The sequence below is a fragment of the Panthera uncia genome, chromosome D1 (genome assembly GCF_023721935.1).
Source record: "Panthera uncia isolate 11264 chromosome D1, Puncia_PCG_1.0, whole genome shotgun sequence".
NCBI lineage: Eukaryota > Metazoa > Chordata > Mammalia > Carnivora > Felidae > Panthera > Panthera uncia.
The window spans coordinates 54,555,340-54,777,868 of NC_064808.1; the positions used below are offsets into that span (position 1 = coordinate 54,555,340).

Consider the following 222,529-nt stretch of genomic DNA (forward strand, 5'->3'; position numbering starts at 1 on the left):
TTCTCTTTCTCTTTCTCTTTCTCTTTCTCTTTCTCTTTCTCTTTCTCTCTGTCTCTCTCTCTATCTCCGCTCTGGCCCACCCTGCCCCCCCCCACACTCGCACATATGCTCTTTCTCAAAATAAATAAGTAAACATTTAAAAAATATATAAAGCAGTACAAGTATAACTAAAGACTAAGGCCAACCCTTAGGAGTTCGGAGCCAAAGGCAAATAGCAGTGTCTCCTCAATCCCTCCCTTCAACTGTCATTTCCATCCATATCCAACTTAGTAATTTTACATGCATTGAGTACCAATTAAAGCAAATACTAAGTGTGGAATCCCCAAGGAGTCACAAACAAGCAAATCCATGGGCAACCTGAGTGACGCAGTATGAAAAACCAGTCTCATTGAATTTACCTTTTGTTTACCTTTGTTGGTAACAGAAAACAAAGGTCATTTACTTGAACACCTAATATATGTGGGGCACTGTGGCTGGAGTTTTATGAACATTATCTCTAATTGTAACGGTAACCTTGAAAGCTAAATGTTAAAATTCTATTTTTATACTGAATTATCTAGGATGAGTTACCTACCTCTCTGTGCTACTACAGGGGCTTAGGCCCCCAACTTGTCCTGCCCTCCAGCTCTGCAGAAGCTTTAAACTGGGAGTACCTAGATTAAGTACCAAATACTTTTCTGGGCAATCCCCAATGGCCAGAGAGGCGGATGCTCTGCATACTGAGCCACTGGAGGAAGAAAAGAGGAGGGGATCAGCTCACCAAAGGTCTTTCAAACCCCAAACAGACCAAGCAGGACAAAAATACAACTTTGTAACAATGTTTCCTCCAGGACGCAAATGTGCCACTGGCAATACCTAATATATTAGTGCGGCTTAACAAAAGCTTCAATGACTAACAGCCCTCACTCCTTTTCTTCCCCTAGATCAGCCCCAGAAACCATTACCAGGCTCTCATCTCCTTCTAGCCCATTTGCCTCAGGCTCTCACACTCCCATCTGTGCCACCCCCAACACCACCAAGTTCAAGACTAATCTAAGGAAGCTCTTTTCTACTTCCATACACCTTTCAATCCTGCTCATTCCTTTACCTACCTCTGCTAGGTGACATCTACTATCAAGTAAACTAACTGTACAATTTTCACTTTTTTTTAATGTTTATTTATTTTTGATAGAGGGGAGGGAGCATGAGTAGGGGAGGGGCAGAGAGATAGGGAGAGAGAGGATCCGAAGCTGGCTCTGTGCTGAGCCTGATGTGGAGCTCAAACTCATAAACCATGAAATCATGACCTGAGCCAAAGCCAGATGCTCAATCGACTGAGCCACCCAGGCACCCCAGTTCTCAGACACTTCTAAACACATTAAATCACTTACTCCTTGCAACAACTCACAGAGATCAGTATTAGTATTTCCACTCGGCCAAACTGACTCAGTTTAATCTAAATAAATAAGTGCAAAATATCCACCGGAAAGGCCACCTTTCTTTTATCTTTTTTTTTTTTTTTTAAGCCTTTCTTCAAAGCTTCCAATAGCATGGTGTCATGTCTCACTGGCCAGATTTGTGGCATATACCCACTCCTAAATCATTCACTGGCAAGGGGCATGGGATTACCATGACAACTGACTTAAACTAATTCCCTGGGGTGGAATGGAACCTGGCAAACACACAACAACCACAGTGCCCATCACCTCTAGAACACAAACAGGAAATAATGAGAGAAGCAGATTGCCTTCATACTCCTTAGTATATTTCCTTCATGTCACAGTGACCCCAAAGACTCTGAGTAAGAACTATTGGTCTGGGGAAGAGGGAAAGAAGCACTCTATAGAGTTCAGAGTCTGTGGAGAGCATTCTTGAAGAGAATCTAGAGACCTTAGTTTTAGTAATAGTAGTACGCTAATTCTAAACCTAAGCCTGCCATGCAGGCCTTGCTAAGAGACTGCCTCTCCCTAGCCTTCAGTTTCCCTCTCAGGATTAAGAGACCACTTAGATCAGTGTTTTCAAACTGGTCTTCAGAGAGCTAAGGGTTATGAAAAGGTGTCCAGGACCAGAAGTAAAAAGAAGGGGGATACAAAGGAGTAGTGTCATAAGCCCCACTCCAACCAGAGCAGCTTTCCTTTGATCTCCTCATGTAACATTTGGTAGAAAGAGTTCTAGCACTTTAAAAATTTTTTTATCCACTACACTAGATGATCAATAATATCCTTTACAGATTAGCATTCTATTTCTCAATGAAACACATACAGCTGAACAATCCCCCAATAATCACTTTATAGTTCACTAAAGTTATGAATGACCTTCACATTGATGAATCCAACAGAAATCGTCTTTATTTTTATCTGATCTCTCAGCATCATTTAGCATTGTTGTTCATCTCCTCCTTATTGAATCCCTTGGCTTTTGAACATTACATTCTCCTAGATTTCTCCCTGTCTCTATGTCTGCCCCTTCTCTGCTCTCCAAGGTTATCCTCTTCTGCTCAGTGATGAAATGTTTAAGACTGTACCATTCCCTTTTCTTTTCTCCCTCTGTTCTCCCTCCCTAGACAATCTAATCCATGTCCATGACTTTATTTACTATCTAAATGCCAAAAACATAATCAATGTTTCTCTAGACTGTTACCTTTCTCTAAGTTCCAGTTATGCTTATTTGACTATTCAATATCATCCTTTGGATGTCTTAAGTCACCTTAAATTCAACATGTCCAAAACTGAATTCATAATATTCTATCCCAAACTGGTCCTTTCCAGTGTCCCCATTTTAGCTAAAGACACCACCATCTACCTCGGAGTTATTAAGCCAACAACTTGGAAACATTCTCATCACTTCCTTCTCCTTTATCCCCAATATAATTTATCACACAGATCTATAAATTTCACCTACTACATCTCTCTTACATTCCCCATTTCTACCTATCATCCTCTTCATCCAACCTACCATCTTGTGTCTCACATGGACCACATCTGTGCAAGAGCAGCCTTCCATTGACTGGTACTACTCTATAATCATTTTGGCAGTGGATTCTTGGATATTACACCAAAAGCATGAGCAACAAAAGAAAAAAATAAATTGGAATAAACTGGACTTCATCAAAATTTAAAATTTTGCATATCAAAGACATTATCCAGAAAGTGAAAAGACAACCTACAGAATAAGAGAAAATAGTTGGAAATCATATATGTAACAAAGCTCTGATATCCATACAATGGAAAGAATTCTCATCATTCAACAACCAAAAGGCAAAAGCCTAACTGAAAACTAGGCAAAGGGGGCGCCTGTGTGGCTCAGTTGGTTGAGTGTCTGACTCTTCATTTCAGCTCAGGTCATGACCCCAGGGTTGTGGTATCGAGCCCCACGCTCAGCATTGGGACTGCTTTAGATTCTTTCTCTCCATCTGCCCCTCACCCCAACTCACACATGTATACACACTTTCCCTCTCTTTCGAAAGAAAGAAAGAAAGAAAGAAAGAAAGAAAGAAAGAAAGAAAGAAAAATTTTTTTAATTAAAATGGGCAAAGGATTGAATATTTTTCCAAAGATATACAAATGACCAATAAGCACATGAAAAGATGCTTAACATTTGTCCTTAGAGAAATGCAAATCAGAGCTATAATAAAATACCATATTATACCCACTAAAATGGCCATTTTGGAGGGGGGAAAAAAAGGAAGACATAACAAGGAATGTTGGGAATGATGTGAAAAAATTTGAACCCTCATACATTGCTGGTGGGAATGTAAAGTGGCACAGCTGTTATGGAAAACAGCTTGGCAGTTCTTCAACAACTTACACAATTATTGTATGACCCAGCGAGTCCACTCTTAGGTATAGATCCAAAAGAAATGAAAGGAGGTACTCAGATAATACATGTGCCCACATGTTCATATAAGTATTATTCACAATGAACAAAAGGCAGAAACAATCCAAATGTCCACCATCACATGAATAAACAAATTGTGATATACAAATACAGTGTAATATTCAGCTATAAGAAGGAATGAAGTACTGATACATATGACAATATGGATGAACCTCAAAAACATTATTCTAGGGGCGCCTGGGTGGCTCAATTGGTTGAGCATCCAACTCTTGATTTTGGCTCAGGTGATCCCAGGGTCGTTGGATCAAGTGCCACATCAGGCTCTGCACTGAGCATGGAGCCTGCTTAAGATTCTTTCTCTCTCCCCCTCTGCACCTCTGCACACACACATGCTCTAAAATTAAAAAAAAAAAAAAAAAATCATTCTAAGTGAAAGAAACCAGACACAAAAGTCCACATACTGTATGATTTTATTTATATGAAAATATCCAGAACAGGTAAATCCAATAAGACAGAAGTAGACTGAGGCTGACACTGGATGAGGGTAGGGAGGAACAGAGAATGACCACTTTACATATAGGGTTTCCTTTTGGGGTAATGGAAATGTTTTGGAACTAGATAGAGGTGGTTGCACAACAATGTAAATGTACTAAATATCACTGAATTTTCACTCTAAAATGGTTAATTTCATGTTATGTGAATTTCACCTGAATCAGTCAATCAATTGGATAAGAGAACTCTCTCATAAGTCCACCCCCAAAATTCAGTTATTGTCTTTTCTTCTCATGACCCAAGTTGTAACACCAGATAGTGTATTTCTTGATTCTCATCAGGAAAGAAAACAAGAGCTCCAGGGAGTTGTTTTCACAAATGAAAAGAACATAAACAAAATCCTCAATAGCCCTACTACAACATTAAATAAGTCCAAGTGGCTAGGTCTCACTTCAGGAAAGCCCAATGAAAGCACTTTTCCTAAGACACCTGTTGCTGGGATTCAGGATACATGTATAGAGACAAAGAGAACACTTAACCGAAAGAAGTTTTAAGTAGCTTTGAAAACCAAAAAAATGATAATAATAATAATGCAATGGATACAAACAGCAAGTGTGGAAGGCTATCAACCTGCCATGTGCTAAAAACAAATGTAGCTTAGGGGCGCCTGGGCAGTTCAGTCAGTTAAGCATTTGGCTCTTCATTTCGGCTCAGGTCATGATCTCCCGGTTTGTGGGTTCAAGCCCTGCGTCAGGCTCTGTGCTGACAGAGCAGGGCCTGCTTGGGATTCTCTCTCTCCCTCTCTCTCTGCCCCTCCCCTGCTTGCACTCTATCAAAATAAATATATAAACATTAAAAAAATGTAGCTTAATCAAAGAAAAACTGAAAGAAGTATGTATTTATTAAAATGGCCAAAATAAAATAGAGTGATAATACTAAAAACACTGGCAAGGATGCAGAGGAACTGGATTTCTTATACATTGATGGTAAGAATGTAAAATGGTACAGCCACCCTAGAAAAATAGTTTGGCAATTTCTTACACAACTAAAATGGACTTCCTATATAACCTAGCAATTGCACTGTTGGGCATTTATCCCAAAGAAATAAAAACACAAAAACCTGTACACAAATGCTCATAAGGACTTTCTTTGTAATAGCAAAAACCTGGAAGCAACCCAAATGTCTTCAAGAGAAGAATGGTTAAATAAACTCTGGTACATCCACATGATGGACTTCTATTCAGCAACAAAAGAGAAAATAAAGATAGATACAATAATCCAGATAAATCTCAAGGGCATTATGTATGGTGAAGTCAATCTCAAAAGGTTATATCCTATATGACTCCACTTATTTATCACTCAAAATGACAAAAGTATACAGATGGAGAACAGATTAGTAGTACCTGCCAGGGGACAATGATAAGAATAGGCTGAGGGAGAAAGGGAAGTAAATGCGCAAATATAAAGGGGACAATACGAGTGAGTTTCTCTGTAGTGAAGGAACCACCTCTGTATCTTCATTGTTGTGGTAGCTGTACAAATCTAAACATGGTATAAAATTGCACAGAGCTCTATACAAACACATACACACACACACACAAATACATGTAAAAAATAGTGAAAAATGAATGAAAAAGGTTTGTAATCTAGTTAACATATTGTACCAAGATCAATTACCTGGTTTTGATATTGTTACACTATATAAGATGTGACCATTGAGGAAAGTTGGAAGAAGGACACACAGGACTTTGTGTCTATTTGTGCAATTTCCTGTGAGTCTATAATTATTTCATAATAAAAAAATGGTTTTTTTTAAAGCAATACAATTGAACAAACATTAATTGAATATCTGTAACATGTCAGGTTCTGTGTACGGTGTTACATTCTGTAACAAAATGTTATTCATCAAAAAATTATATAGTACAGGGGCACCCGGGTGACTCAGTCAGTTAAACCTTCAACTCTTGATTTAGACTCAGGTCATGATCTCTTGGTTTGTGGGATCAAGCCCTGTGTTGTGAGTGCAGAGCCTGCTTGGGATTCTCTCTCTCCCTCTTTCTCTGCCCCTCCCCACACCCTCTCTCTCTCAAAAAATAAAATAAAATAAGTAAACACTTTTAAAAAATTACACAGTACAATGTTGTCTAAAACAAATTTTTTTTAAATTTTGATAGCCGTAACTTTACACTAAATTTTTTTAAATTTTTTTAAATGTTTATTTATTTTGAGAGAAAGAGAAAGTCAGAAGAGCATGAGCGGAGGAGGGGCAGACAGAGAGAGACACAGAATTGGAAGCGGCCTCCAGGCTCTGGGCTGTCAGCACAGAGCCAGATGTGGGGCTCGAACTCACGAACCATGAGATCATGACCTGAGGCGAAGTCGGACGCTCAACCAACTGAGGCACCCAGGTGCCCCCTGACTTATCCACTTTAAAAATTAAAACACTTTTTGCTGAAACTAATATATTTACTATTTTCTCTAATACAGCAACTATTACAACATTAATTTACTATTAACATACTTAAGAAATACATTATTACTACTGTATGCCAAAGCACATTTTTTATACCATTAACAAATATATCAGGAGCTCAGAAACACATCACTAGCTCTCCTTTTTCAAACAAAAAAGCCTGGAAGGTGCAGAAACATGTGAGCTGGAGAGAAAAAAAAAAAAAAAAAAAAGTTGTTTAAACTGAAAGAGTAACTACATTTGAACATATACTGGGATAGGAGGAAAAAGTAGCTTCTTGGGAGTATATCTATCCTAAGAAATGGGACTGAACCAGAGCACAAAGGTGGCCCATGGCAGAAGATATAACTGGTATAAAAAAATGAGAAGCGTCTTGAGTCCCGAGGAGAGGCAAGAGGATAAAATCTAACAATGCCAACAGTGTTTGGATGGTCTGGGATCCTACCTTAAGCCCCCATACCAGCCAAACAGATCTACCTGTTGGACTTCCAATGTATCTGTTGCTCTGCCGGGAAGTCTTTCCTGGTTACGCAAGCTAAAAGTGGTCTCTGAACTCCGACTATCACAAAAGTATAAATTAAGTACCACCTCTAGGAACTTACTCTATACTACTATAAACTGTAGTTTATAGTACATTTTAATCCATCTCCCACATGAGTAGGACCTTACAAAAATGCAATGCATTAACATGGAATAAAATATGTAAATCAAGAGCATTTGGTTCAGGTTTCATGCCAATATGGCTACGTCCATGCTATTCCCTATGCCTGAATGATAAACCCGTAAATGTTAAACTGCTTTCCCAGAGGAAATGTCTTATTTTCTCCTTGTAAGTCACCTTTCTTTCCTAGTCTTCCAGCAAATTCGGAGGTAAACTTGTAACTCACCTACAGCAAGTGGCAAGACCCATATATTATTCTACTTTCATTAGTACTGAATAATTTTCCTTTTTATAGTATTTTACTAAGTTACTATTATAAACTACCCTAAATTCTTTGTGGAATAAATACACTAAAGACCACACAAATTGGTAAACCCTACTATATCCTTATAAATGTATTAAAATTATGACATACAGGACTCAAAATGGCATAGCCATTCACTTAAAAAAAATCCATAAACCAAGATCCTTATCAGGCCTCCTCCCATTAACTGAAATGGCTTTATTTTTATATCTGCATCATTTAACTAAGGGGCAAAAAGTGACACTTCACTCACTTTGGACAATAAAAAAAACTTTTGGATAATTTAAGTATCCCCTTACCCTATATGATTCTTGTTCTTGAGGTATAATGCTGCAATCTTAGGAAGGATTGTGATTCAAAGCATTATAGGGGAATATTTACAGCTATATACCCTCTTTTTTTTTTTTTTTAAGATTTTATTTTTAAATAATCTTGACACCCAACATGGCGCCCAAACTTAAAACCTTCAGATGAAGAGTTGCATGACCAGGGCACCTGAGTGGCTCAGTCAGTTGGGCATCCGACTCTTAATCTCAGCTCAGGTCTTGACCTCAGGGTCATGGGTTCAGGCCCCACATTAGGCTCCAGACTGGGAATGAAGCCTACTTTCTCAAATAAAAAAAGGTGCCAGTCAGGCGCCTCAATTAATCTCTCTGACCCTTATCATAGACGGGAATAATACTTAACCCTGATGGGCTCCTTTGGAGATTATAAAAGACAATAAATGCAAATCATCAAGCAGGTCCTCAGTAACTTGTATCATTTGATTCAGACTTCAGTCCACAATCCAGATTTCCTGCTTCAAGGTGAAAGTGTTTTCCATTATAGAATGAAGTCTACAATGTTAGTTAGACTTTTTCCATTTGATTTCTTGCTTAATCTGGTTTCGAACTTTAAATCTCAATAAAGAACTAAAGATCACCTATTAATAGGGTAGTTCTGCTGAACATGGACAAAACATTCCCTGGGCACCAATGAAGCTTATTTAGCAAGGAAATAACTCACTAGGGACCCAGGGAGGGAGCATTTACTAAACTATTCAATGGGATATCACTATATTATACACTACCCTTGTGACCAGAATTTCTAATACCACTACTCTCTGTATCCTTTATTATTTAATACTGACATGATTGATTGGTGAAATCAACGAAACTGTGCAAAGACAAAATGCGCAGGTGGCCTTTCAAGCAATTCCAGACTGACGCTTCATCCCTATCAGGTATTTCATTTCTCTCATTTCATCTCTCTTATTCACCTATGCCAAGCCAGTCAAACATTCCTAGTATATGCTCTGGAAGGCTCAATCACTCTATTTTCCATCATAAAACAACTGACAAGATCAGCTCTCTTACCTGTTAACTGAAAACCTAACCGCTGAAGACAACACTACTTACATAATAGCTATCTAACAGGTAGTACTATTAGCTAAGTGTGGTTTAGAGATAATTTATGTAGAATGCCTACACAATGTGCAGCCTAAAGAAAGTATACAGTAAATGGTAGCTGCTATTGTCATCATTAATAACTATTCATGAATGCCCACTATTCTACCAATGTTGCGCTGAGCACTAGGGGGAAACAATAGGTCTGAATGCAGTCTCACTCTTAGAGAGTATACAATCTAGTTGAGAGAAAACAAGGTAACTGTTATATAAAATTTTATAATTAAATGGTGAATTGTGTGCCATAAATAAAGTGCTGGAGGAGACTAGAAAGCTTTTCCTTCCATTAACTCACAAAAACTCTAAGGCAGAACAGAAATTATTATTCTCATTTTATAGAAAAAGAAACTGAGACCAAGAAAGAAAAACAATCGTGTAAATGTTCATAGAGACCAATCATTTATGCATTTAACAAATTCTAGGCCATGCACTATGCTAGGGGCAGAAGAGAAACAGATCAGTTAGGACTCTTTCCATTGCAGATGACAGAAAACTTACTCCAAACTAGTTTAAATGAAAAGTTTATTGGTTCAATTAACTGAAGCCCAGCATTATGGAAGACTAGGGAGGATCCTCGATTCAGAACTCAAAGTCACCATCTCCATCTCTTTAGCCTCCCTTCCTTGGTGTCGGTTTTATCACAAGCCAGACTCTCCTTATAGTGGCAAAATAGCTTAACAGCTACTAGTGCTTCTAGAAACTAATATCCTTCTATTCCAACAAGACTGGGAGACGGTCTTTTGTAGTGGCTCCCACAAGTGTCCTAAAAAACCCAGTTCAGACCAGCTTAGAACATATATTCATCCTAAACCAATCGCTGTGGCCAGAGGAATGTCATGTAGTAGTTAGCTTGGGCCTGGCTCAGATACACCAAAGCTAAGAAGTTCCTACCCAAACCACACAGGGCAAAACAGGGAGGAAGTGTGGTTCCTAAAGTCAACGTCTGAGGTCATTACCAAGATAAGGGGGAAGGTAAGGAAGCAAACTACAAATGCCCACTACAAGGAACCCTGTGACTGTGCTCATGGAATATAGAGTTTAGGGCAATGATTTGCAAGCACAGATGTCTGGTTTTAAAGAGTTAAAGTTATGGTTCTAGTGAGAAATAAATATAATTGCAGTACAACGTGATAAGTACCACAGTGGATATGTGAACAAAATGTCACAGCATTCAGAAACAAAAAGGCGCTAAGGCCACTTGGGGTACTCAGGGAAGCCTTCATAGAGGTGATATATTGACCGACCTCAGCCCTAAAGAGAACATGGCAGGAAACAAATCACCCAGCTACAACAGTAGAACCAAGATTTCCTGATCCCCCTCGGGAATCTTCCCACCACTAGGTCCTAATGGTATGAGAGGAAGATGGTAGTGGGGTACCAATGGGGGTGACTGCCACAGAAGCTCATTTAAACCAGCTACTGTAACTGCTCAGTATTTAAACACACTGAAAAGGCCCTGTCTGCACAAGCAGCAAAACCACAAAGACCCTGCCAACCCTACTGAAAGACGTTCAGTTAGATGCAGTCATGACCCAAACCCAGAGCTAGACAGTCTGTCATTTCCCAGCACTTTAGCTTTGCCACCTCCTACCATGCCGCCTCTTTTCCACTGCATGTGTAAGGATCGAAAGTTCAAAGACAGAAGTACCAAACACACTAAGCTGAGGCCACATTATCATATGACAAAACAAGATAAAAGCCCCATAAAACTGACATCTCCACACATACAGTTTATGTTTATTGAGACAGCATGATGGACCAGAAAGGAGGCAGGGTTTGGGATCTGCTTCGATCTCCATCACTTACTAATTGTGTAATCTTGGGGCAAGCCACTTTTCTGACCCTCGGTTTCCTCACCTGTCAAACGGGAAATATGAGTGTACCATCTCCCTTCATGGAGCTATCATAGGAAAAAATATATATAAAGCAAGGGAAAGCACTTGGTCAATTGAAAAGCACTGTGTAAATGTCGGTTATTATGTTCTTTAATTCTTTGTGGAAAATGTTTCAAAGTCTTATATAACTCTTACTTTTATAAAGAGCAAAAGCCTCAATGCTTCAAAACATAGGGCCTCAGGGGCACCCAATTGGTTCAGTGGGTGGTGCATGTGACTCGATCTCCAGGCTATAAGTTTGAGCCCCATGATGGGTGTAGAGATTAAAAATAAAATCGTACCAAAAAAAATTTTTTAATTAAAACAAAAAAGTTTAAACAAAACATATGAACTTGAAAAAGACAAAACTGTTTCCAGGGAAGGCTTATAAAAACAATGCCACACTAAACATTGGTGATTTGTTTTAAGAGCTGGTATGCAATTAAGAGGATTCCACTGTTTCACCAGGCTCTTGTGGCATCCAATTAAGTAATAATATGAGGGAGAAGCTCTTAATTACGGAGGAAAACTTCCACAAGCCAGTGACAGGTGTGCAGGGCTCAAGCTGAGATCAAAATAGTTGACTACAGCATTAATCCCCACTTTCCTTTTTCCAAAGATACTTAGTTTGCATGCAATTAGTTGAAAAGTAAACCAGACCAAATGACTGCCATACTTCAAGCTTTATTGCCCTTTATCACATTAACATCCACCGAGTTTTAAAGGATTAACACCAAAACAGATGGTTTAAATCCACAATAAGGGAGTTTCAGTGATCAGAAATGATAATGACCAAGCTAAATTTACACTCATCACTGAGATGTCACCAAGTTTCCCTAAATTGTACCTATTGTAAATTGAAGCTATTCCTTTTTCATTTTCATGTACTTTGTAAATAACCTACAGAACAAAACCATCTTTAAGGGGGTACATTTTTTTTTCTAGTTTGCCTACCTTTTCTCCAAAATGAATAGTAAACCTCTTTTGTCCCTTGATTTGATCAATAAAAGCTAAAGTCAAACATCCAACATTTATTTTGCACATTACACAGAAAGCTTTTAACAGCACCTGCATAAAAGCCAAATTAAGCACATGCCCAAAATCCAAACAGAAAAATAATTTTCTCACAACTTTGATTATTCCAAGGTCCAAGTGTGACCTTTCAAAGAGATCGACTCTTACAAATTAAACCATTTATGTAAATTCTCAACACATGACAGGGTGATGAGGCTACCACAAAAGCACCCATTTGTTGAAACAGCCCTTTTCTAGCAGGGTTACTCTTGACTGCCAAAGAAAAGAGTTCCCTGAAGGTCAGATCTCCAAATGTGGTGTTGGGAAACAACTCCCGAGAAATACGTACACACATTGAATGAGTCATTATGATCAGAAAAACACAGGATTTGGATTCAAGTACCAGTCTGTCACATACCCCATTCATTCAAACAATTATTGAGTAGCTGCTCTCAACCAGTCAGAATATTGAGTGCTGATGGTATAAGAAGACAAATTATAAATTAGTACAATAAAGCATTACAGTAAGTTTTATGACAGGCATCAACGAGGGAGAAGCATGAAGAGAAAACAGTCAATTCCACCTAGAAAAGAGAGGAACAGCTTTATAGAGGAAGTGATGTTGGTACTAGAATTTTAAAAATAAAACTAGGCTGTGTTTGCCAAGTTGAGAAAAGAAGAAGGACCATTTGAGCAGAACAAACAGAATGAGTAAAGCTTTGGCAATATAACAGTATATGGTAAACCCTGGGAAGGCCAAGTGGTTTGGCAGAGTGAGGCTGAGAGGAGGGAGGTCACTGAAGGTGACCCTGACAGTAGAGTAAAAAATAGACACTACTATCTGGGCAAGAGATGCTAAAAGTCTGAACTGAGGAAACAGCTTTGGAAATGGAGAGAAAGGTATAAATTTGAGAAATGTAAAGGTGATACTACCCACAAAGCTTAGTGTAGATATGGGAAGTACAGGAAGATAAGGAAATCCGAAATTTCTAGTTTGGGTGACTGAATGGCGATGTCATTCACTAAGATAAACACAAGGGAAGAGCGTTTGGGCGCGAAGGCAGTTAAGTCCAGTTTTAAGCCAATCATGTGATTTTAAGCCCATCACTTTAATACTTCAAAATCAGTTTCCCAATTAACAAAATGGTTATAATACGAAATACCTGAAAGGCTGTGGTGAGTATTAAATAGAATAATGGATGGGGAAAGGGCACAATTATTATTACCTTCTACTTTGACTCTGTGGAAGAGACTGCTAATAGTATCCATCTTTTCTTTCTTGCTAAAAGCAAGACACTCCCTTACCTCCACTTTATGCCAAGATTTAGTTGAGGCATGCAACTAAATGGAAACTAAATGGAAACATTTCTCAATGTTACTTACAACTGGGTATACCATGCTTCTAAGTACAATGAATGAGATGCCAGTAGAAGTGATGTATGCAACTTCCAGCTCTTTTTGAAAGGCAACTATGTGCCCTCTTTTCTCTCTTCTCATGAGCTAGAAGGTAGAAGTGCTAACAAGCTGTCTTAAGCTTGCCCTCTGATGAAGACATCATCTTGGAAGTACAACAAGATAAAAGTATTCTGGGGTGCCCGGCTGGCTCAGTCAGTAGAACACACAACTCTTGGTCTCAGGGTTGCAAGTTCAAGCCCCACACTGAGTGTAGAGATTACTTAAAAATAAATCTTTAAAAAAATAACTTAAAAAAAATAGATAAAAGCATTCTGGATCCCTGGATGATTTCATGGAGGAGAACTTCTGCCCTTCCTGGTCATAACAGACCTATTTCTTAACTATTATATAAGAGGTAAACGTCTATCTTGTTTGACCCACTCAATATTTGAGTCTGTTTCAGCAACTACCCTGTACTCTATATACCCTCCTGAGCTTGTAAAACTTATAAGAAAACTATGCAAGACAAATTTCAAGGCCCTAAAAATCTACTTAGGTATCGGTAGTACCTTCAACACTGGAAAGAGGAACATACCTGAGTACATATGCATATGTGTACTCATGACATAAAGTGAGAAAAGAGTTGATGTATGCCAAGTGACAGAGCAATACCAGGCCTGTAGCCAACTAATCAAGACTGACAATTCTAGTTTTTGATCTCATACAGTTTCTACATTAAAACAACTCTTAAAAAAATCCAGTAATATGTAGATTACTATCTGACACTCAGATCTACAATCTGGAACGATGGAGTCAATTATGACATTCCTAGGTGAGGGTTAACTTAAATGAACATAACAACCACGTCAGACAAAAATAAGAAGAGAGACTTAGGAATTCTCAAACATTCTGAACTACAATCATACCTAAAAATAATTCAGGGCAATGTACCTGGGAAACCAAGTAGCTAGGCTATGACATGACTATTTGAATGTGATATTGCCTAGAAGCTAAATGAAACAAAACCGGTTTCTTCCCAAGGACCTGGAAGGAGGCTATTCATGGAACTAGTTCCTTGATCTGTTTGTTACTATTAGGATGTTCATATCAAAAGCCACACTATTTATTTGCAGGACACATGAGCCCAAACACTTTATTTAGCTTGTAACTGTGGCCATGTGACATCACCTTTAGGGCAATATCTGACTTCAAAACTGCCAAAGTAAGAAAATAGCTTTCAAAGGAAAAAGAGCGTGCTGTGCAAAAGTACAGAAACCTAGGTTCTAGCTAGCCTCATGCTGTCCGCTGTCAAACTATATGACCTTAAACCAATCAACTGACTTCCCTGGGCTTCCAGTTCCTTATCTATAATATAGGAGAGAGGGAGAGTGAGCAGATGATGATCTCTTCCAGCCCTAGGAAGTTCCGGAGTTTTTAAATCTTCTAATGATATACTACTGAGTTAGCCTACTATTATTTGAATGTCTATATTTCAAGGTAAAAAAAGAGAAGTCACAATATAGCATCACTTCAATTTATTTAAGATGCAAACTTAAAAAAAATATACTGGAAAACTAATTTGCCACTGTCACATCCTCTTCATAGAAATACAAGAGAAAAGAAAAAAAAAAAAAAAAACCTGAGAGGCAATCAAGGGTCCAGCACAATTAAGTTCACACAACACCAGAAAAATTGCTTCTTTAAGGATTTACAAATGCGTAACTGGAATCTCTCTCTCATGTGAAAACTTTATTATAGACAGGTAACTTATACTGGTTCAACTATATTAAATGCCACTATAATTAGTGTTACTGTAATTCTCAAACAGAATCAAATAGTGACCAAGAATGAACCAATCAGGAGAAAGCATAAGATACATAAGTAGCAATTTTAGCATCATCACTCTTTAATAATACTGTGAATTAGCATAAACTGTTGCAATCATGCATTCAGCAACCTTTACAGAAAATATGTTCTGTGCCAGCTACTAGGAAAACAAAGGCCTTCTCTCTCTGTCTCTCTCTCCCCTCCCTCCGTGTCTCTCTCTCTCCCTCTCTCTCTCTCTCTCTCTCTCTCTCTCTCTTTCACACACACACACACACACACACACACAGAATTGTCTAGGTCAGAATTGTCTATGTCTATGTCTATCCAGAATTGTCAAGGAACTCTTACAGTCTATCTACCAGGGAATTTTGCTCCTTGGATTTAAAAAGGAAAAGCACACAGATTTTTTTTTTTTTTTAAGGCTGCCTCTTATCTTCAGTGAGTCTAGGTAAAGGAATCTATTTTCCCTATCTAAAAGACTACTGTGCATTCCTAAGAAAACAGATGTGTAGCTATAACCAACAGCAACAGAATGTTTGAGGGGAAAAAAATATAGGAGTTGGGAGTCAGGAGACATGGGATCTGGAGTCCAGATTCTGACACTCAACAAATGCATGACCTATATTAACTGATTCACTTCACTTTTTCCTACCTATAAAATGGATGCAGCATCATACCCACTTCACAGAGTTTTGAGGCTCAAATAAGATAGAGAATATATTTTACATATACCCATATATCCTTACAAGCTGTTTCTGAGAAAATATAGTACAGGGGTTAAGTATGTAGCCTCTGAAGTCAGACTGCTTGACTTCTAATCACAGATGCATCCCTTTGTTAGTTGTGAGACTGAGTAAATTACTTGAGTCTTAGTTTTCCCTTCAATAAAATGGGGATAATGAGGATTTAAAAAATATTGCACTTGGCACAATGCCCGACATACATACAGCACAGTGTTAGCTACCATCATCATCATTATTAGATCTGTGGACACAGTGAACACAAGATGAAGAAATACATGGTCCTGCCCGAAAAGAGCTACCAGTTTAGTGCAAGAAACAGGTAAGTAAAAAGAAAAATATTAAATAACAGAAACTACAAACATAACTATGCAAATATCAGTTCACATTATTATATATGAAGTTAATATGATAAAGCAAATCACACTGATTCTGAGTGGGGGGGGGGGGCTATGGAGATCCATCTCCTGCCTAATCACTGCAACATCTTCATACTAGCAGACAAACAGGACAGAAGAAAGAAGTCTAAATGTGTTATAATCAAATAAAATGGAGACTTTGAAACGATCCTACACAACAAATAGTCTATCCCAATACCCAACAAAAAAGGCAATGCTCCAGACAACATAATGCAATCATTTGTAGCAAAGAAAAACTGACATGCCCCTGAAAGAAAAATGAATAAAACTGGTGCAGCACCAAAATCCAGGGCCAAAAGGCTTTCATCGTATGAAAAAATCTTTAACCAACACACTGCAGCATTCAGATACATCAATAATTAAACACATTAAAAATTTTGGTTGATGTTCCACTTAGGAAAAATATCATCTGCATTACTGAAATGCTGTAAACAGAACCAATTTTCAGGGAAGAGATAACCTGAATATGACTGCATAAAATTAAGCTTTCTAGTCTGTGAAAGCAGATCCCCCACTTGCCAGCCACCTGCACCTCTTTAAATGAAAATATGCCAATGTGCTCACCTGAGAGTCACCAACTGATTTATGTAATAAGCACAAGATTCACTTGGAACTTGCCCCCCAAACATGGACACACTTAGCTGTTGGGAGGTAGGGAGAGCTGGAAATGAAACAAAATCTTCTGTACATATTCCTAGAAGACATAAAACTGGGATTTCAACTTTAGTGCCCTCAGGAGAGAGGCTACAGCTGTTACCACCATCCTTACTCTTTCAATCAATTCTCCACACAATGTCTAGCATTCTAAGATTTTCTAATGAGGAGCCTCCCTCTTCCTTGCTCTAAGGATCAAGATTAGACCAAGATCTGAACCTCATAAGTTCTTCCCTAAATACTCTTGGCTGGCCATAAGCTGTACTCCTACTCCCAACCCATTCTTACATTCATTCACCCAATACTTCCTGCCCAAGGACCTCATTCTGGCCTCTTCTCTTCAATCGTCCCAAGAGCTAACACAAAACTCATCAAAACATTTCCTTTATACAGTTCAAGTGAAATTTAAAATTTCTCTTAAACTCTTAACAATAAAGAGCAAACCGCAATAAAGAGCAAACTGAGGGATGAAGGAGGGAGGTGGATGGGAGATGGGCTAGATGGGTGATGGGTATTAAGGAGGGCATTTGTGATGAGCAATGGGTGTTGTATGTAAGTGATGAATCACTGAATTCTACTCTTAAAACCAATATTGCACTATATGTTAACTAAAATTTAAATTTAAGGGGCGCCTGGGTGGCTCAGTCGGTTAAGGGGCCGACTTCAGCTCAGGTCATGATCTCGCAGTCCATGAGTTCAAGCCCCGCGTCAGGCTCTGTGCTGACAGCTCAGAGCCTGGAGCCTGTTTCAGATTCTGTGTCTCCCTCTCTGACCCTCCCCCGTTCATGCTCTGTCTCTCTCTGTCTCAAAAATAAATAAACGTTAAAAAAAAATTTTTTTAATAAAATTTAAATTTAAAAAATAATTAAATTAATTAAATTTATCTCTTAAAATGGTGGTGAATTCTCACTAAGCCCCACCTAATCTACCTATGAAAGTCACATAATTACTATCTCACCTAGCATTTTTTAATTTAAAAGACTTTTTCACATCTATTATCTCATTTGATCCTCACAACATATGAGAAGGTCAGCTATTATTACCCCTATCCCAAGTCATAGCCAGAGAAAGTCAGCTGTCCTAAGAAACTCAGCTAGTAAGCAGCAAAGCTGGAACTTCAACAAGTTTGTATGATCACAAATCCAATGCTCTTACCATATATGCACTCACCCTCTGGACCAAGAGCGTATAAACAGTGAGCCAGCTGTATGTCCCTTAAACAAATTACCTAGTTTGGGCAGCAAGTTCCTTGAGAAAAATGAACTCTGTCAATTTAACAGTTTCAACAAGAAATGTAACACAGTGGCACTAGAAGTTGGCCATCCTTTAATAACTCTTATGGCCAATGATAAAAGAAACATCAAATTATTCTAGTAGTTCGATACTACTAGAGTTAAGTCTAAAGAAAGAAAACCAATGTTTATTTAGCCTCTACTATGTCATAGGCATATACTGGGCACTATCACATACATTAACACCAGTATTCCTAGTAAATGGGTATCATATCCCTATTTTGCAAATGAGCAAAATGAGCCCTTACCCAAGGGCTAAGGGTTAGCCAACGAGGGTTAAGAGCTTTATCCAAGATCACCCAATAAGTGGTAGTGCCAAGACTTAAAAGCCCAGTCCCCAAACTCCAAGTGTGAGGTTATTTGAAACCAGAGATTATTATATACTTTGGTACCTTTTAAAGCATTCTTAAAACAGTGTATGTTTGGAGGGCCTTTAATTTTGGTAAGATAATCAAAATACTTCATGTACCTTACTTATATAATACAAGATTAGATGACAGGGATGTGCCTGGGTGGCTCAGTCTGTTGAGTGTCTGACTCTTGGTTTCAGCTCAAGTCACGATCTCAGTTCGTGAGATTGAGCCCCACGTTGGACTCTATGCTGACAACATGGAGCCTGCTTGGGATTCTCTCCCTCCCTTTCTCTCTCTCTACCCCTCCCCCGCTTGTGTGCACATACACACTCTCTCAAAATAAATAAATTAATTAAAAAAAAAAAAGATTGGAAGGGCGCATGGGCGTCCAGTCGATTAAGCATCTGACTTCGGCTCAGGTCATGATCTTGCAGTTCATGGTTTCAACCCCTAAAACAGGTTCTGTGCTGACAATTCAGAGCCTGGAGCCTGCTTCGGATTCTGTCTCTATCGATAGCTCTTTCAAAATTAAATAAACATTAAAAATTAAAAAAAAAAAAGATTAGATGACAGGAAGAACAATCATATGTGTATCTGATGGTACGTACTAATTCATGTAATACTGAGCCAATCGCTGTAATATCTAAGAGTTTAATACAAACTTTAATGTCTCTTCAGAATGTCTTCTACTACAATTAAAAACCTTGCAGGAGTTTTGAATCTGATAAACTGCCTGCCACATATTAGCTGAGATACCTTAATTTGATTACTTCTCTGAATTTAACTTTCTGCATATGTGAAACAGAAACAATACCTACCTCTCAGTATTCTAATTAAGATTTAGAGATAATGTATTTAAAACACCTAGGGGCAATGTCTAGCATGCAGTAGCTATTATCATCCTTTACCCTCTGTGGATGTATTTCCAGCAAAAACATGTAGATGAAAATTAAAAACTCAAACGTACGATTTTTCCAAAAAAAAAAAAAATGGAATGTTTGGTAGCATTGAAAATAAACATTCAGATGATTTAAATTCTTTATTTTCATCTAGATATTTTGTTATTAAATACACAAAACCTTCAAAAACAAATCCCAGATGACAATCAAAATCAAATTCAGCTATTTTTCCCTTGAATCCCTAAGCAGAATTTCTTCCCTGCTCAGAAGATCCTCTAGTTACCTAGTAACCACCTGCCAGCCCCAAACTAAAGAAAATTGGCTCTGCACTGGGCTAATTACCCAACCAGCCTGAACAATCTAAAACGAAGTCTGGAATAAAGGGAATTGTCAGCCAGAATGTTAGTGAAATTATCCACAACAGGAGACCTGAAAATCCAAATACCACCGGGCAGTTATTTCCATGAGAATAAAATCACAATTTATGAGCCCTGCAAATTATACCATTATTAAAACAAACATCCCATTGAGGCTACAGCTATCAGATAAATGGCTTTATTGTCCCCATTGTTTCATCCACTGCAGCAAAGAGGTGCAAACTGAATGAGCGGTTACCAGAAGCAGCAATTTCTAGGAAATTACAATGCAGACCTCCATCTTAAAGCTCCCTTTGTGTTGGGCTATAAACGCTCGGAAGGGGAAGAGGGGAACAGAGAATCAACTCTTTTTCTCCACTGCCCCAAACTCAAAGACCATGACAACTTTACAAGCAGAACTCACCAGTTATCCACATATTTTCCTATTTGTTTTTACCCCAGTAGGTCATTCCTGGGCTCGCCCAGAAGGAAGAATCTGAACTAAGCAAATGCACTTTTTTCACTAAGAAATGTTTAGACAATTCTCCAACCCAAATAAACACAAACAGAAGAAACAAGAAAATAGCCCCTGGTTTCCCTGGCTCCCACAACACAAAGTATCTCCAGCAACAGCAATGAGAATTAATGAGAAAGTACAAAAGTATAGAATTGGCTCCTCCCATTATTAGAAAAAAAAATCCCTTTATAATAACCGCTAGCATCATAAACTTCAAACTTCATTTTAATACTTAAATGAAAAATCTGAGATGCTAACTAACACCTATCCTGAGCCAAACTGAAGCAGAGAATGAGGAAGGCAAAGTAATCCTTTCAGTAATAGCTCACTTAAACTCCACAAATCTACCAATTTTGGAAACGGAAGGAACTAGCATCACAAGGTATCTGCTATATGCCAACCACTGCACACATTACTTATAATCCTCACAACAACCCTCTGAGGCAGACTAGATATCCCTTATTGACAGGTGAGAATTTTAAGCTTAGAGAAATTAAATAACTTGCCCAAGGTCACAAAGCTACTAATGGAAAATTTGAACTTAAGGTTCTCTGACTTTAAATTGACTTTAAATTCTAAGCACTTTCAACCTTTGGTTTTTGCTTTTTTGTGCTACCTGTAGAACCTTATAAAATACACTTTTTGGAAAAAAGGAGTGTTAAGACATCACATTTAAGTGCTACCTGAGGCTTTTACAAAGTTCTGACGATACAAGGTAGTCATGGGACAATGCATATGAACCAAGACTTCATCATACAATTCACTTTCAAAATTCTCCTCTAATCCTCTCAACAAATTTGTGTGATATGATCCTTCCCAACTTTACATGTGACAAAATTTTATATGTGAGGCTCAGAAAGATTTTATGATTTGCCCAAAGCAGCATGGAAACTAGAACTCAGAACTCTTGACTACAAGCTCATTGCTCATACAACTTACCACAATGCCAGACTTAAACACAGGCATCAAGAACTCAAAAATCTGCTGTGGCATTCTTTGCTTATTTATGAAGAACATCTGTTCATAATAACATGTGGAACACTGGGCATGGAGGAGGGAAGGACAGAGTATCAAAAGCCCTTTAGGGCCTCAAGTTACCTAAATCTAAACGTTCCTGTTAAAAGCTCATTCGGTGGGAAAGGACAACAAGATTTAAGGTGATATTAAAGCATTTTGGAACTCTGAACTCCTAAATGTACTCTGGACCACTAACTGAAAGCTGGGCTGATAATACTGACTTCCAGTGACTGAAGGCTGCTATGTGTCAGGCACCATGCTAGGCTCTTTCTACACACTATTCCTAACTTCTTCATGGTCCTTTGGACAGGTGATAGAACTCCTATTTTACAGATGAGTAAACTAGACTGAGAGATGATATGACATCTCCAAAGATGACCAAATAGTACAGTGGCAGATGAGGGATCTGAACCCTGACTGGGTCTGACTTCAAGACCATGTTTAAACTGTAGTAACAGAAAGCAGATCAACGGGTGCTTGGATGGGGGATCAGGGAAAGCAAGAGGAAGGGATTACACAAGGGTGCCAGGAAACTTTTGGGAGGTGATGGATATATTCACTATCTGAATTATGATGATGGTTTCACAGGTATATATATGTCAAAACTTAGCAGAATGTATTAAATTTCTGTCATTCACTGTCAATTTTACCTCAATAAAGGTGTTTAGGAAGGAAAAAATACACTGTTCTTTTTACTAACCACTGATCAAGTTTTACTAACCAGAGTATCTACCCTTAAATTGTGTCTGATCTCAGGGAAGTCAGGCCAAGGAATTCTTTCCCTAACCAATTTAATTTGGAGTTTATATAAACTATTAGTAAAACATCACTGAAAAACAGTTTTAAGAGTAACAGGTTTTTTCCAAACACTCTACAACACTCCATAATACATTTCTATATAAATAAAATATTAATTACAAAACATAGCCTGATAAAAGGATAAAGAGTGAAGGCTTTGGCATTACCCAACCTGGACTAACTCCCATCTCTGGTTCTTACAAGTGAATCTAGTCAGGTTGCTAAATCTCCACCCAGTTCCTCACTTACAAAATGAAAGTAATAATAACAATACTATAATTTATTGAAATTGTTAATTATATGCCAAACACCAAACTTAGCACTTTATCTAATTATCTCATTTAATCCTAAAACCTATATACTGTAAATACCACTATATTTCCATCTCAAAGATTGATGAAACAAGTTATAGAAAGATTAAGTAACTCTGAAGGTCACAAAGCCAGTAAGTGCCAGAGCTGGGATTTAAACCTTAAAAATTACTTGCGGCAATAAACTTGAAGAAGGAATAAAATACTATTAGTGTTAGCATACTTTAAATGATAGGAAGCCCCCTCTATTCTTTAAAGGTTTTCTAAAAAAGTATTATATTAAAAGGAAAACTTTTTTAATGTTTATTTATTTTTGAAAGAGAGAGAGAGCACACAGAGGAGGGGCAGAAAGAAAGGGAGAGAGAGAATCTCAAGCAGGACCCATGCTGATAGTGCAGACAGAGCTCGATGTAGGGCTCAATCCCGGGAACCATAAGATCATGACCTGAGGAGAAACCAAGAATCAGGCACTCAACTGACTGAGCCACCCAGGAGCCCCAAAAAGAAATTTAAAAACATATTCTACAAATTAAACTTTTAACTGATTAAGGCTAGTGTTTACTTTATTCAATTTATCCCTAATTCTCAGTCTGCAAGTAACTACTATTTTTCTCTGCTTTACTGATGAGGAAAATGCAATTCTTAAATTTAAATAAACTCCAAAGGTAACACAGACATAAGTCTTCTGACAAGAAATAGAACTCTTTTCACTTTGGCTTGTTGCCATCCATGCCACTCAGAACCACATTCAATATTTTTTCAGACACCACACCGTAAACATCTTAAGAGCATCTTCCATAATATCACAGAACCCCAGTTTCATGGACTAGACTTAAAACTCTTTGCCCTAATTCATGATGCCAACAGTGTTAGTACTTCAAAAATGACACACTAATATATGCAGTCTTTTTCTTACTTATTTCTGGACTAGGTAAGAAAACTGATGCTCCAATCTGCCAAAATACTATTATCATTGAATGAAAAACAAAAACCAGGATATAATATTTGTATAGAACATTTATGAAGTTCTTTCACATGTATTAAATCCTTGCAACTTTCAAAAGTAGATATGGATGTGATTATTCTCATTTTACAGGGGAAAAAACTGAAATTCAGAGTACTTAAACAACTTTCTCCAAATCAGAGAGCTAGTAAGTGGCTAAGCTGGAGTTCAAACCTAGGTCTTCTGACTCTACATCCAGAATCTTCCACACACCAGACCCAGTCTTCTTTCAGAAATAAGCTCATGTGTTTACTCCTCCAAGAACTCTTCCCTGAAAAAGGTATTAACACCCCCCCCTCTCTGCTTGTTATTTTACAGCATCTATGAGACACTGAATGTAATGTATTTGTTTATACCTGCTTCCTTGCACCCGGGAGCTCCTTGGAGACAGAGACCACATCCTACTCATCTCTGTGTATCATCAGAACCAACCTAGCACAGAGCATGACATCCATGTTAACTAAATGAACACATGCATAAATGATTATTTTTATGTGCTACTAAGACTCTAGCAAAACCTTTTTTGGAAGCCGTAATTTAAATCACCTGTCAGGGACCACTAAGTGCTTAACAGGGTAGACAAAAAACCCCACATTTCCTAAAGTCTCTACCACCAAAACTAATAAGTCAAATCCAATATTTAGGGTCAAAAAAATCAAATGCACAAGTTGAGTACTGATCAAATTTAGTTTTATAGCATTCATTCTATGTTATCTGAAAGTTAAAATTGACCAAAAACTTAATAAAAGAAGGGGGCACCTGGGTGGCTTAGTCGGTTAAGTGTCAACTCTTGATCATGATCAAGCATCACGATCTCATGACTTCCCCCTTCCCAACTCATGAGTGCTCACTCACACACTCTCTCTCTCTCTCTCTCTCAAAATAAACTTTTTTAAAAAGTTAAAAAAAGAAACTTGGAAGTAGAGAATAGAACCAACAGTTAGAAAAGCAAACAAAAGGTCCAAACTTCTTCATTTACCAATATAACCTTCATTCATTCCAAGTGAGATTCTAAGATCTGTCACAAATCAAGTTCTGAGTATTTACAGGTCTACTGCATATACAGCTCCACTACCCCAACTATGAGCAAAAATAGATGAAAGCTGCATCAGAGTGGACTGAAGTGTAGCAGAGGTAACATGGGGGAGGGGGGCGGAGGACAACAGAAAACAACAGAAAAGCCATTCCACAAAAACTCAGTCTAGAACAATATGGAGTAACAATACGGCTGGTTGGGAAAGTACAGCTGCTAACAGATTAGCCTGACACTAGGGATTCGATCAACAAGACCTTACTGATGCCCTTTTCCTCAAGGGCCAAAAATAGGCCCTTGGGAAAAAGGGTGATCAGATACAATCCCTGCTCCCTGCAAGTGGAGGAAATCAATAAACAATAAACAGATCATTACAATCAGGGCACCCCAGAGATGGGGCACCCAATCCCAATCTGAGAAAAGCCAAGGAAAGTTTTCCAGAAAAGGTTAACTCCTAAGCTGAGTCTCAAAGGCCAAGTAGGAGTTACACCAATTAAGATGTCCAGGCCCAGAGAGAAGGATGTGCAAAGACATTGAAACAAGAGGCATGGAGCATCTGGAGAAATGCAAACACAGTACAATGTATACTTTATTAGTACTAGAGATGAAATATATAAGGTGGGAGGAGAGGCAAACAATGAGTGGTTCAGTTGGTTAAGCATCCGACTTCGGCTCAGGTCACGATCTCAGTTTGTGGGTTTGAGCCCTGCGTTGGCTTTTGTGGTGACGGCTCAGGGCCTGGAGCCTGCTTCGGATTCTATGTGTCCCTCTCTCTGCCCCTCCCCTACTCGCGCTCTCTCTCTCAAAAATAAACATTAAAAAAAAGTTTTTAATCCCATACTTCATTCTAGAAAGATATGAATAATGGCTAGCATTTCTTAATATATGCTAAACACTGTGTTAAGTTCTTCATATGAATTATTTCATTCAATCCTCACAACTATCCAGGAATTATGTACTATTATTACTGCCCTTCCCCTTTTAAAGATTAAAAAAAATGAGGCACAGAAAAGTGAAGTAACTTGTCCAAGGTCTCATAGCTAATAAGGGGGAAAACAAGGGCAAAAAAGATGTATTACCTTATTTCTGAAGAGATCATTAACAATGTAACAAAAATTCATCCCATTAGATCTCTTTAATTCCTAAATATCCAAATTACTTAAATAGTTTCATAGTTTATCACTAAGAAGGTTGACCGTTTCCCCCACAGCAAATGGTGATGAGAATCTAGTGTGCAAACTTTGTAGCACTAATCTACACAGTAGCCCAGAGGAGCTAGGTTATGTCCTACTCTGTAAAAACTGGTTCACTCATTTATCACAGATTCATTTATTAAACAAAAATGTACTAAGCTCCACTAGGTTCCAGGTATCAAGGATACACAAATAATCACTGAGACATTGCCCATGGAAGACAGAACAGCATGTAGGAAAGAGCTCTCATAGGCCATGGAGACAGAAAAGTCTGGGGCTAAATTCCACCCTAGTCATCTACCGGCTGGTGGGTCTGAGCAGACTCTACATCTCTCAGCCTAAGTTTTCTCTTGTATAAAATAACCGTGACCATCCTACAGGATAACTGTGAGTATAAATAAGATTAAAAAACATAAAGGACTAGCACAACGTAGACACACAATGAATGTTCATTCTCCTCCCTTCGGAACTGAGGCTCCAGGCAGTTTAAGTGTGCTGGCAGAAAGGTTAAATGATGCTCAGTACTACAACTTGTCTAACCCACCTCCTCCGTTCTCCACTGCCCAATCACAGTGAAAAACCAGTCATTATGCAACAAAACTACTTGGCAGTGGCTTCAACTACATCTTTTTTCTTTTTCTACTGTAAATGCTCTAGAGGTTAAGGGCACGAGGACTAAATACCTAGAGAACCACTTTTATACACAGTTATGCACAGTTCTCTAAAGGCTATTTCATACCTTTCCTTCACCACAAGGTGGTGAATAATAAGCACCAACCCCAGGGATTTTCTTTTTTTTTTTTTTAACGTTTATTTATTTTTGAGACAGAGAGAGACAGAGCATGAACGGGGGAAGGTCAGAGAGAGAGAGGGAGACACAGAATCTGAAACAGGCTCCAGGCTCTGAGCTGTCAGCACAGAGCCCAACGCGGGGCTTGAACTCACGAACCGCGAGATCATGACCTGAGCCAAAGTCGGCCGCTCAACCAACTGAGCCACCCAGGCCCCCCCCCCCCCCAGGGATTTTCTAACATCCTGACAAACCTGTGAAACTGTTCAACTCTAAAGTATTTTGGTTCTACTAAACCAAGTAAAAACCAACTGCATTCATGCTGGCTTTTTTTTTTTTTTAAGTTTTACATTATTTAAGTAATCTCTACACACCTCACGTGGGGCTTGAACTCAGGACCCCAAGATCAAGAATCATACATTCTTCCAACTAAGCCAGCGAGTTGCCCTAGTGCTGGCTTTCAAAACAGTATTGTTAGTAAAGGTTTAATAAAACCACCTATTCTTCTGATGAGAAATAAGTAAAGCCTGGAAACACAATCATCATCCAAATAAATAAAAATATACCATCCTGTATTGAGTGAAGGCAGTGACACCAGACTGTAATAGTATCTTTCCATTCTTCATAACTATGCCAAAAAAGAGAACTAATTTCAGTTTCACTAAAGAATGCTCTTGATAAAGCCACAAAAATGATTAACTTTATTAATCTCAATCATTAACTGCACATCTTTTTAATATTCTGTGATGAAATTGGAAGTATACATAAAGTACTTCTCCTGCATACCAAAGTACAAGAATTGTCTCAAAGAAAAACATTCAAGCATTCGTGCAATTAAGTTTCAAGCTGAACTAGCAGCTTTTTTCATGAAACACCGTTTTTACTTGAAAGAACAACTGGCAGATGAACTATGATTATTCAGACTTGGATGTTCAGCATTTTTTCAAAAATGAATGATGTGAGACTCACTTCATGGAAAACAACTGTCACTATTTGTTGCCATTGCTAAAATTTGAGCTTACAAGCAAAAATTAGAAAAGAATTGACTGATAAGATTGGTGGTAACATTAACTAATGTGATTTTTTGACATTACATAATAGAATACAACATTTAGAAGATCTATGTAACTCAGTAAACCAATATTTTGCAAATGACCAATATATGATGCTACAAAATCATGCCTGGGTAGAAGATCCATTCAAAGTACAAAACAGACCAACAGATTTTAAGGTAACACAATACAAAAAGCTCACTGATATAGTTTCATTTTCTATAATGTAATGGACCTTTAAGAAACTAAGAGTCGTCGGGGCACCTGGGTGGCTCAGTTGGTTAAGTGCCCAACTCCTGATTTCATCTCAGGTCATGATTTTACAGTTCGTGAGATCCAGCCCCGCGTCAGGCTCCATACTGACAGCACAGCACAGAACCTGTTTGATATTCTCTCTCTCACCTCTCTCTCTGCCCTTCCCCTGCTGGCACATGACTCCCTCTCTCTCAAAATAAACAAATAAACTTTAAAAAATGAAACTAAGAGTTGTCAGGCACTTGGTTGGCTCAGTCAATAGAGCATGAGACTCTTGGTCTTGGGGTCATGAATTCAAGCCCCACATTAGGCGTAGAGGTTACTTTAAAAAAAATTTTTTTTTTAATTTTTTTTTTTTTAACGTTTATTTATTTTTGAGACAGAGAGAGACAGAGCATGAATGGGGGAGGGTCAGAGAGAGGGAGACACAGAATTGAAACAGGCTCCGGGCTCTGAGCTGTCAGCACAGGGGCCCAATGCGGGGCTCGAACTCACGGACAGCGAGATCGTGACCTGAGCTGAAGTCAGCGCTCAACCGACTGAGCCACCCAGGCGCCCCTAAAAAAAATTTTTTTAAAGAAAAAGAAACTAACAGTTGTCAAGTTTTGGTGTTGATATTCAAAAAAGAATATCCACAATTATCTAAAAAGGCAATTAAAACATTCCTTCCTTTCCTAGCCACATATCTATGTGGGACTGGATTTTTTTTTTAAGGTTATTTATTTTGAGAGAGAGAACACACATGCACACACGCATGCAGAAACAGGAGAAGGTCAGAGAGGAGAAAAAGAATCCCAAGCAGGCTCCATGCCATCAGCCCAGAGCCAGATATGGGGCTCAAACTCACTAACTGTGAGATCATAACCCGAGCCAAGATGAAGAGTCCAACGCTTAACCAACTGAGCCACCCAGGCACCCCAGATCAGGTTTTTAATACAAGCTGCTTTTATTAGCTAGGTAACCAAATGCAAGCTACTTAATCCCTACAAACCTCAGTTGCTTTAGTTTCCTCTTCTGTAAAATAGGCACAATACCCTACACAAGGTAAATGTGATCATTAAATTATATAAGGGAGAAAAAATACCCAGCATATTACCTGATATGCAACTTATTAGGTCCCTTTTGTCTTTCCATCCTCATCCCCTACTAGTTCTCAGACCTGAGACAAATTACCTCTTGAGTCTTGATTTCTTCATCCTTAAAATAATGCAATATGACACACCTATGCACTATAGGTCAAATAAAATAGTATAATTCTGTTTACAGAAGTATAGTGTAACAATACTTATAGAGATTTTTGCTATAAATTCAAAATAAAACAAGGATGACACATTAGAAAACTGGGATATGTTAAAAAATTCTAAAACAAAGGCTAGAAAATATGAGCATCAGCAGAAACTGTCAACCTTGAAGGACATGATCACAAGGCAAATCAAGATCATAATCTTCAGTCAGCCAAGAATTGAAGTTTACTGTAAAAAATATATCAGCCACAGTTCTTTCAAAATGTGCATATCTAAGAAAAAGCACAATCTATACCATTATAAAAACAGGCATATTCTAAAAGGACGCAGATAACTGCTTAAATGGAGGGAGGAGAGGGAGTTGTATTGGAGCTTTACAAACCAAAGCATTCTTACAGCATCTTCATATAGAGATCAATGGTCCATTTATTAAAACATTAAACTCTTAGATAAACAGAGTAACAGTTTGACAAAAAATTCTGTATAATTGTTCTCTACACTAAAGATATGCATAATTGCCCACGACACCAAATTTTATAATAAATAAAATAAGAAATATGAACTTGCTTTAGTCTCTTTTATCTTCAATATTCTACAACCTAAAGTTTTATTTGTGATAGTCTATGGGTTAAGAATGAAACGAAGATGGGGCACTTGGGTGTCTCCGCTGGTTGAGCATCTGACTTCGGCTCAGGTCCTGAACTCATGGTTTGTGAGTTCGAGCCCCACACTGGGCTTGATGCTGTCAGCACAGAGCCTGCTTCGGATCCTCTGTCCCCCTCTCTCTGCCCCTACCCCACTTGTACTCTCTCAAAAGTAAACATTTTTTTTAAATTGAATGAAACATAAGAGGAGAAAAGAGGAGGGGCTTCAGGAAGATGAGGAGGGAAAGGAAGAACAGGAGGAAAAGGAAAAGAAGAAATTATAGAGACTGCATGTGACCCGCAAACCTAAAATACTTTTTACTGAAATCATTTGCCAACTCCTGAATATAACCTCTTGCTGCTTCTACTTCTGAATCTTAAGCTATACACCAACATCATCACCAAAGCCTTTATCAATCCAATAAAATTCTAAATTCCATTCTAAAAAAATTTTAAAAACAACATAGTATCTTACTCCTTATTAGAATCTCATACTCCTGGCTTGTCCTCTATCCTTACTAGATTCAGTTCAAAAACTAATCACTCACTACTTGTACCCTCCAAAAACTAAAACTATAAAGATGACTAGGATACAGTCCCTGCCACCAAAAAACTTACAGGAGCAGACAAAAACAGTCAATTTACCTAAAACAGAGTATTATGACATAAGCATGTATTGGATGACCCTGGGAACAAATTGGGGGCACTTACAGCAACCTTTAAGGTTTTGAAAGGTTTCTTAGGGGAGATGGACCCAACCCAGAGGGATGAATAAAAGGAAAAACGGCATCAACAAAGGTGTGAAATTGCAAGATATCTGTAAGAACTACATGCTACTCAGTATTCCCAGTCATAGGAAGAGTTACAAGCAGAAGTACATAGGCACAGGTCACAGAAGGCCTAACAGTTATGGTAAGGAGCTTAGACTTTAGAGCCAATAAAGGGATTTAAGCAAGAGAACAATGTGGACACATACACCTACTGGATAGATGTCGTAGCTGCTGAGTAAGACAGGTTTACTAGATGGGTGATACAGAAACCAGTTGTCCAGGTGAGATCAGGGTCTGAACTAAGGCGGTAATAGTAGGAATGGGGAGATGAATTCCAGAAATATTTAGAAACATTTAATTGGGGCTATGAAGGATAAGGGAGAAGAAATGACTAAGGGCACAAGAATATGCAATGGGAAAAAGACGGTCTCTTCAACAAATGGTATTAGGAAAACCAGACAGCTACATGCTAAAGAATGAAACTGAGGGGCGCCTGGGTGGCGCAGTCGGTTGAGCGTCCGACTTCAGCCAGGTCACGATCTCACGGTCCGTGAGTTCGAGCCCCGCGTCAGGCTCTGGGCTGATGGCTCGGAGCCTGGAGCCTGTTTCCGATTCTGTGTCTCCCTCTCTCTCTGCCCCTCCCCCGTTCATGCTCTGTCTCTCTCTGTCCCAAAAATAAATGAAAAACGTTGAAAAAAAAAAAAAAAAAAAGAATGAAACTGAACCACTTTCTTACACCATACACAAAAATAAACTTAAAATGGATTAAAGATTTAAATGTAAGACCTGAAACCATAAAAGTCCTAGAAGACAGGATAGGTAGAACTTTCTCTGACATCAGCCATAGCAACATTTTTCTAGATATGTCTCCTGAGGCAAGGGAAATAAAAGCAAAAATAAACTATTAGCACTACATCAAAACAAAAAGCTTCTGCACAGCAGAGGAAACAAAACTAAAAGACAACCTACTGAATGGGGTATTTCCAAAGACCTAATCAATAAAGGGTCAGTATACAAAATGTATAAAGAACTTACACAATGCAAGACCAAAAAAACCCCAAGTAATCCAATTAAAAAAACAGAACATTCTGCAAAGAAGACACAGAGATGGCCAACAGACACCTGAAAAGATGCTCGACATCACTGATCATCAGGGAAATGCAGATCATAACCACAATTAGATATCACCTCACATCTATCAGAATGGCTAAATCAAAAACACAAGAAACAAGTGTTGGTAAGGATGTGGAGTAAAAGGTGGGAATGCAAACTGGTGCACCTCTGTGAAAAACAGTATGGAGGGTCTTCAAAAAATTAAAAACCGAATTACCATATGATCCAGTAATTCCACTACTGAGTATTTACCCAACGAATACAGAAACACTAACCCAAAAGGATACACACACCACTATGTTTATTGCAGCATTATGTAAAATAGCCAAATTATCAAGTGTCCACTGATAGATGAATGGATAAAGAAGATGTGGTATATATACACGATAGAATATTAGCCATAAAAAAAGAATAAAATCTTGCCATATGCAACACGGACAGATCTAGAGGGTATAAATGCTAAGTGAAATAAGTCAGAGAAAGACAAATACCATATGATTTCACTCATATGTGGAATTCAAGAAACGAAACAAAGAAAAACAAAAGAGACAAACCAAAAACAGACTATTAGCTATAGAGAACAAACCGATAATTACCAGAGGGGAGGTCAGAGGCAGGATGGGTAAAACTGGTGAAGAGGATTAAGAGTACATTTATCATGGGGCACCTGGCTGGCTCAGTCGGTTGAGCATCCAACTTCAGCTCAGGTCATGATCTCACAGTTTCATAAGTTCAAGCCCCGCGTCGGGCTCTGTGCTGACAGCTCAGAGCCCAGAGCCTGCTTCAGATTCTGTCTCCCTCTCTCTCTTCCCTTCCCCTGCTCACGCTCTCTCTCTCTCAAAAATAAACATTAAAAATTAAAAAAAAAAAAACAGTGCTCAGTCATGAGCACGGAATAACATACAGAATAGTTTGAATCACTAAACTGTACACCTGAAACTAAGGTAACGCTGTATATTAACTATACTGGAATTAAAATTTAAAAAAAAACAAAAAAAGAAAGAAAAAAAGAAGGGCACCTGGGTGGCTCAGTCAATTAAGTGTTCAACTCTTGGTTTCGGCTCAAGCCATGATCTCACGGCTTCATGGGTTCGAGCCCCACATGGGGTTCTGTGCTGGCAGCAGGGAGCCTGCCTGGGATTCTCTCTCTCTCTCTCATTCTCTCTCTCTCTCTCTCTCTCTCTCTCTCTCTGCCCCTCCCCCACTCGCACTGTCTCTGTCTCTCTCAAAATAAATAAATAAACTTTTATAAACAAATAAATAAAATTTTTAAAAAGAGAAAAGACTAACGGCACATATTCATTAGCCAGTATGACTGGATATATGGTAGTACATTTGTTACAAGACTACAAGAAGAGATGATTTTAACTTTTTGTGTGGAAGGGGACACAGAATGGAAGAGGTTAGAAGTATATGGGGAAAATGGGTTCTGTTTTGGACCTTATGAATGTGAGGAAAATCTAAATGTAGAAAATCTGTATGTAGATGGCCAGTAGCTAGTCAGATTTACAAGTCTGGAACTCACAAGAGAGCTTCATGCTGGAGATATTTCAGAGTCATCAGCATATAGGTAACAGTTTAAGCCAATAGAGTGGGCAAGACTACTTCAGGAAAGAATCTTAGTTCAGTAACTCAAGGAGCCAACCCTAAGGAATACCAACAGTTACTGAGAAAGCAGAAACAATAAAGATTTCATCTTAAATATCAGCTGATTTCCATAGCTTCAAAAATCTCTTCCAGCTGAACAACTGGGAAGAACAAAAAAACCGCAAAACGTGTTCATTAATACACCTTATCTAACGGACAAAGTAAAAATTAAGAAATTCAGTAGAAGAGGACTTTCCAGGTAAGAGGCATAGCATATCAAAAAAACAGGAGCAAGACAGTACAGTATGTTTGGGGATTTGTTCATTTGGTCTTACAGTAGGTATACATGCTAGAAAGGCCTTAAAAAGAGGTATGAAACTAAGGCCTACAAGAACACTGGGAGGGAACAATCAAGGAAGACTGTGCTTTTGACATCATGAACCAATTTTAAGCTTTCCTTCCACAACACATCCACATCTCCTTTAGGTCTCAGCTCAAGCATTAATTCCTCCAAACATCTGTCTCTTGCCAGTTCCCCTAGGCAGATCAGGCCACACCAACCTCCATCCTCCCCATGCCCCTTGTTCATGCCCCACTGTGGCATTTATCCTACCATGCTATGGCAATGTGTGGCATGTCTGTCTCCCAAATGTATCGACTCTAAACTCCTTAAGAGCAGGGAATTTTAATTTTTGTAGCCCATACTTACAGCACCCCCCTCACTGCCATCTAATAATCACTCAATATGTATTTTGGTGGTTTTTTTAAGTTTATTTATTTTATTTTGGGAGAGAGAGAGAGAGAGAGAAAGAGAAAGGGGGGGGGGGACCCCAAGCAGGCTCCATGTTTATCAGCCCAGGGCCAAATGCCAGGCTCCATCCCATGAACCATGAGATCATGACCTAAGCCGAAACCAAGAGTCAGACACTGAGCCACCCAAGTGGCCCTGTATTTGTTGAACAAATGTCTTAAACCTATCTGAAGCAGACAGGACTACTAGCTCTTTGGCCTTGGAATGTGTTGCAGTTGTGGATTTATGTTTTTTGTTTTGCTTTACTTATGATAATATTACATAAATTTCTATTCCAAATGTAAAATGAGTGTGAGGAGATACAGCTCAGAAAAATACTGAACAAAAGAACAGCATACAGGAAAAATTTGCTCTAAACAATTCATAAGTAAAAGAAAAATAATAGTCATGGCTGTCATATTAAGCACCAATTATATATGTGCCAGTGAGTGTTCCAGGTTCTTTGTCCTTTTTATCTCATTTAACCCATACAACAAATCAACAATGGAGTATTATCACCCTTTACATATGTGCACATCATTTATCTCACTTCTCTGTCTTGGTTATAAGTTACAGGTGGAAAACTGAGTTTTGTCAGAATAATGAAAAGCAAACACTGTATACTGCATTCTCCACTTCAATATAGCCTCGTTTCATTTTGAGCTAGCCAGCACAGTTACTGTGGGACCAAGTCTCATAAATTCACTAGGAGAAAGTCCTCTAGCACATTCTCTGTCCCACTATATCCAACAATCTTCAAGTTTCAAGGGAGAAATTGTGAACTGTCCATATAACCCTCCTCCAAGAGCAACTCTTCAGAAAAGCAATAAATCAAATATGACAAGCTTTTTACCTCTGTGTGGGGATTTCAATTTTGTAAACTAGGATGGTAAAAACCCTAACATTTATATAATACTTTCCAGTTTAAAAAGTATTTCCACATTTATTATCTCATTTGAGACCCATTTTACAGACAAGCAAACTGAAGCTCCAACAGATTTTAATGAATCTGGATTTCACATCTCTTAGACAAAAAAATTCTTGATGTCTAGGTTGTTAAATTCTGATATGTATAACTGAGGACTTCCTATCCATGGTACTCTCTGTACATCAGAGGACAGACCCTCCTGTACAACCAGGAAAGGATCAATGTACTAGGCAGACTACCTGCAAAAAGACACACACAAATTCTGATGAAAAGAATGAAGTGACCTATCAAAACAGGAAATGAAGTTCTACGTTGGTATAACAAAGAATTAGTATCTAATAAATACAGAGCTAGCAATGAGGAAAAAGCTCTAAGAAAGTGCTGTTCCAAAGCTCACAAAGGCTGCTATTACCCCCTCCCATTCCTATTTCCAAGTACGATTGATCCACATCTGGATAATCTCATCAGCCATAAACGCAAGCTGGCTTCTTGCTATCTAGACTACCCTGTGTGTGTGTACACATGCTCATCTACTGAGGTATACATATAATTTTACTTACATATACATATAAGTAAAAAATATAGCCATATAATGGGATTATAGACAATAATTTTGCTTCCTTTTCCTTTTTGTAATTTCCAATTTCTACCACATGCATGTTATTTTAATGGTAGAAAAAAAATAAGAATGATAAGAATATGGCCAGAGAATACTTACACTATGATTCTATTTACATAAAATTGCAACAGTAAAAAAATAAATTGTTTAAAGATATGCACTTGTTTGGTAAAACTATAAAGACAAGAAAGCGATCCACACAAAATTCAGGAAAGCAGTTACTTATGAGGAATAGAGAAGGAGAGAGATTCAATCAGGCAGGGAATAACAAAAGGCTTTAAAGGTACTAAAAATTTCCTTTTTAAGCTAAGTAGGAAAAAGATAGGTCTTCAATTTGTTACCATACTTTAAAATAAAGATGTATATTATATGCACCTTTATACATACGATTTATTCTGCAATGTAAAAAGAAGATACAAACAGGGTTGGAAAATCAGAATTTGGGGGCTGTAACCCAGGCTCTTCCATTTACTGTGACCTTAAACAATTCATTTAAACCCTCAGAGCAGTTTTTCTTCTTATTTTATAGACGAGGAAGCTACAGCTAACATATGTTTAGCACTTTACTGATTAAAGTTCCTAGACTACAGTACAAACATGTAAATAGATAAACTGTGAGATGATAATACAAAGTAATGCCTCTTTATTAAATTATAGAACATCGTTATACCAAGAACTCAATGGTAGGACACACAAGGCTATTTACATTCTAATATCTTCTTGTCTCATAATAATGGCAACAATTAATGTTTTTTAATATGTACTATGTAATCAACCCACTATGTTAAATACTTTCCAGGGATTATTTTGTTTAATCCTCAAAACAACCCTATGAAATTAAAATTAGTTCTCTCATGCCCACTTTACAGATAAGACTATTGTGCCTAAGGTCACAGAGCTAGCAGTATATGGTGGACTCAATTCAGAAGCCACACCTTTCACCACACCAAGTTATGCCTCACTTTTCTCAATTTAAGATTATTTATTTATTTATTTAGAGAGAGCACAAACGGGAGGGGCAGAAGGGGAGACAGAGAATCCCAAGCAAACTCCGTGCTGTCAACGCAGTGCCCAACATGGGGCTCAATCCCACAAACCAGGAGATTATGACCTGAGTAGAAACCAGGAGTTGGGCATTAACTGACTGAGACACCTAGGCTCCCCTCTCACTATATTTAATTCATCTATCTCTCCCAACAATGAAAGACTCCTTCACAACTGTTTTTTGTTCATTTTTATTTCCCTGACACTTAGCAGGCAATAAGTAAATAAACATTGAACAAATAGTTCATATACATACAGTGTTTTCAATGCATAACGTTATTTCAGGACATGAACTGATTTGTTTCCCTTGATGGCCTTGCCAAACATAAAAGTGTTTGTTTGTTTTTACTATTTTAACCATTTTTAAGTGTGCAATTCAGGAGAAGTACATTCACAATGTTGTGCAACCATTACCACTAAGTATGAAAGGTTTTTAATGACTTTGCTGAAATCAATCACTCAGCTATCAATAGGTAGAATGGGATTTGAACCCAGGACTCTCCACCCCTAAATTCACAGGCTATTCATTCTACCGAGGGGCCTATCAATACTTCCATCTGCTCCCTCCTTCTTACCAGAATATCAGAAGAATTAAACACACACTTTATATACATTTCTACTGCACAGGTGCCCACAGCTGTGACGGGGGAAAAATCCACCAAGACGCTTCTCCCAGGTGATTACTCTTCATTTTGAGCTTTCAAAAGCTAGAGCTTTAACATAAATATCTCACCTCTAGCTCAAGCTTGCAGATCCGCAAAAGCAATGTCTGCACCCCAAAGTTATGAGAAGAAATGCTTGCATTAGATTACACTCTCACTGAATTACAGGTAACTGCTCAAACCTGGTTTTTATTGTAATACAGCTTCCTTATAACAAAACACTTTCAATCCCAAGGATAAGTCAAATCTTCCATCATTCTACCTATTTTGGAACAACAAAAAAAAAGGATTCTAAGTATTGGGCATTTTTACATGCTCAACTGTGAAAGCCAAGGAAAATGGATTGTTTACGAGCTGAAGTCTGAAGCTTGAACAAGCAAACAAAAAATCATTTTGATCCTGTTGATGCCAATTTTATCCTCTTTACATCCCTCCTCATGTTTTCTCAGTCTGAGCTCTAATCAACAGCTACTTCATGTTTAACATATCATAGTTAATGCAATTAAGTGCAAAAAATTGTTTCCCTAAAACTGTTTCCCCCCAATCACACCCCTCTCTACCTTCCAGGATCACTATTCTGCCATAAGAATGAACATATCATGAAGCTTTAAATAAAATTGCTGATGAATAGATGGAGACACTGTTTCTGCAGTTAATGCAATGTTCCTATATCAACACCAACTCCTAAAAAAAACACAAAAATGATTCTATATGCTTTACTTAGCCACATCAGACAGAATTCTGACCATCTGAATTCCTTTAGGAGAAAATTCAATCTATAGAAATATAGTCCAATTATTTCAAATCTTATCAAGTAATGTCAAAAGAGAATCAAATGAAAAACTCCATCAATACCAAACCATTTCACCAATGAATATTTATGACATTTCTGTATTTCCTGTCTTCTCTCTGTTTACATAAAGCAGTGGTGCCAAGATTCATCTCAGGATTATTAGCCTGCAATACAATGATGGGCCTAATTGCCTTGCAAACCAGGACACCAATAAATGGAGTCTTCAGACAATCAATTTTAAGAGGAGAGAGAAAAAAAAAAAAAGGCCTAAGCTCTTTCTACATACATGCACTTTGCCTAAGAAATAAATTCAGCCTCATATTTTTCAGTCTCATTTATGGGTTCTCAAGCAAGAAATGCTCCCTTAAATATCTCAACTCATCAAATCTATTTAATTCCAAATTCCAGGACTAATTTTCAAATGCACCAAGGGGAGGGTGGGAAGAAGCAGGCAGAGACATCATATAGAAAGATATCTATCACATTTCAGATTTATCTTCTCCATCTTTAGTTTGCGAGGTTTTTTCCTCAAAGTTTCTTTTTATGATAAATGAATAGAAAACACCCTCCCATCGCCCCCCCCCCCCTTAATTCTACTTTAACTGAAGCCCCTCTTAACTTCACCTTTCGGGTTGATTTACTTCCAAATATGATACTAATACAAATGAAACAAAAAGATCGAACTAACAGCTTAAGACATCCTCTAGGAAAGAAAGTCTTTAATGTACCTTCTCTGTCCCCTGCAAAGTCCCCTCTGATTACTGTCCCTCCCCTAACCACAGCCTCCAAAGCTGTCCATTTAAGTACAACCCCTTACCCTCTTGTGTCTCTTGGAGGACGTAAGAATCTTTCCTCTCTAGAATCATCCAACCCACTTCTTCCCAGCCCTGCTCACCGCCCCACTCCATCCTCCCTGCCCCATCCGCACCTGCAACTCCAGGTTTCCCACTCCTTAAATAGCTTCTTTGCCACCTCACCATCAGCAACCACCCCTCCAGTCCTACCAGTTCATCTCAGACACTCCTTTTCCAAAACTCCCTCCACCACCTTGGAAAGGGGCATTTTCTTCAAGATACCATCCCCCAACCTTGTGCACCACCTGCCACTATTCTTTCACTGTGTCTAGCCCAGCAGCATCTTCTGAGCCCTCTGACTCAACCCCGCACCCAGGGAGCCACCATGCCTTTTCCAGTGGCTCTAAAATCACCCTAAATCCCATCCCCTGTGTCCCCCTCCAATTTCAATCTCTGCCTGCCCATTTTGGGCCTAACTTCTAATTTACCCCCCTCCTGCCAGCTCACCATCATACTCCTCTCATTGAAAGTCCCACCCCCACCAAGCTCCTATTCCAACCTCCATAAGCACTCCCCAGAAAAACCCCCAATTCTACCTCCTCTGCTCTCCTAACCCACACTATTCCATAAGTCTCCACAAATTACACCACCCCCAGAGGGCAAACGCCCACTTCAAGCTCAGGTCTCAACCCATGCCAAGCCCCTTACTCCCAGCCCCTACCACCTACTTTAGTCTGCCTTAGGTCCATCCCAAATTCCACCCTCCTGAATTAACACCCCTCCCCCAGGGTCCTATCCAACCCTGCAATCCCACTGTCTATTGAAATCATCTCCCCACCTTGCACCCCGGCTGGATCCCAAGCTGTCAACTGCTCCAAGCCAACCCCAAATCCATCACCCTCATTCAGTCCCCTCCCCCATTAAAAGCCATCCCACTCCAGTCTCATCATCCATGTCGCCCAAAAACATCCCAAATTCCACCCCGACCTCCCAAGCTCACGCTCCTGTCCCATATCGGGTCAATCGCTATTAAAAGTCCCCTTCCCTTGTCGCCGCCCCCCCCCCAACCTGCTTGGGTCCCACCCTCACCCCACCCCCAGCCCGCGCCTGGACAAGTCTCCCCTGCCAACCCGCCGTTCCATCGCGATCTCAACCCCCTTCCCCCAACCCGCGCGGGGGCTCCGCAGCCCCCACTCTCGTTCTCCGTAAGTACCACCGGCCCAGGCTCCGAGAGAGCGGACCAGGAGAGGGGGGGAGGTCTCCTCACCGGCGAGCCGCTGCAGGCGAAAACGGCGGCGGAGGCGGCGATGCCCTTGTCTTCTCAGGAGGCTACAGCGACGACGCTCTCACTCCCTCCCCTGTGTCCAGTAAGGTGGCGGATGGCGCGCAGGGACCGAGAGCCTCCTCCTCAGATTCGGCTCTGAATCCTCTGCAGTAGCCGACGAAGAGCCCGACGGGTGGGGGGAGGGGACGCTCGGCTGCGGGCGAAGGAGGAGGAGGCGGAGGGAGGGGGCGGGGGACCGCTAAGAAGGGCGGGGAAGGAGGAGCCTGCGCGGCGCCGCGACACGTCCCACAGCCTCAGCGCGCCGGGACCACAATTCCCGGCATGCCCTGCTCCGGCCCGCGCCTGGCCTCCGCGGCCTATGCCTGCAGCCGCGCGCCCTATGCAGAGTGGCCGCGCCCGCCCTGGTTACGGACAATGGAGTAAAGTCAACCATCCCTTAGCGGCTTTTGTAAACTCAGAAACCATTTGTGAGGAAAGTTAGGTCTCCCCGAGCCCTCTTCTCAAAGTAGCGATGTTTGCAACGTCTCCAACCTCTTTACACACACATACACCCGCCGCCGCCCCCTGCTGGACTACACTTCCCAGCATGCTCCCACAGTCTCCCGCCCTCCTTCCGGACCCTTCTCAGAGGCGGTACTAGAGTTCCCAGGGGGTGGTGCCTGCGAAATGCTGGGAGATGCAGTTCTCGTTTCTTCCTCCATGTTAAGAAAAAGAAGTGAAAGAGAGGAAAAAAGGAAGGAATAACCCACTGAGGATAGGCCTAGATGGGCTAGATCACCTGTGAGTCTGTACTCTCATCGCCAGCCCCGTTGCCACTGTCACACCAGAGCTAATTCAGCAGCTCCCTCCTGGTCTCCCTGCAAATCAGAGGACGATTTGGCAACTTAAATGCAAATGTGAAAAGAGGTTGCTTTTCGACCGGGCTCCATTACTTTAATTTTTTTTTACCTTAAAAAGAGAATGAAACATTTTGAAAAAGATGAATGCACAAGGTGCATTGAGGTTTTTGATTATCGGGGTATTGTAAATCTCCATTTGTATATACAAACAATACAGTAGTAAGCAGCTATTTGAAATGATGATGTAGATCTATTTATTGACACGAAAAGCTATTCACCATTTATTCTGGAGGGAAACACATTGATTACAGAACAGCATCTTTAAATGGTCCAATTTACGTGAAGTTTGAGACGATAGTCTATAAAAGCATAGTGAGACTTAAGCAAAGAGGTTCCCCCAAATACTATCAGTGTTTATCTTGGAGGAAAGGGTGTCAGATTTCAAGTAATTCTTATTTTCTTATTGCCTGAACTGTTTAAAAAAGAGCATCTAATTTTTTAAGTTATAAGACTATTTTCAAAAAATTTCCAAAATCCAACAACAGTTCTTTGCTGCCTAAAAGCTTACCACGGCTTCCTGTTGCCCTCGGTGGTGCTCTGGGATGAGGCCTGTCTGGTTTTTCTGTGAGCTCAACAGTTCCACTATTAAAACAAATAATGGTGGTTATTTACAATTAATAAAAGACCATTAAATTAGTAGAATGTTTTCTATTCTCATTACCTATTCTCAAATTCGGTCTTTCCAAAGCCATTTCCTCCTTTTCTCCTCATTCTTGAAATTCAAACCAAAATCCCACCTTCCCTAGAATGAATTTTAGGCACATTAATTTTCTTTCTATCTGAATTCTTATAGCACTGGTTTTTAATCTCTGGGCCAGAGATCTCTGTGGAGATGGGGAGTGAGGAGGGAGGAACAGAGTTACTGTAAAGGGTCTGCAAAGCTCTCCTTAAACAAAACATTGTCTATTGACTGAATAAGTCTTATACTTAAAAAAATAATTTTTCTTCTGTGTCCAACTCTCCTAGCATATGGAACATGGCATCAGATGATCCCCTATTTAGCATAAGTCCTGTTATGGTATTTTAGATTTAGGATATTGTTATTCCTTGATGTTCTGAACACTAGAACATTCAAGCTCCACTAGCCAGCCCACTGGAGAACCTCAAGCCTACGTGAGAAAGGCCAGGTTCCTTGTATCAGAGGTTAATGTGGTCTACAGCCCTGCTGCAATCAATCTCTTCAGCTTCACCCCACCTAACTCTAGTTACACTTCTGTTCCTTATGACTCACTCTGCCCAAATATATCGGGCACTGTCATTTTCTTTTTTTTTTTTTTTTAAGATTTTTTTTTTTTTTTTTCAGTAATCTCTACACCTAATGTAAGGCTCAAACTCACAACCCTGAGATCAAAAGTTGCACATTCCACCAACTGAACCAGCCAGGTGCCGCGGGCACTATCATTTTCAAACTGCCTATCTCATTTTCATCCTTTTTGCCCAGCCTTAAAAGCCCAGTCCCATACATACATTTCCCCAAATATCATAGCCCCTCTGCTCCCTTTTTTTAAGTTTTTAAAAAAATTTTTAGTGTTTATTTTTGAGAGAGAGAGAGAGACAGAGCACGAGTGGGGGAGGGGCAGAGAGAGGGGGAGACACAGAATCCAAAGCAGGCTCTAGGCTCTGAGCTGTCAGCACAGAGCCCAACATGGGTCTCTAACCTATGAATCGCAAGATCATGACCAGAGCCAAAGTCAGACACTTAAACAACTGAGCCACCCAAGTGCCCCTCTCTTTTCTGAGCTGAGTAAGAAAAGTGCCTGTGACATGTTTGCTATGTGACAGGGAAGTCCCTTCCCCTCCCTAATTGTTGCATTGCCCAGGCCCTCTTCTAAACCCTCTTTACTCCCCTCCTCCTTCTTTTTCCCATTTGTCCTACTGGAAGAAAGAGGGGGGCTAGGTGAAGATCAGAATTAGAAGGGATCTGGTCTGGCCAGGAAGTAAAGCATTATCAGGTTTAGGGTCACAGGGATGAGAAAGTTTACCAGACTATCCTAAATTAGACCTTGCCTTAAACATGCTGGGTGACCTTTAGTAAGTCTCTTAACTGTCCTGAATCTCAGTGTTTACATCTGTAAAATGGAAGGAATGATTCCTGCCCTGTCCCCTCAAAACGTTATTAGGAGAATCCAATAAAGCGATGAGTATGAGAGTATTTGGAGACTGTTAAGTGACACTTACAGTGCAAACCCTTCATCTAATTTGAGAATTCTCTCTCCGAATCCCCACCAACTGTTGGTATGTAAACTTTTTACTCAGAATTAGACCATTATTAATGGATTTATTAAAGTATTTAAGGAATCAACTCCATGAAGCCAATTTAATTCCTTGATAAATTTTCTGTATAGCACAGTTAAACAATTTCTAACTTTTCTAGATCTTTTTCTATATTGAATTTGCATCAAGATATATTCTTTTCTCTGTCAATTTTACAAGAAAGATCAGATTCTTCGGTTATCTTTTACTTTACCAATTTTTACTGATTTTTGCTTCAGCTATTATGAAGTTTCTAGTCATTATTTCCACCAATTCCACCTTTTCCTGGAAGCAGTTTGAGCCATTGTCAGTTTTATTTTGTGTTGATTATGTCTACCAAGTGGAATCTTCCCAGGGGTCAACTTTGCAATGTTTAATGTTACCAACAAAGATGGGATCATTCAGTTTGCTTTTCCATCCATAATAAATGTTTACCACATGTAGTTTTAGCCATTGTCAGTTTTATTTTGTGTTGATTATTTCTACCACATCTAATTTTTTTTTTTTGTTTTCTGCAACCCAACCAAAACACACTCAAGGACAAAATGACAGTGTCAAAACACTATCCTTTGCCTGTTATTATCTGATTAACTGGGACTGTGAGATGGTTTTGTCTCTACTGTGTTAATGAGTTTGTTTGAGCTCCTCTTTCTCTCAAAGCATCTCTTTAAGAGCATTGGCACACATGTGTGGGCTGGACTCTTAAGAATTGCTTGCAAAAAAAAAAAAAAAGTATTGCATTAGAATGGCAGGAAAATGGACATTACAGACCATGTTAGGAGAACCAATTTTCATTGAGCCAGCTGCTGGGCTGGCATTTAAGATCCATTATGTCATTTAATCCTTCAGCCTAAACTTCCTTTACATGCCCATTTTATAGCAGAGAAAATTGAGGCCCAGAGAGAGGAAGAGATGGCCGAATTAGGATCAGAAACCAAGCCCTGGTTTAACACTTGGTGCAATTTGAATGTTTACAAGTTCCAAAAATTATGTAACTTAATTTTTAAACTTTTGCAATCATCTTAATGGAAAATTAAATTATAATTTTAGAGTTTAGCTAAGATAAACAAGAAAAATGCATGAATATAAACAAAGCATACTCAAAGAGCTTTTTGTAAATTAAAAATAGAATTACCATATGATCCAGTAATTCCACTGTTGGGTATTTACCCAAAGAAAACAAAAACACTAATTCAAAAAGATATATGCACCCCTATGTTTATTTCAGCATTTATAATAACCAAAATGGAAGCAGCCCAAGTTTCCATCAATAGATAAATAAAGAAGATATGGGGTGTGTGTGTATGTGTGTGTGTGTGTGTGTGTGTATAAAATGGAATATTACTCAGTCATAAAAGAAGAATAAAATCTTGCCATTTACAACCACATGGCTCTGGAGAGTATTATGCTAAGTGAAATAAGTCAGTCAGAGAAAGACAAATACCATATGATTTTACTCATATGTGGAATTTAAGAAACAAAATAAAAAAAGAGGCAAGCAAAAAAGAAAACCAGACTCTTAACTATAGAGAACAAATTAATAGTTATGGCGGGGGGGGTTGTGTGGAGACATGAGTGAAATAGGTAAGGGGATTAAGAGTACTAAGTGATGAGCACTGAGTAATGTATAGAATTGTTGAATCACTATATCATATACCTGAAACACTGTATGCTAATTATCCTGGAATTAAATTTTTAAATGTTTATTTAGTTTTGAGAGAGAGACAGACAGAACATGAGCTGGGGAGGGACAGAGAGAGAGGGAGACACAGAATCCAACGCAGGCTCCAGGCTCTGAGCTGTCAGCACAGCAGGGCTCGAACCCACGAACTACAAGATCATGACCTGAGCTGAAGTCGGCCGCTTCACCGACTAAGCCACCTAGACACCCCTTGAATTAAAATGTTTTAAATATATTTAATTTTTTTAATGTTTATTTTTATTTTTGAGACAGAGAGAGCATGAGTGGGAGAGGGGCAGAGAGAGAGGGAGACACAGAATCTGCAGCAGGCTCCAGGCTCCGAGCTGTCAGCACAGAGCCTGACATGGGGCTCGAACATACAGACCGTGAGATCATGACTTGAGCCGAAGCCGGATGCCCAACCGACTGAGCCACCCAGGCACCCCTAAATATATTTTAAAAAGAGATTTTTTTTTGTGATAGCAAATGAGATAAGGAGTATGAAAATGTTTTGTAAATGACCAAACACTGGACAAATGGAAGTTACTACCATTTGTGATGAAGGCTGTTATATCAACCTGTTAGGCCATTTTCCCAGAGTGCTAGAAAACTAATAACATAATAACATTCAGTAGATGGGTATCAAATGCCCATCCTAATATTTAATTCTAACAACCAATACTAAAGAATAGGATTGCATCCTATATATCTATCCTTTAAGACCCAATTCCGACATCAGGAAGCCTCTCCTCACCTTTGGTTAGGTTAGAAGCCCACTGTGCTCCCATGGACTGCTCACACTATATGTTCACTGTCTATTTACTGTCCTCAAGGACAAGGAGCAAGGTGGTCTGGTTCATCTCTGTGACCCACCTAAATCAGTTCAGCCGGGGGCTTCTCCCAGCGTAAGCCTTCAGTAAATAGTGGTTGAATTAATGAACAAATCAGGGGCGCCTGGGTGGCTCAGTTGGTTGAGCGTCAGACTTCGGCTCAGGTTGTGATCTCAGGGTTTGTGAGTTTGAGCCCCGCATCGGGCTCTGTGCTGCCAGCTCAGAGCCTAGAGCCTGCTTCAGATTCTGTGTCTCTCTCTTTCTCTGCCCCTCCCCTACTCACACTCTCTCCTTCAAAAATAAATAAACGTTAAAAAAGAATAAATCAATCCATTAGGGGCTGCTAGCTGGCTCAGTCAGTGGAGCATGGGACTCTAGATCTTTGGCTTGAGAGTTCAAGGCCAACAATGGGCATAGAGATCACTTAAAAATAAAATATTTTTTTAAAAAATCTAAGGAAGTTTATTTTTTAATTAACATGACAAGTATATAGACCATATAATCAACAAGGGAAATAACAATAAAGCTTGGGGGAAGAGTTTTTTTAAATGACAATGGAAAGATAAATTAAGGGCAAAGGTAAATCATAAATGAATCTGCACAAACATTAACAGCTATGGAAGCTTCCATGCAGCAGCAGGCAATTGGAGGAAAGAGGCTTGACATCCCAGGTTCAAATCCTAACTCAACTAGGAATGCGTGTTTAGTCACTTCCCCTCCTACACCTGATCCTTATCCATAAAATTGCTGACCATATAGAACCCCAGGGCAGATAAAAGAATTAATCAAAGTACCAGATGTTTTGCATGCTCTGAAAAGCTGACAGAAGTGAGGGCTGTTACTGATGAAGGTCAGGAGAGAATTTGCTGGGAAGTTTACGTTTAGGAAGATCCTTTACATAAAGCTGCTCAGTTCATAAACTTGAAAACAAAAAAAAAAAGCAGTCTGATTATAGTGGGTTAAATTGTGTCTCCCAGAAAGTCCCAGTTTTAACCCTCGTGCACGTGAATGCGATCTTATTAGAAAGTAGAATCTTGGCTATTAAAAATCTTAGGATGAGATCCATCCTGGATTTAGGTGGGCCCTAAATCCAGTGAGTGGAGGTGTCTTTATTAGAAAAAAGAGAAGAGATTTGAGACACAGAGACAATAAATGGGAAGGCCATGTGAAGATAGAGGCAGAGATGAGTAGTCACGCAGCCCCAAGCTAAGGAACACCAAGGACTATTGGAAGCCACTAGAAGCTGGGAGGGAGGCATAGATGGATTCTCCCGAAGCCTCCAGGAAGAACCAAGGCCTGCTAACATCTTGATTTCAGACACCTGGCCTCTCAACTGTGCAAGGATACATTTCTGTTTTGTTTTTTTTTTTAATTTTTTTTTTTTAACATTTATTTATTTTTGAGACAGAGAGAGACAGAGCATGAACGGGGAGGGTCAGAGAGAGGGAGACACAGAATCTGAAACAGGCTCCAGGCTATGAGCTGTCCGCACAGAGCTGGACGCGGGGCTCGAACTCACGGACCGCGAGATCATGACCTGAGTCGAAGTCGGCCACTTAACCGACTGAGCCACCCAGGCGCCCCGCATTTCTGTTGTTTTAAGCCACGAGTTTGTAGTAATTTGTTAAGGCAGTCCTAGGAGACCAATATACCAATTAAGCTGGAAGCCCAAGTAATCAACTAATTAGCAAATATTTTAAGACCCCCCAAAAAGATTCAGAAGAGTATATTTTGGGAAATGTTTATCCGTTCCACTTAATCTCTAAAAGCAGCTATGGAAAATTTGTGTTAACATCCATTGTCTTCAAATCCATGCCTTTTCTCTTTTTAACTAGTAGTTCTTGACCTGTCTCCTGGGGTGGCCCATACTTTGAATGAGTAGAAAGAACTCTGGTATCATACAAATTGCACAGACTTAGGAGACCAGATCTGGGTTCATATCGCAGCTCAGCCACCTAGAGGCTACCACATTGAGAAAATCATTTGTCCTTATTGAACCTCCGTGTCCTCCATTGTAAGATGTGACTAATATTATCCGCTTCATAGGGTGAAATGAATTAATTCATGTCAAGTACAGTGCCTGACCCAGGAGATTCATAACTTTGCCTTGTCCAGAGAGCAATAGAGATCTTCTCTTTTTATTTGGGTGATGTTTGGCTGGTGGAGGAAGGGAAAGGAAGGAGCCACCAATTTTCATTTCAACTAGAAGGTGGGAAAGCATTCCAGAAAAAGAGAAAGAACAAGAACAAGTGCTTTTATTTCCAGAAGAGCTGAGGTTCCTCTGGGTGGGATCTATGAACCCCCCTAGAAGAAGATGGACAGCGTTGGATACTTATGTATTATTCATTCAGCATAAGGTACTGACCCCAGGCACAGTAACTCCTGCATTGGCTGCCTGGGATTTGGGTGGAATTGGGGCCAAGAGAGAGAGGTCATTGGTACTCTAGTTATCAAATTCCATTCTGGACTGAGCTCCTTTGGGAAAGTTTACTGAAGTGGAAACCCTTGAAGTGTACTCTGAAGGATGAGGAGGAACTCATCAGACAGTGAAGGAACCTGTAGAGGGCAGAGGAAGCGTCCCTGAGTTCAGGAAAACTCAGATCAGGGGTTCTCAACCCTTTTCGTGCCATGGACCCTTTAGGTAGGCTGCTAAGGCCTACGAAGCTCCTCTCAAAATAATGATTGTAAGTGCATAACATAAAATACCAGAATTACCAAAGAAACCATTTATACTGAAATACAGTGATCAAATATGAATATATATTCATTCACAAATTAAAGATCTCACTACCTAATAACTACACAGTTTCAAAGTAGTGATGAACACAAAATATGTCAGCATATTTTCAAGATATTTCAAAATATTTCAAGATATTTTGCAACAACTGTAATGTGATAGGGAAATATCTGTGATTTCTGTTGGTGACAAAATTGGAAGGTACTGCTAAGTCTACTTGTGGCTTGTCACCTATATTCAAAATGGAAAGAAAAACCAGATTTCTGTAAAGATTAATGAATATAAAAATGTAGCTCTCCCATCCAAGAGCACAGCCCTCTGGACTCTCAGGCCCCAGGTTAAGAATCTCTCTTCCAAGTAGTTGGACTAGAGCATAAAAATTATGTAGGAAGGGACGACAGAGCCTGGGGGCTTGTGTCTGTGACAGGAATTTTAATTTTTAAAATTTTTTTTAATGTTTATTCATTTTTGAGAGACACAGAGTGTGAGCGGGGGAGGGGCAGAGAGAGAGGGAGACACAGAATCCAAAGCAGACTCCAGGCTCTGAGCTGTCAGCACAGAGCCCAATGTGGGGCTCAAACCCACGAATCATGAGACCATGACCTGAGCCAAAGTCAGATGCTTAAGTGACTGAGCCACCCAGGTGCCCCGGGAAAGGAATTTTTTTTAAATATAATTAATTGTCAAGTTAGTTAACATACAGTGTATACAGTGCACTCTTGGTTTCGGGGGTAGATTCCCATGATTCATCGTTTACATACAACACCCAGTGCTCATCCCAACAAGTGCCCTCCTCAATGCCCATCACCCATTTTCCCCTCTCCCCCACCCCCTTATTAACGCTCAGTTTGTTCCCTGTATTTAAGAGTCTCTTATGGGTTTGCTTCTCTCTCTGTTTGAAACTATTTTTTACCCCTCCCTACCCCCATCGTCTTCTGTTAAGTTTCTCAAGTTCCACATATGAGTGAAAACATATGATATCTGTCTTTCTCTGACTGAATTATTTCACTTAGCATAATACCCTCCAGTTCCATCCACGTTATTGCAAATGGCAGGATTTCGTTCTTTCTCATTGCCAAGTAGTATTCCATTGTATATATAAACCACATCTTCTTTATCCATTCATCAGTTGTTGGACATTTGGGTTCTTTCCATGATTTGGGTATTGTTGAAAGTGCTGCTATAAACACTGGGGTACATGTGCCCCTATGAATCAGCACTCCTGTATCCTTTGCAGAAATTCCTAGTAGTGCTATTGCTAGGTCATAGGGTAGTTCTATTTTTAATTTTTTGAGGAAACTTCACACTGTTTTCCAGAGCAGCTGCACCAGTTTGCAAGAGGGTTCCTGTTTCTCCACATCCTCGCCAACATCTGTTGTTTCCTGAGTTGTTCATTCTAGCCACTCTGACCAGTGTGAGGTGGTATCTCAATGTGGTTTTGATTTGTATTTCCCTGATGATGAGTGATATTGAGCATCTTTCTATGTGTCTGTTGGCCATGTGATAGGAATTTTTAATGGAGTGTGGGGTTGAGAAGGTAGTGCCATGCAGTTGGCAGAGACTAAGGATCCAGCCAGAATTGAACTCCAATCCTCCTTCCTATCTCCATCCTCACAAGCTTGTGACCTTTGGGCAAGTCACTTCATCTTTCTGCAAAATGTGGATATTCACACATACCTCCCAGGGCTGTTATGAGTGTCTAATGTAAATTTCTCTTCAACCCTACAACTCTGTAAAGAGACAAGGATTTTGCATTTTGTTTTGTTGTATTTGTTTACAACTGTATTGTTTTGGTTCTTTATGAAAGAGGAAAGCTTTAGAAAGGTTGGCAGGAGACACTTGGGGATGGCAGGAATGAATAGAGCAAAGCGGACAAGATCAGGCAGACGGGAAGTTGTCTCTGGATGGACTGATCTTACGTCTCAGAGAATACACTTGAGGTAAGCAAAACAGTGCAGACAGAACAAGACTGAGGCAGGAAATCCCCCAGAGGGAAAAGCCTAGAAGTCAGAGCCTCTGTCCAAATACCTATGGCCTGCCATGTTGCTGTTCTGCTAGAGATGGAAAAGTTCTGAGAATGGAATAACCACCTGTGTACCCACTAGTTTGCTCTCATTGTAGTCTTAAGGGGGCGGGGGCTGTTCCTTTTTTCCCCAGTTTTAGGAAGTCTTTATCTATTGTGAACAATCACCTTTTGACAGTCAAAACTGATTTCAAAGAGGATAAATTTGCACAAATTTGTCAAAGAATGCACCAAACCCATCCTTTCCAGCTCTCACATTTTCTTGTAGGCTTTTTGTTTTCTCCTAAACTTCTCTTGAAACATTCTAATCCTAACCTGGATGAATTAAGGGGAAAAGAAATGTGTCTGCATCTCACCCAAGAGAGCCTGGGCGGCTGTTTTCTGCAAAGGCCATTCAGGAGCCAATGCCTTTGAGGGTAGTGAGAGATTACCAGAAGTAGGAAGGTCTGGGGCTTGGACATATGTGTGGCCTGCTGTCTGGAGGGACAGCGCATGGTAGATAGAAGGACATTGGTATCCATTAATCAAAATATTTTTCTCTACAAAAGACCAGATCCTTTGCAGGGGAAGGAGCCCATATAATGTAAGCTCTGAATTGGATTTAATTTGATTTAAATTGAATAAAGTAATATGTCATTTCTTACTTCCCTAACTTTGTGGAGTAAGATTCATACCCGCTATATAATCAACAGAAAAAAATAAAACTGACAACATCTAAATTGCACACAGTGAAATTACTCATTGACTAAAATGGATGGAAAAATCAAGGAAGGCTTCTTGACAAAATGTAGATCTGGAAAATTCATCCCAGGAAAAGTGAACTCCATAGAAAATAGAAATAATGACCACAAAAGATAACTTACAATGGCAGAAGCTATAATTATTAAACTGTGATATGGATTTTTTAAATTGACTGGTAACACAAATCATCATTATGAAATTTATACCGAAAATTATTTTTCAGATGAAGATAATTATAGTTCAATTTAAGCCAAAATGAGTAAGTTGGAAATAGATTTAATGACTGTATAGAAAAATCAAAGGTATTGAACTGACTTAATGTGATTTGTTCTGGGAAATATTTTCTCAGTGAAAAGTAATCAATATGATATAATTCCATCAAAAATTTGTATTCATAACTACAAGACAAAAACGTCCTCAGGGTCAGGTAGACTCAGCCGGTAGAGCATGCAACCTATGATCTCAAGGTTGTGAGTTTGAGCCCCACGTTGGGTGTAGAGATTACTTAAAAATAAAAATCTTTAAGGGTGCATGGGTTGCTCAGTCGGTTAAGCGTCCGACTCTTGAATTTGGCTCAGGTCATGGTCTCACAGTTTTGTGGGCTCTGCGCTGACGGTGCAGAGCCTGCTTGGGATTCTCTCTCTCTCCCCTTCTCTCTGCCCCTCCCCTGCTCATGTGCTATCTCTGTCTCTCTCAATATAAACAAATAAACTTTAAAAAATAAAAATAAAAATCTTAAAAAAAAATTTTAATCTTTAGGGTCAAAGTGGGGGCCAAATATCTTGACTCTCTACTAAAGCTCCTAGAGAGAGAAAAGAAATGAAGACGGTGGCCAAACCTTTGCTGATCTACACTTTATCAAGAAGATTTCCCTGATCCTTTTATCAATTTTTCATCAATAAAAAGTTTCAGGGATGCCTGGGTGGCTCAATGGGTTAGGCGACCCACTCTTGATTTCGGCTCAGGTCATGATCTCATGCTACATGAGATCAAGCCCCGCATTGGGCTCTGTGCTGACAGTGCAGAGCCTGCTTGGGATTCTCTCTCTTCTTCTCTCTCTGTCCCTCCCCTGCTTGCACTCTCTCTTTGTCTCTCTCTCTCTCAAAATAAATCAGTAAATATTAAAAAAAATTTTCACTGTGTGTAATTTCACTGCTGTTTTATTTTTTCTGTTGATTATGTAGTCATCAGTGCCCTACAAGATAGGCCCCTGCCTTGGGGCCCTACTACTTAACATTCTCTTTGTCCATCCATTTCTCCATCTGTCCACTTAATAGTTACCAACCAAACAAACACCTACTCTGTGCCAGGCCCCGGCAAAGGAATCAGGCCAGGCCCCTGCCCTCAAATGATTATAATTTTAATTATTTTTTTCTAATTCTACACTCTTTCTTGTTACTTCATAGGAGAGGACCTCCAGTACAATGTTGACTAGAAGGGATGATACTGGGCACCCTTTCCTTATTCCCATTTCAGGAGGAAAGCTTTTTCTATTTTATCAGCAAGTATGATGTTAGATGTAGGTTTTTTGTGCATGCCCCTTATCAGATGAAGGAAGTTCCCTTCTATTCTTAGTTTGAAAGGATTTTATTATAAATGATTGGTGGCTTTTATCAAATTAATTTTCCACATCTCTTGAGATGATCCTATGACTTTCTTAACTTTATTCTGTTAAATTGGTGCATTATATTAATTTTCAAATGTCAGATCAACTTTGTATCCCTGGAGTTAACACAATTTGGTTGTGTAGTATTATCCTACTTATTGATCTTTGGGTTTGGCTTGCTGATAATTTGCTTAGAATTTTCACATCTTTGTTTAGCCTATAATTTTCCTTCCTGATAATGTCCTCGCTAGGTTTTTGTACCTAGGTAATGCTCATCCCATAAAATAAGTTGAGAAGTACTTCTATTTTTTCTGTCCTCTGGAAGAATCTGGACTTGGAGTTTTCTTTGTGGGAAGATTTTTTTTTTTAATAAAAAATTCAATTTCTTTAATAGCAAAAATTTAACAGAAACTACTCAGTTTTCCTGTCTCCTCTTGTGTCAGTTTTAGTAGGCTGTGTTTTTCTAGTTATCTGTTCATGTCATCTGAATTTCAAGTGTGTTGGGATATAGTTACTCACCATTTCCTCCCACAATCTTTTTGATTCATGTAGGATCTGTAGGGATGGCACTCTTTTCATTTCTAAATTGAGAATTTTGTCTTCTCTTTTTATCTTTCACCTATGTGGCCAAAACTTCATCAACTTTACTAGTCTTATCAGAGAATTAACTTTTGGTTCTTTGAATCCTCCCTTCATATCTTTGTTTTCTATTTTATTAACTTCTTCTGTCAACTTTATTATTTTCTTCTTTCTACTTCATTTGGATTTAATTTCTGGGTGTTTTTCCTGACTAGTTGAAATAGATATTTAGATAATTTATTTTCAGCCATTGTTTTCTTTTCAATATACTCACTTGAAGCCACAGATTTCCCTCTAAACATGGCTTTAGCTACATTCCATAGGTTTTGACATATTATATTTTCATTATCATTTGAATCAAATACTTTGTAATTTCTATTGTGATTTCTTTTTTGACCTTTGCATTATTTGGGGATTTTCTAGTTTTCTTTGTGTTTTTGATTACTAGCATAATCCAACTGTGGTCATTGAACATACTCTGTATGATCTTAACTCTTAGAAATTCAGTTAGACTTACATTATGGCTCAGCATATCAATAAATATTTGTGTGCACTTGAAAAGAATATGTATTCTATTGTTATTGGATCCAATGTTCTATTATGTCAATTATGTCAAAATTCTGAAACATGTCATTCAAATTTCATTTGTCTTTATTGATATTTTTATTTGCATATTCTATCAGTTACTGAGAGAGTTGTATTAAAATATCCCAGCATGATAATGGATTTGTCTATTTGTCCTCGAGAAATAGGCCCTGCCCTAGAGGTTATCACAGTCAGATATGAGGGCTGACACAAGTAAGTAATAATTGTGAGTATATGTTTAAACATTCTAGCAAAGAGAAACCCAGGGAACACCCAATGTTTTGGTCATATAGAACTCATGGAAGCTCCCTAAATATGGATTTTGTTTTTCCCTACAAGACCTTTGTCTAAACCACGTGTCACAAACTCAAATGCCTATATTTGAAAGGAACAGGGACAATATAAAATGAAAAGAAAACTTTAGATTTCTAAACTTGTATAATAGTTGAGGAAATGGGCTGAAAAAATTACTTAGCTGCAAACATGGTCAATCTTTCATGAGAAAAGAAGGATGACTCTGAGGGCAGAACCAAGACCCACAAGGAAGTATTCCCAAGTTTGGTCTGAATCATGTAAGTGCTTGATTTCAGAAGCAATGTGTGCCCTGCTTGATTTCAGAATTGCTATGGACCAGTGACTCCTGTGTACCTGTTTCCTCTCTATTTGAGCAGGAAGGTCGATAGCAGTTACCTTGGTCCTGCTTGGGATGTTGGGCAGGTAGAGAGAAGACAACTTGTCTCTCATTTGCAGGTGTTTGGATAAAGCAGAACTGTACTTGATGAGACTACTTGAGGAACTACTCCCAAGGAGACTTGTTTTCATCTGAATTTGACTAAAATGACAAAATTCAGGATTTCAAGTTGATACTGTGATGGGATGAGACTTTCAGGGCCTTACAGGAAGGTGAGAGTATTTTGCATGTAGGAGAGACACAAGTCATTGGGGTTAAGAAGGCAGATTATGTTATCCAGCCTCGAAGATGGCCTCCATAATTCTTACCTGTGATAGAGGGTAACTTCTAAGATGAGGTCATAAAAAGCATTGTGGCTTCTGCCTCACTCTGTCTTGGATCTTAGAAGGTGGCTGCCATGTCATGAGAACAGATCCACATTCTGAGGAACTGAGACCTCCTGCCAATAACCAAGCTTCCCATAGAACCTTCAGATGACTGCAGCCCTGGCTGATGTCTTGACAGCAACTTCATGAGAACCTAGAGCCAGAACTAGTTAGTTAAGCCATTTCCAATCCTTGACACAGAAAATATGTGAGACAATACACATCTATAGTTTCAGGCCACTACATTTGGGTGTAATTTCTTACACAGAAATAGATAATTTATACTCCCACTTGGACGGCTCACACTTGAACTTTAAAGAACTACATCTATTTACAGCATAGAGGATGATTGTTATGGCAATTGAACTTACATCATCACTAATACACTAATACATCATCACTGATATAAAGCTGTCCCTCTGAACGAACCATTTCTTGAGCCTCATCGCACACCCATCCTTCACCTGCTATCTCCCACTCATTCTCCAGGATTTATCTCAACTATTTCCATCTCTAAGAAGCCTCCTATTCCCAGGGACAGAGAGACCCTATATTTTCCTCTGCAGCAGCACTGGTCACTCTAAGCAGAAACTGGCTAGGTTCAGGTCTGCCTTGTGTAGCAGATGTCAAGCAACTTGAAGGCAGGACCCTAGGCACGGGGCCAGGCATGGGACAAGTAGGGAGAGTCAGTGAGTGCTTACTAAATGATTTAATGAGTTTGGAAGCAGTTTCTCACCCCTGGGGGCCTTGGTGAATTTTTAGGGCCTCTGTGAAGTGGAATTCCTGTACTCTTGAGGTCTTCAGGTACCTTAAGGGAAGACTCAGTGGACCCCTGGGGAACTCCTTTGTACTCCTTTGTTAGGCCCACAACCAACTCAAAAGACAGACACCTCTTAAGGAGATTTTCAGGAAAGGCTCAGGGATTCATGGTTGTAAGGAACAAAACCATGACAAAAATTTCTGGCTGATTTAAGAGAAGGAATTTATTAAAGGAATATGGGACTAGGGGTGGCAGAGTAGCTCAATTGGTTGAGCACCCGACTCTTGATTTAGGCTGAGGTCATGATCTCATGTTCATATGGGTTCAAGCCCCACATGAGGCTCTGTGCTGACAGTGTGGAGCCTTCTTAGGATTCTCTCTCTCCCTCTCTCTCTCTGCCCCTTGCCTGATCTGTCTCTCTCTCTCAAAATAAATAAACTTAAAGAAAAGAATATGGGAATAGCACATAAAAAGATGCTCAACATCTTTAGTTGTTAGGGAAATGCAAATCAAAACCACAATGAAATCCTTCAAATTCACTGGAATGACTAACAATTTAAAAGACGGATAATAACAAGTGTTGGCAAAGATGTGGAGAAATTGGAAACTCCATACATTGTTGGTAGGAATGTAAAATGGTGTAGCTTCTGTGGAAAACAGACTGGCAGGTCCTCATAGTTAAACATGGAGTTATCATATGACCCAGCAATTCCACTCCTAGGTATATATCCAAGAGAAATTAAAACATATGTCCATACAAGAATGTGTACAAGAATGTTCACAGCAGCACTATTCATAATAGTCAAAGAACAGAAGCAACCCAAATGTCCATCAATTAATGAGTGAGTAGACAAAATACAGTATATCTATATAATGGAATGTTATTTCACATAAAAAGTAATGGAGTACTAATACAACATGCCACAACATGGATGAACCTTGAAAACACTATGCTACATGAAAGACACTAGTCACAAAAGACTACATATCGTATAATTATATTTATATGAAATGCCCAGAGTAGGTAAATCCATAAGTACACATAGTAGCTTAGTGGTTGCCTAGGGATTAGAGGGTGCTGTGGGTTGAATTGTGTCCCCCCAAAAGATATGTTAAGGTCCTAGCCCCTGGTACCTATGAATGTGACCTTATTTGGAAATAGGGTCTTTGAAAACATAATTAAGATGTAAACTAAGAGGGGCACCTGGGTGGCTCAGTTGGTTGAGCCTCCGACTTCGGCTCATGTCATGATCTCATAGCTCGTGAGTTCGAGCCCCGCGTCGGACTCTGTGCTGACAGCTCGGAGCCTGGAGCCTGCCTCAGATTCTGTGTCTCCCTCTCTCTCTGCCCCAACCCACTCACATTCTGTCTCTGTCTCTCTCAAAAATAAATAAACATTAAAAAAAAGATGTAAACTAAGATAAGGACTATAGAGTAGGTTATGTTCTTTTTTTTATGTTTATTTATGTTTGAGAGAGAGTGGGTGTGCACACGTGAGTGTGGTAGGGGCAGAGAGGTGGGGACAGAAGATTTGAAGCAGGCTCTGCACTGACAGCAGAGAGCCCAGTGTGGGGCTCGAACTCACAAACCATGAGATTATGACCTGAGCTGAAGTCAGATGCTTACCAAATGAGCCATCCAGGCCCCCAGGGTATGTTCTTAATCTAATATAAGTGATGTCTTTATAAGAAGAGAACAGACACACAGTGAGACGCACAGAGAGATGAATGCCACATGAAAACATAAGACACAGAGGAGAATGTCACTTGGTAACAGAGGCAGCAATTGCAGTGATGTACCTGCAAGCCAAGGAGCACCGGGGATTGCTGGCAACAGCAGAAGCTAACTGAAAGGCTGGAACAGATTCTCCCCTAGAGCCTGCAGAGAGAGCCTGGTCCTACCAGCACCTTGATTTTGGACTAGACTCCAGAACTATGAGAGAATACATTTCTGTTGCTTTAGGCCACCCAGATATTTTGTGTTATGGCAGCCTTAGCAAAGTAGTACAGGTGACTAGGGAGAAATGGGGAGTGATTCCAAGGTGTATGGCCTTTTTTGGGGGGGCGATGAAATGAAATGTTCTAAAATTCATTGTGGTGGGACACCTGGGTGGCTCAGTCGGTTAAGCATCCAATTTTAGCTCAGGTCATTATCTCATGGCTCATGAGTTCGAGCCCTGTGTCAGTCTCTACTCTGACAGTGTAGAGCCTGCTTGAGATTCTCTCTCTCCCTCCCCCTCTCTCTGTCCCTCCCCTACTCACTCCATCTTTCTCCAAATAAATAAATAAACTTTAAAAAATCAAAATAAAATTGATTGTGGTGATGGTTGCACAATTCGGTGAATATACTCAAATCACTGAACTGTTTATTGAGATATATCTGTTACACATATATAGGTTACATATATATGTTACATATATGTATATATATATATATATATATATATTTTTTTTTTTTTTCCTTCAGTGCTAGGGTGCCTGGGTGGCTCGGTCAGTTGGGCATCTGACTTCGGCTCAGGTCATGATCTCGTGGCTTGTGAGTTTGGGCCCTGCGAGGGGCTCTGTGCTGACAGCTCAGAGCCTGGAGCCTGCTTTGGATTCTGTCTTCATCTCCCTTGCCCCTCCCCAACTTGCACATTCTCTCTCTCTCTCTCTCTCTCTCTCTAATATAAATAAGCGTTAAAAAAAATTTTAAGTGGTATTGGGGAGCTCACAGAATCAACAAGAGTCAAACGGAACCAGGTATAGAGCCAAAAATATCACCTCAAATCATATGAAACTGGTCTGGGGAGAACCCACAGTTGCTTTCTGAAGGATCAGCCACTACAGACTTAAAAATTATTATTAAATGAAGCAGGTCCTCTTTTTTATGTCGAGGAGATGTATAATTTACATATAACAAATTGCATTCATTTGAAGTGTATAGTTTGATGAGTTCTGACTAATGTATATATCCCATGTGACCACTATCACAGTCAAGATACAAGATATTTTCATCACCCCCAAAAGTTTCTCTGTGCTCCTTTACAGAGAGTTAGTTCCCTGTAGAGGGAATCTCCACCTCCAGCCCAAGGCAAGTACTGATCTGTATCCTGTCCACTTCCTGAGCCTGCTTCTCCAACCTTCACCCAACACCCTTCCGATAAATTCCTTTTCTTTAAGTGAGCCAGAACTGGTGTCTGTGTTCACAACCAAACATCCTGGCTGATAAAACAGGGAGAAAACAAAGTAAGGAGAAGGGAGGAAAAAAGTAACTCAGACAAAATCTATCCACTCAGATATATAAAGTGCAAAACCAGAGGAAAACAACTCATACATTCCTCAGGGATACATCCCCTTTTGGGTAAACCCATAAAGAAAACCAAAGGCATGACTGTGCAGTCTGGGTTATGGGTTAGCAAGTGTTCTCGATACCTCCCGCTGCTGTGAAGAGAGTGGACTCCCCCACCCCACTGAGGTTGAGCTTGGCCATATGACTTACTTGGGCCAGCCGAATATTAGTAAGCACGAGATGAGCAGTGCCTTAAACGTGCTTGTGCTGCTGTTTGCCGTGGCTCTCCCACTTCAGTGAGCTGCCAGGAGGAGAATAGGCACCAGGTAGACTCTGATCCTAGTAGGGTGGGAGACACATGGGGCAGACCTGGCTCCAGTTCTGCAGTCTGGAGCCCCACCCAGACAACCCATGGCCTGAAGTAGAGCCACCCCACCAAGCCCAACCTAGATTAGTGCAACGTGCAGACCATGAGAGTGAGGCAAAGGCTTGTCAAGCTGTGAGGCAATACGTGGCATTTTTGTGGCAACAACTGATGAACACAGTGAGCAACAGCCATTTCGGGAAGGGAGAGGAAGGGATGTGATCAGGGCTTCAAAGTATTCAGGCTGAGTGGTGGGCTTACAAGTGTCCATCACGTCGTTATTTAAAATATACACATCTATTATACATACTCTGTTATTCACAATTTTTTTTTTCAAAGCTTAAAAAAAAAGTGAGGGAGGAGTGTGGGGCCAAGGCCTATAGCAAGCATTTCTGGGCTGAATGGAAGGTGGCTTGGGAGCGGGTGGGCAGATATGAAGGGCTGGTGCAAGAGGAGGATGGTGGGGACTGCACGGAGCCGAGTGCAGAGATAGGCAAGAGTGGTGAAAAGACAGTGCTTGGATCCAGATGGTAGAATATTAGATTTTACTTCCTACTTCATCCTTCTCTGGATTTCCCAAATTTTCTACCGTGGACATATATGACTTTTGTAATCAGAGAAAAGAACAAAAATGTAATGGGAGACGCAGGGGGTCACTTCCCAGCAGGCATTCTCTCCTTCCCTGTTGATAGCATGAATCATGGTCCAAGTCAGCCATGGTCACATTTCCCTGTTCCCTGTGGCTGGGTCAGTGGAGCCTGGATGCCCCAGTTCTGACCAGTGAAATGAAAGGGGATTTCCCCTGGTGGGAGGTGGGGGCAGAGTTTTGAGAAAGCTTTCTCTCTGTGATAAAAAAGAGGATAGACAAGGAGGGAAGATTTTGGATGTTGTTGCATAATGGCGTGATATTTGGATCTGTAGCAGCCATCTTGCAACCTTGAGGGGAGATGTTGCCAAGGTGGGTGGCTGAGGGGAGAGATGGCAAGGTCCTGTGGGACAGGTTACGCACTGAGTCAATTCAGGGACTTTTCTGCTGACTTCTTGTTAAATGAGATTATGAAAATTCTACAGCTTAAGTTGCTTTTGGCTTAAAGTTTTGTTTTGTTTTGTTTTGTTTTGTTTTGTTTTTAGTAATCTCTACACACAACATGGGGCTCAAGCCCATGACCTGGAGATCAAGAGTCACATGCTCTTCCAACTGAGCCAGCCAGGTACCCCTTAAGTCACTTTTGGTTAGGAAGCCTCAATTACAATGACAACATCCTAATTGACACAGAATGTTTTTTCAAGTGTAAGGTGAGATACATCTGATGGCCTTAGAGATTCATTCATCTCCCTAGATAGCTAGCCTCATGATCTCAGCTACAGGATTTTAGGGGTTCCCCCTTTCTTTCTTTCTTTCTTTTTTTAAAGGATTTTATTTAAGTAATCTCTACACCCAACATGGGGCTGGAACTCACAACCCTGAGATCAAGAGTCACATGCTCTACCAACCGAGCCAGCCAGGTGCCCCATAGGAGTTCCCCTTTTCTAACTAGGCTATTTCCTTGACAGAGGTACTTCCAACGTGACATAGTCACATAGCTGTTCTCTCCCCATACCCATTCTTTTTAAAAGTTCCTGGGCACCTGGGTGGCTCAGTCGGTTAAGCAGAGGACTTTGGCTCAAGTCATGACCTCATGATGAGTGTGAGCCCTGCATCGGGCTCACTGGTGTCAGTATAGAGCCTGATTAGGATCCTCTGTCCCCTCTCTCTCAATCCCTTTCCTGCTCGTGCTCTCTCTCTTTTTCTGTCTCTTCAAAAATAAATAAACATTAGCCTGCCTGATCGTGCGTGTTCTGGCCACTCTGTGCCCTTCTGCATTTGGCATCGCCACAGCTGCCCTCATTCACTCCCCACCCTGCCACCCGCAGCCATGGCACCAGGCCAGCTCTCCTAGTTTAGTGTCTCTGACAAAACGGGCCTCGTGGAATTTGCCAGAAACCTAGCTTCTGTTGGTGTGAATCTGATCGCTTCTGGAGGGACTGCAAAAGCTCTCAGGGATGCTGGTCTGGCAGTCAGAGATGTCTCTGAGCTGACGGGATTTCCTGAAATGTTAGGGGGCCGTGTGAAAACCTTGCATCCTGCAGTCCGTGCCAGTATCTTGGCTCATAATATCCCAGAAGATAATGCTGACATGGCCAGACTTGACTTCAATCTTATCAGGGTTGCCGTCTGTAATCTGTATCCCTTTGTGAAGACAGTGGCTTCTCCAGATGTAACTGTTGAGCAGATTGATATTGGTGGAGTAACCCTCCTGAGAGCAGCAGCCGAAAACCATGCTCGAGTGACAGTAGTATGTGAACCCGAGGACTATGTGGCCACGTCCACAGAGATGCAGAACTCCGACAGTTGACACCTGCTTGGAGACTAGACGCCATTGAGCCTTGAAGGCTTTCACTCGTACGGCACAATATGAGGAAGCAATTTCAGATTACTTCAGGACACAGTATAGTAAAGGAATATCTCAGATACCCTTGAGGTATGGAATGAATGCTCACCAAACTCCTTCTCATCAAAAGCGCTGAAGCCCAATATTCCCATCACAGTTCTAAATGGAGCCCCTGGATTTATAAACTTGTATGATGCTTTGAATGCCTGGCAGCTAGTGAAGGAACTCAAAGAAGCTTTAGACATTCCTGCTGCTGCCTCTTTCAAACATGTCAGCCCATCAGGTACTGCTGTTGGAAATTCCACCAAGTGAAGATGAGGCCAAAGTCTGCATGGTCTACGATCTGTATAAAACCCTTACACTCTGGGGCGCCTGGGTGGCTCAGTTGGTTAAGCATCCGACTTCAGCTCAGGTCATGATCTCACAGTTTGTGGGTTCAAGCCCCGTGTTGGGCTCTGTGCTGACAGTGCAGAGCCTGCATGGGATTCTCTCTCTCTCTCGGTCTCTCTCTCTCTCAAAAATATTTTAAAAAACAACAACAACCCTTACGCTCATATCAACTGCATATGCAAGAGCAAGAGGGGCTGACGGGATGTCTTCATTTGGTGACTTTGTTGCATTATCTGATATTTGCAATGTCCCTACTGCCAAAATTATCTCCGGAGAGGTATCGGATGGTATTGTTGCCCTAGGATATGAAGATGAAGCTCTGAAAAATACTTTCCGAAAAGAAAAGTGGGAACTACTGTGTTCTTCAGCTGGACCCGTCTCACAGTCCAGATGAAAACGAAGTTCCAACTCTCTTGGGTTTTCGTTTAAGTCAGAAGAGAAATAATGGCGTCATCGACAGGTCATTGTTTAGCAATGTTGTGATCAAGAATAAAGATTTGCCAGCGTCTGCGCTCAGAGACTTCATTGTAGCCACCAATGCTGTGAAGTACACACAGTCTAACTCCGTGTGCTATGCCAGGAATGGTCAGGTTATCGGTATTGGAGCAGGACAGCAGTCCTGAATACACTGCACGACCTTGCAGTGGATAAGGCAAACTATTGGTGGCTTAGACATTATCCACAAGTGTTTTCAATGAAGTTTAAAACTGGAGTGAAGAGAGCAGAAATCTCCAATGTCATTGATCAGTGTGTTACCAGAACCATAGGCGAGGATGAAGATTTGGTAAAGTGGAAGGTACTGTTTGAGGAAGTCCCTGAACTACTACTAACTGAAGCAGAGAAGAAGGAATGGGTTGAGAAACCTAATGAAGTTTCTATCAGCTCCGATGCCTTCTTTCCTTTCAGGGGTAACGTAGACAGAGCTAACAGGAGTGCTGTGGCATAGCTGCTCCTTCCGGCTCCGCTGCTGACAAAGTTGTGATTGAGGCTTGTGATGAACTGGGAATCATTCTTGCACATACGAATCTTCGGCTCTTTCATCATTGATTTCATTGCACAGCATTTTATGGTTTGTTCCATAAATCGCATGTGACATTTTGACAAATACATTTTTAAAAAATTAAAATATTAAGTCTTAGTCAAAACAAATAAATAAACATTTAAAAAAATCCCTTCTTTTTTAATCACTCATGCCAGCCAAGTGTGTTCCTCCTCCATCTCAACATTACTGGAACAGGGCCCTTTCTACTGCGACTCTGGCGACAGGGCAGTGAGAAGTGCGTTCCAGGGGCTGCTTGTCCCCTACTCTCTGCCTGTATGGTTCCCCTTTTCATGTCCTATTTAATATCTGCCCTGCTGAGTAGGGCTAGTGGTAAGTGTCCCATAACCTTTTTGCATGACAAAATATCACACAAGGAGGAAACGGAAAGATAGACATAACCTAAAATTGACCGATGTCACTATTTACAGATTGCAACCGGTTCTGTCCTCTGGACCAGCCTGCTCCTCAACTTGCATGTTGATTAAGTGCCAGGTGTGAGAGGTGAGAGTCAAGGTCTTTAGAGCAGTGGCCAGGTCTACTTATGGAGACCTCCCCAGTGGGCCCACTCCTCATGGCCCTTCCTTTACCAGGTCTTCTTTCAAGAAATCACCAGTTCCTTCCATCTCCCCAAAGAGTGAACCTTTTTTTTTTTAAATTTTATTTATTTTGAGAGAGAGAGGGTACATACAAGTGGGGGAGGGGCAGAGAGAGGAAGAGAGGATCCCAAGCAGGCTTGGAGCCAGGAGCCAGAGCCAGATGTGGGGCTCCATCCCATCAACCATGAGACCATGACCTGAGCCAGAACCAAGAGTCGGAAGTTTAACCGACTGAATCACCCAGGTGCCCCAAGAGTGAACTTTTAAAAACAGAAATCACATCACACCATTTCCTTGTCAGAAGCTCTCCACAGCTTTCCATGGGACTTGGTATGTGTTCGTTCCTGTCTGTTCACCTGGGTGGGAGGTACCCCAGAAATCTGAGGATCCGGGACGAGCCCCAAGTTTTTATTGAAGCCTCCTACACACCTCGCCTTCTCCCACAGGACCTGAGAGGAGGGAGAAGCTCCAAAGAAATGGGGCTTCATGGCTTCAGCCACGTAGACACGTCTAGTGTCCTCCCAAATACTGTGTTCTGAGAATTCCAAGGCCACAATCTTTAACACCGGTTGTTCTTTAGGAGGAACCTTCAGTTGCCCCTCCCCACTCCCCATCCTAACTATCTCCTCCCCATGAAGGACAGACTGCTAGTGGAAATCATCTACCAACCACAGGGCTAACTTTACAGGTACTACCCATGCTGGGGACGGTCAGGTCACGTTGGCTATAAGGAGTGCTCTAAAAATGCCAGCCCAGAACAGAGGCCAGTTTATCAGGTTCTGCACCTTGGCTTAAGCTTTGGAAAAGTCCTGCACTGACTTCCCCCCACACCCCCAACCCATGCCCCACTTCGGTGCAGTAACCAAATATGGCCACAAGAGGGAAGTAATGCATCTTCCCAACTGCAGGGGTTTGGCTTCCACCAGGAACAGCTCAGATGTGTTCACCCTGCTAAAGCAGAAGGGCCAGATGGAGATCTGCGGGTGTTCCTGTGAAGGCAGATAACCTGATGTGCCTTTAAAATGACATTCTTTAAATACTTGCTCAAATGTATTTCATGGGGAAGAAAAGAAACTGCTTTTCTAAATAAATTAAAAACTAAAAAATTATATATGTAAATACATATGTAAGTATGTAAATACAATATAGTTTTTTTAATGTTTATTTATTTACTTTTGAGAGAGACAGAGTGTGAGCCGGGGAGGGGCAGAGAGAGAGGGAGACACAGAATCTGAAGCAGGCTCCAGGCTCTGAATGTCAGCACAGAGCCCAGTGCAGGGCTCGAGCTCACAAACTGTGAGATCATGACCTGAGCCAAAGTCAGACGCTCAACTTACTGAGCCACCAGGTACCCCCAGTATGTAAATACAATATAAATAAACATATATACACATACTCCTTGTGGGTAGCAACTAGGAGGGTCATAAAGGAGACTGGTGGTGTTTCTTGATCTGCGTGCCAGTTACACAGGTAGGGTTCATTTTGTGAAAGTCCATCAAACTGTACTATGATTTGCGTACTTATCTGTAAGTATGCTGTGCCTCAAGAAAAGTTTATTAAAAAATCAATGGTCAGGGGCATCTGGGTGACTCCATCGGTTAAGCATCCAACTTCAGCTCAGGTCATGATCTCATAGTCCGGTTTAAGCCTTGAGTCAGGCTCTCTGGTGACAGCTCAAAGCCTGGAGCCTGCTTTGGATTCTGTGTCTCCCTCTCTCTCTCTCTGCCCTCCTCAGCTCGCTCTGTTTCCATCTCTCTCTCTCTCAAAAATAAATAAACATTTTTAAAAAATCAATGATCAATTAAAAACTATACTCTTTATGTTCAAAATAAGAGGCTTATGCAAAAATGACAAAAAGTTTTTGAGAATTAATAGGTAATCTATTCACAAGTTTCAAAATTCAAATGATACCAAAGGGTGAATGAAAATCTCCCCTACTCCTGTTCTTTAGGCACTCAGTTCCCGGCTATAACACTTATCTATTATTGTGCAATAAATTGGTCCAAACTCAGTGGCTTAAAGCAACAACCACTGTATTTGCTCACGACTCTGTGGGTCAGTGATTTGGGTTGGACCCAGCTGGGCAGGGCTTCTGCTGGCCTTGCCTGGGGTGAATCACGTTGCTTCAGTTTTTTGGCTGATGGATTGAGGCTACAGGCCTAAGATGGCCTCACTCACAGGTGTGACTGTTCAGGCTGGCTGTCTGGGGGCCTCTCTTTCCCTGTGATCGCTCTCATCTTCAAGGAAGCTTCTTTGCGTGGTGGTAAGAATGGAAACTGCAAGGCTTCCTAGGCCCAGAGCTCTGACATCACTTCAGTGGCATTCTATTGGTTAAAGCAGGTAACCGGCCAGACAGCTTTGAGAGTGGGCAAAAACAGACTCCACCTCTTGATGGGAGAACAGCACAGTCACATTGCAAAAGGCCACACACACAAGGACTGGGAGGAATTTGTGACCATTTTTTTTGCAATCTACCACATCTCCCATGGAAATTCTTACATAGCCCTCTAGAAATATTTTGTCTGTGTTTAAACAAATGCATATGTACATAAGTATATGTGTTTAATATTTATGTAAAATTCATATATATGCAAATGCCTCCACTTCAAGTTAGACACCTAAGAGCCTTTCCTAAATTCTCCCTTTCCCTCAGGATCTACACCCAGTCCATCAACCAGCTAATTAAAAACTCCAAAGTGCATGTAAAATTTATCCACCTCTCGCCATCTTGTTCTAGTGCTTGTGAAAGCACCCTTGATTGTTGCTCGCATGACACTCATGCTGATTCAGATCCTTGCACAGGCCACAGGGACCTTCCAAGGGGTCAGGCCCTCCTCCTGTGGGCGTCATTCTGAACTTGATGGGCACTGAGTTCTTTGCATTCCCTCCTTGTGTTCAGTTACTGTTCTCGAAACATAAATATTTTCTATATGGAGAGGTGGAGTACAGAGCTCTAACTCCAGCCACGAGCCGTGGCTGAACCGCGCCCTGTGTTCTGGTATTGCTCGTGTGAGGGAACTGGGGCCTTGGTGTCTTTTCCTGCAGGCAGAGTTCACTCAGTAAGATTCCACCAACCAAGAATGTTGTAACAGTGTGACCTCACTGCTTCTGGGAGGGTCTAGCAAATTTTCCCACTTCCTCCCCAGAAACCAGATCAAGGGGTGTGAAGATGGGATGTCTTTTTCAAGACACCAGAGTCCAGTGTCATCCTTTACTTAGAATATTGGTATCTATTTACCCTACATTTACCTCATCAAAGGAGCCATTCAAGCGACTTCTTCCTAAATAAAGTTCTGTTCCCAGGAGTCTTGTTGTCTAAACCCAAATGTATTGGCTATTGTTCCCAGCAGCCCTTCCTCCCCTCCTACCCCTTCATTTTGGAAACAGAACTTGCCCTATATGGGCACATGACAGAAGCTGGGCCAGTCAGAATCCTTCCCTGGGATTTTTTCCTCCTGGAGCTGGCGGGTAGGAAAGAATGCAATAGACACAGAGCCTGGAGCAAAGAGTGAGAACATACTTTTTGCTTAAGCTAGAGTCAGCTTTCTGCGTGTACAACCAGAAACTGCCTAATACAGGCCATTTCTGAAAGTTCCTCCTGACCAGGCACACTTATCTGTAAAGGACTGGGATGTATGCCATTTTTTATGACCAGAAGACAAATGTGTTAGAGTTCATATTGAAAGTACCCGTACCCCTACTGCTAAAGCATAACACTAAAATGTAATCCCCAAAATACTTTCTGTTATCATCAGGCTTTCTTCCCCTTTGGAAGTGGAATGGGTTGCCTAGACAGGATATGTGTGTAAAAGGGCCATGGTACAATGCATTGTAAGCCACTGCCTTGCACAGTCAGGTCTTAGGGATATTCAGTCTGACGGCACCAGGTCCATGAGTCCTAACCTCTGCACACTGTCTAACCAGTGTATTGGAAATGTCGATGGCAGGGAAAAATCCAACCAGACTGACCAAGGAAGTTGGTGCAGCCAAGATACACATCACTGGAATCAGCAACAGGGACAGATGTGGAAATTTCTGGAGTCCTTCAAAAGGCCCTCACTGAGGAGACATAGCTGTGGATGATGAGTCTGAGTGAGTACAGGTCCTACCAGGCCTTCTAGATTCTCAGCTGCCTCTCCTTTCCCTCACAACTGCATCCCAGCACTAACCCAATATCTGACACAAAGAAGCATTTGGTAAAACTTGGTTAAACCAATAGGTAAATCAGTAGCCCTCCTTTAATTCCTAGATAGGCCACATTTCTGAGAAGTAGCATACAAGCGCAAGGCTGGAGAGCCATATCCATGAAGAACATAAGACAACACACCTTTTTTGAAAAATTCAGTCATCCAAGTCCACTTCCTGCTGGTGCAGGTTCAAGGGTCCAAGGAGTATTGTGAGGGGTGAGCAACCAGAGGCTTCTGCAGGCTGGGTTTGGAGTTTCCTTGATAGCACAATTCCTTAAAAAATTTAGTAGACCTTTGGTCTACTAAACAGACCAAATAGGTCTATTTGGTTCTGGTCAGTTTCAGTGTGAGTAACCACAGCCAAAGACCTCATCTAGGCACGGTTTTCGAGCCTGAAGACTCTGATCTTTTCCTTATCACTCATTCCTCCAGCTGGATGATGGCTCTCTTCAGACCGTTTGAAACAATACGCATGGGTGGGAAAGCACCATCCTTCCTTGCCAACAGGCTCACTGCTTTTCTGAAGAGGGTACTTGTCTTATCTCCTCCTAAAGCTGCCACTGTGCAGTTAACAAACTGAAGTGCTTCAGTGCAGAAGCAATTGGCTTTTTAAACTCTACAATACTCAAAATTAAAGGATTCTTGGTCCACCCAGATTATAGGTAATAGCAAAGTGTTCCTCCCTTAGTAAAGCTGTACAGAGTGGCTAGCTCTAGTTTGAGTTTCGTTATTTCTTTCTCTCCAGCAGGATTTTGCTAGAAGTAGCAAGAAAGAGCTGGAAAACATCAACATTCTAAATTTCCCTACCTTTCAACATTATTACACTGCATTGCCACAACCTCAGGTAGCCTATGATCTGCCTTTCAAGATGGGGAGCTAGAATTTGAAGCTTACCACTCAATGAATCATCCCTTCCAGTATTCACAACCTGTGTAGTACCCTCCCTTGAAATCTGGGCTGGTCCTGTGACTAACTTTAAGGCCTTAAGAAGGTCTGGCAGCTTTCACTTTTGTCTACTTGGGATCCAGCTGCCATGTAAAGAAGCCCAAGCTAAGTCACATGGGTGGAGAAAGAGGTCACAGCCCTTCCAGCCATCCCACCCACACACATAAGTGAAGGCATCTTGGATATTCCCTCCCCAGCCACCATCTGACTCATCAAAGACCCTTGTGAGACCGGCAGAAGAGCCACCCAGTTGGAACCATCACCCTTCAATGCACAGAATTGTGAGAGGTAGTAAAATGTTCATTGTCTTAACCCTTTAAGTTCGGGGATGGTTTGCCACACAGTAATAGGCAACTAACGCAATTTTTGGATCAAATGTTTTACTACTGTATAACAAGAGTCACAAGCTTTCCAGTCTGCAGTGCCTGAGTCCTTGCCATCTGCAACCCAATGCACTCATCAATTAAGCACCTCAGTTTTGTTACTTGCAGTGATCTATTTCTAGATACAAATTCAACATTAATTAGAAATAGGTTTACCTATGACGGAAAAATTAACGTGATGGTGGCTTAAACTAAATAAAAATCTATTTCTCTCTCACATAGATTTAGTCCAGAGATAAGTAATCTAGAGCTGGCTTGACCCTCCACAATTTCAGGGACCCAGGCTCTTTTTCTCCTGTTCCACCATCCTCAACACATGACTTTTCTCTCATGGTCCAAGATGGCCACTCAAGCTTTAGCCATATGGCTGCCTTTCAATCAACAGAAGGTGAAAGGGACGAAGAAAGATATGTCTCTCCCTCAAAGGCCATTTCCTGAAGTTGCACAGGACACCTCTTATATCTCATTTGCCAGAACTTACTCACATGGCCAAATAAGTTGGAAGATATGCTGAGAGAGGTGGTCCTAATTCCAAGTGGCTATGTGTCCCATTGTAAATCTAGGATTCTACTAAGGAAGGAGAAGAGTGAATTTGGGGGATAAACTAGTAATCAGTGCTCTGATTACACTGGCTTTCTAGTCAATTCTGTTTTCTAGAGAGCAAGGCTCCTCCTCTGTTCTCATTTTTCATACTTCCTTTTGTCAACTCTGAAAGAAGAATAAAATGGAGAAAGAAAAGGGGGAGGTGAAGGGGAAGGGAGGGGAAAGGGACAGGGGAGGGGAGCGGCAGGAGCAGGGGGAAGGAGGAGAAGGAGAACAAAGAAAGAGAAAGAGGATGAGAAGGGGGAAAGAAAGAAATTTGTTAGTGTTACAGTTGGAATTAAATTAAATTTACATAGTAATTTTGGAGAATTGACAATTTTATGAATTTCTATCTTCCTGTCCAAGAACATGGCATGTCTTTTCATTCATTCAAATCTCATTTTATATTTTTAATACAATTTTATGGTTTTCTCTTTATAGATTCTATACTTTTCTTAAGTGTATTCTGAAGTATTTCATAGTTTTGGTTGCTCTAGAGGTAGTTTTCCTCCCAATTTTGTTTCTGAGTCCTCACTCGAAGAGTAGAAGAAAAGACTAACACCTTTGCGTCCAAGTACGAGACAGCAGCTTTTAGCAGTGGGTGCTCCCGCAGAGAACAACTGGAAAATCTAGATGAAATAGCCTCCCTGTCCACTCAAGAACGAATGTGTAAAGGGGGTGAAGAACTTCTCAACCAACCAGGCCTGGGCACTAAGCTTCCGGAGGAGGAGGGACCAGCGGAAAGGGGAGCCAAAAATCTGCTGCTGTTTTTTACACCTCAACATAAAGGTTTTTTTGTTCTTTTTTGTTTTAAGGTTTTATTTTTTATTTTTATTTTTTAATATTTATTTATTTTTGAGAGAGAGAGAAAGAGAGCATGAGCGGGGGAAGAACAGAGAGAGAGGGAGACACAGAATCCAAAGCAGGCTCCAGGCTCTGAGCTGTCAGCACACAGCCTGATGCGGGACTTGAACTCAAGAGCCATGAGATCATGACCTGAGCTAAAGTCAGACACTTAACTGACTGAGCCATCCAGGCACCCCAGGGTTTTATTTTTTAAAGTAATCTCTACACCTAACGCGGGGCTCGAATTCACAACTCCAAGATCAGGAGTCATGCTCTTCTGAGTCAGCCAGGTGCCCCTCAACATAAAATGTTCTTAAAAAATTTTTTTCTTTTTGCTTTCTATGTTTATCTTATATGCTGTCACTTTTTCCAATTCTCTCATTACTTCTAGTAGTTTTTACTAGAGTCTCTTATGTTTACTCGGTATATAATCTTAACAGTAAAGAGAATTTTATCTCTTTTTTTCTTAAGTTTATAAGCTATTTTACCATGAGGCTCTTGCTAAACCTGCATGGAATAACTGAATACTTGAAGAATGGAAAGAGTTGCTAAATACCTTGATAATGGAATCAAAAAGTTCACTAAAATGTTTTGAACTCCTTACTTGCAGGGCTTTCTATCGGCCCTTGTGTTAATCCTCATAACATGGCAGGAGGCAGGCTTTGCTCTCCCCGCTTACAGATGAGGAAAGGACACTCAGAGAGGTTAGCTAACCTGTTCAAAGTCTCTTACTGGGGGTGGCAGGGGGAATGGGGAGCCAGGGCAGGGCTGCCACCTCCTCCCCTTCTCTCCACCATCTGGCACTCGGTTCTGAAAGGAGTTTTAAGCTCTCCTAAGGGAACCATCTGCTGAGGCAACACAGTGAGTGTTATGTGTAAATCTGCAGGGAGAGCAAATGATGGCTTTGTCCCTCTTTCAACCGTTTACCCATTCATTCTCTTCATGAACATGTGTGGAGCACTGAGCACTTATTCTGTGCCAGGCCCTGCACTGGGCACTGGGGACACAGGGATGATTAGGCCCAGTGACTACAGGATAGGCAGCAAGAGAAAGTGCTTTCAGGCGGAGGGAGCAGTGTGCACAGAGAATAGAATGAGTCCTCCTGGGGGCCACAGTGGAAAAGGAAGCAGGAGAAAAGAAGGAGCCCTGCATAAGGTTGAGGGTATCAGGGTATTTGACACAGGGCTGTGCCCCCTTGACCCTCTCACTCTGGTCTGCCCAGTTGCCAGACAGGTTTGGTTCTGGAAGGAACCTTGCTCAGTGTTCTCCACAATGTGGCACAGCAGGACTCGGTGACAGCAGGGGGCTCTGTGCAGCCTGGGTGCCATGGAGGGGTTTCATCCTGCCTTGAATCTGCGCTGTTGGCAAACTGGGAGATGCCGTAGAGTTCTATGCAGAACGAGACCAGTGTCACTCTCCCAGAGTCAAGGGAGAGAGTCGTGTGTCCAGTGATGGTAGGTATGTTAACAGTTCTCTTGGTTTTAGGCAGAATTTTTCAGTCAATGAAAAAAATTTTTTTCTATACCAAGAGTCAAGGGGCATACCATTAACAATTCAGCATAGTTCTCATAAAATGAAAGTTCCCATCAGTTTCACCCTGAGGTAAAAGAAGATAAAAGCCCAGAAGTGACTGATGACCTGATACATCAAACCCCATGATTTGGATCATCTTCTGCTTAACAGCAAACCAGCCAGGAAAAGAAAATCCTCAATATTTAGATCAAGATAAGCCCATCTCTTTTTTCATGAGAAAGATCCAAAATCCATAAAAAAACCAAATCTGTGGGGTGCCTGGGTGGCTCGGTTGGTTGAGTGTCTGACTCTTGATTTCGGCTCAGGTCACGGTCCCAGGGTCATGGGATCGAGCCCCACGTGGGGCTCCACACTGAGTGTGGAGCCTGCTTGGCATTCTCGCTCTCTCTGCCCTTCTCCCCTGCTCATGCTCTCTGTCTCTCTCTCAAATAAATAAAAAAACCCACAAATCCGTAAAAAGAAACCAAATCTATAAAAGTACAAGTGGAAAAAGCAAAAGCAAATTTAAAACCATACGGGTAACAAAAGCACCTTTTGTTTAGGGGCTTCATACAGAACTCCATGGCCTGTGTGAAGAGTCAGATCAAGTCTCTGGAGGAATGTTGGCTAAAGATGAAAGACCTAACAGCTTCCCCTGGGGAAGGCAACATACATAATAAGTTGGAATCAGGAGGTGGAGACAGTATTTATGACCAGACAAGAAGAGCCAGGAGGACACTGGCTGATATTGAAAAGTCGAGTGCGCATTTAAAAATCCAAGATGGAGAGAGACATCAATTCTACATCAACACTGCTAAAAAAGGGAACAGAAAAGCCAACAGGACAGATCATCTTAAAAGCCTTCAGGTTGAGGGGCATCTGGGTGGTTCAGTGGGTTGAGCGTCCAGCTTTGGCTCAGGTCATGATCTCCCAGTTTGTGGGTTGGAGTCCCATGTCGGGCTCTGTGCTGACAGCTCAGAGCCTGGAGCCTGCTTTGGATTCTGTGTCTCCCTCTCTCTTTGCCCCTCCCCTGTTCGCACTCTGCCTCTCTCTCTCTCTCAAAAATAAATAAACATTAAAAATAATATTTTTAAGTAAAAATTAAAACGTCTTCAGGTTGAACAAACCTCCACTGAAAAAGTACAGACCAAAATCTCCAGGGGAGAGGATGTGAAGTGATAAACTTTATCAAGAGAAAGAAATGGAGTCTCTTGCGAAATTATCTGTCCAGAAAGATTATCACTTGGATCAAGAAAAGGAAAGTTCTGGGGCGCCTGGGTGGCGCAGTCGGTTAAGCGTCCGACTTCAGCCAGGTCACGATCTCGCGGTCTGTGAGTTCGAGCCCCGCGTCAGGCTCTGGGCTGATGGCTCGGAGCCTGGAGCCTGTTTCCGATTCTGTGTCTCCCTCTCTCTCTGACCCTCCCCCGTTCATGCTCTGTCTCTCTCTGTCCCAAAAATAAATAAAAAACGTTGAAAAAAAAATTAAAAAAAAAAAAAGAAAAGGAAAGTTCTGAAGCAAATGACAAGATGAGCATGCAAATGAAGAGCTGAAGACCTTCAGAGTGCAAGTCAAAGACCTTGAAGGGGCGCCTGGGTGGCTCAGTCGGTTGAGCGTCCGACTTTGGCTCAGGTCATGACCTCACGGCCTGTGAGTTCAAGCCCCGCGTCGGGCTCTGTGCTGACAGCTTGGAGCCTGCTTCAAATTCTGTGTCTCCCTCTCTCTCTGCCCCTCCCCTGCTCATGCTCTGTCTCTCTCTCAGAAAGAAATAAACATTAAAAAAAGACCTTGAAGAAAATCTGGAAAGCATCATTTATCCTTTTATTGCCTTGAACTAAAAGATCATGACCATTGGACAAGAGCACAGGAGGCTGAAAGGAACCTTTTTATCTCAAGAAAAGAGATTGTAAACATGAAACAAAGAACAACGGGAGCCATAATTAAACTTGAGCTTCTAGATGATGATCCAGATGGAGCAGTTTTCAGGGAGCAGTTGCACTGCCCCCCATCTCTGGTATGGGGTGCTGTTTCTTCTGAGATAGGAGGGTCTCAGTTCCCCTTCTGTCAGACACATCTGGTGTTTTCAATAGATTCAAATGGGAAGTTCATGACAAGACATCTACCTCCCCCCTGTATCGGTAAGGGTTCTCCGGAGAAACAGAACCAGTAGGCTACATATTCATATATAAAGAGTTATCTCAAGGAATTGGCTTATGTGACAGTGCAGACTGGCCAGTCTGACATCAGTAAGGCAGGCCAGCAGGCTGAAAACTCTCAGGCAGGGGCTGAGACTATAGTCTATAGACTGACTAGTCTTCTTCCTCAGGGAAATCTCGGTTTTGTTCTTAAGGCCCTTCAATTAATTGGATGATTATTGAGAATAACCTCCTTTACTTAAATTCAGCTGGTTGTAGAGGTTAACCACATCTACAAAATACCTTCACAGCAACACCTAGATTAGCTTTCGATGGAAAAGCTGGGTACTATAACCTAGCCAGGTTGACACAGAAAATTGATTCCCTATGCCCCAGGAAGCCTGGATACTGGTCATCCCTCACCCCATCCCAAACCCACGGCTTTCCACCAAGAAGTTGTGCTCTTTATACTCCCTCATGGGCTGGGTTTTTCTCTGGACACGCCCAACCAGGAAATGGAAGTATATCACCTTCCGGGTCCATTGAGCCTCCACATAACCCTTCTACTCAAACTCCTGAAACACAAGAAGGGCCCTATACCATTTCACTTAATTTTCTTCAAAATTATTTTTGAATTATCTATAACTTTTTAGCTTAAAAGCTTTTCACAACCCAACAATAAAAACAAATAACCCAATTAAAAATGGACAAAAGATTAGAATAGGCATTTCTCCAAAGAAGATGTACAAATGGCTAATAAGCACATGAAAAGATGCTCAACATCATTGGCTATTTAAGGAAATGCAAATCAAAACCATAACAAGATAATACTTTTCACCTACTTAGGACAGCTATAATAAAAAAGATGGACAATGACAAAGTTGATGAGGATATGGAAAAATTGGAACTCTCATACACTGTTGGTGGGAATGTAAAGCGGTGTAGCCCCTTTGAAAAACAGGTTGATAGCATGAAATGTTAAACATAGAGTTACCATATGATCCAGCAATATCACACCCAAAAGAAATAAAAACATATATCCACACAAAAGTTCTCACACACATGTTCATAGCAGCACTGTTTACAATAGCTAAAGAGTGGAAACCACCCAAATGTCTATCAACTGATGGATAAATAAAATATGGTATATCCATACAGTGGAATAGTATTTGTCAGTAAAAAGGAATGAAGTACCCTGGGATGCCTGGGTGGCTCAGTCAGTTAAGTGTCTGACTCTTGATTTCAGCTCAGGTCATAATCTCTCAGTTCATGAGGCTGAGCCCCACATAGGGCTCTGTGCTGACAGCACGGATTCTGCTTGGGATTCTCTCTCTCCCTCTCTCTCTCTCTGCCCCTTCCCTGTGTGCATGCTCTCTCTCTCTTAAAATAAGTAAATAAACTTAAAAAAAAAAAAAAGGGATGAAATACACATACAGATACATGCCACAACGTGGACAAACCTTGAAAACATCATGTTAAGTGAAAGAATTCCATCACAAAAGGCCACATGTTGCATGATTCCACTCAAACAAAATGTCCAGAAGAGGCAAATCCATAGAGACCAAGTAGGTAGTGGTTGTTGCCAGGGGTTGGGGGAAAGGAATGACCACTAGAGGGTATAGAGTTTCTCTTTGGGGTGATGAAAATGTCCTGAAATTATTTAGCGATGGTGGTTGCACAAGTCTGCATATATTAGAACACTGAATTGTACACTTTTTTTTTTTAATGTTTATTTACTTTTGAGAGACAGAGAGTGACAGAGAATGAACAGGGGAGGGGCAGAGAGAGAGGGAAACACAGAATCCGAAGCAGAATCCAGGCTCTCAGCTGTCCGCACAGAGCCCGACATGGGGCTCGAAACTACAAGCCGTGAGATCATGGCCTGAGCTGAAGTCTGACACTTAACTGACTGAGCTACCCAGATGCCTCTGAATTGTACACTTTAAAAGACTGAATTTTATGGTATATATGTCACTAGATTATTATGAAAAACCTTTCACATAACTTTTTACTTTCGATCAAATTGCACCTTAAAATAAATTTCAGAATTTTAAAACAGAGCTAGTGTGTTATTCGCATTATATCATACTGTCTTGAAAATATGAGTGGTAAATTTTAACTTGATGAGCTAGTTCACTATTCTCTAAACAATATATTATATGAACTGTTCACCCACTAGAGACATTTTAAATAGCCAAATACTTGTTCTCTGCCAATGGTTCTATGCACCACAGTTACAAGAGAAACCTGAAAGTTACTTGTTAGCTTGTTGGTCTCAATACATTTCAGTTGATTAAACAGTCTCTCAAAGCCAAGACTTTTGAGCTGGGACTCCTGCTATGCTTTCAGCATCTCTCACCTGTTGACCCACACTCTTTCCAACAGTCTACACAGCTCTGGAAATTAAAGACAATCTCAGCGGTAATCGTCATGGCTTCAGGGTTATGAACTCCCAGGAATTACATGCAAAATGTGATATGTGTGTGCATTTTTTCCCGCGAGCAGAATCTACACCCTTTATCAGCTTCTCAAAGAGGGTCATTGACCAACATTTTAGACACATATGCCAGATGAGGCTGCATTTAGATTCTGTACAGGTACCCGTGGTTTTAGTTTGCCACTCACCATTCTCCTTTTTCTTGTCATAGCATCCCCTCTTTGGGAGGGTGGTGGAGGACTCATCCCCCTGAATTACACACTGTTGCAGGAGAATCTTCCCTTTTCATATAGTTGCTAAATCCAGAGTATGTAATCTAGGAGCTGTCTGCCCTGTTCCCCCACTCCTCTATGAAGGACACCAAACAGCCCCTCACAGAGGGGAGCAAGGAGAGTTGGGGAGAGGGGCAGAATCCAGGTCTAGATTTCCTGAGGCCAGCTCCACCCTTTCCTTCCTTCCTTCCGTTCATCCTTCCTTTCTGCTTCTCCTTCCCTTCTCTACCACCTTTCTACCTTCCTTCCCTCTCTTCCTACGTTCTTCCTGCCTTCCTTTCTTCCTCCACTTCCTTCTCTTCCTTCCCCTCCTTACCGTCTGTATTCCCTCCCTTACTCTCTCCCTTCCTTCCTTGCACTGTGAGGCGGATATTTAATTAGGAGAAGGCAGGGGTGGGACGTTTCAGGGTCAGAAAGGCACTGTGGTTTGGTAAAGCTGGTTCCTGGGGATGCACGGAGACGTAGGAGCTCAGCGGCTAATAGGATTGGTCATGGCGAATCCTTCAGCAAGGCGCGCACAGCACGAAGGGGCGAAGCGCCGGGGTGGCTCAAGGTCAGGATTACAGAAATTCAGAAGCGAGAGAAAGCTTAAAGAGCCAGGCTGTGCAGCCAGGGCTGGGGTGATGGCACTGTCCGGCCAGGCTGGAGAAAGCAGATTTAGCCACGCCCCGACCGTGGGAGGAGGCCCGGCCCGCCCCTGCTTCGGGAATCTTAGAGATACTAGGCCAAGACCACAACCAAATTACCGATGATTTGTTACCCAATGAACTGAATGAAGGTCAGCAGCTGAGATCAGTCCGGGAGGTTGGGGAGTGACTGGAGAGGGAGGACGATTTTTCTCTAGGATCTGTATGCCTCCTCTTACCTCCCCCTTCCGGCTCCCACTTGGTAGCATCTTCCTGATCCCTTTATCTCTTAAGGCGCTCAGGAAAATGACCCCCTGCAGGAACCTTCTGGGAAATGCTGCCCTGGCCGCCCAGGAACCATGAGTCCTGCAGCCCCGGTAAGGAACAGGTCTCTGGGACAGGAAGAAGGGTCCAGGGCAGGGTGGGTGCCCCTCTCAGACAGGGTTTAGGACCAAGAGCCCTTCAGGCCCTGACATCCCTGTTCTCTGAATGACATCCTGGATCTGCTCTTAGTTGGGGTTTGGTGGGGTTAAGCTATTTAGGAAATGATCCTGGAAGAGGAGCCCAGGTTGTAGATACAGAAACAATATTCTTTCTCCAGTTGGGCCTCCTTCATTTTTGACTATGCCCTAGAGAGATCTTTTCTACCCACAAATCAAACCACCTAACTCTCCATCTTGAAACCCCCACCCCCAAAGCTCCAGTCACTATGTCATAATACCCAAGTAAGTCTTGAGCCTGTCATCCCAGGCTTCATGTTATGTCCTTGCAAAACCTGTAGCTTCATCCCTTTCCACTCCCCATGTCCTCCCCACCCCTGCACTGTACTTTCCAAACACACTGAAATACTGCATATTCTTTTGACCTTTCCTTTTTAAAAAAATTTTTTTAATGTTTATTCATTTTTGAGAGACAGAGAGAGAGACAGATAACGAGCTGAGGAGGGGCAAAGAGAGAGGGAGACACAGAATCCAAAGCAGGCTCCAGGCTCTGAGCTGTCAGGAGAACCCGACACAAGGCTTGAACCCATGAACCGTGAGATCGTGACCTGAGCTGAAGTTAGACATTTAACTGCCTGAGGCACCCAGCTGCCCCATCTTTTGAACTTTCTGATCAGTGCTCATATGATTCTCTTAGGTCTACCCCCTGGGAAACTACTCATCCCTCAAGAACCCTTTTTAGCCTCCTTGGGAGGCCTTCCTGAACCTCCTGGGCAAAGTCAGACTCTTTTCTCCCATTGTTAAATCATACCCTGTGCTCTACTTGTGTTTTGATTTAGTCTATCCCACCAGACTGGAAGCTGGGGAAGGAAGGAGGGAAGGCCTTGTCAGGTGCTCCTTTGTGCCCTCCACTAGCATCCAGAATAGTGCCAGGCACAAACCGAGTATTGAAAAAACGTGACAAGACTAGGAGCCTGGCTTACTTACTTACTACCTTACTTTTTTCTACAGAATGAGTTAATGATTCTTAGGAAATATATTTCATGATAAATGAGCGCACAGATGTCTTGGCAAAATAAAATTGCAGGTGCATCTGCTCACCTGTGCTCCAGGTCAACACAGGGTTTCCACCCAGGACAGGCCTTGTGCAATCCAGCTCTAGGGCTTCAGACTACAAGTCCCAGAATGCCTCGTGATCGCGCATCTCTCCCCGCCCCGTCCCCTCCCAGGAGATGGGGCGGGACCTGGGGGCGGGGCCCAGGGGCAGCCAGGCCCGGGGCGCAGCCCGGGTATTGAAATGCCCCAGGCTCTCTGGGGCACACAAAGCGCAGGCGCAGCAGGTTGGGTAACAGCAAGCATCAAGTAGCGGCCGTTTTGGCAGCAGCATCCGCCACAGGTGTAGACAGGTGGGTGCATCAAGGGGAGGCTGGAGAGGGAGTTTGCACCTGACCCTCTTTGTCTGACCAGTGTAGGGCTTGGAGAGGGGAGGGAGTGGCAGGAGAAGTAGGGACAAAGCCAGGCGTTCCAGCTCAGGTGTTCCAGCTCTTGCTACGCAGCAACAGGTGTAAGCAGGTGGGGGAGGGGCAGAGCCACCTATTCGCAAGTAAGTCGCCCTCAGGAACAGAGGGAACCTGGATTCCAGTCCAAGCTCCATCACATACACGGACAAGTCGTTTGCTGTCCCTCAGTTTGTCCATCTGTAAAATAGGAGTCAAGATTCTACCCATCCAACAGAGTTACAGTGGGGACAAGGTGACGTGGTATAGTACATGCAGTGGTTTCAGAACTTGGCTGCACATTAGAATCACCTGGGATCTTTAAAAACTATCAGTGCTTGCCTCCCAGCCCCAGACCTTCTGATTTAATTGTTATGGGATATGACCTGGGTATTGAGAGTTTTAAAAGCTCCTACTGTTGTAATGGTTAGAAGTTGGGACTGCTGGGTGTGAATGCTGGCTCCTCTGTTTACTAATCGAGGGGATCTGCGTAAGTGGTTGAACTTCTCCAGGCCTGTTTTCTGGGAGTAACAAGGATTTTCATGAGGTTTCAATGAGATAATAGACAAAAGCACTGAGAAGCATATCCAGCATATAATGCTCAGTCAATAATAGAAGCTATTGAACTATTATTTTACACACTTTGTAAACGGCTCAGGTGAGATTCAAATGGGAGGGAAGCTTTTTTTTTTTATCATGAAAGTCCCTCATTCATTGTCATGATTCTAATATTCTGTGCCGACAGCATTTCAAATTCCCAGGGTTTCCAACATTGTTAACTGTTCCCCACTCCAGCCTCTACTTGCCTCATAGACACAAATCTAGAAACAGAAGTCAGAGAGAAGGGACATGGCAAAGGTTTTGGAGCTGAGATTGGAATCCAGGCTCCTGACCCCCACCCCCGCACAATGGGTGGCTGCCCTGCTGACCCCACGAGGACAGTGCTCCCATTATCTTTCTAGAGCAGAGAAGGAGAAGGAGACCGGCAGGCTTGCCCTTGTTTGTTTACTAACACTCTCTTAAACGTTTCCACGTTTCCTCGTTTCCTTGGTGGCTTCCCCAGGGAGGGCAGGGCTGGGGGCTTCTCTTTGGGGAGCTGCCCCGGAGCTGCTGATGAGGCTTGTGTGTCCTGTGAATCCTCCGTCCGACAGGTTCCACCTGACTCCACCCTGGAAAGTCCTTTTGAAGAAATGGCCCTGGTGAGGGGCGGCTGGCTGTGGAGACAGAGTAAGTAACCTTGGGCCAAATCCTCGTCCATTGTGTACCTCGTCCAGGGACAGGGGTCAAGGAAGTGGCTTGTTAGGTGTGCCACAGTGAACCCTTCTCCCAAGAAACAAGACCCTTTTTACCCTTTCTCCTTTGTTTATACTCTTTCCTCTGCTTGGAGTGTCCTTCCTATTCCTGACTGCTTGGAAAATGTCCCCTTCTGGGAGAAGCCTTCTCTGACTTTTCCTCTAACCTCCACTCCGCCTCTGCTGTAGCACTAAGCTGGGTTAGAGGCTCCCTACACTGTTCCCAGTGCGTTATGCATACCTCTGTTATAGCACGGATCCCCCTATAATGTAACTGCCTTCATCTATGGGTCTTACCACTCCCCCACTCCATACTGACCCCAGACTGTGAGCTCCTCGAGGGCATGGACTGGGTTTGATGCTCTGCATATCCACAGCACTAGCCCAGGGCTGGCCATGGAACGAGGCTCAGAATAATATGAAAATGCCTCTATGCTTTGGGATCTGTAAAGCCTTAAGAAGCTTCTTTATGACTTTGCCTTTTCTGTTAAGATTTTCAGTCGTAAAATGTCCAAAGGTAGGGCTCAGGCTTCCAGACCCACCTCTGACCAGAATCATGATCTGAAGAAGAGCTCTCCTGGGTTAGGGGTTCTCCAACACCCCATGACCCATTCTCAGTTCATTCAATTCAGCAAACACTGAACCCAGGTCCTGCTGGGTGCCAAGTCCAGGGTGGGGAGCTGTGGACACCCCAGTCCGGTAGAAGAGGCTGACACTACAGAAACAACTGTCATACAAGTGCAAGATAAGGGATTAGATGGAGGCTCAGGGTAGGAAGAGGCCTTTGCCCTTGAAACTTGGGGCTTGGCCTTGGAAGCCCCCAAGGAAGGAATCTGGTCATTCATTTACCATTCAACACATTTATGGAGCTTCTGCTATGTGTTAGGCCCATAGGCACATAGGGAGGCACTGGGTAAGCAAGGCAGAAAGAGGTTCTGCCATCATTTCAGGGGGTAGATAGACAAGAAAGGCATGGTTATAACACTGGGGGCTGCGGGTGAGGGGATTCTGGGAGCCTGTCCAGGGCTCCTGCCCCTAGCAGGCTCTGAAATCAGCCTGCCTAGCAAATGTGAACTTTTGCACAGGCTCCATCCTCCGCCGCTGGAAGCGAAACTGGTTTGCCTTGTGGCTGGATGGGACCCTGGGCTACTACCGTGATGAGACTGCACAGGACGAGGAGGATCGTGTGCTCATCCAGTTCAATGTCCGCAGCATAAAGATCGGCCAAGAGTGCCACGGTGAGAAGCCCTTTTCCCTCTGGCACTGTGACTATGTCCATGGCCCTCCCATTGTGTCTGTCTGATAACATCTGCATGAGGCTCTTGCCAGCTTCAGAGGGCTTCCATAGACATTGCTTCTGGGTCTCTCAACTCCAACTCATGTGGGTTTGAATTAAGATAGCGGTTCCTTATTGAGTTCCTACCCTGTGCTGGGCCTGGGTCCTGTGCTGGGGTCACAGAGGTAAGTCAGACAAGGTTCCTGCCCTCTGGGTGCTAGAAACTGGATAAAGATGAAAAGAGATAAGGAGGATCAGAGAGGTTAAGTGACTGGCCTAGAGTCACAGAGCAAATCTCCTCAACCAGGGCTCAGGCCACAGTCATAACAGGGTAACTGATAGATGTCTAACTATGGCAATAGGCAACGTGGAAAGGTTGAAAGGCTCTGAAGAGTAAAGCAGAATCCCAGAGAAAGTGTGTGAGATCAGAGGAGGTTGGCAATGGCCAATAAACAGGACCTGGAGGTCCGTCCCTATTCTTGTTTCTGGTTTACTGGGGCCTGTGCCCCGTGGAAACCCCATATGTGTGTGTCTGTCTCTAGATGTGCAGCCCCCAGAGGGCCGGAGCCGAGATGGCCTGCTGATTGTGAACCTCCGGGAGGGCTCCCGCCTGTATCTGTGCGCAGAGACCAAGGACGATGCCGTGTAAGTCCTCTCAGGAGAGGATAGGGAGAGATCTTGGGGAACGTAACCGGATGCCTCCTCCTCACTGGGCCTTCTGATTCCCAAAGTGTAGGAAGAGGGGACAAAGATCAGTCAACAGGGAAGAGGTTGGGCAGAGTGGATTTGAATGGCTCGTGGTGATTGGTGTGGTACCCAGAAAAGTCCTCACATCACCCTGTGATGGAACCTGGGACTATGGAGGGAGGAGTGGGCACACTGGCCTCTCCTCAGGTGTGTGGTCCTTGATCATACAGGGTTGTGTATTTAGCAGGCTCTGAGATGAGCCCTCACTTGGGGGTGATACAAAGGAACAGACAACTCTGTGGCATCCGTAAAGGACCTCCCTTCCCACTGCCTCCTGAGGAGATGCCTTAGTGGGTGGCCTTTGATCTGAGGTGGAGACCCTGCCCCGCCTCACAGAGGCAGCCCACTGTGTTGCAGAGACATGCCAGTGTCCGATGCAGATCCACACTGTGAGGCCGGGTGTGTCTGCTTACATTCTTTCCCTTCCTACCCTTGGGCTGAGGGGTCAGTAGGCCTTTGCATTGTAGGAGAGTGAAAGAGATGGGGTGTGTGGGAGTGGGGGAAGCTGAGCTCTGGCCCGACAAAGCACAGAGCCGCCTTGTCCACACTAGCCAGGTGCCATGGCAACCAACAAAGGCCTGATTGTCCTGTGTCCACTCGGCCCTCACGGGGCTCTGGGGTCAGAGCGTTGGGGAACTGTGTGTGTGTAGGTTTGGGGTGTGGAGGTGAGCTGCAGCTAGAGAACCAGCCCAAGCATGCCAGAATCCGAAGGCCCCGAAGAGACCACCCAAACCCAGCTGTCTAGTGTCTAGACGGGGAAACTGGAAGAGGGGAAGACTGTGGACTAAGAATGAATTAGGAGGCTCCAGCTCAAACGAGGGCTCTGTCTGTGTGACTGGGGTGGGAGAGGGGTTTTGTCTACCCAAGGGGGTCAAGGGGACCTCCCCCCTTTACAGGAGACTGGGGCTGAGGCTGTGTTGAGGACGAAAGTCTTAACAGCTAGGGGCCCAATCTCCCAAACTCCCTCCTCAAGGTCTGATGGGTTTGCTTTGCAGAGCGTGGAAGACGGCGTTACTGGAGGCGAATTCTACCCCGGTGAGCCCCCCATTCCCTCCTTTTCCCCTCCCCACCCCTTCCTGCCATGGAATCATGGGTGACTCAGACTCGGTCTCCACCTGCCAGGAATTCTCAATTCCCATAAATGTGAGTGAATAGGCTTGTGTGGACTCAGAGACTGTGAGTCCAAGTGTAAAAGGACAGAAGACAGACAACTGGTGCTTGGAGAAGAGAGAGAGACTGTAGGGGGTGGCATGTAAGCTGGGGCAAAGGAACTATCTTTTATTGAGCAACTATTATGTGCTAGGTGTGACACAGGTGCAGTTCCACCTACTCCTGACAACAGTCCTGTGAGGCTGGGATTATTATTACCTCTCTGAGAAGGATAAGATTGAGCTTCATTCATCCACACAACAATTATTTACTGAGTTCCTACTATATTCAGGCACTCTGAAAAAGGGCAGGGATCAGAGGTGAACTAAGTAAAGAGATGTTGGCCCTGTTCTCCTGGGTTCAATCTAGTGGGCAGCCGGGTGTGAGGAAGCAACTACTCACACAGTTAATGATTCTATTGCAACGGTGGTAACTGCTTTGACAGAGATATGCACTGTGCATTCAATGTGTGACCACCTTGGTGGCCTGGTCCAGATGGGAGTTCAGACAAGGCTAAAGATGAGACCCTGAAGGATAAACAGAAATTGACTGTGTAGAAGGGGTGGGGTGGGGTAAAGGGAACAGCTTTCCAGGCAGAGGAACTGCATGTGCAAAGGCCCTGAGAAAGGGTAAGACTTCAGTAAGTTTAAGAACAGAATGAAGGCTGGGGCAGCTGGAGCTTAGGAAGGGAGAGCAAAGGGAGTAGGAGGGTTGGCAGGGCCAGGCATTATGGGATGTGTTAAGATGTTGGTTTCTGCTAAGAACACCAGGAAGTCATTGAAAGCTTTTAAGCAGTGGGATGATATGAACAGATCAGACCAGATTTGTGTTTTAAAAATATAGTCTGGCTGGTCAGTAGGGAATGGCCTGTAGAGGGTAAGAGTGGATGCTAGGAGACCAGTTAGAAGGCTGGGACAGAGTCCTGGTGACTGGCTGGAGGTCTGGTCTAAGGCCTTGCTAATGAGGATAAGACATATTTAGGAGGTAGAGTCAATAGAGCCTAGTGATTGATGGAGGTGTGGGTTTGAGGAGCTGCCCTAGGCCCCCAGCTCAATGATAGCCCAGCTTGGCCTTGACCCCATCTGCCTGACTCCACATTGTGTGCTTGCTCCTTCTATGTGTGGTGCAGTGGAGCCCAATCTCACTCAGAGAGACTCTGCTGGAAAGTAGCAGAGAAGACTGGATTGTATTTAGAACCCTTCTTAGACATGCACCTGCTGAGGGCTGAGCATTGTGCTCAGTACCTGCCATCAGTTATATCATTTAATCTTCCAACAGCTCCGGTAGGGCTGTACTTTTAGTTCCATTTTACAGATAGGGAAGTTGAGGTTCAGAGAGGAAGTGACTTGTCCAAAGCCTCATAGTCTTAAGTCAGCGGAAGAGCCTGTATTGGAGCCTAGGTCAGTGAGATTTGGAGGGAAGGGCATTACTGGTAGAAAGAACTGCATGAGCAGAGGTGACGGGTGAGATGTGCACGTGTGTGTGTGTGTATGTGTGTGTAAGTGCCAGGAGTCTGTCCTGGCTGGACAATAATACATGGAGGGAAAGAAATGGGGGAAATGACCTCTGAGGAGCGTTGTGGGAAATGACAAAGGGCATTAAGAAGGGGGGACTTGGCCAGACTTTGGGGAGCAGATTCAGGCTTCTGGGTGGAGACTGGATTAGAAAAAGCTGGAAGTGAGGAGGCTGGAACAGTAGTCTACAAGGCAGAGACACCCCTGTTGGCTAACCTGGCTCTGAGCTCCAAATTCCCCATATGCAGAGCAAACGAGTCCCACCCAAAAGAGGCAGAAGGAGGTGAGGGCTGACCGTTCTGTTCTGCACTCTGTGACTCTATGAAGCTGCCTTGTCCCTCCTCTGCCTGTGCACCTTCCTGCTGCTCTGTTTACCATAGTCTCTGCTCTGACCCTCTACTCCCCCTCCCACTGTCCGCCGTCACACACACCTGTCTGATCCCAGGGCTTGCTTGAGTGGAATGTGTTTGTGCCTCAGTCTTTGTACCAGTGTCTGCCTGTCTCTGAGTGTTCATGCCTGTGTCCGTGACTTCTCTCTGTTCTGTGCCTATGTAGGAGTGACCTGCGCTTTGTCCCTCCATGTCCTGCAGATTTATACCCCACTCTGGACAGAGGCTCTTCCAGGGAATATAGGGCCAGGGTCACAGCCAAGGACAAGGCTGGGAGGCCAGTGAAGGGGAGGACAGGTGGGTGGGAGGGCAGATCAGAGTTGTTCTGTCCTTTCTGGAGACTGAGAGCCTCAGCAGCCTAAAACCGGTGAAGGTGGGCTAATTATGGAGGGACACTACTGATCCTTCTCTGGGTAACTTTGGCAAAGTGTCCCCTTCTGAGCCTCCCTCCATTACCATGGGCTGAGGAGGAAGAGGACCACTCTTTCCCCTGCCCAGCTGGCAGAGGGCTCAGGTTGGGCCTGTTAAAAACTGAGTTTCTCCAGATATAGAGGGCCACTGACACCTCCCTCCCTCCCCCTTCTTGGGTTTCTGTGGCTTGAGCAGGCCCCAACCGGAGCCACCGTCCCTCCCAGGAGCCGCCGGGTTTGCCCCAAGGTCAGGTGTGTGACCCGCTCGTGGAGCCCCTGTAAGGTTGAGAGGCGGATCTGGGTAAGTGCTGGCTCAGCCCTCCCTGCCTCCATTCTGGCCACAAAGATGTGCCTCCAAAACTGGGCCTAGTCACATCCCTTCTCTGCTCACAAACATTCCATGGCTACCTATCACTCACAGAACACCAACCACAGTCCCATTCTCAAGGATCCAGCCTGAGATCTCAAGGATCTCAAGTCCCATTCTCTCAGGATCCAGCCTGAGCCAATCTCACCTACCACATCCCCTCATCCCCTGTGCTGTAGCTGCTCCTCCAGCTTCCCAGCTGCACCAGACCTCTTGCCTCTTCCCAGGCTTTGCACATGCCGTTCTCTCTGCCGTGAAGACTCTTAGTTTCCTTATTCCTCTGACAAACTGATGCTTAGCCTCTAAGAGCCACTTCAAAGGCTACCACCTCCTCAGGGAGGACTTCCCAGACCTCCAGGTATTGTCACTCCCTTCACAGCCTGCTGGATTAATGCTTAGTATCATCTTATTAGGCCTCGTTTCAAGTCCCTTTATTTCGGTCTCTATTCTCCCATGAGACCTGGGACTTCCTCCAAGGCAAAGACTGGGTCTGATCAGCTCTGCCCCTATGGAGTCTGGCTCAGTGCTGGGTATACAGCAGGTGCTCAATGAGTACTCGGTGATAGGGACAGTCTGTTTTGTTTTTTTAATTTTTTTTTAACATTTATTTTATTTTTGAGACAGAGAGAGACAGAGCATGAATGGGGGAGGGGCAGAGAGAGAGGGAGACACAGAATCGGAAACAGGCTCCGGGCTCTGAGCCATCAGCCCAGAGCCCGACGCGGGGCTCGAACTCACGGACCGTGAGATCGTGACCTGAGCTGAAGTCGGACGCTCAACCGACTGAGCCACCCAGGCGCCCCAAGGGACAGTCTGTTTTGACCCTCCTTCTTCCCGGTGCATGGAGCTGGGGCACAAGTGAGCCTCAGGCAGTGTTCACCGAATGAGCAAATGAGTGAATGACTAAAGGGAGGAAGGAGGAGTGAAAAACCTCTGTTAATGGCATCACTATCACATATCATAATTTAGTCCACATCTGTCTCCCTTCCTCCTACCCCAGAATTTCTGGAAAGCAGGATTGGGGGATGAATCCTATCTCTGTCCCCAGTGCTCAGCAGGGCATGGGGTGTGTACAGTGGGGGCCTATCTTCGAGTGCTGGTGGTCTTATAGTCAACTGTGAACTCCTTTTCTAGTACAGTGGTGTTTGATGTGGCTGTGAGTTAGAATCACTTCAGGACTTAAAAAAAAAAAATCTAAACGTTCATATCCTACCTCTGGATGCTCTAATTTTGTAGGTCTGGAGTGGGGCCTTGGAAATCTGTGGTTTAAAAAAGTTATTCAGGTAATTCTGATGTCCAGAACCACTGAACCCAGAAGGCTAGGTCTACCTAGGTTCAGGTGCATAGACGTGGCTCAGTTGGATTCTCACTGTGCCTTGGGAGTGGGCATTGTAGGAAAGACATTGTAGGAAAGACTATCCCTATTAACAGATGTAAAAACTGAAGCTCTGAGAGGCTACATAACTTGACCGGGACACTTGATTCTTCAGTGGCAGGACTAGGATTCCCATCCCAGCATTCTGAGACATCCCCCCTACCCAAATGAGGATGTAAGTTTGTTTAAAGATTTTTTTTTTAATGTTTATTTGAGAGAGAGAGAAAGAGAGAGAGAGAGAGAGAGAGAGAGAGAGAGAGAGAGAGAGAAAACACAAGTGGGGGAGGGGCAGAAAGAGAGGGAGACACAGAATCCAAAGCAGACTCCAGGCTCTGAGCTGTCGGCACAGACCCAGATGCGGGGTTCAAACACACAAACAGTGGGATCATGACCTGAGCTGAAGCCAGACGCTTAACCGACTGAGCCGCCCAGGCACCCCAAAGATGTAAGTTTGTTTAAAGTGGGGATGCCTAAAAATGGGGTTTAAAAAGCTGTAAACCTTATAACAACAGCTTTTCTGAGGGAAGGGAACTTATTTGTATGTGGCCTCCTGATTGGCTGACCCTGCACTTGCAAAAGGGGCTGGGCTTGCAGAAAGGGAGAGGATCAGGGATCAAGCCCTTACGTTCTGCCCCTAAGGTCCCTGGAGGATCCCCTGCCTCGTTGCCAGGTGACCCATATGAGTTTACCTCTGGGCCTCCCAGACCTAGAGGGTAGAAACAGGTGCCGCCAAGGGGCATGAGTTGGTGTTTTCCATTCTCTCTGAGGCCAGATGAGGCCACAGGCTCACTGTGCAGCTGCCGTGCAGATACAGGCTCTAGATCCTAAAGTCTCTACAAATAAAAATGGGGATCTGAGTGCTTGGATCTCTCTAGACCCTTCCAGGCATGGAGCTTAGATCCTGGCTACCCACCACCAGAAAGCTCTATTGGATCACTTTTAGGGAAGAGCACAGTGAGGGAAGTCACTTGAGACTGAGCATTGTTTGAGCCTACTGTGTTACCCTGGAACTGGTCATTGTCCCTAAATTGAGGCTGGACTTAGAGCTGGGTGACCTTAGTTCAGTCTGGCTCTGTATTTGACTCACTTGAGATAAATTCAGTACATTAGGCAGCTATCATGTTCCAATGAGGCCTAATTAGACCCCCTTGTGGGTCTCAAGTCTGATGGGAGAGACACACTCACAGGGATACAAACAATGACACTGCAGAGTGACTGGTGCTGTGATAAGGAGAGTCTAAGGGCTAAGTCTGTTCTCCCAACAGAACCTGAGGTTCAGGGAGAGTAATACTTGGGTTCAGTCTGAAAGATAAGTTAGGTAATTGAATGAAAAATGAAGAAAGGCATCCTCATCAAAGAGAAATGGCATGGAGGGGTGCCTGGGTGGCTCAGGAGGTTCAGGGTCAGGCTTTGACTCAGGTCGTGATCTCATGGTTTGTGAGTTCAAGCCCCGTGTCAGGTTCTGTGCTGACAGCTCAGAGCCTGGAGCCTGCTCTGGATTCTGTCTCCCTCTTTCTCTGCCCCTCCCCTGCTTATGCTCTGCCTCCCTCTCTCAAAAATAAATAAACATTAAAAAAAAAAATGGCATGGGGATTTGAAATCACAGGTATGTATTTAGAGAAACCCCCTTTACAACCAAATTTCTTGAAAGGGATGTCATGACATGTTGATTCCATGCCTTATTTCTCAACCATTCTTCAACTCTCCATAGTCTGGATTCTCCCCCCAACCACTCCTCTGAAAAATGTTTTTTCAAGGTCATCCACAACTTCCAAGTTGCCAAATCAATGGCTTATTATTCTCTTGGCACTGGCCAAAAGGATGGACAGAAGAGCATAGTTAGAGGATAAAATCATGAGACTTGGTGGCTGGTGTGATATGGAAGACAAGCATGTGAAGATGAGAGTGCCAACCTGATGCCTTGGTTTGAGTATGTGGTAGTGGCATTTAGAGAAAAGCGTTTGTGGAAGAGCAGGTTCAGGAGATAGAAAGGTGATGAAATCCCTTCGAGATAGGTGGAGTTTAAGACACCTGACTTCTAAGAGGAGTTGGACCATTCAGGGGTGACACCTAGTTTGAGAGAGATATAGAGTAGAAGGGGGCTAAGAAGAAGGAGCCAGGAGACTAGGGGATCTTGCTCCCTCTCTAGGTCTACTCCCTCATGGGTAAAATGAGGGGCATGGATTAGGAGTTTCTATTTAATTCAGCGTATATTTATTGGTTCTTGCTATTCACTAGATCCCGTATGTAACAGAAATTAATCAGAGTCCATGTCTATAAATAGCTCACATTTGGGGTATAGGCAGGAAAGTCCAGGAGGAAAGATAGCCCATAGAGAACTTAGGAAGAAAGAATTCTTTCTGAAACCAAAAGGGCTTCCTGGAGTGGATGATTTCTGAGTTAGGCTTTGAGGGGTTGATTCTAATGGAGAGACTGCTTTCCTCCCTCAGAGAGAGAAAAATGACCATTCTTCTCTGAGCCTCCCACCCCCAGTTCTGTGGTAATGTGGAGATAATAATGCCTGCAGTAAGGATTAGAGGAAGTAATACATATGAATACCTCCCTCAGAACCTGGTACATGGTGGATGCTTGATAATACTTTAGTTACTTTCCATCCATCCCCTCCTTTCTTTTCCTTCCTCCCCAACCTGCTTTTACTTCCGGGCCTGGGGGCTGGCCAGGTGCCCTACCCAGTGACTAGGAGAGTAGAAAAATCCATTGGCTTTCTCCAAATGGGACCATTGGAGAGCAGCTAGCAAATATTAGATTACATAGGGAAGTTGGGAGCCATGGGGAATTTAAAAATCTATGTATTTTTAATGTTTATGTGGAGAGAGCGCATGAGCAGGGGAGGGGCAGAGAGAGAGAGAGAGAGAGAGACAGAGACAGAGACAGAGAGAGAGAGAATCCCAGGCTGACAGCACAGATCCTGACTCAGGCTCGGGGCTCAAGCTCACAAATTATGAGATCATGACCTGTATGGAAATCAAGGGTCCCACACTTAAACAACTGTGCCACCAAGGTGCCCCGCTGTGGAGGATTTTTGACCAGGGGAGTGATAGGTAGGAGGGTAGGGTGAGAAAATGGGATCTGGATGTAAGGGCTACAGTTTTAGAGGACAAGGACCATGGACCATGTGGGGAGGCAGGGCCTTTCTCCAGGAGCTTGCTGGTTCCTGGGGATCCATTTCTAACCTTGAAGAAGTGGTTTTGTAGGCCCAGAAGAACCTAAGCAGGGTGTGGTGGGTAGGGGCCCAAACCTGGGCCAGGGAGTTTCTGGGCAGTAACCCAGTGGGGCTCCCCAGGTGCGTGTCTACAGCCCGTACCAGGACTACTATGAGGTGGTAACTCCCAATGCTCATGAAGCCACATACGTACGCAGCTACTACGGACCGCCCTATGCAGGTAAGTCTCCAGCCTGGCCTGCCCCCTGCCCAGATCCAGCCCCAGGCCCCTGCAGCTGGGACAGAAACCACTCTTGTGGGGACCACGGATTTTTCCGGGCGGTACCCACCACTGGGCCCTCCCCATCCCGAGACTCGTAATATCTCTTGAACCAGTGTACCTCCACACTCCAGAACTGACCTCACTTCTCTAGGCTGTCTGACCAGCAATACCCGTTTCTGAGCTGCTGGCGACCCCTGGTGGCTAACGCGGGAGCGGCCGCCTCCTTCCGCCCCAGGGGCTGGCGGTTGGGAACGCCCATCCTCTGATGTGGCCTGGAGGTTCTTAGAGATACTGAGTTTCCTCGCTGTTCCACTCTAGCCCCATGGTCTCAGCAGATCCAAGGCCTGTAAGCCCTGGAGAAGGAGTGCAAGTCCTTTCCGCATCAAGGCCTCAGTTTCTCCGATTGAGGTGCAGAAGAGTGGGCTCAGCTCTTTACCCTGGGTTGGGCATGAGTCTAGTGGGAGGAGAGGAGTGAAGATCTCTCTGCTCCCTACTCTGAAGTCCCCGTCCCTCACCGTTCTCTCCACAGGCCCCGGCGTGACGCACGTAGTAGTGCGGGAGGATCCCTGCTACAGTGCGGGCGCTCCGCTGGCCATGGGCATGCTCGCGGGGGCCGCCACAGGTGCCGCGCTCGGCTCGCTCATGTGGTCTCCCTGTTGGTTCTGAGCCCTGGGACTGGGAGTGTGGACCCTGCGCCTAGACCAACAGACCCCTTTTCCTCCTTGACCCCACCCTCCACGATTTAAGTCCTGCTGTACTTCGGCTCCTTCTTCTCCACTAGTCCCCCTGGACTTGGATCATCCATATCCCACTCCCCCACTCTCACCCCTTGCGTTGCAAGAAGCTATCATCCCAGGCACAAACATAGCTCAAAATCCTTGTATCTATTGCCAGACACCCCAGACTTTTGTTATAGACACATATAGACATGGTTCCCTCCAATACACCAGGACACAGAAAACGACTCATGTGACTTAAAGTTCCCAGGTACTGGAGACCGAGGAGTCAGGTTTTTTCCTCCAGCACCTCCATGGTTGCTGGGAAAAACAGAAGTAAACAAACACTTGACAGGACAGTTATCAATCCTTTGACACATGAGGGTAAAGAACAGAAGGTAGGCTAGGAGTAGGGTTGTTGCAAGAGTGCAGAGCAATGATTATCATGGACATGTCCAAGGAATTAAAAGTTCATTTAGGCTGGGGTGGGGACTGGGATAAGATCATGATGGCCCTCCAGGCTAAAGAGCTTGCTGGGTAAAGGGGAGATGTGAGCTTTTTGGAGGGAAGTTTCATGATTGCGCCTATAATGAATATATTGCCTGTTAATACTGACACATACTGAAATCCAAAACACTCTCTGAGGTTAGCCCCATCCTTCCCACTATCAGCTTCCAGGGTCCCCTGTTCCTTCAGTGCTCAGAAAACACTTGTTCCCATGTTAGGGGTGCCTGGGGCAGCAATTGAGTTGAACCTGGGGTCCCCTTGCTGGGGGGCAGATAAGCTGTGTTCAGGACCTCCAGCCCTAGGATGGTGCTTCCATCAGGAAATGCATTCCTGGTCCCCAGGAACTTGGCCCTCTGTCCATAACTGTGGCTGTCACCATCTTAGGCTTTGTCTCTTCCTTCACTCTGGGGGAGATGGCAGTGTTCACCTCTAGGGCCTGATCCAGTGGGAAGCCCCATGTGTGCCTCCCTGTATGTGGCCCAGCAATCTCTCCATTTGGCTCGTTTACAATTTCCTCTCCCACCCTGTCCTAACAGAAGAGCTAACATTCCTACCCAGTAGCCAGAGTAGCCTGCTAAAGTTCCCTTGTAGGTATGGGCTCTAGTGGCCCTGCTGCAGAGACTAATAAAGATATGGTTGGCTCTAGCCCTGGCTCTGGCTCTGGCTCTTTTGTCCACCTCCCCCTCCCCGCCACGGTACTTGTCTCCCTGGGACTCAGCACCGACTTGTGCCTTCTTTGGTATAGTAAGAAGAGTGTGTGGATTCTGAGGGCAAGTAGAACTGGAGACAGCATCTTAGCTGAGCAATTTGGGGCAATTCACTTAACCTGTCTGGATCTTGCTTTTCCCATCCATAAGGTGGTAGGTTGAAGTTGGCCATGCCTGAGGGCTCATAAGGAGAGGCTGCCTCAGCATAAAAAGATGGTCAACATTGCTCCTCATCAGGGAAATACAAATCAAAACTACACTCAGATATCACCTCAGGCCAGAGTGGCCAAAATGAACAAATCAGGAGACTATAGATGCTGGCGAGGATGTGGAGAAACAGGACCCTCTTGCACTGTTGGTGGGAATGCAAATTGGTGCAGCCACTCTGGAAAACAGTGTGGAGGTTCCTCAAAAAATTAGAAATAGACCTACCCTGTGACCTAGCAATAGCACTGCTAGGAATTTACCCAAGGGATACAGGAGCACTGATGCATAGGGACACATGTACCCCAATGTTTATAGCAGCACTCTCAACAATAGCCAAATTATGGAAAGAGCCTAAATGTCCATCAACTGATGAATGGATAAAGAAATTGTGGTTTATATACACAATGGAATACTACATGGCAATGAGAAAGAATGAAGTATGGCCTTTTGTAGCAACGTGAATGGGACTGGAGAGTGTTATGCTAAGTGAAATAAGTCATACAGAGAAAGACAGATACCATATGTTTTCACTGTTATGTGGATCCTAGGAAACTTAACAGAAGACCATGGGGGAGGGGAAGGAGAAGAAGAAAAAAAAAAAGGTTAGAGAGGGAGGGAGCCAAAACGTAAGAGACTCTTAAAAACTGGGAATAAACTGAGGGTTGATAGGGGGTGGGAGGGAGGATGGGGGGGGGGTTGGAGGGAGGGTGGGTGATGGGTATTGAGGAGGGCACCTGTTGGGATGAGCACTGGGTGTTGTATAGAAACCAATTTGACAATAAATTTCATATTTAAAAAAAATTAAAAAAATAACTATAAAAAAATAAAAAAAAGAGAGATGCTGCCTCAGGGTGTCTGTCATCTGAACTAATGAGTGATCCAGGCTGTGCCCTGTCTGCTGAGAGTCCAGTGGTGTTGAGGTCTTTTCCAGTAGGTTCTTATCCTTCTAGAGTTGAATCAATGAGTTGGTCTCAGAAAGCAGGTGGTCAGGGAAGGAAACAACCATTTTGCATCAGACCTTTTGAGGCTGCAAGTGACAGAGACCCCTGCTCAAACTGATTCAAGCTAAAGAAGGGAAAGCACTGGGTCATATAACTGAGAAGTCCAGAAACTGCTTGGTGCAGAAATTCAGTGTCCCTTAGACTTTGTTTTCATCTTTATAGCCACTGGGCTTGCCCTTTCAGAGGCTTCAGTGATACTCAGCAGCTCCAGACCAAATGCCCTTCTGGGTTCAAGTCTAGCCAAGAGAGCTTTTCTTCTCCTCATAGTATGAATAAAAGTCCTGGGACTGAAGAGCATTATCCCAAATTGGGTCCTGTGGTCATCCATGAGTCCATGGTGATCTGGAAAAGATGATCTAAAACAACAGGGCTTACAACAGGGGTGGAGTGGTGTCCCAAAGAACGTTTTGGGCACTGTTGCCCAGAAGTAGGATGGATAAGTGGCAAAAACATCAGGTGTCTGCCCCAGCCACATTCCCAGAGACACCAACTTAGAGGGAGACATAAACAAACACCAGTGATTCAATGAGATGAGGTAAGTGAGGAACATGGTACAGTGCGAGCTCTGAGAAGAGGTATTCAACTCTGCCAAAGGAAGTGGGGAAAGATCTGGGGCAGGGATGAACCTTGAAGGCCAAGCAGGGAAGGGAGGGAGAGCTTTCCACACAAAGAACACATGGAAGAAATGGCATGAGCAATGGCCTCAGAGGACTTTGGTCTCGAGAGCACAATGAAGTTCAGCCTGATGTCACAGTCTATTTCATGGTGAGGAGGGATGGTAGATGAGGCAATATTATAGAGAACCTCCCACAGCTGGGTTAAGTGCTCTTCTCTGTGCCCCTACAGCCTCAGGACTACCATTTATCACCCTGATGAGACCTGGTTCTTTCCACTCACCCCATTGAACAGGGCAAGACAAATGGATGTTTCAGATGTAGTTTGCTTCAAAATCTCTCCACTAATAGGATTGTGGCATGAATTTTTTATCTTCCAGCTGTCCAGTAGACAATTGTTCACATATACATTAAAACAAACATTCTCAGAAAACAGTCTGACCTGGAGTTGACTTATGGACCATATCTGGCTCACACATTCTTTTGTTTGGTCAGTACAGTGGTTTTAAAAAGTTTTCAATTAAGGGGTACCTGGATGGCTCAGTTGGTTGAGTCTCGGCTCAGGTTGTGATCTCGCGGTTCATGAGTTCAAGCCCTGCATCCGGCTCCCTGATGTCAGCGCAGAGCCCGCTTCAGATCCTCCGTCCCCCTCTCTCTCTCTGCCCCCTTCCCCGCTTGTGCTCTCTCGCTCTCAAAAATAAATAAACATTTAAAATAAAATTAAAAAGTTTTGAATTAAAATGTGATACCACTACACACCACCTAAAAGGCTAAAGGTGAAAAAGACTGACAACATTAAGCAAATGGAAATCTCACATGACTGTAAATTGGGACAACTGCTTTGGAAACTAATTCGTAAAGACAAATATATGCATACCTTAGAACCCATCAATTATACTCCTAGGGTACACCAAGGAGAAATGCGTACATATGTTTACCAAAAAATAATAGGTATAAAAGTATCACAGTAGTGGAAAAAACTTAAATTCTAGAATAGGTGGATCTATGGTATATTCCACTCACAAAATGGAATACTGTTCATTGAAAATTACCCATAAGTATATGTAAAATTGAGAGTGAATAAAAAAAATAAGGAGTGAAGGGAAAGTGGGAAAATAGAGTTATACTATGCAAAGTTTTCTGTACTTTATGGGAAGTAGTACAATATTGACTTAAGTGTATGCTGATAAGTCAAAGATGCACAAGGGAAGAAATAAGTGTTGGCGAGGTTGTGGAGAAAAAGGAACCCCTGTGCACTGCTGGTGGGAATGCAAACTGGTGCAGCCACTGTGGAAAATAGTTATGAGGTTCTTCAAAAAGTTAAAAATAGAAATACCCTATGACCCAGTAGGCCCACTATTGGCTATTTACCCAAAGAATACAAAAACACTAATTCAAAGGAATAGATGCACCCACCCCTATGTTTGTTGCAGCACTATTTACAATAGCCAAACTATGGACGCAGCTCAAGTGTCCATCGACAGATGAATGGATAAAGATGTGGTACATACACACGATGGAATATTACTCAGCTATAAAAAAAGAATGAAATCTTGCCATTTGCAACAACATGAATGGAGCTAGAGAGTATACTGCTAAGTGAAATAAGTTGGCCAGAGAAAGACAAATAACATGATTTCACTCATATGTGGAATTCAAGAAACAAAACAAATGAACAAAGAAAAAAGACAAACCAAGAAGCAGACTCTTTAATTACAGAGAACAAACTGATGCTTACCAGAGGGGAGGTGGGTAGGAAGATGGGTGAAATAGGTAAGGGATTCAAGAGGACACTTATCAAGATGAGCACCGGGTGAGGTATGGAATTGCTGAATCACTATATTGTACACCTGACACTGATATAACACTGTATTAACTATACCAGATTAAAAAAAAAAAAAACAAAACACTTGAAGAATTAACAATCAGTCCTTCTCAAACTTTTCTCAAAAAAAAAAAAAAAAATTAAGAGGAAGCACTTCCTAACTCATTCCATGACAGCAGCATTACACTGATACCAAAGCCAAAGATAATACAAGAAAACTACAGACCAATATTGATTTTAAAATCCTCAAAAAACCACTAGCAAACTGAATTCAGCAGCATATTGAGAAGAATATACACAATGACCAGAAAATACACACAATGATTTATTCTCAGAATGCAAGAATGGTTCTACACATGAAAACTGATCAATATACTATACTAATTAGTAGAATAAAAGGGGAAAAAACCCATGATCTTCCTAATCGATGCAGAAAAAGCATTTGACAAAATTTAACATGTTTTTATGATAAAAACACTCAATAAACTAGGAACAGAATTTCCTTAACATGATAAATACTACATTTAAAAATCTATGGTAAATATACTCAATGGTAAAAGACTCAAAGGTTTCCCTTAAGATCTGAAAGAAGACAGAATGCCCACTTTTGTCACTTATATTCAACATATACTGGAAGTTGTAGCCAGAGGAATTAGTTTAGAAAAAAATAAAAGGCATCCATATTGGAATGGAAGTAAAATCAGCTGTTTACAGATCATATCTTATTACAGTTGACCCTGAACAACACAGGTTTGAACTGGGTCCACTTATATGCAGATTTTTTTTTTTTTTTTCAAGAAATACAGTATGGTACTGTAAAGATACGTTCTCTTCTTTATGATTTTAAATCTTTTCTCTTGCTTACTTTATTGTAAGAATACAGTATATAATACAAATAACATACAAAATATGTGTTAATTGACTGTTTATGTTATTGGTATGGCTTCTGGTCAATAGTATTTGTAAAGGTTTGGGGGACTAAACAGTTATATGCAGGGGCACCAGGATGGTGTTCAGTCACTTGAATGGCAGGCTCTATTATTTTGGCTTAGGTCATGATCTCATGGTTCATGGGATCAAGCCCTGTGTTAGGCTGCACGCTGGCAGTGCCAGAGCCTGCTTGGGATTCTCTCTCTCTCTTTATGCCCCTCCCTCTCATGCACTCTCTCTAAAAAATTAAACATTAAAAAAACCAAAAACCAGTTATACATTTGTTTTCATTTTAATTCTGGTATAGTTAACATACAGTGTAATATTAGTTTCAGATGTACGATATAGTGATTCAACAATTCCATACATCACCCAGTGCTCATCACAAATGCACTCCTTAATCCCCATCATCTATTTCACCCATTCCCTCACCCACCTCCCCTCTGGTAACCATCAGTTTGTTCTCTATAGTCTATTTTTGTTTTGTCTCATTTTTTTCCTCTTTGTTAGTTTTGTTTCTTAAATTCCACATATGAATGAAATCATATGTTATTTGTCTTTCTCTGACCGACTTATTTCACTTAGCAGTATACTCTCTCTAGCTCCATCCATGTTGTTGCAAATGGCAAGGTTTCATTCTTTTTTTATAGCGGACTAATATTCCATTGTGTATATGTACCACATCTTTATCCATTCATCTGTTGATGGACACTTGAACTGCTTCCATAGTTTGGCTATTGTAAATAATACTGCAATAAACATAGGGGTGCATATATCCCTTTGAATTAGTGTTTTTGTATTCTTTGGCTAAATAGCTAGTATTGTGATTACTGGATTGTAGGGTAGTTTTATTTTTAACTTTTTGAAGAAACCTTTTACTGTTTTCCACAGTGGCTGCATCAATTTGCATCCTCCACAAAAGGGCTCCTTTTCCTCCACATCCTTGCCAACCCTTATTGTATCTTATATGCAGATTTTTGACTGCACAGGGTCAGTGCTCCTAACCCCAGCATTATTCAAGGGTCAATTATATGTTAAAAACCCTAAACATTTCATACAAAAATCGTTAGATCTAATAAATTTAGCAAAGTTGCAGGATACAAAATCAATGTAAAAATCAGTTGCATTTTATAAACTAGCACTGAACAATCCAAAAAAGAAATTAAGAAAAAAGATTCCACTTTCCATAGCATCAAAAAGAATAAAATACTAAGGAATAAACCTAACAACCAAGGAGGTGAAAGACTTGTATGCTGAAAACTAAGACATTGCTGACAGAAATTAAAGGCGTAAATAAATGCAATGTGCTTCAAAACTTACTACAAAGCTACAGTAATAAACACAGTAGAGTACTAGCATTAAGGAGAGACATACAGACCAATGGAATAGAATAAACAACCCAGAAATAAACTCTTACATATGGAGAACTGATTTTCAACAAGGGTGCGAAGACCATTCATTCAATGGGGGAAGGACAGTCTTTTTGACAAATGCTGCTGGGGAAAATATGTCCACATGCAAAAGAATGAAGCTTGGCCCTTATCATACACAGTATACAAAATTAACTCAAAATGGATCAAAGACTTAAACATCAGAGCTAAAACTATAAAACTCATTGAATAAAAACATAGGAGAAAATCTTTGTGATATTGGATTTGGCAATGATTTCTTACATACGACGCCAAAAGCACAGGCCAAAAAAAAAAGGTAATTGAACTTCATCAAAATTTAAAACTTTTGGGCATCAAAGGACACAATAAGTGAACACGCAACCCACAGAATGAGAGGAAATAGTTGTAAATCCATGTATCTATTACAGGATTAATATCTAGAATATATAAAGAACTCCTGTAATTCAACAACACAATAAACAACTACATTTAAAAATGGGCAAAGGACTTAAATAGACATTTCTCTAAATAAATTATATAAACAGCCAGTAAGCAAGATGTTTAACATTACTAGTCATTAGGGAAATGCAGATCAAAATCACCATGAGATAGGTACCACTATACACCCACAAGGATGGCTATTATCAGAAACATCAGAACATAAAAAGTGTTGATGAAGATGTGTAAAAATTGGAACCCTCATATAGTCATTGCTGCTGGGAATGTAAAATGGTGCGGCTGCTGTGGAAAGCAGTTTGGTATTTCCCCAAAACGTTAATATAGTTAAACAGAATTGTAAGACCCACCAATTCTACTCCCAGGTATACACTAAAAAGAACTGAAAACAGGGATTCAAACAGGTACTTATACACCAATTTTCTTGGCAGCATTATTTTAAATAGCCATGGGGCACCTTGGTGGCTCAGTTGGGTTAAACATCCAACTCTTGATTTTGGCTCAGGTCATAATCCCAGGGTCTGGGATCGAGTCCTCTGTCAGGCTCCATGCTATGCATAGAGCCTGCTTAAGATTTTCTCTCCCTCTCTCTCCCCCCTTCTCCCCTGCTCACACACTCTTTCTCTCAAAAAATAAAATAAAAATTGAAAATGCTAGGCTTATAAAAAAATAAAACGTAAAATAGCCAGGGGCGCCTGGGTGGCTCAGTCCGTTAAGCATCCAACTTCAGTCAGGATCTCACGGTTCATGAGTTCAAGCCCCATGTAGGGCTCTGTGCTGACACTTCAAAGCCTGGAGCCTGCTTTGGATTCTGTGTCTCCCTCTTCCTCTGCCCCTCCCCCATTTACCCTGTCTCTCTCAAAAATAAACAAACATTAAAAAAATAAAATAGCCAAAAGGTGGGAACAATCCAAGTGTCCACCAACAGATGAATGAGTAAACAAAATGTGGTATATACATAACTTGGGCTTTTATTCAGCCATGAAAAGGAATAAAAGTCTGATACAAGCTACAACATGGGTGGACACTAGGACAAATATTGTATAATTCCACTTACACAGTTATCTAGAATAGGCAAATTTAGAGACAGAAAGCAGAATGGAAAAACTGAGAGTTGTTAAAATAGTTTGCATTCTAGGGGCCCCTGGGTGGCTCAGTCGGTTAAGTGTCTGACTTCAGCTCAGGTAATGATCTCACGGTTCCTGGGTTCAAGTTCTGTGTCAGGCTCTGTGCTGACAGCTCAGAGCCTAGAGCCTGCTTCAGGTTCTGTGTCTCCCTCTCTCTTTGCCCCTCCCTTGCTGACATTCTCTCTCTCTCTCTCTCAAAAATAAACATTAAAAATTTTTTTACTAACATTTTGCATAAAAGAAAACATAAAATATGTACTTTTTTTTTCAACTTTTTTCACTTAGGCTATATTGAGATTTATCTATATTGTGGGTATCAAGTTTATTCTGCTTCACTGCATACTATATTACATAGTATGCATGTTTCATAATTTATTTATACAGTATATTCACCTCTTGATGGACATTTGGGTTGTTTCCAGTTCTTGGACATGTAAAGCTATGAATATTTGTGTGCAAGCCTTCATATAGACACATGGCTTTCATTTCTTGTGAGTAAATACTTGAGCATGAAATGGCTAAGTTAAATAAATGTTTAACTTCTTTAGAAACTGCCAGTTTTTCCAAAATCTCAGACTACAGTGTATGAGAGTTCCAATTGCTCATCTCCACCTACACTTGATATGGTGTCTTTTAAAGTTTTAGCCTTTCTAATATGTGTGTAGTGGTGTCTCGCTGTGGTTTTAATTTGCATTTCCCCAGTGACTAATGATGTCAAGCATTTTTCATGTCTTTTTTTTTTTTTTTTTGCCCTTTATAGATCTTCTTTGGTGAAGCGTCTGGTCAAATCTTTCACCTTTTTATTGGCTTGCTTTCCTATTAAGAGAGTTCTTCATATATTCTGAATACTGGTCCTTTATGAAGCATGAATGAAATTCACAAGTATATTCTGTCTGTGGCTTGTTTTTTATTCAATTCCTTGCAGTCTGTTTTACTGAGGACCTCGGTTCCTCACTGGCTGCTGGTTGGAGGCTGCTGTCAGCTCCTTACAAAGTGGGCCTCTCCATAGGAGCTCATAACAAACAGACTGCTGCACAGAGGCAAATGAGAGGAGTCAGAGAGATTGGCAAAAGTATTTTTCATAATCTAATCTTCAAAGTGGTATCTTATCACTTTTGCTGTATTCTGTTCCTTAGAAGCAACTTACCAGGTCCAGTCTATACTTAGAGGAAAAGGATCCTACAAAGGCATGAATACCAGGAGGCAGGGATCAGGAACTATTTTAGAAGCTGCATTCTATGCAGATGCTTATCATAAATACTGTCTTCATTTTCAGTACTTTAGTTCTTGCTTTTTTAGCTTTCTGGAATTGCTACTAGAAGTTGCTATGTGTACTATTATCCTCTTAATCTTTTCTATTTCTTTGCTTTCTAGTGAAGGAGTTCCTCAATTCAATGTTCTCACTAATCAGTGGAATGCAGTGTATGTACCATTTATCTAATGTGTTCCTTACTTCAACTATTTTTCACACTTAATAGTTGTATTTGGTTATTTTATGATTCTTGTTCCATATTGCTAGTATCTCCACTCTTCAATATTTATCACACCATTTTAGTCTTTTTGAGTATTTCTACTCCAGATGGTATTCACTTTTTCTAAACTTATTTATTTATTTATTTATCTATCTATCTATCTATTTATTTATTTATTTTTAAGACAGAGAGTGAGAGTGTGAATGGGGTAGGGGCAGAGAGAGGGGACAGAGGATCTGAAGCAGGCTCTGCACTGACAGCAGAGAGCCTGACATGGGGCTCAAACTCACAAACCGTGAGATCATGACCTGAGCTGAAGGCAGATGCTTCACCGTCTTGATTCACCCAGGCGCCCCAGTATTCACTTTTTCTTTTGAGGCAGTTTCAGGTATCCAACTACTCTGGCTTGTGGCTCCAAATTCTCCTGGGGGTATGTGTTACAAGTCTGGGAAGGTATACTGGGCAAGGGACAAAGACCAGAATGTCGTGTTTAAGAAGGGGAGGAGACAAACTGTGGGACAGAGTTCCAGGAACCACAAGACCATACATGTAGCTGCTCCCATTCAGTAACATCCCACTAAACCACACATTATTTCAGAGTCTTACCTTTAAACTAGTTTAGGAAGAAGCAGCTTTGCAGGAGGCAGTCACCTAGATTACAGCTCATTAATGCAAGTTTTGAAAGGGAAAGGCTAGAGAGTGAGTGAAAGGCCTAAGGCAGGCAGGTCATTCTCCACCTATTTTCATCAACTCCTCACTTAGTTTACACTGCCCTGATATTACCCCTGTGGACACCTGTACCCGTAGTCTGGCCTGTAGCCTCCCTTTCTGTAGTAAGGGAAATAGCTATCATTTGTGCCAAGGCAAGGGCCAGCTCTTTTTTCTGTAAAGGGCCAGACAGTAAATATTTTTGGCTTTTGGGGCCATTCTGCCACAACTACTCAACCACACCTTTGCAGTGAATTCCAAAAAAAATTTAATTTAAAAACAGGTAGCAGGCTGCATGTGGTGGGAGGGCAGGAGTTTGCTGTCCCTGTCCCTAGGCAAAGATGGGGTAAGGAGGAGGCAAAAGCAGAATGTAAATTACTTTTCTTAATATATTATTGCCTCTACCAGTGGCCCTGTCTTTCAAGTTGTAGCCACTCACCCCCACTTGTAACAGCTGAAAAGTCTTCTGACTCCCTAGGGGTTTCTTAGTGCTGTTTTTTTATTTTTCTGGATTTCAAGTTCCCTTTATAATTCTAAGGAGGAAGTAAGAAATTCATACTAACTTACTACCTTGGCAGGAATAGAAACCAAGTCAATAGTTGTTTTTGTTTGTGTTTTATTTATATATTTTTGGCAGCAAAATTGTTTATTAAAAAAAAAATCTAGACTATGAACACACTTCACTGCTTCAGTTGAAGAACCCCAGGCCAAATAAAAAGACCGATATTAAAAAGCAGCATAACTGATTACTGTTTTAAAGATACATAAAAAGAATCATACACTACAGTGTAGGAAGACAATCACCCCCATGTCAGAAATCACAACTTCTTCTAAATAAAGAATATGACCCATCTGCCATATTGAATTGATATTTATTTCAGGACATGCCATGTCAAAATAAAAACAAAAGAGTCAACCCTTGCCTTTAACAATAATATTGTATTATAAAAGCACTTTACAACTCCATCCCATCTTTGAGTATAAGTTACTGGTATGTGGGCTAATGATTATCTGAAAGCATTTCTCTATTCAGACCCATAATCCAAGTGCTCTCGGAATATTACAAGGTGACAATAAGTGGGAACTGGAGAAGGAAGAGGAAAGAGAGGGGAATAAGGTTCCCAGTTAAGGGTTTTGTTGCAATGAGGGGATGAGGAAGTATGAAGATATTTTTTGTTGTCTTTTCATCTTTATACTGTGTTAAGTAATGCTTACAACGTAAATTCAGCAGGCTTTTCCTGAGCTGTAACTCAGAAATTTTCGTCCTGCAAATAATGTATTTACAAATGTGTTTATTAACTTACACAGCAATCTCACAATAACTAGTAAAGATTAAAATGGTGCACTCCTAGTATATTTGTTTACAGTGTTTTAAGGGAAATATATATTGCCATGGTGATGAAGCTCTAAATAGATCAGACAAAACATCTAAAAACTGAAAGTAGTTTAAAAAAAAAGGCAAAGAAATAAATATCAACAAAGAAAAAAGATTAATTGTAGCTTAAATATAAAACTAAATCACTAGTTAATTAACCAAACTATACAGATCTAATAAAAAGCAAAACCAGCCTGAAAGACCCAACATTAAAAAAAAAATGCTAAAAAATAAGGCATAAATCTGCATAATATTAAGTTTTACTTCCATTCTCTCCTTTCCCTCTTCTATGTATGCTTTTCCAGATCTGCCGCTAGGGGCTTATAAGAAACCTGTTTCCATTTTCAATTTGACCTCAAATGTCCTGAGCAAAGTATTTGCTATTCTGTTGAGGATTCTTTTGTTGTTAAGCTTTAGATATCATTGTTTCTACAATGATAGCTTTAGATATCTTGTTTATTGTAGTTTTGATCACGGTACCAAGTTTAAATTCTTCCGCTGGTTCTTCTTAAAAGAATTTGATTTCTGTAGTGCCTTGCCTGCATAGCATTTTTTGAAACAAGAAAGAAAAACCCAAGAGAAATCTATTGCTTACAAAAGTTTTCTTCTTTTTTTAAACAAACAGAATAACTCTATGTTGAGAATTTTAAAATCCTGGGAGAAATAGTTCACTGGGAGAATTCAGTATTAAAAACATGTTCTGAAGCACTGTTAACTCTTCTCTCCCAGGGACTAACATGTGAAAGGGTCATTTGTTTTGGTCTGAAATACATTTTATGCTCATTTAATTTGTAAGTACTCACTGTGTTCATTAGGACTCATTTTGAAGATGCATCAGAACCCTTTTCTTATTCAAGCACTGCCTACCATGATAGTTGAGTTTTGACCTCAAATAAAGTCTAAATAATTTATATCAGCGCTCAAGAATAATTTTGGACATCTTGGCCCAAGGCCTAGATCAAGTGGTATCACTAAATTTGAAGGATAACTCCATTGGGCTTGGTCTGACTCCTGCTTTGTCATACCTCATTTGTTTTGAGGGAGAGATGGTAAGAATAGGGAATGCAATAAGGGAGAGGTGAGAAAAGCAGAGAGAGATCAAGTAGGTAGGCAAGTGCTGCTGTGAACAATTGCTCCTTAACCTAGCCACAGACTGTTGGAATTTCCATCATTTTGAAGTACGTTATCCTAACATTGAAAAGGAAAAAAAAATTGAGAAAACGTATCTAATTTTTAAAGTTATCACTGGAATATATTGGAATCATTTGGCTTTTTGTAAAATATAAATAATGAAGACACTGACTTTTTTGTGCTTGTGAAGCTAATAGATCATCTCCACGAGACAGGCAGCAATGATGAATTGCAATACGTTATTACTGAAGGGAAAAGGTTCAAGCCAATATTCACACTGCAGTCAATGAAAGAGTAAGGGGGCCAAAGCAGTGAGCTTCTGAAGAAAAGTTGAAGATGCCATGGAAGATTAGCAGGAACAGCCTCCTTCACTGACTGGTTGCTCCTGAGGCTTTTCCAGTTTTATGTCAATCACTGAAACAAAAGTTAAGGAGCTATAAATGGGAAAGTACAATTCCAATTCTGCTGAACATTGACATCTCTTGCAAGCTCCTTCTATTCCTACTGGCTTCAGAACTGATACAGCCATTATTTTCTAGTATAGCTAGCTCACTATAACGAGATGCTCAAAGGGAATAAACTTGTTTATATCTACTATATGCAACAAGGGTCAGAATAAAGTTAAGCCCTATTCATAAGAATTTGTTTTAAGGATATTATAGGAGCAAGAAACCATGTAAAGATTATGTTCCTTATGAGATTATCTGAAACTCTGAAAATAGCTTACAAAAGAGTTCAGGGAGAGAATTTAATAAATAATGGGACTTCAACTCCATAGAACACATTATGCTATTAGAAGTAATAAAGGCTTAGGGGCACCTGGATGGCTCAGTCAGTTAAGCATCCGACTCTTGATTTTAGCTCAGGTCATGATCTCACGGTTCATGAGATCAATTCCCATGCCAGGCTCCATTGCTGATAGTAGAGCCTGCTTGGGATTCTCTCTCTCTCCCTCTCTCTCTCTGTCCCTTCCCCACTTGTGCATACTCTTTCTCAAAATAAATAAACTTAAAAAAAAAAACAACCTTAAAAAAATAAAGGCTTAGAAAACATAAAACATCTAGCAGTGGGAAAAGCTGAACACAAAGTGCTATGAATTCTATGGCTTAATAAAAATGCATATGGAAAAACGCTAAATATAAAACAATTAAAATATTAAGATTCAAAATCCTTTGAAATAACTATTATTACATGTACTTCATTATGTCCTGTTTCTGAAAGCAGAGGCCACAATAACACTCAAGACTGAATTATTTCTTGCCTGTGCCAAGCAGAAAGCTCAAGAAAAAGCAAGGGAGGAAAATATGATATATACTGTAGGGAAAAGGCCCAGAGCCAATGGGACTCAAAATTAAGAGGCAGAGGGCGGTGATTCTAAGTTTCCTGCTCATTAAAAAGCAAGTAAACACAAACCCTCTCACTGATTAATTGCAGTGAGAAGCAGGCTACAAAGGATGCCCTTGAACCACCAGATCTCATGTGCTACAGAAAACCTTGGAGCTTCAGGGTCCCTAGGTGGCTCAGTCACTTAGGCATCTTGACTTCGACTCAGGTCATGATCTCACAGTTCGTGGGTTTGAGCCCTGCATCAGGCTCTAGGCTGACAGTTCACAGCCTGAAGCCTCCTTCAGATTCTGTGTCTCCCTCTCTGCCCCTCCTTTGCTCGCTTGCTCTCTCTCTCAAAAAATAATAAAATGTTAAAAAAATGTTAAAAAGAAAAAAAAAAAGAAAATCTTGGAGCTTCTACATTCCTAAGTCATCAATTCCTGGTTGTAAACGGTGATGGCATATTCCTTAGCCAACCAAGTGGAGCTCTAAAGACTGATGTTAACAATACAATTTTCTGATGAAACAAAAAGGATACTGTCTTCTCTGCTTCTGTCCTGTGTGCTTTCCATTCCAGGCAAAGCTGCTGCAACACGTCGGAAGAGCTGTGGAAGAAAGAAATGTGATAATTGGAAGGGAAAATTTAGCAAATGGTATCAAGTGAAAGTGGATGACCACTGGATGGTGAATTAAAAGATATGGCTTCTGGGTTATTTCTCATTTAGACCTTAGCATAATGAAAACATATAAAAATGTCTATTTATTCTATAAATGAGTACTATGTGCGGTATGCCACATACAAAGAGATACAAAGATATGATCCTTACTTTCCAACTGGTGATATCAGACATGAACAAAGAGCTAAGAAGCAAGCAGCAAAAATGCCATTTGAGTCATAAAAACAAACTTCTATAACAACTCCGAGAAAGGATAGATTGCTCATTTAGGAAAACTGGATAGTGGTATTCCTGTCTTTTATAAAGGGTTAGCTTCTAAAGCCAGTGAATATATAGTAAAAGTCTAGTCAAAATTACCCTGGATAATTCCTTAGGAAAGCACTATGTTAGAGACTAACATACCACTTCTCATATCCAACACAGATGGCTTTTCTTCCATCACTAGAAAAAGCACCAGTGGAAGTGGTTGGCTTGTGTCTGAGGTATGATGTTATGAAAAATCTCTTCAAAACAATCACACTCAAGCCAATGAGGTGGTCACTTTGAGAGACATGTGGGAACAACAGATTCATACCTCCTATCATATGCCCAATACTAGGCATCAACTCATTGGGTAGAATGGCAGGTGAAACTGCCTGATTATTTCATTCTTTTTGGGGTTTTTTTTGGTACGCAGTGTAAAATTCCTAGAAGTTAAATACGCATGTGATATAACTCCCTTGTACAAAATACCTGCTTGTTTGAGTCATTGTCTCAGGTTCTTTGAGGACATAGAAATGAACAAAATGTAGTTTTTTAATTCAAGGAGCTCACAGTCTAGTGAAAGAGATAGATGCAAACAATTCTTTATGTCACAATGTGGTAAGTGCTACAAACCAATAAAGTACAGGGAAACCTGGGTGGCTCAGTCAGTGCGTCTGACTTTTTTTTTTTTTTTAATGTTTATTTATTTTGGGGAGAGAGCATGTGCGTACAGAGAGGGGAACAAAGGATCCAAGGGAGCTCTGTGCTGACAGCAGATAGCAGAGAGAGCCCGATGTGGGGCTCGAACTCAAGAACCCCGAGATCATGACCTGAAGTCTGATGCTTAAAACTGACTAAACTACCTAGGCGCTCCAAGCGTCTGACTCTTGATTTCAGCTCGGGTCATGATCTCATGGTTCACAAGCCCACATTGGGATCCACACTGAGAGTATGAAGCCCGCTTGAGATTCTTGCTCTCTTCCTCATTTTCTGCCCCTCCCCCATTTGTGGGTGCGCATGCGCATGCTCTCTCTCTCAAAAAGAAAAACAAAAAACAAAAAACAAAAAACAAAACCAAGGAAGTACAAAATGATATGAGAACACAGATATAAGAAAAGAAGGCTCTGGGGCGCCTGGGTTGCTCAGTCGGTTGAGCATTCGACTTCCGCCTGGGTCATGATCTCACGGTTTGTGGGTTTGGGCCCTGCATCGGGCTCTGTGCTGATAGCTCAGAGCCTGGAGCCTGCTTCAGGTTCTGTGTCTACCTCTCTCTCTGCTCCTCCTCTGTTAGTGCTCTGTATCTCTCTGTCTCTCAAAAATGAATAAAAATATTAAAAAACATTAAAAAAAAAAAAAAAAAAAAAAGAAGGCCCGTCTCAGGATACTGGGAAAAATCTTTAGGTGGTAACATTTCGGTTGGGATTTAAAGGCAGTTAAAAGTTTTTATTGGCCAGAGTGCCTAGGTGGCTCAGTTGGTTGAGTGTCTGACTCTTGATTTTGATTCAGGTCATGATCCCAGGGCTGTGGCACTTGCCCCTGCATGGGGCTCCATGCTAAGCATGCAGCCTGCTTAAGATTCTCTCTCCCTCTGCCCCTCTCCCTTGCTCTCTCTTAAAAAAAAAAAAAAAAAAAAAACAAACAAACAAAAAAAACACTTGGTTGTATTTCACTATGCCAAGTACTCAGAGTTTAAGTGTTCCACAAATGTTGCTGAATTAAAGTGAGAAGGAACAGAAACAATAGAAGGCCAGCAAAGGGATGAAAGACTGGAACTCTAATCTGTTTAGGGAAAGGAATACAGAAAAGGACAAAATTTTCATCTGTAGGCAACAGTCTGGTGGGATAGGATTAGGGAAGACTTGAGAAAAAGTATAATTGTTTTGGTTCTGTAAGGTTTAGTGGCATTTTAGAGATGTACTAAAGTAAGGGCTAGCCTCAATATTCCCCCTTGTGCCTGAATCTACTGAAATCAGAAATGTGGGGACTATACATTATGGCTACACAGCTAAGTGTGAAAATCACTGAGGCCAAGACTGAATATCACCATTATAGAATGAATTTCCAGGATGCACAGTTTGATCTAGCACCACAATTGTCTGCTGCTAGACAATCAAATCCCTGAACCATGTTCAGAGAAAAGCACAAGGTATATTCAAGAGTATTTAGGTAGTCCAGACTGGCTACAGCACAGAATATATAAAAGAATTAGAAAGAAGCTGTATATATTAAAGACCAGACTAAGAATGTTCTGGCAAGCATATTAACTTTGTCCTGCAGGTAAAAGTAGGCACTAAAAACTGCAGTTTGCATAAGGAATTTTATCAGGGGTTCTATTTATTTTACTATGGCTACAAAGATCTACAAAGCACATGTTGAAAGTGAAAGGGAGGAATGGCAAAACCCTAAAAGCTAAAAGGTGAAGTGCAAAGTTTCTATTGTGGGCAGGCCACTTAGGGGACAGGTCTTTTTTCTGTTCCTCAGTTTTCTCATCCGTAAAACGGGCTTAAAATAATAGTATACTTAACTGAATAGATTATTGTGGAAATTAAGGGAAATCATTAGGTAAATTGCTGAGAACCAATATGTTATACAGAAAATCTATAATAAACAGTAGCTCTATTTCTACTAGAGACTAGCCTAGCCCTGTGGGCTAGGGAAAAAAAATGTTTCCACATTATGAAATCTGGCAGTGAATTCTAGGACTACAGCAAAACACTAACAGGTGTAAAATTCTGCTTTAAGAAGCTATTTAAAACTGGTGGGAAAGGTGTGGGAGTTGGGAAAGACCTTCTGAAAATATCAGGGCAGAAATGAAATGTTCTTACTTAGGAATATCTAGAAATCTTTCCTAAGATCTCATAGTTCGCTTCTGACATGAAATATTTATTAAACTGTTTATGTGTTCAAAATGTACAACCTTTTCAGCTCTTAAAGATGTCAGTTTATTACCGGCTAGCTTAAAAATGGATTTTTTGTGGGGGATGCCTGGGTGGCTCAGTCAGTTAAGGGTCCGACTTCAGCTCAGGTCATGATCTTGGAGTTTGCAAATTCGAGTCCTGCATCAAGCTCTCGACTGTCAGTGTGGAGCCTGCTTTGGATCCTCTGTACTCCTTCTCTCTGCCCCTCCCCAACTTGTGTACATGTTCTCTCTCAAAAATAAACAAACATTAAAAAAAAATCATTTAAAAAATGGATTTTTTTTGTGTGTGGAGGAGACATTGGGAAGGTTTATTTACTTTCTGTGAAAATGGAATAAAATGGTTTTTAAGTTTTGATGCTTAAAAGTACTTATCTAATGAGGTCTTTCAGAGAGGGTATTATTATATTCTTACCTGTCTACCTATTCTCATAATATAACACAGTTTTTAATGTGTTTCTAGAAAGAGTATAAAATTTGAGCCAAGAAACTATACTAACTTCCCCGTTATTATAGCTTTGTGACCTCAAGGATATTAATTTCTCTAATCCTTAGATTCTTTCTAATAAAAACGGGGCTACAGTTGTGAAGTTCAACTTATTATTATACTACCTTTGAAAATAATTAGAAAAAAGTTATGTTAGGAATTTCCTTGAAAGGTTATGTGTGAAATCATTCCCTCTAGACCAGTGGTTCTTGATACCTACCATGCATCAGAATTACCTGGGAAACTAAAAACAAAACCAGATGTTTGGGTCCTACCGCCAAAAATAGATTTAACTAATTTGGGGTTGGACTGGGCCCTTACCATTCATTAAAAGATCTCTGGATGATTCTAATGTGCAGCCATGGTTAAAGACCAATGCTGTAATACTAATTTGTAAGGAGTGTGAAGTAATCATCAAATAAAGCAAGAAAGAAGCTAATACTGAGTGGCTACTTTGTAGAATCTTCATGTTTTCTCATTTTAATATCTTCCTATGAGGAACATATTAGTGTCCTCATTTTATAGAAATCTAAGGCTGAAGAGAGAATTTACAATACACCAAATAAAATAGCAGAGCCAAGACTCCGAAATTCATATTTTTTTCTACTACCTTATGTTGCCTAGTATAAATAGAAGTCTCTTCTATATGGAAAAGCATTGTGGAAAGGCCTGTGTGAAGAAACAGCTAACAATCCTGAGTAAGAGGAGTTTGCTTTGTGAAATACTATTATTACACACAAATCACAGACATAAAAACTTAATCCATTTTCAAGGACTTAAAATTTTTAGGGGTGCCCAGATGGCTCAGTCAGTTAAGCATCTGACTTAGGCTCAGGTCATGATCTCGCAGTCTGTGAGTTTGAGCCCCATATCAGGCTCTGTGCTGACAGCTCAGAGCCTGGAGCCTGCTTCAGATTCTGTGTCTCCCTCTCTCTCTGCCCCTCCCCTGCTCACTCTTGCTCAAAAATAAATAAACAGTAAAAAAAATTTCTTTTAATTTATCTATAGTTTTAACCAGTGTATTTGAAAATTTTAGTGTTCCCTCAAAATATTTCAATTAGATTAAAAGAATTGATGCCATTAACCTAAACTCAACTCAGGACATCCTTAAAATGAGCCAAGAAAAAGCTTTTTACAAAAGCAAAGTTCTATCCTTACAGAAACATATGTAAGACAGGAAGGAAAAAAACCTTAGAGGATTAAGTTGTCTTAAATAATCATTAAAGGAAAATCCATTTTTTAAATGTCAATGATATGCTAACAGAGCTCTTGCTTTATTAGGAATCACAGATGACTAAGCGTGGGGCCTTCCTTGATCATCCTATCTGTATGTGATCTTATTCATTTCTTCAACAAATACACCTCCTTGTGCCAGAACTGATTTTACATCTCAATAATTACTGTGGATCTTACTGTCTCTGTAGCATTGGCTAGGCATTTATCATGTACTACTTACCCTTCACTATATAGTTTTCATGAGAATGTGACTCTTCTCAACTGTATCATAAGTTTTTTAGAAATCAAGAATCATATTTTACATAACTTTAAGTTCTCCAAGGAACCTACGATGGTCTTACATACTGTAGGTAATTGATACTTGTGGCTTAAGGTACATGATAAAAGTAGAAGATAAAAGTTCTGATCAAGAACTAAGGCAGACATGGAATAGACTGGTATAGAAAATACACTATCCCTACCAATGCTTAAAGTAAGGTAAATATAATTTACACACACACGTGCATGTGCGCAACCCCCCTGTACACATGCAAGCTTTCATTGATCTGTTAGCACTGATGCACATCAGCTACCACTAATTTTTCATGAAGTCCTTACTTTCTTTCATATAAGATGTTTTTCTTCTGACAAGCACTGATGAGTTTAGAAGTTAAAGATCAAGAAGTATTTCTGTTCTTTTCCCATTTCCCAGTACTGCAAAATTATAGAATATAATAAGAAAGGTGACACCCACACACTTAATACTCCACTAAAAGAATTGTACTAATTCTCAGATGAAAAGTCAGGTGAAGCCTTAAATAATTACTTTCTCATTACCATTTCCTTCAGCAATTTAAACACCATACCACTTTCATAAAAGAAAGCAATATTACTGCATTTTAAAAAACAGAAAAAAGAGGGATAAAATTTTTTTCATAGACTATCTTTTTATGAAATATTGAATGCAATGAAAAATATTACTTAAATATCTTATATAATACAAATGATTGTATGAGGTATTATTAGTTATTATAGTTCTAGCCCTGATAGTATTTTTATTAAAAAAAAAAAAAAAAACAACTATGACAATATTCTTTAAGACATAAACAGGATCTTAGAGTTGAATGCTTAAACCAGATTAAAGAGCAAAGGGCTGGGGCACCTGGGTGACTCAAGTCGGTTAAGTGGCCGACTCTGGCCCAGAGCATGATCTCACAGTTCCTAAGTTTGAACCCCACATCGGGCTCTGTGCTGGCAGCTCAGAGCCTCAAGCCTGCTCCGGATTCTGTGTATCCCTCTCTCTGCCCTTCTGCCACTCACGTGCTCTCTCTGTCAAAAATAAACATAAAAAAAAAAAAAAAGAGTAAAGGCTTATGCACAGAAGAGCAGTACTGTGCAGGAATAAATTTGCTTTATTTTAAGCCAGAATTCACAGGCATTAAGGCCCAATCACTTGAACCATGGTCAGACACTAATGATGCATTAATAAAATCTCTCCCAGAATTATTTATAAATTTTTTACATTTATGAGAGAGAGAGACAGAGCACAAGTGGGGGAGGGGTAGGGAGGGAGGGAGAAAGGCAGAGAAAGAGAGAGAGAGAGAAACAGAATCTAAAGCAGGCTCCAGGCTCTGAGCTGTCAGCACAGAGCCTGACACAGGGCTCGAACTCACAAACCATGAGATTGTGAGCTGAGCTGAAGTTGGACACTTAACCAAATGAACTACCCAGGTGCCCAAATTATTTAAAAAGTAAATGGAGCAACAGAGAAAGCCCATTTTCAGCTTTTATTATGTATATTATAACCCAGTATATAAGGGAGTAGGGAGAAGGAATCCAATTAGCAGATGAGCAGAAAGCTAGAAAACATCTCTGTGCATGGAAAATACAACCAGATGGTACCTTTAATACTGATAAACATATCCTCTATATGGTAAGACTACTACGTACCTTCCAGTGAAAACACATGATGATTTTGTCAAAATCAGTACAATGCACAATCATCAAAAGTAACTGTGCTTTTGAAAACATATACAGCTGAACAAACACACACAATGCTTACTCAACAGGCATGTAAGACTGTGATCCCCAGTGTTTTCCAAGATAGTGACTGAACTGTGAAATTTACCTGGTGAATTTCTGACCACCAGGACCAATTCTGAGTTGTGACTGACCTACAACAAAAACTCAGGAGTCTGAGATTAATTCTTCTAGTAATTTCTGCCAATATGTGTTACTTATTGAATATATAATTTAAGTAATAAATCTATTTATTTTGTTATTAGATAACATACAGAATTCAGGAATAAACTAGCTTTCCATGTTAAAAAAACAAAACAAAACTAAGCATGTACATGCTAAATAGTTGTTACAGTGATCAGATATATTAAGTTTTACCCCCATAAATTTAATATTAACTCCAGTTTTGGCAATAGCAGTCTAGCTTGTATAGGACTAACACTCTTGCAGATAGCAATTATTAACTCTGGAGAAACTATAAAAAAAAACCCAACTATTTAAAGGTTCTTAAGAGCAACAAAAAGCAGATACAAATTAGGGGGAATTCAACCCTGGGAAGAAGGGAACTCACATTCACTGGGTAGGATCCATGTTTATACAGGTTTTCCCAAGAGCTATTCCTACTGGGCATGTACAAAATGGGGTGGTGAGAGCTCATGCAGAAAACTAGAATTTTAAAGGTTTGAGGTGCCAGTGGACTGCTAGTGTGGCTGGACTGAGAAAAGAAATAACAAAAAGGAACAAGCCAAGAGGAGGAACCCTAAAGTCTACATATAAATTTCCTGCAGATCTCAGTTGACTCTTTAATGGTACATATGTAGGAGAGACTACAAGGAGTCCATCTGAAAACAACAGCTAGAAGGCAGGAAGAAATGAGCAGACTTTAGTTACTGCCTGCTTCAGGGATAAAGTTTAGAGTCTGAATCCCACAAAAACAGAAAAAGCTTGATAAATACTACAGGCTTTCTACAGATCCATCAAAGCAAAACATAACATTAAGATCCCACAAGTTCAAGGTGATCAGTCAGCAATTAAAACACTGCCATAATAAAACTCAGCATTTTGCAGAGAAAAGTAACAGAAAGCAGAGTCTCTATGTATTATACACAATGCTGAGCATACGACCAAAACTTACTAGACACATAAAGAAACAGGACAATTTAACCTAAAGGCAAGAGGAAAACTGCCAGTAGAAACAGACTCAGAGATAACTCATATGTTGGATTAGACAATAATTTCAAAGCAACTACTATAGGTATGTTCAAGGACTTGAAGGTAACAATGCCACAATTATCAAACATTGGGGTATTCCAAAAGAGATATAGAAACGTAAAGAAATAAAGGACAAATCTATGACTGAGTACGGAATCTGAAACGATAAATTCACTGGGTGGACTCAATAGCAGTTTGGATACGGAAGAAAAGGATTGGTGAACTTGAAGACACATCAAGAATATTATCCAAGCTGAAAGAGTAAAAACAGGATAAAAACAATGAGCAAAAGCCTCAGTGACCAGTGGGATAATATCAAGCCATTTAACAGATGTGCCATTGGAATTCCAGAAGAAGAGGAAAGAAGAAAATGGAGGAAAAATACTTAAAAGTGACACATTACCTATAGAATTATTCTTAAAATGGCCTTTTAGACTAAGTGAAAGCTGAGCAAATTCATCACCAGGAGACCTTAACAAAAAACAGTAAGGTTGGGGTGCCTGAGTTGGTTAACCATCTGACTTCGGCTCAGGTCATGATCTCATGGTTCATGGGTTTGAGTCCCATGTTGGGCTCTGTGCTGACAGCTCAGAGCTTAGAGCCTCCTTTGAATTCTGTATCTCCTTCTCTCTCTTTGCCCCTCCCCTGCTTGTGCTCTGTCTCTCAAAAATAAATAAGTGTTAAAAAAAAGAAAACCCACAAAAACCATAAGGTTAAGTTTCCTTGATTTTGGCTCAGGTATGAACTCATGGATTATGACATCAATCCCCATGTTGGGCTCTGAAATGGCAGTGTAGAGCCTGCATGGGATTCTCTCTCCCTCTCTCTCTGCCCCTCCACTCACACTCTCTCAAAATAAATAAATAAACATTAAAAGAAAAAACAGTAAAGACAGTTATATATGCTAAAGGGAAGTGATACCAGGTGAAATTTCTATCTGTAAGAAGGAATGAGGAGCACTAGAAATGGTAAATATATGGGTAAACAGAAAAAGCTGTCCTTTTCTTCTCTTAATTACTGTTTATTTACTTAAAAATTTTTTAGGGGCGCCTGGGTGGCTCAGTCAGTTGAGCGTCCGACTTCAGCTCAGGTCATGATCTCACAGCCTGTGAGTTCGAGCCCCTCGTCAGGCTCTGTGCTGACAGCTCAGAGCCTGGAGCTTGCTTCAGATTCTGTCTCCCTCACTCTCTGCCCCTCCCCTACTCATGCTCTGTCTCTATCTCAAAAATAAATAAACATTAAAAAAATTAAAAAATTTTTAGCGTTTTTATTTATTTTTGAGAGACAGAGAGACACAGAGTTCAAGAGGGGGAGGGGCAGAGAGAGAGAGGGAGACACAGAATCCCAAGCAGGCTCCATGCTCTGAGTGGTTACCACAGAGCCTGATGCGTGGCTGGAACCTACAAACTGTGAGATCATGACCTGAGCTGAAGTCAGACACTTAACCAACAGAGCCACCTAGATGCCCCTCTTAATTATCGTTTAAAACAAAAATTAAGACATTTATTATGGGGGCCATGATGTATGTAAATATAAAATGTGTGGTGGGGTGCCTGGGTGGCTCAGTTGGTTAAGCGTCCGACTTCAGCTCAGGTCACGATCTCGCGGTCCGTGAGTTCGAGCCCCGCGACGGGCTCTGGGTTGATGGCTCAGAGCCTGGAGCCTGCTTCTGATTCTGTGTCTCCCTCTCTCTCTGCCCCTCCCCCGTTCATGCTCTGTCTCTGTCTCAAAAATAAATAAACGTTAAAAAAAAAAATTAAAATGTGTGGCAAGAATAACACAAAGGATAGGTGCATAGGTGCAAAGGATGTAATGGTATATACACTCTAGTATAATCCCTAATGCAACCACTAAAAAAAAGTTATGAAAGGTTTAGCTAAAAATAAAGAGGAATTAAATTACAATATAAAAATATTTGATTAAACTAAAAATGACAGAGGGGCAAGCAGATAACAAAGAGCAAATGACAGACATAAACCCAACTATTTATTAAATCTAAATAAACCAAATACTCCAATTAAAAAGTAGAGATTTTTCAGACTGGATTTTTTAAAAAAGTGAGATGCAACTATATGCCATTTAAAAGAAATCCACTTTACAAGGAAAAAGATATACCAAGCAAACAATAGGAATAAGAGAGCTACTGTGGCTATATTAAGATCAGATAAAAAATTGGAGACAAGGGAGTATTATCAGAGATAAAGAGGAACATTTGTGAAGACTTAAAAAGTCAAAGCATTAGGAAGACAATAATAATCCTAAATATGTATGCACCAAATAACAGAACTTCAAAATACATGAAATAAAAGCTGACAGAACTAAGTGGCAAAACAGGCAAATACAAATGTTGTACATTTAATACCTCCCCCTTCAGTAACTGATAGAACTACAGACAAAAATTAGTAAACTCTTCAAGATTTGAACAATGCTATCAACCATCTTGATATAACTGAGATCTAAAAACATTATACCTGACAACTGTACAGAAACATTATTTTCCAGTATACATGGAACCTTCACCAAGACAGGCCATATGGTAGGCCATAATACAAATATCAATAAATTATGAATGACTGAAATGTTACATAGTATATTCTCTGACCACAACAGAATTAAATCAGAAGCTGGAATAGTATAGGTATCTAGAAATGCTTCAAATTTTTGCAAATTAAATAACATATTTCTGTATCTTCATTGATGTAGTCATTACATCCACATATACACTTATCAAAATTCATCTAATTGTAAACTTAAGATATGTGTATTTCACTGTATACAAGTGTTTAGCTCAATAAAAAAATTAATGGGAAAAAAGTTCAATATATGTTTACCTGAATTCAAAGAAACTCAAGATGTAAGAGTATCTACATCTAAGTTGCAGTCAAAATAATGAATGAAGGACAATTTCTCATGTAACCTAGATTCTCTACACTTGTTCAGTCTATGAAAATTCTTAAGACAGAGTCAAGCTCATTAAGTAGATCTTTTTCTTATGGCATAACATGGCAGCTCTAAGCATCTGTTAAAAAAATACAGCATATTATTCTCTTACTCAATGAACATTTATTGAGTTCATTATGGTGGGAGACAGAATTGACAAAAAAACTTCTATATTAAAAGGAGTGCTACTTCAATTATTAGGAAAGGCATTTAATCTAAATTTGATTATGTCTGAACTGACTTTTTAAATTACAAATAGCAGATAGAGAAGAAATAGTATTTTACAGAGGGACAGTAACATACAATGGCAATATGGGAACACAGTAAACCCAGGAGACTTTGAGCAGTGTAGTATGGCTATATAGTGGCCAAAGATCAAGATAGCAATGTATACGGGGGCCAAGATTTTGAATAGCAGGGCATAGCATACTAAGGACTTTGCTTAAAATTCAGGATAAAATTCATAAGTAACCTGTTCAAATGTGTATTTTTTTTTTAATTTTTAGGTTTATTTATTTCTGAGACAGAGAGAGACAGAGCATGAGTGGGGGAGGGGCAGAGAGAGAGGGAGACACAGAATCAGAAGCAGGCTCCAAGCTCTGAGCTGTCAGCACAGAGCCTGACACGGGGCTCAAACTCACAAACCGTGAGATCATGACCGGAGCCAAAGTCGGTTGCTCAACCGACTGAGCCACCCAGGCACCCCTCAAATGTGTATTTAAAAACGAAGACCGTGATAGCAGGATGGAGAGTAATCTCAAGTAGGGCAAGACTGAAGGCAGATGTCAGTTAATAAGCTATGGCAGCGGGCAAGGCAATAGACAACAGGGCCTTAATACAGGAGAATCAATAAGAGTAGGTATCTAAATGACTGCTTGTAAGACTTGAATACAAATGAGTCAAAAGAAATGAGTTTCACAGGTTTGTTCTCCTACTGCATGGAGACACATTTTGGCACTGGGATATGTATTTAATTCCTTATTTTGGCTGTACACAAGACAGGGCCTTTTAAGTGTAGGAAATCTGTCTTTTGTATCTAGCAAGGGTTAGAGAATCAATATTTGTCCTATCAAAATGAATACATTTGACATACTTGTTGAACCATCTCCATGGCTTAATAGATCTTCTTACAAAGTATAGTTTGCATGAGAAACTTCTTGAAATTCGTGTTAAAAATGTAGATTTTTAGGGCACTATCCTAGACTTACTGAATCAATACCCAGAAGTTGTGCCCCAGGAACCTGTTATTTTATATAGGTTTCCAGGAAACTACTATCCACATTAAAGTTTAAAACCATTAAGCAATTCTTTAATGGTAGGAGATCTTCCTGGGGACAATGTGCCATTCTAAAAACCTCTGTACTTTCTTACCTTTGTTTGGATATCAGGTATTCTACTCTCTACCAAAGATAATAGGATGGAGGAAAAACACATTCCTAATCTCAATAGTATGCTATATATCTGTCTTAGGGAAAACGTCACTAAGGTTTTTTCCCCTACTGCCAACATTTCCAAAGGCATGATAAACATTAGATTTGCAAAATAGGCACTGAACTCCAGCCACACAAAGTTTACTGCCCAAAGTCAGGAGTAAGTAGATTTGACTTAGGCTTTATTTTTAAAAAATCTGAATATTTCAGGGCTGCCTGGGTGGCTCAGTTGGTTAAGCATCTCACTCACTCTTGAATTTGGCTCAGGTCATGATCTCATGGTTTGTGAGTTTGAACCCCACATAGTGCTCTGTGCTGACAGTGTGGAGCCTCCTTGGGATTCTCTCTTTACTTCTCCCTCTGGCCCTCCCCTGCCTTCACTCTCTCTCTCTCTCAAAATAAATAAAATTAAAAAAAAATTTTTTTCAAATATTTCCATATGGCCAATATATTAAGTGATATCAAAGGATATGTTTTTTGACTTTTAAACTTCGGGGTAGTTTGTGAGGGCAACCACAAGAAAAAAAACACATTTCTTCCATTTCTAGTCATTTAAATAATTAACACTTTAAATGATACCCTAATTTGTTTAGTTTTAAGGTCCTTTATAAAAACGAATTCAAGGAAAAGACAACCCATTATAATGAGATGTATTTTTTAGCTAAAATTTAAAATCAACCAGTAATTTTCCCACATGACAGAAATATACTCCATATGATTAATCACTGACAAAGGGGAAGATCTGAACCTATTATTTAAATGTGCTTATTAACGTAAGATTCAAATTCATTTTTTGTTTTCATTGTCTTAATTGGTGGGGGAGAGGGAGAGTGGTTCCAGGATTTTTGTCTTAAATTATGCAAGATTACAAAGCAAAGGTCTATAAATATTGAAATAAAATTCTATTACTATGGTAGTCCCTATAAAATGCAAAGTAATGGTTTTCATGAGTTAAGAAAGAAGCTACAAAAAAAAAAAAAAAAAAAACCAAAAACCAAAACCGAAGGCAGCTAGCTCTCTTCCAAATTTGAAAACATTAATTTAATCATATTTGTATTTAAAGACAATAAAATCAAGTCCCAGTAGAATTAGGCACTTCAGCAAGATCACATATTCAGGTATATCTAAATAAGGAGAAATAGGGGCACCTGCGTGGCTCCGTCAGTTGAGCATCTGACTCCTGATTTTGGCTCAGGTCATGACCTTGCGGTTTGTGGAATCGATCCCCAGGTCAGGCTCCTTACTGACAGTATGGAGCCTTCTTGGAATTCTCTCTCTCCCTCTCTTTCTCTCTGCCCCTTCCCTGTTCATGCTTGCGCATTCTTTCTCTCTTTCTCAAAATAAGTAAATAAACATTAAAATAAAACAAATAAATAAGGAGAAATAATAAAGTAGCAAATAGGTTTTGAATTCAGAGTAAGATTGTTTTGTAAAAGAATTCTCCCTTCGTTATCACTGGCTAGCTATATCTAGTGTTTGTATGGGTCAGGCTTTTAGAAAAAATTATGTGCCAAATGCTGAAAAAGTTCTAAAATCAAATTGAGGTAACGGTTGCACAATTCTATAAATTCCCTAAAAAAACCCCTAGATGTTCAACATCGTTCATCATCAAGGAAATACAAATCAAAACCACAATGAGATACCACCTCACACCTATTAAAATTAACTATTCTACAACCCAGCAACTGCACTACTAGGTATTTATTCAAAGGATACAACAATGCTAATTTGAAGGGGCACATGCACCTCAATGTTTATAGCAGCACTATCAACAATAGCCAAATTATACAAAGAGCCCAAATGTCCATCAATTGATAAATGGATAAAGAAGATGTGGTGTATGCGCACGCGTGCGCACATGCGCACACATACACAGGAATATTACTCGGCAATCAAAAAGAATGAAATCTTGCCATTTGCAACAACACGGATGGAACCAGAATGTATTATGCTAAGTAAAATAAGTCAGTCAGAGAAAGATAAATATATGGTTTCACTCATATGTGGAATTTAAGAAATAAAACAGATGAACACAGGGGAAGGGAAAGGAAAATAAGATAAAGAGAGGGAGGCAAACCATAAGAGACTCTTAAATACAGAGAACAAACAGGGTTGCTGGAGGGTTGCTGGGTGGAGGGATGGGCTAAATGAGTGGTGGGCATTAAGAAGGGCACTTGTTGAGATGAGCACTGGGTAAGTAAATGATGAATCACTAAATACTACTCCTGAAATCATTATTACACTATATGTTAACTAACTTGGATTTAAATAAAATTTTAAAAATTAGAAGAAAAAAAAAGCAAGAAAACCCTGAGTTATTCATTTAAAACAAGTAATTTTGTGGTATGGAAATTATGCTTCAATACAACTATTAAGAAATAATGTGCTTATAAAATAGCAAATGAATGACATACCTCATTTTCTCAACATCCTGAAAGTTATCTAAACTTAGAAGCAATTAAATATCATCAAGATGCTAGCTGTCACTAGTGACCACTGTATGCTGAGGACTTTAGACCTCCATACCTATGAGACTTCTCAGGGTCAGGACTAGAGGGCCACAGCAATCCCTTTAGACATTAACCCAGCCTGAAAGATGTCCCAAAGGCCATACTTTGACATATAAGCAACTAGCTCATATCCTTATCAAAATGTCTGTAATAGAAAAAGCTAGATGAGGCTACCTACTGCTTTGTCCTAGAACAGTGACAGATGATAATAATTGTGCTAATTACTTCTATTACTCAAAAAATTTTTTGAAGTTTTATTTATTTTTGAGAAAGAAAGAGCATGAGTGGGGGAGGGGCAGAGACAGAGAGGGAGACAGAATCTCAAGCAGGCTCCAGGTTCTGCGCTGTCAGCACAGAGCCTGATGCAGGGCTCAAACCCACAGACTGCGAGATCATGACCTGAGTCGAAGTTGGATGCGTAACTGACTGAGCCAACCAGGCACCCAAATATTACTCAAAATGTTAAATTATCTGTGGTTCCAATGGGTTCATTTACTTATCATTTTCTTTCTTTTTTTTTTTTTAAACATTTTTTAATGTTTATTTGTGTGAGAGAGAGAGAAACAGAGACAAAGCATGAGTGGGGGAGGGGGACAGAGAGAAAGGGAGACACAATCTGAAGCAGGCTCCAGGCTCTGAGCTGTCAGCACAGAGCCCAACATGGTAATGGAATCCATGAACCACGAGATCATGACCTGAGCTGAAGTCAGACACTTAACCAACTGAACCACCCAGGTGCCCCTACATATCATTTTCTAAATTCCATAGACATTGGTAGGCTCTGGGAGTACATAATTTTGATGGGAGAAATATTTCCAGTATAACATGGTAACTTCTATGACAGTGGTTTCACAAAGGTCAGGGGCCTGAGAAAACACAGAAAACTCATTTACTGCTAAACAGAATAGCATGTAGATACAGTATGGTAAAGAATGTCAGGAAAAAAAATGTCTTTGAAGAGCTGACATCTAAAATGAAACTTAAAAGGATGAATACGTTATCAGTCAAGAAAGAAACTGAACATTCTAATCAAAGAGAACACCATGAACAAAGATTTAGAGCCATGGAAGAGTATGCTACAAGGAGGGAATTAGTAACAGTTCAAAATTACTTAAATACATCTCAAGACAAGGAGAGATGGGAAAGAAAGTGTCAAAACTGAAAATAATATATAAAATTTTTCTTAAAGCTCAACTTATTCAGTTTATAGGATTTTATTTTAACCTACTGATCACCTAGAAATAAAAAAAATAATTTATTGGTTTGAAAATCCTATAAATCTGGGACCACTACTCTATATGATATGCAGCCCTAGAAAATTAAGCAGTTCAGTTTTTGGCTACTTCATCTTTTAGAGAAGTTTGATAATGTGAGGTCTCTTCATATTTTCCAGCTCCCCCAAAACACTGCTGTTATAAACACTGTTAAAACAGCAGCAGTTATTAAGGATAAAGTAACCAGAATATACTTTCACAACCACAAGCAAAATACCATTCTCATGGCATTTTCTCATGGTACTTTCTTTTGTCATTAAACTCTAAAATTTAAAAAAAAAAAAGTTTTACCTTGAAACAATGCAATAGGAGGCAGGGTATGGTTAAGTTTACAACCTTGCGATCATAATGAAATAGTTGTCCTGTGCACAATCTGAGAAGTTTGGCAAGCCTTTTCTCTTTTTCCAAAAACTGTGTCACATTTAACTTTTTTTCACTGTTTATCATGTTACTAGTTCATGAGGTCTGCTGTTACCAACCAAAAGAAAATCTTACACTAGAGAATACTCCCACAATTATTTTATAACATCTCTTTTCAATTTGATAACCTCTATCCATACTCTAAGGACACTCACCTGTTTTACATTGTATCCTGCTTTTGCACTTGTTTCAATAAACATAACATTCAGCTCTTTGGCTTTCCTCTCTCCTTCCTCAATTGATACTTGCCTGTAAAACAAATTCAAAAAATAAATTCCTCTTTTTGCAAGATGGTATTGTAAAGAGTATAAACAAGATTCTGAAAATAACTTTTCTTTTTGTTAAGTTTATTTATTTGAGAGAGACAGCACGAGTGGGGGACGGACAGAGAGAGAGCGAGACAGAGAATCACGAGCAGACTCCATGCCATCAGCATGGAGCCTGATGTAGGGCTCGAACCCATGAAACTGCAAGGTCATGACTTGAGCTGAAATCAACAGCTGGATGCTTAACCAACTGAACCACCAAGATGCCTATGAAAATAACTTTCCTCGTATGTGTGCTGGTTATACAGGTAAGAATAGTTTGAAAATTCATCAAGCTGCAGTACACTTAAAATTTGGGTACTTCTGTGTGTATGTTATACCTAACCAAAATTTTTTAAAAAGGCATTTTTTAATGATTTGCTTTTATTTGGCTGACCTCATCCTGTAATTTTTTTATTTTTAAAATCTTAATAGCCTGCTATTTTCTCTTAATATTAGATCATAAGCATTTAGTCTTATGATTAAAAACTTCATATAATTTTTTATTACTGGACAATTTGTCAATTTGCTACTATAATTTATGTAACCACCCCCAAACTGTTAAAGATGCTAAAAAATTTTTTTTCAAATTTCATACTACTGTGAAAAATGTTGCTATAAATATCTTTGTGCATAATATTTTATGCACTGTGGATCTTTTCTTTAGGATAGATTTTGTGGATTTCTCTAAGTGGAGTCAAAAGGCATGTATATTAAATTCTCTTGATACATTTTATAGGGCATTTGGTGACACATTATAATTAGCAGCAATGTGTCTCAAATTGTAATATGTTCTTTAAGTACAAGATTATGTCACTTATCTTGGTGTTCCTAGTGCCTAGCTGGCATATAGATATTTAATAAATATGCAAATATTCTAATTAAATGGATCTAAAATATCAGCTGACAAACTCAGCTTCCTACAACACAGAAAACCAAAGCAATGCAAGAGAATTTCCACAAGCTCTCACCACATCTATCCACCAATCTATGTTGTGTACACTTATATTCTACTTCTAGTCCTGCTACTATGGAGGAAACTGTCCTTACACCCCAAACTTCACCTTTGTACTAGATTCCACTCTCTTCTTGCCTACAAGATATTATTCTATAAATTCTCCACTCTCTAGAAAAGTTAGGAAAGAAGAAAATGAGTATTCTAAGCAAAGAGAACAACAGCACAGAAATTCTTATATAGCAATCCACCTGTTAATAATGTTTTACTACATCTGCTTGTTTTATCCTCTTATTTCTATGTATTTATGTATGTGTGTGTGTATGTGTGTGTGTGTATAAATTAAAAAAAAACACACACTGGAGAGTAAGTTGACAATTTGCAGACCTTTAGCCCTAAATATATCAACAATGTGTTTTTTTTTTTTAATGTTTACTTATTTTGAGAGAGTGGGGGAGGGAGAGAATCCCAAGCAGGCTCCGTGCTGTCAGGGCAGAGCCCAACATGGGGCTCAATCTCACATACCATGAGATCATGACCTGAACCAAAATCAAGTCAGATGCTTAACTGATTGAGCTATGTAGGTGTCCCAACAGTGTGCATTTCTTTAAAACACTTCTATCAGACGCCCTAAAATTTACTCTTTGGACCTCTTCTCTATTTATAATTACTCCCTTGGTGATCCCAGGCAGTATTATGGTTTTAAATACCCATCTACATGTTGATTAATCCCAAACTTATTTATCTAGCCTGGACTGCTGCTCTGAACTCCAGGCTCATATATCCAATTGCCTACCTGACATCTAATTACATATGAGAATATCTAATAGCAATTCTAAATTTAAAATGACCAAAAACTGAAGTCATAATATTCCATCCTAAACCACCTCTTTATGAAGTGTCTCCCTATCTCAGTTAATGACAGTTAATCAGGCCAAGAATCTAGGCATCATTCTTGACTCCTCCTTCTCCCACACCCCATATTCTGTCCATCATTATGTATTCTATCCATTGCATGAGTATATCTTCAACAGTTCTATCTTCAAAATGTATCTGAATTTGACCACTGATCACTACACATGCTACCACTATCCTGGTCCAAGTCATCATCATTTCTTGCTTCGATTTCAGCCTGGATTATTCTCTTCACTTCTACTCTTACATATTTTCCACAGAGCAAACAGTGATTTATGAAAAGTTACTCTTCTGCTTGAATCCTCCAATTTCTTTTTATGTTTATTTATTTCTGAGACAGAGAGAGACAGAGCATGAGTGGGGAGGGGCAGAGAGAGAGGGAGACACAGAATGTGAAGTAGGCTCCAGGCTCTGAGCTGTCAGCACAGAGCCTGATGCGGGGCTTGAACCCACAAACCATGAGATCATGACCTGAGCCGAAGTCAGTTGCTCAACTGACTGAGCCACCCAGGCACCCCATGAATCCTCCAATTTCATACAGAGTCTTTACTTTGCCCCACTTAACCTGGTCTTTATGGTCTTTTTCAAAAACTATTATTTTTTAACCTCATTGCCTACTACACTTTCCATTATTCTCCTCACCAGCTATATACGATTCCTTGCTGTTCTTCAAATAAACTAAATGTATTCCCAACTCAAGGATTTTGCACTTTCTGGGCCATCAGCTTAGAACCTTTTCCTCCTCAGGATATCTGCATAGTTGACTCCCTTGCTTCCTTAGCATATTTACTCAAAACTCACCATTTTCTCAATGAAGTCTTCCATTTCTATTCCATCTAATATTTTTTAATTTTTTTTTCAACGTTTTTTATTTATTTTTGGGACAGAGAGAGACAGAGCATGAATGGGGGAGGGGCAGAGAGAGAGGGAGACACAGAATCGGAAACAGGCTCCAGGCTCTGAGCCATCAGCCCAGAGCCTGACGCGGGGCTCGAACTCACGGACCGCGAGATCGTGACCTGGCTGAAGTCGGCGCTTAACCGACTGCGCCACCCAGGCGCCCCTATTCCATCTAATATTTTAAACTCACACCTGACATTTCATATTTCTTTTCCCTGCTTTCTTTTGTACTTTTAGCATGTTATCATTATCAAACATACCATGCTTTTTTTTTTTTTTTTTACTATGTGTTTTTTTGACTTATTTATTTGCCTGGTTCATTTTCTGAAATAAAGTTCCTTGAAGACTTGGCTTTTTTTGTTTACTATTCTACCCTAGAGTAGCATCTTCTGAAACATAAGTGGTACTCAATAAATACTTCTGAAAGAATGATTATTATGAGTGAATGACTATCCTACATGTAAAGGATTCCAGAGAAATTCTTCCTAGTTTTTTTTTTTTTTTTAATTTTTTTTTTCAACCTTTTTTATTTATTTTTGGGACAAAGAGAGACAGAGCATGAACGGGGGAGGGGCAGAGAGAGAGGGAGACACAGAATCGGAAACAGGCTCCAGGCTCCGAGCCATCAGCCCAGAGCCTGACGCGGGGCTCGAACTCACGGACCGCGAGATCGTGACCTGGCTTAAGTCGGACGCTTAACCGACTGCGCCACCCAGGCGCCCCTCTTCCTAGTTTTAAAACTAGGAGTCACCCTAATCAAATGGTTGAAGGTCAGCTATAGCAATGGTCCCAACTGTGGTTTGATTTTGTCGGAATCATGGGAATGCAAGCTGGTGCAGCCACTCTGGAAATCAGTATGGAGGTTCCTCAAAAAACTAAAAACAGAACTACCCTACGACCCAGCAATTGCACTAGCAGGCATTTATCCACGGGATACAGGTGTGCTGTTTCGAAGGGACACACGCACCCCCATGTTTATAGCAGCACTATCAACAATAGCCAAAGTATGGAAAGAGCCTAAATGTCCATCGATGGATGAATCGATAAAGAAAATGTGGTATACATATACAATGAATTTGTCAGAATCAGCTAGAAGATTCATTAAAATACAGATTTAAGGATACCATTCTAAACTCATTGAATCACAGCATCTAAAAGTAGGATCTAAAACCCCCAAATTTAACCGCTGAAACAACTACAGCACCGTAAGTTAACTAAAATTTAAATAAAACAAAAAACAAAAAACAAAAATTGAAAAAGTTGACCATGATCCTTTATAGCCAGAATCTTAAAAGAGGGTCTAATAAGCCAATTTACCCACTGATTCTCAAAATTTAAACATCTGGGAATCACTGGGCTACAGGGGACAGAAAGTATTGAGCAACAGGGCGCTTATTTTGAAACACTGAAACAGATATACTCTGGTCTTTTCTACAAGTTTTTACACACAACAAATTGTAATTCTCAATGTGATAAAGACATTTAACTTTGAATCATTTTTATTAAAACTTTTTCTCCTAATTACCAAAGTAATTTTTAAAAAGGGCAATCATTAGGGGTGCCTGGGTGGCTCAGCTGGGTGATCACTGGACTTCGGCTCAGGTCATAGTCTTATGGTTCGTGAGCTCAAGACCTGCGTCGGGTTCTGGGCTGACAGTTCAAAGCCTGGAGCCTGCCTCAGATTCTGTGTCTCCCTCTCTCTCTGCCCCTCCTCCACTTGTTCTCTCTCTCTCAAAAATAAACGAACCTTTAAAAAAAAAAAAAGGGCACTCATTAACATTAGAGTCCTCCATAATCCTACTCCTTCTCAAAGATGTAGAGACAGTTAAGTCCCATGTATGCTTATACAGATTTATTCTAAAAAATAAAAGAAAAAAATATATATATACATCTACCATCAATTTTCTTAAAAATTTTTTTTTAATGTTTATTTATTTTTGAGAGAGACAGAGACAGAATGCGAATGGGTTAGGGGCAGAGAGAGAGGGAGACACAGAATCCAAAGCAGGGTCCAGGCTCTGAGCTGTCAGCACAGAGCCTGACGCGGGGCTTGAACTCACGAGTGAGATCATGACCTGAGCCGAAGTCGGAAGCTCAACCGAAGTCGGAAGCTCAACCGACTAAGCCACCCAGGCACCCCTACCATCGATTTTTTTTTTTTAACACAAAGAATATCATGCTATACATACTGATCAAATCATTTTTTAAGCTTCATGTGTTAGACATCAATAAATTCCTCTCATTCTTTTTAGTAGCTACGTGTACTTCATTTATAAAATGCTACTGCTACTGATGGACATTTAGATTGATTTTAATTTTTAATATTACAAATAATGTTGAAATAAACATTCTTTTTTTTTTTTTTAATGTTTATTTATTCTTGAGAAAGAGAGCGTGAACAGGGGAGGGGCAGAGAGAGAGGGAGACACAGAATCTGAAACAGGCTCCAGGCTCTGAGCTGTCAGCACACAGCCCAACGTGGGGCTCGAACCCACAAACTGTGAGATCATGACCTGAGCCGAAGTCGGACGCTTAACTGACTGAGCCACCCAGGCGCCCCTGAAATAAACATTCTTGTATGTTCATTTTTTTCCCCACATTTGTGCAGGTGTATCTGTGCAATTACTGGAGGTGGGTTTGAGTCAGTGAGTATTTTATTTATTTATTTTTTTTTAACGTTTATTTATTTTTGGGACAGAGAGAGACAGAGCATGAACGGGGGAGGGGCAGAGAGAGAGGGAGACACAGAATCGGAAACAGGCTCCAGGCTCTGAGCCATCAGCCCAGAGCCCGACGCAGGGCTCGAACTCACGAACCGTGAGATCGTGACCTGAGCCGAAGTCGGACGCTCAACCGACTGAGCCACCCAGGCGCCCAAGTCCATGAGTATTTTAAATTCTGATACTGTTAAACTGCTTCATCCCAATATATTAGTTACATTTTCAGTATATGAAGAGTTCTTGTTTATTAAATTCTTGTCAATACTATGTATTATCAATCTTCTGAATAACGGCTGATCTAACAGGTAAATATGATCTTCATATCGATAATATTCAGACTTAACCAATCTTTGTCTTTATGGCTTTAGGGTTTCATGTCATGATTCTAAGAAAAAATTTTTATTAAAAACAATATTTTTTAAATTTTTTTTATGTATATTTATTTTTGAGACAGAGAGAGACAGATCATGAGCAGGGGAGGGGCAGAGAGAGGGAGACATAGAATCCGAAGCAGGCTCCAGGCTCCGAGTTGTCAGCACAGAGCCTGACGCAGGGCTTGAACTCACAAACCATGAGATCATGACCTGAGCCGAAGTCAGACGCTCAACCGACTGAGCTACCCAGGCTCCCCTTATTAAAAACAATATTTTTTAATGTTTGTTTTTGAGACAGAGAGAGATAGAATGTGAGTGGGGGAGGGGCAAAGAGAGGGAGACACAGAATCTGAAGCAGGCTCCAGGCTCTGAGCAGTCAGTACAGAGCTCAATGTGGGGCTCAAAATATTGAACAGTGAGATCATGGCCTGAACCAAAGTCAGACACTTAACCCACTGAGCCACCCAGGCGCTCTTCATGTCATGCTTATAAAAGGTCACCCACTCACTACCAAAACATTTTTCTTCTAATTCTTTTTTAACAAACATTTAAATATTTTACTCATTTTAAAATTAATTTAGTGGAATGAACAAGGCTTTAATTTTTAAAAAATGTTAACAGTTGAAGGGTGATAGTCTCGCAAAAATTGCTGAGAAAGGCAGTAATTCCAAACCAATGGACATACATTACCTTGAAGAAAAAATTACTTCAAGTATAATTTTCTAGCATTTGTGTACTCAACTGAAATATTACACAATAAAAGAATAGATGATATACTCATCCATTTGGCTAACTCTACCTGTTAAAACAAAACAATTCAGACACACAATTTTTCTATTTAAAAATTAAAGTATTGGCGGGGGGGGGGGTGCTCAGTCACTTAAGCATCCAATTCTTTTTTTTTTTTTTTTAATTTTTTTTTTTAACGTTTATTTATTTTTGAGACAGAGAGAGACAGAGCATGAACGGGGGAGGGTCACAGAGAGAGGGAGACACAGAATCTGAAGCAGGCTCCAGGCTCTGAGCTGTCAGCACAGAGCCCAACGCGGGGCTCGAACCCACGGACCGTGAGATCATGACCTGAGCCGAAGTCAGACGCTCAACCAACCGAGCCACCCAGGCGCCCCTAAGCATCCAATTCCTGATTTCAGCTCAGGTCATGATCTCACAGTTCATGGGATCAAGCCCTGCATTGGGCTCCACGATGACAGTGTGGAACCTGCTTGGGATTTTCTCTCCCTCTTTCTCTCTGCCCCTGCCCTGCACACACGCGCACGCACTCTCTCTCTCTCTCAAAATAAACATTAAAAAAGAAAATAAAAGAACTAGAGACTCTCTACTAGAAGAATATATACCTATATCATCTTGAAATTCTCATAGTGTAGATAAATAAAATAGTGAAAATTTATGATGCCAATTGATGTCCAAACAATTATTTTCATAAAGGAAAGATGATTATACTCTGAGTTTACTTTTAAATCAAGAAAAACTTTTTTGTCAGTGTACTACCAATTCCAAATGAAGTACCATGGGAAGAAATGGGCTTAACATTTGCACAAGCCTTGGAACATATTGGATTTCTTTGCAACATTTTAATTAATAGTACAAATTCAATACCTGAATTTCAATATCCATCTCATGAATAAACAAACAGCAATAGTAAAAGCTTCTACTATTAAGTGAAATGGTCAAGACTATTTAAAGCAGAAAGACTATCCAGTAGATTACTTAGGATGCTGAAGGCAGATATTCAAGCCATGGGCTCTACAGTGAATGTTAATAATTTTGCATTCTGTGACTTGAATATGGCTTTGCTCATTTGACTAAGGTATTACAATCAAGCTATTCAGTTCAACTACACAGTCTGGTTCAACCATACAACTTATAAAAAGAAAAGAAAAACTACACCACTGAATTATAATGAATATTTATAAGAAGTCTACCAAAAGAGTGTGCATTTAATCATTATGAATAATTTTTAAAGATAGGATTTGTTTCTTCAAACATTTTGTCCTTTAACAGAATACTGCTCATGTTTATGAGGCCTAAAAAATGCAAAATAGTTACCAGCTTCGTGTGTAAACAATCTTTGTTTCCCCCCACATGTAAACAATCTTGCACAAGAACTATTTACACATGGGCTTACACAAAACAAAAAAACTCATTTTCCTTTAAGGAAATGTTCAATGTTTACATTTATATTTCAGGTTCTCACACTGAAGAAAAGGGGGGTATAAACTTAAGAATTAAACATGTCTCCTTTCAAAACAATTCTTCAGTAATAAAAATAACAGGTTGTTTAAGGAAGAAATCAAACATTCGATACACATACAAAATCACTCTATACCTCTTGTCAGCAAGATCTGTTTTATTTCCTACTAGCATGATGATAACATCACTTCCTCTTTCTGTTCTGACATCATCAATCCATTTTGTAGTTTGCTGGAATGAGTTAACATCTGGTATAGGAGGGTGGACAGAGAGATTAGTGTTACCGCAAAGTCTCCCCAAGTGACAGACTAAAAAAACAAAAACAAACGAAAACAAACCCTGGAAGTTGGAGGGGGGGGTGGCACATTAGGACCCACTTTTAATGTGCCTGCAACATAACTCCATTTTATCTGAGTACAACTGTCAGTGACAAATCACAAAAATAAAGTCCTCAAGGTTCCTTTTATAGTATAAAAATTTTGAACATGACCAAATGAATGCAATGTACCATATATAATAAAAATTAAAAAAAAAAAAAGCTTTTTAAAATTTAAGGACAGCTACGGCAGATAACATGGTGTCACATTGCCACAACATTTTTTTGATTACTTACACATACCCAACATGACAAAGAAAGCATCTCCAAAAGTATGTCAGCAGTAAATCCCAACACATCCAGAAAATTTGTAAAGCTTTAAATAGCTTTAAACACCACTCTGTTTGCACTGCTTATTCAGTTTGTGATCACTTTAACTTGAAGTTTATTAGTTTAATGCACCAGAATCACTTGTAACAAAATCCATCTTTCCTAGCACCCAATTCTAAGTAGAATACTTAAACACTTTTTATAGCAGCTCCAGAAAACAGTTTACTAATATTTTAACCACATGTGCATTTTTAAAGAAAAAGACACCAGGTTTTACCTGATTTGGTTAAAGTAAGCACAAACATTTTAAAGCTGCAAAACTTGTCAATGCACAATGAACATACATTGTTTTAAACAAGTAGCAACCCAAAGTAAAGCTTCAAGAAAAGAAAGATTGCATATAGCACATACCCCACCCCCCCCAAAGGTCTCTGAATGCAAACTTGTAACTTATAATTCTGCCATTGCAATTATTAAGTAGTTATGACTTCTAGCAGATATACAAAAATGTATAGTATCACTAACACAAATCAATAGTTTGTATATGTAACACTCTTTTTGAAATAAGTCTAAGATGTGACACTATTCTGGTTTTCCTACAAATTATGGACTACTATATGGAATGATGGCTTAATATTGCCTGATATATATAATAAACCAATTTACAAAGACAATTTTAATCAGAGAGCATTTCCCTGTCAGTCACCATGTTCTGTGGGAAATTTACAGGCACTTAAAATGCCAAAGACATTATTCAGTCTTTAGGGAAAAGAAAAAGGAAGATCATCACTTGTTTTAGTCTCCTATTTAAAATTTCTTTTTGGAGAGAAATGAAAATGTAGTTTGTTAGCAAAAAAGTCAGTCACAGAATCCAGATGTGATTCAAATGAAAATGATTAATAGAAAACTGCACATTACATGTTTTCTCTGCCTTCTCTAGAGAGAGGATGGCTGGAAGTGGAAAGCAGAGAAAAGTTGGCTAGCAGAAGCTTTTAATAGCCTCAACAGAGAGCCTTGGAGAATCTGAAAATGTTGGCAAGAGGCTTAAATGCAGATTATTTTATTTTAGAGAAATCTGAGATCAAGTTAAATGAAAAAGGAGACATTCTTCCAACCATAATTATGGTGTGACTTAGGGATAACAGGATACTAAGAAAGCCTTGGAGAGAATTCATGATTAGATCTGAAGGAAAATTTCCATGGCAAAAAAACCTGGCACAGTGGAAATAAAGCATATTGGTACATACACAAAAGCAAATATTTCTGACCTAGCTGGTCTATAAGGTTTGCTATGACAAAACTCATTTTTACATGCTAGTATAGAAAACAAGCACAAGACAAGAACATGCATGCAGCTAAGCTAAAGGTTGAAAGAAGATTAGAAATGCATAATTCCCCCCACTCACTTGTGATATCATAAACAACAACTGCCACAGTGGAGTCACGAATGTAGCTAGGAATCAAGCTCCTGAACCGCTCTTGACCTGCTGTGTCCCATAATTGCAATCGTACCTAACAACAAAATCAGTCAAACAAGCAAGAAAAATAAGAAAGGTCAACCCGTTGCAAAATACCTACTTGTGATATCGTAAACTACTACGGCTGCAGCAGAATCACGGATGTAACTGGGAATGAGGCTACGGAAACGTTCCTGACCCGCAGTATCCCACAGCTGCAGCCTGATCTGTGGGATGGGAAAAAATAAATAAAAAAAAAAAAAAAAAAACCAAACTCATACTAAAAATAAAAAAGAAATAATGTTTTTAAAGGGGAGAAGGTGGGAAGGAGGTAAAAAGCAGACTCATGCAAAAGGTTGCAGGGATGTGAAGAATGAAAATAACACAAAACTCCTTTCCTTTTTCAAAAGAGAATAATATTAAAAATTTGCTCTGTAGGTACATGACTTAAAAATGGCAATAGGGGAATATTTCACAGAATCAGAAATACAGCTCCCTTTTTTTCACTCCCTATAACCTCTCTTTGAATCTTATGCCTTCCAGACAGCAAAAAGTAGATTCTGTTGACGTTCAGTGAGCATAAAAGGGAAAAATGAAAGTAAATGTCAACAAGCAGCCCTGGCTATCAGAGTAAAGGAGTGAGCGCTTCTCTGAAAGCCTCTCTGAAGTTAAAAGCATCTCTTTTCTATTGAGTCCAGAAATTGGGTCTTTGACTACTGTGCTTATGTTTCTCCCACATGTTTCTTCCCAGAACACTGTATATAACCCAACAAAAAAGGAAAAATATCTTTTTGCAACTCTACATAAAAATTTCTTTATTTTCTTACTTTTTCACATCTACATTTGAGGAAGAAAAGCCTGAAAACAAGTAGTACTGTACTATTATAAAGCAATTTCTAAGCTTTCAAAATTTAAGAAATGGCATGCTAAACATTAAAACATAAAAGAAAAACCCACACACTTCTAGGAAATAACATTAGAAGCACAATAATGTTTTTTTGGGTCTAGGTCCTGAAATAATGCATTTAAGACAGTCACTGCTTAGTTGATAGGAATCTCTTCCAGAGACAATAGGCTGGAATACACTGTGCTTAAAGGGAGCATTCCAAAAGACAGGTGTCTAAATCCAACAAATAAATACATATTACTTCTTCTATTCACAGTCACTTCGGTATACATCATATTCTGACAAATAAAATCTCGAAATTCACAAATGATGTGATATTCAAATGAAATATTTCTGAATGCTTCAAGAGTAGCACTCAAAAAGTCTTTAGCAGCTCTAATTTCTTGATGAAAATACTCTTCATTATCTCAATGCTATCTGTTATCATTTTTCCAAATCAGGATGACATATTTTATTTAGCAAGCCTAGGGCCTTCAGGGCTTTCCAATAACTTGGCCTTCTCTCCCCTTTGCATTTTACTTGGGGATTAAATCAGAATGCTAAGTACTACCACTCTGTAATAACAGTTTTTCTCAAAGCTTATACACTAACTTTGTCAACTTTACTAAGAACTTCTTACGATGACAATTACTGATTACAGCTCTGATCACAGTTTTCTATCCTGGAGTGCTGCAGAAAATTGCACACTGAAAACATTACTCACTGTTCGATCCTCCAAGTACATTGTTTTTGATAAAAAGTCAATACCAATTGTTGCCTGTAAAACAAAATAAAACAAAAAAATTAAATAATAATAATAGTTTAATGGTAGCCAGCAGTTTAGGGTTCAAATGATAATTATGACTTCTATAATTAGAAGAAATAATTAATAAACATATCATAGCTAAGTATAAATGACCAAAATTTTTAGTGATAATGGCTTCCACCACTGAACATGTGCTGTGTAGTAAGGGATTCTTTAAGGCCCTTTACATGACCATCTCTAATCCTCATACATCTCTGCAAGGGTAGCTATTGTCATCCCTATTTTAATCTTTTATAGTTAATAATATTGGGGTTCAGAGAAGTTAAAAAACTTGTCTAGGGAAACAAAGGTTTTGCTATGGAGCTGAGAGTAAAAGCCCAGCTTTTTCCAATATATAATGATTTATATATATTTATACTTATACACACACACACACACACACATATATATATAAAATTTTAAACTGTGGTAAAATACACATAACAAAATTAATCATCTTAACCATTTTTAAAAATACTACTTTTTGGGAGTAGTTTTAGGTTGACAGCAAAACTGAAAGGTACAGAGATTTTCCATATACCCCCACCCCCACATATGCATAAAACCCCCTACTATCAACATCCCCCACCAAAGCAGTACCATTGTTACAGCTGATGAACCTACTGACACCGATTTTATACATATACATAAGTATATATAAAATATAAACATTATATATTATACAAATAATATATATAAAATATATAAACTTAAAATTATATATACATATAATTACACACATACATATATATATACATATATATAATTTCTTTTAAGTTTATTTATATATTTTGAGATAGAAAGCACAAATGCGCCGGGGGGGGGGGGGGGGGGGGGCAGCAGAGAGAGAGAGAGAGAGAGAGGAGAGAGAGAGAATGAGAGAATGAATCCCAAGCAGACTCTGCACTGTCAGAGCAGAGCCTGATGCGGGACTCAAACACACAAACCGTGAAATCATGACCTGAGCCTAAGTAGGACACTTAAAAGACTGAGCCACCCAGGCGTCCCTGACACTCATGTATTTTTTAAAGACAGATTTTACTTCTAAATTGTGGTAAAATACGTATCATAAAATGTGACACTTTGACCATGTTAAGTGTACGATTCCACGGCAGTGATTGCATCCACAATGATGTACCACTGTCAACACTATCTGTTTTTAACACTTTTTTATAACCCCAAACAAAAACTCTGTGGTCTATTCAAGTCCCTTGCCCATTTTTATTATTATTATTTTTTTTTACATTTATTTATTTTTGAGAGACAGAGCACAAGTGGAAGAGGGGCAGAGAGACAAGACACAGAATCCAAAGCAGGCTCCAGGCTCTGAGCTGTCAGCACAGAGCCCAACGTGGGGCTCCAATTCACAAACCATGAAATCATGACCTGAGCTGAAGTCCAATGCCCAACCAATTGAGCCACCCAGGTGCCCCTCCCTTGCCCATTTTAAAATTAAGTGTGTCATTTTATTATTGATTTATGGTTCTTTATACATTTTAGATATCAAGCCCTTATCAGATATGTAATTTTCAAATATTTCCTCCCATTCTATAGGTTGGGCCTGGTGCTTTAATTGAAAACCAGTTGTCAATAGATATATGCATTTATTCATGAACTCTTAATTCTATTCCACTGGCCTATATGTCTATCTTTATTTTGATTACTGTAGCTTTGCAGTAAATTTTGAAATTGGGGGTGGGGGAGCCTGGGTGGCTCAGTTGGTTAAGCACCAACTTTGGCTCACGTCATGATCTCACAGCTCATGAGCCTGCTTTGGATTCTGTGTCTCCCTCTCTCTCTCTGCCCTTTCCCTGCTTCCACTCTGTCTCTCTGTCTCTCTCTCTCAAAAATAAAATAACTGTTAAAAATTTTTTTTGAAATCAGTATTAGTCTTCCAATTATTATTTTCCTTTTTCAAGACTATTTTGGCTTCTGTAAATTAGAATTGACTCTTTCATTTCTACACAAATGGCAGTAGAAATCTGACAGGGATTGCACTGATTCTGTAGACTGCTTTGAGTAGTTAGTATTGACATCTTAATATTAAGTCTTCCAATCCCTTTGCCTGGGATGTCTCTCCACTTACTTAAGTCATCTTTAATTTGTGTGTGTGTGTGTGTGTGTGTGTGTGTGTGTGTGTGTGTGTGTGTGTGTGAGAGCAGTGCTTTGTAGATTTCAATTATATACCGACTTTTATTAAGAAAGCAAACAAGCATACAAGCAAGCAAGCAAGCAAGCAAGCTAGCGTTCTCCTTTATCCTAAACTATGTGACTACATATTACAAGTGTATCTCTCTCTCTATAATTCCATCATATGACATTTAATCTGAAAGTGTGTATCCTATTCTGTTATAGGCTGGGAATAATGGGCTTATAAATTCGAATTATTGTGCAAAAGCATCTAATTGACAAACCTGAAAAATATACAGGAATGGTATAGGGCTACATTTAAGAAATCTCATTAGCAGAACCTCATTTAATCAGATAATGTGGTAGAGGCAGCTAATTGTCTAGACAAATATCCCATTTTCCCCTTCTTCCTTATTAAAAAAATCAAACATTTATTTAAATCCATACTTTTCCCATTAAAAAGACTACATTTTCCAGTCTTCTTTGTGCTTTAAATGGGGTTGACTCAGTTGAGAGGTGCACTGTTGGTATTTTTCCTTTTCTCCTTCTTCCTGCCTGGATATGGATACCACACCCAGAACTCCAGGAACCATTCAGTAACCATGAAGCAACCTTCACAAGGAAGTCATATATGAATGAGATCTGATTAAATTTAGAAGGCATCTTAGTCCCAGAGGACCATGGAGCTGCCACACAAGCCCGGGACTACTTTACCTCTAAACTTTTTACATGAAAAAAATTCTCATATCACTTACTAATGTTATTTTATGTTTATTATAAACAGCCAAAAGTTAATTTTAATAGCTACAAACAAAAATATGCATTCTCAGATCTCACAGTCAACACATATAAATGTTTTTTAAAATTAGTACAAAGTAAGACTTTATGATAAAATGTATAATAATCCCCTCCTTCCACTGCACTGTCCTAGTTTTGGGACATCATTCATACACTGAACTCATAAAGGTCAAAATTAACCTGAAAAGCATAGCCTGTTCCTGCCTGCTCTTCTTTTCAGTTAATTTTATTCCAAGTAGAGCTACAATGGCAAAGAAGTCGATCAGCCACAGGAATTAAGCCAACAGCAGGAAAAATAGAAAGAATGGCTAGGAAACTAAACATTATCAGCTATTCTAGGATCTTAAATGTTACTGATGTGGAAATAATTCAAACTTTCATAAAAGAGGGATGAGACATCAGTGCTGCCTCTTGCTCATCTTCTTTATAGAAATGCAGAAGGCAATAATTGTAGAAGAAACCAAAGGTTAGAGAAAATTCTCCCACATATCTTAATTTATAGCTTCACATTATTTTAAGTGTTAATTAATTCACTGGGTAAGGAAAGTCTACTTTGTAAAAGACAAAAAATTAAACTGAGTACTTTTATTGTGGGAGCACACAATTCAAGATTGAATAATGACTTACCTAAATACATCAGCATCAAGATAATAATGATAACTGTAGTTTGGATATTTATACTTGGATGCTCTCCACTCAGAACAGTGTTTATTTGCCCCAATAGCAATTTTCTAAAATACTGCAGATGTAAACTACTATTTTGTCTGACTTCCTTCCTACATAACTGTTTATCACCTTTTCTGATGCCATACACAGTCGAGACCCCTCAACATCATGATTTTAAGGAACATGAGTTTTCCTACACAAAAGTAATTAAGTAAGGAAAACAAGTTTTCCTCTGTACCAAGCAATGATAATCAGCTTCCTTTGTGGTCCAAACATACAAAGTTCTGTTGCCTAGCTGCTGCTTTCCCTAGCAGGAGAAGATAAATCAAGAGTAAGTGTTGAGAAAGGCAAAGACTAGAATAAAGAAAGAAAAGAGTGGACAAGTTAAAGAAGAGTCTATCTAACATTGACTAATAGAGATAAGTAAAAACAATGAAGAAAGGCAAAGGATCCCAGAAGCAAGACACTGATATGGGTTCCATTTTAGAAAGGTAACCATCCCATTACTACACATGTTTATGTATATTTATGTATGTGTATATTTATGTATGTATGTATACTTTTCTCTTAGATATCTTTGTGCCACATTACTTAGAACAGAAACTATGTAGAATCTATTTCAGAAATGAGTCGCTATAATAGGCATAAAATTTTACTTATGCAAGGTGAACAAGTTCTAGAGATCATTGTGCATATATTTAATACTGTATTGTATACTTAAAAATCTGATTAGGAGGTAGATTTTATATTAAGTGTTCTTAGCACAGTTTGAAAAAAAAAGGAACTGTTCTCCCCCTACCTCCCATAAAATGACAATACTTCTGATAGGAGAAAAAAGAGTCCTTAAAAATTAAAGAAAATTTAAAAATAAGAAATCAAACACTGGATGAGAAAAGTAGTCCCATTAGTGGGGCGGAGGGGTGTGGGTTGGGTGCAGATTTTATTTCCATATAACAAAGTATAATTTTGTGTAGAATAATTTAAAGCTTTAACTTAAAGAGGTTAAGGATGTATTTGATCACCACCATCTTCCTAGAAAAATTCACTTAAGCTGTTTTAAACATTTCAGTATTTTAAACTATACAACCCTGAATTTATGGGTTTTTTTTTTTTCCAATTAAGACAAATACTTTATTCAAATCCATCAGAGAAATGGACAGCGTGGGTTGTAACAAAGCATTATGCTTTAAAGCACAGATCAGTAATTGTATATAAAGAGTATACACTGCTACATACAAATTAAATTGATCAGAGCACAACTTTAAAGCAGCACCTTTGTGATATTTTTAACTTTAGTACTCCTCTCCTCCTTCATGTTCTCCTTCAACTGAATCCACACCAACCTCTTCATATCCTTCTCAAGGGCAGCCATGTCCTCAGAGGCTTCAGAAAACTCTTCTTCATCCATGCCCTCACCCACATACCAGTGAACAAAGGCATGCTTAGCACACATCAGGACATCAGGTCCAGGTGAGCCCAGGCCTCAGCAATGGCTGTGGTGTTGCTCAGCATGGCTGTACTTTGGCCAGGTCTCCACCAGATACCACAATGGGAGGCTGATAATTAATGCCAACTTTGAAGCCAGTGGGGCACCAGTCCATAAACTGAATGGTACTCTTGGTCTTGATGGTGGAAATGGCAGCACTGACATCTTTGGAAACCATGTTGCCACAGTACAACATGCAGCAAGCCATGTATTTTTTTTTTATTTCTTTTAAATGTTTATTTTTGAGAGAGAGAGAGGACGAGTGGGGGAGGGCAGAGAGGGAGACAAAGAATCTAAAGTGGGCTCCAGGCTCTGAGCTGTCTGCACAGTGACTGATGCGGGGCTCAAACCCCCAAACCGTGAGATCATGGCCTGAGCTGAAGTTGGACACTTAACAAACTGAGCCACCCAGGTGCACAGCAAGCCATGTATTTACCATGGTGAGAATCATATTTCACCATCTGGTTGGCTGGCTCAAAGCATGCATTAATGATCTCTGCTACAGAAAGCTGTTCATGGTAGCCTTTCTCAGCAGAGATAACAGGAACATATGTGGCCAGAGAGAAGTGGATGTGGGGATAAGGCACCAGGATAGTCTGGAATTCTGTCAGATCAACATTCAGGGCTCCATCGAATCTGAGGGAAGCAGTGATGGAGAACACAATTTGACCTATCAACCTATTTAGTTTAGTGTTGGCTGGGCATTCAATATTGAGGTTTCCACGACAGATAGCATAGATGGCCTCATTGTCTACCATGAAGGTGAATTTATGTTGATTGCCACTTTGTAACAGCCTTTGGAATAAGAAACCCTCTAAATTCAAAGTAATCTCAGAAGTTAGTCTGAGCAATATAATCTTTCTCAAATAAACGAATGAATCTAAAACAGAAATAAACAAAAAAAGAAAAATCTGTGGGTTTATAACTGGATAAAGAAAATAAGTGGTGAATAAGAAGAGCAACTTTAAGAGAATCAATTCCAGATGCTCTACTTAAAAAGAACAGGTTTTTTTCTTTTTCACTTTGACATACTGCCCAAATTTTAGTCAATTAAGGACTCTTTTGGCCAGTTTCCTTCTTTTTAAATGAAATGAATTCAGTGCAAAGGAATCATACAGAGAACGTGAATTATTAACTAAAGTTTATCATTTTTGTAAAATAAAACTTCACTTAAACTAAGTTTGATACATACATTACACATGGCTCCTATAAGCCCAATAATAAATTTCTAGCAATGAGACTAGCTCTTTAATTAGTCATTTCAGAAGTCTTTCTGATGTGTGTGTGACCGGGTGTATATAGGGAATCTTCAAATGATTCAATGAAGAACTCTTCACCTGATAACTAAGTTGGTAGCTAACTACAGAAGGTCAATTCTTCATATTCAAAGATAATACTTAATATATTGTCAAGCTGATTTCATTAAATAAGGACCTAGGGTACTACATTGTCCAAATTTTCCTGTTAGAGCTAAACTAAAAGAATATCTAGGACTGTACCTAATTGTTATAAAAACCTGTAACTCACATTGTTAATAAACGTCTCCTGTTAATGCCAAAGCACAATATTTTAGCTTCATTAGCAACAACTTTTCCACAAAGAACCAAAATCCTTCCCTATCTGTCAAATTCTATCAATATCACTATATTTATGTCAACATCACTACCCTTATATATGTCTGATTGAACAGCAACCTGAAGAAACAGCAATAGCACTTTAATATATGCTTGAAAGATCTACTTAATTTCACTGAGACCATGAGTGTAACAAAATCCTTTAGAAACACCCAGAGAACTCTAAATAGGCTCTAGCTAGTGAGTCTTTAGCCCAAGACTCTGACCCTAGTTCAGATTTTTTAGCCTATGGTATTTGGGTCTACTCCCGAACAGTTAAGCTTACACTTTTCAGGAATTTTCCACATATGGCTCAATGACATCAATATTTTTGTTAGTCTCTAAGACTTGTATTTGTGGTTTTTCTGATGAGAAGAGACAGAGCATTGCTCAGAATCAAGATACTGTACAAAAGACAAGGTCATCTAGGTAAGGCCTATAAGCCATAGAGTTTAGGGACCCAAAAAATTGGGGATATATGATATAAAGGAGTCCAAAAGAAACTGAAGCACTCTTGTTGATTGAGCTATTTTTCATTTTTAAACTCGCTTTTCTCAGGTCTTATGAAGTAGCTAAACCATTTCTGAGATATTCAAAAGAATAATAAAATATATACAGTACATATTAACTGGTTTTTTATTTAAGAGACTTTTCTAAAATGTCAGATTTATGGATGAGTCATTTCTGTTCTATGATATTTATGCTTGTTAATAAAATGCTTAATTAAAAACAAATTCCTTCTTAGGATGATGGAAATGTTCTTAATCTTGACTGTGGTGGTAGCTTCATAGGTATACACATCTATCAAAACATGTCAAAATATAAAGAGTTAATTCTTTACTACTATGAGATTTTAACAGTTCTGTATGTTTGGGATAACAGTTCTTTACCATGTGTCCTTTGCTTGTTTTAGGTTTAGTTTACTTTTCTAATTTCTTAAAGTAGAAGGTTAAATTACTGACTTAATGTACTTCTTCTTTTCCTTACAGCACTGCTTTAGCTGTATCATATAAATTTTGGTATGTTGTGGTTTCGGTTTTTTTTTTCCATTTGTCTCAAAGTATTTTCTAATTTCTTTTGTGATTTTTTTTCTTTGACTCACTGGTTATTTGGGAATTTGCTATTTAATTTCCATATATTTGTGGATTTCCAAAATCTCCTTCTGTTAATGATTTCTAATTACATTACTCATTTATTCTTGACTTTAAGTGTAGATCAAAAGGTCAGATAATCCTAGGCTTGAACCACATAACAGAGTATCTACAATCACTCCTACCTCTGTCCCAAATGGTAATTACCAATAATCTTTTGGAAAGGACTTTGGAAGAGGAGATAAAGAAATCAAGTGAAAAGACTGAGGACAATGAGCAAAATCAGTTATACTCTGTATTTATAAAGCATTTTACAGATTACAGAAAGTGCTTTTATGTAAATGTGAACTTTTAAAAAGTCCTTAAATATTACTTCTAACACAAAATAGAGACAATCAGTAAGTTGGCAAAAATAAAATACCTGGTAGGTGTTGTCAAAACTGTCATACATGAATCTGGTGATCAAGGATGTCTTTCCAACTGAAATGAAAAGGAAAAAGATTCACTTAGTTAACATATTACACTGGGTTCTCAAGCCATTCTTGTACAGAGGACTGCAATTACAGTCAGTGGGAAATATCTGCAATGGTTCTACTAATAATAATTTTAAGATATATAGCCCCTATTTGTTGAAACACCTTTCTCTAATAACAGATAACAATCTCTCAAATTAAGAGCACAGGTAAAGAGTATATAGTTAAGAATTGAGGAAAATGAAAAGATGGAGGAAAACAATCAATTATGTTGACATTTCTAATTCACAAAAGGGCAAGCAGATATTCACTTGGGCCCTAACAAACAGAACTAGGATTAGACTCTGAAGAAATTATAATTCACTTACTGGACAGTAACCTGGAAAAATTGAGGTTCACATTCACTTCATTTAATGAATCAAACTCCTGAGAATATAAAGACTAAAGATGGAGAATCCTAGGAGAAATAGGAGGGCCACAAGAACTACAATGTTTTAAGAGTAACAAAGAAGTGAAAAGGAAAACTGTATTGAAACTCATCTCAGGATCACATCTCTCCACTTCTCTGGCAAGGCAATCCCAAAGATTCATAATACTACTTTGTGCTGGTATTTTCAGGTTAATCCACAGGAAAGTGTCACTAAATAAAAAATAGTGGAATACTGGCAATTTCCTTACCAATGGGCATACTCTCCAAGGGCAAGAGCCATATCTAATTTTCCTATTTTTCCAGTAGCTTGACACAGATCCAACAAATACTAAATTAATACAAGTAAGTGTATTAATTATGTCAATTAAAGAGTGCAAATAAGTATCTCAAATGCTCCCCCAAATGTAAAAGAGGTGTGATCCTGGCCTCTATATTATATTCTCTAATCTTATATCATATGAAAACCTGAGGAGAAAAAATGGGCCAAAGAAGGAAGAATCCCACTAAATCATGTACCCCAAATGTCTTATTTCAGAAAGCCTAAAACAGCATGTTGAAGAGAAAAGCTATAGCTAGTCCCCAGACCCTAGTCAAAAGCAAATTGATGTTTGAGAAGAAGTCTCTTTATAAAGCAACAGTGGAACTATGTACTTCTTCATTAGTAAATAGTACATATAGTTTCCATTTTTAAAAAAAAAACACCCACCACCTCTTTCACATAAAAGAGTAAAATGTATATTTGTAAAGCAGGCAGCACAGAAAATAACAAGAACAAAGTGAAAATTATGTATATCATACCACCCATATACAACTAATGTTAGTATATGTTTTTCTGAAATATTTTTTATATTTAAAAATACATACTTAAAGGTAAAATGCTAGAACCATTCAAAGGAAAGCCAGAAACAATATACGCAGTACTATTTTGAACACTGATTGGACTCTATAAAGTAAATGTAGGGCACCTGCGTGGCTCAGTTGGTTGAGTGCCTGACTCTTGATTTCAGCTTAGGTCATCATCTCATGGTTCATGAGATCAAGCCCCATATTGGGCTCCAAACAGAACCTGCTGGGGATTCTCCCTCCCTCTCTTTCTACCCCTCTCCACCCCCTCAAAATAAGTAAGTAAACTTAAAAAAACAAAAAAAGGTAACATGGCCATAATGGCAGAAGAAATTATGTTGCACTACCTACCCAGCCTCCAGGTTTTAAAGAACCTGAACACAGACCATAAGAAAATACAAAATGAAAGATACTATATCCTTGAATGAAAAATAGCAAAGTGAGGTTTTCCAGTCTGTAATTTTTTGCGTGAAACACGACCATACTTAGGTTTCTGGCAGCCCACAACCTAACTGACTTGAGTTGGAGGACAAAGTTCAGGGCACAGAACAATTAGAAAGATTAGGGAAAGGAAGCTACAAAGAAAGTGAATTGGAAAATCTGCATTTAAAACATAAAACATCTCCATCCTTAGCTGATTTCCTAAACTACCTATGAGGATTGATGGGAAGACTTCAGGATTCCCAGTGAAAAGTAGCAGCTGGGTTTTGAAACAATTGAGCTACTACAGGACACGGGGAGTTTAGAGTTTGAATCAAGCCAAGGTAACTGCCTTCTCAGCCACAAAAAACTCTTTGGAGGAACAACAAAATCCAGAGTCTCTGTGTACTTTCTCCAACATGTCTACTATATAATAAAAAAAATAGTAAATGCAAAGAAATAAAAACACATAATTCATACTCAAAAAAAGAAAGAAAGAAAACAGGCTCCAATCCAAGATGACCCAGATGTTACAGTTAGAAAACAAGGATTTAAGGCTGCGATTATAGATATATTCTCTGTGCCCCCCATATACAATATATATACACACACACACACATATACTGAATGACCTGAGCCGAATATTTGAACATGTACACACACACACACACACACACACACACACACACACACACACAGAAAGGGACAGAGAGAGAATCTTAAGCAGGCTCTATGCTCATCACTGAACCCAACTTCCTATGACCCTGGGATCATGACCGGAGCCAAAATTAAGAGACGGATGCTCAACTGAATGAGCCACCCAGGCGCCCCGAACTCTTTTTTTTTTTAAAAAAGTGACTCTTGATTTTGGCTCAGGTCTGATCTCGTGGTTCATGGGTTTGAGCCCTGCATCAGGCTCTGTGCTCACAGTGCAGAGCCTGCTTAGGATTCTCTGTCTCCCTCTCTCTCTGCTCTTCACCCCCGGCTCAAAAAAAAATAGACATTTTTTTTTTTAAAGTAACAAAGAAGACTTTGCAACTCATGACATGAGATGAGCATAACCCTAACAAAGACATTACAATAAAGTGAACATTATGGATCAATTATCTCTCATCAACACAGACTCAAAATTCCTTAACAAAGTATTAGCAAATCAAATCCCTGTATATATAAAAATATCTTCATAAGTAGGTGGGGATTATCCCAGGAATAAAAGGTTAGATCATACAAAATAAATAAAATAATGTAATCCAGAATATTAACAGAATAAAAGAAATCTGTAAGTTTATCTCAATATATATATAAACATAGTATATGACAAAATTCAACAGATTCATGATGAAAACTCTAAGGAAACTAGTAAACCCGAAATGGAAGGAAAATGTAGCAATCAGATAAACAGTATGTACAATGAAATCTATAGTCACCATTGTAATGGTAAACTAAACAGTTTCCTCCAAAGAATGGGGGGGGGGGGTGAAGCAAGGATGTCCAACCCACCACTTCTTTTTTACTTTTTACTTTTGTTTTTAGAGGGAGAGAGTGTGTGTGTGTAAGTGAGTGGGGGTGAGGGGCAGAGATACAGGAAGAGAGACTCTTAGGCTCTCAGTGCAGAACCCAACTCAGGGCTCAATTCCATGACCCTGGGATCATGACCTGAGCCAAAATCTAGAGTTGGACGCTCACCTGACTGAGCCACCCTGATGCCCTCAATCCACCACTTCTATTCAGTATGGTATTGGTGGTCTTAGCCAGTGCAATACTGATAAGAAAAATAAATAAAAGGCACACAAAACAATGTTCTCTTTTACTGATGACACGACTTCTCATGTAGAAGAATCCTAAGAAACGAAATTTTTAAAATCTACTAGGACTATAAACAAACAAACAAAAATCTACTAGAACTAGTATATTTGGCAAGGTCTCAGTACAGAAGGTCGATATACAAAAATCAACTGCGTTTCTAAATACCAGAAGCAAACAAAACCAAAAATGTTAAATTCCACATATGGTGAATAAACTTAACAAGATGTGTAAGAACTCTACATTGAAACCAAAACACTCTATATTTAAGAATATTAAGAAAATCTAAATAAATATAAAAATATACCATATGCTAAATTAAGAGGAATCAATATTAAGATATCAATTTTCTCCAATTTACACGTTAAACATAATCTCAATCATAATCCCAACAGCCTTTAAAAAATGGAAAATGAGAAGCTGATTCTAAAGTTTACAAGAAAATGCAAAGGATCTAAAATAGTTAAAACAATCTTGAAAACAGTGAGCAACTAGGCTGTCGAATAACCACCTCTATCTCTGTGAGACCAAAACTTTTTCTCCTACCCAATGTCCCTAACAAAAGGAACTGAAAATCAACAATTTTAATTTTCTTCCACATTAGCATCTCAAGGATATTATAAGAAAATTAACAATTTATTTTAAATCTTAAACAACTTTCCAATATGAAATTAACATTTTATTCCCAAGCAAACATCTCCACTATAATGACACTGTTGTATCACAAGGAATTTTAGATAACAAATGTTTTCATCCTAATCCTTAACCTTTCCAAAATTTGGTAGAGATCTAATTTTTTTCTGCCAACTCTTGTTTAAGGAAAAGATTTAATTTTGCTAGCAACAGAGAAAAGTAGCACTGGGATGAAACTAATGAAACACAGTTAATGCGAAAAAGTGAAATTTTCTAAGTGATACGTTAGGAAAGAAGATTTCAGAGAAATCTCAAGGTGGCTCTATTTCTTTCCTACCAACCCTTACAAAAATACTCTTCATTGATGAAAGCCATACCTTCAATTAATCCTAATTCTGCAAATTTGTCTCTAAAACTGTCATTAGATCTAAGGTCTAAGTAAGTTTATTTTATAGACATAATTTAAGATGAATTTAGGAACATGTGGGTAAAAGGTCTTTTTTTTTTAAAGGGGGATTTAAAAACTTAAATGAAGGGCCTCTATGGAGCAAGCAAAAATAAAACAGTGCTCTCAATATATACTAAAAAAAGAGGCATTTATACTTAGTCCAGGGCTCTTTTTTCATTATGTTATTTATACTGTGCCAGACACTGCACAATGTTTCAGGACCATTTTTTCAATCTCAAAGCCATTTAAACAGCCACTGCAGCCTTAAGAAGACTATTCCACTTTTTAGAATGTTCTTTCTTATAAAAAGAGCAAATCAATTCCAAAAATCGGTAACCCCAGTCTAATCATAACAAAAAGATCAAATTCCAGCAGAGGAGCATCTCACAAAATACTTGACCAGTACTCCTCCAACTGTCAAGTTTATTAAAATAAAAAATCTGGGGCGTCTGGGTGGCTCAGTCGGTTAAGCGGCCGACTTCAGCTCAGGTCATGATTTTGCGGTTCGTGAGTTTGAGCCCTGCGTCGGGCTCTGTGCTGACAGCTCAGAGCCTGGAGCCTGTTTCAGATTCTTTGTCTCCCTCTCTTTGACCCTCCCCTGTTCATGCTCTGTCTCTCTCTGTCTCAAAAATAAATAAACGTTAAAAAAATAATAATAAAATAAAATAAAATAAAATAAAATAAAATAAAATAAAATAAAATAAAATATCTGATGGGTGACTGGGTGGCTCTGTCGGTTAAGTTTCCAACTTCAGCTCAGGTCATGATCTCACAGTTTGTGAGTTGGAGCCCCCCCACCGGGTTCTCTACTGATAGCGCAGAGCTTGCTTTGGATCCTCTTTCTCTCTGCCCTTCCCCTGCTCACGCTCTCTCTCTCTCAAAAATCAACATTAAAAAAAAAAAGTCTGAGAAACTGTTACAGCCAAGAGGAGCCTAAAGAGACATGAAAACTAATGTAATAGGATATCTGACAGAATCCTGGAACAGATAAAGGACACTGGGGAAAAAAGTAAGAAAACCTAAATAAATTATGGATTTTACATAATAATAATGTATAATATTGGTTCATTACTTATGAAAAATGTACCATATTAATGAAAGATGTCAATAATAGGAGAAACTGGGTACAGGTTTATGGGAACTATAGTTATCTTCTCAGTTTTTCTGTAAATCTAAAACTATTCTAAAAATTATAGTTTATTTTAAAATTGTTTAATTCGTTATTCATTTATCCTTAAAACAAAATAAAGCAAACAAAAAAGGTAGATCAGTGGTTTCTTAGGGCTAGTAGGTAAAGTATAGAATCTTTCATGCATGATGGAGATGTTCTTTATTTTGTGATTATTGCACTGTCAAGCCTCAAAGAATTGTAGTTTTTAAGAGCGTGAGAGTATGAGTGGGGGAGGGGCAGAGGAAGAAGGAAGGAGAATCTTTTTTTTTTAAGTTTATTTATTTATTTTGAGAGAGAGTGAGTGAACACATGCAAGGTTGAGGGACAGGTGGGGAGGAGAGAGGGGGAGAAGGAGAGAGAGGGAGAGAAAAGGAGAGAGGGAGAGAGAGGGAAGGGGGGGAGAGAGAGAGAAAGAGAGAAAGAGAGAGAGAGAGAGAGAGAATGAATGAATGAATGAATGAATCTTAAGCAGGCTCCATATCCAGAGAGCCCAATGCGGGGCTCAATCTCACGAAACAGGACATCATGACCTGAGCCAAAACCAAGAGTCAGACACTTAACTGACTGAGACACCCAGTTGCCCCTTTTATTGTTCAAATATTTACTTAGACGGAGAGAGAGAGAGAGAGAGAGAGAGAGAGAGAGAGAAAACACATGAGCCAGCGGGGGAGGGGCAAAGAGACGGAGAGAGAAAATCCCAAGCAGGATCGGCAAAACCTGACGTGGGGCTCAATCTCAACCCCACTAGATCAAGACCTGAGCCAAAATCTAGAGTAGGGCACTTAACCAACTGAGCCACCCAGGTGCCCCTGAAGTGCAGTTTATTGTTTATAAATTAGACAACAGCCTTCCTCAGTAAAACTAATAAGGAAAAATAATTTGTCACAAAACAGCCTCAATAAAACAAACTGCAAAAGTTTCATTTAAGTGAAGTTTCAAGCAATCGGTAGATTTCTCAAAGATTCAATATTCTAGGACAGTGGGCTCCTAAGTATTCTGACTATAAAAGCACATTAACATATACATTTAAAATTCCAATCCAGTATACAATTACATTACTGAAGTAAAAGTTTTATGAAACTGCTATGGACTATGCATTCTGATATTTTCTCTCCATTGTTTTGTAGGCTAATTGCCAGAACTATTGATAGGATGATTAGATTTCTGGGGCTGGCTTTAAAATATTCCTATGTAGGGGCTCCTGGGTGGCTCAGTTAGTTGAGCGTCCAGCTTCGGCTCAGGTCATGATCTCATGGTTTGTGAGTTTGAGCCCCACATCGGGCTCTGTGCTGACAGCTCAGAGCCTGGAGCCTGTTTTGGATTCTGTGTCTCCCTCTCTCTCTGCTCCTTCCCCTTGTGCTCTGTCTCTCTCTGTCTCTCTCAAAAATAAACATTAAAAAATATTTTAAAATATTCCTATGGACATCAGTCTTCTGCCCAAACTCAAAAGAAATGAGGTCGGTATTTTTATCAAGTATGATGTTATTTGTAGGGTATTTTGGGGGAAGGGGGTTCCTGGTAAATATCCTTTATCAGATTTAGGATGTTCACTTCTGTTCTTAATTAAAAGCGTACTGAGGGGCGCCTAGGTGGCTCAGTTGGTTGAGTGTCTGATTTCGGCTCAGGTCATGATCTCACAGTTCAAGCCCCACATCAGGCTTTGTGCTGACAGCTCAGAGCCTGGAGCCTGCTTCGGATTCTGTGTCTCCCTCTCTCTCTCTGCCCCTTCCCCACTAGTGCTCTGTCTCTCTCTCAAAAATAAACATTAAAAAAATTTTTAAGTGTAACTAATTACAAATAGGTTTTTAATTTTGTGATATGCTTTTTCTACATCTACTGAAATGACTATATGGTTTTACTCCTTTAAGTTAATGGAATGAATTAGAATGGCTGACTTTCAAATATGAAATCAATCGTGCCTATATAACTGATTTATTTTTTTAAAGTGATGAGATTATTAAAAAGGAAAATTACAGGCCAATATCATTCATGACCAAAGATACAAAATAATCTACAAAATTTTTAAATAAGTAAATTTAGCAACAAGGCCCTGCATACAAAGTCATTTATACAAAAATCAACTGTATTTCTACACACTAGCCGCAAATGAAAACTGAAATTTAAAAATACTATTTATGCAGTATCAAAAACAAGATACCTAGGTATCTAATAAAATATGCAAGATTTCTACACTGAAAATTGTGAAACACTGCTGAGAGAACTTAAGGAAGAACTAAATAGATGGAGAAATATACCATGTCCAAGGATTGGAAAACTCAGTATTGTCTCAATATTGTTAAATTCAATGCAATCCCAGGGCGCCTGGGTGGCTCAGTCAGTTAAGCATCTGAATCTGGCTCAGGTCATGATCTCGCAGTCCATGAGTTCCAGCCCTGCACTGGCTCTGTGCCGACAGCTTAGAGCCTGGAGCCTGCTTGGGATTCTGCGTCTCCCCTTCTCTCTGCTCCTACCCCGCTCATGCTTGCTTGCTTGCTCTCTCTCTCTCTCTCTCAAAAATAAATAAACATAAAAAAATAAAAATAAAAAAATAAATTCAATGCAATCCCAATTTAAAGAGCAGGGTCTAGGTTAGTTTGGTATAAATTGACAAAGTGATTCAAAAACTTATTCATAAAAGCAAATAACTTAGAAGAGCCAAGACAATCTTTTTTTTTTTTCTAATTTAAATCTAAGTTAACTAACATACAGTGTTATAATGATTTCAGGAATAGAATTTAGTGATTTATCACTTACATATAACACCTAGCGCTCATCCCAACAAGTGTCCTCCTTAATGCCCCTTGCCCATTTAGCCCATGCCCCCACCCAACACCTGACCAGCAACCCTCAGTTTGTTCTCTGTATTTAAGAGTCTCTTATGGTTTGTCTCCCTGTTTTTGTATTATTTTTGCTTCCCTTCCCTTATTTTCATCTGTTTTGTATCTTAAATTTCACATATGAGTGAAATCATAGGATATTATCATTCTCTTATTTCGCTTAGCATAATACACTCTAGCTCCATCCACATTGCTGCAAATGGCAAGATTTCATTCTTTTTCATTGCCGAGTAATATTCCATCGTATATATATATACACATCTTCTTTATCTATCCGTCAATGGACATTTCGGCTCTCTCCACAGTTTGGCTGTTGTAGACAGTGCTGCTATAAACATTGGGGTGCATGTGCCCCTTCAAATCAGCACTCCTGTATCCTTTGGATAAATACTAATTGTTTTTATTGTTGGATCACAGGATAGTTCTATTTTTAATTTTTTGAGGAACCTCCATACTGTTGTCCAGAGTGGCTGCACTAGTTTGCATTCTTACCAACAGTGCAAAAGGGTTCCTCTTTCTCCACGTCCTCAAGGACATGTTGCTGTGCCAAGACAATTGTGAAGAGTAACACTGAGGAATCTACGCTACCAGAGGAACCTACACTACCAGATTTCAAGATTTACTATAAAGCTATAGTTATAAATAAGACAATATGATATTAATGCACACACAAACAGGCCAATAGAGTACGGTCCAGAAATGAACCCACATTAAGTATGGCTACTTAATTTATTACAAAGGTGTAAACAGAATTCAGTGGGGAAAAAAAGGGACACTGGACATCTAAACATAAAATATAAAAGAATCTTAATCCCTACAACACTTTACACCATATACAAAAAATTACTTTGAGATGGATCACAGCCCTAATTTTAAGTTTAAACCCTAAAGCTTCAAAAGTACAGGATACTATCTTCATGTGCTGGGGGAGGCAGAGATTTCTTAAATAGGGCTCAAAAAGCAGTATAAAAGAAAAATATTTAAAAGTTGGACTTCAGGGGCACCTGGGTGGCTCAGTCAGTTAAATTTTCAACTTCGGCTCAGGTTGTGATCTCGTGGTTCGTGAGTTCAAGCCTCACGTTGGGCTCTGTGCTGACGGCTCAGAGCGTGGAGCCTGCTTCAGATTCTGTGTCTTCCTCTCTCTCTGTTCCTACCCGCTCGCACTCTGTCTCTCTCTGTCTCTCTCTCTCAAAAATAAACATTAAAATTAATTAATTAATTAAAGGTCTATGTATCATTTTTCGTTATTCCCCATTATATGACTTTTGGTTAACTGATTACCAACACTAATGTCTACTGAATTTCTTTACAAAGAAGCAGTAGTTTTAAACACAAAAAGGTATACATTTACTCAAAAGATAATTCTCTAAATAGCTCATTTTAGATTAGCAAACTGGAATGAAAAGTTAAAAAATCCCATTCATGCAAATATTTTTAAGTGATCTCTAACACTTATAACATCACTTACAATGCTGTCTTAATGCTCCCTCCATATAAAATAGAAATTCTAGCTCAAATCCAACACTTATAATAACATTTCTGAAATGACACCATCTGCAAAATACTATGTACTCTCTTGTAATTCGCTAAAGACCAGGCATGACAATGATTTCAGTGAAATTCCAATTCTATTTTACTATAATGACAACCACTGGCAAACAATTTAGGTATGAAATCTAATCCAAATGGTAGGGCTGTATCTTTTAAAGATTTGTAGCCCAAAGCAAATGTAAGAAAAGATCCTACTCCTATTTCTTCATTTTAATGAACACACACACTAAATGCCAAGGATAATGTGAATGCTAAGATTAAAACAAAAACAAAAACAAAACCATAGCCCCTATTTGGTTTAAATAGGGGAGACAGAAAAAATTAATTATTGAGTGTGATAAAAAGTACAGAAGTGGGACACCTGCCTGGTTCAGTCGGTAGGGCATGCAACTCCCAGTCTTTAGTCATGAGTTTGAGCCCCCCGTTGGGGAAAGAGGTTACTTTACGCACAGGATGTTGTGGGCAGGAACAGTCTTCTATAAGGCTGGAAGATTAGAAAAAACTTCCCAGAAAAAAATGACTTTAAAGTTGAGGTTGGAAGGTGAAGTTAGCTAGAAGAGAGAGGGCAGATGGCATCACAGGCCTTTAACAAGCACCATGAGCTATCCTATATTTGAGGGCCTACTTGCAGAGCTTTATTTAACTTTCTAATCTTATCTGGAATATACCCAAAAGGAAATAAATTTAAATATGTAATTCCATTTATACATGGGAGTACCTGAATTACTGAAAAACCAGAACATTTGCAATAGGCCATATAAAGGATGTATCTCTAAATTATAGTCTTTCTGATGAGATTTTACTTCTAATACTGAACCTGTTCCAACCTCAAAGGTCTACTGAATGAAAAAGGAATATATGAAGCAGTTTCTGGGTTAGAATCTCAGTTTTTTGTTTTTTGGTTTTTTTTTTTTTGAGAAATAATTCACAGACCATAAAATTCACCCCTCTACAGAACAAAATTTAGTGGTTTTTAGTATATTCACAAAGTTGTACAACCATTACCACTAATTCCAAAACATTTTCATTACTCCAAAAAAATCCCATACCTATTAGTGGCCAATCCCTATAATCCTCATCCCTGACAACCATTAATCTACTTTCTATCGCTATGGATTTTTTTCTGTTTTCCAGCCCACCTTTACCATCTATGTAACTTGGAGTTTAATTAATCTTTCTGTGCCCCAGTTTCATCTATATAAAATAAGTATAATAATAAATCTTATGTCACAGAACGGTTGCTTATATACATATAAATGTGGTGTGATTCGATATGCTCAGTGAACATAAGCAATTCTTAGCATTTTAGAAGACAGTCCTCTTTGTAACAATCTAAGACTTCAATGGAAGAGTAAAGGTAATTCTAGATGAATCTAGAATTTAAGTATTCCCTAACTGAAAACAAGTGCTGGGTCATAAGACAAGTCTCAACAAATTTAAAGGCATTGAAATCATATAGGATATGTTTTCTGCCCTCAGTGAAACTAAACAAGAACTTTATAACTCAAAGGTATCTAGAAAGTCCCAATGTAGGAGCCAAGATGGCAGAACAGCATGGAAGTTTTTTTGTGTTTTGCATCCATGAAATACAGCCAGATCAACACTAAACCATCCTGCACACCTAGAAAACTGATCTGAAGATTAACACAACAATCTGCACAAACTGAACCACAGAACTCAGCAGGTACGTGGCGTGGAGAGGTTAACTAGGGGAGAGAGAAGTGACGGAGGGCAGGGAGCTGTTTTTGCTTGCGGAGAGAACATGGAGACAGGGGGAGAGTATGGGAAAAGCACCTCTCACAAAAGCAGCTAGAGAGAAAGTGGAAAAGTGGAAACAGCCACAGGGACTGAAAAAAAAAAGGGAGAAAGGAGAGGGTTTAAATTCCATTAAGACTCTATAAACAGAGGGAGTGCGGAGTCTAAAACTTTGCAGCTCGGTACCTGGCAGTGCTCTGGTGGGAAGGGTGAAACCCCAGGAGCAGAGTAAAGTCTGGGGAGTCTTCGGGCCACACAGGGAGAGTCAGTTCCCCTGCTGGGAGGACATTTGGTAGAGTCTGTGCGACCACCCCAGCAGACCCCAGGGGTCCCAGCAGACCCCAAAGAACAACCACATTCACTGATGCTGGAACAAGGTCATTAAGGGTGAAGCCTGGTGCCAGACGTGTGTTGTGATTTTCCATAATCCCTGAAACGCTGCTGCTACACAATCGCGTTAACTTTTTCTGGGGCGGGCTGGCACCCAGCCACAGTCTCTGGGCATCAGCAGCGGCACAATCCCGCAAACGTTCCTGGGTGCAGCCGGCACCCAACAATTGCTTGGTGAGACCCTCCTGCGGAGGGTCAGAATGGGTCAAAAAGGCAGTCCCTCAGAAGTGAGGGGTCGGGAAACACAGCAGTATCTGAGAATACACTCAGGAGGGAGGTACCGTGTGGCAACCTGATGGCTTGGTCACAGACAGTGTAAAAGCGGGGAGCGGACAGAAGCTGGAGACAAAGGACGGGTGCGTGATTGCTGACTGGGGAGAAAAGAGTTCTGATATCAGAGACTGGGTAGGTGGGTGACACCATTTTCACCCTTCCCACGCATGTGCATACATACCTAAAAGCACCACAACAATCCACCCCAGTAAGCTAAGCAGTGCCATCTAGTGGAGAACGGAGCTGTTAAACTGAGCCCCGCCCAACTGGGCCAACCTTGCTCTTCAGGAACAATACAAGTCTCTCTGCCTGCTTAGTTTATGCACTATAAAGTGCTTCATAGTTTGACTTCTAGGGGAAAACAGTGTAATTTCAATCATATTTCAGGATGTTCACTGGTCCATCTATTCAATTTTCTTTTTTTGTTTGTTTGTTTCTTTTCTTTTGCTTGAATAAAGAAAAAAATTTATTTTTATTTTCAATTTTTCTTAAAAATATTTTTAATTTCTTTCTACTATATTTTTTACTTTTTTGTTAATTTTTCAAATTCTACTTTACTTCCATCATTTCATTTTATTCTATTTCATTGTATTCATTTTTTTCAAATTTTCAAACGTTTTCTTTTTATTCTTTTTCCCTTTTTTCTCTAATCAAGCCCCTTTCAACACCCAGACCAAAACACATCTAGGATCTAGCATCATTTATTTGATTTGTGTGTGTGTGTGTTGTTTTTAATTTTAATTTTTTTTCCTTACTAATTCCTTTGCTTCCTTCAAAATGACAAAACGAAGGAATTCACCCCAAAAGAAAGCACAAAGAAACGACAAGCAGGGATTTAGCACAGATACAAGCAAGATGTCTGAACCAGAATTTAGAATCACAATTATAAGAATACTAGTTGGGGTCAAAATAGATTAGAATCCCTTTCTGTGGAGATAAAAGAAGTTTTTCCTTCTAGCTTTTGCTAGTCAGGATGAGATAAAAAATGCTATAACTGAGATGCAATCTGAAATGGATGCCACAGCGGTAAGGATGGATGAGGTAAAGCAGCATATCAGCATGATTTAAGAATTAGAAAATTCAGTGAGTCATTAAAAAGAACATCAGAATCATAAGGGTCCCAGAAGACGAAGAGAGAGAAAAAAGGGTAGGAGGGTTATGTGAGCAAATCATATTGGAAAACTGTCCTAACCTGGGGAAAGATACAGACATCAAAATCCAGGAAGCACAGAGGACTCCCATTAGATTCAACAAAAACTGACCATCAACAAGGCATATCATAATCAAATTCGCAAAATACTCAGGTAAGGAAAGAATTATGAAAGCAGCAAGGGAAAAAAAAGTCATTAACCTACAAGGGAAGACAGATCAGGTTTGCAGTAGACCTATTCACTGAAACTTGGAAGGCCAGAAAGGAGTGGCAGGATATATTTAATGTGCTGAATCGGAAAAATATGCAGCCAAGAATTCTTTATCCAGCAAGGATGTCATTTAAAATAGAAGGGGAGAGGGGCGTCTGGGTGGCTCAGTCGGTTAAGCGTCTGACTTCGGCTCAGGTCACGATCTCGCGGTCCGTGGGTTTGAGCCCCGCGTCGGACTCTGGGCTGATGGCTCGGAGCCTGGAGCCTGCTTCCGATTCTGTGTCTCCCTCTCTCTCTGACCCTCCCCCGTTCATGCTCTGTCTCTCTCTGTCTCAAAAATAAATAAACTTAAAAAAAAAAATTAAAAAAAAATAAATAAATAAAATAGAAGTGGAGATTAAAAGTTTCCCAGACACATAAAAATTAAAGGAGTTTGTGAATACTAAACCAGCCCTGCAAGAAATTTTAAGGGGGACTCTCAGAGGGGAGAAAAGATGAAGGAAAAAAAAAAAAAGAAGAAGAAGAAGATCAAAAGCAACACAGACTAGAAACAACCAGAGAACACCACCAGAAACTCCAACTCTACAAGAAATATAATGGCAATAAATTCATATCTTTCAGTACTCACTCTAAACGTCAATGGACTAAATGCTCCACTCAAAAGACACGGGGTAACAGAATGAATAAGAAAACAAGATCCATCTATATGTTGTTTACAAGAGACCCACTTTAGACCTAAACACACCTTCAGATTGAAAGTAAGAGGATGGAGAACCATCTATCATACTAATGGTCACCAAAAGAAAGCCGGAGTAGCCATACTTATATCAGACAATTTGGACTTTAAAATAAAGACTGTAACAAGAGATGAAGAAGGTCATTATATCATAATTAAGGGGTCTATACACCAAGAAGACCTAACAACGGTAAACATTTATGCTTCAAATGTGGAGGCACCCAAATATATAAATCAATCACAAACATAAAGAAACTCATTGATAATAATACCATAATAGTAGGGGACTTCAACACCCCACTTACAGCAATGGACAGATCATCTAAACAGAAAATCAACAAGGAAACAATGACTTTGAATGACACACTGGACCAGATGACTTAACAGATATATTCAGAACATTTCATCCTAAAGCAGTAGAATACACATTCTTTTCCAGTGCACATAGAATGTTCTCCATAACAGAGCACATACTGGGACACAAATCAGCCCTTGACAAGTACAAAAAGATTGAGATCATACCATGCATATTTTCAGACCACAACGCTATGAAACTCGAAATCAACCACAAGAAAAAATGTGGAAAGGTAACAAATATTTGGAGACTAAAGAACATCCTACTAAAGAATGAATGGGCTAACCAGGAAGTTAAAGAGGAAATTAAAAAGTACATGGAAGCCAATGAAAATGGTAACACCACAGCCCAAAACCTCTGAGACACAGCAAAGGCAGTCATAAGAGGAAAGTATATACCAATCCAGGCCTTCTTAAAGAAGAAAGAAACATCTCAGATACAAAACTAACCCTACACCTTAAAAAGCTGGAAAAAGAACAGCAAATAAAACCCCAAACCAGCAGAAGACAGGAAATAATAAAGATAAGGCCAGAAATCAATGCTACCGAAACCAAAAAAACAGTAGAAAAGATCAATGAAACCAGAAGCTGGTTCTTTGAAAGAATTAACAAAATTGATAACTCCCTGGCCAGTTTGATCAAAAAGAAAAAGAGAAGGACCCAAATAAATAAAAACAAGAATGAAAGAGGAGAGATCACAACCAACACAGCAGAAATACAAACAAGAATAAGAGAATACTACAAGCAATTATATGACACTAAAATGGGCAATCTGGAAGAAATGGACAAATTCCTAGAAACATATACACTACCAAAACTGAAACAGGAAGAAAATTTGAACAGACCCATAACCAGTAAGGAAATCAAATTAGTACTCAAAAATATCCCCCAAAAAAAAACAAGAGTCCAGGGCCAGATGGCTTTCCAGAGGAATTCTACCAAACATTTAAGGAAGAGTTAACACCTGTTCTCTTGAAGCTATTCCAAAAAAACAGAAATGGAAGGAAAACTTCCAAACTCTTTCTATGAAGCACTACCTTGGTTCCAAAACTAGTCAAAGACCCCACTAAAAAGGAGAATTATAGACCAATTTCCCTGATGAACATGGATGCAAAAATCCTCAACAAGATATTAGCCAACTGGATCCACCAACACATTAAAAAAATTATTCACCACAACTAAGAGGGATTTATACTTTGGAGGCTGGGCTGGTTCAATATCCACAAAACAATCAGTGTGATTCATCACGTCAATAAAAGAAAGGACAAGAACCACATGATCCTCTCAATAGATGCAGAGAAAACATTTGGCAAAATACAGCATCCTTTCTTGATAAAAAACCCTTAAGAAAGTAGGGATAGAAGAATCATACCTGGAGAACATAAAAGCCATATATGAAAATTCCAATGCTAATATCATCCTCAATGGGGAAAAACCAAGAGCTTTCCCCCTAAGGTCAGGAACAAGACAGAGATGTCCACTCTCACCACTGCTATTCAACATAGTATTGAAAGTCTTAGCCTCAGCAATCAGACAACACAAAGAAATAAAAGGCCTCCAAATCGGCCAGGAGTAGGTCAAACTTTCACTGTTCACAGATGACATGATACTCTATATGGAAAGATTCCACCAAAAAACTGCTAGAACTGATCCATGAATTCAGCAAAGTGGCAGGATATAAAACCAATGCACAGAAATCGGCTGCATTCCTATACACGAACAATGAAGTGACAGAGAAATCAAGGAATCGATCCCATTGACAATTGTACCAAAAACCATAAAATACCTAGGAATAAATCTAACCAAGGAGGTTAGAAACCTATACACTGAAAACTATTGAAAGCTTATGAAAGAAACTGAAGAAGACACACAAAAAAAATGGAAAAATATTTCACACCCCTAGAAAGGAAGAACAAATATTGTTAAAATGTCAATACTACCCAAAGCAATCTACATATTCAATGCAATACCTATCAAAGTAACATCAGCATTCTTCACAGAGCTAAAACAAACAATCCTAAAATGTGTATGGAAAAGGCCCTGAATAGCCAAAGCAATATTGAAAAAGAAAACCAAAGCAGGAGGCATCACAATCCCAGACTTCAAGCTGTATTACAAAACTGTAAACATCAAGAAAGTATGGTACTGGCACAAGAACACTCAGATCAATGGAACAGAATAGAAAACCCAGAAATGGACCCACAAACATATGGCCAACTAAACTTTGACAAAGCAGGAAAGAATATCCAATGGAATAAAGACAGTCTCTTCAGGAAAAGGTGCTGGGAAAACTGGACAGCGACATGCAGAAGAATGAACCTGGACCACTTTATCACACCACACACAAAAATAAACTCAAAATGGGTGAACGACCTAAACATAAGACAGGAAGCCATCAAAATCCTTGAGGAGAAAGCAGGCAAAAAACTCTTTGACCTTGGCCACAGCAACTTCTTACTCAACACGTCTCAGGGGGCAAGGAAAACAAAAGCAAAAATGAACTATTGGGACCTCATCAAAATAAAAAGCTTCTGAACAGCAAAGGAAACAATCAGCAAAACTAAAAGGCAACTGATGGGATGGGAGAAGATATTTACATATGACATTATCAGATAAAGGGTTAGTATCCAAAATCTATAAAAAACTTACCAAACTCAACACCCAAAAAACAAATAGTCCAGTGAAGAAAAGGGCAAAAAACACGAATAGACACTTCTCCAAAGAAGACATCCAGATGGCCAACCGACACATAAAAAATGCTCAACGTCATTCATCATCAGGGAAATACAAATCAAAACCACAGTGAGATACCACCTCACACCTATCAGAGTGGCTAACAATAACAACTCCGGCAACAACAGATGTTGGCGAGGATGCAGAGAAAGAGGATCTCTTTTCACTGCTGGCTAGAATAAAAACTGGTGCAGCCACTATGGAGGTTCCTCAAAAAATTAAAAATAGAACTACCCTACAACCCAACAATTGCACTATTAGGCATTCATCTAAGGGATACACGTATGCTGTTTCGAAGGGGCACATGCACCCCAATGTTTATAGCAGCACTATCAACAATAGCCAAAGTATGGAAAGAGCCCAAATGTCTGTCGATGGATGAATGGATAAAGAAGATGTGGTATACAATGGAGTATTACTAAGCAATCAAAAAACATGAAATCTTGCCATTTGCAATGCGTGGATGGAACAAGAGGGTATCATGCTAAGTGAAATTAGTCAGAGAAAGACAAATATCATATGACTTCACTCATGTGACGACTTTAAGACACAGAACAGATGAACATAAGGGAAAGGAAGCAAAAATAAAATAAAAACAGAGAAGGGGACAAAACATAAGAGACTCTTAAATATGGAGAACAGAGGGTTCCTGGAGGGGTTGTGGGAGGAGGATGGGCTAAATGGGTAAGAGGCATTAGGGAATCTATTCCTGAAATCATTGTTGCACTATATGCTAACTAATTTGGGTGTATATTAAAAAAATAAAAATAAATTAAAAATTAAAAAAATCTAATAATGGAACACCAAAGATAACTAAAAGGAATGCTTTAAAAGGGGCAGATTATTAAAGATTAGAGAAACTCCTTATTGGACCTCTAGAAAACCAAATTATACTAATTTAGGGCAGAATTTCTGTAAGTTGTATAATAATTCCTTATATAATATACTCTTCAAGAATACTTAAGATTCAAAGAAGACAGATGTTTGTATAATAAGAGAAGTCTGAATTATTCTACAACCTATATAATGAAAACATATGAACTGCTTTGTAATTCTTAGCCAATTATACTGGTTAGAAAATACTGAAACGGACCAACTGGTTATTTATATTTTTCTAACTTTTTCCCACAAAAATAAGCCACTATAAAAGATTATTGTGCTATGATACTAATAGTAACTTAAATCAGATGCTATGATTTTAGTAACAGAGCTAACAAAAAAACCCCTATCTGGAGTCACTATTCCATCATGGTAATGAAAGCAGTTAAAAAAGGGACCATAGGAGTAATGCTCAACTGCAAGCAAAATCCAATGCAATATCATGTAAAAGATATCGCTCATAGGTAATGCAATTCTATAGCAAAACAGAAAAGTGGGGCACAGGTGGAATAGCATGTGACTCTTGGTCTCAGGGTGGTGAGTTTGAGCCCCAGGTTGGGGGTAGAGTTTACTTGGGGGGGGGGGGGAGGGAGAAACTCAGAAAAATCAATTAACCAAGCTAATGCTACTTCAATATAGCTAACCTAGTCAACAGTACTAAAGTTCAATAAATCTAGTGGCCTTTTTCTAAAAACCTAAATTGAATAAAGATTTAGTTCCTCCTAGGGGCACCTCAGTGGCCCACCCGGTTAAGCATGTATCTCTTTTTTTTTTTTTTTTTTAATGTTTATTTATTTCTGAGACAGAGAGAGACAGAGCATGAGTAGGGGAGGGGCAGAAAGAGAGGGAGACACAGAATCAGAAGCAGGCTCCAGGCTCTGAGCTGTCAGCACAGAGCCCGATGCAGAGTTTGAACTCACAGACCGCGAGATCATGACCTGGGCTGAAGTCGGACGCTTAACCGACTGAGCCACCCAGGCACCCCATTATGTATCTGACTCTTGATTTCGGCTCAGGTCATGTTCTCACGGTTCGCGGAATCAAGTCTGCTGCGTTGGTCTCTGTGCCAACAGCATGTGGAGGATGTTCGGGATTCTTTCTCTCCTCCCTCTCTGCCCCTCCTTCTGCCTGCATGCATCCTCTCTCTCTCTCAAAATAAATAAAATTAGGGGCACTTGGGTGGCTCAGTTGGTTAAGCGTCTGACTTCGGCTCAGGTCATGATCTCAGTTTGTGAGTTCAAGCCCCACGTCAGGCTCTGTGCTGACAGCTCAAGAGCCTGAATCCTGCTTTGGATTCTGTCTCCTTTTCTCTCTGCCCCTCCCCACTTGTGCTCTCTCTGTCTCTCAAAAATAGGTAAATGTTAAAAAAAATTTTTAAATAAACTTAAATAAAATTTTTTGTTTCTCCCAAAGTTAAAAAAAAAAAACTATCCTTATACAATCATATTAAAAAATAGGGATTATGAGTTTGTGTAGAAGATTTGTTGAAATAAGTAATTTGATATGTATGTCTTGAAAGTTGTTTTTAATAAAGGTGCTTTAGCTTTCCAATAATATTTATATGAGAGGCATAAGACCTTTAGTACGGGTTTCCAGGATGATGAAATTGAGACATCCAGAGGGGGGGAAAAAAAATTAGAACATGAGATGAAGACAGGAGAATTAAAATAAAAACTTAAGGGGTGCCTGGGTGGCTCAGTCGATTAAGTGCCAGACTTCAGCTCAGGTCATGATCTCACAGTTCGTGGGTTCGAGCCCCATGTCAGGCTCTGTGTTGACAGCCTGGAGCCTACTTCAGATTCTGTGTGTGTCTCTCTCTGCCCCTTCTCAGCTCACACTCTGTCTCTCTCTCTCTCAAAAATAAACAAACATTAAAAAAAATTTTTTTTAAAAACTTAAAAAAAAAAACAAACACTGGGTGATATTTGGAATTGTTTAATCACTATATTATACACCTGAAACTAATGTAACATTGTATGTTAACTAACAGGAATTAAAACAAAAACTTAATAAACAAAAAGAGATAAAGATAGGAAAGATACTCACACGAAAGTAAAGACTGACCGGCTAATCTTACCAAAGATAAATAAAAAATAAATATTTGGGGGCACCTGGCTAGGTCAGGCAGTTGAGCGTCGGACTCTTGATTTCAGCTCAGGTCATGATCTCACTGTTTATGGGACTGTGAGCCCTGTGTCAGGCTCTGCTCGGGCAGTGCGAAGCCTGAGTGGGATTCTCTCTCTATCCCTCTCTTCCTGCCCCTCCTCTGTGCACACTGCCTGCTGTATGTCTCTCTCTCTCTCTCTCTCTCTCTCTCTCAAAATAAATAAGCATTAAAAAAAAGTAAATGGGGCGCCTGGGTGGTTCAGTCGTTTAAGCATCTAACTTAGGCTCAGGTAGTGATTCACAGTTCATGAGTTTGAGGCCAGCATTGGATCCTCTGCCCCTCCCTGATGCTTGCATACTCTCACTCTCTCTCTATAAATAAACATTTTTTTTTTAAAAGTAAAGAAATATTTTAATTCTATGTTTCTCACTTCATTCCAAAACCAAGTGCTAGAGAACAATGAGGTTGGTGGATGAGAATGAGAAACAAGTGATAAAGCACTTACCACAAAAGAGTTCACAATCCACTGAAAGAGATACGTCTAAGAGAATGAACAAGAGAAGAAAGCACTGGGCAAAGTGTCCAGCCTGTATACTGCTAGAGGAATCTTTTCTCAATTTATAAAACATTCCAGGGGGTTAAACATCTGATTCTGGATTTCGGTTCAGGTCATGATCTCATTGTTCATGAGTTTGAGCCCCTGCACTGGGCTCCAAGCTGACAGTGCGGAGCCTGTTTGGGATTCTCTCCCTCTCTCTCTGCCCCTCCCCTGTTTGTGCTCTCTTTTTCTCTCTCAAAATAAATAAATAAACTTAAAAAATTTTTCAAGGCTCCCTAGTATCCATAAGATAAAGTTAAAAATCCTTAGCAGGTATTCAAGGACCTTTACAATCAAACTGGAACCTAGCCTTCTAGACTCACCTCTTACTCTTGCCAAACAAACTTCATCTGACAAGAATAGAAAGCTATTAGTTATTCTTCAAGTATAACATGTACCTTAAAGCCTCTGAGATTTTGCTCATGGAACCTAATTTTGTGGAACGTTTCTTTCCTGGTTACATCATGAACTTATAAATTCAGTATCTGCTATGGTTCTGCCTGAAAGAAAGAAAAACTAAATTACCTCTCAAAATTACTTTCAGCCTAAGATTGTATTTCTACAAGTATTTTAGATGGCAGCAAGGCTTTTATGGTATTCCTACAACAAAGTGAACATCCATCTATGGATGTATTTTAAGGATAAAAAAAATGGATTGGAAATCATCTGTACTCTCAAAGAATAGTCCAGTGGAAAGTTCAAAATAAGTACTAGCATAAGATTCATTTTACCAGCATTTTTACTCAAAAATATTAAGTCCAGGTGTAGACATTTAACATAATAAAAAGCATGATCTGCTTTTTCTTATGGGAAAAAATAAGAAAAAATAAGAAATAATAGAAAAAATAAAAAGAAAATAAATAATAAATAATAGATATATAAAAGATAAAAAGATAAATAAATAAAAGATAAAAAGATAAATAATAAATAACAAAGAAAATAAATGATAAATAAAAGAAAAAGAAAAAAGAAAAATAAGAAAAAAATGGCAATACAAAAAACACTCATCTCAAATTATCTTGTTTCTGCATTTATTTACTAGTTTACCTCTCCCAACTTATGAACTGTAAGCTGCAGAACAGGAACTTCATCTATCTTGTTCATGCTATCTACACTCACAGTATCAGTTCCTGCTGGCACTGAAAAATTAACCAATAAACAGAAACTTCACCAAGTAGACAACATTCATTATGAAGGTGGCCCAGAATGTAGCATACAATAGTCTATGACAGCCTTTCATTCTTGAAAAGATGGAAGTAGATACAGCTCATAAGACATGCTTAATAATAAAGCTCAGGAAATTGAGATTTTAAAATCCGAAGGTCAAATTTACTAATTTACAGTAAGAAATAACTTTCATAAGTATGGCAATATTCAAGTCAATATGACTAGCAAATTTTCTCATTCAAGCTGTACACTTATGATTTGTATGCTTTTTTACCTGTTGTACTTCAAGAAAGTTTTCCTTATTAAAAAAATCTAAATAATCATTTAAAACAATAACATCATACGGGGTTTTACATACACACACACTTAAAATACACATAGTAAAGTCAGAGGGAGTGGTAAGTAGAGTTCTAAGGTCCTTACATTGTCCAGAAGGGTAAAGGAATCAATTAGCTGCAAACTTTTGTAAGTCATGGCTACCTGCCACAATTTCTACGGTAATCAATAAATGGAAAAAAATTTATAACTTCCCAATTAATAAAGCAAAGAATATGGAATAACTTTTTAAACTGGGAAAACGCAAGCAGGGGAGGGGCAGAGAGAGGAAGAGAGAATCAGAAGCAGGCTCTGCACTGACAGACTGACAGCAGCGAACCTGACGTAGGGTTTGAACTCATGAACCGTGAGGTCATGACCTGAGCCAAAGTCAGATGCTCAACCGGCTGAGTGCCCCAAGAATATTGAATAATTTTTAAAGACTATAAATTCAAGTAACAGAAAAGAAAAAGAAATATCAAGGACAAAAATAAGTACATTAAAATGGTAGATTTACTTTAAATCCAAATATACAATTATATTAAATGTAAATGTAGTAATGCTCCAATTTTATAAACAGATTATCAGCCTGGACAAACACAAAACCTAACTGGATGACCACTAAAACACATCTGAAACCTAAGAATATAAAAAAGTTGAAAGTAAAAAGAAATAAATATAAATGCTATAAAAACATTAAAAGAAAGATGGTATACCTAAATTAACATCAAAGCAAACTTTAGGGCCAAAAGCATTACTAGAAATGAAGTGGAACACTTGAAGATGATAAAAGGTTCAATTCACCAAGAACGTATAACAATTACACATTTGTATATATCTAATCTCAAAGTCTCAAAAACACATAAAGTAAAAATGAAAAGAACTATAATCACTGGGGGAGATTTTAACATATCTCTTTCAATAGCAGGATAGACAAAAATTCAATAAAGACAGAATATTTGAACCACATGATTAACAAAATCTAGTAATCTTACAAAGAATTCAGCATCTGACAACTATAAAATACATTCTTTTCAGGGAAACATGGACTATTTATTAAAATTGATATGGGGCACCTGGGTGGCTCAGTCAGTTGGTGTCTGACTCTTGGTTTCAGCTCAGGTCAGGATCTCATGATTCACTGGACGGAGCCCCACATCAGGCTCTGTGCTGACAGCACAGTACCTGCTTGTGATTCTCCCTTTCCCTCTGTCTCTGCCTCTTTCCCACTCGCTCTCTCTCAAAAAATACATAACCTTTAAAAATAAAATAAAATTGATATGACATGGGCCACAAAAAATTCTCAAGAAAATTAAAAATACTAAAAATATATTCTCTGATTATAGTACAATTAAGGTGGAAAATATAAAGAAAACTAGAAAATCCCCAAGTGTTTGGAAATAATATACTCCTAAATAACCAATGTGTCAAAAGAGAAATCACAATACAAATCAGAAAGCATTCTGTACTGAGTAACAAAAGTATTGCATATCAAATTTTCAAAACACAACGGTAACAGTATTTAAAAGGAAATTTATACAACATGCACACTTACATGTAGCATATATTAGCTAAAAGTCAGTAAGCTACATGTACTGCTCAAGAAGTTGGAAAAGACCAGCAAAAGAAACCATAATACAGGAATTAAAGAGCAGAAATTAATGAAAAAGAAAACCCACAACTGAGAAGACTGACTAATAATTCTTTGGGGGAAAAAACACTATTAAATTTATAAACCTCTAGCAAGTCTTATCAAGAAGATAGAAGATACAGATAGCCAGTATTAGACATTGAAGAAGCATGATTACTTGGGGCACCTGGGTGGTTCGGTCGGTTGAACGTGTGACTTCGGCTCAGGTCATGATCTCACAGTTCATGGGTTTGAGCCCCGCATCAGGCTCTGTGTTGACCGCTTGCTCAGAGCCTGGAGCCTGCTTCGGATTCTGTGTCCCCTTCTCTCTCTGCCCCTCCCCCGATCACACTTTGTCTCACTCTGTTTCTCAAAAATAAATAAGTGTAAAAAATTAAAAAAAAAAAAAAAGCATGATTACAGATCCCACAGACATAAAAGAGCAATATGAATAATTGGTAGTAATAAATTTAAAACCTTAGGTGAAATGATCAAAATCCTAGAAAAACACTAAGAAGGCAAAATATTAATAGTCCTATGACTACTAAAGAAACTGAAGTTCTATTTTTTCTTTAATGTTTTTTATTTATTTTTGAGACAGAGAGAGACAGACAGAGCATGAGCAGGGGAGGGGCAGAGAGAGAGAGGGAGACACAGAATCCGAAGCAGGCTCCAGGCTCTGAGCTGTCAGCACAGAGCCCAATGTGGGGCTGGAACTCATGGACTATGAGATCCTTACCTGAGCTGAAGTCGGATGCTTAACCAACTGAGCCACCTAGGCGCCCCTGAAGTTCTATTTTAACAAACTTCTTCAAGATCGCCAAAGGCCTAGAATTGCCAAGCCACGCCACTCTTAAATAAAAAAAATAAGGTGGAAGGATTTACTCTCCGGGAAATCATTTTTTTAAAAAATGCTTATTTATTTTTGAGAGAGCGCACACAAGCAGGGGAGGGGCAGACACACACACACACACACACACACACACACACACACACACACAGAATCCAAAGCAGGCTCCAGGCTCAGAGCTGTCAGCAAGAGGCTGATGCGGGGTTTGAACCTACAAACCATTAGACCATGACCTGGTCCAAAGTTAGACGTTTAACCAACTGAGCCACCCAGGCACCCCTCAGCCAATTTTTTTTTAAGTTTGTTTATTTTGAGAAAGTGCACATGCACACAGATGTGGGAGGGGCAGAGAGAGGAGAGAATCCCAAGCAGGCTCCATGTTGTCAGCACACAGCACATGGACTCAAACCTATGAACATGAGATCGTGACCTATGCTGAAACCAAAAGCAGGCTGTTTAACTGTCTGAGCCACCCAAGTGCCCCAAATTAGCCACTTTAATATAAACTTATGGTAAGTCTGGTATTGTTATAAGGGTAGACAAACCAACTGGCAGAACAGAAATTCCAGAACCAAACTGATTAATTTATACACAGCTGATTATTACAAAACTGACATGGCAAAGCAGTGAGGAAAAGTACTGTTTTTTTAATACATGTTTGGATAAATATGTACCCATGCTGAAAAAATTTAAACCTGACTGACATATACTTCAGAAAACACACATCAAAATCAATTTATAATCAATGGATTATAAACCTAAATGTGAAAGGCAAAGCAAACAAACAAACACATAAACCCAAAAACACTTCTAAAACATAATACAGGAATCTATCTTCATTACTCAGTAGATGGAAAAACTTCTTAAAACAGGACGCATCTACCACATTAAAACTAATATTTTCTGCCCATGAAAAAGTTGTCATTATTGTAAAAAAAAAAAAAAAAAGGCAGGGCACCTGGGTGGCTTAATCAGTTGAGTGGTTGAGCATCTGACTTGGGCAAAGGTCATGATCTCACAGTTTGTGAGTTTGAGCCTCGCATCAAGCCAGCTTCAGATTCTCTGTCCCCTTCTCTCTCTGCCCCTCCCCTGCTCACTCTTCTTCTCTTTAAAAAAAAAAAAAAAAAAAAAAAAAGGTAAAAAAAAGGAAGCAAGCTACGTTGGTCTATTCCGAAAACCAAAAAAAAAACCAACCACACACTTTTTGTTTTTCTTCATGGAGAATGAAGAACACACACTTTGTAGGAGGATGAAACAATACTTTAAGACTCTACCACACAGTATCTGTACCATGGGTTAAGTCTTTCTTTAAACTGTGACTATAAACTCTCATGTGTACCTTAACTTTTCCCCCGTGGCAAAATTTAAGCAAGAATTTTTGACTTTGGAAAAATGTTTCTGGATATTACAATAATAATCAAAACTAAAACCCCAACAAAGAAAAACAAGGCTTGAAAATATTCTCCTTTCCCAAAACCAAGACCACACTGTATACACTATGTTAGCCAACTTGACAATAAGTTAAAAACAAAAATTCTTCTTTCAACTCTAATAAAACAAATTTTACAGCCTATCAATGTTTTTTAAGTCCCAAGAAATAAGGAAATGAACATCTTTGCTCACATGAGCTTAAACTAACAATAAGTACACTTTAAAATATGGGTTATAGGGGCGCCTGGGTGGCGCAGTCGGTTAAGCGTCCGACTTCAGCCAGGTCACGATCTCGCGGTCCGTGAGTTCGAGCCCCGCGTCAGGCTCTGGGCTGATGGCTCGGAGCCTGGAGCCTGTTTCCGATTCTGTGTCTCCCTCTCTCTCTGCCCCTCCCCCGTTCATGCTCTGTCTCTCTCTGTCCCAAAAATAAATAAAAAACGTTGAAAAAAAAAATTTAAAAAAATAAAAATAAAAAAAAAATAAAATATGGGTTATATATCACTTAGGTATAGAGGATAAATTGTTTCATATTTTAGTTCAAGTTAGTTTTGTTTTGTTTTAAAGAAGGAATCTCCAAATAGTAGATCAGGATCTCAATCTCTCATGGGGTCAGTGTTCATTTGAGTCACTGCATCCTCCTTATACTGAGGTTACCTCAAAATTCCAGAGAAAGAGGAGTACAGTCCACTTAGGTGGCCCCTTTACATTGTCCAAAGACATATTTTAGTATCTTTTCATATATTCCTACCCATTTATGATCACAAGACTTCTAGAAATTAAGATAGTTCTTTTTCGCATATATTTTAGGCATAATTTTAAATCAGCATTTCTACTATATTTGCATTTCTTCTATATTCTTTCAAAGCTGCTTAAGCTAAGTTTACTCTCTTCTCCAAAACACTTTTCAAAATCCCTAATAGTGCATTTATTATATCCTCCTATAAAAAGCAGTTTATGTGACAATTTCAATCAGAGCCTAACTAATCTTATCCTGAATACTGTGGCTATTCATTTTTTGTTGAACATTATTTTCACATTTGTACCTAATACTCCAGTGCAACCAAATACACAAAACTTCATTCAGCATTATGCTGAAATGCTCCAAAAAATCATTTTTCCACTTAAAAAAGGAAATATTCTCTAGGTGATTTCATAACCTAGTGTAATCTACAACTTTTTCAGCTTAAGCATTTCTTGTTCAGATCTTATACCTGCAAAGTAATTAGCTATTATCTTTTTTGTATAGTATCATAGCAAACTTAAAGCCTTTTCAGTTGTGTTTTTGCCTTCTTGATGAGACTGAACAATTCCCAGTTGAATGTCACATTTTAATTCCATAACTAAATAGATCTATGGTTTTCCTTGTGTATAAACAGTATTTTGAAATGATTCTGGTAACTCAGTAATATAATCATTAACAAAGCAAATTTTGGAGCGCCTGGGTGGCTCAGTCAGTTAAGCATCCAACTTTGGCTCAGGTCATGATCTCACAGTTTGTGAGTTTGAGCCCCATGTCCGACTCTGTGCTGACAGTTCAGAGCCCGGAGCCTGCAGTGGATTCTGTGTCTCCCTCTCTCTCTGCCCTTACCTGGCTGTCTCTCTCTCTCTCTCTCTCTCTCTCTCAAAAACAAATAATAAAATATTAAAAAAAAAAAAAAAAAAGAATTCTGTCATACAAATTACAAAAGTCTGGTAGTGCAAAATACCTGAGAAACACTTAACTTTAACAGATTTAGTTCATATAGCTCAACTTTCAAGAGATGATTAGTTACTTCACTTCTGTGTTTGGGGGAACACCTAAGTATCCTTTATTTTCTGCACATATTTCACCTATATAAAATTTAACAAGGATGGGGCGCCTGGGTGGCTCAGTCAGTTAAGCACCAGCTTCAGCTCAGGTCACGATCTCGCGGTCCATGAGTTCGAGCCCCGCGTCGGGCTCTGGGCTGATGGCTCAGAGCCTGGAGCCTGCTTCCGATTCTGTGTCTCCCTCTCTCTCTGCCCCTCCCCCGTTCATGCTCTGTCTCTCTCTGTCTCAAAAATAAATAAAACGTTAAAAAAAAAAATTAAAAAAAAAAAATTTAACAAGGAAAGGTAATGATAGTTTAGGGTTTTATTACTGGAGTTCTAGAACTAAACTGTTCAGCTGAAATCCCAACTTGGCCATTTACCAACCTTATACAATTGGGTTAAGTTCTTTAACCTCTCTGTGCCTCAGTTTCCTCAAGGTAAAATAGGAATAACAGTAGTACCTATCTTACGGGACTGTTTTAACTTTTTATTTGGAAATAATATTAAATTTACAGAAAAGTTATAAAACTAGTACAGAGAATTCCAGTATACCTTTCACTCAGCTTCTCCTAAGGAGAACATCTTAAATAGCACAATTATCAAAACTGTGAGATGAATAGTGATACAATGCTATTAACTAAACTACAGAACTTATTTGCCTTTCACCAGGTTTTCTACCAATGTCCTTTTTCTGTTACAAGATCCAACCCAGGACTATTAGGACACTATTTAGTTGTCATGTTTCCTTAGTCTCCTCTCATCTGTGACATTTCCTGTCTTTCCTTGTTTTCATAACGTTGACACTTTTGAAGAGTACTGGTCAATTATTTTGTGTATGTCCCTCAATTTAGATTTGCCTAATGTCTTCTCATTAGATTGAGATCATGCATTTTTTTGACAAGACTACCAAAAACTGATAAGCATTTCTCACTGCATCGTAACAAGAGGAACATGATATAATGTTAATGTCTTATTCCTGATGTTAACCTTGAAGACTTGGTTATGGTCATCTCTACATAATTTTTCTACTATAAAAGCTACTGTTTTTCCTCTTGTAATAATTATCTTAGGGGAGATACTTTGAGACTAATTAACAAACGTCCTATGTCTTTTCAAACTTTTGCCAACCAATTCTAGCATTCAACAATGGATCTTGCCAGGGGCACCTAGCTGGCTCAGTCAGTAGATCTTGCAACTCCAGACTCTTTATCTGGGGGCTCTGAATTCAAGCACCATGTTGGGGTACAGATTACTTTAAAAAAATCAATCTTGGGGCGCCTGGGTGGCTCAGTCGGTTAAACGTCTGACTTCAGCTCAGGTCACGATCTCACACTCCGTGAGTTCGAGCCCCGCGTCAGGCTCTGGGCCGATGGCTCAGAGCCTGGAGCCTGCTTCCGATTCTGTGTCTCCCTCTCTCTCTGCCCCTCACCCATTCATGCTCTGTCTCTCTCTGTCTCAAAAATAAACATTTAAAAAAAATTAAAAAAAAAATCAATCTTGCATACAACAATTACTGCAGTATTCCTTTTTTTTTAAGTTTATTTATTTATTTTGAGAGAGAGGGAAAAAGAGAATCCCAAGCAGGCTCCATACTGTCAGCACAGAGACCAATGTGAGGCTCAATCTCACATATCGTGAGATCATGACCTGAGCCAAAATCAAGAGTCGGACACTTAACCAACTGAGCCACACGGGTGCACCATTACTGTGGTATTCTAACGGTGATTTTGCATTTCCCTCATTCCATCTATATTTATTAACTGGAATTCTTCTATAAGAAAGAGTGGTTCTTATCTATTTAACTCTGGATTCATGGATATTTAATCTGTGGGTTATAATGTAATATCATCATCATTTATTTTGCTCAAATTATCCCAACTTTCTCTACTGGGTGCTCTTTCACATTGGTTCCTGTGCCCTTTTAAGAAGCCCCATTCTTTCTTAAACACTTCCTTACTTTGCCACCAGAAGCAGCTCTGGGCTCATCTTGTATTTTCCCTGCCCTAGCCCTGAAATCAACCATTTCTCCAGGAGCTCACAGAGCTGGTTTTAAGGATTAAATGAGTTAGATTGTAAGGTACTTAAACCAGGGCCTCATATGCAGTAAGTAATCAAATGTCAGTCGACATTATTACTTTGTATGCAAAACAAATATATTGATGTCAGGAAACTACAAAACATAAATTTACTCACAAAATTAAGGTATTCTGACTATTGAAAAAACTTAGTGGTTTGATAAGAATTACATATTTTCCAGTACAGTTGTCAGGAGGTGCTACATGGAGTTTTGCATTTAGTTACAAAGGAATACTGAGCACTTTATTGGTCTGCTAGGGCTGCTATAACAAAGCACCACAAACTGGTTTAAACAACAGAAATTTACTGCCTCATGGTTTTAGAGGCTACAGTTTTAGAGACTAAAAATTCTGAAAAATAAAAATTATCACAGTATTTAAGATAATACCAACCAGACTAAGGTTGAAATAACTATTTAGATTGTTTACATAAAAGACTAAATTATTTCAGGGGCGCCTGGGTCGCTCAGTCAGTTAAGCATCCAACTTTGGCTCAGGTCATGATCTCATGGCTCGTGGGTTCGAGCTCTGCATAGGGCCCTGTACTGACAGCTCAGAGCCTAGAGCCTGCTTCAGATTCTGTGTCTCCGTCTCTTTCTGCCCCTCCCCTGCTCACGCTCTGTCTCTCTCTCTCTCTCTCAAAAACAAAATAAAACTTTAAAAGACTTAATCATTTCAGTATCAGAAACTTTGAAAACAAATGTACAATATTTTGGAAAGAAAAAGAAGTTCAATTAAAGAATTTTGAGAGTACAAAAGGAATGCTTTATTTAAAATTGTACTCAATCTTTTGTGGGAAGGAACTACTTTCAATTTCTGGAAGCTTTGTGAATATTAAATATGTAGAAATATATGACAGTGCTAACATGAAGTCCATGGGTAGAGCCTACAAAGAACCATCTATGCAATCCATACCATATATGGGGATGGGAAGATTCTTCTCATTTTACATACAAGGAAACTGAGGCATGGAAAAGTTAAAGTGAACTCTTTAAAAGCACATAATTTATAAAGTGGGAGAGCAAAGACCACAGTTCAGTTCTCCTAACTCTTGCTCTAAGACTTTTCCCCATATCATATTAAGTTTAAAAGTTTTACAGGCCAAAGGAATGTCTCATAATAAACAACTTGATAAATGTGGAAAGTTTACAAATGAGTAGTAACTTTAGTAGTTTTCTACTTTTTTCCTATTTACTCAACATCAATATGATAATGCTTTTGTCACCTTCTTAAAGAAAGACCTCCTCAGGCTGCCTGGGTGGCTCAGCCAGTTGAACATCCAACTCTTGATTTCAGTTCAGGTGATGGTCTCACAGTCATGGATGAGCCTCAAGTTGGGCCCTTGTGCTGGGTGTGGAGCCTGCTTGGGATCCTCTACCTCCCTCTCTACCCCTCCCCCACTCTCTCTTCAGCTCAGGTCATGATCTCACAGTCCGTGAGTCTGTGAGTTCGAGCCCCACGTCGGACTCTGTGCTGACAGCTCAGAGCCTGGAGCCTGCTTCGAGTTCTGTGTCTCCCTCTCTCTGCTGGATCCATCACCAGAAACTGTTCACAATGTCAGAGATTCCTTGGTCTTATCTGTAGGCAATTTCTCCAATAACCTGTTCCCCTGCACTAAGGAGATATACAAATGGGCTAACTCCTTTCTGCAAGACTTAGAAAAGTCCTCTTTAGTATGGGATGGTACCTCACAGAATGTCATCTAAATTCCTCTGATCCCTGTCTTGAAAAGGTCAATCAGGAAATTCTAGCTAAGGGATACCTTACTCCTCTGCACTCTGCCTGGATTCATTTTTGTCTACAGTAGATAGCATTTCCCATGGGCATACAAATGGTTAGATAGCTGGCAAATTGGAGGTCAATGCTTACTGGGACATTTAAGTGTCCCTGTCAACATTCGTAATAAATAAAAACCTCTCATTGTTCTGCCCCATTAAACATCCATGGCTGCTTTAAATGGAAACTGAAGGAGGCCTATATGACTCCGGGTTTACCTACACAGGGAGAGCTTTCTCCTCAGGTTGGATAAGTGCCAAGGAATGCATGGTCAGAAACTCCCTAACTTTAGGAGAGGTAGCTGATTTCACAGCCAAAGCAGCGGCAGCCCAACAATGATCACTTGAATCATTAGATCAAGTGGTTTTGGATAACTACATAGTCCCTGATTACCTACTTGCTAAACAAGGAGGCATATTTGTGCAATAGCAAATACTACCTGTTGCACATGGATAAATATCTCTGGAGAGGTAGAAATTCAATTAAACAAAATCAGAAAAAAAGCCCTCTGGTCACTGCAAATTTCACCTAATGACCCCTGATCTTTTGACCTATTTAACTGATTACCTTCAAGCCTGGGCTCCTGGTTTAGAACCATCAAACTGTATTTTTCACATACTTTTGATTCTGCTTTGCATAATTATTTTGAAGTCTTTTACTTGTCACATGTCAAACTTTTACAAAAATGGCATATACAATAGGATGATGCTAGCTCAGTGCTTCAAGATTTTCTCTAACATTTATGACCCTGAAAAGATATAGACTAGGTAAGAAGTATCTGAGAGTTCTCCCGCCTAAACTTTCTTGTTACTCAAATATGGCCTTAAATGGTTTCCAACTGCTATGTACTTTCCCTCCCATGTGGAACACAACATGGGGGAAAGGTCATCTTTCCTGACACCAAAGGACAAAAGCACTAAATACAGAAAACCTGACTCTTGACCAGCGAGGCTTTCAGAAGATCTTAATCTAAGGGGGAAAACAACAGAAACCTCATTTAAAATGGAGTCACAAGACCAGAAGGGGGAGTTCTCAGGCCATACCATTCACCGCAGCCCTTTGCAGACCCACCAGGAAGAGATTTACCTTGCATTCCCAACAAAGAGAAATCTACTTTACTACCCCAGAAGGATAGATTCCCTCCTTGCCTAGCAACAGCCCAACCAATAGGAGACTATCACAACTCAGCCAACAAAAAGTCACTAAGCTTCAAACTCCCAATTTACTCCAAGGGACTTTTTGTTTATAACAGCCCCTCCCAATTTCCCTTCCTCTATAAAAGAGCATATCTCTGATTTGTTCTCCAGACTTGCCAATGGTTCACGAAGGCTTACTTCTCCTGATCTGGCATTCCTCTGCTATTCCAAATAAACCCATTTTGCTGGTGAAATAACTACCTGGCTGTTTTATTTTCAAGGTTGATTTTATTCTGAAAGTGACAAAATAGGGGCACCTGGGTGGCTCAGTTGGGTAAGCACCCGACTTTGGCTCGGGTCATGATCTCCCAGTTTGTGAGTTTGAGTCCCGTGTCAGGCTCTGTGCTGACAATGCAGAGCCTGGAGCCCAGAGCCTGCTTTGAGTTCTGTGTCTCCCTCCCTTTTTGCCCCTCCCCTCCTCACACTCTGTCTCTCTCTCCCAAAAATAAATAAGCATTTAAAAATAAATAAGTAAATAAAATTAACATTAAAAATAAAAAAAATAAAAATAAATAAAGGTGACCAAATAAACCTACAAATGTGAGGCTTTTGAGTTTTTGAAAATTAATTTTTTATTGTGATAAACTATACATATAAATTTACCATTTTTAAGTGTACAATTCAGTACATTCACAATGTTTTTAAGATAAGAAGTTACTGATTTACATTTTTATAAAATTCATTCTAATAATTTAAAGGATAGACTGAAGAAGAGGTCCAAGAACAGAGACTGGAAGGTCCAGAGCAATGTAAAAGATTTAAATCTACTTTAATGTCAGACTGTAAGCAAGAATAGAGAATATCTGATTTATTAATAACTATATCCCCCAGGACCTAGCTCCATGCCTGGCACACCATGAGCATCTGTTAAATGAATAAATGATCTTTAAGATTCTATTATTCTAAGAATGGAAGACATGTATTCTGCATAGCATGTAACACCCTAATGATGATTAAAAAAAACTCTTCTGTAATATGCATAACAATAAAGGGTAAAGATGAATATTAGGTATAAGATCAGAGATAGGAGGGTAGAAGCCAGACTATGACAGTCTTTAAACCAAGAAGAAGAGTTTGGACTTCATCTCAAAGAGAAATCTATTGGGGTGTCTGGGCATGGTTTCATACAATCTCATAATGACAGTACTGATAATGCTTATTATCCATTAATTTAAAGAATCCTACAATATTTAGCCCTTTAGTGACTGACTTATTTCACTTAGCATAATGTCATCAATATTCACCCATGTTGTAGCATGTATCAGAGTTTCCTTCCTTTTTAAGGCTGAATAATATATTTCATTTTATGTATATAACACATTTTGTTTATCCATGTATCCATTGACAGACACTTGGGTTGCTTCTATCTTTTGGCTACTGTGAATGCTACTATAAACATGGGTACAAATGAGTTGGTTTTAATTTTATAAAATGAAAAAGGAAAAGGAAAAAAAGAGAAACTGAAAACCCTAAGCAATTTTAAACATCTAAAAGTACTGGTTCTCAGAAAATCTAAATCATCCAGGTTGAAGGTAGAAAGTAAATGGAAAAGTGGTAATTGACCTAATAGGTTCTATAAAGATCAACTTTAGACTGACAATGGAGAAAGCTGAGAAACAATCTGATTTGTGCCAGAGAACCCCCCAAATGGCTCAGGAATTGCGGGCACCAAGCGTAAATAAGTATTAAGGTGGTGCTAAAAACAAAACGAACAAATGAAAGTCCCCTCCACTGTTCCACACAGCCAGGTCCCTCTCCCACTTCACCAGAAGATTAGAGAGTTATTCTATGAGAAAGGAAAATAGAGAGCTTCTGGACTGGGAAATAAAAGAAACAAGTGAGGGCTAAAATACAAACAGTATTCAAAACAAGGAAATTAAATCCATTACTCTATGTTATCATCAAACTCTGTCTGCATTCAGCACTAAGAAAACTGGGAACTAAGCTTACTCCCTCCAGCAAGACACTGGATAATTCTTTATGAATCTGATGGGCAAAAGAATTAAAGGAGCTAACTCCCCCCAAAAGAACTCAGCCAGATCATCCTACAGAGAAGCTCCCTAAACCCGCACGAGTGCTTAAAATCAAGCTTTTAGTGCTCAACTTTTTTAAACATAGGAGGATAGCCAAGAATTACTTGTTTTTTGAGGACCACATCAAGCAAGAAAGAATAATCAAAATAAACAGAGGTACTAACAATATACAAAAAACTGAGTATTAGGAAGAGGAAATACATCTCAATAATATCCTCAAAATAATAAAAGATACTGGAGGGGCTCCTCTGTGGTTCAGTCAGTTAAACAAATGTCTCTTGATTTTGGCACAGGTCATATTTCACAGTTCATGGGATCGAGGCCTGGGCTGGGCTCTGCACTCATAGTACAGAGCCTGCTTGGGTTTCTCTTTCTCCCTCTCTCTCTACCTGTCCCTTGTTCACTCGCACACATGTACACACGTGTTCTCTCTCTCTCAATATCAATAAATAGAAACTTTAAAAACCAAAGATACTAGAATCAAAAAGATGCTACAGACAAGGAACATTCAGAAAACAAACAAAAAAAACCTCTTTGAAATGAAAATGATAGAAATAAAATAGGATGGAAGAAAGCTGAAAAAATCTTTTGAGAATTAAAACAGAAACATGAAGAAAAAGAAAAGACATAAAATAAGACAAAATCAGAAGATCAATCCAGGTCTAATAATTCAAGAGGGAACGAAAAATGGAGAAGAGGATATCATACTAGTTAAGAAAATTTCCTAAAAACTAAGAACATAAGTTTCCAGTTTGAAAGAAATTATATCTATTATTCAGCACACAAAATGAAAATCGACACATCAGTATGAAAGATCAAAAGACCAAGAGTCAGAAAGGTAACACTAAGAATCTACAAGGCTATACATTAATGTTTTTGAACTTCTTTAGGAATGTATCCAACTTAAAATTCTAAACTCCACCAAATTTCCAGTGTAAAAGTTGTCCAAATACATTTTCAGAAACACAAGGTCTCAAAAAACTTTCTCCCATGTTTCATTTATTAAGAAACTACCAACTGGAGAGTATGCAACCTCATGATAGAGTAAACCAATAAAAAAAAGGAAAATGTAATCTGAGAAACAATGGATCCATCTAACACAAGAGAAAAGGAAATCCTCAAAATGATGACAAAGGTAGATCCCAGGTTGACAGCTGAGCACCCATCATGGGGGTGGTAACTAGTATATATTAGAATAGGTCAGAAGGTTCTGGAAGAGAGGTCTTCAAGAGGTCTTCAAATTAAATGAATTTCTTCTGAGGAAAAACCTGATGCATTCTTATACACAGAGACGTGATTTACATTGTGGATAAAAAGTTGGGGGATAAATTCAGGATATGTATATAAATTAAACAAAGGAAAACAAAAAAAATATGCAAAAAAGTATAAGTAATCAGTATACTACATGACTCTGCTGTGAATATCATTTACCTAATTACAATACTGTATAAATGAAATACCGACCTAACCAAAATGTATGATATCTATAACTAGAGGGTAGAAAAAAACACTACTACTAGGTTAGTGTTGCCATATAAGAAATGGAAAAAACGCTTAGCAAAGTTAAATAAACTTTCCAAGATAACACTGAAATACTGGGTCAGGATTAGCGCCAAAGTCTGATTGTCTCTGGAGCTGTCTATATCAATATATGTTGCCTCCCCAAGGACAAGAGCTTAACAATATAGCACAGGAATAGATTTGAAAATTTCAAAACAGGGAAATTTGATATTAAAAATTACAGGGGCACTTGGGGGGCTCAGCCGGTTAGGCATCCGACTTTGGCTCAGGTCATGATCTCTCGGTTCCTGAGTTCAAGCCCTGCATTGGACTCTGCACTGGCAGTTTGGAGCTTGCTTGAGATTCTCTCTCTCCCCCTCTCTCTGCCCCTCTCCTGCTCATGTGCCCACTCTCTTTCTCCCTTAAATAAACTTTAAAAAAAATAAAAAATGTGTTATCTTGGAGATTTCTATAAATGAAGTAACTTAAGAGTGATCCAATTTAACTGTCATAACTAGAAACAGCATAAGGAGAGCTAATAACAAATCAAATGTGGTATCCTTGATGGAATCCTGGAACAGAAAAAACACTAGATAAAACTAAAGAAATTTAAATAAAATATGGAATTTGGTTAATAATGTATCAATACTGGTTCATTAATTGTGAAAATGTACAAATGAATTATCTTTGCAGTTTTTCTGTCAATATAAAACTACTCTATTTCTTTAAGTATTTATTTATTTATTTTGAGGGGGGTGGGGGGGGAGAAAGAGAGACAGAACAAGCCGGGGAGGGGCAGAGAGAGAGAATCCCAATAGGCTCTGCACTGGTAGCAGAGCCTGACGTGGGGCTCAATCTCACAAACTGTGAGATCATGACCTGAGCCAAAATCAAGAGATAGATGCTTAACGGACTGAGCCACCCAGACACCCCTAAAACTATTATAAAATAAAAAATATTTTTTAAAGTTTTATTTAAGTTATTTCTACACCCAATGTGGGGCTTGAACTTATGACCCTGAGATGAACTGAGAGTCCCTATGCTCCTCTGACTGACCCAGCCAGGTGCCCCTTACAAAAATTTTATTGGAAAACAAAAAACAGAAATGGAAAGCTGTTTTTGTATGTACAAATAATATGGAAAGATCTCTAGGATGTATTGTTAAGTAAAAAAAGAAAGGTGTGGAATAAAGTCTGATACATCTTATATAAGAGAAAATAAGAAATTATATTCGTATTTGCTTGTATTTGCATAAAGAAATCCCAGAGTATACACAAGAAAACAATATATACAAACAATACATATGGCAGGAGGGGGTGGAGTAGAGAAAGGAGCTACCAGAACAAGGGTAGTAGTAAGTTTTCTCAGAGTACACCTTTTTATGTTTGTATTACCTATTAAAAATAGAGGGGGGAAAGTTATCCAGTTTAAAGCCCTAAGAGAAATGGATTAGATGAATTCTGAAAGTCTCCTCCAATTCTGTAATGTTCTAATTCAAGAATTTCAGCTCAAAGTACTTAAATTATTAGTCATTTATAATGTGTCTTCCCTGAAACCCCATGCTCCTGTCACTTCTTTATACCTTTTAACTCTATTTTTCTAAGCAGCTGCACTTATTACACTGTACTGTTTTAGATATTACATGCAATATTTCTTTTATGATAAAATGTAAATTTAAGCTTATGTTCTATCAAATCACTTGACAGCATAGTTTTACATGCACATGTGTTAAATTAAAATAGTTACCAAGCATGGAGTGCCTGGGTGGCTCAGTAGGTTAAGCACCCAACTTCAGCTCTTGCAGTTCATGGGTTTGGTTCATGGGTTCGAGGTCAGGCTCTGTGCTGACAGCTCAGAGGCTGAAGCTACTTCAGATTCTGTTTCCCTCTATCTCTGCCCCTCCCCTGCTCGCGTTCTGTCTCTCTCTCAAAAATAAACATTAAAAAAAAATTTTTTTTTAAATAGTTTGAGCACTTCCCACGTGCCAGGCACTCTTGTAAATGCTTCACATTTATTAACTAATTTAATCTTCACAATAACTCTGTATTATAGTTCCTATTACCTTTAGAGAAGGAAATTGAAGCACAAAGAAGTCAAATAATTTGCCCAAAGCCAGTGGCCAGTGCTAAAATATGAAACCCAGACTCTGCTCTTAATCACTAGCTCTACTGTTTAGTTTTAAGGCTCCAAAACCAGATCTGGAAAACATTCTCTTTGACTGCCCTAACTTGCAGTATGAAGCTCCATGGTACAAATGGCTTAATATCATCTAATCCAGCAGTTCTCAAAGTGTGGTCTACTGACCACCAGGATCCCCAGGACTCTTCAGTAGAGGGTCCAATACCCTCCTGGGAGTCAAACCATTTTCATAATATTGTTATTTGGCTTTTTTCACTCTCGTTCTCTCATGAGTGTACAGTGGAGTTTCCCAGAGCCTATATGACACGTGACATTACAATAGATTGAATGGAGAAGGATCTGAGAATCCAGGTATTTTCTCATGAGTCAAAGACATTAAAGAGATTTGCAAATTTGTAAAACAATGCCATTCTCTCACTAAATTTTTGTTTGCAAAATAGTTCTTTCATGTAATGGGTTTAATTATTTTTATTTTTAAATGAATTAAGTATTTTTAAATTTTGTTTAATTTTCAATAAATATTGATATAAACCATATGAACAGTTCTTCAGGGGCCTCAACAATTTGTAAAAGCATAACAGGTAACGGTATCTTGAGAAGAAAAGTTTAAGATCACTGATCTAGCCAATCTAAACTGTTCAGTACTCCTGATCCCTGATGGAAAGACACATTTTCCCTATCTAGCATGTTATAATTCAAAAGACCTGATGTAAAAAGAGTAACACAGAATGAAAAAATAAGCAGCACTAGGCCAAATATGTGCTTCTACCTGAGATATTTCCTAATTTGTAACCCTATTTGTAACATTTGTTTGTAGTAATATCTTCCACTATAAACCATGAATGCATTCCTAAAAGTGCCTCAGCATTTCAAGACAGCAGCCAGAGGTAGCAATAAAAGAGATTTCTTAAGGAAACTTCGGCTGTAAATTGTATACTCCAACATTCCTTCATTAAATCATGTATACTACTGAAATATAAACGCTAAGACTTGTTAGAAAGATTACCAAGACTAGTATCATTAACTTGCTCTCACACTTCATATACTGAAACAACTCATCTTCATTACAAAGCACAGAAGCTTTATTTTTGATAAGCTAAACAGAAGTCTACTTAACTCCAAATCAGTTCCATGAACACATCTTTAATAACATTTGACATACTTTTAGGTTCTACGCTAATAGCAAACAATTTAACAATAGCTTTAACTAAGCAAAACTAATTCTTCTCAACCTACCCCCCCAAAAATGCAAAATCCTGGTCTCATTATTATTTTTTTTTTTTTTAGCAAAATGGCAAGAGTTATAAAAAAAAAAAAAAAAAAAAGCAGGTTCCCTGCTTCCCAACCCCAAGAATCTAAAGTATCCCAGCATACAATCAACTAATGTAAGTATAAAATGTTATTGTTAAACTACTAAGTGCCTATGGGAAAAATAAAACATAGATTCCACCACAGCAAAGACTAATACAGGCTACTAGCTTTGATTCCTAGTAGATTCAACCATCATTCATTTACCAAATATTTCTGGTACCTACGAGCCTGGTGCTATGCTAGGCACTGGGGATACAATGAACAAAATAAGTTGTAATCTTCATGGGACTTACGTTCTGCTGTGGGTAACAGACACACACACACACATACAAATAAGAATTATAAATGTGGTAAATGCTTTGCCACAGATTAGTTTTTGAAAGCTGAATTGTGGAACTGTAAAACCTAAAATAAATAATTCATGAAGAGTTACATCAAGATGACATGGGCTCCAAAGACCTTTACTAATGCATAAGAAAACTACAGACACTGCCCAGGAAAACAGAGATCAATCTTTCACTGTCAAAGCTATCGGATGGCATTACTTAGCATTATAGCAGCCTTAAAAGATAATTAACCCCACAGTTCCAGAGTTAAAAAGCATGTAAATACAATACTTTAGAAAATATCTAAGAGGAGCCTAAAGAAACACTGACATCTAAACGTAATGTGGTATCCTGAACTGAATCCTGAAACAAAAAAAGATGAAAAGAAATCTGAATAAACTATGGACTTAGTTAATAATAATACATCAATATTGGTTCATTCATTATAAAAAAGTACCATACTAATTTAAGATGTTAAGAACACCGAGGAATACTGGGGAAACTGGGTGGGGCTATATGGGAACCTTCTGCACAATCTTCTCAATTTTTCTGTAAATCTAAAATTGTTCTAAAAAATAGTCTATTAAAAAAAATCTAAGATGACTTCAGGAACTACAGGGAGGTCATTGTCAAGACTTAAATAAAGTAAAAAATGAGAAGCCACGGAACTCTGCAATGTCATTTAGAACATAAATACTCAAGGAATTCAAAGGAAACCTTCAAATATCGAACTTACGATCTCTACTCATACTAAAACCTTCCTAGGGCAGAGATTAAAGGTTTCTTCATGCAAACTAAATAGTTCTTCATCACAACATAAGGCCGGCAATAACATCCCTAGAGTGCACAATAAGCACTTTAGATCCTATTTATCAATAATGACGAATACACTATATTTTACACATGGCATTGTCCTAAAAGTGCCATAAAACACCTAGACTGGGTTCACGCTCACAGGTCTTACCAAGTTACTTAAAGAAACAAGTTTATACATGCTTCAGGAATATTCATAAGCAAAGAGGAGACTATCCTTTTCCTTGATAAGGAAGGAAGAGGCAAAGATTATATATGAAAAGAGAGAAGTGATTTCTCAGCTCCAACTAGAAGCAATTTTGCAACTAACGTTAATCTACTTCAATGCCATATATATTAGTATAAACAGTTCAAGGTAGTTGTAAAAGCTCTGAATTTATATCAGTTATCTGCTTTCCAATCAAAAGAAATTTTCTTCCCTACAGCCTAATCTAAGGTACCTAGCAGGTAACTCAATGATGATTTAGAAGGAACTAACCTCTCAATGTGTGAATTTTAAAGATGGTCATGAAAAATGTAAGAAAAACAAAAAAGGATGATAATCTCTAAATTGTCGAGTGCCAAGTTTCATAATTCAGCATAAAATTGCTATCACCACAAGAAGTTATTTTGGAGAAAGCCATCACAAAACTATGATCCTGTATGTAATACAAAGTAAGCGACAGCAGAAGCCTGACCAGGTAAGTAAGATCACGCTACTCATCATATACTGTGGAATATTAAGCATAAAAGGGTCATTTAGCTGAAACGGCATTACATATTGAAATCTAATTTAGATAACCAGATGATGAATCTATTCTACTCTACTCCATTACTCCCTAGCCCCTAAGGAAATCCTACAAAACAAAGATGTTCGTTATTCTCAGGCCTTCTCTCACAGGAATCCTAAATATATTTATATGTTGAAAACACTCAGAAGAAATGAAATAATTAACATTTCCCCGGTAATCCCCGTTTGCACCGCCATAAAGAGAATCAGACACTGCTTCATGTTGAAAGGAGGAGAGGTGAGATGTGAAAAATTCCAAGTAAAACGATCATGACATAGCATCTGGCAGAGATCGGCAAAGCATCAACAGTGCCAGAAGAATTGTCAGGGCTCAAAGTCATGAGAAGAAAATGAGGTTTTCCAACAAGCCTCAGCCTAACCCAAGAAACAAAAATCACCACTGCCGCCACCACCCCTCTTACTCCCCAACCACTCCATCCTCAAGTCGCCTCCAATTCAGACATATATCTTCCAAACTAATTCCCCACCCAAGGGAAAACCATCCAAGAATTTCTACGACCCCCCATTTCCCACCTCCCATAAGATCCGCATATCCCAGGGCCAAGCCTCTAAGGAAAACAACGCCCTAATCCCCCCACCCTCCTAGTCCAAGGTTGAAGAGGGTCGGTTCCCGGGAGCGGGGCTTCCCGGAGTGGGGCTTCCCAGGGTGGGCCATCACAGAGCTGACGAACTGGAATAAAAGCAAAGATAAGGGTGGGGCTCAAGGAAGGGGGCTACGGTTGGTGAGACGAAGGAGACGGGAGGAATAAAGGGATGGACAGCAGGCTGGGGCTGGGCGGGGTGAGGACTGGGGGGAGGGGGCAGACCGACGGGAGAGGCCCGGGCTGCGGCGGGGGGGGGGGGGGGGGGGGGGGGGAAGGTGGTGGAAGGAGACGTCTGAACCGGGGACGGAAGGGTCAAAAATCTGACCGACGGATCCAGACGAAGAGGAGCCGGTGGCTAACAGAGGTCAGCAAACACCGGGCAGGGCTGGGGGTTACCACCGAGCGTAAACGCGAGGCCGGTAGAGAGAGCCTTTGCGGACAGAAGGGCCGCACTGGGGGCGGTGCGGGGAAGCCGCGGCCAGCTGCCAGGAGTGGGGGAGCCGCGCACTCACCGCTCTGCTCCCCCAGGAACACCAGCTTGAATTTCCTCAGCGGATTCCCGAAGTCTCCGCCCGCGGACATGATGAAGCCGAAGGAGCTGCCGCCGCCTCAGCCCAGAGACCTCTCGGACCGACGCTGCACCAATCGGCTGACGAAAAAGGTGAGAGGAAGGACCGGCGCCGAGCTCTCTTGGACCCTGCAGGGCCCGGCGGCGGAGCAAGACTGGAGGGCAGGACTCCTCCCCACAGACAGGCAGCCGTCGCCGCCGCCTCCCCGCAGAGTCGCCTTAGCACCGAGAGGCCCGCGGCTGGGAAAGGAAGGATGGCGGTGTCGGAAGCAGCCAAGGGTGGGCTCTAAGTTACCAAGGCTAGCGCCGTTCCCTTCTCAGCACCCGGCACCGAGACTGGGGTGAGAGAAGAGGAAGGTGGCGGAACCGGAGCCGCAGACGCGTCTGGGACCTCTCACGCGCTGCGCCTCAGCTCCCACAGCTGCCGCCGCCGCAGCCCAACCTGCTGAGTGCGCGAGCCTCTGGCGCGGCGCGCGGCGAGCCCGGGCGCGAGCGTGCCGCCCCTCCGGCCGCCGGCGTGCGTGCGTGCGCGCGCGTGCGCGCCACAAGCCAGCGCCTTCCTGGTTTAGCCTGCTCTCCCGGCTTCTCCTTCACAGCGGAGACCAGGGCAGGTTAGGTTGCCACGCCAATCGGGAGAAGTAAGGGGGAGGCGGGGCGGAACCCTGGGGAAGTGACGGGGGTAGAATAAGGAGCATGTACGTCACTAACGTGAGAGCCAATCGGAAAGGGCCAAAGGCGGGCAGAGATGGCAGTGAGGTGGCGGCGCGAGAACGCGCGCGGCCCTAGCGCTATGGAAAGCGACTCACGGTGACTACCATGCGAAGTGTGGCGCGTCGCAGCCGGAGGGGAGGGGAAGCGTGGGGAGAAAGGAGGCGGGGCCGGCACCTAGGTTGAATTGACCCCAGCACGGTGCGCGTGTGGTGTGAGGTCCCTAAGGTGTCTACTGGGTTTCTCTTCTCCAGAACCCTCAGCCCTGCCTCGTATTCCTTAAATCTGCCCTTCACCCGTGCACCCACCCACCTACTCCATTTTTTTTTCTTATCATAATTCCTCACTGTTGCTCCCAGGAGTTTCATAACTACCAGAAGCAGAGCCTCTACATTTTTGCAGATGAGGAAATTGAACCTCAAACCTTCCTCAGAAGGAAATGACTTACAAAATCCACGAAGCCATAAAGTGGAACCTAGGTTATGTCTTTTTCCCCCATTGAACCTCTGCGACCTCATTATTGATAAGCCATTCCACTTCCCTGACCTGGCTTGGTGTGTTAACAGCCTTTGTTCCTTTGTGGGTGACGCCCACCTTCCACTGTGCTAGAAAAGGATTTAGACATCATGTAAATCAAACCCTTCATTTCACAGATGGTGAAACTGAGGTCCAAGTAGGAAAACAGCTATGCAAAAAGGTCACACAACAAATTAAAGGTAGAGCCTGACCTTGAGCCTGAGTGTGAGGGAAGAAATATTTTAAAGATCACCTTTTCCTCCTGAGGCTAGGTTTCTGAATCAGTTATGGGTGGACCTCCCTTAAATTAGACCTCTGAAGCAGGTGCATTTTTCTGTGGAGAGGATCCATAGCTTTCATCAGATTTTCAATCCAGTTTATGACTCAAAAAATGAAGGTTAATGTGACAGCCAAGAAGAACCTCAGGAGACCCGACAACTAGGTATAATGTAGATGTAAGTAACAGGACAACTCAGCATAGGCTTTTAAGCTGAATGGGATCCTGGGAGAGAAAAAGGACTTTAGGCAAAAACTAAAATAAATCTGAATAAATATGGACTTTGGTTAATTACAGTGTATCAATACTGGTTCATTAATTATAACAAATGTTTCATACTAACATAAGATATTAATAATAAAGGTAACTGGGGAAGGAGAGTTCATATGGGGACTGCTCGGTTTTTCTGTAAATTAAAAACCTAAAAAAATAAAGTATATTAATAAAACATAAACAAAAAGTTAAGAATCACCAAATTAAAGAATTCAGCATCCACATCTCACCACACTATGGGACAGCATCCAAAAATGTAACCTCTATCCTCGAGGAGGACACTTTTAAAAAACTAGTATCAAAAAAACGTGGAAGGAGCGCTGAGGTGGCTCACTTGGTTAAGCGTCTGACTTCGGCTCAGGTCATGATCTCATGGTTCGTGAGTTCAAGCCCCACCTCAGGCTTTGTGCTGACAGCTCAGAGCCTGGAGCCTGTTTCGGATTCTGTGTCTCCCTTTCTCTCTTCTCCTCCCCTGCTCGCACTCTGTCTGTCTCTCTCTGTCTCTCAAAATAAATACACATTTAAAAAAAAAATGGGGAGTGACAACCTGGCTGATTCATTCAATAAAGCATGCAACTTTTGATCTTGAGCTGTGAGCTCAAGCCCAATGTTGGGAGTAGAGATTACTTTAAAGAAAAAACTATCAAAAATACTTCCCAAGTTAACAACGAAATAAAATCTTACAGGATCAAACAAGCACCATCTCAAACTCAGTGATGAATTGCTGAACTAGAATTAAGGAGAGACATAAATTAAGGGGGGCTTTCTATGAGAACTCAAAATACTGTCTATTCTGGCCTATCAAGACAATAGCTGTATCTCCAAACCTCCTTCCCTATCAAAATTTACTCACTTTTGGTTCCTCACAGCCAAGTGGCAAAAGGATTTTGGAACACACCTCTAAAATGAAGTGGACAGGGCGCCTGGGTGGCACAGACGGTTGGGCGTCCGACTTCAGCCAGGTCACTATCTCGTGGTCCGTGAGTTCGAGCCCCGCGTCAGGCTCTGGGCTGATGGCTCAGAGCCTGGAGCCTGTTTCCAATTCTGTGTCTCCCTCTCTCTCTGCCCCTCCCCTGTTCATGCTCTGTCTCTCTCTGTCCCAAAAATAAATAAACGTTGAAAAAAAAATTTTTAAATGAAGTGGAAAATTGGGTGCCTGGGTGGCTCAGTTGGTTAAGCATCCGACTTCGGCTCAGGTCATGATCTCACAGTCTGTGATTTTAAGCCCTGCATCAGGCTTTGTGCCGACAGCTCAGAGCCTGGAGCCTGCTTCAGATTCTGTGTCTCCCCATCTCTAGGCCCCTCCCCTGCTCATGCTCTGTCTTTCTGTGTCTGTCAATAATAAATAAACGTTAAAAAAATGTTTTTAATGAAGTGGAAAATAAACAAATAAATGATAAAAACCCAAGTCATGATATGGACATTTATGTTTTGTGTGTTGTTGGGTTTTTTTTAATATTTGATTTAAAAGTAGCTTGTCAGGTCTGGTTGGGCCCTCCCCACCAGTAACCCAGAACCGTGGCACACACCAAGAGCAGCCCACGCCAAGAGAATATTCAAAAAGAAAACCTCTTGCAAACATAAGTGAGTGGCTATTTTTTCTTCCTGATGGGTACCAGGTTTTCATTATATTTCCTGAAATAGCTTTTAAAGTAACATCTGAGGATTGGAGCTATAATTACTTTGTACTTCCTCCAGAACTTTATGAATCAATTCCTCCCTGTTGCCTCCCTGGTCCCTGTAGTCACCTAGACAGGTGATGCTTTTCTTATTTTGAAGAGAGATGTGGTATAATCCACCTCTTCCCTTAGCTGTTTCAATATTTAAGCTAGCATTTTGCATTGACACATACACAGCCTCACTCTTCTCCGAAGTTGCACTCATATTTATCCAGTACTGTGTATAAGTCATATGTATTGCCTTCAGAGATCTTATGGTCTAAAAATTGTATATCAAGTGCATGGGGTTCATCAAATGGAAAGTTACTTGCGGGGGTGGGCAGGGAGGAGGAATTAAAGAGGCCTTTTTCCAGAGTGCTTTCACCAACACTTTCTGCTCCATGATTTCTTATGCACTCTTCTCCTTACCATAAACACTTTCCCCTCCCTTTCTCTCTCCAATTCCTACTCATCCTTTAGGTATCATCTTTCAAGTCTTCAAGAAGAATTCTCTGTCTGCTCCATCCCCACCAACAGTGTAAATACTTCTACCTGTCCTCTGCTTGTACCTTATTCTTCCCTATCGCTTAATTATTATTGTTAATTGTCAGTGTTCCACACCTGACTGTAAGCTCCATGAGGTCAGAGCTCATGTCTTGTATACCCAACACTTGCAGAGTGCTTGACGTAATAAGCACGCGACAGTTATTTGCTGAATAAATGAAATAAATGGGAGGCATTATTTTTAGCTTTCATTAAAGGATGAATGAGATTTGGGCATGTGAAGATGGAAGGGCGAGAGCATTTTGGAAGAAGAGAACATCACCTAAAATCACATTATGTAAGGACGCCTAAGTGGCTCAGTTGGTTAAGTGTCTGACTCTTTTTTTTTTTTTTTAAATAAGTTTTCTTTATTTTTGAGAGGCAGAGAGAGACAGGGTGTGTGGGGGGGAGGAGCAGAGAGAGAGAAAGACACAGAATCTGAACAGGCTCCAGGCTCCAAGCTGTCAGCACAGAGCCCGATGTGGGGCCCGAACTCACCAACCGTGACATCATGACCTGAGCCGAAGTCAGACGCTCAACTGACTGAGCCACCCAGGCGCCCCAAGTGTCTGACTCTTGATTTCAGCTCAAGTCTTGATCTCCAGGTTGTGAGTTCAAGCCCTGCGATGGACTCCATGCTGGGTGTGGCGCCGACTTGAAAAAAAAAATCACACTATGTAAATTGATACTACATTCCTTAACACCACTTATGAAAAAGATGCTCAGAACAGATTTGTGACTAAAAATTTGGGACAACGAGAGAGGACAGCTTTGGCAGCTCCAAATCAAAAGTATCTGGAACAGTTTTCTTTAAACAATTTTAAAGGGATCATTAGAGGCACCTGGATGGCTCAGTCAGTGAAGTTTTCCACTCAGATCACGATCTCATGGTTCGGTCCATAGGTTCCAGCCTGGAGTTGGGCTCTGAGCTGACAGCACCAAGACTGCTTGGGATTCTCCTCTCCCTGTTTCTCTGTCCCTCCCCCATGCTCTCTCTCAAAATAAATAAATAAACTTTAAAAAAGTCCTAAAAAAAAAAAAAAAAGAGGTAGATGAGGAAAAACTGCCGTTCTTCTGCCATTAGATGTGATTATATAAGGACATGATATCTAGAGCATTAAGAAAAAACCCAACCCATTGTTGATGGCTGAGCTAAAAGCATCATTGAGCCATTGTACCAATCCAGGAAATGGCCTTCCTCTGGATATCTTTTTAGCAAAACAATAAATGTCTTTGTATTTAATAATGTCTTCAGATGTCTTCATCATTGTTACTTGCAGCTGAAAGCATCTGACATTCTCATCTTCGGATCTCTTAAAACATCTCACACAATTCCTTGAGCATCAGTTATGCAATACTGTGTGTGTGTATACATAATACAGTGATAGTTATCAAAAGGAACTGCCCTTTTCTGTTTACTACTCCCTAAAAAGAATTTATTAATCTTGGAGAGGCAGGAAATCAATAGAAGTAGAAAACTGCCCAGGTAAAAGGACTGTAATCATATTGTTCATATTTGAAACAAATAATAGCTCTGGCAGGAATTCAAATTCCATCAAATGTGAAGCCCTTCTAGCCCACTCTGCAGGTTATCATAATCATCACTGCTAAAAATAATAGTGGGTCAATATAGAAAGCATAAAAATGAAAAATGCTCAATAATTCAAGGTGACCAATGAAACGAGTAGAATTAACACAAGGTATGTTTTAAGTGAGTCTCTTTTTTTTTTTTAAAGACTATGAGAAAAAAAAAAAGAGGAGGGAGGCGTCATGTCAAAATCAGTTTTCCAAATACCCTGACCTACAAAGATGTGCCATGGGAGAAGTATAAAGGTTATTCAGTCAAGGTGGAGGAGAAGGTGGTAAAACCTCAATGGAATCATCCTTCCTGTGATTATAGCCAATTCATAAGCTAAGTCAGAAGATATTTTTGCTACAGACTAATCTACAGAATCTATTTTTGATAATTCCATTTTGTTCCGTTCATGTGAATCACGGTCCTTGTTATGAATAATGTGATTTCTCACAGCCTTAGATGTGGGGTGTTACTTCCAGGATTTAAAATTGCAGTGGGGGAAGAGGTTGCTTCTTTTTATGCCAGTTCAGCATGTGTAATACCTGACACATTGCTAGAGCTCTCCTCTCCCCACACTGTATCCCCCACAGATAATAAAGTCTCCTCTAAGATGTATAGGAGAATGAATCACTCCACTTACCACTAAGAGATAATCACTCTCAGAGTAGAAGAGAACAACTGCTTCTACTGCTGTTTATGTAAAGAACAGAGCATCTTAGGACAGAAAAGTGGGACCAATACTGTTTGCACTAAAATGCCAACAGACTATACAGCCAAATTGTAACTTGCCTAAGAAGCCAAGAGAAGCCATCTTTTTGTGAACATTTCTCCCGATTTTTGAATAGCACAAAGTGACTAGGACTTATTTTTATTTAATTTAATTAATTTATTTAATTTATGTATTTATTATCTATTCAGTTTATTTATTTTACGAAGTCATTACATCCAGCGATGTGGCTGATATAGCTAGCTGAAACTATCCAGTGAGATAAGAAGCCACAACATCACTTGGGAAAATTAAATTAACTTCCAGTTACAGGATGAGAGATTAAAGATGTTTCTGCTTCCTTCCTTTTCTGGAATTGTTCTAAAACAAAAATAAAAAATAAAAATGCAAACTCTGGCTCTCTGTAACCCAGAGCCATAATATTTTAAGTTGGGAGACAAAGATAGAACAGCAGTAACTGACTAAACAGAGCGTAGAAAGGGCTCCTTGAAGGAGAAAGTAACAAGAAGCAAGTCAAGTAACCAAACAGAACCCCAGAAAGGTTCAAGAATGTGAAGTACCAAGTACTACAGAAGGTAGGGGTAAGGAATGGGGCCAAAACCAAGGGAATTGTATCAAAGACTACATAAATAGTAGTCATGAACCCATCTGCATCTATGGAAGAATTAAACACAAGGGGCTCTATAACCAGGCACAGTGTACTAGGAGTACTAGGCTCAGATAACCAGGCATAGTGGAGTGCTAGGGTAAGGTGCCACCAGAAGATAGGGGAATTGATAACCAAAGGTCTCTCCCCATGCCCCTTTCATAACACTGGCAGTGTTTTATATGCCCTCCCCAAAAGACTGAAAGATAAGCTGAAACGTCCCAGAAAAAAAAGACCTGTAAATTTTGAATATGGGGGTAACTTCGGTAAAAAAAAAAAAAAAAAAAAAAAAGCCAGGTGAGGGGCACCTGGGTGGCTCAGTCGGTTAAGCGTCCAACTTCAGCTCAGGTCAGATCTCGTGGTTCATGAGTTCAAGGCCCACATCGGGCTGTCTGCTGTCAGCACAGAGCCTGCTTCTGATCCACTGTCTCCCTGTCCCTCTGCCCCTCCCTGCTTGCGTGCTCTCTCTCTCTCTCAAAAATAGATAAACATTAAAAAAATTTTTTAAAAGCTGTTTGACCACTAAATCATTCTATAATGAACCCTTCTAATCAGTAAATGCTACCTCCTCACATTGACCTTCCAATTAGTTTGATGTCTGCTATTAAAACTGAACAAACCTTAAAGGTTTCCCATATACTTGATAAAAGTCTCCAATATGAAACAAAGAAAATAAAACAAATAAACCAGCAAGAAATAAATAAGAAAGTCTATGATGAGAGAAAAGCTATTGCATTTATGAAAGAAGAACAAGATCATATTAAAAAAAATTTTTAATGTTTATTCATCTTTGAGAGAGAGACAGAGACAGAGAGACAGAGAGACAGAGCATGAGTGGGAGAGGAGCAGAGACAGAGGGAGACACAGAATCTGAAGCAGACTCCAGGCTCTGAGCTGTCAGCACAGAGCCTGATACAGGGCTCGAATTCGCGGACTTCGAGATCATGACCTGAGCTGAAGTCTGACACTTAACCGACTGAGCCACCAAGGTACCCCAAGATCATATTTTTTAAAAAGGAACACTGAAACAAAAACAGGCTTTCTTAGAAGTTAAAATTATAACAACCAAATTTTAAAAATACAATAAAAGAGGGGCAGTCAGAAGAGCATATGACTCTTGCTCTCAGAGTCATGAGTTCAAGCCCCACATTGGGCATAGAGATTACTTAAAGATAAAACCTGAAGAAAAAAGAAAAGAAAAGAAAAAAGAATTGGAAGATAACATTAAGGAAATGTTCCAGACAGCACAGCAAAAAGCTAAGAGATGGACAATAGATAATTTGAGGAGTCTTTAAGATTAATCCAGGAGATGGGACATACAAATTACAGGAATTATATGGAGAGAAAACAAAGAAAACTGTAGTATAAAAAAAATTATAAAATAAATTATATAAATAAAGTTCTCACACCCGGGGGGCATGAGTTTACAGATTGAAGTGTATGTCAATTGCCCAGCAAAAATAAAAGAAAACCACATCAGCTTATATCATGAAATTCCACAACATCAAAGACAAAAGGAGATCTTAAAAGTTCCCAGAAATTAAAAGCAGGACATATTGAAAAGATTGAAAACCAGAATGGCATCAACCTTCTCAATAATAACACTGGAAATTGGGAAACAATGAAGCAATTTCTTCTAAGTGAAAGGATTTTCCCAGCTATGCAAGGTCTCAAAAATTCACACTTTTCCAAAAAGCTATTGGAAGACCCAAACAAGGAGCTAAATGAAAGAAAAGTTACAGATCCAGGAATCATAAATCTTATACAGGAAAAAAGTAAAAGGTATTCTCAGGCAATGCAAAGAGTAGTCACAGGGCAACAGTTGTACAGCAGGCCTAGAGAGTAACCAGTAGAGATGGAGCAGAAAAATGGAAGTTAAATTTAACCACATAGGAAATGGAGTTGAGACAACTAGAGGAAAAGCTGCCAACAAGTGCAACAAAAACTAGGCAAATGGAAATAGCATCTTAGCACTATCAGACTTTTTTTTTTTTAATTTTATTTTAAAGGAATCCCTACACCAATGTGGGGCTTGAACTTACAACCCTGAGACCAAGAGTCACAATTCTACCGACTGAGCCAACCAGGTGATTTGAGCGCTATTAGACTTTCTTTTTAAATTTAATTAATTAATTTGTTTGTTTGTTTGTTTTAAGTAGGCTTCACACCCAGCATGTGAATAAAGGGTTTTGAACTCATGACCCTGAAATCAAGACCTGAGCTGAGATCAAGAGTAACTGACTGAGCCACCCAGGCACGCCCCCACTATTTTAAGACTTTCTTAAACGAGTCATATATACACAAATATGTATGTTATTATACAAAGATACATATATTTTCTTGATTAAACAATTAACTCTTTTAAGTTTTAAAGCTCTTCTCTAATTCTTATAGTTTGCCAGTCCCTCATTAAACACTAACCATATGCTACCTTCTATTGTTGTTAAACTTCTTTCAGAAAACTATTTATTGAGTATCTATTAACCACCCTAATTTATTTACACTTCATAACAATGCAATGAGTTAGATACCATTATCTTCACTTAAAAAATGTGGAATTTAGAAAATCAGTAATAGAGCTAACAGGAGATGGGAATCACTTAAATCAGGAAAGTTACTGTCGTCCTTGACTTTTTCTTCTTCTGTATCATCCACCATCTAAGCAGTCACCAAACCCTATGAAAGCTACTCTTTAACATCCTTCTATTTAATTGTCTCCATATTCACTGTTACCATTAGTAGGATAATTTGAATGAATCTGGGCTTTCATGCTCCTACCACAGGCCCATTTCTCATGGCACTAGAGTCCAAAGGAACACAAAAATGTCACTCTCTGCACTCCACAATGTTCTCCAGTAGAGACTTTCATTATATCTATGATCAGGATCAATCTGAAGAACTTGTCAAAAATTAAGATTATAAAGCTCTAAACTGAAGCTACTAAGTCAAAATCTCTGAAAGTATGGCTTTGGAAACTGATTTTTAACGGGTCTAGCAAGTGGAATTTTATGCACTTTAAGTTTGAGAATCAGTCTATTACTCCACACTTTCTTTGTGTCCTGGTTTGTCAATTTGATTATAAGCTATTTAAGGTAGGAGTGTGCCTGATGCATATAATGTACTTCCTGGGTCTTATATGTATTTGGTGCTCAGAAAAATATGCTAAGAACCGAATATTGAATCTATGTGCATGGCAATATATATAAAATAAGTTAAGCAAAGGATGCCTGGGTGGCTCAGTTGGTTAAGCGTCCAACTTGATTTCGGCTTGGGTCCTGATGTCATGGTTCGTGAGATCGAGCCCCACATTGGACTCTGTGCTGATAGTGTGGAGCCTGCTTAGGATTCTCTCTTTCTCTCTGCCCCTCCCCTGGTTGCTTGCACTCTCGCTCTCTCAAAATAAATAAATATTTAAAAATAAAAAATAAATGCATAAAAAATAATAAAATGAACAAATACCATTAATAATCTTTAGAACTTATAATTTTTGTGGCCCCTGAGTGGCTCAGTCAGGTAAGCTTCTGACTCTTGATTTCAGCTCAGTCATGATCTCATGCTACATGAGATCAAGCCCCACATTGGGCTCTGCACTGACAGTGTGGAGCCTGCTTGGATTCTCTCTCTCCCTCTCTTTCTGCCCCTCTCTTGCTGTTCTCTCTCTCTCTTAAAATAAATAAATAAACATTTTTAAAAAAAGGAACTTATAATTTTTACTTGACTGCATCATTTACTCCTATATTAAGAGGGCATACATTTAAATTTTTTTTTTTTCAACGTTTTTTATTTATTTTTGGGACAGAGAGAGACATAGCATGAACGGGGGAGGGGCAGAGAGAGAGGGAGACACAGAATCGGAAACAGGCTCCAGGCTCCGAGCCATCAGCCCAGAGCCTGACGCGGGGCTCGAACTCACGGACAGCGAGATCGTGACCTGGCTGAAGTCGGACGCTTAACCGACTGCGCCACCCAGGCGCCCCAAGAGGGCATACATTTAAATGTAGAGTTGAATGTATATTAAATATTTACATAAATTATTACTAATTAAGATAAAAAATGTTACTAGAGACAAAGAAGCATATTTTATAATGGTAAAAGCATCAGCCCATCAAGAAGACATAACACTAATAAAGATATATGGACCTAATAATACACGAAGATTTAATAATAGATGAAGCAAAAACTGACAGAATTGAGGGAGAAATAGACAATTCAACGATAATAGTTGGACTTTAATACCCTACTTTCAACATGGATGCAACAAATACAAATGGCCTAAGATAGGCCTATCTTTATGGCCTAAGATACGGTCTATCATCATATCTTAGGCCATAAAACAAGTCTCAATAAATTGAAAGTATTAAAATCATACAAAATATGTTCTCTAACTACAATGTAATGAAATTAAAAATCAATTAACAGGGGTGTCTGGCTGGCGCCGTAGGAAGAGTGTGCGACTCTTGATATGAGTCATGAGTTCAAGCTCCATGTTGGTTGTAGAGATTGCTTAAATAAATAAATAAACTTAAAAAAAAACTTTAAACATCAATAACAGAAGGAAATTTGGGAAATCCACACATATGTGGAAGTTAAACACTACACTCCTAGGTAATCAATAGGTCAAAGAAGAAAGCACAAGGGAAATTAGAAAATATTTTCAAATGAATTAAAGAAAAACACAACACACCAAACCTTCTGGGATTCAGCAAAAGCAGTACTTAAAGAAAAATTTTAAACTATAAATGCCTATGTTGAAAAGAAAGAGGACCACAAATCAATGACCTAAACCTCCACCTTAATAAACTAAAAGAACAAACAAAAAAGCAGAAGAAAGAATATAACAAAGATTAGAGCAGAAACATATGAGATAAAGAATAGCAAAACCACAGAGAAAATCAATGTAAACCAAAAGTTAATCTTTGAAAAGTTTAACAAAATTTATAAACCTTCAGCTAGATTGAACCAGAGAGAAACAGAGAGAGGAAGCAAAGACTCAAATTACTAAAATCAGGGTGAAAGAGGGGACATTATTACCAACAATAGAGAAATAAAAGTGATTATACAGGAATACTATGAAGAATTAAATGACTACAAATTAGATAACCCAGACGAGATGATCAAATTCCAGAAACAACAACAACAACCATACAAACAAAAAACCCATAAACTACCAAAACTGACCCAAAAAGAAATCTGAATACATCTATAACAAGTAAAAAGAAAGAATTGGTAATCAAAACACTTTCCAGGGGCACCTGGATGGCACCCCTCCCTCGCACTCTCTCTCTTTCTTGAAAAATATATAAATAAACTTAAAAAAAAAAAAGAATTGTGTATCTGATTAAAAATACTTGATTATCAGGGCGCTGGAGACCTCAGTCGGTTAAGTGCCTGATGTCAGCTCATGTCATGATCTCATGGTGCATGAGTTCCAGCCCCAAGTTGGGGTCTGTGCTGATAGCTCAGAGCCTGGAGCCTGCTTCGGATTCTGTGTCTCCGGCTCTCTCTGCCCTTATCCATCTTGCTCTCTGTCTGTCTGTCTCTCAAAATAAATAAACATTAAAAAAAAAGTAAAAAAAAAAAACAACCTGATTATCATTCATCCAACATAAAAATATAATAATTAAAAAAAAACTTTCCAGGAACTGGATGTCTACACTGGTGAATTCTACCAAACATTTAAATTTGAATTAATACTAATCCTTTAAAAATTCTTCCAAAAAGTAGATAAGGTAACGCTTCCCAACTCATTCTATGAGGCCAGTATTAACCTGTTACTGAAACTACACAAAGACACCAAAAGAAAAAAAAGTAAACTACAGACCAATACTCCTTATGAATATAGACACAAAATTCCTCAAGAGTATACTAACATACCTAATCCAGAAGCATATAAAAAGGATTATGCACCATGACCAAGTGATATTTATCCTATGAGAATCAATGACTATATTATACCGTACGAACCAAACACAAAAATGCGTTATCATCTCAACAGATACAGAAAAAACATTTGACAAAATCCAACACCCTGTAATGAAAAAAATACTCAACTAGTAAAGGAAGGAACTTCCTCATCCTGGCAAAGTGCATCTATGAAAACCCCAAAGTTAACATCATACATACTGAAAAATGGAACGCTTTCAACCTAAGATCAGGAACAAGAATATCCACTCTCACCACTTGTATTCAACTTTGTATTTGAGGTTCTAGTCAGACCAATTAGAGAAGGAAAAGAAATAAAATGCATAGAGATTGGAAAGGAGAAAATATCCCTTTTTGCAGATGACATCATCTTGTATATACAAATTCTAAGGCTTCACACATACACACACACACACACAACTAGACCTAATAGTAAGTTAGTTCCATAAGGTGGCAGAATACTAAATAAATATACAAAAATCAATTGTATTTCTATAGATAGCAATGAGCAATAGAAAGTGAAATTAAGAAAACAATTCTACTTATAATAGCACCAAAAAAGAATAAAATATTTAGGAACAAATTTACAAAAGAAGTGCATGATATTTACATTGAAAATGACACAATAATTAAAGAACTGAAAAAAAATTAAAGAAGACCTAAATAAATGGAAAGAGTTCCCATGTTCATGGATTGGAATACTCAATACTGTTAAGATGAAAATACTCTCCAAATTGATCCACAGATTCAATGCATTCCCTAGCCAAATATCAGCTGGGTTTTTTGGTAGAAATTGATGAGCTAATGCTGCAACTCACACAGAAATTCAAAGGACCCAGAATAGCCAAAACAATCAAGACTGTAGTACTGGCATAAGGATACACACATAAATCAATGGAATCAAACTGAAAATCCAGAAATAAACCTACACATTTCTGGTCAATTGATTTACAACATGGTGCCAAGACAACTTACAGGAAAAGAGTATGGTCTTTTCAAAAATTGGTGCTTGACTGGAGAGTGTGATGCTAAGTGAAATAAGCCATACGGAGAAAGACAGATACCATATGGTTTCACTCTTATGTGGATCCTGAGAAACGTAACAGAAACCCATGGGGGAGGGGAAGGAAAAAAAAAAAGAGGTTAGAGTGGGAGAGAGCCAAAGCGTAAGAGTCTGTTAAAAACTGAGAACAAACTGAGGGTTGATGGGGGGTGGGAGGGAGGGCAGGGTGGGTGATGGGTATTGAGGAGGGCACCTTTTGGGATGAGCACTGGGTGTTGTATGGAAACCAATTTGACAGTAAATTTCATATATTAAAAAATAAAAAAAAATAAATTTAAAAAAAAATAAAAAATTAAAAAAAAAAGATAAAAAAAATTGGTGCTTGGACAACTGTATATCCATTATATACAGATTGTACATATATATAATCAAAAAAATTAAAAAGGGGCCTCTGGCTGGTTCAGTTGGTAGAGCATGTGACTCTTAATCTCAGGGTTGTGAGTTCAAGCCCCATGTTGGGAGTAGAGATTACTTTAAAATAAACAAATAAATAATTGATTAATTAAAAATGGATCAAAGACTTAAAAGTAAGAGCTAAAATTATAAAACTCTTAGAAGAAAATATAGGTGTAAATCTGTATGATCTTAGATTTAGAATGATATTTTAGATCTGACACCAAAAGCACAAGCAATGAAGAAAGAATAGATAAATTAACATTAAAATTTAAAACTTTTATGCACCAAAGAGTACTATCAAGAAAGTGAAAAGATAACACTCAGAATGGAGAAAATATTTACAAATCATAGATCTGATAAAGGTCTAGTATCCAGAATATATAAAGAACTTTTTTAAACTTTTTTTTTTAATGTTTATTTTTGAGACACAGAGAGACAGAGAGAGAGGGAGACACAGAATCCGAAGTAGACTCCAGGCTCCAAGATGTCAGCACAGAGCCTGACACAGGGCTCGAACTCACAAACTGTGAGATCATGACCTGAGCTGAAGTCGGACGCTTAACCGACTGAGACACCCAGGCACCCCTAAAGAATTTTTTTAAAAAAGATTTTATTTTGGGGCGCCTGGGTGGCGCAGTCGGTTAAGCGTCCGACTTCAGCCAGGTCACGATCTCGCGGTCCGTGAGTTCGAGCCCCGCGTCAGGCTCTGGGCTGATGGCTCGGAGCCTGGAGCCTGTTTCCGATTCTGTGTCTCCCTCTCTCTCTGCCCCTCCCCCGTTCATGCTCTGTCTCTCTCTGTCCCAAAAATAAAAAAAATAAAAAAATAAAAAAAAAAAAAATAAAAAAAAAAAAAAAAGATTTTATTTTATTTTTTGAGTAATTTCTATACCCAACATGGGACTGGAACTCACAACCCCAAGGTCAGGATCACATGCTCCACTGACTTAGCCATCCAGGTGCCCCAAGAATATATAAAGAACTTTTATAACTCAACAATAAAAAGACAACCCAATTAAAAATGGACAAAGAATTGAACACACACTTCTCCAAAGAAGACATATAAATGGCAAATAACCACATGAAAATACATTCAATATAATTAGCTATTGGAGAAATGCAAATAAAAAAATATAATGAGATACCACCTTACAAGTGGCTATAATAAAAAAAAAACAGAAAACAAGAATTAGAATTAATGTAGAGAAATTCAAACTTTCATACATTACTTTTGGGAATATAAAAGGGTGCAACCACTTTGGAAATCAGTTTGGTACTTCCCCACAATCTTAAACATATGGTTACCGTATGACTCAACAATTGTACTTCTAGGTATACATCCAAGAGAATTGGAAACATATGTCCACACAAAAACTTTCACACTAAGGTTTACAGGAGCATTATTCTTAATATCCAAAAAGCAGAAACAACTCAAATTTCTATCAATTGATGAATGGGTAAACAAAATCAGATATATCCATATGATGGAGTATTATTTAGCCACAAAAAGGAATGAAGTGCTGATACATAAAACAACATGGATAAACCTTGAAAACATGCTAAGAACCTGGATGCAAAAGGCCTCATATTAGCTTTTCCTTTTGGGGATGATGAAAAGATCTGGAATTAGATAGTGGTGATGGCTGTGCAACATTGTGAATCAATACAAACCGCTGAACTATATACACTTTAGAAGGGTGAATGTTATGATACGTGAATCATCTTTCAATTAAAAAAGTAAACATAAGTACAATAGTTTATGTTATACAGAAGCATTGTCACAGGTATGGTTTCTTCTTTATTTCTTATTTCTTTATTAAAAAAAATTTTTTTAAGTAACCTCTACACACAACGGGGGGCTCAAACTCACAACCCCGAGATCAAGAGTTGTATGCTCCATTGACAAAGCCATCTATGCAACCCTTCTTCTTTATGCTAATCGAAGGTAGGATGAAAAAGGGGTTTTAATGTTCATGTTAACTGATGTTTATGTTAAATATTCATGTTTCTGGAAAAATCAAAACTATGGAGACAGTAAAAGGATCAGTGGTTGTCAGGGGTTCAGAGAGGAAGGGTTGAAGAGATAATTTTAGGGCACTGAAATTACTCTGTATGATATTAAAATGGTAGATATATATCATTATACATTTGTCCAAATTCAGAAAATGTACAACACCAAGAGTGAACACTAGTGTAAACCATGGTCTTTGGGTGACAATAATGTATCAATATGGGTTCATCAATACCAACATATGTACCATTCTAGTGGAGAGTATTGATAATGGGGGAAGCTATGCATGGGTTGGGGCAGGAGATTCTTAAAGAACTTTTGTATCTTCATCTCACTTTTGCTATGAACATAAATGTGCTCTAAAAAATAGTCTATTAAAAAAATAACAGTACAATAAACACCCATGAACCTAATCCCAAGTCTGTATACATTGTTTAATGTGTTTCAACATTTACTATGTACAAATGAAACACAAAGCAATGTGCCTTGTGCTGAGGAGGGGGGAGAGAAAACAAAGTTTGGACATCAACTTCACGTAAACACTGAAACAGGGGCACCTGGGTGGCTCAGTCGGTTTAGCATCCAGTTTCCGCTTAGGTCATGTTCTCATAGTTCATGAGTTTGAGCCTCACATTGGGCTCTGTGCTGACAGTGCAGAGCCTGCTTGGGATTCTCTCTCTCTCCCGCGCTCTTTGCCCCTCCCCTGCTCTCTCTTTCCCTCTCTCTCTCAGAAATAAATAAATAAATAAATAAATAAATAAAAACTTGTTAAAAATAACAAAAATTGGGGGTGCCTGGGTGACTCAGTTGGCTAAGCGTCCAACTTTGGCTCAGATCACAATCTCACGGTTTGTGAGTTCAAGCCCCGTGTCAGGCTCTGTGCTGACAGCTCAGAGCCTGGAGCTTGCTTCGGATTCTGTGTCTTCTTCTCTCTCTGCCCCTCCCCAGCTTGTGCTAAGTCTGTCTATGTCTCTCAAAAAATAAATAAATGTAAAAAATATATATATATATACATATATATGCATATATATAAATTACAAAAATTAAACAAATCCTATTTTATTTGATTCCCTATACCTATTACTACTGAATTATTATATACTTTAGGATATAAAGGAGGGATATTTTTGTAATCAAAGAAATCTGTTTAGTTCTTAGCAACAAAATACAAAGAACATTTCTAATGAGATTTCTAAATCCTTTGCCAAATCTCTTCTCTCTACACATTCTTAACATTTTAAATTAAAAATTGACAATAAAAAATAAACAATCATTTTGTTTATTTGATAATTTGATAAATTGACAATTTAGAGGCAACTGGGTGGCCCAGTCAGTGAAGCCACCGACTTCAGCTCAGGTCATGATCTCACGGTTTGTGAGTTTGAGCCCCATGTCAGTCTCTGTGCAGACAAGTTCAGAGCCTGAAGCCTACTTCGGATTCTGTGTCTTTCTGCCCTTCTCCACTCGTGCTCTGTTTCTCTGTCTGTCTCTCAAAAATAAATAATTATTAAGAATAAAATTAAATTGACAATATATTAAAATTGTCAAAAAATAATTCGACAATTTATTAACTAATAGATGAGGTACTTGTGTGAGGATACTTTGACATGTATTCAGCCATTGTGGAACTTAAAATGAAGTTGAAAAGGAAAGACATATGAAAAGCTTAAATGTTAACTATACTGGAATAAAAATAAAATAGTTTTTTAAATTTCAATTAACAAAATAAAAGTTTAATAAAGATTTGAACAACATTTTAAAACAATAAACAGAGATCTCACAAAGCATTGCATGTCCAAATAAAGTACTAAGGCAATTAAGAGATTAGAGAAAAGAGAGGTTACCTCATGATGCATTATATTTATGACAAGGATGAAATCTCAGCTGCATCTCGGCATAATAGCAGAATTTGAGTAGATGGAAGGGGAGTAGAAACGGTAAAAGTTCTGAAACTTGTATGAAAATATTATAATAATATTATATGTTATATATAATTCTCTTTTATATATAAAGATGTGTATAATTATACACTATATATATTATATATATAACCAGTGTCAATATATGTCTTCAAGTCTCCTGAAAATTATTACTATTAAGACTGTTCCCTTGTGCTGAAAATGTCAGCATTGCATAGTAGAGCCAGGCTGAAAGTCTCATTATTTTCATCAGAAAAAGTAAGATCCTAAATTGTTTTTGTTGCCCAGATCTGAGATTATCAAGGTTAGTGTATAAACAGTCTTTCCAGAAGAGGCTTGAAAGAACATCTACACTGCAGCTGTATTCCAATACAGACAACAGGGTTAATATGTGCCCTTTGTCCACACTCCACTGTAGTCTGATGAGAGAGGAAAAAAAAAAGGCACAGGTTGTTTGCTTTGTTATTCATTTACTAACATTGTCAGTTAGGAATCCTTCAGCGGAAAGAAAATCCAACTCTAAATAGCTTAAATAATAGGGCAAATCACATTAAGAGGTTCCAAGCTCGGGAAGCTTCAGATTTGGTTAATTTCTGCCTAGCAATGTCTGCAATGACGAGGTTCTTCTGTCTTTGCTCTGTTTTCTTCAGTATATGGACTTTTTCTTTAGATACTGGCTTCTCCAATAATGACAAGATGGATGTCATAGTTCAGGTTGACACATCTAGACACTACAAAGTCCAAAGAGAGAAGATGGCTCGATGTATCTCTATTTAGAAGTGAAAAACTTTCCCCAGAATCCCCCCAGCAGATTCCCTATTACAGCTCACTGACCAGAATATCTTCATATACTTATCCTAAATCTGTCACTGGCAAGAGAAATGGGATTACTATGACAAATACAAAAGTATATGACTTTGTGGAAGGAGACAGATTATTGTAATAAAACTATGATTTTGTTATAAGGGGGAAAAGATTGAAAATGACATTTTGCAGCCCACCACCAATGTTCACTACACTAACACATCAGTTCAGTTTCAGGTATGCTCGTTTCCCATACATTCATTTGTTCATTTATCTACAAACACTTTTGCCTGTACCAAAGCACTATGTACCAAGCACTGTGTTTTCCTACTGGAAGGACAAAGCATTAAAACATTTGGTTCCTGCTCTCAGGTTTATATCAATCTCCTGGTCAGAAAGCTATGTAAAACTGAACTAAACTAAACTAAAATATAAAATAAAATAAGTTAGAATAATGTAAGTAATAGAGATGCAGGTACGTTAAAACTAATTTACAAGATCTGCTAAGAAGAGTGTATTACTGTTTATAGACTTCAGAGATCATACATATATTTCATATTTCATCGACCACTTTGAAACTTAATTACATATGGGTGAATTGTAATTTCCTCCTCCAAGAAGAATAGGATTTATGTCCTATTTTGATGACTTTTCTATGTACATTTTATTATAACCCGAGCCCAAGAAAAGACTCACTGTTGGTGATAAGTCTTTTTGCTACTATACTATACTATACTATACTATACTATACTATACTAGTCTGGAGTTCAGAACTCAAGTCCGAGCTAGAAGTACAGATTTAGGAGTCATCACTTTACAGGTGGTGATTGTAGTCATGAGGATGGATGTGATTACCTAAGTAGAGTATACGCTGAGAGTTCAGGAGAGAATCCTCTGGAATAACAGTATCTAAAGGCAGAGAAAATGGAGTGCCTGGGTGGCTCAGTCGATTAAGAATCCAGCTTCGGCTCAGGTCTCTTGATTCGTGAGTTCAAGCCCCATGTCAGGCTCTGTGCTGATAGTTCAGAGCCTGGAGCCTGCTTCAGATTCTGTATCTCCCTCTCTCTCTGCTCCTCCCCCACTCATGGTCTGTCTCTGTCTCTCCTTCTCTAAAATAACTAAAAACTTAAAAAATAAAAATAAAAATAAGATAAAGCCAGAGAAACTAACCTGTGAAGAAATACCAGAAAGTTAGGTGGAAAACCAGGAGAGAGTGGTGATCAGAAAAGAAGGGAAGAGAAAGTTGCAAAAGGAAAGGTGTGGTCAGCAACACCAAATGCATCAGAGCAAAAACATATGTTGTAGACTGAAAATCATTCTTTGAAACTGCTCTCAAAAGATGAATGGCTGCAAATGGGCACAGGAGTCTTTTGGGGTGATAAAGATGTACTAAAATTGGATTGTGATGATGATTGTACAATTCTTTGACTAAAAATCAGTGGATTACTGTGCACTCAACATGAGTGATTTTTATCATATGTAAATTATATATTAGTAAAGTGGATTTTTTTTTTTTTTTAAAGAGTCACCAGTGGCCTAAGTCAGAGAAGTTTCAATGGCGTGAGAAAAACAAAAACCAGATTTGGATTTAAGAGGACATGGGAGATTAAGTAATAGCAGCAAGAAGTGAAGACTCATTGAAGGAATTTGGTTTTTAAGAGGAGGAAAGAAAACAAACAGGCAGCAACTAAAGAGGCATACAGATCAAGAAAAAGAGAAAGATAGTGAGTTTAGTTGTAGGCATATTCCATTTGAAGTAAGAATCCAAATAATTATAGGTACATAATGACTACTTTTTGTTTTAGAAGTAGAAATTGAAGTAGTAGAAATTTAGTACAAGTTTCCACAGTAAGTGGAGATAGAGCTGAAGCTACAAAGAAAGCAACACACAGCAGATTAAGCTCCCCTCTTTGGTCTCTAGGCAAACTCTTTTCCCAGAATTACTGAGCCATGAGAGTATCAATAGGGCTTTTTCATCTCTATCAGCCTCTAGGCATATATGATTCAGCTGATTTTTCAGTATATATAGTGAAGAAAATCTCTCCACTCTCATTTCAGTTCCTCAGTATGAGGAAGTTTTTCCTAATATTTAACCCAAATCTCTCCATTCGGAATAGAGTGCTTTAAAACTGTTCATCTAAGGCGTATCCTGGGTGGCTCACTTGGTTGAGTGTCGGACTTAGGCTTAGGTCATGAACTCAGGATTTGTGGGTTCATGCCCTACGTCAGGCTGTCTGTCTGGTCTCACAGAGCCTGCTTCAGAGCCTCTGTCTCTGACCCTCCCCTGCTCATGCACTCTCTCTCTCTCTCTTTCTCTTAAAAATAAATATTAAAAAAATAAAATAAAACTGTTCACCTAAGGGGGAAAAATGTATGCTGTTGTGCTTTCTGTTGTCAATGTTTACAAGGTCACCAGATATCCTCCGAAAATACTAGATCACATCTCTAATCTCTCTAGCCTTGTTTTCTCCATAAGAATTAAATTAGTAATGCCTGTAGAGCATTTAGCCTATACAGAGAAAAAACTCAATAGATAGTTACTATCATTTGGAGGAGAGAGATGAAAAAAATAAAGAAAAAACCATTACAGATGTCACTCTCTCCCACCTTGGAATACCATCCCTTTTATAGTATTTTATGGAAAACTTAACATTAGTATCTAAACTACTAACCCATTTTCCTTATAAACTCATAAATTAGGGAATTAAATTACTCACATTACAAAACAATCCATCAGTTGCCAAGGACTTACAAGGTTTCTTTTTTTTTTTTTAAAGATTCTATTCTTAAAAAAATTTTTTAATGTTTCTTTATTTATTTATGAGAGAGAGACAGAAAGCATGCATGTGGGAGTGAGGGACAGAGAGAGAAATTCAAGCAGGCTCCCCACTGTCAGCGCAGAGCCCAATGAGGGACTTGAACTCATGAACTGTGAGATCATGACCTGAGCCGAAATCATGATTTGAGCCGAAATGAAGAGTTGATGCCTAACCAACTGAGCCACCCAGGCACCCCTTAAGATTTTATTTATTATCATTATTATTTTTTTAATGTTTAATTAATTTATTTATTTTTGAGACTGAGAGAGAGAGAGCACAAACGGGGAGGGGGAGACAGGGAGACACAGAATGTGAAGCAGGCTCTAGGCTCTGAGCTGTCAGCACTGAGCCTGACATGGGGCTGGAACACACAAGCTTCAAGATCATGACCTGAGCCAAAGTTGTACATTTAACCGGCTGAGCCAGCCAGGTGCCCCTACTTTTTATTATTATTTTTAAATATTTATTTTTTGAGAGAGACGGAGAAAGTCTGAGCATGAGCAGGGGAGGGGCAGAGAGAGAGGAAGACACAGAATCTGAAGCAGGCTCCAGGCTTCAAGCTGTCAGCACAGAGCCTGATGTGGGACTTGAACTCATGAACTGTGAGATCATGACCAGAGCCAAAGTCTGACACTTAACCGACTGAGCCACTCAGGCACCCCAAGATTTTATTTTTAAGTAATCTCTGTACTCAACATGGGGTTCAAACTCACAACCCCGAGACTGAGTCATACTACCTACTGAACCATCCAGATGCCCCCTCCCCCTGCTGTTTTCTAAGATTTTTTGCATGTTTATTTTGAGAGAGAGAGAGAGAGAGAGAGAGAGAGCACACATACCTGCATGTGTGAGTTAGGGAGGGGCAGAAAGAGAGAGGGAGAGAGAGAATCCTAAGCAGGATCCACGCCATCAGCACAGAGCCCCACCCAGGGCTCCATCCCACAAAACCCAACTGTGAGATCATGCCCTGAACTGAAATCAAAAGTCAGATGCTTAACCGACTGAGCCACCCAGGTGCCCCTTTAAGACTTTTAACAAGGTTTTGGAGTGCCTGGGTGGCTCAGTCAGTTAAGCATCCCCCTCTTGGTTTCAGCTCAGGTCATAATCTTACAGTTTGTCAGTTCGAGCCCAGCATCAGGCTCTGTGCTGAATGCACTGAGCCTGCTTGAGATTCTCTCTCTCCTTTCTCTACCCCTTCCCCACATGTGCTCTCTTTCTCTCTCAAAGTAAATAAACTTTTAAAAACATATATTAAAAACAAAAAGTTTTTTTAAGTTAAAAAAAATTTTTTAATGCTTATTATTTTTGAGAGAGAGAGAGCACAAATGCCCCCAAAAAGATTTTTAACAAGGTTTCTTTAAGCACCACCTTCTTAAGTATTTGTTTAGGGATCATTAAATTCCATTAAATTTCTACCCGAAAGAAAAACAAAAGTTCAAGTATAACAAACTACTATTGATTAAATATCAATCACAAATTAAGATAAAGTACATTTGAGATTTAAATGAAAAAAGAGTAAGTCGTTCTCTAGCTTTCCATTTTACTATACAGAGAATTAAAATATTGATCAATCCTGTTTAATACCAGATATTTATGCTTAAATAGCAAGGAACAGGCAAAAGCCATGCTGATTCCAAGACAGAGCTTGACTACAGACGGTGTACTCTCTTGCCCTTATAAATACAAACGCTGGAAGGGATCAGTATTCAAAATTCAAAGAAACAAACTACACACAGATTAACAGCACTTTGTAGAAATATTATTATACATGTAGTTTTTGTTTGCTTATACGTAATTTCAGTGTCCTGACTTATATCTTCCAATAATTATAAATTTTTGAGGACACAAATTTTACCTTTATTTGACCTACAAAGCCTAATCCACTGTTTTACTGTAGTGGTGTTCAATAAAGACATTGAAATAGGGGTACCTGGGTGGCTCAGTCAGTTAAGTGCCAGACTTCAGCCCAGGTCATGATCTCAAGGTTTGTGGGTTTTAGCCCCACATCGGGCTCTGTGCTGACAGCTTGGAGCCTGGAACCTGTTTCAGATTCTGTGTCTCCCTCTCTCTCTGCCCCTCCCCCCCCCCTTTCTCTATCTGTCTCTCTGAAAAATAAATAAGCATTAAAAAAAGACATTGAAATAATAAATGTGTAATATTGGTATATTATAGATTGCATTGCCAGATAAAATATAATATGCCAAATTAAATGTGACTTAAAATTTTATATTCAAATTTAACAGGGCATCCCTATTTTTATTTGCTAATTCTGGCAACTCTAAATATGGGTAACCTGTTGAAAAACAAAATTTCACTGAGTAAATTTTAAAGACTTTATTGGCTTTATTCAATGATTCATGAATCATGCAGCATCCAATCTGGCACACAGAAAGTAGCTCTGAGGAGCTGTACAAAATGAAAGACTTTTATAAGAGTGGAGAAAAGGAAGTTATACTAGACAAAAAAGAGGACTGGTTATGACAAGGCCACTTTCCTTTAGGGGATGGCAAGGGTCTATCAGGTAGATGACTTAACTAGTGCTGATTAGGCAACGTTTGATTGACTGGTTTAAGATTCCATTTTGGGGAGAGCCAACACTCTAAGTTAAGCCTCAGTTTGGTGGCACAGAGCTTAGCATTAAGTGACTCCATTGGGGCCTGTTGTCTTGTTTTTGACAAACCTTTAGTAAGAAATCAGATTTTGCAGCCACATAGACTAGCTAAGGGCTTCTCTCCTTAGTAGTGAAACTGCTCTAGTCTGAAAACCAAGGGATCCCACATGGTCATCCGAGAGTGAACTAGAAAACATGTTATACTATAATGGTCTCATTTTACAGAGAGGATAGAATAAAATATTCCCTATAATTCTCTGCAGAAAAATTCCCTACAGATAATTATTATGTCTTTTTATGTTCCTGCGAAGAGATATGCTCTGCAGGTAAAAAATCATATTTATATACACTTTTCTTTCAGATTAGTTTATTTTTAAAGCTGATTCTAATAGAAAATTGGCTCAAGAGATAGGAAGATTGGTAGAAAGATTTAAAAGAGGGAGATATTATTATTGGTAATTTCTCCACTTATAAAAATAAATGCTGAGTGAATGCAGCTTCTATTTTAGACACAAATATTTTTTTAAGTTTCCAAAAGTAAAAGCGTCCATATTCTTTTTAAAAGCACATCATAACATGTCAATGACCCCACCACCATTACCACTTACTTTGATTAGGACAGGTTCTGAGAATTCCTCCCTCCTCCCTTTCTGATTTCTAATTAATTGCTCCTCTACCAAAGCTTATAGTCTTGAAGGAAAAAAATGATGCTATTTAAAAATGTCCAGAAATGAATGTTATGGGGAAGCATGGGCATTACATACACACCACATTCATCCTGACTTGGATATATGATGGGACTAGCCTTGTCCAAGTTCTAACAGGGTATACCATGTAAATGTCAGAGAAAGAGACATTGCCAGTACTCACTTTACAAATTAATTGATAATATAAGAATAAAGAAGCTAATAGATTTAAAGTGATCTGTAGATATTTGTTGAATAAAAGGAATTTAAACTTCAGACATGTGTGCCTAATATTTTTAAAAAGACAACTTTTGGTAGTGCCTGGGTGATTCAGTTAGTTAAGTATCAGATACTTGATTTCTGCTCAGGTCATGATCTCACAGTTCGTGAGATCTCCAGTCTCTCTCTTTCTCTCTCTGAAAATAAATAAACTTAAAAATAAATAAATAAAAAGCCAACTTTTAGAAGGGAATTTCTTTTAATATACACTGGTGAAAAAATTAAAGTGAAATTGACGTTTTGGCTTTTGGCTTCAGTAGAAAGCCCCTCAGGTAGCTCAGCCAGGAAAGATTTAGATTTCTAAAATCCTAGTATTCCAGGCTATGAAGTAAAGTGCATTCTATAGATGTTATGTCCTGAAGTGAGCCAGGATCCTATTTGTTTCTTTATCAAAGACATCAACTTTCATTTCTTTGTTTAATACTGACCCTTATATTATCCACTCAGAGTTGTCTACTGTCATAATAATTTGATCTTTATATATAGCCTTCTCTGTTTAGACTAGGAGCAAAGTTGTTCTGAAGATTCTAATCTATTATGTTGTCTTATTGAAGACAAAACTCCACTAAATAACTTTAAGTGTGTGTTTTCTTTTATTTATCACTGGTTGTGAATAGAACGCTAGAGTTCAGGCCTAGCTGTTATTAACTTCCAGTGACCTTGTGTGCTCAGGTTTTCTCCCTGTACATTTCAATTTTCTCCATCTGTAAAATGAGATGGGCCATATGATCTTGCATTTGGCAATAGTTTCTTAAATATGACACCAAAAGCACAGACAAGAAAAGAATAAATAGATAAATTGGACTTGACTAAAATAAAACACTTTTGTGCATTAAAAAAAAAAAAAAAAACCACTATCAGGGGCACCTGGGTAGCTCAGTTGGTTAAGCATCTGACTTCGGCTCAGGTCATGATCTCACAGTTCGTGAGTTTGAGCTCTGAGTTGGGCTCTGTGCTGACAGCTGGGAACCTGGAGCCTACTTCAGATTCTGTTTCCCTCTCTCCCTGCCCCTCCCCCACTCACACTCTGTCTCTCTTTCTCTCTCTCAAAATAATAAATAAGCTTAAAAAAACCACTATCAAATGAGTAAAAAGACAATCCACAGAATGGGAGAAAATATTTTCTAGCCATATATCCAGGGTATATAAAGAAGTCCTACATACACTTCAATAATAATAATAAATAATTTTTTAAAAAAATTAAAAAAACTCCTACAACTCAACAGTTTAAAGATGAGCAAAGGACTTGAATGGAAATTTCTCCCGAAAAGATATAAAAAATGACTAATAAGCACATGAAAAGACGCTCAACATTGTTGGTCATAAGGTAAATGCAAAACAAAACTACAATGAGATAATATTTCACACCTACCAGGATAGCCATAAAAATTAAAGACAAAATCAGAAAATAAGAAGTGTTGGTAAAGATATGGAGAAATTGGAACCCTCAAACATTGCTGGTGGTAATATAAAGTGGTCCAGCTACCATGGAAAACAGCATGGCAGTTCCTCAAAACTTTGAATCATAGAATTACCATATGATCGAGCAATTCCACTCCCAAGTTATATACTCCAAAGTATTGAAAGCACAAAGTCAAATACCTGAATGAAAGTGTTTATAGTTGCGTTCATAATAGCCAAAAGGTAAAAACAACCAAATGTCCATTAACTGATGAACGAATAAACAAATTATGGTATATCCATACAATGTAGTATTATTCAGCCATGAAACAGAATGAAGTACTGATATGAGCTACAACATGGGTGAAACTGGAAAACATTATTCTAAAAGAAGCCAAAAACAAAAGGACAAAAGCGCGTAATTCCACTTAGGACATGTGAAATATCAATAGGCAAATTCAAAGAAACAGAAAAGTAATTAATAGGAGGGGGCAATGGGGAGTTATCACTTAATGGGTAGTTTCCATTTAGGGTGATGAAACATTTTGGAAATAGATAATGGTGAAGTGAACGCCATCAATTTAATGCCACTGGACTGTATGCTTAAAAATGGTTAAAATGGAGGGTGCCTGGCAGGCTCAGTCAGTGGCGACTCTTGTTCTCTGGATTGTGAGTTAAGGCCCCACATTGGGTGTAGGGATTACAAAAGAATAAAATCTTTTTAAAAAATGGGTTAAAATGGAAAATTTTGTTATTTACATTTTTCCACAATTAAGAAAAAATAAAAATAAAAAGAGTTGGTCCTAGGATCAGTTAATCTCTAAGTAGGGTGGCTTATTTAAGTTCCAGAACAGCCCACACTTACAACTGTTGTACCAATCGTTAATTATTAATGGTATCCTCTTAGGCTCTGAAAGCTGTCTAGTTTGGATAATAAATTATATGGTCATCCTATCTCTAAGGATCTCTAATTTTCAATGGTTCTGAGATCCTAACCACGGGCATTAGGACCTTGGAAAGGCTTCATGATGACATCATCTCTAGAAAACTAAAACCCACCGGCCTCCTGGCAACTGGAGGCAGTGCGGGAGCCGTGAGCACTTCATACAAGCGCCTAGCTCCCAAGCGATCAATCAACTCTTTCCTTTGGGTTCCCAAAGCGCACGGCGGAGAAACACTGGGAGAGTACGGCGATAGTGGATAGAGCCAACGGCCCCACCCTCCTCTGCCCCGCCACTCTCAGCATGGCTGCCCCTGTGGAAGTGGGCGAGGGAGCGGCCCACCTCCCTCGGGCCCCAGAGGGGCGGGCCCCGGAAACCAAAGGGCTTCAACGGACCAGTGGGGAGAGACAAGGAGCCGGAACTAGCGAGGGCGTCGGCTGCAGGGCAGTGAGGGATGGGGGGGTGGGGGGGGGGTTGTTCTTGGGCCAGGCTGGACTTGAGCGCGTATTGTGGTTGCCACGTTATCCCCAGCTTTTGCTGCTGGATTTTGCCCTGTTGGATGCCACCGTCAGAGCTTCCGGTTTGAATTCCAGCAGAGTTGATCAGTCTCCACCCTATTCAGTGCCTGTCCCTCCCCTGCAAAGCCAGCCCTACTCAAAGCCCAGCTGTCCCCTCCCGCTCCTTTAAGATGACTCATCTCAACATCCCATCTCTGAGACAAATTGACGACTCCAGGTGTGGCCTGACGCTTTTTAACTTAAAACAATTTTTTCCTGATTATAAAAATATACGCATAATTCAAAAGATTGTGATAAAACAAAAATGATTATTCCACCAACCAAACTCGATCAAGATTACAGTTTGTCATTCTTCCTTTTTTTGTTCAACTGTGTATCTGTTTTAACACAATTGGGACAATGCTGCATAAAATTATCTATTGTTGTTACATACTATTTTTCTTTGTCGTTTTAATTATATGCATAGTATAAACTATTCCATGGATGAATGAGCCATAATTTTCATATTCCCCCAATGAGCTTTTTAAATTTTTTTAAATATTTATTTTTGAGAGAGAGAGAGAAAGTGTGAGCAGGGAGGGGCAAAGAGAGAGGGAGACAGAATCCTAAACAGGCTCCAGGCTCTGAGCTGTCAGCACATAGCCCAATGTGAGGCTCAAACTCGTGAACCACGAGATCATGACCTGAGCCCAAGTCCCACCAAGTCACAACTGACTGAGCCACCCAGGCACTCCTTCCCCAATGGCTTTTTAAACACTTGGAACTTTAAGTGAATAGTCAGTTGGAGGTGGGGCAGGTAGAGGAGAGATAGCTAAGAGCTGAGCTATTCCACAACTTCATCCTCCACAAGATGTAAGTTCCACAAGAATTAGATTTTAGAGCGTTCAGAGATGTTACAGTCTTAGGGTTCTAGAGTATTACAGTTTTGAGAAACTCAGAACCATTAAACCTCAGAGTGGTAAGAGTGCGGAAGAAACAAATCCAAACTTTCACCAAGGCAGAAGTATCCAGAGTTGGAAGGCCTGGCTTCCTCTTAGCCAGACTTGAATCATTTATTCACTTGGACTAAGCCTTAGTTTCTTCATCTATAAAATGGAAATAACAACCACAGAATTTTTCTTTAACTGGTTATAGTCTACTATGGCAGAAAAAAGGAATCCATGGTCATTAGAGATGGAAGGACTTTAGGAATGTGTGTGTGTGTGTGTGTGTGTGTGTCTGTATAGCGTATTTATTGTATTATATGTAAAACAATGGATAAAAAGGAACCACTTCTAGATAAAGAAGAAAGCAAGAGTTTGGGAGGGTAGCCCCATTCACTTGGCCTTTTCCTCATCTTAGAGCTTCTAATGCATCACCCTCCTTTTATAGATTTCAGTATGTAGATTTGGGTACAGATTTGAGGTGTATACAGTGGAAATGACTTTCTCCATGTCACATACTGGTAGTTTTCTTAATTTTTATCTATTTTTGAAAGAGAGAGAGATAGAGGATCTGAAGCAGGCTCTGCGCTGACAGCCCAGAGCCTGATGCGGGCTCGAACTTACATACTGTGAGATCATGACCTGAGCTGAAGTCGGACACTTAACCAACTGAGCCACCCAGACACCCCTAGTTTTTCATGATCTCCAGTAGGGTGGTCTTTCCCTGAACATGAACTATTTCCTAAAACATAAGAATGTGTATAAAAGACTGAGATTGCAGGAATAAAAGCATTAACACCAAAGGAAAAATAGGTTACAGACATGAACAGGCAATTCACAAAGGAAATACAATTGAATAACGAAGCGTGGAGGAAAGGTTCAACCATACTAAAAACTGAAAAAGAAAACATGATTTATGAACAACCAATTCTCAAAGATTTAATTTTATTGAGATACAACTGATATATAACATTATATTAGTTTCAGATACATAACATAATGATTCAATATATGTATATATTGTGAAATGATCACCGTAATAAGTTTAGTTAGCATCCATCACCACACCTAATTATAAATTTTTTTCCTTGTAATGAGAACTTTTAAGATATACTCTCTTAGCAACTTTCAGATATACCAAAAGCATTATTAACTAGAGTTAATACATTACATTACATTACATTACAACCCTAGGACTTACTTATTTTGTAACTGGAGTGTATTTTTTTATGTTTATTTATATATTTTGAGTGTGTGTGTGTGTGTGTGTGTGTGCACACTCTTGCACTAGTGGGGGAAGGGCAGAGAGAGGAAGAGAGAGAATCCCAAGCAGGCTCTATGCTATCAGCAGATCAGCAAATGGGCACCCCCATTCACAAAGATTTTTGATATACTTCCACGAACTATACATTCACAAATATTTTTGATTTTTACTTACCAAATTTGGAAAGTTTTCAAATATATTAATATTCAATGCTTGTGAAGATGTGGCAAAAACAGGATTTGGTGCCTCTGAAATAAAGTTTGGCAAAACACATCAAAAGTCTCAAAATGAATCTGTCTAGAACTAATTCTGCTTATCATGATAGCTATCATAAGAAAGTAATCTTAAATATGAAGATTTAGTATAATCTGCAGTACTAGGGCACCTGGGTGACACGGTTAAACTTAAACGTCCAACTCTTGATTTTGGCTCAGGTCATGATCTCATGGTTCCTGGGATCAACCCCTGCATAGGGCTCTGTCAGCATGGAGCCGGCTTGGGATTCTCTCTCTCCCTCTCTCTCTCTGCCTCTCCCCTTGTTTGCACACGTGTGCGTGTGTGTGCATGTGCACACTCTCTCAAAATAAGTAAATAAACTTAAATAATAATGATAATGATCTGCAGTATTGAAAGTAAACAATTTAGGATTCAAGGATACATTTTTTTAAAGATATGCATTTTCTTTTTTTTTTTTTAAGTTTATTCATTCATTTTGAGAGAGACAGTGCAAGTGGGGGAGGGGCAGAGAGAGAGGTGAACAGAGGATCTGAAGCAGTCTCTGTGCTGACAGCAGACAGCCCCATTTGGGGCTCGAACTCACAAACCATGAGATCATGACCTGAGCCGAAGTCAAAGGTTTAATTGACTGAGCTACCCAGGTGCCCCTCTAATGATACATTTTTTTAAGTTTGTTTATTTATTTTGAGAGAGAGAGAGAGACGGGGGTGGGGGGGGCAGTGAGGAAGGAGAAGGGGCAGAGAGAGAGAGGGAGAGAAAAAGAATCCCAAGCAGGCCCAGCACTGTGAGGGAGGAGCCCAATGGGGTTCTTGACTCACAAACATAAGATCATGACCCTAGCTGAGCCTAAGTTAGAGCCTTAACTGACTGAGCCACCCAGGTGCCCCTCTAATGATACATTTTTATAATAGAATATTATGCAGCTACAAAGTGATATTTGGAATGAGTTTTTAATTTTAATTTTTTTTGAATTTTACTTATTTATTCTTTAATGTTTATTTATTTTTGAGAGAGAGAGCATGAGCAGGGGATGGGCCGGGGGGTGGGGGGGAAGGACAGAGGATCTGAAGCAGGTTCTGTGCTGACAGAGGTGGGCCTGATGAGCTTGAACTCACAAACTGTGAGATCATGGCCTGAGCCAAAGTCAGATGCTCAACTTACTGAGCCATGCAGGAGCCCCTTTAGGATTTTATTTTATTTATTTTTTTTTAATTTTTTTTTCAACGTTTTTTATTTATTTTTGGGACAGAGAGAGACAGAGCATGAACGGGGGAGGGGCAGAGAGAGAGGGAGACACAGAATCGGAAACAGGCTCCAGGCTCCGAGCCATCAGCCCAGAGCCTGACGCGGGGCTCGAACTCACAGACCGGGAGATCGTGACCTGGCTGAAGTCGGACGCTTAACCGACTGCGCCACCCAGGCGCCCCTAGGATTTTATTTTTAAGTAATCTTTACACTCAACATGGGACTCAAAGTCAACCCGGGGATCAAGAGTCCCATGCTCCACTGACTGAGCCAGCCAGGTGCCCCTGCAATGAGTTTTTTTTTTTAATATTTTTTTTTAATGTTTATTTTTATTTTTGACAGAGAGAGACAGAGCATTAGTGGGGGAGGGGCAGAGAGAGAGGGAGACAGAATCGGAAGCAGGTTCCAGGCTCCGAGCTGTCAGCACTGAGCCCGACCGGGGCTCGAACTCACAGACTGTGAGATCATGACCTGAGCTGAGGTCGGACACTCAACTGACTGAGCCACCCAGGCACCCTGTGAATTTTTAATAACCTAGGGAAAATGTTTATGTCATAATGTACTGGAAACAAAACTGCCCCTAAAATTGTATGAAGACTGTGTTAAAACTATTTTTTAAAGACATGGATAAAAGAAAAATACAATAAAATGTTAAGATATCAGCTATCTTTGGGTAGTGTAGATTAAAAAAAATTTTTCTTTTCTGTCTTCTCCAAATGCTTTACAGTAAGTATGCCCCACCCCTACCCTTTTTAAGAAAAGGCTCTCAAAGTCTCAAGGAAGTGTAGATTATTATAAGAATCACTTACATTTTGGTTAGCAAACCTTGGAGACAAAGGTGTTAAAGTTCTACAGCAAGCTCAATTTTTGTCCACAAGTATTTTTGGGGGTGCCTCTGATGTGTAAATGCTATAAAGATGCTGGGAGAAACACATGCTGAATCAGACAAGGATTCTAAATCAGGCAGCATGGTCTGGTAGTCAGACACACAAAAAAATCTGTAAAAGCTATAAAATAGATAATAAAGTCCATAAAGAGAGTATAGGAAAATATGTTACACAGTTATCAGTGTAGTAGGAGTAATGGGTATGTAACAGAAGTGGTTAGAATGGTAAATTGGAGGAGCACTTGGGTGGTTCAGTTGGTTAAGCGTCTGACTCTTGATTTTGGCTCAGGTCATGATCTCACAGTTTTTGGACTCTGCCCAGCCTGCTTAGAATTCTCTCTCCCTCTCTGTCTGCCCTTCCTCTGCTTGTTCTCTCTCTGTCTCAAAAATAAATAAATTAAAAAAAATTTTTAATGCTTATTTTTTTAACGTTTATTTATTTTTGAGACAGAGAGAGACAGAGCATGAACGGGGGAGGGTCAGAGAGAGGGAGACACAGAATCTGAAACAGGCTCCAGGCTCTGAGCTGTCAGCACAGAGCCCGACGCGGGGCTCCAACTCACAGACTGCGAGATCATGACCTGAGCCGAAGTCGGCCGCTTAACAGACTGAGCCACCCAGGCGCCCCTGTAATATTTATTTTTGAGACAGAGACAGAGCATGAACGGGGGAGGGTCAGAGAGAGGGGGACACAGAATCCGAAGCAGGATCCAGGCTCTGAGCTGTCAGCACAGAGCCCGATGCGGGGCTCGAACTCACAGACCGGGAGATCATGACCTGAGCCGAAGTCGGATGCTCAACCGACTGAGCCACCTAGGCGCCCCTTAAAAGAAAGAAAGAAAGAAAGAAAGAAAGAAAGAAAGAAAGAAAGAAA

The 222,529-nt window shown here is 39.7% G+C and overlaps 4 protein-coding genes, 1 long non-coding RNA gene and 1 pseudogene across 12 annotated transcripts in view; 3 read left to right on the top strand and 3 right to left on the bottom strand.

Moving 5' to 3' along the window:
• FAM168A (family with sequence similarity 168 member A) overlaps window positions 1-55,859 on the bottom strand; it is a 199,052-nt gene extending 143,193 nt beyond the window's left edge. The window contains exons 1-2 of one of the 4 annotated variants that reach the window (XM_049619500.1): window positions 55,190-55,859; window positions 41,664-41,737 (exon numbers count right to left, since the gene is read on the bottom strand). The gene's annotated coding sequence lies outside the window, so the exon portion shown is untranslated. Of the gene's footprint in view, window positions 1-40,238; window positions 40,542-41,663; window positions 41,738-55,189 lie in introns of those variants that run through there. The other 3 variants (XM_049619491.1, XM_049619513.1, XM_049619505.1) reach the window with 3 other exon arrangements.
• A 5,697-nt stretch (window positions 55,860-61,556) lies between these two features.
• Window positions 61,557-63,533, top strand: LOC125937334 (bifunctional purine biosynthesis protein ATIC-like; annotated as a pseudogene).
• A 14,677-nt stretch (window positions 63,534-78,210) lies between these two features.
• On the top strand, window positions 78,211-93,792 carry PLEKHB1 (pleckstrin homology domain containing B1). 4 transcript variants are annotated; one of them, XM_049651978.1, is made up of 8 exons: window positions 78,211-78,400; window positions 81,111-81,186; window positions 82,337-82,489; window positions 83,070-83,172; window positions 84,270-84,309; window positions 86,933-87,037; window positions 91,783-91,882; window positions 92,454-93,792. In XM_049651978.1, the coding sequence occupies exons 1-8, from the start codon at window positions 78,383-78,385 to the stop codon at window positions 92,588-92,590; spliced, it is 732 nt and encodes a 243-aa protein (XP_049507935.1). In that variant the 5' UTR covers window positions 78,211-78,382; the 3' UTR covers window positions 92,591-93,792. The 4 variants fall into 4 exon arrangements, with proteins under 4 accessions (XP_049507935.1, XP_049507964.1, XP_049507946.1 ...); XM_049651989.1 differs by lacking the exon at window positions 78,211-78,400 and adding an exon at window positions 79,783-79,869; XM_049651998.1 differs by lacking the exon at window positions 78,211-78,400 and adding an exon at window positions 80,136-80,215.
• LOC125937357 (uncharacterized) lies at window positions 79,485-92,457 on the bottom strand. The gene is made up of 2 exons (XR_007462365.1): window positions 92,063-92,457; window positions 79,485-81,173 (listed from the first exon to the last, which is right to left on the bottom strand). It is a non-coding gene; the product is annotated as an uncharacterized LOC125937357 (long non-coding RNA).
• An 8,334-nt stretch (window positions 93,793-102,126) lies between the features above and the next one.
• Window positions 102,127-189,446, bottom strand: RAB6A (RAB6A, member RAS oncogene family). Of its 2 annotated transcripts, none has more exons than XM_049652026.1 (8): window positions 188,754-189,446; window positions 145,141-145,199; window positions 136,855-136,908; window positions 135,366-135,471; window positions 133,278-133,389; window positions 124,917-125,010; window positions 107,956-108,022; window positions 102,127-106,505 (listed from the first exon to the last, which is right to left on the bottom strand). In XM_049652026.1, exons 1-8 carry the CDS (start codon window positions 188,821-188,823, stop codon window positions 106,441-106,443), a joined length of 627 nt encoding a protein of 208 aa, XP_049507983.1. In that variant the 5' UTR covers window positions 188,824-189,446; the 3' UTR covers window positions 102,127-106,440. The 2 variants fall into 2 exon arrangements, with proteins under 2 accessions (XP_049507983.1, XP_049507978.1); XM_049652021.1 differs by lacking the exon at window positions 135,366-135,471 and adding an exon at window positions 135,194-135,299 and having other exon boundaries at window positions 188,754-189,443.
• Window positions 189,447-216,885: 27,439 nt separating this feature from the next.
• The window catches only part of MRPL48 (mitochondrial ribosomal protein L48), a 68,359-nt gene continuing 62,715 nt past the window's right edge, over window positions 216,886-222,529 (top strand). The window contains exons 1-2 of the mRNA XM_049640491.1: window positions 216,886-217,029; window positions 217,114-217,203. Coding sequence (XP_049496448.1) covers window positions 216,886-217,029; window positions 217,114-217,203 — 234 coding nt within the window. The remainder of the gene's footprint in view (window positions 217,030-217,113; window positions 217,204-222,529) is intronic.

Coding starts and splice junctions, on each gene's coding strand:
- PLEKHB1 (XM_049651978.1), top strand. Junction 82,490..83,069: donor GATCGGCCAAGAGTGCCACG/GTGAGAAGCCCT, acceptor GTCTGTCTCTAG/ATGTGCAGCCCCCAGAGGGC. Junction 87,038..91,782: donor AGGTTGAGAGGCGGATCTGG/GTAAGTGCTGGC, acceptor GGGGCTCCCCAG/GTGCGTGTCTACAGCCCGTA.
- RAB6A (XM_049652026.1), bottom strand. CDS start 188,823: ATGTCCGCGGGCGGAGACTTCGGGAATCCGCTGAGGAAATTCAAGCTG. Junction 145,200..188,753: donor GTTCCTGGGGGAGCAGAGCG/GTGAGTGCGCGG, acceptor TTTTCATTTCAG/TTGGAAAGACATCCTTGATC. Junction 106,506..107,955: donor GGACAGAAGCAGAGAAGACA/GTATCCTTTTTG, acceptor CTTTTGTTTCAG/TGATTGACATAAAACTGGAA.